A 245,518-nucleotide genomic window follows, 5' to 3' on the forward strand; every position below is an offset into this window, starting at 1 on the left:
AGTCTAATAGATTTCCCTTTAATCTGTTCCTGGTACCAATTGTTAGGCACAAAACATTTTTGTACCGAGGGGGAGACTTGGTTTGTTACGAAAAAATAAGATTACTCCAAATTTTAGCCAGAGGTATTTTACTCAGTCATTGATTGAAAAAAATATTAATACTGTTTAATATTTCCACCATTCCTTTACAATACAGATATTCAAATACAATTTTTAACTACGGCTGCTGTTGAAAAAAAGAAATACTTTTCGTGTCTGAGCAAAAATTAACTCATTAAATCCGAGCCCCCTTCAAAAAGAAAATGGTCTGTGTCTTGCTTTCATATTAAGCCAAAGAAATGCTTCACAGGGCAATGCTTGATTAGAATGCAGAGGTCTAATCATGAACAGTTGGGCCAAAATTTTACACAATTTCCAAGCTTGATACAGATCTCAATTTTAATAGCAATTAGACAGGAAAAGAACTTGACCACAAAGTCCCTGTTTTGCCTTTTATTGCTCAATAAACACAACCCCCACAATCAATCAAAGCCTTTCTTTCAAGGATAGGTATGTCACCTTGAGGTTCATTTATAAGATCCATTCATCTTTACTCAAGCTATTGTCTGCAAGACAGGAAAATGTTTGTTTCTGATCCTTCATTCGTAATCAGTTCAAGTTGAAACCCCTAAAATCAATCCCATGCTTTCTTTAGTGGGTTAATTTCATGAAAATCGATACACACAATGTATACTAACATGACATATCTTAAGACAACAATAACGAAACTGACGACAGCATACCATTATTCCACCGCAGTCAACAACGATGAAACTGACTATAGCATGATGCCATCATTCCACCTCAGATAACGATAACGAAACTGACTACAGCATGATACCATTATTCAACCGCAGACAACAATGACGAAACTAACAACAGCATGATACCATTATTCCACTGTTGACAACAATGACGAAACTGAAGACAGCATGATACCATTAATCCACTACAGACGACAATGACGAACTGAAGACAAGATGATACCATAATTCAACCGCAGACGACAATGACGACACTGATGAGAGCATAGTACCGTTATTCCACCAGACAACAATAATGAAACTGACCATAGCTTAAACCATTATTCCACCACAGACAACAATGATGTAACTGACGACATCATGATACCATTATTCCACCACAGACAACAATGGCGAAACTGACTATAGCTTAAACCATTATTCCACCACAGACACCAATGACGAAACTGACTATAGCATGATACCATTATTTCACCGTAGACGACAATGACGAAACTGAAGACATCATGATCCCATTAATCGACGACAGACAACAATGATGAATTGACGAAATAATGATACAATTATACCATCGCAGACGACAATGATGAATTGACGAAAGCATGATACAATTATACCATCGCAGACAACAATGATGAAACTGACGACAGCATGATGCCATTAATTCACCTCAGCCAACCATTACAAAACTGACTATATCATGATACCATTATTCCATTACAGAAAACAATGACGAAACTGAAGACAGCACGATACCATTATTCCACTACAGACGACAATAATGAACTGATGACAAGCATGATACCATTATTCCACCGCAGACGACAATGACGACGCTGATGAAAGCGTAGTACCATTATTCCACCAGACAACAATGACGAAACTGACTATAGCTTAAACCATGATTCCATCGCAGACAACAATGATGAAACTGACGACATCATTATACCATTTTCCCCCCACGGACGACAAAGAGGAACTGACGACAGCGTACTACCATTATTCCACCTCAGACAACAATGACGAAACTTACTATAGCATGATATCATTATTTCACCGCAGACGACAATGACGATAGTATGATACCATTATTGATTATTCCACTGCAGAAGACAATGACAACAGCATGATACCATTAGTCCATCGCAGGCAACAAAGACGAAACTGACGACAGCATGATACCATTATTCCACTGCAGACAATAAAGACGACAGCATGATACCATTAGTCCACCGCAGTCAACAATGACGAAACTGACGACAGCTTGATACCATTATTCCACCGCAGACAACAATGACAAAACTGACGACATCATGATACCATTACTCGATGACTGACGACAATGATGAACTAATGACAGCGTGATACAATTATTCCACCACAGAAAACAATGACAAAACTGACGAAAGCGAGATACAATTATTTCACTGCAGTCAACAATGATGAAACTGACTATAGCATACCATTATTCCACCACATACGGAAATAAAGAAACTGACGACAGCATATCATTATTCGTCGGCAGACGACAATAACGAACTGACGACAGCGTGATACCATTATTCCACCGCAGCTAATTATCTGTTTCAAACTTTTCTTGTGTAAAATGTTGTTATACTAGTGAAATTGAAAGGAACCCTCTTTAATAAGGTCTCCAACATAGATCACCTTAGTAGGTACCATCTGGAAGGCATGATCTCTTTAGTAGATACAATCAGGAAGACATGAAACATATCATCAGATGGTAGCGATAAATTGAACACATCTTGACAAAACATCAATAAGACCACACTTTAACAGCCCTTCCATGGACACTGGAGTTAAAGCCAAGCAGGGATAACTTGGCGTCATACCATTGTGTTGGAAATGTACAAAATTAACCCCATCATGGGAATATCTTCAGAAAATGGCCAGAGACCGACCAGGACATTAAAACTAGCCCTTCAGGGCAAACAAAAAAGAGATTTTCGTAACATATGTTTTATTTTTTTTAAAACCAGCAGTCTGAATACTATTACATGACAATTTACACAAAAAGTCTCAAATTTGCTTGGATTAGAAGTAAAATTCTGGATACTTGAAACAATTCAGGAAAAATAACTCATCTCTTCTAAAGTTCAATAAAATCAGACTAATTATGGAGGACTGCAATGGCTTGATAATGTTTCACAGTAATTTTGAATTGAAAGCATATTTAATTTACACATGATCAAAATTGACATACATGTATTATTAAGTTATTGCAATAGTAACTTTAGAACTTTAAATTCTATAGCATTAAAAAAATTACAAAAAAATAAGTGGTAAATGTTGTTAAAATATTATAATAAAGTATACAAAAAAGATCAAAGAAAAAAAAAATGAAACAAAAAAAAAACAACAACAAAAAAAAAGTCCCCACTATGAAAAAAATCTTGATGATTCAAACTCATGTTTGTTCTCAGAAACAAAATTTTACTACTGATGAATGATGGACAGCATTGACATGGAAGCAAAATGGATTATCTCCCTTAGAACTACCTGTACAATGTAATACAATGTACTTTAGAATTAATATTATTGGACTGGATCTCTATTGAAACTAATAATTAAATGTAAGTTTTAAATCAGGAAAAATGCATGTCCATAACTCACAAATACGACAAAATAATTTTACTCCAGGATACTTTATTTGAAAAGATTATACTTTGATCTCTACATAAATAGATTTGTTCAGAATAATTTTTAAGAGAATGTAAGAAACAATAAATTTTTGACATAATTAGCTGCCCTTGAAATGTTCATTTTATTTGCATTTCATTAAGATTATAAATCACCTTACCAAAATTATATGCTTTTCAAGTGCACTGTGGTGTGGTGTTAAAATAAAAAACAAGTAATATTGACATAAATTTTTGCTTTTGCCTCATAACAATTTTTTCCAATTACCAATAATGTTTTTAAATTTGGAATTCTCTACAACTGAATGAATAATTACAAATGAACACTACATGTACATGTATTTTATAAGTGTTACTAACTTCACTCTTCAACATGCTGAAGTGCAAGTTCAAACAAATAATCAAGACACAATGTATAATACATGAAAAACCTTTCATAGCTTAGTTCTACATAAACGAAAGTTCTCACTAGAGAAAATAATTCCATCTTAAAAAAAGAATCCAAATAGTCTGCCTTTTATGTGATAATCCATATTGGCAGAGCACATAATTAAAGACTCCGTGAATCTGCAAAACCTCTTGAACTAGTCCATGTTGACTGTGTCCTTAAGATGAATATATATTCCACAGACTCTATTGGAATGTGTCACATCTTTGATGGACATTAAATATTAGGTTTGTCATTAATATCCATATTGATCAAGATAAAATATGTTGTATTCGCCCATTATCGGAAAATCCAAATTCACTAAATGTTTAAAACCAACTTCCAACAGGCCTTGGCCATCTACATGTAGATACACGAATATTGTTCTTAGGGTGTCAGAAGATAAATTCCAAATCATTCTACTGTTCAATGTACATGTACATGTAATTCCATATGGCTAGGCCTCATTAGTTCTAAAATAAAAACTGGGTTTATTCATCTCAGGGAAAATCCTAACTGGCCTTGTTAACAAGTCACATGATATTTCCTATTAAATTGTCAGACTTTGGTTTGGTGGAATTGAACTACAAATAATTGATGTAAACATATTTACAGGGGGTTCATGGGGTGATGGAAAATTTGTGTTACATGTATCTTCAGTCAAAATATCCAATGAGCAAATAATGACCTGAGTGCCCTTGGGGGACCCCCTTTTTTTTTAAATTTCTCAATCCAACTCTGTAAGTACATACACACGAAAATGAAAAATATATATTTACAAAAAAAATCAAAATAAAAAATAAGCAAATATTGTAAATAAATAAAAGTGCATTGTTCTAGTCATGCCATGTACATTTATATATTGATAAAAATTACATTTAAACGTAGATGATGTACTGTACACATGGTAAGTATTGAAGAAATCTCCATGTATTTACAATTAGTGAAAATAATTTCCAGTTTATTTACTTTAAGTCAAAAATATTTCAAAATTTCAAGAAAAAAAAAATGAATATACATATAACTTCACAATGATTTATAAATGTATAGTACATGAAGAAATGTATTTAAATTTTTTTTTTAAATTAAATTTGATGTGCATGTACATGTACAAGGATATCACAAGTTGTCAAAGTTGAAGGTGACATGTCTTGTAAAACAATTCAAATCCTGGATAAAATGAAAATAAAGTATAATACATGTTTTACATACTACTACTTTTACAGTTTCATTTTAATTTTTTGAAAGTATTGTTTTTATAAAGAGTCATTAAAAGGATGCATACATGTACATGTATTCATAATACTTATAACTACAATAAGTTGTAACTATTTGTTTACAGTGCCTAAAATGTTCATTGTTTTAAAGAGTCTTTTAAAAGAATATACATGTACACGTATATATGATATTCATGACAAATAACAAATAAATATTTTTTAAATCATTTGAGTATGACTAAATCAAAGACAGAAACATGAAAATGATAAATACAACTATATACATGTACTCAGTGTTCTAGGATTCCCATTTCCCGTCACCCGTGGAAAGTAATTTTTGAGGTCGGTAAAGTCGTAATTTCATACCTACTGACCCGTGGGGAAGTAATTTTTAAAGTTCGGGATTGTTGAAAATGATATTAAGCTTTCCCGTTACTCTCCGTTTATCTCTAAAATCATCCCCGTGGATTTTATTAAAGTAAAGCATCTTAAATTAGATCGTGAAGTTGACAAGTTTGTTATTTTGAATCGTTGTCTTAACGGCGCTTCTTTTAGTCATAACGGTCATTGCAGTAAAACGCTTTCGAGACTTGATTACTAAAATTGCATCGTGACGGTAAAATCGGAAAATCCGGAATTAGTTTTTTTCAAACAAGGATCGATGGGAACGATTTCTTGATTCAAAAATGTTAAAATACAAAGAAAAAAGCCTAAAATTATCATTTTAAAATCAAATAACAAAAGAATTTCAGTTGAAATGAATATAAATGAGTTTGAATTTGTGATAAATTTCTGTACAAGTTTTTATCATAGTTGAAACCAGATTTGATTTAAAATTTACATTTAATGTTTGAATGGTGGCAAATTTCAAATTTCATCTACATGCCTTTGGCTTTACAGTTAATTCATCAAAAGAAAAGGGGCCAGAAACAAAAAAACAAAAATTGGACAAGAAAGAAAGGGATAAGATTTATGACAATGAAAAAAGAAATCGTTCCTTTGTCCCATCATGGAAATCTGAATTTCCTTGGGTGCAATATGATGACACTAAACACCATATGACCTGCATTTACTGTAAAGACTATCCATTTTTAGCGGGTTACCTTCACTGTTATAAGCAAATCTGATTCTTAGAAAGGATTAGCACTTATAATATTTACCTTTAAATTTCAAATGTAGGGGAAAGTCAAACTGAAATGTGGGAAAGTGATTTTTTGTAAGCAACTTTCCCTTGGAAAGTTAAGTAGAGCAAAAAATCCTAGAACACTGGTACAAAAACAATGAAGTTAACAGATTTTCACTGATGACACACCTAGATACATGTATTTGAAAAAAACTTGATGAAGACCAAGACTTATTAATAAAGAAATATAAAATAATTTCCAAAAAAATCAATCATTTTACTAAATAAACTAATTTTGTATCATTTCTTTTAAAGATTTTTAATTAAGTTAATTACAAAATGTATTACATTTATGTAAATAAAAAAGTAAAAAATTATTAAAGATAATTAAGTCAGTAAATTAAAACATGTTTCTGAAAAACATTTCTTAGAGAAAAAAAAATAGAAAAACTTCTGATATTGTTATAAAGATTTCTGATAAATTAAATCATTATAGATTAAACATATTTTATTTACCTTTAAATCTGAATTTGTTTAATAAATTAATATTGTCTTATTCCATCAAGAGAAAAAAACACTAAATCATTATAAATGCACCATTCAAACTACATACAGTTTCGTATACATGTACATGTTATAATCTTATTAGTCATAAAAATACCAACTGGCATTGTTCCTCATATGAATCATTCATTAGATTTGAACCAATTATAAAATACAGGTATAGGTGTTAACATAATTACAGTGGCGGATCCAGGGCTTCAAGGTGTAACCCCCCCCCCCCATTGAATAATTTTTAACTTTTGCAATCTATGGACTTAATGAGCAAATAATAACCTGGCACCCCTCATTTTCATAATTTCTCTATCCACCCCTGTTAGTGCTAAATATATAAAATCAAATACACATACATGTACGTATATATTTACAACTGACTTAAAAATCAACATTTTATACATGTAGCTGTACATGTACCTACATGTGAATCAATACATTGGAGATATTTCTATTTATTATTGAAGTTGCAAGTACATGTAATCACTGTTGTGGGTAATTTAATGTCCTTAGTAGTATCTTTCAATAAAATACATGTACATGTAATTAATACAATGTATTTCAAGGAAAAAAGGCCATAAAAGTTCTGAAATAAATCAACCTTTTAAAAAAAATATGTTCATTTTAGTTAAAGCAATGAAGACTTATAAGGATATCACATGTTGCCAAAAAAAATTCTATCAAATTAAATAAATTTCATTTATTTAGAAACATGAAAATGCAAATATATACAACAAAAGGCAAACATTATTTTCAATGATGACACATCTACATTTAGATACATGTACATGTATTTGACAATCTTGATGAAGACCAACAGTGATTGATAAAAAAATATAAATTAAATTTATTTTACACTGTACTCAATATGAAATTTCTGTACTATTTGAAAGATTTTTTAATAAGTTAATAATTATCATATTTCTGTAATCTTATGGCTTTTATGCCAAGATAAAAGTAGAAAGTTCTGTCAAATATTGTAAAGATTTTTGAAAATGAAGTCCCAAAATTAAATCATGTTTCTTTTCTTTTAATCAAGTTAATTACCATATGAACAAATATGTGTTTATTTATATCTGACAATTAACAAAAAGGTGGAAATGTCTGATATTATTAAAATTACTTTAGAAAAACAAACCCTATATGTAAAAAATATTTATTTTTTTATGAGAATTTTGCAATGAACGTATTGTTTATCCGCCATACCTATTATCTCACAATTGAAGAGCTGAAATACCATTATTTTCCGTCATATTTCTGCTATTTACATTTAATGAAAGAAAAACCCGAAGTTCCGAATGAAAATGTTAAAACTGGTACCTAATATGAAACTCACCACATATAGTACTCAATTGGCAGGGAACCAGAAATATGGCGGGAAATCATGGTATTTCAGTACTTCAATTATGAGATTGTAGGGAACATTTCAAAATATCGATAGATACAAGATGGCGGATAAACAATACGCTGAGTGCAAAATTCTTGTATAAAAAATAAATATGGAAATATTTCGATCTTGGAGGTAAGAACGAGAAATATTTGTATGAAAGTTTTAGTACAGAACAACATGAATTAAATGGCAAATTTTTTAAAGGAACTTATGAGTAATTTAAAAGATAATTAAAAAAAACTGCAAACAGACCGAGGTGAATTCGAGTATACATGTAAAACAATAAAATGAATTCCAAAAATTAAATCATGTATGTTTATTTATGTCTGACAATTAAGAAAAAGGTAGAAATGTCTGATAAAAAATAAATCATGTTTTCTTACCTTGAAATTGAAATTGAATTAATCTCAATAATTTGTTTATCTCAGTGATCTCCATCAAAAGTCAATATACAGTAAATATCCTGACCACCTTCTTCACATCAACAACAGTGAGGAGATGGTTCACTTTATCATAATGTACACACCGAGGGCGATCCAACTCATCATCTCCACTGACTACAACTTCATGTTTATCTCCATCCCTTGAAATCAGTAATAAATTATTTTTCCAATAATTACACACAAAAATATTCTGGTGTTCATCCATTGATAATCCAACAGGATCTGACATTGATATTCCATAAGGCAGTGACATTGTATTGTGATCCTTGAATGTGAAGATAACTCTGAGGTCAGAATCTAAGACAGTAACTGTGTGGTTGTTGACAGGACAGGTATAACATATTCTGTTGCCATCTGTGTCTATATATGACTCACCATCAACAGTCCGGTCATCATGGAGTTTGTCTATTTTTTCTGTATCTATATTAATTTTTCGGATTCCTACCTGAGGTACACAGAAGTATAAATGTCCATCACTATGTGTAATTCCTCTGACTCGACTCTTTATCTGAAGTGTTTTAATGATTTTACTCCTGTCTACATCTATGATGGAGATTGTTTCATGGCGAGGATTAGAAACAGCAACATGGTTCTCATTGATGACTGTTACATCCTGTACTGCTCCTCTTCCTCCATTAAATCTGACTGATGATTTGTGTTGACCATTACTGTGTAGTATGTTTACTACACCATTCTCATAATCAGTCAACACCAGGAGTCCATTAGGCAGCGTACAACAACCAGTACACAAACCTTGATCTACTGTAAACTGTTGTTTAAGTGTCAGTTGTCTGGGGAATCTTGTCTTCACCTCTGCCTGACCCATGTTTGGTTTGTTTATGTCTATGGATGTTGTATTTTTTTCTTTTGATACTTTAATGTCACACAGAGTTTTTATTCCAAAAATTGTGTCGTCTGCTGTGATGTTTTCATTCATTTCTATGTCTGTATTATCCATGGCTTCTTTTTCATATAATTTGTGTAAGATTTCTTCTGATTCTTGGACTTCTCTCTCCATTTGTTTTGTTGCAATGAATGTTTCGAAATTTGATACATGGTTCTTAATGAGTTCTTCCTGTTCCAATAATTCACCAAGTTTTCTTTTATTTGATTCCAGGATTTTTGTGGTGGCTTTGATTTCATTTATATTTTCATTTACAACTGACTCTAACTCTGATAGTGTTTTGTTTTCTAGTTTCTTAATTTGATCAATAAGATTTTTTGTTTTCTTTTTCACCTCTGTTGATAGTTTTTCCTTCTTTTTCTGTAGTTTTTTCATATTTTCTTCCCTATCAATGATTGCATTCAAGACAGCTTGATGATTTGTTTTTATATTGGTCCATAAATCCTCGAAAATTGCAGATGATTTTACTTCACGGATGACATCTTCTATATCTAAAGTGTCTTTACACTTTTTATGGGACTCCAGTCGACATTTTTGACAAATAACAGAGTCATGAGACCTACAATAATATTGATATCTTTGCTTGTGTTCTTCACAATCGAGTTGAATTTTTTTGTCGATGAATGATGCCATTTTTCTGCAATATAAAGAGAAAACTATGAATTTTAATTTTAGTCCAGGAGACAATTCTCTTAAAATCAATTATATATAGCTTAGTATAATCACTTTTTGAGATTTGGCATTGGTTCTATTTTTTTGTTTTGACAGTGGTGGTCAAAGCAAAAAAATTTCTCCAGGGTCGAATCCAAAAATGGATAAGGCTTGTTAAAAAGTGTATTTTTTATTGACTTTTGAATGAGTTTAGACCTTTCATACAGGTTAAAATCAGTTACATACAGCTGTGAACTATTATTTTGTGATTTGGCACTGTGGATATTTTTTTTTCTTTTAACGGTGGTGGATTCAGCTTATTACCATTTTTTTTTATAGACTTTAGAATAAGTTTATATAAACCTTTCAACTTTCAACTACCCTGGACTTTTTATGAGCAACTCAGCCGGTGTTTCTAGAAAAGCAGAGGACACTTAACCTACTTTGTATGTATTATTTTATTTACATGTACTTCTTTTTTTTTGGGTATATATCTGTTTTCTATGTATTGTCTTTCTCACTGTATTACTTTCTTTTGATTTCTGCTAGAACCTTGGTTCCCTTGATTACTATTCATACAGTGGGTTAACCTTCATGGAGCGGAGTGGTCAAAATACTAAGCCTCTTGACCTAACTTTGCAGATACATTCATCAATCGTTTGAATTGTAGCGACAAATCTCAATATTTGACTCTTTTTTTGCTATTTGTCACTTATATTCAAACGACTGTGCGTACATGTATATTAAACCCTTGTTTTCCGTTAAAAAATCATAAGTTGTGATTACACAGGTTAAACCTACTCCAGCAATGCTGGAGTTGGCAAGCTATTTTCTGACTTTGTGCCATCCTGAGAGTTGGGGTATGGGGGAACGGAATTCCAACTTCTAAAGTTGTATAGGGGTAAGGTTAAACCTCTCTGGAATCTCAAATTTAAGTACTTGCATGTGTCATCCCTATCTAGCTGCGAAACGTAGCTCTAACTATTTTTTGGTATTTTCTTAACGTTAGATCGCAAAATCAAAAAAAAAAAAGATCAAGAGCTACGATTTCGCAGCTAACCCCTTTCGGGATCGGTGGTGGTCATAACAAAAATATATCTCCTGCACCGATTCACAAAAGGAATTACTCTCATGTCTTAATTTGGTACAACCATATATATCAAGTTTGCAAACCAACACAGTTATTGAGGGACAATATGTTTGTATGACTTACAGACATGCAACACCGTCAGGGATTTAAATTAGCGGTGGTCCTGCACCTTTCAGACAGACGCGGAGTTTCTGTTTCAATGATGACGTATGTCTGCGGGTCTCACTAATTGGCGACAAGAGGTGACAAAAAGCGACAAGAAACAACAAGTCGAATAGCGCAAAGAAATTTTTGTTTTTATTTAAACAGAGACATACAATTGTTTATTTATGTGTTTGATTTAAAGCAGAAAAAAAAAAAAGAATAGGAAAATATTGTTTTTTTAATGACCAGGAAAAGAATATTTTTTAGGTAAAAATGTGAAGATAAAGGGTTGTTTGAAATATTTCCAAAATGATAGTAGCATCAGGAAGATTTTTTTCATTAAAGAAAAATAATAAAAAAAGAAAGAGATAAATCAATAAAGTTACAGGAAAACTGACTTCAAAATATGTTATAAAGATTCAATTCTCTCATTTTTTAGAATAAGGCATATTGCTCAACTTGGTATTATTTTTGCAGTTTTCATATCTCTCTGGATAATAACCTATTTTATCATATATTTTGAACTAATTTCTTTTATAACAATGCATTTTGCTATGTTCCATTAAAGAAAAAAATCACCTTTTCTTTTAATCATACCATTGAATATTGTTTCCAAATAATTTCCTTTTTGTTATTTCACATAAAACATGTTTCCATACTTGAATTATCAATTTGAAAATATATCAAATCAAATCTAATATATATATATCTCTATATATATATATATATATATATATATATATATATATATATATATATATATAGTTTTTTTATGAATTCTAGTATCTAATTTGTTCAAACTGTTCATTTATCAAATTGAGAAAAGATGGTTTTTTTTTAAATTTGTATCAGTTGATCAGTTGACTTCCGTTTTTTTATAAATTTTCCTAAAAATAGTTAACTCATTTTCTCAATAACTATCTCATTTTTGTCCTATATTACTTTATTTTGCCTTTAAATGAAAAAAAATGTCGCTTTAATTTCTCGAATTCTTGACCTTTCTTGTCCCCACTTGACACCTCTTGTCACTAATTAACTATAAATTTCTATAGGAAACATTCTGTTATAGTTTGCCAAACAATGTGACATTGAGTCACGGTAAGATAGCTACTTGTTGCAGTTTGTGTTAAAGCTTCCTTGTTCAATCATAAAACTGAGTATCAGAAGTACCTGTAAAGTCCGAAAGGAACTCAATATAACATCAAACGAAACGAAGAGCGAAATCGAAAGAAATGAAATATTACAGAACCAATCAAACCAGATCCATTATTTTAATATAGAAATTGAAACATGCCCCAATAATCATTATAATTAATAGGATTTTAGGCTATGCCAATGATGCACTTGTGAATCGTCTACTTCCGTCAGAATATTTTAGCCATTCATAGTTCTGGTCTTACATTCTACATACATGTATATAGGTCGCTGACGCTTCGTTAAAACAATTAATTGTGTTTTGGTTTGGAAGGAAAAACTATTTGAAAATAGTATACGTTGTGAAGTGGCCCAGTTAAACGTACATAAGAATAATGAATAAGTTAACAATAGCCACATTTAAAGGTAAAAAGGGAACTACATACGAATATATTCAAGTTACCTATTCATTTTTAAACGCATTATAAACCATTTGTTGTTTAACTAGAAATGAAAACCCAGCGATATTGTAAATAGTCTTCAATTATAGAAAAGGAATGCCGAGTACTAATTGGGAAAACTGTCTTATGCAGGCCTTGAGGCAGTGGTTCCAGTCAAGAAACATTATAAAGAAAGGGATGCTATGCTTTTATTTGCCACTCATCGTCTGACCATTTTTGTTACAAAAAGGTAGCATAACCCCCAAAACCGTCCTGACATATCATCCACTGTATCATAAATATATTTTCATTAAGGTTACCGCCTAATGACAACGGAAGCTACGAGATGGCAAATAAAAATGAAACTTTGCATAGACGATGGCATATGAATTTCGATAATGCACTTTTTGGGAATTGTGTATTGGTATTATTGCTTTTTGCAATATTAATCATTCTATTTTGCTATTTTGGCCATGATTGGTGGAATTATATCACATGGGCTTGCTCCCACTATCAAATATGCAGCCCGACTCTATATATTAAGAAGTATTTGGTGGTGATACCTGTGTTTATTTATTAGGTTGTTTGCAGGGCAGTAATAAGTAATAATTATATTTGATTTTATTCGGGGGGGGGGGGGTTGGGGGGTTGAGTTAAAGCGAGTTACCCCAAAATCTGGGATCCCCGTTTTCTTGTTATATACTATTCGGACTGCATATTTGGGAGTAGGACCAAGCCCCTGTGATAGTATTATAATACTTTATCGTTTATGTTAATGTACGTGTTTCTGGACTAGGTGCCCAGAAACTAAGCGCTTTCACATGACACATAGGTGTCTATGAAACAACTTGTAGCACTTGAGCTATGAACCTTATCAACTGCGAAATGAAGATAGTTGAATGTAACACGTTTCTAAGGATATGATTTATTTCAATGATTTGTGGCGTAAGGAGGTAGAGCTGGGGTAAGGGACGCCTCTTGAAATCAGTGATATGATTGCATCATATTCGATTTCACCAAAGCATATAACGCTTTCATTTGAAACATAATGAAATCAGTCCAAGTTACTTGATGCTTACATGAGATTGACGTCAAATGCTGAATACAAACGTTATAATGATTTGTAAGAGTTATGTCATTTAACCTATGTCTGCCTCCTTAAATTTGAATTATTTAACAGACAGTTTTGACCTGGAGGTCGATAAACTGAATTTCGACCTGAAAATTTAAAAACTGGGAATGGTCAACTAGTAGTTTGTAGTTCAATTATGGGCTATATCGGAGTGTTCCATGTAAACCGATATCGAACCCGAACATTACGCAAACTGGCGCGCTACTATGATGCATTAAATTGCATTTTGGTGTGTGTGTTTTTAAATGTCCTTCATAATCAGAAAGGTGAATTTAAGAAAAATAAAACGATGAGTTTAATATTAACCATTTATAACAATAAGTTTATGTTAAGATACGTTTGAATTCGATTCTCGTACTTTCTTTTTATTCCATATTTTTGGAATACAACGAATATTTGAGGCGCTAAAACGATTGATATAAATTGATTCAGTACATGAGTATTTTGATTCTACACCATGAATCACCTCTACCATTGGCAGTATCTGAATTCTACGTAGATTGGTATTTGAATATACATGTACATGTATTAATACTTGTTATATATGGATTTAACGTGTGTACATTGTATGTGGCAGACCTCATTCTGTTCTGATATTTAAAAAAAAAGACTAGTCTTAGTCTTAAAGTTTGACCCTTGACATATTTATCAACCATTATGAAATAATAAAGTATGGACAATACAAGAAGATGGTACAATGAACTGAAGTAAAAGCTGAATGGAAACGTAAATCTTACTCTTTACTGGTCAGTATTCCCAATTAGCACGAAGTTAACTTATTTGAACGTTAGAGAGGAAAACGCCCTGTTGGTTTAGTACGGAATGTTATCTTTTCACTTCCTGGTATAACAGATTACACACTATTAGTTAGGGAAGCTCATAGGGTACACCCGATTCCTAGTTGGTTTTTTTTTTTCAAAATAAGTCAGAATAATTGGTTAAAAATCGTCTTGTCGACATTTCAAAGGTCAAAATGTTGTTTTATAAAGAAACATGTCGACTTTTATCATCATATATTTCTCGACTTTTTTCCCTAGTTCAAATGATCGAAGTGTGTGCATTATATCATGGCGGCTTGTTTTGGTCAACTTTGTAAACAACATGTTCACATGTTTTATTTCAATACACAATTACGCATGCGAAATTACGAATGTCGAACGCCCGTCAGATTGTTATTTACATCGGCTAGTTCTACATCCCATCAACAAATAATTTCCTGAAAGATAGTTTATTTGAACAAAATACATCTTACTAAGCCAATATAATATTATTTCCACAGAAAACACAATATTAATGCTACAGACGTATGCTTTTCTCACACAGGCGTATTTTAACCTGACAGGCGTATGCAGTCGTATTTAATTAGGACCGGAAATATCTGCCAATCAAAATCGAGCTACATAAAGGACTTCGTCGACATTAAAATTATATTTTTTTAAATTTTATACGTCACTTGAGAAATAATTTCTTAAAATCACTTTTTTAATTAAATCATTCAAAGAAATATTCTTTTCAAACTATTTTAGTTCAGTTTCATTTTAAATTTACGATTTTCGTCGTATCTCGAAAATGCCCGTATGTATATACGATCAACAGCGGAATGCTTGAAATCGAAGTGCAACGAGAAAACAATGATATCTTGGTAGGTATCTGTCGAAGAAGAAGCGAAGTTATATACCAAGAAGAGAAATATACAATATTACCATGATGCTTGAAGTGGAGTTTTGACGGAGGTGTCAACAAATTAAAAGCACACACGGTTACTGTACACAGTCACAGGTTAATTTATAGCACGCCCGAACTTCGTCAAGTTCATGAAGTTTTTCACAAAATCAAATTCAAATTCTAATATTGGGTAGGCATTGCCTAAACCAGCGAGCACCGTGAGCTTTACCATATATGTACCGTCTGTGCGAGACTCGTAAAAAATATTAATATAATAATAATATTCTTTATTGGCACAAACACAATTACAATAATTGGCAAAGGCCCATATAATTGATATGTAAAAGAGTAACATATATAGTAGCGGTATACATGTACATAGAATATTAATCAAATGTTATGAGAAGAGATATTTGTAATGAAATAAAATTTTTTCTGATAGAAAAAAATAATATCAAAAAAATTAGTGATAATCTTTACTAATATAGTATATGAATCACTGAATATACATTGTTTCAGTGTGTAGTAATTAATTGAATCAATATCTTTTTTTTGAGGATATTTGATAATTTGGATATAAATTGACTTCTAACTTTGGAGTATTTTTCACATTTTAGCAAAAAATGTAATTCATCTTCAACCTCCCCAGAGTTGCAAACTTTACATAATCTCTCCTTTGCAGGAATTGATAGATGACGGCCTTTTTCTATTTCCAAATTATGGCTACTGATTTTAATATTGCAAAGAGAGGATCTTTCTGATCTTTTTTGTAAAATATCAACAAAGCTTGCTCGTTTGTATCCAATGTGTATATTTCAATAAAATGTTAGTTTATTTGAATTTTGGATTTGGGAATGTTGCTCTTGCATAAATTGTTCGGTTATTTGTTGTTTTATATTTGATAAAATAGGTTTAAAGCTACATTTTTGATAGATTATGTGTGAAAAACCAAGTTTATTGATAATAGAATACATTCTCTTTGTCCAAGTGTTATTGTTTTCTGTAGCTTGAAATATTTTGAAAGCTAAAGTGTTTTCTGAGGAAAGAAGATGATTTAAAAATTTAACACAGGAAAACATAATTTTTGAGTGAAGTGGGAGTTGTCCAAGTTCAGAATGACATTCAGCATTTGTAGCTTTGCAATGTACACCAAGAATTTCCTTGATGAATTTTAAATGAAATTTTTCTACAACTGAGTTATTAAAAGTACATGTATCAATATCTATACCCCAGACTTCACTACAGTACAAAAGAATGGGGCTAATTAAAGTATCAAACAGCTTTTCTAATAGATGACATGAATGATCTAGCCCTACTGACTTTTTTACTAGCCTTTTCCATCAGCAAAGATACAGCTGAATTAAATTTACCATTATAATGTAACATGACACCAAGATAACAATATTTTGGTACTGTTTGAATGATATCATTATTGTATGTAAACTCATTAATATAAGATCTACCATTGGAATTAAATACAATAACTTTAGATTTGGACACATTAACATATAATTTCCAATTACAGCAATATTCATGAACAATATCTAAGTTAGTTTGTAAACCTTGTTTATTTTCAGATAATATAACTAAGTCATCAGCATATAAAAGACAATTTACTGATATATTCCCAATTTTTACAGGATTGCAATTATTTGACTTTAATACCTTTACAATGTCATCTAAAAAAATATTAAATAATAAAGGACTCAAAACATCACCTTGTTTGACACCACACTCTGATTTGAATGCGGAACTTAGTTCATTCGAAAATTTGATTCTATTTGTAGTATTATGATACATAGAAAATATTATTTGAAATAGTTTTGGAGGAACATTTGCTGACGCAAGTTTGTGAAAAAGATCAACCCGCCAAATGGTATCAAAAGCCTTACGTAGGTCAATAAAAGCAGCAAAAACTTTTCTTTTCTTATTTTTATAGTGGTCAATAATGGATTTGATTGAAAATAGATGGTCAGCAGTTCTACTGTTTTCTCTGAAACCAATTTGGTTTTCACTTAGGAGAGATTTGCTGTTTGTAAATTCCAGCATAAATTATTCTACTAAACAGTTTTCCTAAATTAAAAGTTATAGAAATTCTCCTATAATTACAGGGGTCTGTCTTATTACCTGATTTATGAAGAAGAACCAAAAAGCTCTCATTCCATAGAAGTTATAGAAATTCTCCTATAATTACAGGGGTCAGTCTTATTACCTGATTTATGTAGAAGAACCAAAAAGCTCTCATTCCATAGTAGTTATAGAAATTCCCCTATAATTACAGGGGTCCGTCTTATTACCTGATTTATGAAGAAGAACCAAAAAGCTCTCATTCCATAGTAGTTATAGAAATTCCCCTATAATTACAGGGGTCAGTCTTATTACCTGATTTATGTAGAAGAACCAAAAAGCTCTCATTCCATAGTAGTTATAGAAATTCCCCTATAATTACAGGGGTCAGTCTTATTACCTGATTTATGTAGAAGAACCAAAAAGCTCTCATTCCATAGTAGTTATAGAAATTCCCCTATAATTACAGGGGTCAGTCTTATTACCTGATTTATGTAGAAGAATCAAAAAGCTCTCATTCCATAGTAGTTATAGAAATTCCCCTATAATTACAGGGGTCCGTCTTATTACCTGATTTATGTAGAAGAACCAAAAAGCTCTCATTCCATAGTAGTTATAGAAATTCCCCTATAATTACAGGGGTCCGTCTTATTACCTGATTTATGTAGAAGAACCAAAAAGCTCTCATTCCATAGTAGTTATAGAAATTCCCCTATAATTACAGGGGTCCGTCTTATTAATTACCTGATTTATGTAGAAGAACCAAAAAGCTCTCATTCCATAGTAGTTATAGAAATTCCCCTGTCATTACAGGGGTCAGTCTTATTAATTACCTGATTTATGTAGAAGAACCAAAAAGCTCTCATTCCATAGTAGTTATAGAAATTCCCCTGTCATTACAGGGGTCAGTCTTATTACCTGATTTATGTAGAAGAACCAAAAAGCTCTCATTCCATAGTAGTTATAGAAATTCCCCTGTCATTACAGGGGTCAGTCTTATTACCTGATTTATGTAGAAGAACCAAAAAGCTCTCATTCCATAGTAGTTATAGAAATTCCCCTGTCATTACAGGGGTCAGTCTTATTACCTGATTTATGTAGAAGAACCAAAAAGCTCTCATTCCATAGTAGTTATAGAAATTCCCCTATAATTACAGGGGTCAGTCTTATTACCTGATTTATGTAGAAGAACCAAAAAGCTCTCATTCCATAGTAGTTATAGAAATTCCCCTATAATTACAGGGGTCAGTCTTATTACCTGATTTATGTAGAAGAACCAAAAAGCTCTCATTCCATAGTAGTTATAGAAATTCCCCTATAATTACAGGGGTCAGTCTTATTACCTGATTTATGTAGAAGAACCAAAAAGCTCTCATTCCATAGTAGTTATAGAAATTCCCCTATAATTACAGGGGTCCGTCTTATTACCTGATTTATGTAGAAGAACCAAAAAGCTCTCATTCCATAGTAGTTATAGAAATTCCCCTATAATTACAGGGGTCAGTCTTATTACCTGATTTATGTAGAAGAACCAAAAAGCTCTCATTCCATAGTAGTTATAGAAATTCCCCTATAATTACAGGGGTCCGTCTTATTACCTGATTTATGTAGAAGAACCAAAAAGCTCTCATTCCATAGTAGTTATAGAAATTCCCCTATAATTACAGGGGTCAGTCTTATTAATTACTTGATTTATGTAGAAGAACCAAAAAGCTCTCATTCCATAGTAGTTATAGAAATTCCCCTATAATTACAGGGGTCAGTCTTATTACCTGATTTATGTAGAAGAACCGAAAAGCTCTCATTCCATAGTAGTTATAGAAATTCCCCTATAATTACAGGGGTCAGTCTTATTACCTGATTTATGTAGAAGAACCAAAAAGCTCTCATTCCATAGTAGTTATAGAAATTCCCCTGTCATTACAGGGGTCAGTCTTATTACCTGATTTATGTAGAAGAACCAAAAAGCTCTCATTCCATAGTAGTTATAGAAATTCCCCTATAATTACAGGGGTCAGTCTTATTACCTGATTTATGTAGAAGAACCAAAAAGCTCTCATTCCATAGTAGTTATAGAAATTCCCCTGTCATTACAGGGGTCAGTCTTATTACCTGATTTATGTAGAAGAACCAAAAAGCTCTCATTCCATAGTAGTTATAGAAATTCCCCTATAATTACAGGGGTCAGTCTTATTACCTGATTTATGTAGAAGAACCAAAAAGCTCTCATTCCATAGTAGTTATAGAAATTCCCCTATAATTACAGGGGTCAGTCTTATTACCTGATTTATGTAGAAGAACCAAAAAGCTCTCATTCCATAGTTTAGGAAATGTTCCTTTGAGGAAAATAAAGTTATATAATTTTTCAAGAGGTTTGAGAATAGTATTCCCACTATATTTTACATTTTGTTAGAGATCATATCTGTGGAAGTACTTTTTCCAAGTTTCAATAGTTTAATAGCCTTAGCTATTTCCTCTACAGTTATCTTGAACATTATCAAATATATTTTGAGCTGGCCCTTCATTAATATTTTTCATAGCTTGTTCAAATTTTTGGTTTATGTTATCATGAAAAGCTGAATTATTATTATCAGTTTTATTTAAGTTTTTGAAGAAATTTACAAATTCTTCTTTTGGTAAAGTATCATCGGAATCATGATTCAAGTTCAACCGATCTAGTTTATTTACTAGGTTCCAGAATGATTTTGGATCATTATCAATGCTATTATTCATTTCAGCATATAATTTCTGTTTATATTGTTTTTCTTCATATTTACAAATCCTTCTATATTTTGACTTATAAGTATAATACGTTTTCCTGTAATGTCCATTACTAGGATTTTTGTTAACAAGTTTCTCATAACATTTAACCACCTTCTTTAAATCTGCACATGATTGTGCATACCAAGGTTGTCTAGTAGGTTTTGTACCTTTTTTTCTTTCTGTTGGGTGACTGGTTGACATATTTAGCAGATTGCTTAGCACATTCTATTAATATAGAATTGAAAGAGTTAGTGATTTGGTCACAATCTTCTAATTCAGAACTCATATAATCCACAAATTTACCTTTAAATTCATTATTATTGATTTTTTCATTAAATAAGCATTTAGCTTCCTTAGACCATATAAATTTACCAGGGAGGGCATCTAATTGAACAGTTCACTGTGACAGATAATCTATAAAAAATGTACAACTAATTGGGCGATGATCAGAAAATGGTACCAGATCAAAAATGTCTAGATATCCAACAGAACTTAATAGATCTTGTGACACTAAAGTGCAATCCACTAGACTGCAACCATTATATGTGATGCAAGTAAATTCACCCTTTAAATCTCCAATTGTTCTCCCATTTAAAATTCTCATTCTGGTTTCTTTACAAAAATTGAGCAACAAATTGCCACTATTATTAGTGTGTTTGTGATCAAGATTATTTCTTGACGTTAGAATATCAACTTTGTGATTCCAATCATGTCTATTTACAAATTCAGAATCATTATCGAATACAATATAATCTGGTTTTGTGTTAGTATAGGCATTGAAATCGCCTTGAATTATAACATCACCAAGTCTACAATATTTTTCAACATCTGACAAAAGAACAGAATAAATTGACTCAATATCATTTACTTTACCATTGGAATATTCAGGTGATATATATACAACTCCCAAAAAGATATCTTTCTTGGTCTTAAAAAATAAATGATCTAATTTTATCCATACAATATCAGCATGGCTGTTTTTCATGGGTTTCATACCCATTTTAACTTCTGGTTTGACAAAAATACTTATTCCCCCAGAATGACGCCTTGATTTTTTGTGTTTTTTTTCTACTGCTTGAATGGACATTTTCAAAATTTGCGATATTAATATCATTAGTTTCACCTGTCCAAGTTTCCACAAAGCTAATAATACTAAATTTATCAATTATGTTTTTGAACTGTGGGTCATTCACCTTATTTTCTGTCAGACCCTGTATATTCCACATGCCAAAACTCAAAAGGTTCTTTTGCCTATTATTTGTAATCCTGTTCATAATTTCAATTGAATAGAATGTTTGGTAAGATATTATGATATAAAAGACAATTGATGAAACTTCTTCTTTTTTTTTTTTCCTTAAAGTGGGAGGGGGTAGTGATTCCCCCCACCCAAAAATACCATTTCAGGTATTGTAGAGAAAACAAAGATAAGATTTATATATATGCTATATTATCCTGTTTAGGCTTTTTTGAGTGAGTGAAATGGAGGGGGAAAAAAGTGGGGTGAAAGAGAATCATTATCTGGGATTCAAAATATGGTCTTGAAAATACTTAATGTATGTTTTTATAATCTACTATACATAGCCAAAAAGAAAAGAAAAGAGCGAGAGAAGAAAAAAAAATATAATATGGACCGTAAAATCTTGAAGATATTATAACATACTAATACATAAGTAAGTATATTGTGGCAGTTCTTGTGCTGCAAATTTACATTCACCTATAACATATGTAAATAAATGAAACAATGATGTTAAACAAAATAAAACAATGCTTTGCCTCTAAATTGTATCTAGAAGTTTGAGGTCATATTTAGAGGTTGCGGGGGTCTAAATGGCTGTGCACCCCAATGATTCATCCATGGCGGTAAGAACCATGGCATGTTCATTGGCATTTGGGGGCTGCATGTTCATTGGCATTTGAGGTGGCATGTTCATTGGCATTTGGGACGGCATGTTCGTTGGGCTCATTTGTGGGCCATTAAACAGAGGGCGAGGGCGTTTTACTGATCGTGGCCCTGTATTACCAAGGGCTGTCTTAAGATGTACTACCATTGCCGGGAGTCCCTTGTGACAATTGAGATGAATGTCATCATAAAAGATATTACAATGATGGGTGGGGGTCGACCCAGATGAAATTTTTTCCTGTGCAAGTTCAGTATTTTTATTAACATTTAAGCAGCGAGCAAAATCAATGTCTCTGTTTTAAAAAAACTGTCTTGTTAATATATGGGGGATTTTTGTTCAATAAAAGAATAACTTTAACATCCCCCCCCCCCCCCACAAAAAAAAAAAAAAAATCCAACCCCATACTCTCACTCTCAAAATGGTCAATAACTGTACAGCACTTTGCAATACTTTACATTTTTTATCCCTTAAGGGCATCTCTAGCAACATCAATTTTAGTTTCAATCTGTACGGATGCCGGAAATATTAGTTCTCCACGGATGGTGGGAATATTTTACATTTGATATAAACAAAGTTCAGATGACAGCTGCAAATTCCAAACAAGAAAATTATTGCCTTTCCTATCTTAGAAAAGCTATGCTGCGATTTTGATAATATAATCGGAATTATATTTTTTCCGAGGCGGGTTAGGTTCTTGACAACAACAACAGCGGAACAGCGGAGATACACGAAGTTTTTATAAACATAGCATTCACTTCTTTAAATAATTAAAAAAAATTAGAAAAATAACTTGAAAACTATCAGAAAAGATGAATTTATTTCTACTGAAACGTAATCTTAACCCATATTTTCTTATTTGTTTGATTGAAGGAAATGACGTATTTTCGCCGTAAGGACAGTCACTTTTTGTTACTTCCGGGACATGACTTTTTTCGTTAGTGTATTGGGGAACCTTAAGAATTTAAAAATTTAGAAAGTACATGTAATAACCGTAGAGCTCACGGCGCTCGCTAATAATTTATTATTATGGACAAATGCATTTTGGCTTCAGAAATATTAAATTGGTGATTTGTAATTTAAGTAACGTAAATTTCTCGACAAATTCTCCATGTCAATCAAATACTGAATGGCAGTTTCTCAGTATTTCATTACATACTGAAAACCAACAATTTAATTTCATACAGTCATTCTTATTAGGGTATGGGTTGCAGTATACAGAAATGGTGATTCTTTTACTTGTAAACATTGAGGTTTTAAGAGTATAATTGTACCAACAAAGATAATCAATGGTGAGTTGCAGACTGTTATTGTCCAGTCTGCAAAATTAATTAGATAACTTAAGAATATCTTCTATGACATCGCATTTGAAATGATGAAACTTAAGAAAATTTGTAGCCACGTGCACTTGGCCATCATTGTGTTTACTTTTGACCAGATGATGAGGGTTTTGATTGGCTCAATGATATATTTACATTTGATTGACAACTCCCATTAGGATATATTGTTAACATGAAAAATAGACAAAAAGTGGCGAAAGTTAAATCTGGTGGCATATTGTTGGGATATAAGATAGAATATGAAGATTGTAATGAATGCTTTGACACTGCTTGTAAATATGTTTTATGGTTTAGAGTAAAGGGTGCACTATGCAGTTACATTAAGGTGCACTGTTTCGCACACCAAGTTACCACAGTCTAATTTTGTAAAACTTAAAATTGAAAGTTGAAATTTGGTAGTTAAGCATTTATACATAGACAGATGTAATATATGTTATGGTAAAAAGGTGTAATTTAAAGGAAGAATGGTATCCGGAACGTTTCAGTCCCCTGCCGTATTAGGTTCTCTCCTCAGCATCAGATGGCTGATTTTCAAAATACCTTATTTCGCACGAACTTTTGGGACTAAAATTGTGAGAGAATGAATCAAAAAGGGTCTTATTATTTTTACCCTTTCTTCCACCTACTTCATGCATGCTTTCATCCTGTGGTAGTGTCTAAGTTTCTGATATTTTATAAAACATAGTAATTGGCTGTTAGTTTTGGAAAGGCACCCCTGATTTGTACTTAAACTCAGTAACATTTTTTTTCGGTATGTTACAATGGCTACTGGATTTCATAAGAATAATCACTAAATTACTTATAAATGACTTGAACCTCCACACACCAAGGACTTATACACTTTTTTATGACAAAACACTAGAAATTTATGTGTGGGCTGTCTCAAAACAGCTTTATTTCAACAAAATGAGACCAAATTTTCAGAAATGACCTAACTGTATTGTACTACGAAATGCAAAACTCGTAAATAAAGATAGCGATGCAGTTTTTGGTATCCTGTATATTCCTCCGCAATATAGAAGGTATACTTCCGTTGATGCAAATTGTCAAATAGAACATGAATATTTGACTCTCTCTTACAGGTATAAGTATATCTCTTTATTAGGGATTTCCATGCAAAAATCTCAGATGAATTAGACTATTTCAAATTTGATGATAAGGATCCGTTGAATACGTAAATGGTAACTTGCTTCTTTAGACGAGCTTAATATCCCCAGAGAAAGGATTAAAGTGATAAAGACAAAAACAGATTTGGTCTACAGTTACTTGATTTTTGTAAATCTAACAACATGTTTATACTTAAAGGAGAGTAAATGGTGACCAACAGGATAAATTTACTTGTAAAAACGCGAGCGTTGTTGACTATTAAATCAGTTCTGTTGATTTTTTGAGTAGTTTTCTTAGTTTCAAAGTTTTAGAGTTCTCGAAACTATATTCAGATGTCCATTGTCCTTTGAGTATTTCCATGAGTATGTATAATAGTGAGAAAGACAAGGTAGCGAAAGTTACAAATGTACAAGATCTGTCACACGAAACATAGAAAGCTTAGAAATGGAATGAAAATAAATTATTGTATATGTAATATAGATCAGGCTAAGCTGAATGAAATCGCTTAAATTTTAGAATTACCAAGAGAAAACATTAACTCGAATATTTTAAACGATCTTGTAAGAAAGATATGTGATATATTCATTAGCAGTGCGAAGCACACTTTAGGAACTTATATACCTCGGCATTCTAACAAGGCAAACCATAGGTGTACCGTGAATGATAAGCCTTGGTTTAATATAGACTGCAAATCTGCAAGAATAAATTATAGAAAATTTTAGAAAGTCAAGATCACTGGCACACAAGAAACAGTTAAGAAATGCCGAAAGGTTATATAAGAAGACTCTTGATACCTGTGAGAAGCAATATAGAGATGACATGGCCAAAAAACTTGAGCGAATGAGATCACAAAATCCTCAGGAATATCGGAAAGAACTTAATCAGGGAAGGAATATGAAACAACCAAATATCAGTATTGAGTCCCTCAATGAATATTTCAAAGATTTAAATAGTGATCACTCTAAAAATAATGAGGATTCCACTCCCTTGTTTGCAAATGATTAAAATTCAGTAGAATAAAAACTGAACAAGTTTGGCAGCTGATGCAGTTTTAATCTTCTGAGAATAGGGAAACATGAGTCTTTTGAGATACCTTTGATCCACAAAATAGTTTGTTAACTCTTGCTTTAAGCATAGATTTTACTGCAGTACGTTTTTGCCAATGCAATTAAATTCTTATCTTGTTTCGTTCTTACCATACACATAGCAGATTGCTACATGTATATCAAGGTCAAGTTATAAAGGTAACTCGATATGCAATATATGCAGGCAGAAACCTACCGCGACGAGCTCAATAGAAGTCGCGCTCTTGTTTAGCCGAGGCGGAAAAGTGAATCATGTTGTTTATTGCCGGTGTTAATGATCTTAAAAGGTCATCATTTTCAATTTAGATTATGAATATAATGATTAAACTAGAGGAAAATCAGTATGGTTATTGTTAATTCGCTTTTGTATCGTTTCAGATCTCCATCATTTCTGATGTCAGTATAAAGATATGAGAAAACAGTGTTATATTCATTTATGATGGAGATATCTTACTACCACGCCTGAGGACTTACTTACAGAACAATTTCAGCTATAAACATGCCTGCAGTTCATTGCCCGGTACCAGATTGCGAGTATGAGACAGCCGATCTCGACGCCGTTGTCATTGCAGCTTTACTCAATGCTCACGCATTAGTACACTCCGCAAACGCTGGCGGCAACATATCAGCAAAAGTTGAAAAGGTCAAAACACCAACTGTTTCTGCAGCGGGTTCTAGTGAAGATTGGACTTATTTCCCTTCTCGGTGGAAAAACTATGTTGAAGCCACTAAAGTACAAAGCAAAGACTTCGTCATTCAAGCTTCTTGAGTGTTGTGATGAATCTTTGCGTCGAGAACTCACAAGAACTGCTGGTGGTTCACTTGTTGATAAACCTGAACAAGACGTCCTTACAGCCACGCGCACACTAGCAGTGAGAGAAGAAAATACAATGGTTGCACGTGTAGCTGTCCATGGCATGACTCAGGATCACGATGAGACAGTTTGATCATTTGGTGCAATACTTCGAGGTCAGGCGGGGATATGTAAATTCACAATGACATGCCCAGGATGTGATCGTGATGTTGACCACACTGAAGCCATTTTACGAGACGTACTAACTCGTGGACTAAGTGACACAGACATACAATTAAATCTCTTGGGAGGATAAAGACCAGGATACGAGTCTTTAAATTTGTCCAAGCAAAGGAATCTGGCAAACGTTCAGCATCACGTCTTCTTGACACTCAGGGAGCAGAAGCCTCGAACATATCGCAGGAGGAAAATTGGTAATATGACCAAGGATACCAAAAAAGCTGAAAATAAGGTCACAAAGACATAACATAGTGAGGAAAGTGAAAGTGCAGTATTTGTTTTACTGTGTGCCGCAACCGTTTCACAACAAGGAAAGAAGGTAATACACCTTGACGATCACCTATATTCCCAAATGTCAGATACATGGGGAAAAAGTCATTCACAACCACAAACATTCATCAATATCACTGTTAAAGTCATTGAGGATGATTATAACCAGCTAGGATTTAACGTCGTAACCTCTCAACAGAGAAACGTCGTCATCCCTGCAATGGCAGACACGGGCTGTCATGCTGGAATCAAAGTGCTTCACAAATTTGGACTGAAACAAACCGACCTCATTCCGGTGAATATAAAAATGCACGCAGCTAATTATAAAGGAATTATGATTCTTGGAGCGATTATAGTGCGATTATCCGAAAAGGATCGTGAAAATCTAGAACGTGAAACTCGACAAATTGTATACATTACTGACAGCTCCTTGTGATAAGTTCAGTTTACAAGACTGAATGTGTGGATCAGAATGAATTTATTCAAATATTTCAAAACTCTAAACATCAATGCTTGATACAGGTAAATGAACTATGTTTTCGGCTTATGATATAATTACAGAAATTGGAGCACGGAATTTACACCTGGTCCATGCTTCCAGTTTTTAGTGGAGTCCGAGTTGCTCATTTACTTTTGTTACTTTGTATGTATGATTTTAATTACTTTATGTTCTTTGTTGTGTATGTCTGTTTTCCATATCTGGTCTTTGTGTCTGGATTACATTCTTTTGATTACCGGTATAACCTTGGTTCCCTTAATTACTCTGAAGCAAGAGTCAATTAGAAAATGAAAACAAAAACAAAAACAAAAAAAACAAAAACAAAAACAAAAAAATGCACCAGGTATGTCTTCGATCAACAGTAGTGACAACTTGTTTCGTCTATTATAAGATAACAATCAAACCAAAATTTGTAAACACGACGTTCGCAAAACAAACCGTGAAGGGGGTTACATATTTTGAGAGCATGCCCTGGTGTTCAAAAGACTGATATCGATAAGGTCTGTCTAAAAACTTACCTTTGTTTTTTTTTCGCTTTGAAGTTTCAATCAATGCTTATTCAAAATGGATCGTTAAAGAAAATATCTGAAAAAACGCCAAAATTGTCTCGCTGAAAGAAGTCTATAAATAGAACTTTTTATACTTTGTTATTTAGTACAGTTTATAACTTGTCATAATAAAAGAGCTAGAATCTATAAAAAAAAATCATTTTTCGACCCTGTATGTTATATTGAACTACAAATAATATGAATAAGGTATTTGCCTTAAATTTAAGCGAAGCCTTTAGTAGGTTCCCTTTGAATATATAATGTCCGAGCAGTTCCGATCGTTAAATAACATGTAGGTCTTTGAAACGTTTTGTTTAACGTGTGTTACTACATGTCAAAGATTCAATAATAGATAGAGATGTAATGTTTTTGCCTTGTCAAAAGTTTCAAGTGGTCAGTATGGCACAAAATAGACCGAATTTCTATACATTATAAAGCGAGCTTAGCACGCGTATTATCTTGTTTTGTGAATTTGAAAACACTTTTAAGAACCTTTTTTATGCTCTTCAGTGATGTGCGCTAGTCCATTAACTTGACCACTACCATCTCCACCTTTAATAGAGATGGGTAAGTTACTAAATGATGATTGTATAATGTTGTAAAAGTGGTCAAAATTGCGTCACCAATTTTCTCAACAATATCGTTCGCAACATGATTGTGTACGTGAGTGAGTAAAATCCGGAAAGCGTCAAGTTCGACAGGTTGTCAATCACGTGAAACGTTAAATCTAAGTAAAAATATCATGTATTATCTTTGAAGTATGCATTTTGTCTGTGTGCATGGCTTTTGGCTTGATTCAGGACAGAAATATTGAAATGTAATAAGTAACTCTTCAAATTGATTAAAAAATGAATGTTCGTTGTGATAAGACAACATAAAAACTACATCCAGATTTAAGGTTAGATCTTTGTAGTTATACCATCGTGGACAAATGTGTAGCATTAATCTGATGTCTATACTTGTCTCTTTTATTATTCTTCTTTTCCATACTATGAACCAAAAGGTAAAAATAGATGCCTTTTATTAAATATCAATTGCCTTTATCCAAGGGGAAATATAATGCTTTTGCTTTTATTAACTTTCTTTTCATCTGTGGCAACATCCCTTCGGCTCCTGCGTATGAAGTGTTCATATCACAACTCCTACGTTATGCCAGAGCTTGCCGAAACTAAGCAGACTTTTTGTATCGCGCTAGAACTCTAACAAATAGGCTTCTGGAACAGGGTTATGTTGCTACATGGCTTAAACCATACAGAGGTACTTAATGCTATTGAATCTGTGGTTCCTAGACCAAATATTAATGCTATGCAGCTAACAGAGAAAAATTGTGTTGTTTCTTTAAATGAGAAAAGTCAAAAGGATATACTAATGTCCGCCGGACTTAAAATTCGAGACAGGTCAGTCAGTTTTGTTAATGTAGATAGCCAGTTAACGAATGTTACAATTAGAGACATTCCCTACGATCTTAGTGACATATTCGTTACAACTAACATGACTAGATATGGGCAGGTTGTTGAAGGTTCTGTTAAGCGAGGCTATATCAAAGACACTAACATTGAAAATGGTACGAGATATTTACAACTCCTCAATTGTATACCTGTTCTGCCTAACAAAGTGCTATTTGGTAAGCATGAAGTCAGGCTTTTTGCTGACAATAACAGAACCGCTTGTAAATTCTTTAATGGTACTGACCACCCCTCTTTTAAGTGTAAAGACAAACCCATTAGACAGCGTGAGTGCTATAATTGTCATCAGCTATGTCATATAGCGAAAGACTGTTTCGAAGAGGTTGTCGGCAATTATTGCAAGTTGCCTGGTCACATTAAACGTGATTGTGTAAAGTCTCAGGATGACCAAACAAGACGAGAAATGGGGGAATATGCTGCCGAAATTATTGAAGGTAGGTGAAGCATGGCCCAGACGCTACAGGACGATGATGAGTCAATTGCCGAACTTAATTCTAGATTCGAAACATCAAATGGTAAAACTGTGCTTTTGGGTGCCTCAAATTGTAAACGACTGGGTGATTTCAGTCCTGACATTTTAAACGCTTCAGTATCAGGTGCATCGTTTGAGAAAATTGACGAATTGCTTGAACATGTGACCCCTTTGGTTGAAGAAACCAACTGTTATGTTGAGAATGTCATAATGTGTCTTGGCACCAATGATATCACCCGAAACAGGAATGATCCAGATGAGGTGAATTTAAGTGTGACACGTGCCCTTGGCTGTATTAAGACAAAATTCCTGAAACTCGAGTAGGCCTGTGTATAGTACTTCCCCGTTAAGGCAAAGGTCAACACATTATAAAACTTAATGACACAACCAAAGCTGTTAACAGCTTTCTTACTAAGCTTAGTAAAAGAGACAAATCTGTATCTTTAATTGATATATATAATGTTTTCATTGACAATGGTAATACACCTAGGTCTTTATATGATGTTAATGGTCCTAGTGGTGTACACATTAGTGGTAAAGGTGTAGACAAAATTATTGATCAAGTGACTTCTTTTATGTCAAACTCTCAGTCACAGACTGAAGCAATTGTACACACACCAGCCATGCGTACTAAACGCAATCTTAGCGCCACCACTACTTCGTCGTCTGCTGAAAAGCAAGGTAAACAGCAAAAGCATAGCTAGGCCAAACTCCGTAACAGGAGTGATTTGTCAAGCAGTAAAAATTTAACTGAAAATCTGAACTTTGTATGCTTAAATGTTTGTGGATTGAGGTCTAAATTATTGTTACCTGAATTTCAGGAACTAATTATCAAGAATGACGTACTGATATTTTTGGAATCTAAGACTGATAATTTTCATGTACTTGAAATGCCTGAAAGGTATAGTTATTTCGCAAAACACAGATGGAAATGTGATAAGAAATCTGGTGGTATAATTATTTGCTACAAGAAAAATTTTGAACATTTTTCAAATTTCCAAATTCAAAATTGTACAGTGGCTTATTACTGACCAAAAATTATTTGATTTTGATAAAAGTATGCTTATTGGGTGTATGTATTTACCACCAGAAAATACAAGGTATACAAGTAATGAAGCATTTAACGAGGTTGAAACAGAAATGATAGATATGTGTAATAGATTAAATTGTTTACCTACAATTGTTGGTGATATGAATGCAAGAACGAAATTATTGGACGATGTTGTTATTCCTGATGACAGTCTTTTTGAAAATTTAGAAGATTTTGATGATGAAAACTTGATGTTGTATCTCTATGATTTTCATAAATTATTAGAAAACAGTGTACCTTTAAAGCGGTCTTCAAGTGATAAATCAGCGCCCAATAATTATGGGTATAAACTTATAGATTTTTGTAATCGCAACAATTTATATATAGGTAATAGTAGATTACCTGGAAATGATTATATGAAAGGTTTAACTACATGTAATAATGTGTCCTTAGTTGATTATTTACTTTTGTCGTCTGAAATATTCCCTTTGATAAAATAATTCAATATACTTGATTTGAATCCCTTGTTTTCAGACGTTCATTGTGGTTTGTATCTTTGTGTTCATGCTTCGGCGAACATTTTTACTACGCATTCCAATGATAATTGTAGTAATCCACTCACGCATGTGCAGTGGTATCCAGACAGGGCAGACCAGTTTATCGAGTCAATATTCAGTGACGTCACACAATTAGATCAAATATCGTCATTGCTGTCTGGGGAATTTAATCCAGGTCAAGGTGATGACGCAAAAATACGCATAAATAGTGCTGTTGACAAAATTTGCGATCTTTTTAAAAGTACCGCTGAGAAAGTATTTACATTCCGTAGAAGTTCAGCTATAAAAAGAAAATCTTCGGGTCAAGGTTGGTTCAATGCAGCATGTAAAGAAAAACGAAAAGTATTTCACAGGGCAAAGAAAAGGTATAGCTTTCTAAAAAATAAAGAAAACCGGGATGATATGAAGATTTCAGGGAAGGCATATAAGGCTGAACTTAATAAATGTTTCAGAGATTTTCAACATAAACTAGAATCGGATTTACAGGATTTGTCGAAAAAAGATTCTAAGAAATTTTGGAAAATTCTGAAACGATTAGATAGAGGGGGTCTCAGAATGATGTAAATATCACAGTTGAACAGTTGTATGAATATTTTAAATCGCTAAATAAGAGCGATGACGCAGAGGAAGACAATATTGAAGATTTATTAGACAATATAGAGAATAACGATATTATTGATATTTTAGATAGGGAAATCTCAGAAAACGAAATTTTGTTAGCAGTGAAAAATTTATGCAATGGTAAAGTTCCCGGGGACGATGAAGTAGTTAATGAATATATAAAAAGCACGGTACATCAATTCCTGTCTATTTATATGAAACTTTTCAATCTGGTGCTTAATGCGGGGATTATTCCAAACTCTTGGTTAACAGGGATAATTAAACCATTATACAAAAACAAGGGAGACCCAAGCAATTTAGATAATTACCGTGCAATATGTCTTACGTCAGATCTGGGAAAAGTGTTTACCTCTATTCTTAATTCGAAACTTAATAAATTGTCAGATGAGATTGGGATTATTATTGATGCCCAGGGTGGATTTCGAAAGGGTTATTCTGTTCAGGATAGTATGTTCGTCATGCATGCTTTAATGTCATTATATTTGAATTCGGGTAAAACATTATTTTGTGCCTTCGTAGATTTTAGAAAGGCATTTGACACTGTGTGGAGGGTGAGACTTTGGCGAAAACTTGTAAAAATAATATTGGTGGGAAAATGTTTAATGTTATATTGAATATGTACACTGATATTAAGTCTTGTGTTAAGAGTGGGGAATTAATAACTGAATTCTTTCCTTGTGAAATTGGTGTGAGGCAGGGAGAAAAGTTATCTCCCTTTCTCTTTGTCTTATACCTTAATGACTTGGAAGAATATTTGTCTGAAAACTCTGTGGATGGTTTAAAAATGTTGAGTGAAAAGGTTATGGACAACCTTAATATGTAAAGTTGTTGATTCTTTTATACGCCGACGATACTGTTATTTTTGCGGAGTCAGCACCAGAGTTACAAAAGGCACTTTCTGTCTTTGAAAAATATTCTACTGATTGGAAATTGAGTGTAAATGTAGAAAAAACAAAGGTTGTTATCTTCTCTAAAAGGAAATCACAACAACATGTTTCTTTTAAATTGTTTAATCAAAATATAGAAATAAAAGACTCCTATGTTCACTTGGGTCTTTTATTTAATTACAATGGAAATTTTTGTCCAAGCACGGAAAAAATTGGTTGATCAAGCTCAGAAAGCTCTTTATGCGCTATATAAAAAGATTCAAAATATTTCCATTCCGATTGATCTGCAATTAAAATTGTTTGATGTATTGGTTGTTCCTATTTTGACATACTCTTCGGAAATTTGGGGGTTTGAAAATAAGGCTAATGTTGAAAAATTACATCTTCAGTTCTGCAAACGTATACTGGGTGTTAGATCATCTACTCCAAACTTTATGGTTTATGGGGAACTTGGGAGATTTCCACTTGAACTGCAGATCAAACTGAAAATGGTTGGATTTTGGCATAAATTACCTTCTAGTGAAAATAAACTGTCTGGCAAATTATACAAATTATTCTACATGTGTGAACATGGTGAATATAATTTTAAATGGATTAACTATTTAAAATCTATATTTGATAACTGTGGACTCGGTGAAATATGGAATATCCAAGAGAATGTTGATGGTAATCTTATGAAAATTAACGTTAAGCAGCGTCTCCAAGACCAGTTTATTCAAAAATTGTTTACTGATATGAACAACTCATCTAGAGGTGAATATTATTCTAATTTTAAACATGAATTTCAATTGGAGCCTTATCTTTTAAAATTAAAGTTGAGTTACCGGATAAAATTTTGTAGATTAAGGGTATGTAATATAAAGTTTCCCATTGAAACGGGGAGGTGGAGGAATATCCCAAGGGAAGATAGAATATGTAGAATTTGTGGAACTGGTCTTGGGGACGAATATCATTATTTTTGTGAGTGTAATAATAATGTAGTTTTAGACTTAAGAAGAAAGTTTATGCCATCATATTATACGAGGTATCCAAGTATGTATGGTATGATAAAATTTTGCAATATAAAGGTATTAATAAATGTGTCGATATTCATGCAAAAACTGCAACAGATGTTTAATTAGATACGCTATTTGTATGCAATAATATTGTGAAAGTATTGTCTTGATAACTTTATGTGTGATATTTTCTGTTTATATGTATGTCCTTTATATTTATATATACATTTATATACTCCTGTTGCGCAGTATTCTGCGGCTGAGTTTTTACTAATAAACAGTAAACAGTAAAAGATTGAAGTTATCACTACAGAAGTTCTATGGTCGTCATCATGAACTCGTGGATCGTTATAGTGTATCCATCAGCACCATAAAAACTGATTTATTCAACGGGTCATAGTTTTCCTTTCCTCGTTTGTCTACCACGGACTTGACTTCTTATGAGCAACTCGGCGGGTGTTTCTAGAAAAGCAGAGGACTCTTACCCTACCGGTGCACCTGGTCCATGCTCCCAGTTTTTAGTGGAGTCCGTGTTGCTCATTTACTTTTGTTACTTTGTATGTATAATTTTAGTTACTTTATGTTCTTTGTTGTGTATGTCTGTTTTCCATGTCTGGTCTTTGTCCCTGGATTACATTCTTTTGATTACCGCTATAACTTTGGTTCCCTTGATTACTCTTTGCATGTAGTGCGAACTCATGCTTATATGTATATGCACATTTGGAACAGTATTGTACTTTTTACAGTGGGCTATTTGTCAATGTAATACATGTGGTTATTAGTCTCCTTATTAGATATAATATAAAGTCGACTGATATTAATCGCCAGACGCGCTTTTAAAAAGGTAATAAAAGAGATAAATGATCCGTTTTCAAACTTCAATTGTGAGTATTTAAATATATTGAAATACAAACTAAAGTCGAACTCTTTGATTGGACTTTAATTGATTTGTTATGTAGCCAAGTAAAGAATTTTGCTTTATACCTGCATGCTTCACCTTTTGCTTTATTTTAGATCGAATCATTTAAAAATTTGAAAGAAGCTCTTACCTAACAATTAACCAAATCAAAAATGAATATTTGTTTTAGATTTTCATTGAATCTAGGTTTTCACTGATTGAAGTACAGTGAACAGTCTAGTGATTTTGTGACTAAGTTTACAAATTTGTTTCCAAAGATGTTGAAAAGGAATACAAACATTACATTGTCTGTTTATGTGATTCCAGATAAAATTTTAAAAATACAACCAATCAAATCAATTAAATAATGAATGGCCGTTTAAAAAAAGGGGGGGTACAGGAAACAAAAGACATTGGCTTTAGTCCAGGTAGTAATCATGACGCAGCTTTTATCATTTTTTTCAACTAATTCACTGTAAATGAGGATATATGTAAACCTTGAACGTCAGATATGTTTACCATAATGCATATATGCTGTTGTTATAAAAAAAGAGTCAAACATGTTTTGTTTTCGGTAAAGATTCTTTTTTGGCGAAATATATGATGGACTTGATTATATGCTTGATAGAGTAATATGCAGGATATATCTACATGATGAAAGCATATATTCAATAATATACTTATATGATTTTAGCCATTAATTTTGGTAATTTAATACTATTTGCACGGATGCTAAATTGGTATACCTGCATATGAATGCTCAGTCATGCGCAAAAAACCAGTACAAAAGATATGAACATACACAATATTACTACCAATAATGTTGTTTAGTTCGACAATGTTTATTGAATATATACATCGCAATAAACGCATGTAAAAATAAATTTACAAGGAAATCAATATCTAGGACTCAACAAAGAGTGGAAGTTTTAATTGAGGAAACATGAAAGCTGCATCCAAACAGAACAGCGGAATTTTACACCACTATATTTAACTGTCACATCATACACCAGTACAAAAAGAAACAGGAAGCCTTTTCCCAGATATCAACTCAAATACTTCAAGGGCAGGCGAGGCAATGCCTGTATTTATATGTACATATAGCAGTATCTTGAAGAGTGGATTATTTCACACAGCAAGTTAAGACGTTGGTTTTAGTAGGTAGCTGACTAAACGTGTATTCAGTTCTGCTGACAAAGACCTTAAACGTTGAGTCATGTCCGTTTACTTGATTTCAGATAGCTATTAAAAAGATGTGTAAATACAGAACAAAAAATAAAAATGGCGAAACATTATCCTAAATAGATCAAGGAAGTTAACCAAAAGTTAAAAGCAGTACTTTCCAAAGGACAAAAAGAGCGTTTCCTGCATTCCCTTTCAGTAAACTTTTGTAACTCTAGATATTTGTACTAATAAAGAGTCAACATAGTATAATATTACTTCATTTGATGGTGTTCTTATAATCATCAACATAAATATTCTTTGTCATCACGCAATCACATAAGAATTCATTGCTTTACCCAAGCGTGAATATATTGCGCATCAAATACCAGGTTATTGTAATGATGCCTTTTTGGTAGATCGAGCATTAGTACCAATATAAATTATTTCTCTAGATTATAGAATAATCAAAGTTATGCTTACAAGATAGAGTGACAAAACAACTTGGTGTTATAATAATTTGTCCGATTTTGGGTGGCTTGCCTACGTGGGAATAAAGATCTGGCTCAGCTTGTGTAATTGATACAAAGACTGGTGTCCGCGATTGTTTAATGGTGAATTAATATCTGCAATGGGATGTTACACAATAATAAACCAATCAATTAATAAAACAACAAATAAAACCTGTAGATAAGAAACCAATACAGTAAATACAAAATCCGAAAATGACAGAGTACATCGAAGAGTAAATTGTCCCGGGCCGGAAGTTGCATTTTTCACATTGAAACTGAGTTAAATCCAGTAACCTTCAAATTCTTCGGTTTATCAATCTTGTTAATTAATGAATCAACTGATGATGTCTTCTATCAAATTTGAAATAGAAAATAAAACATTTCCATGTACATGTTTTATTACATGGTTGACTTTATGTCAGACAGCAACGTCCACAAAATCAGAATGTACCACTACTTCTTCAATTCTAACAAATCATGAAAAATATATTTAGCCGGAATGTACGGAATTTATACAGTTATATTTTAAAATAGGCCTAGAGTAAGGGACCAAATTCTTTTAAATCATTGGAACTTTTGTATTCAGCATTTGATATCAATCTCATGTAATTAATTTGAAAGGATTAAATTCTGTTTCAAACGAAAGCTTTAAAGAAATTGAATATGCAAACATTTCACTGATTTAAAGAGTTATGTCAAAAAAGAAAATGGACGGATGTTTTTTCTTCTATAAACAGCCGTATATCGCACTGTACACCAATGATTCAAAAAACTAAAACTATGCACCAGCTGTAATGATTGTTGATTTAGTACGATGTCATACAATAATGTATATCTACATGTAGGAGAATAGTGTAACCTTAAACAAAAAAATATTTGACAAAACTCGTGTGAACAGTTAATACGATTCTGTTGACGTTTTAAAAAAGAAATCTTTACTTTTATCGTTATTTCTACTTATGGGTATATAACTCTACTAAAGTACAATATTTTATTACTGTTTGTTTATAATTTAAAATGTTTTGTTCGGTCGCCATGTAAAAATCTATTCAAAATTGTTGAGGAAGAACTAAAACGTTGCTATCTCTAATTATGGGTATTTAAATCCATTCAAAACGTTGTATCGCGGCATGAAATTGGCTGTATTTCTAATAATTATAATGAAGCTCTTTATTTCGCAATAAAGAAAATCATTTGACAAATGTATGGAAGAATAATCAAGGGAACCAAGGTTATAACGGTAATCTAAAGAATGTAATCCCGGGACAAAGACAAGACATGGAAAACAGACATACACAACAAAGAACATAGAGTTACTAAAATCATACATGCAAAAGTAACAAAAGCAAATGAGCAACACGGCCTCCACAAAAAAAACTGATAGCATGTGTACCGGTAGGGTAAACGTCCTCTGCTTTTCTAGAGACACCGACGGAGTTGCTCATAAAAAGTCCGGGATAGACGAAAGAGGAAATGAAAACCATGACACATTGAACAAATCAGTTTTCATGGCACAGATGGAGAAACCGTAACGATTCAAGAGTTAATGATGACGGCCATAAAACTTTTGAAGTGATGAGTTCAATCTTCAACAACAAAAACCTGCTCCAGAAGCCTATTTGTTAAAATTTTAGCGGCGCAATACAAAAAGTCTGCGTAGTCTCGGCAATCTCTGGCATAACGTACGAGTTGTGATATAAACACTCCATACGCAGGTGCTGAAGGAAAGTTGCCACAGATGAAAGGAAAGTTGACAATTCTGAATTAAAAGTCATCACGTTTGTCGTAAAGTTTGGTCAGTAGTTTTCCTTTTCCAGCGATTTCTAAGTGTAGGTCAAGATATGAGGCTGACTTCACATTGTCTGTACTATCCTTTATCTCAAGTACTTTGGGTAGATGCGATGTATGAAGTCCCCAAAATTAGGATTGTTTAAAGATAATACGTCTTTATAGCGGAAACTGAGATTAAAGGATCTAGCTAAACGATATTCCTTCTTTCGGATCAGATCAGCTATAAAGTCAGCCTGATGAGAGTGAAGAAAGGTGTAGATATACAGTGGTACAGAAAACAACATACAAACAGAACATTAGACTTTTATGATATTTGTCCCGAACTTATTTTTATTAAGCTGTCCGACTCAATCACAAATGTGTCTCAATAATAAAAGAAAACGAAGATATTTAAACTATTGTAACATCATATAATTCAAAAAATGTATCATTATGTAAATAAAGCAACCAATAATAAAATTGGTGAAATATAATTCGAAAAATGAAATTTTGATAATCAATAATTCAATTAAACAAAAAAACGGGGATTTTAGACTGAATGAAATCACGTGTTCATAAATGAAATAAAGTGGTCGTTGCAAAAAATTTGATAATATTTTAACTAAAGTGTAAAGTAAAGTACTTCTCTTACTGTTTTTAGTACATTATTGTGTATCAAACTTGTCAGTGTTCAAGAATGGAGCTAAATCAAACAACAAGATTCCTTGTACAATTGAGAACATCTCTTTATGTTTTCGTCTTTCGTTCTGTCTGTGTTTGCTTTGTTATATATTTACATATCAATAGTGTAAGGGTTGTGGCCAATGGTTAAATCATAATATAGGTTACATGAGCAATGTAAACAAATGAGAAAAAACTTACTGGTAGAATCGAAGACCTGTCGTGTCTGTTATGAATTCGTGTTCATGTATCATTTCCCAATCATAACATTTAAATTATCACATGACTCATTGTTAGCTTAAACGTAACAAAATTTACAATGTCAAATGGAATAGATAAATGATCTGTTGACGTTACCCTTATATTCAATAGTTTAATCTATTGAGATCAATTTTATATATATCCCATTGTTTGGACTTTTAGGGGTTTTGTTGTGTAGAAACCAAACTTAAGATTTAATTTGTTATAGGAAAACTATTAGTACGTGGGCTGAGATACCCCCGTGCACCCTCTCCACTCATCAACCAAAATACGATTTTCAGGTACCCTTATATCTCCTATTGATGAATCTTTTTGTCGCCACAAAATAAACTGAAGCATTGTTGTATTTTTGGCTACTGTTTATATCTCAATGAGGCAAAAAATCATTTTTATAGTATTATCATGGAGCCCAATGTCTCAGTTTTACGATTTTCGTAGTCAGCAAATATCAAAGAAATGCAAAAATGGGATTTTCGATTTTTAGGTCAAAACAACATATAAATTCGACTCTACAAGTTTACTAAAACGTCTCAAATTTTGTATCATTCGATAGTTAATTCAATTTCCTACATAAATGAACCACGAAAAACTAATTATCAAAAAATGACGTTTCAAAAATATTACCCTACCCCAAAGAAACTGGTCTCTGTCAAACATGTTTCTCATTCATAACATAGTGACATTGAAGAACTCGTATTTTAGGCATTCATAATTAGATTGTCTTGTCCCAAAATCATTGGAATGTTGTGTCAAAGATTGTCTTATTCCACAATCATTGGAATGCTGTCACAAATAACCGTGTCCTCATTAACTGGAATGGTGTTTCACAGATTGCTGTTTCATACTCACTTGAAGGCTTTGTCACAGATTGCTTTGATCCACAAATATTTGAATAAAGTATCACACATTGCCGTGTTCTGTGTCACAGATTCCCTTATATTACACTCACTAGAATGCTGTCACAAATTACCGTGCTCCACACTCACTGGAATTATGTGTTACAGATTGCCATGTTTCACAATTAGTTGACTGCTGTGTCACAGATTGTCTTGTTTCAAAAACATTGGAGTGCTGTCACAGATTGCCTTATATGACACTCACTAGAATGCTGTCACAAATTACCGTGTTCCACTCCCACTGAAATGCAGTGTCACAGATTGTTTTGTTCCACACTCACTTGAATGATGTGTCACAAATTCCCTTGATTCACAATCATTGAAATGCCGTGCGACAGATTGCCGCGTTCCAAACTCACTCGAATGCTTTGTCAGAGATTGCTTTGTTCCACATTTTTTAATGCAGTGTCACACATTGTAGGGTATAAGGGTTAGAATTCCTCCCCTTTTTTAATTTCGTCTTCTTAAATGAATATGTTTCCCTTTATTCTGTTCCTTGTACCAATTGTTAGGTACAGACCATTTTTGTACTGATGGGGGGAAGGCTTGCTTTGTTATAAAAACAATAAGATTACTCTAAATTTTAGCCATCAGTTATCGATTGATAAAAAATAGTAATATTGTTTAATATTTCCACCATCCCTTAACAATGTAGATATTCAAAGACATATTTTTAACTATGGCTGCCACTGAAAAAAAAGAAATAATTTCCGTGCCTCGGCAAAACTTAAGTTTTTAACTCCGAGGCCCTTTCAGAAAGAAAATGATCTGTGTCTTAGTTTCATATTACACAAAAGAAATATCCATACAGTAATACTCAAGTTATTATTCAGACATGAAATATCTACAGACGACGTCAATGACAAAATGACGAGAACATGATACCATTATTCCACCGCAGACATCAATGACGAAACTGACGATAGCATGATACCATTATTCCACCGCAGACAACAATAAAGAAACTGACGATAGCATGATACCATTATTCCACCGCAGACAACAATGACGAAACTGACGACAGCATGATGCCATTATTTGACCGCCGACAACAATGACGAAACTGATGACAGCATGATACCATTATTCCACCGTAGACAACAATGACGAAACTGACGACAGCATGATGCCATTATTTGACCGCCGACAACAATGACGAAACTGATGACAGCATGATACCATTATTCCACCGCAGACAACAATGACGAAACTGACGATAGCATGATACCATTATTCAACCGCAGACAACTATGACGAAACTGACGACAGCATGATACCATTATTCGACCACTAATAACGTATCTGTATCCTGTTTGAATCTTAATATGTCTTTTGTTTGTTTCAAATTTTTCTAGTGCAAAATCTTCAATTACTAGTGACATAAAAAGAACCCTCTTTAATAAAGACTCCAACAAGGACCTCTGTAGTAGATACAATCAGGAAGACATGCACAATATCATCATCAGATGGCAACGATAAATTGAAAACACCAACAAGACCACCGTTAAAGAGTTGAAGCTAACCAGAAATAACGTGGCATCATACCATTATGCAAGAAATGCGCAAGGACAAACAAAAAGAGAGTCTCGTAAAATATGGTTTTTTTTACATCAGCAGTCTGTGTAATATTACAATTTACACAAAAATATCAGATTTGCTTGAAGTTCAAGTAAATTCTTGATATTTAAAAAATTCAAAAGGAATAACTCGTCTATTCTAATGTAAAATAAAATCAGACTATCTATGGAGGACTGCAATGGCTTGATAATGTTTCACAGTAATTTTGAATTGAAGACAAATTTAATTGACACATGATCACAATTGACATATCATTAAGTTATTGCAATACAAAAAATTAGTAACTGTAGAACTTTAACTTCTTTAGCATTAAAATTACTTACAAAGAAACAAATATGCGGTAAAAGTTGTCAAATATTGTAATAAAGTCTACAAACAAGAACAAACAAAACAAAACAAAACGAACAAAAAAAAAAACACACAATAAAAGTTTCCACAATGAAAAAAATCTTGATTATTCAAACTCTTGTTTGTTCCCATTAACAAAATTCTACTATTGATGTATAATGGACAGCATTGACATGGAAGCAAAATGGATTATCTTCCTTAGAACTACAATGTAATATGATGTACTTCAGAATTTTAATTATTGGACTGGATAATAACAATAATGCCCATGAAATGTTCAAACTGTGTGCATTTTAGTGAGATAATAACTCACCTTACCAAAATTGTATGAACAATCTTTTTCTTTGATTATGACAGTGCAAATCGTCAAATTACACTGGTAAAACTACTGTCTGATTTTTAAAGAGACTGATACTTAATACATACATTACATAATTCTGAATAAAAAGAGATACAGTATAATTACAAATAATTTTAGCAAGCTCGTTAAGAGAATTTCCTGGTTTAAATAGGAAAAATGTACATGTTCCTAATAAATTATTTAAGCATTTGGATGGAAAAACAAAAGAGAAGATGCACAATGGCAAATAATTTGTGAAAGTAGCATCAACTTCTATTTGGCGGTTTCAGAGGTGTTGCGGATTAGAAGACACCCTCATTCATTGCCCGACAAACTTTGCATCAAAAAACCCAAAATTCATTCAGATGGAAAAACAAAATAAGAGGTGACATCTTGTAATAAAAAAATCTGTGAAAATTCAATTACATTCCATCGAGTGGTTTCAGGGGAGTTGTAGATTAGAACAGAACTGACGAAAGGAAACCATGATCACTAAATACGTGATGTACATTTGTACATGTACACGTACATGTATATACTCCTTTTCATGTGCACTATGGTGTGGTGTTTAAATAAATATAAAAAAACAAGTAATATTGACATATGACATATTCGTTTTTCCCCTCTCCACAGAATAAAAACAAAACATAACAAATACATATACATATATAAATGTACATGTATAATCCTTCGAATCCTTTTGTTTTAGTTATTTTTTATGTATGATTTTAGTTACTTTATGTTCTTTTTGTGTATATCTGTTTTTCATGTCAGGTCTTTGTCCATGGATTACATTCTTTTGATTATCGATATAACCTTGGTTCCATTGATTATTCATAATAAAGAAGTTGTATACATATCTATACCCTTTACCCCGGATATGTAATGTGAAAGCTTGTTATCATCAACGATGTTTCATATACAGTACAATCTGTCTTAATCACATTCTGAATATCCGAAAATCTGTATAAATCAGAAACTTTAAACAGTCCTTTTAATTGAGTATTTGAACAATGCTTAACCGAACACCTGTCTAAACCATTTTTAAGTTCAAAGTGAGATTGGTTAAGACAGGATTGGATTCATATGTAATAATTGATAGTTGTATCCATAAATGTTTGATGTTAAAATATCGGGTATGAACTGGACAAATATGACAGACTAATATGTCGATGTTTGATACAGTATGGCTTTACTCTTGCCAAAAACTTTCATTGAAATCTGTCTCCACAAAACACCTTCTGGACTTTGAAGATGGTTTTGTTTAGAAAGGTGCGCGGTTTGACAAGGTTATAAATACATGTTAATTAATATCAAATGATTTTAAAAGTTTGGTGTAGAGAGGTATTTAGGGTTCGGATAAAAAAAGGGTAATAAAGGGAATCAAGGTTCTAGCGGAAATGCAAAGAATGTAATCCAAGGACTAAGACCAGACATGAAATACTGACAAAAGTAACAAAGGATATATATCAAATAAAATAATACATATAAAGTAACAAAAGTAAATGAGCAACTCGGACTCAACCATAAATGGGAGCATTGACCAGGTGCACTGGTAGGGTGAGCGTCCTCTGTTTTCTAGAAACACCCGCCGATTTGCTCATAGAAAGTTTTATATGTTGTGTGTATACATTATCTATTAAGTTGAACTTGAAACTATCAAACGGTACGACTTACAGCGGTGGTCTTGAGATAGTGTACTTATACTGTGAAATCTTAGCATAGATCTTTCAAGATGTATGCCCCATGGCGTAAGTCTTTCAAGAATTTTGTCCTTTAGAGACGGTCTATAGTCGTGTCCCCTAGCGTACGTCTTTCAAGAATTATGTCCCTTAGGTTAGTTCTTTCATCAGTTATGTGTCTTAAGATAAGTCTATCAAGAGTTATGTCACTTGGCCAAGGTCTTTCAAGTTATGTCTCTTAGCCTTGGATCGTCAAGAGTTATATACCTTAGCCTAGGCCTTTTTAAAACTATGTCCCTTTGTCTAGGTCTTTCAGATTCATGTTTCTTAGCCTAGGTCTCTCAAGATTATGTTCTTTAGCCTTGGTCTACCTACTTAATGCAATTCAGCAAAAAAGTAAAGCACAATTGTTTTTAGTTTTCACTGCTGCACATGGACTTGATATTGCTTAGTTTTTTTATTTATTTTGCGCGAGTCCTCAACAGTACACCATAGTAGGATTATCATATATCAAATTATTTGATATTTTGCAATACTTAAATTGGATTCTGACACGAAACTGTCACCAAAATCGTTGAAAATGACTGTAGACGCGTAACCTAAATATTACATACAGAACGGGCATAGTGTTCTAACAAATAACAAAACGAAATGCGCGATATATACCCTAATTTCACAGGAAGCGACGCAAAAGTCAGCGCATTTCTCATATGTTAGTAACCATGGTGGTGTACGTTGATTTTAATTCTGTTTGATCACTTTCCTGAAAGAGTTATTGGTGTAGACGCTGTACATCATCGGGAATTTAGCAATAAACTAACGGTAAACCTGCATTTTTATACACAGAAAAAGAAAAAATGAAAATATTATAAATATCCATCTATTATAGAACCGAGGACAAGAACAATCAGGGAAATGTTAACTGCATGACCAAAATTCTACTATTTTTACGAATTCTAAAGAAAATGTCCACCTCTATATTCTACCTCTATATAATAGGTCAAGACTATTATCTGAATATAATAGCATTAAAACCTATGATTTTTCAACACTATATACCTCTATTCCCCATACTCAGATGGTACACATAGATACAAATATATAGTTCTTGGTAGAGATTCCTCATACTTTGTAAGAAATAATTCCAAATCATCTTCCAAATATACAGAGGAAGATGTTTACAAAATGCTGGAATTTTTAATCGACAACATATTTGTCCAGTGTGGTGGACGTGTTTTTTAACAAACGGTCGGCATTCCAATGGGAACAAATTGTGCTCCTTTACTTGCTGACCTATTCCTTCACTCTTATGAGGCTTACTTTATAGCTGATCTGATCAGAAAGAAATAATATCGTTGGCTTGATCCTTTAATCTCAGTTTCCGCTATATAGATGACGTATTATCTATAAACAATCCTAATTTCGGGGATTTGATACATCGCATCTACCCAAAAGAACTTGAGATAAAGGATACTACATACACTGTGAAGTCAGCCTCATATCTTGTCCTACACTTAGAAATCGATGGTAAAGGAAAACTATTGACCAAACTTTACGACAAACGTGATGACTTTTCATTCAGAATTGTCAACTTTCCTTTCATCTGTGGCAACATCGCTTCGGCTCCTGCGTATGGAGTGTTCATATCACAACTCATACGTTATGCCAGAGCTTGCCGAAACTACGCAGACTTTTTGTATCGCGCTAGAACTCTAACGAATAGGCTTCTGGACAGAGTTATGTTGCTACACGATTGAAGTCATCACTACAGATGTTTTATGGTCGTCATCATGAACTCGTGGATGTTATGGTGTATCCATCTGCACCATGAAAACTGATTTATTCAACGGGTCATAGTTTTCCTTTCCTCGTTTGTCTACCCCGGACTTGACTTTTTATGAGCAACTCGGCGGGTGTTTCTAGAAAAGCAGAGGACGCTTTCCCTACAGGTGCACCTCGTCCATGCTCCTAGTTTTAGTGGAGTCCGAGTTGCCCATTTACTTTTGTTACTTTGTATGTATGATTTTAGTTACTTTATGTTCTTTGTTGTGTATGTCTGTTTTCCATGTCCGGTCTTTGTCCCTGGAATACATTCTTTTGATTACCGCTATAACCTTGGTTCCCTTGATTACTCTTTCAACCAATTCGCGCGTGGTTTTAATGTATTTCATGCTTTAGATATCTTTAATGAATGTTGTTACATATTCCTAACAGATAAATTTGAAATATGCATTTAAAAAACAATTTTTGAAACTCTAAATTATGAAATTTTGCAGAAATGTATCTCAAATACACATAATTTTGCGATTTTTAAACAAAATGTCCGCATGGTTTTTTGACGTAATTTTAGTACATGCGACGTTGAGTGGAGAGGAATACGTCCGCGGTGTTTTAAGGACCAGCCCATATGAAATTCAGACACTGCTAAAGGTAAAGTGATTCATGGTGAGAAAAAAACACCAAACAAACGATTTCCAGTCTATATATGCTATACTTTCATATTACTATAATTGTTTCTGTATTCCGATCTGCACTTTTTAGGAATCATGCATTCATCTCCCACTAAAAGTTACCAAATGTAGCCAAATCAAGAATGATAACTCTTGCAAAGTGCCAATTTCATGTAGAATCTATATTTTTTTTCTCATAAGAGCAACAACCAATGAAAAACACAGACTGGTTGTTTGATCAGTCTCGGAACAAGAAATAAAACCGAATTCGTGGGTTTTTTTACATGCATGAATCACTTTCTGTCTGTTTTTTTTAGAAAGACTGCTACTTAAGTGTAAAAACTTTTTCTACAATACTCGCATTAGAAATATTCAAACAACAAAAATATGATTTGATTATCATAAACAACGCCAATCATCTGTTAAGAACGAATACAAAGAAAGAAGTTAGCAAAATCAGAAAAATCACAAAAAACAAAGAATTGATGGTATAAGGAAAGGTTAAAAATGAAAGAAACGATGCTAAGAAATCGATATCTGTTATGGTAAGTGGAACACATAAACGTGATTTATTTGTAAAATACATATATGCATGTAATAAGTAACTGTTACTAATACATTATGTACATGTAATAAGTTACTGTTACATTATGTACATTGATTAAACAAGCTAGAACAATCGATGATCTGCGTCGCTGCTGTGATTTATATTTGCTGAGGAAAATGCGACGATAAAGTGTTAAAAACAAATGAACGGAACTGTGGAACATAATTCCCATATATATATGTGTGTGTGTGTGTGTGTGTGTGTGTGTGTGTGTGGTAGTACGGGACAGTTCATTTAGGCATCGCAAATTTGAATATTCTAACATCGTTGGAAATTTTTCTATATGTTCACATATCTTCCCTGTATAAATTTGATCCGATGGAGCAGTGTAGCGAATAGAGTCGTCACATCCCGGGACGTTTATATAATATTGATTTGTTGTGACATGCATCATTAATTTGATTCTCTATCCTACATAATAGCATATAAAATGAACTGTCCCGTACTACCATACATCGTGTACTAAGTTACAGCCCTAGATTAATCCTACGAGGAGGAATGACCCGGCCAGCGAAAGCTAGATTTTTATATAGCCTAGCTGGCCGAGTGGTCTAGGGCGCTGGACTTAGTGCAGGCGGTGTTGCCATAGATGTCACAGCGGTACGAGTTCGAGTCCCGCGGAGGGAACAACCAAAAATTTGCATCGCAAATTTGACAGTTCTAACATCGTTGGGAATTTTTCAGACCTTTCTATACGTTTATATGTCTTCCCTGTATCAATTTGATCCGATGGAGCAGTGTAGAGAATAGAGTCGTCACATTCTGAGACGTATATATATATATATATATATATATGTGTGTGTGTGTGTGTGTGTGTGTGTGTATATATATATATATATATATATATATATGTGTGTGTGTGTGTGTGTGTGTATATATATATACATTACAGAATCAAAATTTTCTGACATTATACACAACTACATATGGTGTTCTTGTACAATGTTTCAGGAATTTCTGTTGTTTGTTGAAGGGGAGTTGCAAGGACAGTATGAACTATTACGGACAAACAAATAGACGAACGGACAGAATAACCCAACTTCGGTACATGCATTCGCCTTTGGCGACAGAGGTAAAAAAGATACATGTATACAACCCTTGAGGCCAACTGAGCATAGAATGAAACAAAATGCAAAATTTAAGACAACATTCACGTCCCATTGATGCATATTTCGTCCAATGAAAAGGCTAATGACTTTCTTCAGTTATTTGTTAGTAGATTCGAAACTTTCCAACATATTGTGAATGTATGATGATTTTATTTACGTAAAAATATCGATTCTTTATTTTCAAATGCATTTTGAGCTACACTCAATATTTGAACTTAAAATCAGCAGGATTTTATTATCAAAGCAAAAGCATACCGTTAGCACATTTTTTTTTATAAGAAACATCATGTATCTTTTTGACGTTACACTTTACGGTATTAACGCCGTGTGTAACGTCTTAACCTTTACTGTACTTTTCATTTTTAATTTTTGTATATAGTGAAACCTGAGTTAACCGAACCTGAATAAACCAAAAATCAAAATTGTAGTTTACACGTGCGTAAAACCGAACCTAGCAAAAAAGGACGAAGTTTACAACTCAAAAGAGATGTGATATAGGCAAGTTTACAGTTCAAAAGAGGTGTGATATAGGCAAGTTTACAGTTCAAATGAGGTGTGATATAGGCAAGTTTTCAGTTCAAAAGAGGTGTGATATAAGTTTCACTGTATTAGAAAACTACTCAGACGGTCACTTTTTAAGTTATATGTAAAATGGAATGTAAGGAAGGAAATCCAATAAATTTTATTTGATAAATATTATTTACAAAACATGATACAATGCATAATTCAACAGAAACAATTCAATAATAATGTCAACAAATGCAATGAAAAGTTACACCTGAATATTGTTCAATTTCTTAAATCAAGCATTCACGTAATATACTTCCTATGCTAGATATTAAATATGTCAGAGAACTTCAATATCTACAACTGATGTTTAAAAAAACAAAATTCCTATGACATGAACTACTTTGTCGGAAAAATCCCCGTTATTCCAATGAGCAAAATAGGACAAAAAAAATTTGATATCAACATACCATGCAGAAGCAGTGATTTCTCTATAGTCCTAACTGAGTAATAAATTTCAATGATTCACTTCTGTAAATTCTGTAATTTCACTCTCAGGTTGTTTTCTGCTTAAATATCAACAAATGAATATCAATTCGCCAATCATAAAAGTTATGAGTGTTTGGTATTTAAACTTGTGTACGCAACAATTTTTCGCCAATCGTATAACTGTGTGTTCTCATAACAATTTATTTATTCACTTTTTCAATTCATCAGATATAAGATAAAAATGAACCAAATCCAGTCGTTATAAATAATATTTATTATATTACTACCATTCAGAATATTGTTTTATCACATCTGTCTGAAAATCTGTGCAATTTAATTGTGAAAGCGTAAATAAAATATTTAAAAATCAAATTAATTTTTATATTCGTTTTAGATTCGTTTCAATCAGAATTCTGATATTTACATGATTCAATCATCCGTCATTAAAGTAACATAGCTGCGTTTAGATCGGGCACCCGTCATCGATTACCACTTAGTCAATAATCTACTCCTGGTCCGTTCAAAAGTGATCCAGATCAGTTTCGGGGCTTTACCTTATAAATACAGTTTTTATTCTACAAATTGAAAAAAAAATCTGCAGTCTAAACCTCACTTTTTATAAATTAATTTTTTTATTTGAATGTGTTTTCAACCATTGTAAACCAAACACCTCAAATCCTTACCATTAAGTAAAAAACGGGTTCGATTGAGACAGATTTCACAAAATCTCACTACACCTTAATGAAGTGTAGAACCTCATCAGATTTAAGAAAAGTGTACATCATGTATACACCGTCTCAACAAATATCTTACCAGATTCACAAATATCTTACCAGATTTATGGGGTGAGTACAACTCAACCATTCACAGACAACTATCTCAAAGATTTATGGGGTGAGTACAACTCAACCATTAACAGACAAATATCTCAATAGATTTTTGGGGTGGGTACATCTCAACCATTCAAAGACAAATATCGCAACAGATGTATGAGGTGAGTACAACTCAACTATTCACAGACAATGATCTCAACATATTTATGAGGTGAGTACAACTCAACCATCAACATATTTAGGGAGCGAGTACAACTTAACTATTTACCGGCAACAATCTCTTGAAGATATACTGTTAAAGTAAAACCTATAAATACCTACTCCAACATAAACTAGTAAAACAATTATTAAAAAGTCAAACAAAAACTTGACCTATCTGACAGTGATCACATACATGTTAAGACGAGTGTGGACAGGTTTTATTTTCATATAAAATTTTAAGTAAAATGATATTGCTTATAACTTCACTCATAATCTTTGAAAGTTCAAAGTTTAAATTACACTATTCAAGTGAATGATGCGAAGCGACATCCATGGAATGAAATGTTATATTTTAATGTTTGTGAAATTCTGAATAGTTCAGACAAGCATTGTCTATTTTGTTTAACTAACTTGGTGGTTTAGCCACACCCGATAACTACGGAATTATCTAAATGAGGTATCCCAATACACTAAAAGCATGCTTGTAAATTACATATGGCGCAATGGAACGTCAGTTGATAGAACTGATGTGCGTTCAAACAATGTTGATTTCATATAATAATATGTTTTAGTTTGTTTTGTTTTATTGTATCTTTGAATGAAAATAAAAGAAATGTTCTTAATTGACGGTTTGCAGTATGGGATTTAAAAACGTTAATCGACTCAAAATCATTTATCTTCTGACAAACTAACCAGCATTTGAAAACAATCCTTAAAGTAACCTGGACTTCTGGTAAGTCGAAGTTGAATGTGGAAATCAAAACCAGATAAATAAATCCAATTTTAACAAGGAAATACGGTTTTCTTTTTAATGTCTAGACAGCTAAAATAAGTTTGTTAAATTGAAATGTTTTCCACGCTTTACCAGATTATTTCAAGATATTTTCAGTTTTTTTTTTCTTTTAAATGAATATCTTCTTATCTTAATTACAAATAAATGATCTCTACAAAGGATACCCATAAAGAGCTATTCCACTCTACACCTAAATGACCTTTTGTCGTTATGATGATAGGGTCAATTAAAATAGTAACATTACTTCAAAATATCAATTCTCAAAAGCCATCAATGTTAAATACCAACGTTGTATAGAAAACATGATGATTGAGATCTGACCTTCCGAATCACTCAAGAGGCTGCAGCCAGCTCTTTCAGAAAATGCAAGAATCTTGCAAAGTTAGTAAAAAATGGAATATTTTACTTTGATTTGTTGTTTTTCTTTCAGATTATCAGCACCCAAATATTTAAAACCAAATAGTACTTTTCACAATATCTACCATTTGTTGTTATTCCAAGTCGAGGCAAACGTGGGAAAAGGGTAGCTCGGTTAATGATTACATTTTTTTATTTGGATTCAAATAGCATTAGCACGGTCTACAAATCTGAAGTAGCGAAAAGTTCCATTTATACATTGATTTGATTTTTAGATATAAACCTTCATTTTTATTTAAATCGCCATATCGATTAACATACAATGACAAATGTCTGTACCGAACAATAAATAATCCCAAAACCTATCTAAAATGGCCACTGAATAATCCAAAGATCTGTATAAACTGACTACAGAATAACACCAAAAAACTCTCTCAATCGACGACTGAATAATACAATGACCTGTCAAAACTGACTACTGAATAATACCAAAAACATGCCCCAATTTACGACTGAACAATCCAATAACCTGTCAATACCAACCATTGAATAATTCAAAGACTTGTCAAAACCAACCTTTGAAAAATACCAAAAACATGTCTCAACCGACCACTGAATAATTCAAAGACCTGTCAAAACAGACCGCTGAATAATCCAAAGACCTGTCAAAACTGACTACTGATTAATACCAAAAACCTGTATCTACCGACCACTGAATAATAAAAAGCTGTTGAAACCAAACTTTGAGTGATGATAAAACCTGTATAAATGAATATCGAAAAACCAAACCTGTCTAAACCGAACATCAAATTACCCACCAAAACCTACCTTTGCAAAATTTAAAAATCACTTTTATTAAGAGACTTTTATATTTAATTTTAATTTATTTTGAACAGTGGTAAACCGAACACTGTCTAAATTAAACAAATTGCTAACTCAAAAGGGGTTTGGTTTAGACAATTTTAAATGTATGATAAAATAAAGATATACAAGAGTTACCAACATGTTAACGTTCATCATTTCCTTGACTACATTTGTCATATAATAACCATGTTTACGTTAACATAAAACCTGCATTAATCTAGTTTATACATAAAAAAATTTATACATGAAAAATTTCCAATTTTTTGCAATAAAGAGTTCAAAAGCAGTAATTTCAAAAACAAAGACTTCTTTTTGTCAGATTACCAATTAAGTGGGTTTATGCATGTTTCAGATTTTCATTGTTTTAACTTTGCCTGATACTTACAATAGCTCGTTCTTAATCATGATTAAACATGATGAAACAAAAGTATTATTTAAGAAATAAACAATTAAATCGTGATTTTCACGGTTCATTCTCACTGTTTAGAATGGGTCGATGATGATGTACGTTACGTAATATCTCCTTACTGAAATCGACCAAATGTTTGTGTATTTTGCTGAATGGAAGTCTCTCTTTGGGATTTTTCTTCCAACATCCTAACATTATGTGGTAGATTGTAGATGGACACTCGTCAGGCCTTTGTAGTAAAATGCCCTCATCAAGGAAACGGACAACCTGTAATAAAGGATAATTACAAAATTACTGAAAGGCAATATGGTTTGTAAGTCTCTCTATAGAGTCATTTTCCTTAACGGAATTTCCAATGTCAAACTCATTGAAATTCGAAAACCAATGTGCATTTTATTAACCTCTGGGATCTGGATATGCTGTATTACAATGCAAAATCTTCTATTGAGTAGCAGTCTTTCTACAATGTGGACAAAATGTGATTCATGCATGTTCAAAACCCATCGAATTCAATTTTATTTCTTGTTCAAAAATAGTTACTGATCACACAAACAGTCTTAGCTTTCCATTTGGTTGTTGCGCTTTTGAGAAAATTATATAGATTGTACATGAAATTGACACTTTGCAAGAACTGATTTGGTTTCATTTGGTTGGTTTTAGTGGGAGAAAATGTATAATTTTCTAAAAAGTGCAGATCTGAATGTGAAAGAATAGCATATGTAGACTGAAAAAGCATTGTTTGTTTGATGGGGTTTTCTTCACCATGATTCACTTTACGCTGGCAGTGTCTGAATTTTATATGGACTGGTACTTAAATACTGTTCTTAAAACGTCTGTTTTGCAGAAGTAGAAATTTGCCGTTTATTTTTGTCGATATTTTAAACAAAAAAAAATGTTTTGCATTTTACACTGAAGTATACGCTCTAAAAATCAAAACATTGATATTTGGATTGTTACCCAATTTGGAATTATTTTAATCGCGGAGTGCGGACAGTTCGACGTTTAAGTCTTCATAGCCCCAATCCAGGTGTTAAAAAATAACCTTGTTTGCTCAGAAAAAAACAATCATTGGGAAAGCTTGTTACAAATCAAATAAAGTTATTCGTCCATATATAATTTTTTAAGGCATGAAACCAAGAGAAAAAGTACACAACAGAAAAATCAATATAATAAATGATAAAATCAAAGCAAAAACTGGAGAAAAAGTAGTTTTAGTTCTAGTATTCAATAATATTTTTTTTCAAATATAATGCAGCCCATGTTCTCTTTGCTAAATGATGTTAGGATGAACATTCTATAGAGCTATTCCTTGAAACTCACGTCACATTTGTTCAAAACCGACCTTTTAAGACGTAATTGTTGATTTTTTATAGATGTAAACATACAGTAACTTCACAATTTGGAAAATAAACTTAATTTATATGTTGATACTTTCCAAAATAATGTTTGATTTGTTTGTTTGTTTGTTTTTTTTTCATTATTTCAATGAAAGTGATTTATAAGAAATATGCGTAATTCAAATGTATGGCTTTCGTTGCATCTCATTACTTACATGTACAGAAGTAACAATGACAAGTCTCAAAAACTAAATAACGTAGATACGCAGACCATCTAAGGACCCGCCGTAACCTCAAAAAAGTGAACTACTAACATTTTAGAGGACAATATTATACAACAAATTACGGTGACCTATGCCAATTTGCAAAGGCTTACACAAAAATACAACAAAGTTATAACCCGGACATGAATCGGTATTGCATTCATTTGACCTTTGACAAATCATCAACAACGGTACGCAGCACATTGTATTGAGCTGATTATCTCATGACAATAACAAAATTTTACACATAAAACAACAAAGTTTTAACCCGGACACGAATATGTATTGCAAAAATCATCATTTTGACCCTGAGGTCAAATGTCAAGTATAAAGGTCATCCACCATGATACGCAACACATAGGTAAGAGGTGATCTTCCCTCAAGCCTACACCGAAAGAAGCAAAAATATCCGGAAAAGATTTGTTTCAGACGCTGAGAATAGGACAGTATAATTTCTATACGGCGTCCACCATGAGGCGGTAATAATTGACAATGATATAAATCAATAAACATATACATCTATAATTAAACCAATAATATACAAATTAAAATCTTATAAATACAGGCTTTAGAATGCATTAGATGAAGACTTACCTCTTCATTCGAGTGACCATAATAAGGTTGTCTTCCATAGCTAAATATCTCCCACAATACAACACCAAATGCCCAAATATCAGATTCTGTCGTAAATCTTCCATATTTCATACTTTCGGGAGACATCCACCGCACAGGTAGCATCCGAGAGCCTCCAATCTGAAAGTACGAACAAAATATCATAGATCTTATATGTGGACAAGTAAAATTCATGTAGGGAGAAAAAGTCAGCTTCCATGGTAAATAGTGTACAGGGTATAGGAGTTTCGTATGACGGATGAACATTTTGAAGGGAGAAGACAGGAAATCAATAGTTTTTGTTTAATTATGAATGTCATACAATTGTTCAGATAAATGCAGCGTGATTGGAAAATGGATATTTCCTATTACAATGGGGGAAATACTTATGGTAAAGAGGGAAGAAGATAAGGTAGATTTTGGGGTTGTATATGGTAGTTTATATTATTCAAAAGATGTAGCAGATATCAGGTTGGGCTTTGTAAATCAATACCACCACAAGGAGGGATATTACCAAGTCATTAAAGGCTTCGCATGGCGAAACCTGATACGGCTGCAGATGACGAACCATGATTTAAACAGTAGACACTACATTCAAGCTTTATAGTGTTCAGAGTTTAGTTTGTGATTAATTTTTTGAAACCAACGCAGAATGGCACTGTTCAAAGAACTAAAAAAAATTCTTTTAAACATTTCCTACTTTTTTAATAAAGTAAGGTCAGTAGAAATCCAGATATCAGGGAAATGATTGTTTCTAGTCCCTTTGTGGCCTTTCATTCCTAAATTTATAAAGTCACAACAAAGACTTCACATGATGATGTGGCACCTTATATTACAGTTTCAAATATATTCAATCAATTTTAATTAAATCGTTTTCCAGGCTTCAACAAAAATATTGTTTTTATATTCTTTTAGTCCCATATTATTTAACGGTTCAAGTCACAACTTCCAAATTCCATCCAATTCCATTACTTGTGCTGTGGAATGACACATTGTGATGAAATCTAAGAGATCCATTTACACGTATTTAAGTAAAATCAAGAAACTGTTTGATTCTGGTCCTTTTCCGGTATTTCATTTATGACGAACTTCTGAACAAATCATCTTAGAACCCCCAACACCAATATAAGCCTTCCTTTGGTGGTACAGCACCTTGTGTACAATATTACAGAGACCAATTTACTAAGTCAAATTATTTTCTTGATATCAAGGCTTTTTTGAACCCTAATTCCTAAACAGTTTTAGTCACAATCCCATGAATAAAACTGTTGATAGGAATTCACTAAAACCAACATCAGTGTTAATCAAAATATTTTCTTTTTTAAGAACTTAGCGGAAATTTAGTTTACTGTAACCTGTAAACAGTCCACATATAGAAAAAGTTCAATAGAAAAAAGAGGGAATACGCACAGCTCATTAAATGTCACGTACAACAGTGTTTATCCACGTGGTTTTTTCTTATATAATTATAACAAATAATCAAATCACAAATTATATTATATCAAAAGTAGGCTAAACGTACCCTGTAGTAATCACATGTGTATACATCACGTGCCATCCCAAAATCTGAAATCTTAACAACAAATCCATCGCCAACTAGACAGTTCCTTGTTGCAAGGTCACGATGCACAAAATGTTTTGTTGTCAAATAAGTCATGCCGTTTGCAATCTGTGTAGCTATATCGATCAGATCCGTCTATAAAATAAAACCACAGGGTAATACTAAATGATTTGTATGCACTAAACTTTAGGTAAGTTTCCAAATATGGCATTTATGGAACATGAAGATATTCCCCGCAACTTGATAGTGAATAAATCAAAGGTGGATGGAAAAATGTTCAAAATGACTTTACTCGAAAAACTGTATTTGCTTTTTTGTTTTGTTATTTTTTGTTTTGTTTTGCTTTTTGTTTGCATATATGTATGTTATGTTACTATTCAACTGTGCAATGTTTCAAGCGAATATATTTTTCTGTTCTCAATAATCATATGGACATCAAGTTGGGCGGACATAAGGACATAACGCTTGAAGGGTATCACAAATTAACTCGCCACTTCTTTTGGCGAGGTATAAAAAGGACATAAAATGCTACGAAATAAAACAAAATATTGAAACAAAATTGAAATATTATGATTTTCAACTAGAAAATGTATTGTAATTGCCTTACGTGGGTGAAAAATGACCTTCGTATTTAAGATAACGGAAGACAAACAGTTGCATGTCAGGTTTAGGGCGAGACATAAAATTGTTAATCTTAAAACACTAACATAGCTACTAATCGTGCTCATTCATCACCACAATTAGGATGCAAACAAAATCATATGATTGCTTTCCGGTGGTGAATAAGATCGATACAGAATTGATGGTACGGTGCAAAGATGGAATTATAGTGTCTTAAACCTCAGTATAAATAACACAGAAAATACCCTACTGGTGCACCTGGTCCATGCTCCCATTTTTTAGTGGTGTCCGAGTTACTCATTTGCTTTTGTTACTTTTTATGTATGATTTAAATTACTTTACGTTCTTTGTTATGTAAGTCTGTTTTCCATATCTGGTCTTAGTCCCTGGATTACATTCCTGATAACCACTAGAACGTTGGTCCCCTTGATTACTCTTAAGTTTTCTTCAAAAATATTATCATCTTCAGATCGTAGCTTATTAGTGTAGTTTTAAATCTGATTTGATTTATGAACATTTCGGCGAATGTTTCAGTTCTATACTAACCCATATAAATTTCCGACACTGCCTATGCTAAAATGATTCGTGGTGAAGAAAACCCCACCGCACGAACGGTTCACTGTTGTCTACATAGCTTTTATGTGACAATATTCCTTTCTTTGTCTCTTTACTTATGAGAACACCACACTAAGATCAACCAAACCCAACAAAATCAAGAGCGATAATCCTTGCAAAGTCCCATTTCATACACAATCTTTATAATTTTTTGTTGTTTTTATCTGAAAAGAGCAACAGTCGAATGACAAATATAGACTGTTTATGTGGTCTGTAACTGTCTTTGAGTAAGAAATGAAAGTGAAATCGGCAGGTTTTTTTACTTGCATGAATCACCTGTCTGATTTTTATAAAGACTGCTACTATAAACGAAATACCTTAGTTTCTGTATGTAATCGTTTAATGAGTTATCTATCACTTATATTCGTGAATTTAAATTAATTACCTTTTCTAATGACACATGTTCCCTATCACTTGCACGCATGACTTGATCGTTCCGCCTTAGTAAATCTGCTAAATCTCCATGAACCATATATTCAAATACCATATAAGGCGTTTCTGTTGGACCTTAAAATAATTCAAATTATTGCATGAACTTCTTTGATTGTTGGATTATTTACCAAAGGCAATATTATTACTAACATGGAACAAAAGCATTCAATTACTACACTAATATGCATGTAAAACTTCAACATCATCCTTAATGTACGAGTTAGAGATATATAGACGCAATTCTTGCTCTAAAATATAACCTTTATTGAAATTTGAATGACTAAAAATAAAAGTAACAAGCTGTGCATCAAATTGTGCAAATAATCATTTATTCTTATGTCTGTACACTGTATATCTTTAATGGAAGTATAATAAAATAAAATATAAAAAAAACTCTTTGCCCTTCTGTTACAGGGATTTATTTTTTAAGCTTCCTCATTTCAAACAAATAGGTTACATCAAATTCATGACTTGAATATCGTTTGGCTAGATCCTTTGATCTCAGTATCCGCTATATAGATGACGTATTATCTTTAAACAATCCTAATTTCGGAAATTTGATACATCGCATCTAACCCAAAGAACATGAGATAAAGTATACTACAGACTCTGTGAAGTCAGCCTCATATCTTGACCTACACTTGGAAATTGATGGAAAAGGAAAACTATTGACAAAACTTTACATCAAACGTGATGACTTTTCATTCAAAATTGTAAACTTTCCTTTCATCTGTGGCAACATCCTTCAGCACCTGCGTATGGGGTGTTCATATCACAACCCATATGTTATGCCAGAGCTTGCCAAAACTACACAGACTTTTTGTATCGCGCTAGAACTCTAACAAATAGGCTTCTGGAACAGATTGAAGCCATTACTACAGAAATTTTATGGTCGTCATCATGAACTCGTGGATCGTTATGGTGTATCCATCTGAACCATGAAAACTTATTTATTCAACGGTTCATAGTTTTCCTTTCCTCGTTTGTCTACCCCGGACGTGACTTTTTAATAGCAACTCGGCGGGTGTTTCTAGAAATGCAAAGGACGCTTACCCTACCGGTGCATCTGGTCCATGCTCCCAGTTTTAGTGTCCGAGTTGCTCATTTGCTTTTGTTACTTTGTATGTATGACTTTAGTTACTTTATGTTCTTTGTTGTGTATGTCTGTTTTCCATGTCTGGTCCTCGTCCCTGGATTACATTCTTTTGATTACCGCTATAAGCTTGGTTCCTTTGATTACTCCTTAACATGTCTTTCATTTGATGGATTAATCCCACAAGAATTCTTCGATGATTTCCTGCATTTTCCATGTCTAATATTAGGGGTTTGTTGAATAGCTAATAGGGATCGCACTGGTACCTTTGTCACATGTCTACCATGAAAATGTTAATATTATAATAAAAACTTGAAAATAAAATTTATATCAACTTAATGTACATTTCATGTTCCTTTTTCCGATTTTTCCCTTTTGTTTTGTACATGATTTAGTCTGCATTTAAAATTCGAACTTGTTTGTCAAATCGTAATACAGACATGGGAGAAAAAATCCCGACAGTTCAATGCATTAGAGGCGTAAAAACAGAACTATATAAAGATAGAACTATATATAAAGATAGAACTATATATAAAGACAGAACTATATATAAATGTAATTTTGAGATCAACTACACAAGCAAATATTGTTTACGTTCAATTCAAGCGAATTGGATTTCATGTGAAATTTACATGCCATTAACTTTGTTTCGATAGGAAATTCAATTAACATGAACTCCATGTATCGATAACACGAAACGCTAACGAGCAAGATCAATTCACAAGAATTTCACTTGAAATCCGTTACAGATTTTATTTGCTCAATTCGAGTAAAAAATCACTTCAAATCGGCATGAGACTTTCGCCCGCCTAAACTGTATATATTTCAATTTAATCGTGAGGTTTTGTTATAAAAACAATATCAGATGCGAGACATTTACAGATACAAATTGAATTTTTAAATGAATATGGAATTTTAAGAGACTGCATTTCACAACTTAAACCTGGACATGATTCCGACAAAAACAATAACAAATAAACTTCTTAAACAAAGAACGTTTAACAAAATTTCAGGTATAACAGAACAAAAACGTAATTATATTGTAACTTGAATTGTCTCCTATAATAGCAATGCATAGTAATAAATCTAAGTATTTTTGTTTTAAAGAGCAACTTTTCGGTGTTTTGATTAATGCTTTATTATCAAATGAAAAAGATTTTGAAAAACTATTCGTGGATGAATAATAAGTAATAAAGCAAGATCCTTAGTATAAAGGATTCAAATAGTATAAATTCCTTGTGAAATGGAGGGGGTCGTGCATTCTTTAATACTTTTCCGGCTATCCTAGTACCCGTAAATTGAAGGAAAGACTTAGAGATACAGCAGACGCATATTCTATCAGTGTATTTTGGGAATATTTCAAGTTTTCAGTAGAGTCCGGATTGCTTATTTTTATACTTTTTACGGTTTCCTTATGTTTTTTTTATTTCTTATGGTGTTAGGTGAATTTTCTAGGTTAAGTCCTTTTCCCCGGTGTTTGTGATAAACTGTCAAATGTGCTGATCGAGTTATGTCTCCTTGCGTTCACGATTTGTATTAAGACCTGTAATAACGCATGCCATTTCAACAACGATGAAGGCATAGAAATGTCATCAAACTTCTGTAGGACGACATTTGAAGCCTAACGGCTGTACAAACCAATCGTCATTTAACGACATCTCTGAGATATCAACGATAACTTTGACATGAAATCCCAATAAACAGCTAACATTTGTTTTAACATAGAAAAATATGTTAGCTCAGATAATAGCTACGAGATGTTTTTTTTTTAATATTTTAAAATTAATGGCAAAATGATTTTTAGTGTTAAAGACTCTTTTTTCCTATGCTGAAAGTGCGGCATTTAGAATATCGAGCGTAGCGTTTAGTTTTTGCTGAAAAGTACCAAACTATTATTCCACCGAACATTTGACATACAAATAATAAAAAAGCCACATTTAAAAGGTACAATTGGAACTAAATACATGTAAAATGTGATGAAAAAAAAAAAGAAAGTGAGGCCAAAAATTTCGACCTAACGATTTCGCCATTGACAAATAGCATTGGAAGTAAAGAAAGAAGAAACCCAACTGTTTCCCAATACGAGTTATAATTTTATAATTAATATAAAAGATTATTTGAAAACATATATTCAACAAATACTTCCTTCAATTCTGCCAGATTGTATGTTTATAGATTTTTTAATTTCTATCAAAAACTCAGTTCCATGATCAATACAGGTAAAATTGTGATGCAATGAATGAAACAAATATATATGATTTAAAACTGTCATATTGTAATATTTTCATTCAAATATGTGATAAATTGACAATGATATCGATATTGCATTGTTTCGTTTCATTCATTGCATCACAATCAGTTTGAGTAATTACAGAAGGAAGCATGTCCACATCACTTCCAAATATGTGATTTAAATACATGCTTCACTTCCTTTGTGTTTCTTCGTAAAGTCATTGCTCATCGTGACAACTCAATTAAGACAGTTGTCGGATGGAATGTGAATTATACTCAAACATTGACAGAAATGATTGTATCTGATTGTTAGGTGCATCAAGTAAAAGTAAACATGTTGTTTGAGGTACATCAAGCAATAACAGCCAAACAGCCAAATAAACACAGTACAATGAAAGCTTTGTAAACTGAACCCTTATCATCAATAATCCGAAGACCTGTTTAAACCAGACTTTCTTAAAGTTGTTTATGCTAATTCCATTGGACTAGGACCTTGGATAACCGAAAACATCTTTAAATCGAACACATTTAAAAGTCCAAACTAAAGGGGTTCGGTTTAGACAAGTTTCACTACTATTAATGATGTAGGTAAATTGTCATAGATCAAATAGTGGTCAAGGTAAATAGTAATCAAGGAAACCAAGGTTATAGCGGTAATCAAAATAATGTAATCCAGGGACAAAGACCAGACATGGAAAACAGACATACACAACAAAGATAAATTAACTATAACTATACACACAAAATAACAAAAGCAAATGAGCAACTCGGACTCCGCTAAAAACTGTCACATTCCATCCGACAACTATTTTAAAACAATAACAGCCAAATATTTGCAAAAAGTACCGAAGCGTCAAAAGTATGGGAGCTAAGAGACACCAAATTCCAAGTACTTGACAGAAACGGGAACACATGAAGCAGGGGCGAACTACACTCACCTGACAGAAACTGAAAACAAGAAGCAGGGGCATAATACACTCACCGTATATCTTACAGAATAAATAATAATACAAAAGAAAAACAAGAAGCAGAATCGAACCACACTCACCATCTTTCTTACAGAATCAATAAAAATACAAGAGGAACACAAGACCACATAAATAAAACTAAAGCACTTGCAATATAATATCGCACAAAAAAATCAACGAGTGACAACAGATGCCTCAGAAGGGTATCATGTTCAAGTATTTGAACGTTTTATACTCAATGAAAAGTTAATATATTTTTTTAATTTACTGGATCGAAGGATCAAGAATAAGAAATTTCTGGTTAAAGGGGATTAGAAATGGAATATGAGATAGTTAGACCTTTTGTTTATTCTGCACTAATTGCATTTGGCCGTGAAATAACAAATTCGTATACACTATAACTTGAGGACTTTCACCCGTCAATAAATTAAGCTAATATTGTTGATTACTTTGTTTTGGATATTTTAGCTTTTAAGTGCACTGTTTGTGTATCTGAACTTGATTTATCCATGGATACGACTCTCTCTTTTCACAGTATGAAGAAAGAAAACCATTCAAATGTGCTCAATTTGTTACACCGTAACTGTTTTCTACGACAACGCAATTCCAAACATACATCTTCTTGCTGAGCATTGTTATATTATCATGGACCCAGGCAGACAATAATTGGAAATGATCATTATAAATACATATATAAACCTTGTATTTAACTAGCAATGATTAACAGAATGACTTGGTTACTGTAATGGTGTATTCAAAAACGTACAAATAGACAGCACAGCGACAAATCTCTGTTAAACGAAAAATTGAGACAAAGCGTTAGCAATGTCCTTTACATGTAGGGAGTCTAAAACTTGGATTGCTCAAAATTCGTTTGTGGGAAATTAACGTACGTACTGAAGAAGCGATTTATGGTGCTTTTGACGCAGGCGTACAACACCGATTTTATCGTTTTAAAGGTGCCGTTTTAAAACATATTTTACCTTGACAAAATATTACTGGTGTTACCTGGGACACGCAATTTGTATGCCTAACAAAACTCAGAAGACACATGACCGGTTAATCAATTTCGGTCAATCTCAGAAGTAACGTATTTTTGGATTTCATATCATGGAAGAATGAGCTACTAGTATTCATATTAGTTAAAGCATGGTCATATGGTACTCAGTTATGCGCGTCAAAACTAAAGAGGCCGTTACTACTAGCTTTAGCTCGAGGCATTATGTTATAGACAAAACAACCATTCCTTGGACGATCAGTTCACAATGTCATCCTAAAGCCCTAATTCCTTTGTATACACATCTATGGTTTGAAGTATTGTTGCTTTGTATTTCTTATTAGACGAATCAATAATAATAATTATACTCACCATGAATATTGAGTCTTACGTTTTCACTTTTTAAAAGTTATACACTCTAAGTCTAAATTATTGTACACACGATTAACTAGGTGACAGGATAGATTAAGAGCTGTAAGGCTTGTTAGGTTAGATTTGTGAATATATTAAATGCATTTGACAAGAAGTCTAAAATATGAACATGATTCCAATACTAAACATCCACATTATCATAGATCGAGGCTTGTCATCACTCATATTAATACTCACATCAGAAAGCTTTATAACACTGAGATGCAATTTCTTGTATTATATTTGGTAGGACTTAAGGTTGCTGGATTTGGTTTCCTATTTCCATATTTTTGGTTTTAAGCACTTCTTGAAAAACATTTTTATTATGATCTTCATAAGTTTTGGTTTAAATGTTGTTGATAAGAGGTCACCAATTTAAATACGAGTAGATTAAACAGAAATTTGGTTTATATGACTGATACATGTATTTATATATTTATCCATGAAGACTATTCTGAATTAGCCTTAAAATCGTATAAAAGAGAGATGGTGGGGTTTCTGTTACATCTGTGTTATATCGCCTCTTATTTTCTTCTTTTCAAGTAATTTTTTTCTTAGTTCTTGTGTTTTGTGTTTGTTTGATTGTTTTTTGCTTTTTTGTTTTCGTAGTCTTCCGAACTAGGTGCACCTAAAGTAGCCCTATCCACTTGATACTGATGCAGATTCACTTAAACAACATTGGTCACGATAATAAAGAAGGAAACCTTCGGTAATTACTGGTTTCTCTGACAATGAAATTCATCTTTGGAAGATGCAAATTACATAATAGTAGAATCAGACAGACCAAGATGGAAACTGATCATCGCTATTAAATTATGAAAAAAAGAATAGATCTTTCGACTTTTTATCACCCTTTCGCATTAGTACAATGTTTAATGCCAACGCAAAGGTTACAGTTATCAATTTTCAATCAAAATGTCATTCTACAACATGTAACAACTGACTGCCAATGAAAACAACTGTAATATTATTTGGCTGCCAATGAAAACAACTGTAATATTATATGGCTGCCAATGAAAACAACTGTAATATTATTTGGCTGCCAATGAAAACAACTATAATATTATTTGGCTGCCAATGAAAACATTTCGTTTGTTTCACGTTTTGATACAGTGAAACTTAAAAGGCACCTTGTCCTTGTGATGTGGGTTGTCAGTTGTCAGTCATCTTTCCAATACATTTGACCCTAACTAATGCTGTTAGGCTGAAAATTTTGACCCATATTATTTATATTTTTACAATTTATTTGTATTTTATTTGTATGTAGTTGCTTATTACCTTTAAAACGTGGCTATTGTTCACTCATTTTATTTACGTTTAATTTAAGCCACTTCACAAGATATACTGTATTTTTTTTTTCTTCCATATATACTTGCCCTTACATTTTAAAAGAATATTCGACGGAATTAAACCATGGGATATATTTACAAATACATACTATCTTACAAAGGCCTGATAATTTCAATATCATAAGACCTAGTTCCTCAAACCGAAATAGATGCACACTGTTGATGGTAAGAATTAATCCAGATATTTTGATAATGTCAGAAAACTTATCGTCGTAGGGTACCAATTTGCGTGTTTTTTTGTAATTCGTGAAAACCACAAATTCAAGTTACCTCCTATCGACTGGAATTTCCGTTAAAACGTAAAAGTTATTCTGCAATACAAGAATATTCAAAATTCCAAGCATTTACAAAATTAATCTAATTTTTCCATCAGAGCACCTTTGCAACTGTATCATTAGCAGATTGTGTATTGTACGTAAGGTAACTGCGTATCGTGTGAGTCATGTGTTTTATGCATTAATTGTATAAGGGATGTAGAATATCGTATAAGGGGTAACTTTTGCGAGATGCTAATTTCGCGAATTTAAGCGATCTGTCTAAAAACAGCAAAATAAATTCCGCTAAATATTCAAATGCTTTGTGCTAACTAAAGTCTGCCATATAAGGAACACAAAAAATTTTCGTACATATATACATTTGTGTTAAAAAAAAAATCGAAAAAAATGTATGCCTGCCAAAACATCGACCATATTGTTATTAACACCATATTTGTGCGCGTGCTTGATTTTCGTTAATTTTGATGATAGAAAAAAGGCAAATGTAAATCGCATTTCATTTCTTTCTATACAAGAATACATCTTTTGAGAAAGTGTTACAATTTATACTTAACATTAAGACGGTGTTAATGAAAAATCAGGCCGATCCTATGATACTAGTGGCTTTGAGGAGATATTTTTCCAATGATACGTTCTGTCTTGTGTGTACTTTATTTCTCTTGAATTTTTGCAGTTATTGAAAAATCAACATTTAGCATTGAGAAAGGACTCATTTGTGATATGAAATAAATAAAAATATTTTGAAAACAAAATTTGAAATGTACCATCCACTTCCAGATTTTTACATAGACACTCTCTTATATAGTCTCAAATTAAATTGCAAAAATAAATTGGTTTACAGTATATCACGTGTTGGTACAGTACTTTATGGGGAAAGCTTCCTACCTTAGTATATGGGGGCAGAAAATTGGGGACAGGAGTTAGGGATGAGGATTTTGAATGTCGAGGATGCGTATTAGTTTTGTTAGTATTCATTACTGTAAAAAATGTACGTAATTTAATTAAAGAACAACATTTTAAATGTTTAAAGATTTAAGAATATACAATTTAATTTGACAATTTACATATTTGATATGAAATATTCAATGGGGATTCTATGGGGAATATGGATTTTGTTTTCTATGAGAAATGGGGGAATTCTCTGTAGGTAAGAAGGCCATGGCATAGTAACAAATGGATGTATAGACAGAACAAAGACATACTATTACTACTACTACTAATAATAATAATAATAAAAATGAGCTTACCACGTTGGACTATGCCAATAAGTTTGAGAATATTTTCATGGTCAAAGGCACTCATGATGTCGACTTCCCTCTCAAAATCTTCCTTCACTTCGTTTGAGACTCCATCCTTTAATATTTTAATGGCAACGTAATCTCCTAGGTCGTTCTGACTAAAATTTTGTCCTGAAAAAGCAATCATGTGAAGTTAATAAAGTAAGGGGTCATAGTAATACTTTATAGATTGTAAACCATTTGAATATGACTTTCACCTGATTATCCTAACCAGCAATATGACGGTTGTCGCTGGCAGAACAGGACATACTTACCCATCCTGAGCACATAATGTCCATTTTTGCAGTTTTTGAAAGTTCATTTTGAAAATTATTTGTTTAGCTTTGTTTTGTTTTTTTTTGCCTTTGTATGTTTTGTCTTTAGTTTCATATAATTGAATTTTATACTGTTTGCTGCATTGTGTGTGTAGTTAGTAATGTTTTTTTCTCGTTCTGGCCACATACTTGAACTAAAATGTGTTTAATTTGTCCTTTTGTTGGTTTCTCTGAACCTAACCATCAATAACCCGTGTAACCAAGACACTTCTAAAGTCCTTTCATTTCACTTTAAATGCATTTTGAACCTGTGTAAACCAAACATCTGCCTTAACTGAACACAAAATGTTTAGTCCAAATGGGGTGAGTTTACCCCGGTTAAACTAAATTCGAATATCTTTCAACGATATATTGAACCATTCAAACCGGTCCTTTAAATACAAATTAATCTCATTTTGGCTTTCGTGTACGTCGGTGTGTTGTGTTTGAAAGAACAATCAAAGGAACCAATTCTAGGGGAAATAAAAAAAAAACATGTAATCAAGAAACAAGGACAAGATAGACAAAACACAACACGCACAATAGAGAACATAAAATAACAAAATAAACAGGTACTAAGAAACAAAAGTAAAATGGGCAACTCGGACTCCACCAAAAACTGAGAGCATGGACCAGGTGGACCAGTAGACTGTCAGAGTGACTTATGTCTTCTTTTGTTTTAATTTTCACTTTGCATTAATTTCACTTGACTTAAACATGTTTACCTTCGTTCTTTGAACGTATTGACAACGAGGGGGTTTGATAAAATACCAATCAGGTAATGACTTTACTTAACTTTTAAGCGCCAGTCCATAAAAAATATAGTCACGCCCTATGGTAAAGGTGATTCAAGGTATAATATAACCCATTGAACAATGTTCTGTTTCGGTCTGCACATGTTATATTCTTACATAACGATAGTCCCGTTTTGTTTTCAGATCTGTATTTTTGAGTAAACCATCCATTATTCGCCCACTTCAATCAAATTAATCAACAGTGATACCGGTTTCAAAGAGCTAATATCATATGCAATAATACCTGTGTAAACCGAAAACTTAAAAATCCGAAAAATCGCCTGCACGCGTTTTATTGTCCTTTTATGTCAATTTAAATGCGATTGGACCCATGTTAAGAGAACCCTGAAAAATCCGAAAACCTGTCTAAACTAAGGACTTTTTAAAATCCTTTTTTGTCAATTCCAATGCGTTTGGACCTTGGTTAACATCAAGCACTGAAAAATCCGAAATCCTGTCTGATCAAGAGGCTTTTAAATGTCCTTTTATGTCAATTTCAAAGTGCTTGGACCTTGCTTAACCGAACTCGATAAAATCCGAAAATCTGTCTAAACCAGAGACTTTTAAAACTCTTTTTATGTCAATGTCAATGCGTTTGGACCTCAGTTAATTGATCATCTGTTTTAACAGAACACATTTAAAAGTTCACAGACACTGTGAAGTCAGCCACATATCTTGACCTACACTTAGAAATCGATGGTAAAGGAAAACTATTGACCAAACTTTACGACAAACGTGATGACTTTTCATTCAGAATTATCAACTTTCCTTTCATCTGTGGCAACATCCCTTCAGTACCTGCGTATGGAGTTTTCATATCACGACTCATACGTTATGTCAGAGCTTGCCTTAACTAAACAGACTCTCTGTATCGCGCTAAACCTCTTAGAATTAGGCTTCTGGAATAAAGTTATGTTGCTCGTGGATCGTTATGGTGTATCCATTTGCACCATGAAAACTGATTTATTCAACGGGTCATAGTTTTCCTTCCCTCGTTTGTCTACCCCGGACTTGACTTTTATGAGCAACTCGGCGGGTGTTTCTAGAAAAGCAGAGGACGCTTACCCTACTGGTGCACCTGGTCCATGCTCCCAGTTTTTAGTGGAGTCCGAGTTGCTCATTTGCTTTCGTTACTTTGTATGTATGATTTTAGTTACTTATGTTCTTTGTTGTGTATGTCTGTTTCCATGTCTGGTCTTTGTCCCTGGATTACATTCTTTTGATTACCGCTTTAACCTTGGTTCCCTTGATTACTCTTTCAAAGAGGGTTCGGTAAAGAGAGGTTTCACTGTACAATATCATTTATAGTGCAATAACAGAATGCTAAAAGGAGACTGGTTATGTTATAAGTCACTGTTTCTAAATGGGAATAAAAGTGAATTTTGTAGGTTTGACACATAAATCACCAGAGTTTTATAAAGAATGTTATTCAAAGTACTGGCAACAGAAAGTAAATAAGTACTGTATATTCCATATTTTCGTAATAATGATAAAAATCCGCACACAATTACAAAGACTCAGTCTCTTTATAGTTGGGGATATATCTATTGCGATTCTTATTTTAAAGGCATTAAATATGACGCTTTAAAAATATATGAACCAAAAAAAATGTTTAAAAAATAAAAGATATTTTATTTGTTTGTGTATGTAGTGCTTTGTATATGAAAAACAAAAACGCAACCAGTCAGATCATTCTTTTAGTGTACATTTTCTGAAATTAATTTTTAAAACGTCTATGCTTAGGACATTCGTCTTTTAAGCAGTGATTTGTTTTTGGAAAAATGTCATGGTTCCAATAGCCGCGCCTGTTTACGACTTCAAAATACAATAAATACAATGTCTATTCATTTCACGTCTCTATCTAATGAATATAAATTGACTCTAATTCAAACTGTCACTTCGAGGCATTACGCGTCTGTTCAATAACAGTTGCAACGACTTGTCCCTCTAATTAATTGTTATACAAAGCACTTAACACTAATAGCCAATTCCATTAGTTTTCCTCGCTTACATCCACAAATCATTGCGTCGCTTATATCAAAGATCCGATATCAATTTTGAATTATTCTTTCGGTTTTCTCGTTACTTTCCGATTAGATTGGCATTTTAAACATAGTGACAAATACACTGAAGATGTTAATCATTTATTAATTCATTGTACGAGGTATTAATTGGTCTCTGCCAACTTGATTGTTTATCAATTTTAGCCGATGAGATGAAGGGATAAAAAATTTTCAGAAAAAGTTAGGAATTCATTACTGGATTCTGAATCTTTGGCGCCGTCTTATGCTTTGATCTCATTTGGAGTTACGGGGTCGTATTGTTCATTTCAATCATAAAAACTGTGCATTGTAAACCAAAATAAACTGCAATGTTGGAATGTTTAACTTGTTCATTTTTTTTTGTTTGTTTTTGTTTATATTTGTTTGTATTTACATTTGTTTGTTTGTTTTGATGTATTGTTTATATTTTTGGTTTCTAGTTTTTTTTTGTTCAACAAAGGAGAATGAAGCTATGAATATTGCCCAAAAATATCAATTTTGTTGTAACAAAATAAGAATAGTTCGTAGCATAGGATAATACAAAAATATTGAGAAAAAAGAATGTTTTTATAGAATTAAGGCATAAAGGTGCCACATTTATACATCATTACACAAAAAACTTCTGAGAATTGTAAATTTTTGTTTTTCTTTGTTTTTTTGTTTTTGTTTGTTTTTATGTTGTTGTTATTTTGCAATATTTTGCGGACATGACTATGTCTACACCAAAGGAACGACTTTATTTTTTCACATAAGATAAAAATTTAAAAAACAACTAATGTAATTACTAAATATGAAATTGTTTCTTGGATGTGGACACCATTTCCGTCTCAAGAATATGACTGGAAAGTGACCAAAAAGTACAAAATTTGCAGAATGTCTGAACTTTGGTAAACTTCAAGCAATTATTTTGCCTTTTAATGCAAGTATCAAGAACTATCAGAGGTCTTTTAGTTTTCTAATTTGCAATAGATTCACAATTATGTTTTTCAACACAAATATGATTAATTTTCAGTTTTATTTAAGGCTAATGAGAGCCTTTATTGTCCCTTCTCCTTTTCTAAAAAAAACGATTAAAACTCTTTTGACTTATTGGTTCAATAAAAGCAACTTTGCAAAGCATACCAAGAATTCGATGTATATAAATGATCTTTGTAGTATTTATGATCCGGTCATTATAAAAAGGAAGTAAGTTATAACATTCACTTCCGGTCAGAATATCGGTACCACGTAAAATATACCAACCTCTATATACCTGTCCAAAAGCACCTTCACCAACAAGATCTAGAAGAGTGATTTTATCGTAGGGTATACAGTTTATTCGGAACCCTTTGGAATCATCTTCCCGTTCAGTGAAAAAGTAAGTGGGATTTTTGTTAACAAAGTTCATTCTGTCCAACAACAGAACATCTTCGCTATTCTTTATCACTTTTTCATTCCTTTTGGCTTTCCTATTGCATGATTTTAATCTTCTTGCGATGATGATTGCGAATACAAATAATATAAACAAGACGGCAGTTATTGGAATGAAAATTTGAAGTAAAAGTGTTCTATCAATGTCGGAAAGCTCCTGTGCTGAATATGGCGTTGAATTTGTCTGAAATAGTTAAAATGAAACCAGAAATTTAAATGTGTAAAAATACCTAGGAGAAATGCTGTAGATTCTTTAAATATAAAAGAAGTGGTAGAAATGATTTCACTGAATTCTAGATTTCATGTTTCAAGCATGTCAAATTCGCAAATTTAAAAATAATAAAATATAACATTACACGTGATAAACTTTTCTCTGAATGCAGTGTCCTTATTTACTAGCGGTTCTGATTGATTGATTATTGGTGTTAAACGCCAGAGCAACCATATTTCAACTATATTCAGGCGACTAGCGGATCCGGTTGGCGTGTGATATGGCATACATGTACATTGTACGGTACGCCGTATACTTCAGGGGCGGATCTAGAAGGATCTAAAATGTGTGCAGGGGGTTGGCAACACCCTTTTTATTGGAAAAGTTGTCATGTTCATTAGTAAAACTAATAAATGTGCTGACATCCCATTTTCTAATGAATTCTGGCTCTGGCTGGCAACCTCCTTTTCAAATTGTCTGGTTCTGCCCGTATACTTATTGTGAAATTGAAGATAATCTGAAAACTTCTAAAGTGCAATCCCCTCTGATATTGTTTTTATTACATATTGAACCTGTATAAACATATTTCTAAAACAAATATTTTTAATACTTTAAATACTTTAATACTTATGGTACTCGGGGTTCGGTTTTATACAAGATTCTACTTGACAACACATGACAACGCATTGATCCCTTTATGGAGACGATTAATCTGATATTGGAGTGGGGTGTTTGAAAGATCAAAATGTTTATTTTCACCATGTTAATTGTGAAAATATGAATATTTTACATACATTGAATCCAAAATATTTTTTGTTTACATTCTCCCTAGCACACAAAATCAAATGATTGACCCCTTTCACTTTGTATGATGAGTTGTCCAAGATTTCAAGAATCTACGAACTGACCTTTCATCCTTAAACCATGAAAATTGGTACAACGAATAAAAGTACCGATTTATTCATATGATATTCCGAATATTTAAATCTTACAATGGTATCAATGAAATTATAAGATAGTTCTGACATTTGGGAATCACGCATGTATTATACATGTACACAAATTGTTCAACCTTAACTACGATTAACACTTTAAATTTAAAATTGTATTTGGTTCTTTTGCAGAAGGGGTGAAGAGACTGTCCAAGGAGAAACCAGGCAGATACTAATATATGGACGACACAAGGTAAAATTATTTTCCAGTGTATAATTAAACTCATTCTGACGTCATGAAGAACCGGGATGGATGACTCCAAATACTGTAAACGTACTAATTTTCGCGGATTTTGTCAAGTGCTCATATTTGTACATATTTGCGGGTATCAATTTCCGCAGTGTCAAAAAATGATAAGCGTTCCATAATGTTAAAAATGAATTTTGCGGGTAATATGTTTCGCGCTTTTCTGTCCAATGCCAAAAATAGCGAAAATTGATACTTTTTCAATTCCTGTTTAAAGTTTCCTAATAAATTGACAAAATTATAAACGGATCAGAGTTATTTCCATGTACATGTACATATGTAAGATGGAGTGCTTTCTGTGTAATTTATTTCATTCATACCATCACAGTTAATTACAGAAAACATATGTTTTTGTTTGTGGTATCAAATGGATGAAAATAAATCAAAAACAAAATTTGGCAGGCGCCAGTCACTTTCATTACGACACCATTACTTCCTGAAAATCTCTTATTTACTAACATTCGAGACTGGATCCCTACAAGTTTTTATTACCTACATATTGATCTTGTTCTTCACTTCCGTTCAGCTTCATTGTTAATTTCATATTAGGCTCTTCTTTCAAGAATAATTCAGAATTTGTCTTAGTATAAATGAAAAGGCACATGATTTCTTACACTGTTCGAGGTCAAAGATGTATCGTTCATGATATCCGGAACCACGTGACTGTTCTTGGAAATGTCATGTATGGGAATGACGTCATCATTCTTTTCTTCTGGGTCGCCAAATAAGTCATGACTTCCTGTAATCGCATAAAAAAGAAAGTAAATAATTAATCAGTTTATCTCCAGGAACATCATTCATTTTAACAGATTTTTTTTTTTCTGATGAAAAAAAATATAGAACTAGAAACATTATAAGCAATGCTCACTAAAGAACACACTCCTAACCCCAGTGTCAATATGGTCGAAATAAAGTCGTCAAACACGAATATAAAAATAGAAGATGTGGTATGATTGCCAATGAGATAGTCATCAACCAAATGCCAAGCAACGAACAATTGAACTTCTACAGATCACCACACGGTCTTCAATGATGCGGAAAAACCCATTCCATAAAGTAAGCAGTCAAAAGGACCCAATGTGAAATTATTAAAAAAAAAACGAAGATCATCCTAATTTTTAGGAAAAAACACGTAAAACGAAAAACAGTGAATATAAAAAATAGCAATAACCGCTGGACTAATGTACAGGTTCCTGGCTTGGACAGGCAAATAACGTATGTGATGGTATTTAACATGTCTTAGTGCACTCAATCCCAACCGCACTCCCCCGAACCTTGATTTCAACAATAAAAGTTGATTTCGCTTCAATCGAATTTCGAATCCAATGATATGGTGTTCATTCTCAAGTGGTTGTGATAGCCACAAATTTGTGGACGGAACACCGCTCGGATAGATCATCCGTAATAACGAAACTATGATCACTACATGTATAAACCTCCTGCAAAGCAGGACTTTCAGAAATAATGTAACAGTTAGCTTTTTCCTCCACAAATAGGGGTGACACGCTTCTGCAATGAGCGTTAATTGTGGCATATGTAATGACAATGTGTTTTTTTCTGAAAAGTGACCCAGATATAACGTCAAATAGTCCCATAATCTGTTTGTAAAAAACGAATATAGTTACATCAAAACCTTTACACAAGTTTTCGTAAAAACAGTTATTTCAAGACCCATTTAGTTATTTATTATTTTACTTTCATTTACGGTCAGTCTTCAAAATCTTCTAAAAAGTTAAACTATTGGAATCGGCATTGTTTGTTTTCGTATTGATGCAATTTATTAGTAAGAATAAATCATACATGTAATAAACAGCTCTGGGGCAAATTCAGATTTCTACTGTAAAAACTCAAACCGAACGCGGAATAATCAGAAATCTGTCTAAACCAAACACTTGTTCCTTTATTACAGTGGAAATCATTTGGAACATTGGTGAACCGCATTAATTGTTAAATTCAATGGGACAGTGTTCGGTTTAGACAGGTTTCATGATAAGCTTTTCTCTTTGTACAGGTTTCACTTGTGTCTGTCTGCTAAGCGGTAAATCCCCCTTTATAATTAATTAAAATAGCTAGGAAGTTCTATCGTAAGCTTAGATTTAAGTACGCTCATAGTCGAGTCAAAGTCCTATCATAAGCAGATTAGGTGGGTACAACATGCATGACAACACACTTTCTCCCAATAATATGAGAAGTCCCCGGCTGATGTGTTAGTCAAGTTTTTTTGTTGTCCCAAAATGGAGTTGTATTATATATTATTTTTGTTGAATTATGAAGACAAATAAATTCTACTTGATTTAAAAGTGAGTAATTATTATTATTATTTTTAAATAATAATAAATTCCATCATATAACTCTTATAAAGATAGTATGACCTCTAAAAGGTCTTCAATTTACACATTTTATAGTAATTTCTGAATGGCCCTGAAGGCCTAGCTCTTTAACTGACAACTTCGTCTTCTCACAGGTTTAATCTGCATCATAAAGCACGTAACTGCACATAACTGCATTTTGCCGAGATTTAAGACCAGGTACATGTATACAAAATTTGGCATTTCAACCTTTGTACATTTACCAGAACAAAATATGTACTACAAATCCGTTCCAGTAACCGTTCGTCTCGAAAGAAGTTAAATGAGTCATCAAACATTCTATGAGAGACATCGTGATGATCAATAAAGATTTCATTGAACATTTCATTCAATTCATTTCACAAACAGATAGCTTCACTGAGATTTACAATTATTTTTCAATCTGTTCCGCATAAAACACCACCAGACATGTTTGACATGTGATATAAAAGGAACATATAAAACAGTGACGGCATTTATCATTTCCGGAATTTGTTTACTTATTTTCTTTTGTATAAATGGCTTCCTGTGTAAAATGCATTCTTTACGTTTGTCAATCTGAAAAACAGTTGGACAAAAGGAACTCGTTCAATGCGTCGTAAATAACTCGTTCTATGCCGTATGCAAGTTTTCTAAAGCTTACTTATACACAAAGGCTTCATCATTTATATAAATCATAAAAGAACAACCAAACAACGTAATAAAAACCAAAAGCAAAGTTTTTTTTCCATTAAGCCAATTGAAATTAATCAGTAGGTTCTCGTCCCCTCCCGTCCTTACATTGACAATTTCTTTTTTAATTGAAGCAAGAATATCAAAATCAGGATTTTTTGCTTCTACATGTAGTATTGAAATTCTGTAACACACAAATTTTTCATTTCTTGTGACGAAATGATGTATCTTCTATGAAACTGGTAGATTAAGAATATTATCTATACTTCAAATAGCAAAAGTTAGGCTACCAAACATCTGTTAAAATTTTTTTTAAAAATTAATAAAATCCTCCCACCCGCCCCCAATTTTTTGTGAAGGTTAGATGTGAATCTACCGTTAATATTTTTTTTGTTGTTTTTTTTTTTTTTTTTTGTCCTAATGTCTGTTCTTTGCTAGTTTTTGGTAAATATTTTAAAGAAACTAACTTGCACAGAGACGGATTCGATACTCAGACATTTAATATGCTTATTTTTTTCTAAATTTGGCAAAACATTAAGAATATTTTCAACAAAAGATGGTTCCCTCCGATCCGAGAAGCCACACCCTCCCCCAATCTTATAGCAACCTGCAACAGAATAATGTATGTTCTTAAATCTTTTTATAATGAAAATGTTTTACAATTAGAACAATAATTATGCATTTAAGTACCAGTCCATATAATATAAGACACTGTCAATGGTAAAGTGATTCATGATGAAGAAAAAACCCACCTAAAAAACGATGCTTTTTCACTCTACATATGCTTTACTTTCACTTAATGATAATCATTTCTGCATTCAGATCTGCACTTTTTAGAAAATTATACATTTTTCATCTCCCACTAAAATCAACCAAATGAAACCAAATCAAGAACTATAATTATAACTCTTGCAAATTGTCTTTTTCATGTACAATCTATGTAATTTTTATCTCAACCTTTGCCTGGCTTACTACTTGGTGGTCGTCCTTATTTTCTTTCTTTTTTTTTTCTTTTCAAATTTGTGACTGACAGGCATTTGGCGCAAAATTTGGGTAGAATGATCAAAGTTTATAATATGATGAACTCCTTTTCTGAAACCCCTCTCACAACCTGCACAGTATCATCATTTTGGATGAAAGGTCTCAGCCTGTAAATACAAATCCGTGAGGCTGTTTCCAGTCCACTATATCCCTGAACATCAGGAGGGATATGAAACAATGAACACAACTCTACGAAAGAGCAATCAAGGGAACCAAGGTTATAGCGGTAATCAAAATAATGTAATCCAGGGACAAAGGCCAGACATGGAAAACAGACATACACAACAAAGAACATAAAGTAACTAAAATCATACATACAAAGTAACAAAAGCAAATGAACAACCCAAACTCCAATAAAAACTGGGAGCATGGACCAGGTGCACCAGTAGGGTAAGCGTCCTCTGCTTTTCTAGAAACACCCGTCGAGTTGCTCATAAATAGTCAAGTCCGGGGTAGACGAAAGAGGAAAAGAAAACTATGACACACTGAACAAATCAGTTTTCATGGCGCAGACGGATACACCGTAACGATCCACGAATTCATGATGAAAAAGAATGGTGATACAAATCATATGATGAGTATAGGTGTAAGGCCCATTCAGTTAATCTCAAGTTATCATCCGCACATGAATGAAATATTTGCCAACGAATGTTAAACTTCAATCATACAACGTCTCATAAAACATCTACTAGATATATTTTGTGAGTAAAAGCCTCTCTAAAAAGCAATCTCCATATTTGAAGTGCGAACAATACAGAAATATGATAACTTTCTTCTCAGCATGTTCAAAAACATAATTGAATCCAAAATGAGATTTCCAATAGATATTTGAAGAGTTCATTCCAAGCGGAAAATTTCGATTTGGGTAAATAAGATTTTATTTGACATTATACTGTGCTTTAGATTTAAACAACAAATCTTGAATGGCTTTTCATTAATCATGGCAATGTTTAGACTCAAACCAGAAATACAGACACTAACATTCTCTGTGTCATCATTCAATTTCTTTAAGCAATCCTGATGCCATACTGTCAGACTAATTATCCGAAAGAAGCATTTTGGTCTTTATACAGAACCATTTATCCTTTAGAATAAATATGATTGTCTATCTGGATTTTGGTAAAACAGATAAATTAATATGGGTAGGGTAAAAACAACAGATTTCAGTATTACGCCGTCTAAAAAGCATGCAGCGATGAATCATCATTTTGGTAAACTTGACTAATACATGTAAATATGGGTAGTGTAAATAATGCATAGCCATTTTAGGTACGTCTCCGTCAAAACATCGTCAATAAAGTGATGTATAAGCGTTCTTCCTTTTTTAACAGATTTATTAATATTGAATGGGAAGAAAATGTATAACAGATCTTAGCAATCGATTAGAGAATGATGAATTCGTATTTTGGCATTTTTAACGTTTAAATTGATATGGGTTGGGTTAAAAAAAAAATCAAAACAGATCTAAGTAGAACTCCGTCTAAAAACCGTGTAGAGAGTTCTTTACAGGTATCAACATTTTTGTTGAAATGAATTGCTAAACTGGAATGGATTTTGCCCATCACTGAAGACCGTAAGGTGACTTCTAGAACTTAAATTGTTCGTTGCTTGGTTTTTGGTGAATGACTGTCTCATTAGCAATCAAACCACATTTCTTACATTTTTAAATATCATTTATATTGGTAGACTGAAATAATGCAAAGCAGTTTTAGATACATCTCCGTCTAAACATCGTGCACTATGTGATGTCATAGTATGTTTTTGCTTTAACAGTTCCAATTTTTATATATTCAAAACAGATTTCAGTATAACTCCGTCTAAAAGTCGTGCACAGATAAACAACATGGGAAGCTTTTAATAATTCACAGAAGTTTTAGGTAGTCTCCGACTAAGTATCGTGCACAAAGTGATGCTTGATATGTTTGTTTTTTAAACAGAAATGGTACATCTAAGAGTAAAACATATAACGGTTTTTGGTATGTGTATGTTTGAAAATAACCCAGAAGGTACTTACTTTATTTTTCACCCAGTGTACTTAACATTACCTCGTGCAAAGTAAATTTTCAAGGATTCTTAAAATATAAGTTTCTGATTAATTCTAGGCTGTAAATTTACTAAGTCATTTGCTGCGGTATTGGTTTGAAGATGGACAGGTCAAACTAAAACTCAAGGAGACAGAAGCTTGAGTGGACCAATAAAGACTAAATAATCATACTACATGAAATGTAAAACCCGTATAAAACAAACCCTGAAATCCCAAAAACCTGTGTAAACCAGACACGTCATAAATTCCTTAATATTAGTTAAAATTTATTTTGAACATTTTTCAGACCTAACTCCTGCCTAAACCGAACAAGTTTATGGTCCAAAGGGGTTAGGTTAAGTCACAGATTTCACTGCATTATGAACACATATAGAATCATGTACTTCTGACCAGCAGATGTCACACTAACGGAACACATAACATAAGCCTGACAAGACAGGTGTTTGAATACACAGGTTGATCAGCAGGGTTCAATTTTACGCCCGTTAATACAAAAAAACTGATTATATTTTAATTATAAAGTGTGATAAAAAAACTGAATTTTAGCATAACAAGCTGTGAACTTCGATTGTACAAAGATACTGTACATATAATGTGCATCTATAAAGATTACCCAGATTTCAGAATTAATCAAAAGTTTAATTTGAATTTACATGTTCAGGTTCGTCGAGTCTTATATCTTATTTCTTAAAATGTTCATGACATTTCTGTCTTGTAATTTATTGTGACGTGACCTTTATTTCTACATGAACTCTTAACAACTTAAATGAATGTGTTTCAACTGAATTATAATGATCTGTAATTAGCCGAATATTCCAAAATACATATTTCATACATCAAGGATCAGTTGCTGTTGTTCGTTATTTTTTTTTTATTTTTTTTTTTATATTTTTGTTCGTGTTTTGTTAATTTTTATTTTTCATTGATGTGCGTCCATGTTTTAGAAATGAAACAAAAAACAGATGTATCGGTAATGCATTATGTTTAATCTGTCTGACTTTGTTAGAATTAAACAAGCCCCAGTATGTGCGAATGGCAAAATAATGGCGATTTTTCGTTTCCTACTTCCTGAAGATTCCATCTTATTCATTTATGTATGTTTTTTTTTCATTTGTCACTCTGTTATTTTTATTATTAATTGTCAGTATTTTAAGCGTAATGCTCAAGGAAAGCATTCATTGAACAGAATAAGATATTTATATACATTAAGTTTTAAAGCATAATGAAGAGAGTGAAAATAGAGTTTGACTTGTAGCAAAGGTCACAAAAATGCTAGGGAAATGGCGGTTCACCAAATTTTTTTTCGCAAGAACTTACCTCAAGCGATGGTTTCTGTCCGTATTACCGGCATTGAAGCAGTAAATATTTTGTATCTATATATTAAACAGGTGTTGATGACACATCAAAACCCGCCCATTCCTTACACTGATCTGTCCTTAAAAATGTAAACCTAGGGTAAGGGACATAACAATTGAAATCAGTGATATGTTTGCATCATATTCAATTTCAACAAAGCCTATCAAGCTTTCATTTGAAATAGAATGAAATAACTCAAAGCTACTATGACGCTTAGATTAGATTGATGTAAAATGCTTTACACAAACGTTCCTATGATTTGTAAGAGTTATGTCCCTTTCCTTAAGTAGCAGTCTTCGTAAAAATCTGACAGGAGGAGATTGATGTATTCAATTCAGTTTTACTTACTACTCAGAAACAGAACAAAAAACCAGCCTTATACGTAAGTGCACTTTTAAAATAAAAAAAAATATAATATGAGAGATTGTGCACAAGATTGGTACTTTTAAAAGATTTATCGTTTATTTACATGTGTGTGAGAAAATACAAATGCAGATCTGTTTATACGAATGATATTTGCATGTGGAACAAAATATTATAAATTTGACTAATGGGTTGATTCTGCACCATGATGCACCTCTACCATTGGCAGTGTATGAATTTTATATGGATTACATGCAATACTATATGATTGATGTAAACAGGTTAAATACAATGAAACCTGTCTAAACCGAACCAAAGTAACGACTATGTTGTAGGACAGCACTAATGGAACCCGAAGGAACGACTATGTTATAGGACAGCTGTAATGGATCCCGAAGGAACGGCTATGTTATAGGACAGCTGTAATGGAAACCGAAGGAACGACTATTTTATAGGACAGCTGTAATGGAACCCGAAGGAACGACTATGTTATAGGACAGCTGTAATGGATCCCGAAGGAACGACTATGTTGTGGGATAGCTGTACTGGAACCCAAAGGAACGACTATATTATAGCACAGCTGTAATGGAACCCGAAGGAACGACTATGTCATAGGACAGCTGTAATGGAAACCGAAGGAACGACTATGTTATAGGACAGCTGTAATGGAAACCGAAGGAACGACTATGTTATAGGACAGCTGTAATGGAATCCAATGGAACGACCCTGTCACGGGACAGCTCTAATGAAACCCATAGGAACGATTAAGTTATAGGCCAGCTGTTATGGAACCCAATGGAACAAATATGTCATAGGACAACTGTAATTGAACCCGAAGGAACGACTATGTTATAGGACAGCTGTCATAGAACCCAAAGGAACCCAAAGGAACGATTATGTTATAGGACAGCTGTCATAGAACCCGAAGGAACCCAAAGAAACGACTATGTTATAGGACAGCTGTAATTTAATCCGAAGAAAAGACTCTGTCACGGGATAGCTGTAATGAAAACCAAAGGAACGACTAAGTTATAGGCCAGCTGTTATGGAACCAAAAGGAACAAATATGTCATAGGACAACTGTAATTGAACCCGAAGGAATGACTATGTTATAGGACAGCTGTAATGGATCCCGAAGGAACGACTATGTTGTGGGATAGCTGTACTGGAACCCAAAGGAACGACTATATTATAGCACAGCTGTAATGGAACCCGAAGGAACGACTATGTCATAGGACAGCTGTAATGGAAACCGAAGGAACGACTATGTTATAGGACAGCTGTAATGGAAACCGAAGGAACGACTATGTTATAGGACAGCTGTAATGGAAACCGAAGGAACGACTATGTTATAGGACAGCTGTAATGGAATCCAATGGAACGACCCTGTCACGGGACAGCTCTAATGAAACCCATAGGAACGATTAAGTTATAGGCCAGCTGTTATGGAACCCAATGGAACAAATATGTCATAGGACAACTGTAATTGAACCCGAAGGAACGACTACGTTATAGGACAGCTGTCATAGAACCCAAAGGAACCCAAAGGAACGATTATGTTATAGGACAGCTGTCATAGAACCCGAAGGAACCCAAAGAAACGACTATGTTATAGGACAGCTGTAATTTAATCCGAAGAAACGACTCTGTCACGGGATAGCTGTAATGAAAACCAAAGGAACGACTAAGTTATAGGCCAGCTGTTATGGAACCAAAAGGAACAAATATGTCATAGGACAACTGTAATTGAACCCGAAGGAATGACTATGTTATAGGACAGCTGTAATGGATCCCGAAGGAACGACTATGTTGTGGGATAGCTGTACTGGAACCCAAAGGAACGACTATATTATAGCACAGCTGTAATGGAACCCGAAGGAACGACTATGTCATAGGACAGCTGTAATGGAACCCGAAGGAACGACTATGTTATAGGACAGCTGTAATGGAAACCGAAGGAACGACTATGTTATAGGACAGCTGTAATGGAATCCAATGGAACGACCCTGTCACGGGACAGCTCTAATGAAACCCATAGGAACGATTAAGTTATAGGCCAGCTGTTATGGAACCCAATGGAACAAATATGTCATAGGACAACTGTAATTGAACCCGAAGGAACGACTATGTTATAGGACAGCTGTCATAGAACCCAAAGGAACCCAAAGGAACGATTATGTTATAGGACAGCTGTCATAGAACCCAAAGGAACCCAAAGAAACGACTATGTTATAGGACAGCTGTAATTTAATCCGAAGAAACGACTCTGTCACGGGATAGCTGTAATGAAAACCAAAGGAACGACTAAGTTATAGGCCAGCTGTTATGGAACCAAAAGGAACAAATATGTCATAGGACAACTGTAATTGAACCCGAAGGAACGACTATGTTATAGGACAGCTGTCATAGAACCCGAAGGAACGACTATATTATAGGACAGCTGTAGTGGATCCGGAGAGAACGACTATATAATAGGACAGCTGAAATGAAACCCAGAAGAACGACTATGTCTTAGGACATCTATAATTGGAACCCGAAGGAACGACTATGTTATAGGACAGCTGTAATGGAACCCGAAGTAACGACTACGTTATATGACAGTTGTAATTGAACCCAAAGGAACGACTATGTTATAGGACAGCTGTAGTGGATCCCGAAGGAACGACTATGGTATAGGACAGCTGTAATGGAACCAAAGAGAACGACTATATAATAGGACAGCTGAAATGACACCCGAAAAAACGACTATGTGATAGGACAGCTGTAGTGGCTCCCGAAAGAACGACTATATTTTAGGACAGCTGTAGTGGACTCCGAAGGAATGACTACGTCTTAGGACATCTGTAATGGAACCCGAATGAACACAAGCTTGAGCTAATAATGTCAACGTCAATGCTTAAAATCGGTAATAACACCAAAATAATGTGTATTTGTCAAATTTGAAAACAGTAACTCTTTCAACCGAAACAATTTTGCTCCAAAAAAGGTTCGCGATCTAAGGAACAGCTTTCTTACGCTTAATCATCACTTCGTTTATGTCAATACAGTAAACGGCGACTTATTTGTTGTGAGAAAGCTATAATTGAATCCGACGGAACACAGGCTTGATTTAATGATGTCAACGTTAATGCCAAAATGTCCGTTATTATGTCAAAGTAATGTCTATTTGGTCAACCCAAAACAGAAATTCTTCCCGATGCATAGTCATTGTTCTACTTGAATTACATTGCAAAGACGGATCCTGAGATTAAAAGAGAAGTTTCCGGTTCAGAAATTTATACAAAAAGAATGGACAGGATACCATTTCTAACATTTGCCAATATTTTATACAGAAGTAAAAGAATTTTCGAACGAAAGGGTTTTTTTTTAACTCCGGAGACCTTCTCTAGAACTGCCATTGCGTGGACATTTTCAAAACCCTAATTTAAAATTGGACTTTTCCACGTTCTCCTGTCAATAGTCTGTCTTCACACAGAAGATTAATCATTTATTAAACATACCGAAGATTTGATTTCACTCTTTATATGTACCAGCATGTCCGTAAAAAGCGAGCTTTATAAATATGGGTTTCAATATTCAAAAGATTAGAGATGTGTAACCTAATTACCGAACTAATCAAATCTAGGCAGTAGTCAAAGGAATTGTCTAAAAGGAAAGTCTGTTTAACTATATGTTATAGCAATATGAGGCTATTTTTTCAAAGCATTTGGCAATGACAACCTTTCTCTCATTAACAAACTTTCCCTAATTCGCAACCTTTCTCTCAATCACAACTCTTTTTTTTCAATCACAACCATCCTCGCATTCACAAGTAACCTTTGTCTCGCTCACAACCTTTCTCCTCTCATTCACAATCTTTCTCGTATCAACCTTTATATAAAGTTTTACAGATTTTCATAGAACGGTTCAAAAGTTGTAATACAAAGAACATGCACAAACGGACGCACAAAAATATACACAAAGTGGTACCATGAAACCAACAACAGATACATTGTAAAATGAATGTAAAACAAAACAAAAATGAACAAAAGAATAGCAGCGTTTGTTTTTCCTCGTTTTTGTTTTTGTTTTTGTTTTTTTTTATTTTTGCTTGTTTTTTGTTTGTTTTGTTTTGTTTTGTTCTTTGTTGTTTTTTCTTCTTTTCAGAAATTAAGTTTAAATAAGACAGATGAGATACGTCGATTACATGTACCAGAAATACGAAAGTATGACTGATATATTTTTTTGCGGTTTATGAGGTAATAACCTCAATCACGTGACCTAGGTAGTAGGTTATTTTTAGGCGTAAACCACGGGCATTGAGGTTATTTTAAACAAACCGAAAAACATACAAAAGTCCTCCTTAAAATTTAATTTTTGTATCAAAATTCAACTAGTAAATCATCAAAAAAGGTTGATGACGTCCAAGTCACATAACAAAATTTGGTTTATGAGATGAAGGACACATTTCTTATCCAATCAGAAAGCGTGTAACATTTGAAATTTTCAATAAGATACTTCACTTGTACAAACTTGGTAAACGTAAAATGCATATTAAAACATGATTTGAATAGGGAAATATGTATGGTCAAATACAAACAATACAACCTCAGCTCAATCTGAACCATCCCACCCAATTCTCATTTTATATCTCAATCATCAACCTCATTATCGTAACATACACCTATCTCCACAGTTTCGTAATCAAATGGGCTTGACAATTTCCAAAATATACAGTTTACAGTTAGATTATTCTAATATTTTTGGTGTGTACAGCTACATGTCTTCATAGGCCGAAAATTGTCAAAACAACGTTCTTTAAATGAGATGCCATACATTAATCGTTTATCCTATTTTCTATCCATCGTAAAAATGGAAATAAATCCATCGAACCGAAATGCTAAATTAATGCTTGCAAACGAGTACGAACATATCAATATCAGTTAATAGTCACTAACACTAGTGAATAACAATAAATGCGGCGGAGTTGTACACAACATCAAAACTGTTCGTTAAGCTGTACGTTAAGCTCGAATATGTAAGCAAAAACAAAACTCATAGTTAATGCAGACGAGTTGTACATACCTTCATCACAGTTTCCCAAACTGTCTGCTCGTTCACGGATATTTATACAATAACACACGGTCTTGTTCAACACAGGATCTGCAAAACAAGTTGTACCAAGAGGGCAATCATCGCGATTCAAGCTGCACTCTTTGTAATCTGAAAAGATCGATAAAAATGAGATGAACGGAACCAGAAGTCTAATACCCACATGGTTTATAGGTTCATATCTAAACTGAACCCTTTTAGACTGTAAAATTGGTTCGTTTTAGACAGGTGCTCGGTAGATTTAAAGTTCTATATAAAGGGACTTTATTGTGTGTCCGGTTGAGACAAGTTATTGGATTATTCATGGCTTGGTATAATCTTGTAATATTCTATGCGTTCTTTTTATTTCCGCTAGAATCTTGGTTTCCTGGATTGCGTTCTTTTTATTTCCGCAAGAATCTTGGTTCCCGTAGTTGCGTTCTTTTTATTTCCGCTAGAATCTTGGTTCCCGTAGTTGCGTTCTTTTTATTTCCGCTAGAATCTTGGTTCCCGTAGTTGCGTTCTTTTTATTTCCGCTAGAATCTTAGTTCCGGTAGTTGCGTTCTTTTTATTTCCGCTAGAATCTTAGTTCCTGTAGTTGCGTTCTTTTTATTTCCGCTAGAATCTTGGTTCCCGTAGTTGCGTTCTTTTTATTTCCGCTAGAATCTTAGTTCCCTTGATTATACCTACTAATACACTTATTGGTCGCAACAGGCCCCTAAATAAGCAAAACAAAAAACAAAACAAAGAAACGGCAATGTAAACATTTTATAACTCTTCCCAGCTAGTTTTCTGAGCACACCAAAGTTGCACTTTCGCGTTGTCAAGGCAGTAAGAAAACTGCGACAGTATTCAATGAAATTGTTATTGGAAAGTAACATGAAACCAAAATCATACAAGATTAGCGACCGCTAAAGGCAACTGGTTTCGGACAGGTACATGAAGAACAGATGCGGTTGTGATAACCTAGTTTGATGCGGTTAAGATATAACGAGAAAGGAAATGGTGAAGATGTCATAGAGAGAAGAACCTCACCGGGATGAAAAATATCAGCTGAAGGCCACACATGGGTCTTTAATACACGACAAGGAAACCCTTACACCACAGGACAGGCTGCAGCTAGCCTTAAAACAATATAATACACAAACAATATAAGTTTGATGGGGTTTTATAACCCAGTTTGATAGGGTGTGATATCCCAGTTTAATGGGGTGTAAAAATCTAGTTTGAAAACCTATTTAGATGGAGTGTTATAACATGGTTTGATGCGGTTGTGATAACCTAGTTTGATGGGGTGTGATAACCAAGTTTTTTTAGGATGTGATAACCATGTTAGCTGGGAAGTGATAAGCTAGTTTGATGGAGTACCAAGCCGCCCCTACCTCCAGCAAATGCAGACAACAATATTCACAGTAACGCACACAAATTATAAGTACTAAAGTTCATTGTATTTCTTTCAATGGGTGAGATTTTTTCAAGGAATATTTAGAACAATAATGGAGCAGAAAAGGTCAGCAAAACTGTCAAAACCGGACCCTGAATTTACCGAAACCTGTCGAAACCAGACACTCTTTAAACACCTTTTATAGTAGCTTAAATGTATTGTGAACCTTGTTAAATTGAAAATCTATCTGAATCGAATCAATTTCATCGTTCGAAAGGAATTCTGTTTAGACAGGTTCCATTGTAAGAGTTGCAGAAAGTGTACATTTTACTTGAAAGTACAAATGCATTTAAACAACCTGATTAATTAAAATTGTTTTGTCTAAAGATTTCTGATGAGACGGGTTCCTCTACACGTATATGTATTGTAAACATAACATTGAAACAAAATTTCCTTGGGATAAAATTTACCATTTGTCATCCATATCATAGGAACTGTCAGCTTTCTAAATGGACTGGGTTTTTTAATTGATATATAGTGGTTTCTAAATGGACTGTTTCATCAAATAAATATATAGTGTTTTTCAAAGTGCCCACGTTAGTAGAGACAGTTTTTCGGATTCTTCAGGATTTGGTTTAGACAGATTTCACTGTATAGTCAAAGTAAAAATCATTCCAATATCAGAGCACATATTTATAAAGAAACGATAATTAATTTTGAATTAAAAAAAAACTAATTACTTCCGAAATTGCACATTTTTTAAAACAAGAATGCAAGGGAGCAACGAATAAGCGTGTTACAAACATATGTCTTAACTCGTTTTCTCCTTTGCTTTATTTTATGTTGAGTATACAGGGGCAACTCTTTCACTATAATGGTGTTTCGGGGCAACTTCATCCTGCCCTGTGGTGTGTGTCTCCTCGTCATTCATTAAAGACCAATGGGTTCCCTTGGGCTGACATTTCCATCCCGGTATGGTTGTTGTCTCTTTGACATTTACACCATTCATATCATCTTTATATTAATCAAATTTCAATATATTTATCTTTAGTTTCACGCAATTCAGATTTCCAAACTTCAATGAGCTCGAATAACAAAACATTCAATATAATTAATGGCAACTCTTTCGCTATAAATTTCGTTTGGGGCCAGCTGTAGCCTGCCTTATGATACAAGGGATTCCTGGTCGTCCATTAAAGACCCATTAGCGGTCTAGAGCTGACATTTTTCTTCCCAATGGAGTTGTGGACTCTTTGTGATTTATTCTCGTTACATTCAACACCGGATGAGCAACTGGTCGGGTGTTTCTAGAAAAGTAGAGGACGCTTACTCTACGGGTGCACCTGGTCCATGCTCCCAGTTTTTAGTGGACTTCGAGTTGCTCATTTGCTTTTGTTACTTTGTATGTATGATTTTAGTTACTTTATGTCCTTTGTTGTGTATGTCTGTTCTCCATGTCTGGCCTTTGTTCCTGGATTACATTTTTTTGATTACCGTTATAACCTGGTTCCCTTGATCACTCATTCAAAACCAGAAATCCAGCAATTTTCAAATAGGAGTTACAGAAAATGGGATTTCAAGGTATCATTTACTCTTTTTTGTCCAATTTTCGCACGAATTATCAAAGGGATTCGAAACCACGAACCTTTCCTTTTGGACTCACCAAAGAACGCTAATTGAAGTATAAATTGAAATCAATCTTACCTTCGATTCCGATCATCGTTAAAAATGTATTCCACACAAATCAAAGAATTTAATATTAAACTGTTTAAGAGTTTACAAACTGCAATAAGATTCTTGGGAGACTGAAGTGTTAATTTACTGAGGATGGTATGAATTAACACCTTTTCTACAAATACGTTTGTTTTGACGTAACAGAGAGTTACAGGTGTGTCTTAAAATTCTGTGTTACGCGATTTCTTCAAAGGGAACTAATTTTCAAATTGCTTCAGATGTTTTCCATTTCAAAAGAGCATTTCGTGTAAGAACCATGTCGATTTGTGGAGTAATTGACGCATTACTGTAATTAAGTTGAGAGCTTAAGTACAAGTCTTGGTAAGAATCTGACAAAAAAGGAAAATTCTGAAAGATGCATGACAGAAGACCAAAGATTAAACAATATACTTTTAATAGGAGAATTCTTCAATATTTACATGTAAAATCGCCACTTTTAGAAATTCTGCATCATGGGAGAGGGGAATGGCGAACTATTCATTAGACTATTGCAGAAAATTAAAAATCTGAATATAATAGTATAATAGTGTACATATAATGTATATCAACGAAATTATGACTCCTTTCACCAATATTTTATGGAACTGTTTGTCTTTATTATTGGATTCTGATGGTACTATACTACACACATGCAATTAATTAATGGTGTATTACTTCTAATCATGTTCCACTCACTACCTGATTCTTGCAGAGACCAAAAATTGATAACTAATCAATGCACTTTTGTAATAGATAAACACACACAGGCTTTTTTTTTGTTAGTAAAGTATAGTAATTTTTTGTTTGGCAACGGTTATCAATAATTGCCAGTAAGTGGTTGATTTTTGTAAGTTTCATGATTTTATGTACATATAGTAAAAAAGAATCGACTCTTGAATTTAATATTCATACAAGCTTTATATCTTTTGGACATTATGTTCGTTTAATTCAAGGAATTCATCATTATTTGCATGAGTACTTCCGTGTTACATGTCAGTACATACATGTACATGTAGGTGCACTACAACGCAACGCATCAAAACATACCCTAATTTTTTACGTTCAAAGATTCATTAATAAATCAAGCAAAAAAAAGAACACACATAAAAAATACTGAAAAAAACAAAAAAAACAAATACAACAACATTAACAAAAGAAAATGGAATATAAAAAGGCGTTTCCTTTCACAATAACCAACGGTTTACCTACACGCTAAATTTTTTTGTATTTATCTGATAGATATAGACTAATACCAGAATTGTTTCGAAAGATTGGGCGGTCCTTCAATTCTAATTTGCATATTGTCCTTCTATTCACTGTGTACATGTATGTACGGTTTACTTCTGTTACGGAGAAACCTCTCCAAACCAAACACCATTCACACTAAAACTGGTTCGGTTTGGATGGGCGTTCGGTTTATATAGGTGTCCGGTTTAGACAGTGTTCGGTTTAGACAGTTTTTCGTTTTAGACAGGTGTTCGAATTAGACAGGTGTTCGGTTTACCAAGGTTCAAAATACATTAAACTTTATATAAATACATGTATACAATATTATATTGATAAATAAAAGTGATTTTAAGAGTTTCCTTTTATACAGATTTATGGTTTATACAGATTCGGTATAGACAGTGTCAATACTAAAACCCGCTTCTTTATCCAATGCAGTACAGAACAAATGAAATAGATTTCCGAATTTGTAATTAATATTGTTCATGCCCTGTGACTTTGTTTTTCACAACTTATATAACAGGGCCCATATCTTGGCGCATGAATGCGAAGTAAATCAGTAAGCATCAGTAGTTCTACAATAACTACCATCACGTCATTTAAAAAGAGCTTACTTTGTTCCGCTGTATTATCCTGATACCTTAGAAAATACTTTATATACTAGCATTGTCGTGATTCTCTGTAACTCTACTCCGTTTTTGTTATAATTTTTTCATTTATTATTTGATGCAAAACATTTATTTGATTTATCATCAAAACCACAGCATTTGACATTTAAAATCATGTTCAATTTTGTTCTCTTGGTTACAATTCTTACATTGTATTTAATTTTCAAGAACAGGTTTACTTAAGTATCATGCAAAAGTCATGGAAAAAGGTTCACAGTTTCTAAACAACCCAGCATCGTTCAGAAAGTCATCTTTGTAGTAAAAATATTAAAAGGCGTTGTATTTAAGTCAGAAAAATTAAAGATGTAGGTGTAACCCGAAAGATACCATTTTCTTACAAAGTAGAATTGGAACGACATGTTTTCGGACCGAGTTGTCCTACATTTGAAACTTCCGTATTATTTTTTTTGTAGATTACTGTTATGACCGTCTTTAGTCTGAATTACTTGCAGCGTCAATATAAACAGCAAATACATGTATAACTACTAGAGGCGGATTCAGGCGGGGGCGTGGCGGGCGTCCCCCCTAAAATTTGCAAAGCAGGGGTTGTCAGTGGTAGATTTAGGCGGTTTTAGGTTGAAACTTTAATATTTCGCTAATTTTACCACAAAAGATATCTACACCCACTCTAAAAGTATATTTTAAGATTTAACCTAAAAAAATGTTTCGCCTCGCTCCGCTCAGCGATATTTTTACTGTGCGTCCCCCACCCCCCCCCCCACCCCAATCTAAAATTCTGGATCCTCCCCTGACTGCATACTGTTACTTTGGAACCAGACTTATGTTCAATTAAATTCACTATACGTACATGTACATGTATATGTAACCAATAAATGACATGCCAGAAATAGAAAGGAAAATACGTTTATCGTTCCATACTTTAGAAAAATAGGGTAGCAAGGTTGGGATTTTTTTCTTTAACAATGTTTCTGCCTTGGGTTATTCTAGGGTAGGGTTATTCTAGTAATCTAAATATTGTCTTCACCACCCCTACGTGGTCCTTTGAAAAATCTGTAATAACATGCAAAGAGAGCACAGAAGTCATTATTTTGCTATAAAAGGTCACTCACGTTTTAAAACCCAGAGCGTGTAGTGTTAATTACAGATGTAGGTGTTTAAGTTACAGGCGCTTTACCTCCGCGGAAAATGAGAAAACTAAAAGATCACTCTGATTACAAGGAAAGTTATGAACCAATATATATTTATATAAAGTTGTATATACAATGTCACATATTTTGCTACTTTGAGGGTATTTATTACATGTATGAAAGCACCCAAAATGCGAGGTTTAAAATTAAAAGCGTCCACATGTATCGAAATGATACATGTACAAATTGTACGATCGCAATGATATATATAAAACATCTAACGTCTTGGGATTTTTTCAGACCCCCATTTTTGTAAGATTTTCGGACTCCTCCGGTTTTATCCATTTCATACATGTAGCATTAAATTGTTTTGCCCAGTGATCCCAACTTTTCTGTTTATAGTTTCATTTGATACACCTTTGAATATGAGTACTTTTTGTGGATTGGGAGTTTTAATAGATAAAATATAAATATTCTCAGGTTAAACCTACGTATTCCTTTTCCTGATAAAATCTCTGACCCATATTTTTTTTCTACTTATATTGTTCGAGCATAAATGATTTTAATGCCACAACCCTTTGAAATCCTTGTTTTTCTTAAACAAACAGTGCAGCGAACATCCTTAAGTAAACATAATATGGATTTAAAATAAAGTAAGGAGTGGTATCATTTCGATTTCAACAATCACACGAATTAACTACACTTTGGCTTAAGTTCAGTAAGACAAAGTTTCTGAAGATCTTATAAAAAGTCATTGAGATCAATCAAATGCTTAAATTCAAAAAAAAGAAAGAAACACATATCACCCTAGGCCTCTTACATGTGTACTGCCACATCAATCTTGTTACTACTACTACGATAATCGAAATATTCTTATGTCGATGCGTGACAAATAACAGGCATAGCACCCGGCGTACGCCTCACCCTAAAATTTGGAAAACTTGCATGAAATTTTAATTTGATTTTTCACATATTCATCCCTCCTCCCCGACACTAAACTGTTATTGCCTCGCTTTGGTCTGCTTAAATTTTAATTCTACTTACGACCCCCTCCAATTGAAATCTGTCACCCGTCCTTTACTACAAAATCACGTTATTTTTCGCTTAAAACAGCAGGTGCTAACGCGATATAACACCCCTTTAGTCATGCTCGTCAAGATCAATTTAAAAGACTGGCATTAGGACTTGATAGAAATGATTCTGTTCTGGTTATAATTGTTACAGCATCTTTATGTGATTTATTGTCTCATTGTACACCATCAAATCCTCATTAATTCAACGGTTATCGATGCTCGCTTATCAAGATGCAAATGAGGTTTTCTACACAGAAGCGGAAGCGGAAGTTACATTTACATATAGGGATAACTATTTGATTTTTAAAGGGGATTTTATGTGATTTTATAAACTACAGGAATATTTCATGAGAATGTGCACCAAACTCTTCTAAAAAGCATAGAAAGTAGCTGTTAAAAAGAGTAAAAAAATATTATCTTGTGAACGAAAACATCTTATTCTAAGCCCTCACTATTCTAGAATCGACTGTTGACAGAACATCAGCTAGAGAGGTGAAATACTTCTCTGTTTAAAAAACAGGCAAAATGAGTATCAGGTGCGGCACATGAAAACAAACGCATAGATTTTATTGAATTATACGAGTATTCATACCTCATAACCTCCAAAAACATCAATAGGTGCTTGTAAAGTTTGCCTTTCTAAGTTTCTAAGATATTGGTAGGTCAAATTTAGTTAGAATGCACAAAGGAAAGATAACGGGAAAATTTACCCACACTTTTTTCCCTATAGACATGTAAGTTATCAAAAAATGTCTATACTACAGATGTTTCCAGATAAAACATAGCTTTTTTGGATGAATCAGTTTTTAGTGGAGTCCGAGTTGCTCATTTGCTTTTGTTACTTTGTATGTATTGTTTAAGTTACTATATGTTCTTTGTTGTTTGTGTCTGTTTTCCATGTCTGGTCTTTGTCCCTGGATAACATTTATTGATTTTCGCTAGAATCTGGGTTTCCATAATTACTCTTTTCTAGATGTATCGAATATGTTAAATACAAAAACGCCTAAATCGACGAAAATGTGGTGTTATGCAGCAATTGCCTAATTCTTGCACATAATGTTACTTAAAACGTATCGTAACTATACGTGTACTTCATACGTGTTAATATACTAAGGCAACATACATTATTGTATCTCCCACTCAAAATTTTCTAAAAAGCGGGAGATTTTCGGACAGGTTTTGACCAGAAACGGAGTAACTTATTACTATTTTAAGTTCAAAATTTAAATAAATTAATTAAGGGCGAAATTTCAGCGAATTCTGATAAATATCCCGCTTCAACATGGGCACGCTAGCGGGATATTAAAGATTTTTTTCAAGAAATATCAGGAGACTTAACACCTATGGAATATTAACGTTACTTATATTACTTCGTGCTTCCGGGGTTAAGTAAGGTTCTTGAATCTGATATCTTTCTAATCACACTGACACGAATGTCTCCTAATTAGATCATAGTAGGTATAGGTCATATATGCAACGTGCTCGCAAGACTGTGCAATCATAGAAGTCGGAAACAAGACTGTGTAATCATAGAAGTCGGAAAAAAGACTTTGTAATCATAGAAGTCGGAAAAAAGACTTTGTAATCATAGAAGTCGGAAAAAAGACTTTGTAATCATAGAAGTCGGAAACAAGACTGTGTAATCATAGAAGTCGGAAAAAAGACTTTGTAATCATAGAAGTCGGAAAAAAGACTTTGTAATCATAGAAGTCGGAAAAAAGACTGTGTAATCATAGAAGTCGGAAACAAGACTTTGTAATCATAGAAGTCGGAAAAAAGACTTTGTAATCATAGAAGTCGGGAACAAGACTGTGTAATCATAGAAGTCGGAAAAAAGACTTTGTAATCATAGAAGTCGGAAACAAGACTTTGTAATCATAGAAGTCGGAAAAAAGACTTTGTAATCATAGAAGTCGGAAACAAGACTTTGTAATCATAGAAGTCGGAAAAAAGACTTTGTAATCATAGAAGTCGGAAACAAGACTTTGTAATCATAGAAGTCGGAAACAAGACTTTGTAATCATAGAAGTCGGAAAAAAGACTTTGTAATCATAGAAGTCGGAAACAAGACTGTGTAATCATAGAAGTCGGAAAAAAGACTTTGTAATCATAGAAGTCGGAAAAAAGACTTTGTAATCATAGAAGTCGGGAACAAGAAATATAACAAATCAGCAAGCAGTTTTAGTTTAGTGAATAATGTGACAATCCAGATCCAGCAAAATTCAAGTACATGTACATGTAACTAGCCTGAATGTGAAAACAGAAAACAAAAAAATCTACATGAAAATTGTGGCGAACCGAATAAAATAGATTACTTAACAAAAAAAAACAAGACGTTACCCCAAGAAATAGTTAAAAAATATCACTAGCAATATGTTTTGAGATCCCACAAAAAAAATCGGGAGTGACAGTAGGTGCTCCGGAAGGGTAGACATGTTACAAGTGAGTACAATTCGGTATTGAATAATTCAGATATTCAGCTCCAATTCTAATGCGTAAAAAAAAGTGTATACGTACAATGTACATGTAATACTATGACGCGTTTTGACCAATAAGGCTACATGTAATAAACATTCGACATTAATTATTTTTTAAAATTTAACAGATAAGTAGAACATGTAGTCTATCGTCTGCAATTAACTATTTTTTCTCAATTACTAAATTACTGGTAGAGCAAAATACAAAAAGTAAGATGATTTATTATAAAGGACGATGCGTCAGCGACGTTTTATACATATGTTGGGGGCCGAAACTTCGTTCTTTCGGATATGACTTTCTTCATTCGTGAATTTAATGATTTTAAGAACTCTTAACACTGTTCTTTGAAATCTCGTATATTCTCGCAGGTCGAGATATTGGCGGTGCATCCTCAACCAAGTTGTTATTAGAGTAGTTTTAGAAATTTCTATGAAGAATTCAATCAATGCGATTTTTTTCATGCGAACTAATACTGTAAACTCCCAACGGCGCCTCTTCATCTTGTTCACTCTCGGATAACTTACATGTGCATGTGTGTATCATGACTTCCCAAATACTCAAATTAATATAACACCTTCGTACTCATCGAAATTTACAGGCTTTCGAGTTAACTAAATACGTTTCTGTCTAGATAGATTTATTTTCTCATTTATTTTAAACAACCATTGATTCACTATTGATGTCTAAACATTACTCTTTGTAAAGGTAACGAAATTTCTGTTACGTGTTTCTATATTTAGAATCAGATTAGAATTGGAATCTAATTATAGTTCAGTCTGATCATTAAACATTTTAACAAGCGACAATTTCTGCCTTTTTTTGGACAAAATAAAACATTCTCTCTTAAATCAATGTAGTTGAAATTTGTGGTAATTGAAAATAAAGTATTTACACAATTTTATTGTGCCAATGTCTTACAATATAAATTTATTGAGTTTTCTCTACTTAAAGCATCTTTTTTCTATTTTTTTCTCTATTGCAATAAATTGGAAATTTCCGTAGCTTTATTTCAAACGCCTCAACAAAAAGTTTAATGAAAATTAACTGTTCGACTGTAGTATGTTTGATGAAAAACATTTCAGACCAACGGGAAAATTTCCGTGAGATTTCCATCGTAAACATCACTTTCCCAAGGTCGATGTTATCTGATTAAAGATATGTATAAATAATTCTCCATGTTTTATGTTACAAGTTAAACAGTGGCGGACTTAGGGGGACTTCCAGGGGTTGACCCATCCCCTTCATTTTGTTGGATACTTTTGTTAATTTCTTGCAAAACATGGACACCAATAAACTAGTAAAAGCCTGGAACCCCCTATTTCAGCTGCACTCCTTTTTTTCAAAACCCCTGAAACCGTCTTTGACTTAATTCATCATACTGTTGTTAATAGGTCAACATGTACGTATTTTTAAGGTCCGCTCGACTAGTTCAAATCAGGGTCTGTTCAATTGGTCATTCGTTCTTGTCCTTAAATATATCTGCCAGAGAACGGAACAAACCATAATAATTCAATCAACTAATCTAAGGTCCGTGCGCGAAAAGAGCAGACTGTGTATATGTACATGTCTTTGAAGGAAACAATTATCGGCAAAGGTACCGAAGCGTCAGAATTGGGATGATTCAAATACGTCAAAATCCAAAGTGAACATACATGTAAAAAACGAGGACGACAAAATAGAACACACATAACAACTGAAGACGTCACAAAAAACTAATTTAGTAGCAATAAGAAATCCAACAAAAACAGGGATCGACACTGACAGTAGTCCGGCAGTCCTGTGCAACCTGGAGAGGACTACTTGAAAATTGTTCATCGTAGTCTATTTGATTGCAAAACAACCCCATGTATCGCCTAATATTTAAAAAATAGCATAGCGAGAATATCACGATAAATAAACATGTATTAATAATTTTCAATTGTTATTAAAATAGAAAAAGTCAAAATACTCATGTACATTGATTGTTTTAGTTGCCTTAAAAAAGGCAAGAACAGAGACCGAATTATTGGTTATTAAAACATTTAAACCGTTATTGTACAGTAATACTGTAAAGTCCCATTATTCCAACTTTGTTGTCCCGACTTAGACAACGCAGGCAAATTACTCACACTTGTACACAATATTCAGACTTATGTAGTGACTTAAAAGTATGATTTTAAAGTTACAATCTGTGTTTTATTTTGACCACATTTGTTCAATACACTCAGAAAATACATTTACAATGCATAATTCTAAGTTAAGTATGTTTTAGTACTACATAGAGGGGTGGATATTTGACCTGGAAGTGACAATTGAGTCCTTTGCTTTGGGATACTTTATAATTACCTCCCTTTGATTTTTTTTTCATGAAAATCTTCATTTTATTTTGTTCTCACTAATTATATTGATTAAATTGACAGAAAAAAATATTTTATTACTACACAGTTATTACTGAATTCATCTTTCTTACATGAATAAGAACTATTTTGTAAATTTATTAATTGTCAAAAACCTCGCCTTTTAAAATGTTTGCAAGAAATAAGTACTGTTGGTAGCGCAATCACCATAATCCACATTACAACGTGCCAATTGCTCTAAGACTAAGGTCATTTCTCCAGAATATGATTGCAGTAAGAGCAGAATTGATGGAAAAGACCTATGAATTGTTCTGAAACAACTTAACTTTTAATTAAGTCTTCTTTTTCATAAGATGTAAGGACAGAACCGCCATTACCGCCCAAGGACTACCTATCTTACCTCTGAAGTGAAGTCCTGTTGACCACCAAACAAAGGAAGTTACTGTCAAATCCTAAACAAAACCCGGAAGTGACATCGGGTGCTCCGGAATGGTAGGCATGTCCTGCTCCTCCATCAGAAAGTGAGTATAATCCGGTAATAATCAAGCACCAGCCGCAATTAACGTCATATGTTTTATAATCATGTAATGCTTTTTCTAATGCTTTATTATCATCTAACATTTTTCAAAATAATTGCATTTTTTACAGATTATAAGCTATTCGACATTGGTTAATGGGTACGCACGAAGCATTAAGGTTTTAATTACATAAAATTCCATGAAAATGACTTTCTAAAAAGGTGAGATCGAAAAAAATGACGGACAAGTGTTGTCATATAAAATTAATAATACTGTTGACAGTCTAGATGATTTTACTTTAAAATTGTTTACCTTCAACTCGTACTAAAATGTTCATAGATATACACAGCTTTCTCTTTAAGATAGTACCCCATTGGTTATAATTTTACATTGGAAAATATAATTTTGAAACAATTAACCTGTTCATCCTTGCTAGGCTTACCACAGTCTTGTTAAAATGGGTTAAAGTCTAATGATTCAATAATCATTATACAGTTAAACCTGTCTAGCATACCCAACACTGAATGATCTAAAGAGGAATCAAAGGAACCAAGATTCTATCGGAAATCAGAAGAATGTAATCATGGGCAAAGACCAGACATGGAAAACAGACAAACACAACAAAGAACATAAAGTAATTAAAATAATACATACAAAGTAACAGAAGTAAATGAGGAACTCGGACTCCGCTAAAAACTGGGAGCATGGACCAGGTGCACCGGTAGGATGAGTGTCCTCTGCTTTTCCAGAAACTACCGCCGAGTTGCTCATAAAAAGTCAAGTCCGGGGTAGACGAAAGAGCAAAGGAAAACTATGACACGTTAAACAAATCAGTTTTCATGGCACAGATAGATACATCATAACGATCCACGAGTTCATGATGACGACCATAAAACTTCTGTAGTGATGACTTGTAGCAACATAACTTTGTTCCAGAAGCCTATTTCTAAGAGGTCTAGCGCGATACAGAGAGTCTGTTTAGTTACGACAAGCTCTGACATAACGTATGAGTTGTGATATGAAAACTCCATACGCAGGTACTGAAGGGATGTTGCCACAGATGAAAGGAAAGTTTACAATTCTGAATGAAAAGTCATCACGTTTGTCGTAAAGCTTGGTCTATAGTTTTCCTTTACCATCGACCTCTAAGTGTAGGTCAAGATATGAGGCTGACTTCACATTGTCTGTAGTATCCTTTATCGCAAATTCTTCGGAGTAGATGCGATGTATCAAATCCCCAAAACTAGGATTGTTTAACGATAACACGTTATCTATAAAGCGGAAACTGAGACCAAATGCTAAATGATATTCTTTCTTTCGGATCAGATCAGCTATAAAATCAGCCTCATAAGAGTGAAGGAATAGATCAGCAAGTAGAGGAGCACAATTTGTTTCCATTGGAAAGCCGACCGTTTGTTGAAAAACGCATTCACCAACATGGACAAATATGTTGTCGATTAAAAATTCCAGCATTTTGCAAACATCTTCTTCTGTATATTTGGAAGATGATTTGAAATTATTTTTTACAAAGTATGAGGAATCTCTACCAATACCTATGTCCATACCACACTAAATGACTTGAAATCCTGTGTAAATCGAACACTTAATGACCTGAAAACCTGTCTAAACCATACATTATTCAGAGTCCGTATATTTTTCTAGTATTTTAAATGTATTGGTCCTATATATCTTTTTAAGCAGCAGTCAAATTAAGACAGGGGGTGACCCATGCATGTCAAAAACCCACCAACTTTACTTTCATTTCCTATTCAGAATCAGTTACATACCAAATAACCAGCCTTAGTAATTCATTTGGGTGTTGCGCTTTTGAAATGAAATTTATATAGATTGTACATGAAGTTAGCACTTTGTAAGAGTTGTCGTTCTTGATTTGCTTTGATTTGGTCGATTTTAGTGAGAGTTAATGTATCATTTTGTCAAAAGTGCAGATCTGAATACAGAAAAGATAATGTTACCTAAAAATATAGCATCTGAAGATAAAAAAAAACATCGTTTGTTTCGTGGGTTTTTCTACTCAATAATTCACCTTACCATAGGCAGTGTCTGAATTTTATGTATATAGTGACTACTATATCTGTCTATGGCGAACCCCTCCTGATCTTCAGAACTGTACGGCTTAGACAAAGATTAAAAATACACTTACATTGATATAACGGGACTTTAAAAAAGTGTCTGGTTTAGAAGAATTGGCGGATTATTCGGGTTTCGTTTTAGACAGGTTCACTGTACTTCAAACCTTGGTAAACCTAACACCTGTCTATAATCAGATCCAATTTTACAGTATAAAGTTGGGCTCGGTTTGGACAGGTTTCACTGTATCTTCACTATAAAGTACTGTTTAATATTATAAACCGATTAACGCTCCATTACCATGACTCGGACATTGAGCGCATTACAGAATATTCGCTTCAGGCGGATTACCTCGTTTATCACAATAACATTTCCAATATCTTGCTTTTTTTCTTATTTTCATTTACATGACATTGTACTAAATTCCATTTAAGCGAAACAGAAAAGATGTGCACGTACGAAAATACAATATTTGAGAAAGAATTACATTTTTCTTTCAATACTCATTGAAACACGTGTATATCATACCGAAATTTTCAATGATTTATATGTTTATATGGTAAACTTCATACAAAAACACAATTTTTTATTGGATAAGCATAATGTGTTATTTTTGTATATTCATTTCTAACTATACCCCCTAAAAAAGTATTGGTAGTTTCGATGCATCGCTTTGATTAATCAACCCGTTATATCTCCCCATCATGATATAGATGTATCTCCCTCTTGCCCGCATGCGCATCCTTTTCATTTTCATTCAAGATAACTAGTGGAAATGTTCATCTTCGCTCTTTTGCTATTATCGATTTATTTAAATGTTAATATACCTGTTAATTTCATACCAGTTTGACTTTTACTATTATCTGAGTAACTGCAACAATTACATTATAGAGTTTAATTTCACACAAGTTCCTTAAAGGTTATGCACATGTACATGTACATAAATTGTGTGATGTAATAAAAAAGGTATTCAGTATATAACACACATTACCTGCATCAGAGGGTGATACACCGAGTATATATCACCCTCGACTGCGTCTCGGATGACATACATGTATCTGCCTCGTGTGTTACTCCAGCGTATCACCTTCTCCTACAGAAATATGTGTATAATATCAACCAGTTTTATTTCGTTCATTAAAGTATTAAAGTATTTATGCGCGGAAATTAGCACTACGTGCATGCGCAACGTTAAAACCCTTAAACGTTTTACTTCGTGCGTTGGAACTGCAACCTTTGAAAAGGTTCAAAATACATTTACATTGACATATAAAGAACTTTAATATTTTCTGGTTTAGACAAGTTTCTGGTTCTTCAAGGTTCGATTACTGTATTCGAGCAGAAAAACCTTATGTTACAAGGTACGTAGACTGATTGCTTGTGCAATTGAGTAATCAAGTAATTAAATACTGACATTAAAAAAATCATTTGATTAAAGGTCAAAGGCCTCCATCTTACCATCGTTAATATCAACGTCAATATTTGGAACCAGACACAAACTCAAAACTTCCTAATGTAATCAATTTTAACATTTATATTCATTGAATGAGATAACAAATATATGGAAACCCATGAGTTGTATGAACAAAGCAATAGACAACTTTCACATTTTCTTCCGTCCGGTTTTTACTAGATTCGGCGACCGTGGAAATCGTCTATACAATTGTTGCTCACGAATTACTAACTGGGCTGAACTTGCTTGAAATATGAGCGAACAAGTTTCACACCTTGAAAATACAATATATCTGTCACTAACTCTTAGATATACAATGAAACCTTTCTAAACCGAACACTGAATAATCCACAAACCTATATTAACCGAACTCTGAATAATCCACTTACCTTTCTAAACCGAGCACTGAATAATCCACTAATCTTTCTAAACAAAACCCTGAAAAATCCACAAACCCGTCTAAACCGAATCCTGAATAATCCACAAACCTGTTTAAACTGAACCCTGAATAATCCACTAATCATTCTAAATCGAACACTGAATAATCCACTTACATTTCTAACCGAACCCTAAATAATCCACTAACCATTCTAAACAAAACCCTGAATAATTTCTTCACCGAACCCTGAATAATCCACAAACCTTTCTAAACCGAACCATGAATAATCCAATAACCATTCTTAACCGAACCCTGCATAATCCACAAACCTTTCTAAACCGAACCTGAATAATCCACTACCCTTTCTAAGCCAAAACCATGATTAATCCACTAAACTTTCTAAACCAAACCATGAATAATCCAATAACCATTCTAAACCGAAACCTGAGTAATTAACAAACATTTCTAACTAAACCCTGAATAATTCACTCACCTTTCTAAGAAAAAACACTAAATAATCCACTAACCTTTCTAAACCGAACCCTGAATAATCATCTAACACTTCTAAACCGAACCATGAATAATCCACTAACCATTCTAAACCGAACCCTGAAAAATCAACTAACCATTCTAAACCGAACCCTGAATAATCCACTAACCTTTTTAAGCCAGACACTTTTCAAAATGCCGATAAATCAGTTCAAATGCATTTTAAACCAAGGTTAACAATATATTTGTCTAAACCGCACAATTATTATAAGTCAAATAGGAGTTCAGTAAAGACTGTTGTCACTGTATTTTTTTTTCAGTAAAATCAGTTAAAATTAAAATTCCATTAATTCAATTTTTCTAACTGAATCTGTCGTCATACTCACATAATTATCTCGGCAATTCAATTCGTCAATAGCAGATATTTATATTCGCAGATGCATTAATTTTGTATGGCGCTCCAAGCCTTCCGTACAAATATTCTTCGTGCTTCAGGACATGATTGTCTGAATCATTATAGGCTTACGTAAAAGCTTCAGATGCTTTATAATTTGATAAAAAGACAGGTTATCAGTTTCTGGCGAAATCTTATTATTGTTATGACGACTCACAGAACCAGAGTCGATGTTTATTGCTCAAGGTCAAAGTAACATTTTGACGCAGTCAGACATGTTGATAAGATTCTTAATTAAATGCGGTCTGTACGTTTTGTCCTGAGACATTTACAACGAGAAATTTACGAGAACAATCAAAACAATGTATATGTGGACATGACTACCAAACCAAAACATATAAAGTAATAATCAGATTTAAAGTTTTCATTATTATTACTGTAATATTTTTATACAAGCCTAATGGTATACACTAAAATATAGCATGGACTCGTTAGTGGGCCTTAACCTGGCCAAGCTTGAAATTTGGCTTGGCCAGGGAAATATAAAGAATTGGCATCGGTTTGGATATTTCAATAGCATGACTTGGCCTCAAAATTCTTTTTTTTTTTTGTTGTTGCGCATTACATAATTTTCTGGAAAAAAACAACTTTTAACCATTATAATGTGTCGGCCAAAACCACCGAAGCATAAAAAGAGGATAATACTGAGGCCTTAGCCAAAGCGTGAACCCTGAAAACAGAAGTGATCTATATAGACAGCGTAGATAAAAGACAGTTATGAAGATAAAAGCTGAAGATAAGAATAAAAGACATAACATGAAAAAACTAAAGTAATGCATAGGTATCATTATTTCGCAATATCGTCTTAAAATTACATCAGTTTCTAGTAGTTATAATAGCAAGTATTAAGATTTTGATGCCCTTTTTTAATATAACTACCGGTCCAAATAACGTCATATGAACCGGAAGGAAATTATATGGAAGGCCTCGCTTTCGAATTAATAATTAATTTCATAAAATAAGACGTTGCGTATGCTTACTTTTTATTCCCACACAAATGATCCAGAGTAAACTACATATAAAACTATAATTTATCTAAAAGTTGCAGATAACACTTCGGGTCAAATTTCAATATATGGACCGGTTGGTTACACCATAAAAAAATCAATGGTCATTAGCTATGTTTCGGTCCACATAACTGCAGTTTTAGAGGCGATCATCCGAATCGATGCAAGTATATTTAAGAATTGGCAATAATAAAAATTTTGTCTATTGAAAAATAGCATAAATTTTCCATGTGCATATTGTTTATTGCGCGAAGTGCCAATTCTTATAAATTAATTTTAGAGCATATTTTTATCTTTAAACATGAGAAAAGTAGCTCTGAATTTAACTGAATATGGGGCGTGTCAATATTCTTTTTTAACCATTGAGATATAACAAAAGTATTTTAACCAATCAGATTACAGTATTTATCTCATATTAATTTATTGCCAAATGACCATCAGCAACATAAACTATGTGCTAACTACATTTGGTTGGATATCGCACGTCTCTGCACGTTTCAAAACAAATTCTGCCTCAAAACCATTTCTTAAGTTTGATGCAGATCCAATACACACACAAAAAACAAAACAAAAAACAATACATTTTATAATTTGTAATAACATCATCTATAATTCGTATGATGGCCCTGTAGATATATTCTATCAATGTTATTTCTGAGGAAAAAAGGTTTATTTCAGCCGTCATTTTGTGTTTAATGGAATTTACTGGTTTCACCATCTGCCTTATCTTTATAAGGACAAGTACTTGATAGGAACGGTGCGTCAGCAACATCCGCTATAAATGTAAGGGTGTTTAAGGTTAGTTAATGCGTAATTCAAAGTGACTGTTGAAACGTTTAACGCAGGCGCATAAACCCATTGGTCAATCTTAGTGTTTGTTGAATATAAATTTACTCGTAAATGGGATTCGCTTTGGCAGAATGATTTTTTGTTCTCATTCAAGCGCTAAAGCCCTTCCAATCTTTTTGTATGGTCCGCTTATCCGAGTACTGTATTAGTATTAGGTACAAAAAATGTGCACAATACGGAGAGCTACGTTCATTTCAGACTAAACCTAATAGAATTATATCAAATTGATTACACAAAGATACATGTCGGTTTGTGGGTCATAAAGAACATATTTCTTAGAACACATTACGGCCCTAAGAACATATTTCTAAGAACACATGACGGCTTTAGAACATATTTCTACAGGTACATGTAAGAACACATTACAACCTAAGAACACATTACGGCCTAAGAACATATGTCTAACAACACATTACGACCTAAAAATACATTACAGCTTAAGAACACATTACGGCCTAAGTAAATTTTCTAAAAAACATTACGACCTAAGAGTACATTACGGCCTGCAAATTTGACACGCTGTATCAATTTGATCCGATGGAGCAGTGTAGCGAATAGATGTCGTCACATTCTAAGACGTTTGTATATATATACGTGATTCAGCTTCTGAATCTGCTTTGATCCCGAACTTTATGAGTTTTATGCTGGAGAAGGGTATATATATTCTATGTAAATTTTACCATCTGTTGGTGATGTTACACATATTTAGACGTTTATTATATAAATACGTTGTTACTATGTTGTGTAACCTACCTTAATCTAACCTTTTTTTATTTTATAGTCAGATATTCGATTTGGACATGTTCATATAAAAACCGAACTATGTAAAATCCGAAAACTTGTCAAAACCAGACACTTTTAAAATTCCCTTTAGATAAATATTAATGTATTTTGAACCTTGGTATACCAAGCTTCAATCTAAACCGAATCCATTTGACACTCCTAAAGGGGTTTTGTTAAGTTTTAGTTACATACACTGTATATGTATTTCTATACTAGCTTCACAGAAATAACAGGTGTTGTGCGTCTCTTTTGTTGTTGAGTATACACTTGTATAATGCACTAGAGTATATATGCACTATAGCTATAAAAATTGCTATGTAGATCAAGTTAATCTGCTTTGAGGTTGGGGATCGTTAACACATAAAAGTATTACCATTTGCAAGTTAGCACAGGTGATTAACAGAAATTTACTTCTTTAATAGATCTTGTACAAGATATCATATACAATGTAACTATTTACCTATAAAATAACTGTTAAACTAACATGTATATATAATGTGAAACCTGTAAAAAGAGAACCCCGTTTGGGTTAAAAAAATATTGTTTGGTTTAGACAGGTTCTCGGGTTATCCAATGTTCGTTTAAGAGAGGTTATCGGGTTATCCATGTTCGGTTTAGACAGGGCCTCGGGTTATCCCATGTTTGGTTTAGACAGGGCCTCGGGTTATCCTATGTTCGATTTAGACAAAGTCTCGGGTTAACCAATGTTCGGTTTAGACAGGTTCTGGGTTATCTCATGTTTGGTTTAGACAGGTTCTCGGGTTATCCAATGTTCGGTTAAGATTGGTACTCGGTTTATCTAATGTTTCGTCTACACAGGTTTCATTGTATATATTTCAATTACATAGATTGTAAAGCTATTAAAATCATACACATCATACCATATAAATTATTCCTTAACGAGGTAAATTTCCCATTCTTTCTTGTATTCCCAGGTCCGATTGGCCATTACTAAACCATAATAAACATCACCCCATAATCAATAAGATTATGCATGATATGAATCTTATCAACTATAATTATTTCGATAGTATAATGCTTTACATATTAATTAATGAAAGACACATTTGTTTATCATAAATGTGTGTCTAGTAAATTCCGTATTGCAATTCATTCGTACCCTTTGCCCATTGCCCGTTTATTCCATGTTTATTCAATCAATGCTTGCCATTTTTTCTTGCCCATTGCCCGTCTGTCCCGTGTTTATTCCATCATTGCTCACCATTCTTTCGTGTCCATTGCCCATTGCCCGTTTATCCCAAGTTTATTCCATCATTGCAACCATTGTTTTATGCCATTTGCCCATTGCCCGTTTATCCCATGCACATTCCACCATTGCCCAGCAAACAAAATTCCCCGTCTAATAAGCCGTTACATTCGACATTTAGCCAATTCAGGTACCGTAAGTTCAACAAATTTTTACGTAATGTTGATTCTGAAATGTTGGAAAACTTACGACTGTTTTTACACTTACGATTCTTTGTGTAAAGAACACAGGTAGCATGCTTCAAGAACACATTACATTTTGTTAATATTAACATTGGTTAAAATGCTGTCAGGTTATTCCGTCAAGTATACAATCTACATTTTTATGTCAAAAGTCAATAACAGTACACGGACAAATTCAATATTTCAAACTTGGCCTACGCCTCTGGTACTTCACAACTTCTTATATCCATATTAACTCGCATTGACCTTTCATAGATGTTTACTGTTCTACCGTTATATTAATAACCAATTATATTCTCCTTTGAAATATTCAATCTTCCCTTTTCAATATAGTACTATCTAAAATCATGCAGGGATGACTGATTTATCATATAATTTTGAAATTAAATTCATCACATATTCGATTTCATCCCATTAAAAGAATGTCCATTTACAAAAGATATGGATGGCACATGGTAAATATCATGCCACGAATTATTTTGTCCCAATGTAAAGTTTAAATCATATATATGTCCAATAGCGCAAAGATTTTTTTAATCGACAATAGGGTATGTAGGTCTCGTTCTATTTTCATTTTCTTTACCGGAATTTACAAAGTAGAACGTATTGAAAACCGAAGACCGATCTGCATTTTATTGTTTACTTCCGGCTACTCGAAACGCTGTATAACAATGCAAAATCTTCTATTGTATGTTTTTTCTTAATACCTTTATCATGTAGAAATCGATATTTGTTATTTTTTATCGGTATCTTTAAACATAAAAAGATGTTTTGCCCTCAATACTGAACTCATCGTTCTCTAAGTGACAAGTCTCCATGCTTTTGAACGGTAGACTAGGACCCAATCTCGTGAAATAACGGGGTCACATGACGAGACTTACATACCCCATGGATGATTCAGAAAATGATTTTTCAGTTCCAGGAGAAAGCAACCAAATTCTGTACAAAATGGAAGAGTTATCTCCTTTTTTTCAATGAATTTAAATACTTTCTATGTATTTCTTTATTTCAAATCGTTGCAGTTTACCAAAAACCAACAATCACCTTTGAGTTAGGATGCATTTGCAATATGAATTTGATGAAAAACTTTTGAAAACGAAAGTTGTCATGTACCACCCCTTAATGCCTTCTTAAATGGTTCCTGTAATGTCAGTTTCCCTTGAATGTCTCATGTGATGAGATAATTATCTGTCTTAACTAAGCTATGAATAATATAAAGCCTTTCTAAATCATAAACTATTTAAAGGGCTGGTTTGTTCAACGTATCATAGTTTTGCTTTCCTCTTTTGTCTACCCGGACTTGACTTTTTATGAGCAACTCGGGGTTACTAGAAAAACAGAGGACACTTTCCCTACCGGTGCACCTGATCCATGCTCCCAGTTTTTAGGGGAGTCCGAGTTGCTCATTTGCTTTTGTTACTTAGTATGTATGATTTAAGTTACTTTATGTTTTTGTTGTGTGTATATGTTTTCCATGTCTGGTCTTTGTCCCTGAATTACATTAATTTGAACCTTGGTTCCCTTGACCACTCTGTTATATCAATTTAGATATATTTAAAACCTTGGTTAACTGAACACTTGTCCTAACCAACTAAATTTTAATGTCTAAAGAAAAGGTGCAGTTGACAGATGTTTTACTGTATCTGTTACCCCAATTTTCAATGGAAACATTGTTTATTACGTTTAGAACTTTTGAGTTGTTTCTAGTCAAAACAGCTTTGTCTTATAAATTCATTGGTTACATGAATTACTAATTATCAGAATCGACATTAAATTTACACGGAACTGTACCTAAGCTATCAATTATTGCTTGATGTTTGTTTTTCTAGGTACAAATATAACGAGAAAAGGTACATGTATGATGTAGATGTCGAAGATACAACAACGCCAACGGGTTGAAAATGTCAGCCCAAGGACACCCATTGGTCTTCAAAGTAAGTTAGCCTTGAAATTAGAAACTGAGAAATAACATAAAAACTGTGAAATTACATTTTATAGAAAACAAAAGTATCTGCATTTGGAAGCCTTAATAATCCAAAACCTTATCTAAACCAGCTTACATGAGTGTACACATGTATCAGTTAAAATGTTTTAACCGAGTACATGACACAATCGAACATATCTATTAGTATCAGAATATGATTCACGGCTGGAAAGCCTACACAGTTTTATTTTTTTATATTTTGTTGAAAATGTTATAGTAAACGGAAAATAACATGTGATTTTTCACATAACCCGTGCTCTTAGGAGATAAAAATAATATAGAATGTACTGTAGAATTCAAAAGTAAGGGAGATAACTCTTCAAATGACACTAAAATATAATTGAAACTATTGGATTTTCAATGTGAATTATCTAATTTGAGCAGACAAATTGGAATGAATGATTATGCATTTCACCATATAGACCCTCAAGACAACTTAATAACAAGGACAAAAATGTGTAGCCTTTTTGGGGAGTACCACGTGTTTTTAAAGCTGCATTAGGTGCCAAATATGTTCATTTTTTATTCTACCGAATGTTGCTGATTCAACGAAATAAGTTTGTGGTAATGCAATTGAAGCAATAAATATCGATAATACCTACAGAATATTGTGAAAACAACGGCTTTTTTTAATCAGAGAAGATCGATAGCTTTGATCTAATTATTTTTCGCCATTACTTCCGAAGATTGCCGACAGGACATTCATCTCAGCTAAAAAAATTCTTTGACCTTGGTAAAATAAATATCAATAACGGATTCACAGTTACATGTAAGCAAGTTCTTGTTTTCATTTCATTTTATCTACAGTATTTCTTAAATAGTTTTCAAATAAATAATGACCATATTTGTGCCACATTATATCACAATAAATAAATTTCAAAAAGATCCTTGCATTATATTCGAACCCTTTTCTTTTACGGCTTGAGTTCGTCGGTCTTCCTTGCCGTTGAATAACCACTTTTGCATTTCGATTTGTTATTAAAGAAGCGACCCTTAAGGTCACCGGACGTCACATGCAAACGAATTTATCTAGGTTGATTTTTTTGTCTTGCAAGACAATAAATATATACACACCTATTTTATATATTTAATGCTTTTTAGTTGAGGATATCAAATGAAATTATACAGGAAAAGTATAATTTAGTAGACATAAGTTAAGGCATATTTCAACAGAAAAACTAAATTACGAAAATGCTAATGCAGCTTGAAGTCCAAAAACCGGTCGGTTTAAACAGATGAAAGACAGTACTCGTAAGAACGGTTGATTACCTGTGTTTCTAATTACTGTTGACTACCTATGTTTCTAATTACTGTTGATTACCTGTGTTTCTAATGACTGTTGATTACCTGCGTTTCTAATGACTGTTGATTACTTATGTTTCCAATGACTGTTGATTACCTGTGTTTCTAATGACTGTTGATAACTTGTGTTTCTAATGACTGTTGATTACCTATGTTTCTAATTACTGTTGATTACTTATGTTTCCAATGACTGTTGATTACCTGTGTTTCTAATGACTGTTGATAACTTGTGTTTCTAATGACTGTTGATTACCTATGTTTCTAATAACTGTTGACTACCTATGTTTCTAATTACTGTTGATTACCTGTGTTTCTAATGACTGTTGATTACCTATGTTTCTAATTACTGTTGATTACTTATGTTTCCAATGACTGTTGATTACTTGTGTTTCTAATGACTGTTGATAACTTGTGTTTCTAATGACTGTTGATTACCTGTGTTTCTAAAGACTGTTGATTACCTATGGTTCTAATGACTGTTGATTACATGTGTTTCTAATTACTGTTCATTACCTATGTTTCTAATGACTGTTGATAACTTTTGTTTCTAATGACTGTTGATTACCTGTGTTTCTAATGACTGTGTTGATTACCTATGTTTCTAATGACTGTTGATTACATATGTTTCTAATGACTGTTGATTACCTGTGTTTCTAATGACTGTTGATTACATATGTTTCTAATGACTGTTGATTACCTGTGTTTCTAATGACTGTTGATTACCTATGTTTCTAATGACTGTATTATCCCGAATATACTTAGTCTATATTAATTGAAACTGCTGAAAAATATTCAGTGCTGTTTCTGATCATTTGTCGACTCAGTCAATCTTCTTTTTGGCTATCCTATTTTCTAATTATGTAAAGAAAATTCGGCTATTGACTTCTTTACGACCTATTTCATAAAAAGAAACATCATTACGTCTAACGCCGTAATGGAAATCACAGAACACGCCATTGTCCAAAATATCGAATTTTATTATACAGATAGCAGTGTTTTATCGAATGTTCCCAGTGTAATAAATTTCAATAATTCACACTGTGAAATAAATTCGGATCGGGTAATTTAAATCTCGCGCTTTCTCCCACCAAAAGTCACAACTTTTATATCAATCCACAATCACAGAATTTAAAATTCATATATTGAAAATATCGATTAATTATGAAACATATCTGTATAAGTAAAGAAGATTATCAATTGGTTATCGTGCCAAGAATGCTTGAGGATTTAACTCGTGCGCTGAACAAGTTAAATACCTTTGTACTTGACTCACAAGATAATTTCTGTCTTGAATTCAAAATTGCCGTTATTTTGTTAAGGTCAGTTCAAATTCGTTTACAAATATTTCATCTCAAGAAACTTGTGACGGAAAACAAGAAATTAAGTTTCGGACTCAGAATCAGTAAAACATGGTAGTACAAGGGTCAAGTAATGGACGTTTCAAATAGATAAAGCATCCTTGAGTTAAATGTATTTGTAAGAAGGGTGGGTTTTTGACATGTATGTTTCTAATTTTTCACAATTTGCTTGATTCTTACGAAAACTTGCACTTAATAAGGTAGACATAACTCTTGAAATCAGTAATATGTTTGTATCATATTCAATTTCACAAAATCCTTTCAAGCTTTTATTCGAAACAGAATAAAATCAATCCAAGTTAGTTTGATGCTTATATGAGATTGATATAAAGAGCTTGAATATACAAACGTTTCAATGATTTGTAAGAGTTGTGTCCCTTACCTTAGGTCTATCTCCTTAAACTTATTTCTCACACTATGTACAATTCAACAAATCACATTAAAGCTACATAGATCGTGATCAGAAATTGGGATGTGGTCTCCCGTTTCCCTTCCAGTGATACCTCTTGAAAATATACCCCTTTGGATTTTAGAATTGGTTCGGTTTAGACAAGATTTAGAGTTTGGTTTGTCAAGGTTAAATTATTTTCAAATTTATATTAGGGACGCTTAGATGTGTCTGGTTTAAAAAAGTTCTTTTATTAGTCTGGGGCCAGGTTAGACAAGTTTTACTGCATTCGTGGTTCGGTTTAGAAAAGTTACGCCGTAGAGTACTTCATTCATAACTAACATTCCATGGAATCTTAAAATAAACATATTTCGAACCATCAATTAATAATCCGGCCAAAAAATATTGACTTAAGTGTCATTCAACATGACATTTAGACATTGCCAATGGTAAAGTGATTCATGGTGTAGAAAAACCCAACAAAACAAACAATGGTTTTTTCATTCTACGTATGCTATACTTTCACATAACGATAATTATTTCTGTATTCAGCTCTGCGCTTTTGAGAAAATCATACATTTACCTCACACTATGTTTGATTGTTATAAAGACTGCTAGAAAAAAAAAATAATTTAACTTTTATTGTTTTAAAACTTTTTTTTAAGAAGATGACTGATAAATGTATACAAAAATATCAGTCATATGAATATGGTTAATCTCAGTATTTTGAACACGTGTTTCAAGGCGTAATCTTTCATCAGCAGATTTAGAACCAAATGCGTAGGAAGATCCAATTAAAAAACAAGTGCAGACATTGAGTATTAAAAAAACTAAACAAGCCTACCTTTAAGGCCGACAAAATCCATTATCATTCTTTACTGAGGCAATGAAATACAACCTGATAGTCATAGTAAAAATTCAAGATAGAAACATTGAACACCTGCCATTGTCCATCTATTAATTATCACCAAGGATAAGGTACCCACGAGTCAGTTACGTAGTGTCAGCTACGGGAGACACACTGTATTTTTTTTTACAATGTCTTTAAAAAATTAGATATAAAAATCAGGCAGTGAGAGCCCCGTGCATTAAAAACACCATTTTTAAAACTCATTATAATTCAAAGATCTTTACAGTTCACAATACATGTACCTGTTTTCTTCCTTAAATAAAAAAAATACCTAAAACTCATGGACTCACCATTTGCTTCAGTGTCTTTTTAATATGCATGCAACATACTTAAAAAAAATACTACATTGTATTGCCTGACGTGTATACTGATCACTAATAAAGTACCAGTCTTTCTTAAATTCAGGCGGAATGTAATTCATGCATGTCAAAAATCCACCGAACTCACTTTTATTTCTTGTTCAGAAAACGTCACATATAGTTCGTTCTTCATTTAGTCATTGCGGTTATGAGATAAAAGTCATATTGTACATGACACTGGTACTTTGTAAGAGTTATCGTTCTTGATTTGATTTAGTAGATTTTAGTGAGTGATGGGTGTATGTATTTCTCAAAAGTGTAGATCTGAATACGGAATGATGTTAAAAATATAGCATATATGTAGACTGAAAATTAAACCATCGTTTGTATGGTGGGTTTTTCTACACAAAGAATCACTGTACCATTGACAGTGCCTGAATTTTATATGGACTTGTACTTAATAGCTTCTAATATTCAAGTTAGATGTGTTAAATATGTTAGTTGTGGTTTTTATTGGTAAGATAAAGATGAACTGAACCATAACATCCCGGGAGTTCTGTATTTCGTTAGAAAACAAAAATGTGGGGTTTTTTCAATCGTTATTATTAAACAGGCCTTAACCAAAAATATGAATCATCCAAAAACCTGTCTAGTTTAAAAGTATTTTGTATCTGATGAATCGAAACTTTTATAAAGTTCAAAAGGTGGTTCGTTTTTGGCGGGTATCATTGTGCATATCATAAAACTCATAAAAGATTCCACTAATAAATATACCTAAATTAAATGCATGTAATACATGTAATAAATACATTACTAATTGTTTTAATACAATTTCACATGACTGTGAACTTCAAATAATTTCAGTTATAATTTGGAAAAAATAATGTTCAATATCTTATATTTTTCAGGTCAGACGTGTAATTTTCTATGTCTATTGTACGTTGGATTTTTTCCCTCGTATAATTCGTTCAATTTAGGTCCATATAATTAGCGATCACATGTAAACTTTGTTTGTATCTATAATTAAGGTGAAGTTGCACGCGTTGCCAGGCTAGGTATACAAATGTACCCCCCCCCCTCCCCCAGTACAAGAAATTGATATCGTTACCAGGTAGAGCCAAGATTTTGGGGACTAAAATTTTCTCTATCACTCCATTAAGTGATAAATAGCTATGTCACACGAAAGAAAGCACCCAAAATTACTTACAACGTATACCCCATACATGTCAAGTTTCACATCAAATTTGAACCAATCCATCCATTAAGAGCCGAGATTTTTGTGACGAAAATTTGATATATCATTCTATATCCAACAAAACGAGTTTGATATTCGACAGCACCCACAATGGCTTATGTATGCCCCTACCATATAAGGCTAAAGTTGAAATCAATCCTTCAACTGGGAGCCGAGATTACTGCGAGGTAATTCGGACGGACGGACAACGTGATTCTACCCTGCCTCCCACTCCTTGAGAGGGGTATATAGAATGATATACCTGTCGTTCTTGTTCTCAAATGATTCGGTTACAAATCTTTGAAATTTTCCTTATGTCACGTAAATTCGTTTTAATAAATCAATTTTTACTTTAAAAAGGTAACTATTGAAATTCTTTATTTAAGCAAATATAGTGAAATTAAACCTGTCTAAACCGAACCGCATGTGTTCTGTTTAGAAAGGTATTCGAGTTTGCCAAGGTTCAAATACATTTAAATCGAAATAAAGTTACATGAACTACATCTATTCATTGTTATTGTCATAATGTGTCATCTCCTTTGACCTTCTATTCAACTCAATTACTTAATCGATTCAGTCTTTTGTCATTGAGGTTACTTGAAGTTGTTTAATGATTACAATGCTTCCCGCTGTATTGTTTAAAAGACTAGTGGGTTACTGCAATTAGTTTCACGCATTGTCTAGGTTTAATTAATGGTGTTCAAGCTTCAAACTCGTTCTGCTTCAAACGGAAACAGATGGTGTACTGTTTCACAAACTCTTGTCAGTTTTTTGTTTGGCCTTGTTGGTTGTAATCGGGTCTGAGTTTTATCATAGTATGGGGTAAACTTTCCATTTTGTGGAGTATTGGTGTACGGGATGGGGAGTAAAAGCTAATGTCGGATAGGCAGATGATAAAATCTGTTAAAAATATTATTTGTAATATAAAACATTAAATGTTTCAAGAAAAAAGTGGGTAAAGTAATCATAATATTAAAACAGACACAAATAACAAAAAAACATGAAATAACCAAATAAACACGCACAAAATCAAAGAACAAAAGTGAACGAGCAACCTGGAATCCACTAAAAAAATAGGATCACGGACCCGGTGCACCGGAAGGGTAAGCGTCCACTACTGTTTTAGAAACATTCAAAATGTCAAATCTAGGGTAGACAAAAGGGGAAAGAAAACTACAATACATTGCGCAAATCGGTTTCCATGGTGCAGATGAATGCACCATAACGAAGTAATCATAAAATCAATACCACAACTCATAAAACAACTACATGTACTAGTATATAATGATTTTTTTAATGGATCAATGCAATACTTTCATACTTAATTCCAAGACTTTTTTACAATCTTAATGTGACTCAAGTATCGATATTGTATAGATGTTTACTGTCAAGTAACATTTGAACATGTCATAAATTTAGATAAATATCAATCTTTTGCGTCTATTCATATCAGAATGTAAGACCACGATTAAGCTTGCATCTTGAACTTGTTATAGGTAGTAAAGATAAATACATTACATACCATGTTAAGATTGGAACAATAAGTATGGGTCTGTCTATTTGTTTGTTTGTTTGTTGGGGTTTAACGTCCGAGCAGCAATATTTCAGCTATATTCAGACAATGAACATGAAATGGATGATAAAATGAACATGAAATGAAAAAAAAAGGATGGGTCACAAGGATAATAGGGTCGACAAATTTTGATTGCCACTGGAAAAAGGGGGATGGGTAAGGTCGGGCAATTAAGCCTCCTGTGGCGGAGCGCAAAGGTTCCTACTCCTATCGAATACCACAGCAGGGTTCTTTAACGTGCGAGGAACGTGGCATCTTTCCCAACACGGTGCACCACTATGGTTTGCGGTCAGGTTTTCCGTATTATAGCCTGACAACCCCAGCATGTAACACGCCAGGGGTACCCCATTCCACCACCTGGGGCACACATCCCAGTTGCTCTGTGGGCAGAGCGCCTAGCCCCCGGCTAGGTTTCTGAGCACTATTTAGTCGCCTTTTACGACAAGCTTAGCGCTGCTGCAGGCCTATTCTTTTAACACCCGGACCTGCACGGGGCTGGGTCTGTCTAAGATGGAATCAGGGGTTGATTAATCATATCTGAAGATTATCGACGAAACTGTTCAAACACATTTCTTACGTCCTGAAATTAACTCTCCGTGCGTTATCTATATATCATGAACAATTTTGACTAGTAATAGTGAAACGAAAAACTGGCGGGAAATTTTCCCGTACTTTTCTCCAGTGACAAACTTCCATTTGCGCTCTTTTGACCGAAAGCGGCTTATATGAGACCTATTGAAAGATTTCTAATCAAAATATGTTGGGATTAAGATATGCGTGAATCACTAATCATAAGTTTCTGTCTGTTTAAATTGTTAACTGTACTTAACAATCAACTTCAATTAGAAATCGAAAGATAAGTACATATGTACAACACATACATGTACATTGTACATTTGTAAACAGGTGTTATTAAGGTTATTTTGGAAACTTTGTAAAGGGTGTACTTTCCTATTCTGAGCACAAATCTTCGTTAAATCTCCACGCATCGGCAGATGTTCGTTCCTTCTCTTACTTATTGATGCAGATAAGCCTTTCGAAATTCTCGGACATTTTCAAATAAGACGTCGTTTGACATTCGGACAACATAGCGTAAAACCATTATTTTTATTTTCTCAATTTTGCAAGACTCTCGCATTTTTTTAAGATGGCGAGTTGCAGCGTCTACAGTAAATTTCGACCGTCAGACGCTGTTTCGGAGCATGCAGTCGGAATTAGGCTTGGAGAATAGACCCTTTTGTGCTAACGTTGGGGTAGTCGATGAGCATGCTCACCAACTTACCACAAAAGGGTCTATAAAGAAAACACTCATAGATACACCAAAAGTAATCACTGTTGAGCAAGCCCCGTTAAAGAAAGCATACACAGAAAAGTAGTAATAGAACAGTGAAACCATTCTCAATCATATTTCTTAAAACAGGCGTTCGGTTTACGAAAGTTCAAAAATACGTTTAAACTGTCTGGTTTAGACAGGATCGTTCAGGTTTCATTAATGGCGGCTTGTTTTAAACATGAATATTCCTAAATTGTATTACACTTGCTATTGCCACTAACGATTGTTCCCTAGTGTATAAACAAAATACTTTCACGTTATATTAAATCTATTTTCGGACATTGTTTTTGTGTCATTAACCTTTTCCGTTTACGAAAGGATTGCGTTCTAATTGCACCTAACGCAAACATTTTATCTCTTTTCTAATTCGACTTCATAAGCTTCTCAGAAATAATCAACTTAATAATAATGAAGACTCTTAAGTTAAGTAAACATGTTTCAGAACATATTACAGAAATAACAATTATTTTATTTTGACGAAAAATAAATCAGTAAAAAAAACTTCAGGCTGCTGATGAAACAACACCAAGAAAGATTTGACAGTGTAATTCGACAATGAAAAATGATCATGAAACGAAATAAATATGACAGTGTAATTTTACTACATGTACAGAGGAATTACGATCTGGCTTGTAATACAAACTGTACACAATCAAACATTCAGCAGATCAACTGCGTGATGAAATGAAAATAGACTTCGGAAAAATACATCGAATTCTATATCACCCATTGATAACCTTTTCCTCTCGTAAATAAGACCCTTGTTAAATACATTATAGCCATCATGCAATACGACTTTTATAATTTCATTCGTCTGATGATTATGTTTCATTGACTATGCGTTTCCCTTTTTTACTGTTTATCGTTAATAAACTTTATCCAACCCGTTTGACCGATTTTACAATTTCATAATATGAAGCTCTACCAATGTCATAAAAAGATTCATCTCTGAATATCTTGATTTAATTATATGGTTTATCTCGGTCACGATTAAAAATACAATATCTCTTCCTGCTAAGAAAGCCTGAGTAAGAATCACGAGGTCTGATTTCGTTGCATGACCTCTTTACAGCTTCTTTTAAAGAGGGTTTAGATAGTATTATTCCAAAGTTTTATTTCTTTTCTCTGAAACTTATTCTTTCATCCCAATTTCTTTTCCGTAGCATGTATATCCACCTGAGACCCCATTTTTCCTCTTTTCCGTAGCATGTATATCCACCCCATTTCTCCTCTTATGTTCACTTATCTCAGACCATATTTCTTCTTCAATGTCATGTATGCCTTTCCCGAGTTTTTTTTTCTTTGTTCAACTTCCTTCTTCTTTTCCAGACTCATTCTTTCACACACGTACACCATACTCAGACACCATTCCTCCTCAAATTAACACTTTTCCCACACCTCATTCTTTTTCCAATGTACACCTTTTCCATATCCAATTTCTCTCAATGAACACCTTTCACCGACCTCATTCTTTCTCTCATATACACGTACCTTAAAACCTATTTCATCTCCCAAATACAGGTTTTACATTTATATATAATTTACTTCTCACATATACACTAATCCCATACCCAATGTTACTCCCATGTACACCACTCCAATACCCTATGTTTCTCCCATGTAGACCATGTAAACCCATACCAGACCCCACACTTTGTCACGTGAAAGCCCATATCAGAACCCATTTCTTCTCCCATAACCATCTATACCAGGTTCATTGTTTCTCCAGACCAGTTCTTTCTCTCGCGAACATCGATACAAACCCATTACCTGCTGCCATGTAATCCCATACCAGTCCCAACTGCCTTTCCTATGTTTACCAATTCAATGCCTTCTTTATGTGTGAGTTTTTGTAAGAATTAGGCAAACTGGAAAAATTCAGAAACATGTCAAACATGTCAAAACCCCACCAATTTGACAATATGACTTTACTCAAGGATGCTTTCTCTATCTAAAAAGACCTCTTTTTTACCTCTGCCACACTGGACTTGCTAAGAATACATTTAATAGTATGTTAGAAAACTGAGTTTTTGACATAGTTATCTCCCCTTAAAATATTCACTTTCTGTGCATGTAAATGAATTTATGACACAATGTACCAAAATAGTATGGAAAATCATGACTTTTTTCTTTGAATCGGATGTTGCAAACAGTCAAAATCAGACTTTCAAAAGTTTTTTTTTTCATACCATGTTTCATCCACTACCTGATTCTTACAAAAACTTACACTTTTGTTCTAGTCGCAGTACTTTGCCAATGTATCTCTATGCCAGACTATAGTATCTGGGGATCACGTGATACAATATTATTTTTTCATCACTCTCAAATGATTATATGAAAGAAATTTGAAAGAGCAGTTGTCGTCGGGAAAAAATTAACAAAGCTCGAAAAGCTCTTTGTACATGAATTAGAAAGAAATATGAAATCCATTTAAATCCAGTTAACAATAAAAGACAAGACTAAGAATTTAATAGTATTACTACAGCTGTAAAACATCGACTGTCAACACTAATAAAAAAATAAATACTTAAAGATTGTATACATTGAAGAAATAATAAAATTGAATCAGGAAATTTTTCTAGAGTCTAGATATTTAAAAACAATACACGGCAGTTCGTGATTATATATATTTAATGGTTATGACTTATATATGATTGAATCTCTTAGAATTGAAATTATGACAATTTAAGGAGTTCCTATTCTTCCTTACAGAAACTAAAATGAATAAGGTTGATATACTATCGGAATAGAAACCATTCACCGATGATTTTTTTCTCGTACCATTCCCTACCGGTGCACCTGGTCCATGCTCCCAGTTTTTTTATGGAGTTCGAGTTGCCCATTTACTTTTGTTACTTTGTTTTTAATTACTATATGTTCTTTGTTGTGTATGTCTGTTTTCCATGTCTGGTCTTTGTCCCTGGATTGAATTTGGTTACGGCTATAACATTGGTTCCTTTGATTACTCTTTTTATACATAAAACACGTAGAATCAAATACAATACGGAACAATCAAAATCAAAATTCATGGACAAAACACAAAAACAGGAAACAAACGTGATCTTCAATGTTCGGGGCGCCAAATGGGACTCTTTTGGTTTTGTACTCAAAATTCGATTTTTTACAGACAAAAGTGAATTTTGTTCAACAAAAATTAACTCTGATTAACAAACTTTATAACATACTACAAATTTTCAATTTTGTGTGAACACAATTTTATGTCACAAAAGACAAATTTGTGTCACAAAAGTCAATTTTGTGTCACACAATTGAATTTTGTCACGAAAGTCTATTTTGTATGCAAATAAGTTTACAGAATATTTTGGATATACAAAATAATTCTCTGATCACGATTTTGTAAGAAGATTTCTCATTGGATATAGTAACCGCAAGACTCGCAGGATTCCGAGCAACGCAGGACGGTTAAGGTCGTTTTAAGTGAAATTAAAACAAAACCTTTGTAGTTACATTCTACAGTACTAAAATTGCTATTATGCGTTTTCTATGAGATTTACTTGATAAAACAGGTTTTAAAATGCGTGATTTTTCTACTTTCGATATATTGGGATTCTGTAAACTAATTTGCATACAAATTTTGACACAGAATTGACTTTTGAAGATACTTTTATTCGTGGGTACCAATCTTTTTTTTTTTTTTTTGCTTTACGTAAACAAATTTCAGTTCGTGGATTCTTGAATTCCTGGATTTAAAACTTTATCACACAAACGAATTGGAAATTGCCTCTTAGTTGAGAACCAAATTTCGTGTTTCATCAGACGAAAACCGCAAAAAATGGTATCCCACGAACAATAACACTGTCACCGTATGTAAATCAATACGACACACGTAAAAAAACTAAAGCAAAAAAACTCTTACAAAAATTGAATGAAATCAGATGGACCAGAAGTGTAAGCATGCCCTGCTAAGCCAGTAGCACCCGTCACACAAAATAAACTCGTCGTAGTAAAGTACAGGAGGGAAATCACAAAAGAAATTAGAATTAAATTCAGGTCGAGAATTTGCCAAGATGATTAATTATTTTACATATACAAGGTCATAATGCAGATATTTCATGTATTTAATGACTGACAAATCGAACAGATCGTTCTTTTAACTAGCCCAATACGATGATCAAATACAAACAACAGCCCTAAATAACGCATGCGTATAAGCAGTTAGCCCTCAGGTACATGGATGCCATCCATATGGACACAGGAATCTGGCTTCAAACCAGTTAGTAGTCACTCTAACTAATAAATAACGCATGCGTATAAGCAGTTAACATCAGTTTAAAAAGAGTTAGTGCGACTTGACCAGGGATTGAATCCACGACCTCCCGAGCGCGCAACCATAATACCACAGAAACTGTTTGCCTAAATGGGCACAACCAGCTCATGTCTACTATAATATCTTCAATTCCAATAGGACAGACGACACGCACTTTAATACATGTAGAATCTTGTTTGACTGTACTGTGGTATCATTTAAATATAACATAAAAAAAATATAAAATATAACATTATAATATGATCTTGATTTACGACAAAAACTTCTGGAAAAGAAATAAGACCATCACAAGCAGCTTACAGTGCGAAGTCACGTCAATGAATTTCAGGTGAGGTGCAAGCAATTATTCGATGACCGGATTTTAGAAGTGCAATAAATTTAAATGACAAGCAAATTGGAATGAAACCCAGGTCAGTTATTGACGTCGAAACAGTTCTAGTTACGACGTACTGTATAGGTGCTTTTTTTTCGTGCGTAAATAAACAATGCATATTTCGTGGCTAGTTGATATTATTGACATCATGATTTTTGTTACGTCATGAATTTCAGGAAATGCATTACGTTTTTAGGGGACGATGATAATTTGTGTTGCATTTGAATTTATTGTTGGACAATAAAAATTATCCTTAAGCAGTTTTATTTTTTCAGAAAGAAAATCAACTTTTGAGAAGCATGCATTAAGTATTAAAGTTCTTAATTCAATGTTGTTAATAAGTTCATTTAATGACTTTTGACACAATGCCCGATATACCATTCAAAATTTCCACTGTCCCCATCCACATTCCACCATGAACCCCAAAACTGTTTGCGCCAAACCTTTACAATGAATCCTGTCTGAAGCCATACTTCAGTTTTCTTCATTATTTCCATTTAATTAGACACACCATATAGATATTTTTTCGGGAAGTCGCACATGGTCGTGTCTCTTTTCTTGTAGCCATCAACGATGGTAATAAAGTACCAAAGCTCGTCACGTGACTCAATGGGTCCTATTCTACATCGGTGTACCACCCAAATGCATGGAAAGTTCAGAATTAAAAGCGAAACATCTTTCTGTTTTAAAATATCAATTAAATGAAATATATATATTTACATAATATAGGTGTTAAAGAGTAATCAAGGGAACCAAGGTTATAGCGTTAATCAAAAGAATGTAATCCAGGGACAAAGACCAGACATGGAAAACAGACATACACAACAAAGAACATAAAGTAACTAAAATCATACATACAAAGTAATAAAAGTCAATGAGCAACTCGGACTCCATTAAAAACTGGGAGCATGGACCAGGTGCACCGGTAGGGTAAGCGTCCTCTGCTTTTCTAGAAACACCCGCCGATTGCTCATAAAAAGTCAAGTCCGGGGTAGACAAACGAGGGAAGGAAAACTACGACCCGTTGAATACATCAGTTTTCATGGTGCTGATGGATACATCATAACGATCCACGAGTTCATGATAACGACCATAAAACTTCTGTAGTGATGACTTCAATCTTGTAGCAACATAACCCTGTTCCAGAAGCCTATTTGTTAGAGTTCTAGCGCGATACAAAAAGTCTGCGTCGTTTCGGCAAGCTCTGGCATAACGTATGAGTTGTGATATGAACACTCCATACGCAGGAGCCGAAGGGATGTTGCCACAGATGAATGGAAAGATGACAATTCTGAATGAAAAGTCATCATGTTTGTCGTAAAGTTTGGTCAATATTTTTTCTTTACCATCGACCTCTAAGTGTAGGTCAATATATGAGGCTGACTTCACAGTGTCTGTAGTATCCTTTATCTCAAGTTCTTTTGGGTAGATGCGATGTATCAAATCCCCGAAATTAGGATTGTTTAAAGATAATACGTCATCTATATAGCGGAAACTAAGATTGAAGGATCTACCCAAACGATATTCTTACTTTCTGATCAGATCAGCTATAAAGTCAGCATCATAAAAGTGAAGGAATAGGTCAGCAAGTAAAGGAACACAATTTGTTCCCATTGGAATGCCGACCGTTTGTTGAAAAACACGTCCACCACACTGGACAAATATGCTGTCAATTAAAAATTCCAGCATTTTGTAAACATCTTCCTCTGTATATTTGGTAGATGATTTGGAATTATTTCTTACAAAGTATGAGGAATCTCTACCAAGAACTATATATTTGTATCTAGGTGTACCATCTTTTTTGGAAAAAACAACGATGTATAATGTTTTTAAGTCGGGATTTTAACTGAGTATGGGGAATAGAAGTATACAGTGTTGAAAAATCATAGGTTTTAATGCTATTATATTCAGATAATAGTCTTGAACTGATTGTCTCCAAAAATCTTTCGAATTTTTCAGGATTCATTTGAATTAATACCACTACGGGAGTAACAAGTGTTGTGGTAGGACTGTAGACCCTCTTTGACAGTTGTGAGTAAAGAAGTTAAAAGTTTTGAAAGAGGTTTGGTGGTACTTTTGCAGATCCAGCTATGGAAGGTTGTTTGTATGGATTCTTGTGAAGTTTATGCTGTTCCGAGATTTTGATAGTAAACTATCTATATTCTACATCAAATATTCCGGTAAGGAAAATGAAACCAGAACGAGACTTATAGGATACCATTAAACATTTACCAAAATTGAACTCATAAAGCATTCTGCATATCAAAATGACTGAGAAATTGGATTATATGTAGCGCTCCAGTCAAGAATCGTGCAAATTGTGATCCATGGATGAAAAACCCAGATATTTTTATTTTTGATATTTTCTTTAAATTTCCATGGTAAGCAGAAATTAACATTCGGTTTTTCAGGCGGCCCGTGTTCTTAGGAATATATATATATAGAAGGGTCTGAAAAATTCCAAACGATGTTAGAATTGTCAAATTTGCGATGCAAATTTTTGGTCGTTCCCTCCGCAGGACTCGAACTCGTTCCGCTGTGACATCTATGGCAACACCGCCTGCACAATGTCCAGTGCCCTAGACCACTTGGCTAGCTAGGCTATATAAAATATAGCTTTCGCTGACCGGGTCATTCCTCCTCGTAGGATTAATCTAGGACTCTAACTTGGCACGATGTATGGTAGTACGAGACAGTTCATCTAGATGTTATTATGTAGGACAGAGGATCAAATTAATGATGCATGTCACAACAAATCAATATTATACAAACGTCTCAGAATGTGACGATTCTATTCGCTACACTGCTCCATCGGATCAAATTGATACATGGAAGATAACATAAACTTATAGAAGGGTCTGAAAAATTCCCAACGATGTTAGAACTGTCAAATTTGCGATGCAATTTATATATATAGAATGCACTGAAGATTTCAAATTTAAGGGAGATAACTCCGTAAATGACACTCATAAAACAACTTAATTACAAAAATAAAAATATGTAGCCTTTTTGGGGTGTATCACATTTTTCAGATTTTGCCTGATTATTACGAAGACAGCTACTTATATACATATTGCCTGACATGAGAAAATATTACAAACCAATTGTTTGGAAAAATTGTCTAGCAATTGCGAAATAGTAGAAGATCTTTGAAGTATATTACAGAACCATCCACCCAATATATTGAATATAGTCTCGATAACATGATAGCCTCTGAAGCCCAATTAAATTTGATTTATCTTCAGTTTTATTTATCAATCAACTACAAGACACATCATATGACCACTGGGAATCCAGCACAGCTCCGAGATAAATTTGAATTCAATTAGAGGAGAACTATTTGCGATGATAGGAGTTATTTCGTAGACCATATGTAGAATGGGTAATTATGGCTAGTGTTTTGAAATGCCTTCGAGCCACGGAGATTTTTTCTATAGAATTTATGTGTTGTAAACCTTGCATTCTATGGTAGAATGCATATCGGAATGCTGAATTGGGATTTTAAATATGTAGAAAAGCGAAATTTGTTGTAAAATGATTATTTATATTAAAATAAAATTAATTAAAACATAAGATTTAATGTTAAAGAATATTGAAATATAAAATTACATGTGCAGTGAAAACTGTAAAAATCGAACCCTTTTGGGCTGTCAGGTAGATTACACGGAGCAATTTGTTCTGTAATCTTGCCAAATCATATAGTAAAATATAATTTCTATAAACTAAAAATGTTTGAAATAATGTAAAAAAAATGATATACTTAAATTATTTCATATGATTTTTGTATATAAGAATTAATGGTTAAATAGAAACACTATTTTTAAAAAAAGCTTCTTTTAAGGGGAGATAATTAGAGGGAACAATTTATCAAAGAGGAGATAACTGTTGAAATGTATAGGGAATTTTCGGATCTTTGGATTTTCAGGTTCGGGTTTAGACAGGTGTTACTGTACATAATTTATCAAGCTCCGAAAGGTACAGCTGCAGTTAGCCCTCTCGGAAAATACAAGAGTTTTGCCAAGTCGAGAAAAAGTGAATGATTTTATACGACGTTACCCGATTGAAAAAAGACCCATGATTATAATGACGCACGAGAATTTTGAAAGACCTGTCTGCAGCGGTTAGTAAGAGAGGAAACGAACGTTTGCAGCTGCTTGGAGCTTCAAAATATAATATTTTATCTGATAAACAGAGTAATCTCTCAAAAGTGTCTGGTTAAGACAGATTTTCAGGATTAGGTTTGAACATGCTTTACTGTACATACTTTATAAAACATGATATTACATGTACAAGATTCTTCATTGATTGTTAAAATATCGCTGTCCTTATTTCCATAGATGAAACAAACGTCACCAAACCAAAAAACGTCATAAAGGAGAAATGTAAGTTGTTTAATTCTTCAGTGAATGCGAAAATGAAGCTCAAAGACATAACTCTACAAATAAGCTATTTGGGGGACTATAATGATACCTGTCTGACTTTAAACTTTGGCAGGAGTTCGGTTAACCTAGATTAAAATATATTAAGTGTCAGTCCCTGTCAGAATAAGGCAGTAGGTGAAACATGGTATGAAAAAATCCACCATCTTGAAAGTGTAATTTGACTATTTGCATCATCAGAATCAAGAAAAAAAAAGACAATATTTTCCACATTATGTACAATTTCCTTGAAATGCACTGAAAAGGAACATTGCAAGGGCAGATAACTCTGTCAAAAACCTCATTTTTCTATGAGTCTATTGGTGTAAAACCACAGTTAAAAGTCACATTACTTTCTACGTTGAATTCAGCCATTTTCAAGGTCCCAGTCTTTTTTTTAAAGTATGATAAAATGAACTTTAACAGGTTTTATCATAGAGGGGATCCTTTAAAGACTCTCTCATAAAATTTGCAGCATACCTTTAATGGCTTCTAAGAAAGAACGGTGAAGTGAAAGTACACAGGTACTAAAAATACTACTTTCCTTTGGGAAATTTGACAAGTCAATGGGCTTAAGATCTAGACTCTGACAAATTATTCTCTACATCAGAGTTCAAAACTGTTGTATTCAGTGTGTACCTGACATGATAAGATTTCAGATGATACCAAGTTTGCATATACTGGCTAAATCACAAAAAATATACAATGCATTCTAAGATCTACTTTGCTTTTTTACGGACTACTTTCTGGTATGTACAGGCGACTGGTTCCCCTTAATAGTGGTATTATACCTATTGAAAATTTTCTAAGGAAATCCAATGATGCAGAGATCAAATAATGGTCTTTTCAAATACAGAGAACATCCTTGAGTGGAATTATATTGCCAGATCGGTTGGGTATTGACATGCAAGTTTCTGATTTTTCTCATTTTGCCTGATTCTTACAAATACTTACACTTAAAACTGATACAAGTGGGCCTTTTAAAAGTGTTTAAGGGTTTAGACAAGTTTCACTGTAGATTTTCTATTCATTGCGTGCAACAATCACATGCTGCTTTAAGACATTGCTCCTCCAATTAGCCACAAGGAAATATATCTCGGTGATAGGAACAAATTAACTGTTCCACCGGAACATTTTATTGGTATTTATTTATTACCATTGAGTTATTGAACACAGTCGTTATTCTCATTACATGCCTCAATCGTAAAATTAAATAAATGGTATTGTACATTATAGTACAGCCATTGTGCACGTAAGACAATTGATTAACGAATGAGATATTGCCCCGTCTAAAGATCTTGCATGGCTTAATCAAAATAAATAAATGATATTATAAATTACAGCACAGGTATCTTTTTACGTAAGACAATTGGTTAACGTAAGAGATTTTGCCCCGTATATAAAGATCTGGCATGTCTCAATCGTTTAGTTAATCAAATTAGATATTGCTCCGTCTAAAGATCAGGTTGTCTCAATCGTAAATTTAATTAATGGTTTTGTACATTATACTTATAGCACAGCCATTTTCCACGCTTTGATATTCATGCGTTGATTATGTAGAAGACATTGCACAGTATAAATAGCAGGCATGTTTCAGTCGTAAATTTAAATAAATGATAAAGTTCAATTAACTATCATAGCCAAACAATTGTTATCATAAGCCAACTATCTAAATTATAACATATATCCCCATTTTTAAACAAGTGAACCAGATGAAGATTGATGCTTATCATGTACATCGTAAAAATATTGATAATAAAGAAAAAAACAAGAAAATTTCACAATATCATTACTGCAAACCTGTCGATATTGGCCAAAATTCAGCATTCTGCCAAATTACACCAACACCATGCCAAAAAAGTTTGGACAAAGGGTCAATTTACAACCATCATCATTATAAGTATTCATGATTTGCCTCCAGGATTGGAATCTTCTGAAACAGTATACTATTGGGTCAAAATGGCCAATCAATATTTCCCTAAAAGTGCGATGTCTGTCTAATATCAACTATTAAAGTTAATATAGAAATGCTACCTTATTTCTATAGGGTATGTAAGTCTCGTTATAGTTTCATTTTCTTTACCGGAATTTACGATGTAGAACGTATTGAAAACTGAAGACCGATCTGCATTTTATTGTTTACTTCCGGGTACTCAAAACGCTGTATAACAATACAAAATCTTCTATTTTATATTTTTTCTTAATAACTTTATCATGTAGAAATAGATATTTGTCATTTTTTATCTAAAAGCTTTCTAAATGACAAGTCTCCATGCTATTGAATGGTAGACAATGAGCCATTCTCGTGAAATCACGGGGTCACATGACGAGACTTACATACCCTATTCACATAACTGTTTTGAGTATCTATACCAAGTTCAAATTTTATCAGAGCCATCTGGTTTAGATAAAGAATATAATAATCATCATCATTACTATTATTATTTAAATGAGACGAAAATATGCCCTTTTATCAATTTCAAAGTTATATAGTTTTTTTTTTTCGATTATATGCAGTACATTTAAGACTCATACTATCATGAACTATACGTTTATTTTCAACAGACCTTTTGTGAATATGCGAAGATACAGTGAAATCGTCTTAACAGGACCTTGAATAACCCGAAAGCCTGTCTAAACCAGAAACTTTTTGAAGTCCATATATCAGTTTAAATTAATATTGAACGTAAACTGAACCAATTTAAAAGACATATTTCCCCAGCTCAGGGAAATAACTTTACATAACTACATCGTTAGTTAACCAATTACTTGTACAAAACATCTGCATTCAGACATCTGCTGTGCTGCAAGGCATTGATATTAACAACTAATTCCTGTTAGAATAGAAATTAAATCAACATCCGACCAAGCATTTTGTAATATTTTATTTCAAAGATCATTTCTTAAAGTGGTACGTATGGATTGTGGAGGCATTTTTGAATTGGGAATTGGGTATATGGGAATAGGGAGTTTACCCCGTAGAAATTGTTTTTAAAAGTTTATTTCAGATCAACCAAAGTAATGCACTTAAAAAATTTCGTCCATTTTAATTTGGTTAATGTTATGTCCAAATATCATATACAACGCCCTGCTCATTATCTTGTACGCCCACCTTTTTCATAAACATATACATATCACACCGTATTCGTACGCATACATTCCACGTCTTATTCATTAACATACATTCCACGTCTCATTCATTAACATGCATTCCACGCCTTACTCATTGGCATATCAAACACGTCTTACTCACTAATATATATTCCACGCCTTACTCCTTAACATGTTGACCTGGCCGTACTCATAAATGTATTTAGAAGAAAAAAATCATCATTCGGTATTATTGTTAGAAAATGTTCACTGGTAAAAACTGTGATGTAACAATGCTTACATATACTGTGCATATCATTACAATATGGTTATCTCATTGGATAATTAACTTGATAGATTATGTTTTATGAGTCGATGAAATACATTTCCTAGTATTTATTTAAGCCAAGCACAAATTTAATTGAACTCCTTTTATTGATCAGTGAGTAAAATCAAAGGAAAATAGTAACATATCATATGTGATTTTATTTGATGTTTCATTGACGTATTTAGGCAATCGCACACTTTTGACACATGCTACAAAATGAATCTGTATATTGATGGACAGGTTGTAAGTGTACTCAGGATTACAGGAAGACTGGTTGTCAGTGTACTCAGGATTACAGGAAGACTGGTTGTCAGTGTACTCGGGATTAGGGGAAGACAGGTTGCAAGTGTACTTAGGATTAAGGAGAGACAGGTTGGCAGTGTACTCGGGATTAAGGGAAGACAGGTTGCAAGTGTACACAGGATTAGGGGAAGACAGGTCGTAAGTGTACTCAGGATTAAGGAAGACAGGTTGTAAGTGTACCATGAATTAAGGGAAGACAGGTTGTAAGTGTACTCAAGATTAAGGGAAGACAGGTTGTAAGTGTACACAGGATTAGGAGAAGACAAGTCGTAATTGTACTCGGAATTAAGGGAAGACAGATTGTACGTGTACTCAGGATTAAGGGAAAACAGGTTGTAAGTGTACTCAGGATTAAGGAAGACAAATTGTAAGTGTACCATGAATTAAGGGAAGACAGGTTGTAAATGTACTCAGGATTAAGGGAAGACAGGTTGTAAGTGTACCGTGGATTAAGGTAAGACGGTTTGTCAGTGTATTCAGGATTAAGTACAGACAGATTGTCAGCGTACTCGGGATTAAGGGAGACAGATTGTAAGTGTACTCAGGATCACGGGAAGACAGGTAGTAAGTGTACTATGGACTAAGGGAAGACAGGTTGTAAGTGTACCATGGATTAAGAGTAGACAGGTTGTAAGTGTACTCAGGATTAGGGGAAGACAGGTCGTAAGTGTACTCAGGATTAAGGGAAGACAAGTTCTCAGTGTACTCGGGATTAGGGGAAGACAGGATGTAAGTGTACACAGGATTAAGGGAAGACAGGTTGTAAGTGTACCATGGATTAAGGGAAGACAGGTTGTAAATGTACTCAGGATTAGGGGAAGACAGGTCGTAAGTGTACTCAGGATTAAGGGAAGACAAGTTGTCAGTGTACTCGGGTTTAGGGGAAGACAGGATATAAGTGTACAAAGGATTAAGGGAAGACAGGTTGTAAGTGTACCATGGATTAAAGTAAGACGGTTTGTCAATGTATTCAGGATTAGGTACAGACATGTTGTCAGCGTACTCGGGATTAGGAGAGACAGGTTGTAAGTGTACTCAGGATCACGAGAAGACAGGTAGTAAATGTACTATGGATTAAGGGAAGACAGGTTGTCGGTGTAGTGTGAAAACAGGGTTAAAAGAGGTTTAGGAACAAGATAGTCGTGAACACTCGGCATAAGGCGACAAGTCATGATGCAGGTTGCTAGAGTGACCCTGGGTTACATTTAAGTGTCAGTACCTGTAAGAATCAGGCAGTAGGAGGAACATGGTATGAAAGAACCCATTATATTGATAGTGCAGTTTGACAATTTGCAGCATCAGAATCAAGGAAAACAGACAAGATTTTTCATATTAAGCTGGACCAGAGTTTCTATTTCATTGAAATGCACTGAAACTGAATATTGCAAGGACATATAACTCTTTCAAAAACCTCATTTTTCTAAGAATCTATTGAAAAATTTCTGAGCAAATTCAAATAATGGTCTTTTCAAATGGTGAAAGCATCCGTGAGTGATATTTTATTGTCAGATCTGTGGGATTTTGACATTCGTGTTCCTGATTTTTTTTCCCATTTTGCCTGATCTTACAAAAACGTACACTCAAAGAAGTACTGAGGATCAGAATTTGATATGTAGCTAGTTTTCTCAGGGTCAAGGTCATTTCTAGTTGTCAGGTAATTTGTCTTGATAAGACATTTCATCAGTTTTTTGTGGTTTATACAGGATGTACTCTAAGTCAGCAGTTTGATTGTGGTTTGTACAGGTTGTACTCTAAGTCAGCAGTTTGATTGTGGTTTGTACAGGTTGTACTCTAAGTCAGCAGTTTGATTGTGGTTTGTACAGGTTGTACTCTAAGTCAGCAGTTTGATTGTGGTTTGTACAGGTTGTACTCTAAGTCAGCAGTTTGATTGTGGTTTGTACAGGTTGTACTCTAAGTCAGCAGTTTGATTGTGGTTTATACAGGATGTACTCTAAGTCAGCAGTTTGATTGTGGTTTGTACAGGTTGTACTCTAAAAATTAAATTCATGACACAACAGCCATTGACATTCTAAAGAATGTAAGAAGAAAAATCGAGTTAAGGTTTATATTTTTAGGTTAAAACATTAGCATTACATTGCGCTACACTGTCGCCAAATTTCGGGAAAAAAACATATCGAAGCATTATAACAAAATGGTAATTCTGAGTGAGACGTCAAAATCGAGAAAAAACATGAACAAAATTGATCTAATTACACAATGACGACAAAACATAAAATGCAGTTTCATTTATAAACTTAAAGTAACTCTTATATTCTTGTTATGAAAACAAGACAGCACATACACAAGAAAAAAAAACTTTTGCAATATAAAAATACTAGAAGTAATATGACAGTAGGGCCACACACCTTTTAAAATACTTAAATCTGAAAATATTCCGAATTCCATGGGATCTACAATTATAACAAAAGTGAAGACATAACAAACATTTGATAATGTTCTCAGAGTGAAGAAATGTTCAAATGTGTTGCTCTGTGACAGTTGTTCAGGAAGAATAAGCATGACTGTCCCGTTCCGTCAGTACCACATAGTAAAATACTTATCTATCAAATCCAGTCCGTTCCGAGTATTATTATCCGAGCAGTTTGTGTATGCAAATTAATAAATGATCTTCCTTAGGCTAAACTTCTCGTTTCTTTAATTGTCTTTATCATTAAATATGAACGCGGTGTAAACGATTAAAATGACATTAAATCAATCACAAATAATACACACAATACAGGCTATTTACACATTACATATATGGCAAGAATTATTGATTCTTACCTCCCTTTATATATTTAAATATAAAAGTCATGAACATGATAATTTTTGCAACACTTTTATCATTCTCTATAAGTGATACATTATGTTTTAGTGAGTACTTTAAAAACGTCAGTTAACTATCGAGAGTGGAGAAATGCGAATTATTTCGAGACAATAATCAAACTTTTCCTTTTATTTCTTGAAATCACAAAATTTATAAATGCATTTCAAATTCTTCAAACCTTTGTGTGTAAAAGTTACATGTATCAAGTAAATCAAAATGTTTTGATTAACGCAAATTAACAATGGAATTCATTTCAATCATTTACAGAAAACGCAACTCTGGCATCTGAGAATAACATTATTACCATGGGTCAATAATTGACCGAATTCGCTAGAATTTAACAAAAACACTAGAGGGTTTTTTTTCTATTGTTTAAGTCCATATACAATTCTGACACTGCATATGGTACATTACGTAGAGGTGACGCATTCTGTAGAAAAAACAACAAACTGGACTGTTGTATAGTCTATGCCTTTTCGGTCTGCAATATTTATGCGTAACGATAGTTCTTTCTGTATTTAGATCTGTACTTTTGGGAAAACTATAAACGTTCGTCTTCCACTAAAATCAATCAAATGAAGAACGATAACTCTTGCAAAGTGCCAATCTTATACATATACTACATAATTTTATCTCTGAAGGAGGTAGGTCTAGGGTAAGGGTAAGGAACACAATTCTTACAAATCATTGGAACGTTTGTTTTCACCATTTTTCATCAATCTCGTGTAAGTATCCACGTAGCTTGGATTGATTTCATTATGTTTCAAAATGAAAAATTGAAAAGCTTTACTGAAATTGAATATGATACAAACATATAACTGATTTCAAGAGTGATGTCATTTACCCTGTGTCTACCCCCTAAAGTGCCCCACAAAATGACTAACTAAAACTCGTTATGTGGTCAGTAATTGTTGCTGAATTAAAAATGAATGTGACTTGTGTGGATGCATGAATTACCTTGTATCTGATTTTGATAAGGATTAAATAAAGACTGCAATTTAGGAATGTGATGACTATATCAGGATATTACTTGTTAAAACTTACCCTTCCGGTGCACCTGGTCCAAGATCCCAGTTTTTAGTGGAGTCCGAGTTGCTCATTTACTTTTGTTACTTTGTATGTATTATTTTAGTTACGTTATGTTCTTTGTTGTGTTTGTCTGTTTTCCCATGACTGTCCCTGGATTACATTCTTTTGATTTCCGCTAGAATCTTGGTTCCCTTGATTACATTCCAAATGGGGTCTTCGATGAAATAACTAAAGAAATATGCAAATGTAAAACTACACTTTATCCTTCATTCCCTGTTAATTCCAAAACTTTATTATTTTGGTTATAACAATGTATTTTCTTTTGTATTGTGTATAATCGGTTGTGCGTGGAAATTATCGTTCTACCGGAAGTAATTTATTTTGTCTGTGGCATTTCACCACAGGTCGTGTACACATCCGAATGTCATTAACTATTTTTTTCTAAGTAAATTTGTTACATCTGTTATAACGTTTTTGACGTTTCGCAAACAAAGATTGGTGAGAAAATAGATGTCAACTGACAGCAAAATAATGAAGTTTCCCTTTATATATAACACAAGAGAATTGCTTGATTGATCAGAGACAGAATTTCCTAAAATACCCCACTGTAAAACACAGCTGATTGTTTAAAGTGCTGAATGATTTGGTGTTAGAGATAAATATTGAACTGTGTTTATACAGCTCTATGGCAGAACTCGAGGTACCGGAAGTATCGATGGATGCAAAACAACTCGAACGGACCGGAATAAACCAGAGAAAGTGTCGCTCTATATTACATGTTTCAACTTCTCTTTAACTTTTCAAAGAAAACAGACTTTTCCTCAGCGATGCTTTTGTGTCAATGAATACACCAATCTCAGCTGTCAAATTAATATTTTAACATGGTAACAGGACCTTAAGCTTTTAAAATGATTTTAGTCATTCTGTGTTTATATTTTAAAATACCACTATATAAAGAAGGTCCATAGCAATGCAAAACACAATTTGTTTTTAACTTTCAATGTTAAATTGACTCATGTTTGATATAACTTAATCAAGGCACTAATATCGATTGAATATAACAATCCTTATTTTCTTAGCCTTCATCGGAAATTAATTAGTCGTTTCTCTTCAATCCCCCACTACAATTATCGTATCATTAACTATGGCTAGAAAGTACATGTAACTGAGACAAACAACTGATGTCTTCTTAAACGCTTATTTAGTTTAGTAAGTCATATTTTGGCCATCTCAACACTTTCGATGCTCATTAAAAACGTAAGTGTATAACTCAACATAAATAGGCATTGTTGTAGACAGTCAGTCTTAAAACACCAAAGCATTTAAAGTGTTAACAAGGACACCTTTTGTCAACCTCAACGCAAAATAAGATAGAGTAGTCAGTTTTTGTCTCACTTAACCCAACAAAGTGTTGACGTAGACTTTAATTGTCTAAATCATTTCAAACACGTCCAAGGTTGTGTTGCACGTCAGTGATCAATTACACGAGTTCCATTATTTTTTTATTTTTATTTTGTATTTAAAAGAGATTTACAGTAGCATATATAAAGTTAACTTTATCGGAACAATCTAAGAGCTCAACTTCTTGCAGCACAATTTGAACACCACAGCCTTTCTAGTTACTCAAAAGGAAAACCTCAGAGGCAACAGTCGGATGGATCTGTCCGGAATTTGACCGATCCGATTCTTAAATTATAGTTCTATTGATTGAATATTTTACCATTACTTTTTTTCTTAGCTCCTCGCTTCGCGCCAAAATTCTTGGAAGAATTGTTGTTCTTTATTTCTAGAGCTATCCAACCTAGCGTCACCTGATGGATAGAACTACTTTGATTCGCGTAAGACTACAATGTGTTTAGGAAGAAATTCTCCTTTCTGCTTCAGAGTTTATTTTTTTTTGTATAGAGGAAATGACCGAGTAGTTCTGGTTGCCTTGCCGGGTACTTATAAAATACGCCTTGACCAATCAAGGACGTCATGAGCAATCACAGAATTCCATCCAGCTTCCAGTCCATTGTCATTTTCTGTTAAAACAATTCTTGAGTGGTATGAATTTCCTATGTTCACAATATATCATCCCCATTTCTTCATTGACTTTATCGCCATTCCATAGAGTGAATTTCCAATTCCCCATGGAAAAATTCCAAATTAAACGTTGAGCACGATTGCATTTTCCCCACAACATACCGTTTCATAAGCAATTAACATTTTCAACCATTTGCTTCAACTGAATTTATATCTCTTGTATAAATATCATTTCTAAAACCGATTTTAAAGTTCCGGCCATTAAGCATCCTCATTAGACGCCGAATCACCGTCCCCCATTTCTCAACCTCTATATACAGTGAAACCTGTCTAAACCGGAACCTTTTCTACTGTAGCATTAGATATAAGTTAAGATTTTCGGTTACCACTTTCAAAATACCTTTAAATTGATATAAAGGGATCTCAAACAATATCTGGTTTAGGCAGGTTTTCGAATTATTCAGGGTTCGGTTTTCATTGATCTTGCTGTATCATGTACTGTATACATTGTTATGAACGTACTGACGATTAATGCTTGATATCATGGTCTTTGAAATTAAATGTTACATGGACTTAAAACTACTAGTATCAACCACTACATTACCTAAAGCATTGTACTTTTGGCTCTACATCGTGTGAACTTGATCATCAACTGAACATCGAAATAGATAATGACCCTACCCAGACATCAAGAATGATCACGTTGTTAGATAATGAAAATGAATTAAATATGTCCTATGCCAGTTCTGGTGAAGGTATAATTAACTTGATAAGGAAATCGAACTGCTCACTAAAGAAACAACGATTTCCTATCTGTGTTTGTGTCATATTTCCTTACCACACTTGATAAGGGTATGACTTATTTCATTTTTTTTTCATTTTATACACCTTACTCAATGTCTTTTAAAAGTACTTTGCCGGTTTGTCTTCGATATTATTTTGAAAAGGCGATACACGCACGTCGATTCAATCTTGTGATATCTTAGAACTGAAATATGATATATAATATGGAAACAGATTATAGACAGAAAAGATATGACAACTGATAAAGTATGGAGCAGACAAAAACATATCATTTGTTAACGACGGCTGTGTTTGAGTGCCTTACTTCCTGTTGATGATATCAACGTTTTCGCGTAAGAAGACAAAACGGTTTGTACTATAGGATATTATAAGACCCGTACATGTGCATCATACATGTTAATATGTTTGTTTAAAAAAAGCAGAGGACGTTTAATATGCTGATGCTAGTTTGTGGAGGTCATTAGGTCATTGTTCCTTCGTTTTTAATAACTGTAAAAGTATTTATTTCTGAGGTGTTCTAATTTTCGCGGTGAAGATAAAAGCGTGAAAAAATACCCGCGATATTGGTTTTTTTTTTTAATTAATAGGACTTCATTTTTTTAATCCGCGAAAATTCAAAAGGCGAACATTTTCAATTTCCAGAATCCGCAAAAAATCAAACTGCGAACATTTTCACTCTCCACAATCCACGAAAATTCAAACCAGGAATATTTCCACTTTCCAGAATACGTTTACAGTCTTTCATTTCATTGTGTTATTGATAGGTTTTTTGTCTCTGTATTAGTTGTTAAGTCATTGTCAAGTGTTATTGATATCCTGTTTTTTTTCTTTTTTTTTTCTTTTTTTTTTGTTCCAATTATCGTTCTTCTCATCTGCACTTTTTTTTAAAAATTAAATCGGCGAAATATCATTAATGAGAAAAGAATGGAGAGATATGGCAAAAAACGAGAATACGTAACAAAGAATTTCCTTTTGAAATCATTCGTAGTTTTGTGCAATCAAGGGAACCAAAGTTATAGCGGTAATCAAAGAGTAATCAAGTGAACCAAAGTTATAGCGGTAATCAAAAGAATGTAATCCAGGGAAAAAGACCATACATGGAAAACAGACATACACAACAAAGAACATAAAGTAACTAAAATCATACATACAAAGTAACAAAAGTAAATGAGCAACTCGGACTACACTAAAAACTGGGAGCATGGACCAGGTGCACCGGTAGGGTACGCGTCTTTTGCTTTTCTAGAAACACCCGCCAAGTTGCCGAGAGAACAATAAACAATTTCTATTCCACTGATTTTTTGTTCGAACGTAATATATATACCACATGTATGTCAAATAGTAGAAAGTTTGCTTTGAATTGATAATGAATAGCTCAGAAATTATTTTTTTAAGTTCCGTAACAAAGCAACCAAAGTTTGTTCTAATAAAGAGTCATATACATTTTTCCTTTGAAGTTTAATTCTTCCTATGATATTTATTTGTCTTTAATTGTTGCCGTCATTGAAAAACATTCGACTTTGAGAAAGGATGCATTTGTGATACGAAATGGGTTTGTCATTATTCATACAAAGTATTTAAAACCTTGGTAGGCCCAAACACCTGTCTTAACTGATCCAAATGGGTATCGGTTTAAGTACCAGTCCATATAAAATTCAGACACTGCCTTAGGGTAATTGATTCATGGTGTAGAAAAACTCACGGAACAAACGATGATATTTTACTCTACTTAAGCTATATTTTTATGTGACAATTGTCCATTCTGTATTTAGATCTGTACTTTTGAAAATAAAACTACACTACAATCCTCTACTTAAATCAACCAAATCAAACCAAATCAAGAACGACAACTCTTACAAAGTGCTAATTTCATGTACAAACTATATAAATTTTATTTCAAAAACTTAACACCCAAATAAAAAAAAATAGGACTGGTTATGTGGTCTATAGTTGTTTTGAACAAGAAATAGAAGTTAATTTGGTGGATTTTTGACATGCATGAATCACCTACTGCCTGATTTTTTAAAATGAGTTCCACAGTATATCAAAGATATGTTTCTCTTCTTAGAAACTCTCTACATGTTAACTACCCGTTAGCAATGCAACAAAAACAATAATTAAGGTACTAAACTGACTGGAGATCTGTTGTTTTCTTAGTTTATGACATTAATCTACAAGATTTATTGACTTTTTTGATATGGCAGCGATTATAGTACAGAGCAATATTTCAATTTTAAAGGCAATTTCTGAAATGTTATCGATCACCAAAAGCGATACATACAAGCGTGTACATACGTCATAAATTGGTTGCAGTAATGATTATTTTCTAAATTGTCACTGCATGCTAAAATATGTATGTATATTTACTAAATATTACATGCCAAAATCTGTGATACGTGTCATATCAACCGAAGACTCATATATCACCCTAAAGGCAACCGGTGTGACATAGGTCGAGGGTTGATATTGCTGTGATACAAATTTTGACATGTCATGTTTATTATATCGTAAACAACTATACTTAAAGGATGTTACAACAAGGTTAAATATATGAATAATTGCGTATAGGGTGTGAAATAGAGTATGCGATACAGGGTAAATGATATAGAGTTTATGCAATCACTTATAATGGATATCCAAAAAGGTATATATGATAAATAAGGATATTCGTGTAAAAATATCTTCTAAATTCCATAAAATTTTAACATTTCTCGACCCTTTGCTTAAAAACTGACAATCTCGCTTGTTCGACGACGTTGGTACATGATTGGTTTTAAGTTAGATTGTAACGTCATCATTTTATATCGTTTTGTTTTATGGCGAATTGCACATAAGCGGCATAATGTTAATTCTGATACAGTGACACCTGCTAAACAGAATCCAGAATAATCCGAAAACCTGTCAAAGACAAAGACTTGTTTAAAGTCATTTCATTAATTCACCTAAAAATGCAAACACAGTTTTAAAGTCCAAATGGTGTTCTATTTCGATAGATTTTACTGTATTCAAATTTGTGAACACTGTGGATAATAGATTCTCCAATTAAAATATAAAAGAAGATGAAATGGTGATATTTTTTTAAAATAAAGTGTATGCTTTAATAAAATTTCTCATGTCTGGATTGCTTGTAAAAGTTGTAACTCTTGACAATAAATCGATCTTTAAAGTACTCTTTTAATCAGAATGTTCTTTATACGTACATTACAAGCATACACATGTGTAATTCAAAATGGCAAAGGTTTGACCTCTGCAACAGTAGAAATGTGTATAAACTTGCCGTTAAAATGTTAGAGAATTTAGTAGTTTGACATATAATCTTCAACTAAAATATATATTTGAAGTGTATTTAAAAACAAATTATAACTAATTAAAGGGAAAGACCAGCTTTGTATTAAGTTCGGCTCTTATGATAAATCATACCCACGTAAAAAAAATAATTAACCTTTAAGCAAAATGCGCTTTTGTAAAATGCTCAAGGATATGCAAAGTTCGAAATCTTTGAAATATATGTAAATAGCCATTTTGCACAGCTTTCCTATCTGAAGGAAGATCATAAGCAGACTTGAATGATTTTAACCGATAGCTTCCGATTGGATCGTCACGTCACTAAGTCGGTTTGGTACTGATACATGTACTGCAAATAATATGTTAAAAAAGAATGTTCGTTAAATATTTCTACAATCCTGTTCATCTAATCCCCACAATATGTTGTCTTGTCAAGCTTACGATTTCAGAAATGATAAAAGAGAATATTCTAAAAGTTTTTGACCGGCAACACAAACATTCTTTGGAAGTAGATTTTCCTATGACATACTAGTCTTCTGGTAGCAAATCCCGTTGTTTGTCAACGTTGTTTGATATTTGCTTACATGTTGTGGCTCAATCTCTTCTGTTTATTTGGGGTTGACATTATAGGGGAAAATTCCCAAATTTGTGATTTCTTCGGACATCGTAATCAATTACCTATTTACTTTCACTTTACGAACCGACTTCGTGACTTCACAACTCAACCCATCATGGTTGCGCCCATAGACGCGGAAAATTCAAATTGCCTAATTTTAAATCGCGATTAATTAGTTAAGAAAACGAAATAATTTTGTTTAAATTTAATTTTCATGAACATTTAAAAGACTAGTTTCAATATTTATGACTTGCACAATAACATGGTCTTTTCCTTTAACAAAAATGATATGAAAAAAACAAACATCGTCCTTATTCTTTGATTCTGATGGTGAAGGACATTGCACTACAAAGAGTAATCAAGAGAACCAACATAAAAACGGAAATCAAAAGAATGCAATCCAGGAATAAAGACTAGACAGATAAAGTATACACACACATCTAAGAACAAAACACATACAAGAAACGAAAGTAAATGGGCAACTCGGACTCCTCTTAAATTTGGGGCTTGGACCAGATGCGCCGGTAGGGTAAGCATCCTGTGATTTTCTAGATACACCCACAGAGTTGCTCAAAAAAGTCAAACTCGAGGTAGACGAAAGAGGTAAGGTTCTTCGTTGCCATATTACAATAATAGCCAGATTCTTACAGAGACTGATACTAAAATAGAAGAAACAATAGCATACCAAAGTGAGATAAATTCATGATGGGAATCAGAGGATAAGCAAGTTGGGGTCCTTAGAAAAACAAACGATGCAAGACAAAAACAAATATCACAAATAATACTATCGGGTAGCACTCCATGTAAGAATCGTACAAAAAGTGATTTATGGTTGGGAAGCCTATATATTTTTATTTTTGATATTTTGTTTAAAATGCTATTGTAAACAGAAATTAACATATTGCTCTTAAATCGTATAAACTTCTCATTAAAACAAACACTCCCCTCCCAATTCTTCATACCTTAATCATCATATGAATCCCATTGCATTTATAATTGTCTTATCATTAAAGTAGCAACGTACTATTGATGTTTTAAGATTCTTCAACATTTAAACTGTATATTTTCAAAATCAAGTTTGATATATGATTAAGGATTTTGTAAATAATAGTTTTTAATTCGATTTAGCATTCTTCTAAATCAAAATCTCATCCGATCATTAAAACCCATTCACAATCACCATATTCCCACCTCATTGGCAATAAGGGAACACTAAACTTGTATTGGGTTACAAGTCTCAAAAAACTTTCACGCATTATCGATTGCAACGTTACAATGCCGATATATCGTTATGATTTTATTTTATTTTTTAAATGTCGACATATTATTCACCCTATCTAAACCGAACTAATTTTTCCAGCTAAAAAAAATGGGGGCTTGGTGTAAATAACTTTAAATGTACTTATATGATAAACCAAAAAAATATAAACAGTATTAACACAAGTAAAAATCACCAAAATTGGTAATATACCGTGAAACATAATGAAACTGAACCTTGACTAATCAGACAACCTGTCCAAACCAGAAACTTCCTTAAATCACTTTAAACCGAACTCTGACTAATCAGACAACCTTTCCAAACCAGACACCGACTAATCAGAAAACATGTCCTAACCAGACACGGATTAATCAGAAAACCAGCCCAAACGAGACACATCCTTAACTCACCATAAATCGAACCCTGACTAATGAGAAAACCTGCCCAAACCAGAACTTCCTTAACTCACTTTAAACCGAATCCTGGCTAATCAGAAAACCTGCCCAAACTAGATATTGCCGTAACGCACTTCAAAACAAACCCGTACTATTCAGAAAACCTACCCAAACCAGACACTTCCCTAACTCACTTTAAACCGAACCCTGATTAATTAGAAAACCTGCTCAAACCAGATACTCCCGCAACTCTTTTTAAACCAAACCCTGACTAATCAGAAAACCTGTCCAAACTAGACACTTTCTGAACTCACTTTAATTCAATATAACAGCATTTGAAATCTTGGTAAACACCGGCTATCACCGAACTTATTTCATATTTTACCAGTGGTTTGGTATATAGAAGTTTCACAGTATAGAAGAATGCTGAGGAAGGTAATACTTATTATATGAACATTGCATTGGGCGCATAATTTGACAGAAGATCATTGAAAATAAGGTGGACGAGACTCGGGGACAATCCATAGACAGTCCACAGAATATAATAGAATATTACACTGTAGCATCAGAAAAAAAACATGAAAAAATATTAAAAAAAAACATAAGAAAATAAAGAACTTGCAACAAGAATTCACTGAAAAAGGAAGTGAATTAAGCGCTAAGGGTGAATATATCCTACTCCTCCTGTGGCGTCAAATTACAAATAAATTCCGATAAGAGTCATTCTATGGGTTCCAGGTGCACCGGAACTGTCCTTCGTCGTACGCGGCACCTGTCATATTCTAAATAAGTTTAATTATGTAAGCGTCTAATTAGGGTGTTGGTAATCTGTTTAGACGAATACAAAAACTAACTTAATATACATTGTCTCATCTGGGAGATGGAAACTTCATATCGGTCAACTTCTAATGATAACCCACAAACAGACAATTCAGGATACCACTCAAAGCTAATTCGCAGAAATATGATGATACAAGTTATATCTTCGTAAAGCAAGTAGAAACTCTGATCCAAAAATAATCAAAATCTGACGTCTGATCACTGATCATTTCTGAAAGACAAATCCCACAGGAACGTCTTTTTTCCCATTACTGATGACAACTTGCTTTGCACACTAGCGACCTGTATTAACAACGTTACTGCGAAGTATGAGACAAACATATAAGTTTAATATATCACCTTAATAGCAACGTAAGTCGGTACGTTTTGTAAAAAAAAACGAATTGTTTAATAATCTAACACATTACTATAATTTTACACTCTAAAAAAATAGCTTGAAAAATCAGTTATCTTCAACTCCTTCATTTGATAAGAGAGCAGGTCAAGACGGGCGCGCGTGTCTTCGTCTTACATGAGTCGTCTCAACTCGCCAATTGCCGTTTCCCGAAGAAAATGAAACAGAGTACCAGAATGTGGTCTGATGGGGAAGGCTACATCATTTCAGGGTGTTGTTGGTTTTTTTTAAATAAGTACATGTACTACCATTAAGATAAGCGCTATATTTCATATGATAAGCTCCGAATATGGGAGGCCATCTGTACAATGCGATTTCTCATGAATAATTTTCGGAGCACAAGGAGCCAAGAGAGACTCACATCACTTGCATTAATGTATATTAACTAGAATATTGAACTCATCAAATAATGCCTCTTCTTTTGCAAGCAAACAATCAAGAAAAATGCTGCCGTCCAATATATTGGTTGCAGAATTTGATTGAAATTCAGAACAAAAGCAAAAGAGCAAAACAAAAAAAGTGATACTGCGATTGGATGTAATCACAAAAGTCACCAAAACCTGCAAAATAGTATTATTTAGCAAATTTCTGAACCCCTATTGGATTTAGAATGCCATGTTAATTATAAATATCATTTTAATTGAAATCTGACAATATTCAATATACCACTTTTGTTGGATATTTTGTAAGAACTAATGGTTTTCAGGCACGAATTCAGCCGACATTATAAACAAAATGCCAATCAACTTTAATTGTTTAAATTTTGCCGAATTTGATGACAGTACTTTTAATGGCGGCTTCCTAAAAACAATGCGTGTAACTTTAGCATATATCAAGATGTGCTTTTTAAGGAATTTTCATACAAATTGCAAATATCAATAAAAAAAAAGTCAACTCCGGGTAAACGAATGAGGAATGGAAAACTACGAAACGGTGACCAAATTTGTTCTCGAGGTGCAGGTATATACACTGTAACGATCCACGAATTCACGATGACGACTATAAAACTATTGCAGTGATGACTTTAATCTTGTAGCAACATAACCCTGTTCCAGAAGCCTTATTGTAAGAAACCTAGCGCGGTACCAACAAATCTCCGTATCTCAGCAATCTCTGGTATAATATAATGAAACTTGTACCAAGAGACTTTGAAAAAGTGTCTGGTACAATGTTTGGACAGGTTGTCAGTATATCATGGAATGATTTCAACAGGTTTCACAGTAGAAACGTCTCTTACTTATTTTGTTCTATGAATTCGTTGTTTCACGTTTGAAAAAGCGGTGTTGTTTTTGTTCATGTTTATTTGAAGGTGTATATAACAGGAGGAAATTATACGTCAATATAACGCAGTAGTGTGTGTATTAACTTAAAAGGTCACATTGTCAAAAAAAATCACGATACATTACACATTTTAAATTTTGTAAAAATTCTTGTATACTATTTAACTGGAAGGCATACAAGACGTTTCCCTGGCATTGATTACTAAATACATATTAGTTTCCAATAGTAATGATGATTTATTGTAAACGTGACGAGCGGGTACTATGATCTCTTGTGAAATGCTTGGGTTATGACAGTAAATATCTATAAACTTAACTCGGAAGAAATAGGACATAAATTTACATAAATCAGCATGAAACACTTACTTTTAGTCTCGATCTCATCGTCCTTCACACAACAAACAGGCAATATATTTACAAAATTTCTTTGAGATTTCAAAAGACAATGGAACGTGTTAAATCTATCATATACTGCTCATTGTTCAGCAAGTCACTTCAGAGGTTTTGGACAATGAAATACATTAGTTTCAAAATTAGAAGGAAATGATGGAATTATAAGGAAATATGAAAGTTTTATTTCCTACTAATTTTCACCATTTACACACACACACACACACACACACACGTCTGCATTTTTTTAGCGTCCACTCATCTGCGGCATTTTATACAACGCCCCTACTCTTTTAATAAGTTCAAGGTATAGGGTTTGTAAGTTCGTTCTAGTTTCAGTTTCCCTTCGGAATTTCCGGTGTAGAACGTATTGAAATCCGAAGACCGATATGCATTTTAGTGTGTACTTCCGTGAAATTCAAACGCTGCTTCACAATGCAAAATTTTCTATTTTATGCTATTCTAAACATTTTTTTCTCTTAGAAATTGATAATTGTATTTTTAATCAGTATTTTTACCCAAAAATGATACTTCGCTTGTAATATTGAACTCAATGCTATATTAATGACGAATCTCCATACATTTAAATGGTAGACTAGGGCCCATTTTTACGAAACCATGGAGTCACGTGACGAGACTTACATACCCTATGAAAATAATGTAATCTGATGTTGGTACATGTCGCAGTAACGTTCAAAGCAGAAATAATTCAAAGCATTAGATAGTGATATACCTCTTTCATATCCATTCGGATCCATGCATTAATTCCATTCATACAATTGTGAAAATTTTCTACTTTACATAAATTCATTTCGACAGGGTCACGTCCGTCCGTTCAGAATACAACTACTACATTCAATGATTCAGATTCGACCAGTGGTGAAACCTAGTCGGAGAAAACATGTATATTATTGGGCAATGTGTGAAACATGGGTAAAGAAAACATATTTCACCAGGCAACAAGCTCGACATGGTCTTAAAAAATACATCTCTTCTGGCAATGGGTGAAGCATGCATGACAGCGTAATTTTTCCGTTTGTGTCATCAGATTTATCAATTAAAGGTCAACTTTCTCTTGTTTATATAAACTACTATTACAATGCACTACAACAAATCCTGTCTTAACCGAATATTTAATAATTCAAAAACATATCTAAACACTTTTCATATCAATCTAAATGTATCTGGAACCTTCGAAAACCTTATATCAACCTCAAACGAAAATTGTTTTAATAAATTAAACGAGCTAGATTTAGACAGGATTCACCGTATAATTCAAAAGGGTCGAAAATTTATTAGAATCGAAGACTGAAGTCTTCAAATTCGCTAATCGTCAAATACTCTTTGCCACTGTTTTTGGCTTACTTTCAACATCCGAAATGGCACGGATGCGATATGCTCTAAAATCGGGCATAAACCTATAATTAAATTACAGGTCTATGAGTCGGGTGACTTCTGCTAGAATCTTGGTTCCCTTGATATGATTACTCTTCGTAACCGTGATGACTCGAATGTTTTCAATCGAAACAACTGGTTACCAGGAACCATATTAAACAACTAGTAATGGCTATATATATAGATATCGGGGACCTGATAATGTATATGACCTATATAGTCAATTGAAACGAGCCCCTGTAATTGCATCGGAGACTGGGTAAAATTACATAAATTCAATGCTAACCGATCATTTCATCTTTTAATGTAAACCTCCCGTTACCATACAAGCAAAAACACTCATAGACATGTGTATGATATTTTTAAAAGAGGTACATTTCAGCGACTGTGTCGCTTATGGTAATGACCAGGGAACCAGATAAGGATCAGATTAAACAACTGGCAATGAATATTTATAGATATAGGGGCCGTGCTAATGTTTATGACCTACATAGTCTTGTAATGAGCACTGTACCTATATCGAAAACTGGGTATTGGTCAATGCTTACCGATCATTTCATTAAACTTCCCGTTCTCATACAAGCAAGAAACACACGTAGAATGCACGTGTAAGGTATTTAAGAGGTACATGTTTATCTCATTTGAAACAAGAACTATGACGTTATGGCGGTAAACACGACACAGATCTGCCGCAAAACGTGGAGTAATAATATATAATTATTCAAATCATATGCGAATATAAAGTACTGAAATTACGAGTGCAAGAAGTCGCTGACAATATTAGCAACTTAAAAAGGAAAAAAAAATTGACACTCTTTTTTTCATATTTCCCAAAATATAATAAAGAATAATTAACAATATTAGTCAACACATGTATAAGTTAGGCAACCTTTGTTAATGATAATTATTCGTTAGATAAAAAGGCTATACATGTTTAAGATTTTTCTTTATTCGTGCAAAAAAGTTACGGCTCTTATTTATTATCATTATTTTTTTTAATCTTTTTGCAGAACTTTACTTATCTGTATATAGGAAAAGCACCACGAACACTTGTTCATAGACAAAGCGCCACAAACATTTGGTCATAGACAAAGCGCCACAAACGCTTAGTCATAGACAAAGCGCCACAAACACTTGTTCATAGACAAAGCGCCTCAAAAAAACTTGTTCATAGACAAAGCGCCACAAACACTTGGTCATAGACAAAGCGCCACAAACACTTGGTCATAGACAAAGCGCCACAAACACTTGGTCATAAACAAAGCGCCACAAAAACTTGGTCATAGACAAAGCGCCACAAAAACTTGTTCATAGACAAAGCGCCACAAACACTTGGTCATAGACATAAAATCCCTCATAGGTTAAAGTTTGCTTGTCATTCTGACTAATTATCCAAAAAAAATGTTTCTTTAAATCTATTTTTTTTTCTTTATAAACTTCAGACCTTAATAATTATCATCCTATGAAATCAAACTATCAAATTGAAATCTCAAATGTCTCTACATCCATTTCAATTATTTAAGTTAATGAAAGAATATTGTGGATTAATACAGTAAAACCTGTCTAAACTGAATTTTTTTGTACTTTGGTATTTGATCCAGTTAGTTTAGATAGATTTTTGGTTTACAAATGTATAAGATAGATAAAATTGATAAAGAGACAGTTGAAAGTGTTAGATTAAGACAGATTTTAGGTTTATTCGATTTCTGTTAAAACAGATCTCACTCTAATATTGTATCGGCGTTGCTATTAAGGGTTAAGGCTATCAATTAATCACAAGCGCTTTAAGCTTTATTTTAGTGATAATGAAAAAGTAAAATATAATCCAAAAGGCTCACCATGCTTCGTGCATATAATTTTTACATAAAACCGCTTTAGTATTGACATACAAGGAACCAATCTCTTGTCTTGGAAGGGTAATCAAGGAAACTAAGGTTATAATGGTATTCAAAAGAATGTAATCCAGGGACAAAGAACAGACATGGAAAACAGACATACACAACAAAGAATATAAAGAAACTAAAATCATACATACATAGTAACAAAAGCAGATGAGCAACTCGGACTCCACTAAAAACTGGGAGCATGGACTAGGTGCACCGGTAGGGTAAGCGTTCTCTGCTTTTCTAGAAACACCCACCGAGTTGCTCATAAAAATGTTAAGTCCGTGTTAGACGATAGAGGAAAGGAAATGATAGGTTCGATTCCTGGCAAAATTACACTCTTAGGAATTGATATTTTCATCTTTTCTGTTTATGCATAGCGTAAACGGAAATAATTCTCCGACTTGAACAAAATAAGACGGGTATTACAATGAAAAGTCATACCATATAAGATTAAAGCAAAGACAATGGTAAAAGTGATTCATGATGTAGAAAACCTATAAAAAAGACTTTATAGGTTTAAGTCTTCTTCTAAAAACAATTAGAAAGGGGCGTGGTTAGTTAAGGATGATAAAATTCTTCAAGACCTCTTTCGGTGAATTGCACAATAAGGCTGTCGATGTTCAGTTTCACCATGATGTCACGTGAAGAAAACGTTTATGTTTCAAATAGGTGTGACAAAAAAGTTATACACATAACAAAAAAAAATCAATAAAAGTCATTAAAAGCCTTTAAGAAGAACATCAACTCAAAACAAATCTAAGCAAACACAAAAAGGGACAGCTTGCACAATCATTCAGACAAATGATTGTTTTAAATAAAAAATAGAATGATAAAATTAAAAACATAATTTTCAAAAAGCTTCTTTCAAGGAGAGATAATTGCCGGGAAATTTATGTTTGATCTATCTTAAGGAGGTAGACCTTGAGTAAGGGACACAACTTTTAAAATCACTGATATGTTTGTATCATATTCAATTCACCAAAACCCATCAAGCTTTCATTTGAATCAGAATGAAATCAATCTATGTTTCTTTGATGTTGTCATGACATTGATGTAAATTGCTGAATACAAACATTCTAATGAGTTAAGTCTATCTCCTTAAATCAATTAAATCAAGAATGACATCGCTAAAGTGTTAATTCCTTTATAAACAATATGACTAAGTATGACCGGTTACATGGTCTGTAACTGTTTCTGAATTATAAGTAAACGTGAATAGTGAATTTGGCGGGTATTTGAAATGCATGAATTTCCTCCTGTCTGATATTTCATAAAGACTGCTTTATAATTGCTAAACATACTTTTATTGGAATCGGGCATTTCATGGGTCAACAAGCACGACATGATCTTAAAAAACACACCTCTTCTGAACAAATGGCTAACACAGTACTATTTTGCTTTTCATCCATTTTGTTTTGTTTTTACCACTGTATATTTCAAACAGCATTTTCCGCAAACAAGAAATAAAATCGTCATTTGGGCGGTGGTTTTTAAATTCTTACTACATTACCAGAAACGAAATACAAAAAAATGATTTTTTAAGCATACATTTACGACCAACATTAGAAAAAAAATATCTGTAATAATGAAAAAGAACATCATAGTCAGTTACTATTTTTGGAATGCAATAGTTAGGTAAAGACTAAGCAATAAATATTTGTTTCTGCTCTATTTTTATTTTTTTTTTTTATTTTATTTTTTTTTTTTTTTTTTGGTAGCGGAAATGACATCCGATAAAAATAATACTGCCATTTTACTGTACTAATAATACATAAATAAAAGTGAATGATGAATACAATAGTATTAAGGTGACAACCAATTATAATCCTAATAATTTCTTTACACAGATCATTCCAGATAAGAACGTCAAACAGATATGAAACCAGTCCTACCTGCACTAAACATGGTAAACTTCCTTTCCATTACATAACAATAAATTCAATTCTTTGAGCCGTTTTGATGCGCTATTTAATTATCATCTCCATCGGTATTAAATTTATCCAATAAGCGGTTGTGATCCGTACTTTTAATTGTTTCTTCTTCAGTGTTTAGAACTAGAATAACACATGTTGCCTCGTTCTTTATTTATTATTTACAAGCATTGATTGGAAAGCTTATGAACCTCTCTCACATCTTGAGGCATCCGATACATATGAAGCTAATGGTTCGTTTCAATTTGATGTCGCGCTATTTTTTGACGCAGTATTATAATTGGTTAATAAGATATTATAACTGTAAAACCTGTCCAAATCGAACCCTGAATAATCCGAAAACCTGTGTATAATTAAAGAGTCTTCAAGAAAGGAAATAATAACTTTTCTGAACTGATAAACTATAGACAATAGTCAAAAGGATTATTCAATGGGAATGTCTGTATAACAAATGAAAATACCAATTAAGTTTCCATGCTCCCAGTTTTTAGTGGAGTCCGACCCTACCGGTGCACCTGATCCATGCTCCCAGTTTTCAGTGGAGTCCGAGTTGCTCATTGACTTTTGTTACTTTGTATGTATGATTTTAGTTACTTTATGTTCTTTGTTGTATATGTCTGTTTTCCATGTCTGGTCTTGGTCCCTGGATTACATTCTTATAATTACCGCTATAGCCTTGGTTCCCTTGATTACTCCTACATATCATATCAGCTTAAATATTTATTATTAAACCCTGATAAAATCGATTATCCCTCTAAATCAAACAATTCATGCAGTCCGAGAAGGGGTTCGGATAATACAAGTTTTACTGTAATTAGACAATAGGAAAACGTAAAGCTAAGTATCTTATTTCGAATTATGGCACTTCCGCATGACAAAATGTCATATTTCAAAGCCGACAGAAAAAGGGCCTAGTTCATAGTCAACGTAATGATATAGTCTGTGATTGAAAACATTTAATGAAACTTGGAATAGAGGATGGAAGTAGACAACGAGAACGTGTAAAACACACCCTGAAAAATCCAAACAACTTGTCTTATCCGGACACTTTTTAAAGCGTTTTCATATTATCAGTTTAAATGTGTTTTGAACCTTGGTAATCCTGCCTTAACCAAACACATTTAAAGGTCAGTGGTCCTTTTCACAAAAAATCGTAAGTGTAAAATTAGTCGTAGGTTATGAAGTCACAATATTTTTATTTACTATGACGTCATTACTAACGACTAATTTTACTCTTACGGTTTTTTTTTTTGTGAAAAGGACCACTGATTTGGTGAAGACAAGTTTCACTGTATTACATTTAAAAATATCACTTTATGTTAACCTTTTATACAACATCAGTTTTTACATTTATGGCGGATCAAAGAGCAATTGTAATTTATGTAAGGGATAGGAAATATGGAGAATAGGAATGGTAAATCGTGTGCATGTTTAAAAATAAGTTCATCTATTCACAACTGCAAACAAAAATTGTTCATTGCGTATCGATTTGAGTGGTTTACGCTGTTCGGTCAAACAATGAATTCAAGTTCAGAACGAAATAAAAGCTTCCTAATAGTCTCTAAGAGATTCTATTAAAATCCATAGAATACAGAACTCAAGGAATTTAAACTCAAGACATTTCGACAAATCACAATACTGGTGTCTTTTTATCATACCATGTTTTACCCACTGCCTGATTTTTACAGAGACTGACCCTTAACAAACAGTCTGAAGTGATATTAGTTGCATTATCTTACGTGCTAAACATAACCTTAAATTAAGCAAACTTTGATTCTTATGACCACTCCGACTAAAAGTCATGAAAAGTTTGATATTATTTAAGAGTCAGTCTATGTAAGAATTAGGCAGTGACTGAAACGTGGTATAAAAAAACCATTTTGAAAGTGTAATTTCTGTACCGTCATAATCACAGAAAAACTACAAGATTTTCATATAACTTTGGAAAATTGAGTAATAATTAAATTGAAATGCACTTAAAATTAACATTGCAAAGGCAGATAACTCCGTCAAAAACCTCATTTTTCTAACATTCTATTGAAAAAAAATCTTAACAAATCCAATGCTTCCGAGTTCAAATAGTGGTCTTTTTAAATAGAGAAAATATAATTGAGTGTAATTATACTGTCAGATTGATAGGTTTCTGACACGCATATTTCTGATCTTTGCCTGATTCTTAAAAAAAAACTATACTTAACAGTTGATACTTATCATGCATCAAACAATCAATAAAAGCCAAAATATGATTTTTTTTTCTCCTTCCGGAGTCAATTGACTTGAGGCTATAATCAGCATAATGAATGTGACAGAGAGAGATGTTGAATTTTTAACACAAATGGGAATGGATGATGTTGGATTTTTATCACGAATGGGAATGGATGATGTTGGATTTTTATCACGGATCGGAATCATTATGGATGATGTCGGATTTTTATCACGAATGGGAATGGATGATGTTGGATTTTTATCACGGATCGGAATGGATGATGTCGGATTTTTATCACGAAAGGGAATGGATGATGTTGGATTTTTATCACGGATCGGAATCATTATGGATGATGTCGGATTTTTATCACGAATGGGAATGGATGATGTTGGATTTTTATCACGGATCGAAATGGATGATGTCGGATTTCATCACGGATCGGAATGGATGATGTTGGATTTTTATCACGGATCGGAATCATTATGGATGATGTCGGATTTTAATCACGAATGGGAATGGATGGTGTTGGATTTTTATCACGGATCGGAATGGATGATGTCGGATTTTTATCACGAAAGGGAATGGATGATGTCGGATTTTTATCACGGATCGGAATGTATGATGTCGGATTTTTATCACGAATGGGAATGGATGATGTCGGATTTTTATCACGGATCGGAATGGATGATGTTGATTTTTATCACGGATCGGAATCATTATGGATGATGTCGGATTTTAATCACGGATCGGAATGGATGATGTCGGATTTTTATCACGAAAGGGAATGGATGATGTCGGATTTTTATGACGGATCGGAATGTATGATGTCGGATTTTTATCACGAATGGGAATGAATGATGTTGATTTTTATCACGGATCGGAATGGATGATGTGGATTTTTATCACGAATGGGAATGGATGATGTTGGATTTTTATCACGAATGGGAATGGATGATGTTGGATTTTTATCACGGATCGGAATGGATGATGTTGATTTTTATCACGGATCGGAATGGATGATGTTGGATTTTTATCACGAATGGGAATGGATGATGTTGGATTTTTATCACGGATCGGAATGGATGATGTTGGATTTCTTACATGCTTTGATTTTGATTCTTCGTATTGCTTTTATAAATAAAAATATTCTCTCCCTTATTTCATTTCTATAAAGTATTTAAGTTATTATACCTTTACCCCTACCTTGTAAAAATGGAATAGTCTGCTTTAATAGTTATTCACTTCCTAATTGAATGATAGACCTGTCTTTGCTAAATTCTTTTCTTTAGTTTCATTCCTAACATACTGGAGTTCTATGCTTAATTAGCTTTCTCAAGTTATAATTTTTACGACATCAGCTTAACGTTTCTGTGATAAGTCGTTTGGCAAATCTATAAATCCTGTCTCTTGGTAAAACATAACTGACTTTTTTATGTTTAAGTTCATGTCATTCCTTTAAGAATAAGGCAGTGGGTAAAACTAATCTGGTTTCCTGGTCAACATCATAAGCGACACTAGGATCGCTAAAAATATAATCTAAAGTCACGAGCGACGGATATGCACAATATATGAGTAAATTGCCGCTTATGAAATAAAATAAAAACAAAGATGAGATAACCTAAATTAACTTTATAATTGTGCATTTATATCGAAAGAGTAATCAAGGGAACCAAGGTTATAGCGGTAATCAAACGAATGTTATCCAGGGACAAAGACCAGACATGGAAAACAGACATGCACAACAAAGAACATACAGTAACTAAAATCATACATACAAAGTAACAAAAGCAAATGAGCAACTCGGACTCCACTAAAAACTGGGAGCATGGACCAGGTGCACCGGTAGGGAAAGCGTCCTCATAAGAAGAGGAAGACACCAGTCCATTTATTTATATCACAAAATTAAAATGAGGCGTAATAAAAATATCCTTATTCACTTTCTCAAAGTAGCAATATTTGTTTCATGTTTACACTTTAAACCATTTAGTTTTGAATATATTAAACATCTATTGAAAGATGTTTTATCACCCCTGATTGGGGACTGTTCATATTAATGTTGCACACGTAACTTTGCATTCCTTTATGCAAATGCAATGGTATGGTGACCATATTTATTTACCGGTTTACTGAATGAGGTATGAGAGAATTGTTGTCTCGGAAACTACATTCACAAATAAATATACTGCAAGAGCTTGCAATTGCAAAATAAATAAAGATACTACAAGCTTAAGGTTTAAAATTCCCCCAATATATATATGAAATAATCTCCTTGTTGTATTGCAAAGCTTTAACATGTGTTCGAAAATGCATTTGTGGTATCGTTCATTCTTGTGCGTTCACCTTATGACTTAAACAGCAACAAAGGAAAGATGAGATATTAATCTGGTTCTCTGGTCAATATCATAAGCGACCCTAGGATCGCTAAACTTATAAGGTACCAGTATCGCATGACATATCCCTGAGCGGATGTACGTCAAAACATGAATGCTATACAAATATAGTGCATTTTCTTTTTGCCTCTCTACAAACTAATGTTATGTCAAAAGATATTAACAATGACTTATAAAATACAGCAAACATCACACTATATGATGACAGCCTTTTGAAAGAAAATCTAACATAATGACATAAAAATGTTCCACTGAAAAGGTTGGTTTGGTTATTGCAAAACGAAAGTGAAAGTAGAGAAAATAGCTATTTATAGTTCAAGGCTACTTTTCTGTCCGATCTTCGTGGACTCACCCTATTTTCCTTGCGGGAAATTATTTTTCACATGTCCTTAGAAATGCTACATAAGTGAAAGTTTTATTGAATCAATTTACATATATGTTTTTTAAATCCTAAAAATATGCACTTCACTATAGAAGTCTATGGGAAAATTAATACGATACTAAGACCATAAACTCAGGACAAATCTGTGGTCAATCGGAGCAAAATGATAAGTGAGAATTCATGAAATATTATAGCGTAATGATTTGCATACGTACTCCAGAAGAACCTAAACGTCAAAGTGAAATATAATCTAAAATAAGCATTAGAATGGTTATTACATGATACCTAACTGAAACGAACATCTTTGGGTTTTAAAATTGGTTTAGTTTAGATATTTGTTCCGTTTTCCAATGTTAAAGCAATATTAATTGATATATAGGGACTTAAAGGATTGTTTGGTTTAGTCAGGTTTTCGGATTTTTCAGGGTTCCGTTTAGACGGCTTTATCTGTTAATCCCTCGTAGCATATTAGTTCATTCGAAAGCTCGTACATTATATAATATGATGAGGGGTTTAGCCTTAAATAGGAGCGAACCGTCTGGCAAATTCCCTCTTAAATAAAGTGAATTAATGTCCTTTACGACCTTTGTCAAATTTGATTTAGAGTATATTCTAAGGGCTGGTAAAAGACACTCCTTAACCGGTCAAATAGTTTCGGGATCGGAATGCTTCGTTTTACCACAACCATAACTAAGTTTTTGGAAAATGTCGGAGGAGTTCCAAACCAGTAACATATTATGTCTTTTGTGTATTGGGTGTTTTGATGACAATTTGAAGCTTCAGTAGGTAGAGATGTATTGTTTTACTTTGACGAAAAATTCTCAAGTGCCTATTCAATATATGAATTTTTAGACGAATTTCAAAACATTTAAGAGAGAGTTTCGCTCGCTTATTACTCGTGAAATGCCCCATTAGTTTTGCAATAACTCCATTTAAGTTTCATCCTCAATAACGATTTGTAATAATCATTTCTCAACAATGGCAAATTCACCATTTGTATCTGATTAAATCTTGAATACGTGATACAGGTCAACCCTGGCAGCCTTTAAATGCGTAATGTCAAGAACAAAAATTGAGGAATAATAAACAATATTTTAAAAAAAGTTAGTCATAAACATATAGGAATCTAAAAAATAAGTTAGTCATAAAAATGTAGTTAAAATTAAAGTATCAGGAAATTTGAGCAACCATCGTGTTGAATTGAAATTTATTACATTAAAGGTAGAAGGTATCGAAATTTAATTGAAAGGCCTTTCCTGAAAGCCTTATGCTTCAAAAGAAATATTTCACGAAACATATATGTATCATTATAGAAAAATACGTATAAACGGTGCAATTAGAGGTGTTATCATAATACAACAAGCAATTTACAGTGAAACCTGTCTAAATCGCACACAGGGTAAACCAGACATCTCCTGTAGTCCCTTCTTAATTATATCAATACTTTTTGAACCAATATAAAATGAATATCTGTCTTAAGGAGATAGACCTAGGGTTAGGGACACAACTCTTACAAATCGTTTGAATGTTTGTATTCAGCGTTTTACATCAATCTCGTGTAAGTGTCAAAGTAACCTGGACTGATTTAATTCTGTTTCAAATGAAAGCTAGATAGGCTTTGGTTAAATTGAATATGATACAAACATATCATTGATTTCAAGGGGTTTGGTTTAGACAGGTTTAACAATATATTATTTTCTTTGGTAATAAGTCTATGTAGGTAAAATACGTACATTTATATGGTTGGATACATGTATCACTTCAAGTTGTTTTATATAGAAATGGCCGTTGTTTATAAAATTTAGATTGTACATTAATACAGTAAAGTATTTATATAACAAGGTCTTTGGTTGGTTTAGATTGTATATTAATTACGAAGTATTTATATAACAAGGTCTTTGGTTGGTTTAGATTGTACATTAATTACGAAGTATTTATATAACAAGATCTTTGGTTGGTTTTTGTGTTGTTTGTTTAATTTTGAGTTTCAGTGGGGGGGGGGGTTCTTAGATTCGCTTTTTAGGGTAGGGGTTGGGTGAGAGGGCGTTGTCCTAGATGATATCTCAATGCACGAATTTGAAATGAATATGTGTTTGCATTTATACCAAAAGAATATCATTCTCTAATATCAATTAAGGAAGTAGACCTAGGGTAAGGGACATAACTCTTACAAATCATTGGAATGTTTGTATCGAACCTTTTACATCAATCTCGTGTAAGTATCAAAGTAACTTGGACGGATTACACTCTGTTTCAAAGGAAAGCTTGAAAGGCTTTGGTGAAATTAAATATGATACAAACAAAACAATTATTTTCAATTTTAATTCCAAATCATCTTCCAAATGTACAGAGGAAGATGTTTACAAAATGCTGGAATTTTTAACCGACAACACATTTGTCCAGTGTGGTGGACGTGTTTTTCAACAAACGGTCGGCATTCCAATGAGAACAAATTGTGCTCCTTTACTTGCTGACCTATTCCTTCACTTTTATGAGGCTGACTTTATAGCTGATCTGATCAGAAAGAAAGAATTTCGTTTGGCTAGATCCTTTAATCTAAGTTTCCACTATTTAGAGGACGTATTATCTTTAAACAATCTTAATTCGGGGATTTGATACATCGCATCTACCCAAAAGAACTTGAGATAAAGGATACTACAGACACTGTGAAGTCAGCCTCATATCTTGACCTACACTTAGAAATCGATGGTAAAGGAAAACTATTGACCAAACTTTACGACAAACGTGATGACTTTTCATTCAGAATTGTAAACTTTCCTTTCATCTGTGGCAACATCCCTTCGGCTCCTACGTATGGAGAGTTCATATCACAACCCATACGTTATGCCAGAGCTTGCCGAAACTACGCAGACTTTTTGTAATGTCGCTAGAACTCTAACAAATAGGCTTCTGGAACGGGTTATGTTGCTACAAGATTGAAGTCATCACTACAGAAGTTTTATGGTCGTCATCATGAACTCGTGGATCGTTATGGTGTATCCATCAGCACCATGAAAACTGATTTATTCAATGGGTCATAGTTTTCCTTTCCTCGTTTGTCTACCCCGGACTTGACTTTTTATGACCAACTCGGCGGGTGTTTCTAGAAAAGCAGAGGACGCTTACCCTACCGGTGCACCTGGTCTATGCTCTCAGTTTTTTGTGGAGCAACATAACCCTGTTCCCGAAGCCTATTCTTTAGAGTTCTAGCGCGAAAAGCATGAAGACAGGACACAGAGACGATCAATGTACACATTGTAGACAACTTGATTATAAGCAATTGCAAGACCATGTACAAATTGAAGATAGATAAAAAAAAACACAAAACACATAAACTTCCACCCAAATAATTGGAAGTCAAATTAGGTATCCCAGAAGGAAAGTAATTCCTGCTCCATCAGCAGTAACCACCAAAATACAAGTGAGTAAATTCTGGTGTCAAGTTCGTGTGGTTGACTTTTCGGGCTGGTAAGATGAGTAATTAAACCAACTACATCGTATAAAAATCAAAGGCAACAATTTACACATATTGCCTCGTTTTCATTCAAATATATTATTATGGTAATTGTTTATTGCCATCAATAAACTTCAGTAAAGAGGGCCCAGGTATCTACAAGATGCTGATACTTTGTGGTATAACCATTGCTTGATCTATAGGGTTCTTGCAGCTATGGTCCCCTTTCTATCTTTTTTTTAACTTCTTGTTTATTTCCTGCTTTCTTTAGGTAAAATTTGTTGAACGAAAGCAGACTTGAATTTCCTTTCTCCCAAATCTCCGAACCGCACACGTACAACCATTTATATAAAGTTTATTTAGGTAAATTAATGCAGTAAGAGTGAAAAGTATCAAACCTTAATGGAAGGGAAAAGAGGTTCAATTACACAGTAAATGAAGCAAACCTAGGGCTGATTACGCCCTCTCCTACGTTTTCCATTGGATAACAAATTGTAATAAAATTCTTCCTTAATCTTAAAAGAAAATTTGAAATTCAAACTGTACAGAAAATTGACGTCAGCCACTCATTTAAAAGGTCGTGTTCTATCTATTTTGAGTTTAACAAAGAAATATGTTTGTCATGTATGTCATGAGGTAGAGCAATGAAATTATATACATATGTTCATTATCAATACAACCAACATATTCTCTTTCGTTTATAGTTTTAATTTTAAGGTTTAGTATTTCGAAAGGCAGATGGACTTATCAGCAAAATTTTTGCCTAACCTAATAGTAACTTTAAACACTTTTACTCGCCGGTACATGCTGATAATTTTTTTTCTTTGATTTCTTGATTTGAAGTGTTACATGTTTGTATCTTGCAATTACGAATTCAAGATGGCGGACGCCGAATATATGTTTTAATAATATTTGTGCATAAAATCTATTTTTTTGGCACTGAGGAACTTTAGGACACTATCCGTTGTATAGCACAATCGGTGTAAAATATTTGTCTGGTGTAAAAATACTAATATAGAAATTAAAGAACTTGGTACGAAACGTCGACCTCAAATATGTTCGTTCACCTAAGAATAATCAAGGGAACCAAGGTTATAGCGGTAATCAAAAGAATTAATCCAAGGACAAAGACCAGACATGGAAAACAGACATACACAACAAAGAACATGAAGCCACTTAAATACTTACAAAGTAACAAAGGCAAATGAGCAACTCGGACCCTAAAAACCGGGAGCATGGACCAGAAGCACAGGTAGGCTAAGCGTCCTCTGGTTTTCTAGAAACACCCGCCGAGTTGCTCATAAAAAGTCAAGTCCGGGGTAGACAAAAGAGGAAAGAAATACTATTTCACACTGAATAAATCAGTTTTCATGGCGCAGATGGATACACCATAACGATAAGTTCATGATGACGACCATGAAAACCTGTGGTGATGACTTCATTCTTATAGCAACATAGCACGTGTACACTGCAACTGAGTTTGCGTGACACGAGAGCTTAAGCTCTTGAAATCAGTGACATATTTATATCATATTTAGACATCAAAGCCTACCGAGTATTTATTTGAAATAGAATGAAACCAAGTTACTTTAATGCTTACATGAGAGTTACTTACCGAACATACCAATGATTTGTACGAATAATGCATCTTAACTTAGGTCTAGGTGTTTATGTCCGAATCATTCCATGTTCAATTTACCGAATTTATTGTATTCTAGAGAGACACAATGATACAACATCCGAAAAGCGAGACGATAAATACAAACTGTAGGAAGAAGAAAAAACAAGGTTTATAATGAGCCCCACATTCCAGTATAAATTTGAATCGTTGGCTACATACATGTACCTTATCCTATGTGATTTTTTGTGTATTTATTTATTTTCAATTTCTTTAAAAATAGAACAGTATATTTTTATTTCAAAGGATTTGAACTTCAATAAAGGAGGCAGACCTAGGGTAAGGGGCATATGAAATCAGTGATGTTTGTATCATACTCGATTTCACCAAAGCCACTCAAGATTTCATTTGAAGCAGAATAAAATGAATCCAAGTTAATTAGATGCTTACCCTACCGGTGCACCTGGTCTATGCTCCCAGTTTTTAGTGGAGTCCGAGTTGCTCATTTACTTTTACTTTGTATGTATGATTTTAGTTACTTTATGTTCTTTGTTGTTTATGTCTGTTTTCCATGTCTGGTCTTGGATTACATTCTTTTGATTACCGCTATAACCTTGGTTCCCTTGATTACTCTTACATAAGATTGATGTTAAATGCTGAATAAAAACGTTTTAATGATTTTTAAGATTGTCCCTTATCCCAGGACTACCTCCTTAACAAGCAGCATTTCTTCAGCATAAAGCTGCTTACTTCAGATTTATATCAGATATTTTATACAAATATACTAATTATTCGGTGTACCTCCTTTTGAAAACATTTTTTTTTTTCAGGTGCCTGAAATGTTTCTTAAACTCTAGCTATAGATTACACGTCTGAATTTCTGTTGAATAAACGTGGTTGGGTTGACGCAAGTGTTTGGTTTATAAATGTATATATTGCTATAAAGGAGCCTAAATGACGTCTATTTGAATAGGGTTTTTAGATTGTTCAGGGTTCAGTTTATACAGGGTTCTTTGTCTTTAATCTTTAATTGAAAAAAAAATTTAGAAAGTCAAATAACTAAAGTAGTGGTGAAAAGATACAGAAATTTTCAAAAATTGTTCTTTATTTTTGTACGAAATAGTCAACTTTGGAAAAGATAACGAATTGAAGTTCATGAAGCTTAAACTGCCCCAAAGTTGGGCGAACATAACTTGGTCAAAATTAATAATAATTCTTGAGATTTAATTTGTAATCGATTTAAGTCGACGTTTAGATTTATCCTTTCTTCAAATCTCATTTAGCTTGGAATTAATTTGATTGCAGACTTCCGGTCGATCGACGTTTATGATGTCACAGTACAAAGTTAGTTTAAGGGAAATACAGTAACCTATCTTACCAAGATGCGAAATAAACTATCAAATAAAATTATTTATTTATTACTTTTTACCAGGTTAGGCGAAATAACAATAAAATAAAATCATTTAAGGATTATTTTTTACCAGGCGAAATAATAAATTTCGGGTAAAAATATTTTTTTTATATTCCTGACATCATGAAACACCAATACACCTGCTCCAGCAGCATTAATCTATATTTAGAATACACTTTAGAATTTCCCTGAAGGCAGCTTAATGACACGTTATTACGTATTCATATATATTGGCTGAATATAATAAGATTTGGTCAGGGCTAAACAAATTATAATCATAAGCTTGCTACCTTTAATAACAAATAAAAGCAAACATTCTATACGTAAGATGAAAATAGGGTTAACAAAATTGATTAAGTGAAGCATTAAATATTCTTGATACGCCAACGACATTGAATACAGTAAAAACTATCTTAACCCATTATGACTTTTCATTTATAATTGTCAACTGTCCTTTCATCTGTGGCAACATCCCTTCAGAATCTGCGTAAGGAATTTTCATATCACAACTAATATGTAATGCCAGAGCTTGCCATAACTACGCAGACTTTTTGTATCGCGCTAGACTTCTTACAATTAGCCTTTTCGGAACAGGGTTATGTTGCTACAAGATTGAAAGTCATCACTACAAAAATTTTATGGTCGCCATCATGAACTCGTGGATCGTTACGGTGTCTCCATCTGCACCTTAAGAACAGGTAATTTTAACGTGTCTCAGTTTTCATTGTCCCCGAACTTGACCTTGCGGACGTTTCTAGAAAACCAAAAGAAGCACACCCTATCAATGCACCTGTTCTATACAGTTTTTGGTGGAATTGTAGTTGATCATTTACTTTTGTTTTTTGTACATATTATTTCGGTTATTTTATGTTTTCAATGTGTGGTCTTTGTCTACGATTGCGTACTTTTGATTTCCGCTAGAATCTTGGTTCCCTTGGTTACTCTTTAAATAGGCAAGGTTAGATGTTCAGTTTATCCAGGTTCAAAGTACATTTAAAATGGTATAAGGATACTTTAAAAAAAGTGTTTGTTTTATTCAGCGTAAATGCTATTACTAACCACACCAGTCTCGGAAAACTTCGGTCACTAAAAACAAATCGAATCTTAACTTTTTCTGACATAGAGATGGTCAAATGTTAGCAAAAATTTTTTAAAAAATCAGGCATCACTACTGGACAATTCGACCCAGACATTTTTGCCACAACAACCTATTGTTCCTTACGAATGCCGGATATTTTGGCCCATAGATGTTATCTAACGAGGCTGTTATCCGCGGGTGTCAGAGATTTCCTTACTTGCACTCGTACACGTGCTGAATTCATAACAATCGGAACTACTCAGTCTTTTAGTTACAGAAAACAAAAACCTCGGAGGCAATAGGTGATAAATCTATCCGGAACTTGACCGATCCGATTCTGAAATTTTAGTTTTACCGGTTGAATTTTTTACCATTACTTTTTCCCAAACTCCTTGTTTCGCGCAAAAATTCTTGGCAGATTTAATGTTCTTTATTTCTTGCGATATCTTACCAATTTTTTAAGCGTTACCTGATGGATAGAACTATTATGAGTCGCGTATGACTACAAATCGGGCAAATTTTGTACGAAGAAATTCTCCTCGCTGCATCCGCGATAATTTTTAATGCAGCGGAAATGGCTGAGTAGTTCCGATTAAGCTTCTTAATATATCTTAACTGTAGAGAGGCATCCGAAATCTGCGATGGGTGATGACTATTTTTCGGCGAAGAAAGATACGAAATAACCAATTATAACATAATAAAATAAGTCGGTCCACATTGATTGAAAAGACAAATAAAAATTCTAATAATACAACACCCCAATTAGAAATTCTATTTCGTAGTTTTATCAGTTAGAATGACTCTTCATCAAATCCAATTATTATGAATTGTCGGAATTAATAGGAAATTCAATCTTAAGTATTTCTCTGTCTAAGAATCGTGCAAAAAGGTGTATAAGGCAAATGGAGAAATACGGTTTGTATTGCATTATCCAATTAATTCTAACTCATTATGTCCAGAAATTACCATCAAAGTGTATGTAAAGTTTGCCTTTTTGAGATATTGATAGGTCAAATTTAGTTTAAACGGCTATTCGGAATAAATTCAATAAACTTTCCAGTTGTTGTTTTTTAGATGTAGTAAATATTTGAGGCAAAAAAGACCAAATTGAGAATAAGGACGTGCAAACCATTGCCTGATTCTCAAATGTGATACCACTCTATGTGATTTGTGAACGCGTAGTGTACATGAATATATTGGATCGTTTTTTTTCTTCAGATCAATAAAATGTAGAGATATTTAAAACAAACGCAAAGGCATTTCCATTCAGTGGGTTTTTTTAACAAAACACAATTCAATATATTTTTAGCTGTTGATTTTTTGTTACTGTTATTGTAGATGTTTATTGGATATGTTGGTGTTGTTTTTCTTTGTTTGTTGGTCGTGGTGGACATGTTAGTGGTGTTGTTCTTTTAGCAGATGTTGGTTAGTTGGTCCAGGTGGATATGTTGGTGTTGTTTTTCGTTGTTGGTTGGTCGTGGTTGACATGTTAGTGTTGTTGTTGCTTTAGTAGTTGTTGATAAGTTGGTCCGGGTGGATATGTTGGTGTTGTTTTTCGTTGTTGGTTGGTCGTGGTGGACATGTTAGTGGTGTTGTTCTTTTAGTAGTTGTTGGTTAGTTGATCCAGTTGAATACGTTGGTGTTGTTTTTCGTTGTTGGTTGGTCGTGGTGGACATGTTAGTGGTGTTGTTCTTTTAGTAGTTGTTGGTTAGTTGATCCAGTTGAATATGTTGGTGTTGTTTTTCGTTGTTGGTTGGTCATGGGGGATATGTCAGTGGTTTTGTTGATTGGTTGGCCCAGGTGGATATGATGGTGTTGTTTTTCGTTGTTGTTTGGTCGTGGTGGTCATGTTAGTGGTGTTGTTGCTTTAGTAGTTGTTGATAAGTTGGTCCGGGTGGAAATGTTGGTGGTGTTTTTCGTTGTTGGTTGGTCGTGGTGGACATGTTAGTGGTGTTGTTCTTTTAGTAGTTGTTGGTTAGTTGATCCAGTTGAATATGTTGGTGTTGTTTTTCGTTGTTGGTTGGTCATGGTGGATATGTCAGTGGTTTTGTTGGTTGGTTGGCCCAGGTGGGTATGTTGGTGTTGTTTTTCGTTGTTGGTTGGTCGTGGTGGATATATCAGTGGTGTTGTTGTTTTAGTTGTTGTTGGTTTGTTGGTCCAGATGGATATGTTGGCGTTGTTGTTTTTCCGTTGTTGGTTAGTCGTGGTGGACATGTTGGTGTTGTTTTTGTTTTTGTTTTTGTTTTGTTTATGGTGTTAGGTTGGTCGTGGTGGACATTTTGGTGTTGTTTTTGTTTTTGGTGTTTGGTTAGTCGTGGTGGACATGTTTGTGTTGTCTTTTTTCTTTGTTGTTGTTTGTTGGTTGGTCATAGTGGACATGTTGGTGTTGTTTTTGTTGTTGGCTGGTTGGGTATTCGTGGTGGACATGTCCGTGATGTTGTTGTTTTTGTTGTAACATTTATAAGTCGTCATGGAAATTCTTTTGGTGGTGTAGATTTTGTTTCATTTGTAATCGAAACTTATCGAAATTAAATGTTTTGCTGGGCACAACTCGACACAATATACGTTCAAAGAGGTCGAACCCTGAACAGTTGCGACAAGTAAAGACGTTTTACATTTTGTTGTTGTTGGTTTGTTGGTCCAGATGGATATGTTGGCGTTGTTGTTTTTCCGTTGTTGGTTAGTCGTGGTGGACATGTTGGTGTTGTTTTTGTTTTTGTTTTTGTTTTGTTTATGGTGTTAGGTTGGTCGTGGTGGACATTTTGGTGTTGTTTTTGTTTTTGTTTATGGTGTTTGGTTAGTCGTGGTGGACATGTTTGTGTTGTCTTTTTTCTTTGTTGTTGTTTGTTGGTTGGTCATAGTGGACATGTTGGTGTTGTTTTTGTTGTTGGCTGGTTGGGTATTCGTGGTGGACATGTCCGTGATGTTGTTGTTTTTGTTGTAACATTTATAAGTCGTCATGGAAATTCTTTTGGTGGTGTAGATTTTGTTTCATTTGTAAACGAAACTTATCGAAATTAAATGTTTTGCTGGGCACAACTCGACAAAATATACGTTCAAAGAGGTCGAACCCTGAACAGTTCCGACAAGTAAAGACGAAACATTCAAGCTTTAAACAGCTCCGGATTTTATCACAATTAAATATTTGACAGGGAATAGAAATTTCCGAAATGTAAGTGATTCCCCGAAGGTTCTTATTCATAATTAGCTCCACTTACAATTCCAAGATCAATCCAGCCTTCCTTAGGAGATACGGCACTTCGTAGTACAATTTCAAAGAAATATACTCCCTGTTTTAAAAGACACGTTATGGTCCGAATACCATGAAATTGTTTGTTTCTTTGTCTCCTTTTGGCCCTTAATATCTTAACGGTTAAAAAATAATGAAGTCTTTTGATATCAATTTAAATATATTTTAAATCTTACTAACCCGGTATAAATCAAACCAATTTTCAAATCCAAAAGGGATTTGTTTCATAGTTGTAGCTACCCATGTATTCGGCGTGTGTGTCGAGTGTGTCTCTGACTTAACCATGTCTTAATTGCATTTAATATTTCATGGGAAGAACAACGACCGCATTTCCACTTTATATCAGCACAAATGGCTGTACATCAATATCACTTACTATAAACTGACAGAATTTTTATGATTAACTGTCGTTGATAGTTCAACTTAATTACCAAGATATTTAATATTACCAAGATATAATACCTTCATTTGTTTACTACGTTAGTGATTTTACTTTGTGTTCCCTTACAGGCGTTAATATTAATTTTGCATGCAAAGTGAAAGGCCTTTAGATAAGATTTCTATAAATTGTCCGAGATACGGTCATTCCTTACAAGAAATCGCTGTATGAGGCAACATTTTCACAACGCATAAATATTTTATGGATCTTGGCAAAAAGACTGCTATTCAAGGAGTTAATAACAGAATACAGTTTTGTCAGCTTACGTTATTAAACAAATGTAAAATATTGCCATACTAGTCATACGTAAAGTTATTTTAAAGTGCATCATATTAATAAGGGAAATAGTCGTGAGGGGGCACTTAACTAAGATAACCTGGCAGTCCGGGTAATATTTTCGTTCCACAAGTTTCTCTCAAATATAACCCCGGGTCACCTGTGACGTCTTCTGTCTTTTGATTGACTGAGCGGATAGGACGTTGTTTTATTAATTTGTATACATTTTAATATTCAAATTTAAAAAAAGAAACGTTAAAATATTTCTTTCGAATTACTTATATCATCTCTCGATATAAATTGACAATAATTAAGTAAATTTTGAATAATTACATCTTGGTTTTCACTTTATTTCATAATTTACTCATATATTGTGCATATCCATCGGTGATGACCTGAGTCTATATTTTTAGCGGTCCTCGGGTCGCTTATGATATTAAACAGGGAATCAGATTATCGACATAGCAGGAACGAATGTGTGTATCTAGCTTTTATGAAACCTGTTTAAACCGAACCCTGAATAGATCAGAAACATGTCTAAAGAAGTCCTCTTTTGAAGTCCTATTACTGAGGTAGACCTAGGGTAGGGAACATAACTATTACAAATCATGGGAACGTATGTATTCACCATTTTACAACAATCTCATGTAAACATTAAAGTAAGTTCTGTCCAATCTGTCTGCTTTTAGGAGATAAGTTCAAAAGATTCTTATATAATTTCATAAGTTTTTGACATTAAGTGTATAAGATTTTGACATTAAGTGTGTAAGATTTTAATATGAAGTTCAGAAGATTTTGATATAATTTTTACACTATTTAGACATGAATTTCACAAGATCATACAATTTTGATATGAATTTCATGAGATTTTGATGTAAATTTCATAAGATTTTTACATAAATTACGCACTCTGTGTGCATGTTGAATGTGACAAGCCTTGCATGTACACTTTTTCAAACAAATTATTCAAGATAGCCCCTAATATTAAAAGGGCCACATCTTAAATGCGAGCAAATGATTTTTTAGTCTTTCTTAGTGTCGAAATCGAAATGTCCCGAGTTGTCCTGTTTTGTCATGTGACCAACAAGAATTTCGTGATCGTAGTCATCTGCACTGCTTTGATTAGCATCGCTGACATACATGTACTATATTTTGCTGACAAAATTTTAAATTTACGTAAATAAAAGTTTCACTGTGATATATGTACAAATTAGAAAATCGACGTGACTGGCCGGGCTGATTGCTTGTTATTGGTCCGTTGTCAACGCTAACGTCATTGATATCAGCACGTCGTCATTGGTAAGGTCATCGGTGTAGAAGAGTAATCAATGGAACCAAGATTCTAGCGGAAATCAAAAGAATGTAATTCAGGGACAAACACCAGAAATGGAAAACAGACAAACACAACAAAGAACATAACTGAAATAATAGATAAGTAACAAAAGTAAATGAGCAATTCGGACTCCACTAAAATGAACGTAACTTTCTGATTATATATCAAATAATCTGGTTTAAAATGCAGATATTTAATTCACATATTCTGAGCAGTGTCATTCCTTTTACTTCAAGGAAAAAGAATAGACAGACATACACAGCAGAGAATATGAAATAACCAATACAACACATAACAAGAGGCTCCCAAGAGCCTGAATCGCTCACCTGGTTAAATTTTGCCTTTCAAGGGCAATAAATTAAACAAGAAGTTGTCCAACAATTTTGACTCAAGAACACTTTGATAGGACTTGTAAAAAGGATCATTTCAGTAAATGAAAGTCGAAATCTATCATAGTTCAAGACACTGGCTGAAAACTGTAAAAAAAACCTGTCATTTTCCCCTGTCAAGGGCAATAACTCTTAAAAAAAGGCGTCTGACAAATTTTATGCCTGAAGACTTGTATAGTCCTAAAAATAAGGATCATTTCAGCAATTGAAAGAATTTGGCTAAACCTAACAGTTTTGGAGATATATGCGAAAAATTACTGTCTGACCCCTATGTTCTATTTTTAGTAACGGCGGCCATGTTTTTCGACGAATAAAAAATATCCACATCTATTTTATGCAGGATACCCCAAGGAACATTCATACCAAGTTTGGTTCCAATTGGTCAAGTAGTTTCAGAGGAGAAGAGTTTTGAAAAATTGTTAACGACGACGACGGACGACGACGGACGCCAAGTGATGGCAATAGCTCACATGGCCTTCGGCTAGGGGAGGTTAAAAGGCCTAAACAACAGAGAAAATGAAATAACCAATACAACACATAAAAAGTAAACAAATTAAATGAGTAACTATAAAAGTAAAAACTGGAAGCATGGACCAGGTGCATCGGTTGGGTAAGCGTTAGCTCATGTTCGAGAAAGACGAAAAATATGGAAAACACCACCAATCAGTAATTTTTAGAAACTCGAAAATGATAAACTTGAACTTGTCCCAAAGATAGGGGGAGCTTACTACTACACTTGTCCATAGTTTTATTTTTATTTTTGCAAGCGTTTTGGGGTTATGTGAAACAACTTGGAAACACCTGTCTTTCTATGAATTAACTCAAAACAAAATCGGAATATTGTTTTTAAACTTTTTTAATCAAATAAGCGATAAGTCTGAACAATATGCATTGATGCGTTTAATTATAGTATTATAGTAGATTATAATGATATGTACTAAAATTTGTGTTTCTTTATCAAAATAATTGATAGAAATAACAGAAAAGTATTTTTTCTGCAAGATTTATCTCAGAATTTGAAAATAATGACACTGTTGACAATATAATAAATACAGGCCTAAGGATATACTTTTATAGGACACCTTGAATTAATTAAGCTTGGGTAAACGACCAAGCAGATAATTTGATCCAGACATAAAAACCTAAAGGCTGATACAGATTGTGACGTCGAAAACAAGAGAAATGTCAATAGCAAGCAAAAAGGTTTAGTTACCTTACAATTCTATTGTAAATTGTTTTGTTTTAGTAGTGATCTGTATAAAAGTCAGGCAGTGGTAGTTTTGTTTTTGTAGTGATCTGTATAAAAGTCAGGCAGTGGTAGTTTTGTTTTAGTAGTGATCTGTATAAAAGTCAGGCAATGATAATTTTGTTTTAGCTGATATCTGTATAAAAGTCAGGCAATGACAGTTTTGTTTTAGTAGTGATCTGTATAAAAGTCAGGCAGTGGTAGTTTTGTTTTAGTAGTTATCTGTATAAAAGTCGGACAATTGTATTTTTGTTTTAGCAATGGTTTGTATAAAAGTCAGGCAGTGGTAGTTTTGTTTTAGTAGTGATCTGTATAAAAGTCAGGCAATGGTAGTTTTGTTTTAGTAGTGATCTGTATAAAAGTCAGGCAGTGATAGTTTTGTTTTAGTAGTTATCTGTATTAAAGTCAGGCAGTGGTAGTTTTGTTTTAGTAGTGATCTGTATAAAAGTCAGGCAATGATAATTTTGTTTTAGCTGATATCTGTATAAAAGTCAGGCAATGACAGTTTTGTTTTAGTAGTGATCTGTATAAAAGTCAGGCAGTGGTAGTTTTGTTTTAGTAGTTATCTGTATAAAAGTCGGACAATTGTAGTTTTGTTTTAGCAATGGTTTGTATAAAAGTCAGGCAGTGGTAGTTTTGTTTTAGTAGTTATCTGTATAAAAGTCGGACAATTGTAGTTTTGTTTTAGCAGTGGTTTGTATAAAAGGCAGTGGTAGTTTTGTTTTAGTAGTGATCTGTATAAAAGTCAGGCAATGACAGTTTTGTTTTAGTAGTGATCTGTATAAAAGTCAGGCAGTGGTAGTTTTGTTTTAGTAGTTATCTGTATTAAAGTCGGAAAATTGTAGTTTTGTTTTAGCAATGGTTTGTATAAAAGTCAGGCAGTGGTAGTTTTGTTTTAGTAGTTATCTGTATTAAAGTCGGAAAATTGTAGTTTTGTTTTAGCAATGGTTTGTATAAAAGTCAGGCAGTGGTAGTTTTGTTTTAGTAGTTATCTGTATTAAAGTCAGGCAGTGGTAGTTTTGTTTTAGTAGTGATCTCTATAAAAGTCAGGCAATGGTAGTTTTGCTTAAATAGTTTGATTTAAACATATTTTATTGTCAAAGACAATTGGATTAGACACAAGTTATACAACTTATCAACAATATGAGAACAACCCTTTGTCTTCTAGATTCTAAATAACTATAAAGCCACTTTAATAAATTACCTTTGATACCATATCGTTCTAATTTTAAAAAATCAATCCCTTCATCCAAACACGGTCAAAGGCCTTGCTGACATTGCAAAACGTAATGCAAGTTTTTTACCAGCATCTAAAGACAACAAAATTTCATGATAAAGTTCAATCAGTTGATGTTCTGTAGAAAAACCAGGTAAGAATCCCGGCTGGATTTTATAGATAAGATTATTGAAGAATAAATGGTTAAAAATAGGTTTATAAACTATCTTTTCTAAGATTTTACTTGTGCAACTCAACAAAGCAACTGGTCTGTAATTTGATACCTTTGATTTGTCTCCCTTTTTATACAGGGCAATAACGTGCTAATTTCCAGTATGATGGAAACGTATGAAACCTTAATGATTTGTTGAAGAGCATGCATAGGGGTCTTGCTATTTCATTTTTGACAACAATAAGCATTCTGTTTCTTATAGCATAGGGGCCAACTGCTTTGTTAGGATTTAATTTTTATAACACGTTAATAACATCTTGTTCGAAAATTACAATATCAGAGATGACCTCTCTTCCTCTGTCATCAAATTCAGGAAGATTTTTTATCTCTGTTTTCAATATCTGTAACAGAACAAAAATATTGGTTCAATATATTACATTTGTCTGAATTGTCAAAAACAAGTTTTTGAGTTATCGTCAGGATCGCAGAGTGGTGGTTTATTGTTGCTTGGGTTATCACCCTTCAATAACATTTTAATAGTCTTCCAATATAATTTACTATTGAAAGTTTTTAAATCTGACAATGTCTCGTTAATACTCAGATAAAACTGTTCAACTGCGTGCTTAAGTAGTGTTCTGTATAAAAGTCAGGCAGTGGTAGGTTTGTTTTCAAGTAGTGATCTGTTGAAAAGTCAGGCAATTGTTGTTTTGAATGTTTCGCATGCATATGAAAGCACATCAAACAAATGAAGCAGATTAGATCTAAAGGACTCTTATTATATTAAATTAAATAACAGTAAATAAATTACTTTGTTGGTATTTTGGCTTGTTTGTGATTATTAATCCCTATCTATGGCAGGCTTATATTATGTTGTTAGATGTATATATGGAATGAGAATATTGTATGTTTCGATTTTTTCAATGTTTTATTTTTCTATATTTTTTTATAATTTTAGTAAAAATTTCGCAATTTTATAAGTGTAATTTTTTATAGGCCTTCGTTTAGTTGAAGGAGGTTTGCCTAAATCATTTTGTAAGTAACATTTGCTGTAAAATGATACATAAATATATATTCATTTGTATTAATAATAAACCAATAAAGGGAGATAGCTTTGTAAATGAGACTTTTTTCAAATGCATTCTACATCGTTTAAAACTTTAAAAGCAAACTTTTAAAAACAAGTTGTAAAACTGTATAAACCCAATTAAAATTAGTACTATCATTTAAAAAAAGATGGCCGACGCAGTAAAAGTTTGTTCGTTTTACTTATAATTTTCCACATTTCATTCAGGAAATAACACATGGCACGCAATTTCAATTTTGATACAGTTTTTTCGAACGCCACTAAGTTATCAGTATTTGGCCAATCGGGAAACAGAACTGCTATCAGATGACTTACGTTTTCATAGAAGGCTAGAAACCACTAAATCCACTTCCCATAGGCTTCTATGCAAATTTCACGATATTCAATGGCTTCTCTGGACTTTACCTTAACTTTAACCTGCAGAGGACTATATAACAGCATGATTCTACAAATGTCAGCTCACAATCCTCAGAATGACATGTGGGGTTAGCAGACTTGCAGTGCAGTACTGGTCACCGGAAGTGAAGTGTCTATAGATAGCATGGGAAATCCCAGTGTTTTCACAAGATAGGGGTATATTTAGAAATCATTATGGAGATTAGGCTTCACAAGAAGCAAAATGCACCTATAAAATGTACAGAAATGTTTTTCCTTTCAGAAACTGTTTAAATTTTTTAAATAAGATGAGAACTTTTTTCACAGCACTATGAGGAACAGGGGTAATTTCTGCGTAGGACTATTTTTGCGTACGTTCCAAATGCTCATTGGTTGAATTGGTGGTCTGTAACCTAAAAGAGCGTCTTTAGGTCAAAGGGTAAACAATGAAACTATTCCGGCTGCGTCGGAAAAATATCTTTTAAAGTGGCGTGTTTTTGATATGCATGTGGCACTGACTGCTGGTTTTCATATACAAAGGTTCACAAGAATCGAATATTACATTCATACATTTTCATTTTACTTTTTAGAATTTAATGCATTAGCTTAAAGTTTTATACAAAATACCAATATGATTATTGTTTAAAGAATGGACCAGTAGGACTGAATGTTTTTGAGCAGGAATTTTGAATGTTATACTCTCCCGAAGGGAACGTTAGTTGTTGCATTATCAATTGTTTTTAGTATACTTAAAACCAGAAAAAAACATCAATATCCAGTTTGAGCATGTAAAATTGGGAGCTTTAAAATAACATCACGGCATCATCATTTTCGTATACTTAGTAATAAATGCAGTTGAGAATCACACCAGTCTAGTTGACTTCGATGATGAAATACAAATCGAATTCATATATTTATTTATTTTTTATTTATTTATTTATTTATTTATTTTTTGGTTTTCTTCGGGAGCGTTTAATGTTTCATATTTCTCATATTATAATCATTACTATTACTGACGTCATAAAAGTGGGTATTATTGAACCATATCAGAACTCGTCACCCTTTATAGTTAAACACCAGGCGCGTAGCTGCCGTTAGGCCCTTAATTTTGCCATTTTTTTTTTAAATACATCCTGGAGAGGCATAAATGATGCTTTAAAACGCTATCTCCGCGGAGCTTCGGTGGGGCTTTGTCCCCCCGGACCTGCTGGGGCCTTTAAGCGGCCCCCAGATCCCCTGCCGTAATTTTGCCTACACTTCAATTTGGCCTCAGCTACGCGTCTGCATACAAGAAAATCATCGAAGGCACTAGGGGGAAGAATTTCCCCGGAACCGATCCGATTCTAAAATTATGTTAAACTGGTTGAATTTTACAATTACTTTTTTTCTTACCTCCTCGCTTCGCGCAAAAGTTATTAGAAGAGTTATTGTTCTTTATTTCTAGTGATATGTACTCATATTTTTAGAAATACAATTCCGGCAATTTTGATAAATAAGAAATTTCTCCTTTCTGCATTTCCGAATGTACTGACCTCAAATCAAGACAGTAAAGCCCACCAGTTCAGTTCAGTTCAGATAGTTTATTCCGTCTTCGGAGCACATCAATTGGATTAAAAAAATGATTTGCACATTGCTTCATTGAACGTTATATTTGCGTCCAAGTTAGTTAAAAAGGTATATATTTCGGTTTAGTCATTATGAAAACAAATCGTTTGGCACATAAATTTTAGATTTTATATGGAGCTCATACCAGTGTCTTACCGAAGAGCTTACTATAACTACAAAGGTTTGCAATCCAAGCTAAGCAGACTCCCCTACCAGGCAGAGAAGTTAGGACGTTATCCGTTCACGTGACCACCCAGGCTAACTAACATTTACAGGGCAAAGATCGAAGCGAGTAAATTATAAACGAATCTCGCCAAAGCCATCTCCTCTTTGATTTAATTAGTCCAAAATCGAATGTTTTCTTTTTCTTTTTTTTTTTTTTTTTTTTTTTCAATGAAACAAAATCCTTTAACTGATTGCATGACGGCTTCTATCAGGAAAGTACATCAGATGATCCCTATAATACTTTAGGTTAAGTATTACATTGACCATAGCGAAATGTTCAAGTACCAATCTGTGTCAGAATCGGGCAATGGGTGGTACATAATTTTTTTTCAATTTGATATTTTTTGCTTCGAAGGTATTCAGTAATCTAGAAAACAACCGAAACAATTATACTGTTCAAAGTATCTGCGAAGTAGATATTTTTGACTGCTTACATAGGGGGGCAGTGCTGGAAAATTATCCTGCCATCTTTTTTAAATTGCATTTCAACATAATTTGACCTATCAATATCTTAAAAAGGCAACCTTAACAAACACTTTGGTAATTATTTCTTGGGGTTATGAAATATAAATACTAGAACAATGCAATAAACTATCTGCGTTTTATTTCTTCGTCTGTTTCATCTTATACAAATGTTGCCTGATTCTTAGACAGAGAAGTACTTAAATATAGCTCATTCTATATATAGTTACTAAAAGGAAGAACATGCATTTTTAGCAAGATAGTGGTGCGCTATTTGGTATATTTTAAACGTATGTTTTCAGAAACAGGTTATATGTAACAGGTATAATTGTGAATTTATTTTTTTTTTTTTTGGGGGGGGGGGGTAGTTATTTTAAAACAGTTTCCTTGTTTTGTGTTGGTACATTTTTAAGTTTTTTTGTTTTTGTTAAATGCACAGATTTTTTTTGGTTTTTTTTGTTGTTTTTTTGTTTGTTTTTTTGTTTTGTTTTGTTTTTTGTTTTTGTTTTTGTTTTTTTTGTTGCTGTTCTGTATTACATCATACTGTTAATTGCAAATATTACAATAGTGTGTAGTTAAACAATAAAAATATGATAAAAAAAAAAACGAAGAACGAATAAGGTGAAACGTAACAAACACAACAACGTATAACATTAATACAAAATAAGAAATTCTTTTAGAGATTACCAGCAGGTCTTCAACAAGACAGTGTAAACACACCTTTAAGTAAGCTCTGGAATGCCCCGACAACAAAAGTTATAAACAGAAAAATGACATTTCTTAAAAAAAGACAAATTAAACCCAACGACACAAGGACACATTAATGACCAACATTTACTGACTGCGAACAGGCTCATGTCTGCGATAGGGTTAAACTTAAGCAATTTTTAGCAGAAGTTTCTATTTTGTGTCATCAAAATATCTTATCAAAGTTTAGAAATAATTATGGGTTATATTGTAATCTTCGTATTTAGGCATAAGACTTTTTTGTTGATACGATTGCTCATAGTTTGTTTGAGCAACTACTTCATATGCTTTTGAATAGGAGCTAAGGCCCATTCTCGTGAAATCGCAGGGTCGTGTGACGAGACTTACAAGTCCTGTATTAAAAAAACGGCTGTACAGATCGATATATCAATATGTTATTGTGCACTTCCCTTGAAAATTTTAGACATATGGACGCTACTTCCGTTAAAAATTTGACAGACATACGGACGAATAGATTTAGGCACAATGTATGTTTACAAACGTCAACACTGATGTTGACAAAGCTGAAATACAATGAAAACTGTTCAAATCGGACACCTTCTGGTTTGTAAGCATTGCTCGGTTTTTTTGGACAGGTCTTTTGCATACATTTCAATTGGTATAAAGACAGGTTTAATTGTATATAAAATATAAAGACATACGGACTGAAATTGACCCATTGATAACGGACAAGACCTACCTTGTTCTTCGGGGCATGTCCCGTCTTTTTTTGCCTTACTTAGGTTTTTAAAACACATGCAGTAACCATGGGAACATGCGGTCTCTATATTGTTACAGTCTTCATTTGTAGAACAGCGTCTGAAGTCTGAAATGAAAACCAAGAATGGCTTAATGCGTTTGTCGATTACCCTGTCTTGGCAGGTGCAGATCCTGAGGTATTGAAAAGAGGTTCCAGGTTATTTGCTTATTTTTCTGGGCAAAATTAACCAATTTATTATCAAAGGGGGTTCCAACCTTCGGAAATCCTCCTGGATATGCAAAACCCTTTCAACGCTAAGAGCTAAATTTGATATTCTGTGCAGTGTCTCTTCCCTTATTTCAATGTTTTACACCTCTGCCACACTTAAGACTTAACCCCGCCTTAATATGTAAATCCGCAATACACTTCTGCCGCACTCGGGAATTAACCCCGTCTTAATATGTAAATCGGAAATACACCCATGCTCGAAATACACCCATGCCACACTCATGACAAAACCTCGCATTAATATTATGTATTAATCTGCAATGGACACCGGATAGAACTACAGTACATCCCATGCTTTATGAAAGGTATTATAATAGACCCTGTCATAACCGAGCCCTGAAAAATCCGAAAAAAGCCTGTCTACACCAGGCTTTCTTTAAGACCGCTTTATATCATTTTGAATAAGTTTTGAACCTTAATAAACCGAACAAGTCCAAAAAATGTGTTTTGCAGCGCTCTGGATCTACTTCAAATTCTCTAATAGGAATAAAACTAGCTTTACTTCGATGTTAAGTTTGAGAACATTTTTGTTTTCTTGTGAAAACTGTCTAAACCGAACCGCCTTTTTGACGGTATAAAATTAAATGGGTTAAGGAGTTTGATCCTGGGTAAGGGACATAACGCTTGAAATCAGTGATATGTTTGTATTATATTCAATATCACCAAAGCCTTTCTAGCTTTCATTTGAAACAGAATGAAATCAGTCCAAGTTACTTCGTTGGAAAATGGGGAGTATAAACGTTCTAATGTTGTGTCCCTTACCCTAGGAATACCTCCTTTATAAACAGACATAAGGCTAAGTGAGAATAAGTTGAGTTAAGAAACAAAAATGTAGCTGTTCGGTTTACCAAGGTTAAAATACATCTTAACAGACATAAAGGGTATTTGAATACTGTCTGGTTTACACAAGTTTTCGGATTATTCTTTGGATTAGTTAAGACAGGTTTTACTGTCATAATTATTCACAGGAATGTATTTAGAAGTCACTTACTGTCTTTGAAATTCAAATAGTCATGAAATATTATAATATGTTTTTCATATGTTTAGGACCACCACGAAAAACAATTTAAATTTACTCTGAAGCATCTGTGACATATGTGGTTTTTGACTGCTTATATAAGGAAAAAGTGCGGGAAAATTTTCCTGCCATTTTTCCATAGTGTAATCCAACTTAATTAGACCTATTAGTATCCTAAGAAGTTAAATTTTACAAACACTTTGATAGTTATTTCTGGAGGTTGTGAGATATAAATACTCAGATAATACAATAAAATATCTGCGTTTTTTTTTCTTTTTCTTCATGTGCCACATCTCATACACATTTTGCCTGATTCTTAGACAGAGCAGTACTTAAAATATAAGTATATGATACCCTCTTATTGTAATTAATACTAATAGTTAAATAAATGCTTCCCAGATGATTTTAATCATTCAAGGCATATATTTTCATTTGAACTTGGGCAAAATATGCAGTTCATGCTTGAGTTTTAATGGGGAAAAATGAAATACACATATGTCTTGAAACATATGAAAATATATCATACAATTTTCCGTGTGTAGTAATTAAGTAGTCACTTAAATAACGGTCGAGTGATCACCTAATCAAACATACATTGTCAATAAGAAAGTATTTCATGAAAAATTACCGTTCAAATTGATGTCAAAACAAGGACATAAAATAATCATAGTTATTTAGTTACACCTAAAATAAAATAACTTTTTCCTCGACCATTCACCCTGCCACTTTCCACGGACACACACACACACACACACACATGATTCCGTCATGTATTAACTCAATAGTTTTACACACACAAGCATATCATGTATCAGCTCAATATGTATAAAATTTCGAAAACAAGCTAAACTGTGGGGATAAGAGCTCCCAAAAATGCCCTTCATAGAATTCCAAGCCACTCCACCGCCATCCTCCCACAAAGCCACCACTTTCTAAAACCGGGGTTGGATATAGATAAACCTGTCTTAATTTAAACACAAATTCTGAATATATTTAAAATGAAACTGAAAGACTTGTGTAAACGGTCTTTCGGTTTATTCGAGGTTCGGTTTAGACAAGTTTCAATGTAAATGTTAATATCGGACACTTCGTAGTACGATACAGTTTCTCGCTTGCAAATGAAAACCACATGATCAATTAGTGGTAGGTTAGTTGCTTCATTAACTTGCTTTCGTTGATCCTCGTGCCGCTAATGAGCTTTTAAACAAACCGCCTTCGGCATTCCTCAGATACATGTAGCAGGTTATAATATTATTCTACTTGTATTAGACTATACATGAATTACAAGCAGAGTTTATCTCTATGTCGACAAAATATTGGATTTTCTTTCATTCACAACTTTGTTAAAAGGGAGATAACACAAATTCGTTTCAACAACAAATTCTAGCATTTTGTTTTATTTGAACGCGTTCCACTTCAGATCTAATCATTACACTCAGATGCAAATATTTTTTTTTCGTATGGCATGCCGTATCTATCATTATTTTTCAAAAATAAAAAAATATATTTCACTCGGTAATGCATGACATGTAGCTATTAATGAAGGCGTCCTATCGAGATTTGTACGCAAGACCTGCGCATTAGCCACCTAATGTGTCCACAACGTGGGAAAATCCAGAAATTCATATTGGATTTAGATAGGAAGTCATGATGTGAACTCTAAAAAAAACTAAGTACCAGGGGCGTGTCCAGGATATTTGAAAGGGGGGGGCGTACGCCCATTACGCCCTTACCTGGACCCGCCCCTGAGTACCGCCTATGAAGCATGAGTGTTCAGCATTTAATATTATTTATTGATTTGCCATTTGTACAATGGAGGATTTATTTAATATAACAAAGAAAACATGTATTATAATATTTTCAGTACAATAAATAATAAATAATAAATATTAAATGATAAATAATAAATAAAAAAAAATAAAAAATGATAAATAATAAATAAAAAATGCATATGTTGCCTCTATTCCAACGTAAAAGATATCTGTGCATGGAAATTTCCCCATTTTTATCCCCTCATGATTTGTCACGTGGTACTTGCCAATTTTGTTCTTTCCAACATAATTTATTATAAAAAATGACCTAAGCAGTCCTTAATCAGGTATAGTTTTGACTTTAGTAGGTGGTGAGCTAAACAATACAAATGCATGGCGTCATATGTGACGTACAAATGTAGTTCTTAGATACAACCTAACTGCCATAAATCACCTATTCAAATGTGGCATATTTTCTATCGTTGTACACGTACATGTATATTGTGTATAGATTTGCATACTCAGTATATTAGTACATATACTTTTCAATTACATATCCTTTGCAAATAAATCATCCTTATTAAAATTTGAAATTTAAATGGCAACAAAATCTATAAGAGTATACTTTTTGTTTAAATTGATATTTATTGAAATTTAATATAATTATGAAAAGTAATTTATAAATTAAGGACTTTCACTCAGTCAATACGTTATATATGGATTTGTTAGATTATATTGACGTGGGACTCGGTCAATATAATCTGAACAGGTCCATATAATCTGAACAGGTCCATATACATGTATTGACTTCTTTAAAAGTCCAAACTTGATAAATACATGTACTTGTCACATATTTATGGCTTTAAATAGAAAGAGTAATCAAGGGAACCAAGATTCCAGCGGAAATCAAGAGAATGTAATCCAGGGATAAAGACCAGACATGGAAAACAACACCACAAAGAACATAAAGTAACTAAAATGATACATACAAAGTAACAAAAGTAAATGAGCAACTCGGACTCCACTAAAACCTAAGAGCATGGATCAGGTGCACCGGTAGGGTAAGCGTCCTCTGCTTTTCAAGAAACACCCACCGATTGGCTCATAAAGAGTCAAGTCCGGGGTAGACAAGCGAGGGAAGGAAAACTATGACCCGTTGAACAAATCAGTTTTCATGGTGTCGATGAATGCACCGTAACGTTCCATGAAGAAAAAACATTATAATCAATGATACAATAAACAAAAAGTTTAAATATCAACAAACCATCCAAGAAAAACAGGTTTCTTTAGTCTCTGTAAGAATAAGCCAGTTGATGAAACGTTGTATGAAAAAAACACCATTTTCAAAGTGTAATTTTATTGCACGTATTTACACCATCAGGAGACTATTATTTTGAATATAATTTATTATTATGAAGTATAATTTAATGAAAAATAACATTTCAAGAGCAGATAACTGACAAAATCATCATTTTTCTACCATTCTATCGAACATTTTCTGAGCAAATCCAGTGATGCAGAGATCAAATAATTTTTTTTTTTTTTTTTTTTTTTTTTTTTTTTTTTTTCAAATGGAGAAGGCATCCTTGAGTGAAATAATATTGTCAGATCGGCGGACTTTTGACATGAATGTTTCTGATTTTTCCCATATTTGCCAGATTCTTTCAAAAATATTATTTAATGTGAAAATGGTATCTATATTTAATCACATTTTTTCACTTATCGTCACTCTGAATAATACAGTAAAACCTGTCTAAACCGAAGCCCGTTTTTGGACTTTGAACTGTCTTCGGTCTAGACATGTTGTAGTTGATGGGGCCAGCTGCAGCCTTCCCTGTGTCGAGCACCGAAGACCCATGGGTGGCCTTGAGCTGACCTTTTTCACCCCGGTGAGATTGCTGTCTGATATATTCACCATTTACATTCTCGTTATATTGAAGGGTTAAGTACAATTCCAGCTAAAAATGATGCAAAATGTGATCCATGGGTGAAAAGCCTACATATTTTTATTTTTGATAATTTGTTTGAAATGCCATAGTAAACAGAAATTAACATTCGGTTTTTCATATAACCCATGCTCTTAGGAGATAAAAATTATATAGAATGCACTGTAGATTTCAAAATTAAGGGAGATAACTCTGTAAATGACACTCAAATACAATACAATCTATTGGATTTTCAATGTTGATTTTCTCCTAAGAGCAGGCAGATTTGCATGAACAATTACACAAATCATAATATAGACCCATAAATCAACTTTATATCAAAACTCAAAATATGTAGCCTTTTTTTTTAGGTATATCACAATTTACAGAATCCGCATGATTCTTACAAAGACTACTACTTAATATACATTTAAATTGATATAAAGGGACTTTTCTAAGTGCTTTATTTAAACAGGATTTCGGATTTTTCATGACGCGGTTTATACAGGTATCAGAGAAATTGATTAATGTTTTTAAAAAGCATTGGATCCAAGACGCTTAGATGCATTTATATTCATATCATTACTATAAACGTATTTAATTTTCGTTGTTGTTTCATATTCGGAAATTCTGTCAAATGATCATATTCACAGGTAGCAATTTTCGCAGTATCAAAAAGAAGATTTGCAATATATAAATAAAAATATATTCGCGGGTACTTTTTGCGCAGTTTTCTGTCAAACCCAAAAATCGTTTACAGCATTATTTTGTGATGATATTATTCATGTTTTAATGTCTACGCCTAATCCGAACCGATTGTTGTTCTCTGGTAGAGACATTGAATACAAATACATAAGAAAAATAAAAAAAATAGAAAATAGGCGCCGCAAGACTGGTTTATGAAAGCGAAAATTCATGTACTGGTCAGATAAACATGGAGGAAATGACCGTTGTTACTTATTTTGTGTTAGGTTATCTTGTACAAATCCGGAGGTCTATGAGAAATTAGAACGAGAACAATAATGTGTTCGGAAGATATCATGATCTCTCGGAGTTCTCCTGACCAGGTATAATTTGGGTAAATACACGAATAAATGTGCACCACTGCAGGTCTTGTAAATAATAACTTTCTAAAGTTGCAGAATTTTTTTCCGTGGGGAGATTGAAAAATGACCCCCACCCCCCTTTTTACAAATATTTAAGTAAATACAATGAAACTTGTCTAAACCGAATACTAAATAATCCAAAAACCTGCGGTCAATACCTGACAATGTTTTGAGTTTCTGTTACTGTACAGTATCAGCTTAATTTTATTTTGAACCTTAATAAACCGAACAAAGTCTACAAGTGGTTCAGTAAAGACAGGTCCCACTGTACATGTACATACCTGTCGTATTTATAAGACAGGTCCCACTGTACATGTTCATACCTGTCGTATCCGACACAAAATGAATATGGTTATTTTAAAATAAAAATTTTCTAACCTAGAAATCTTCACAAATATTTCATCATTTGTTTAAAGTCCAAGGCCTATGTATTTGTCATTAATTTGTCATGCGTCAAGGAACAGATGCACCTGTCGAACTTAAATAATATCTACAGGTTTACGTAAGAATAAGGCAAATAAAGAAAAAATGGTGAAAAGTTAAATTTCTTTTGATTTTCAGATTGTCTCATTTGTGACAAACAATAAGAAATATTCAAATGTACAAAATGTCCAATGAACCTGTCTATACCGAACCGATTTTTGCCTTTCTTCGGATTAGACATAGATTCAAAATGCATTTACATGGATATTAAAGGCATTTAAAAGTATCTGGTTTGGACAGGATTTCGGTTCATAGAAAAACAAATCCCGCCATTCCTTTCAGTAGTATTTTTCTACTCAATTTCCCTGCCTGAGGACCTTTCATCATTTTATTACACTGTATATATAAGAAGCTGTCCCAATACACTGTTCGTAATGGGACTACTTGTATACTCGGTCACTTCCGCTACACTAAAAAATATAGTAAGGCGGCTAAACTTAAAATCAGACAAAAAGTTCCTTTTTTTGGTAGAAGCATGGATTTTCGCAGGAAGAATCGTATGTTGTTGAATTGATTATTTGCATAAAGGATTTTAATACCTATCCAAGATGGTGGCCATAAATCAAAATGGCGGTTTGTGGTATTAATCTGGATTTTCATTTCTATATATATGCCAAAGTATTGCAACCAGAAAGGCCGAGAAATGGTGATTGCACACTGTTCAGAAAGTAGACAAAGTATGGACTTACATGTATCACCTATAGCATGACTCTTAGTTTGACCTGTACTAAACATTCTATTGCGTCCAAGTAAGGGGGAATTTTTCGCATAAAATTAATTTGATCAAATGAATAATTTAGAGCAAAACTCTTTCTGAATACAAAATAGCAATGTTTGTATATAAGGAATTCGTTTACATTAGACCTGTTATCTTGGTTTTAAAAATATAGGAAAAAACTTGTATGTTACAACAGCGGAGAGAATAAGAGATTTAGTTTAGTTTCATCATATACAGTGAACCTGTCAAAATTCTCCGGTCTTAAGAACGAATAATTTACCAGGTTTTACTATCCTACAGTGATCAAAAATAAACCTTACAATCTCCGGCATAAGGTACGAATATTTTAACACTAAGAAAAGGGATTTGTAACACATTTTTCGTACACGTAACCCCATTTTATTCAAACATTTTGCCATATACATTCCTACATGTATAGGGCTAACCTAATCATTGAATTAAATGAAATGGAGGAGCGCTTTTTTAAAGTCCATTAATATCTATTCAATTATATCTTTGAACCGTGGTAAACACCTGTCTATACCGAACACCTGTCTAAACCAAACACCTGAGATGATATATCTTATAGTCATGTACATTTTAAGTGTAAGTTTTTGTAAGAATCGGTCGAAAAATCAGAAGCATGCATGTCAAAAACCAGCCGATCTGACAATACTATTTCACTCAAAGATGTTTTCTCTATTTGAAAAGACCATGGATTATTAAATCTCTTCATTACTGGATTTGCTCAGAATTTTTTAAGAATGTTAGAAAAATGAGGTATTTGACAAAGTTATTTAAATATATTTTCCTTGATTCTGGTGGTGCAAATAGTTAACTTCAAGGAATGGGTCTTTTTTCAAAGACTGGAATTGTCGGAAATACAGGGGTACATGTACCCGTCAAAACCAAACCATTTAAAATTGGTTCGGTAAAGACAGGGTTCGGTTTATACAGGTGTTCGGTTATGACAGGTGTTCGGTTAAGACATGTGTTCGGTTTAGACAGGTGTTCGGTTTAGGCATATGTTCGGTTTAGTGTACCTAATGTCATACATGTATGTAGGAGGAAGAGAATTTTTTCGTATGATAATAATCTATGTACTTTTTGCAATTTCTTAAATGAATTGTTATAAAAAATATCATTGAGTTTTCAATACGTAGGATAAGGTTTGTGGAATGTAAACATACATAGAAAAACCACAACTATTGTAAAAGATCGTAAAATCTCCCTGAGACGGTATGACAATGATATTAATGATATTTATAGCGCGAAAGTATGTCAGACGACTGGGATGTCATTATTATAACATATATTAATACGATTTTATTTCTACATGTACATAACGGGTTTTACTATTCGACTTTTGATTGAATTAGATTATCTGATTCTTATCTGCTAAAACGAAGTTGCACGCCTTGTTGCGCTAAGAGCATGTATAGTTACCCAACTCGTATAGGAAGTTGACATCGAAGAGCACCCCAAATTGAATACCACGTGCAACGTACGAATGTATTCCTTATATCTATAGTATATACGCGTAAAGCCACATATCAAATTTCGAATCATTCCATCAACTGAGATCCAATATTTTTGTGGCGAAATTTTTCTCTATCATTCAAAGCAGTAAAAAGTTTATATCGGAATGCACCTACAATCACCAACAACGTTTGCCCTTATATACAGTGACAAACAACAAATTTTAAATGAATCAATCCTTTGGGAGCTGAGATATTTGCGATAAAATTCGGACGGACGGACGGACAAGGTGGTTCAATTTATCACCAGCTCGTTGAGAGGGTTACGCATAAAAAATCTTTGAAGATAAATGTATGATAATCATCATAATTGTATTTTAATTGGTATAAAACAAATCGTTCTTTATTATTAGTTATAGTGTTAATGTGAGGCGGTTGAACCTGTAAGATGAAGGCGTGTCAAGTTGATCTGAGACGACTTATCTCTGGACCGAATTGTTCCATAAATTCAGATACGAAACTAGCTTACTCTACATTCAGTTTGTTTTTCTCATTCGGAACGTTCAAGTCATTTTGTCTACATTAAATCCTTAAAATCCAGACCATTCCGCTGGTTATACAGTTACATATAAGTACACTGTAACTTCTTGTCGGAATGATATCTGCCTCTAAATGCTTCTTTAATTCATGTTTATTAGCGTAATGAGGACTTCATCCTAAAAGACAAACTATATATGCATGGTAACAAAGAGTTGTATCCCGATACACGACCAAAGTAATAACAAGCACTATCTTTAAAAATAAAGAAAGTCGACGCATTAAATTTTTGCTCTTTTTCACTTCCAAGTTTTAAGGTTCCGATAAAGTTTTTTTCGAACGCAATCCCAAATTTTCGATACAGAATTTTTGAACGCCACTAAGTTATCAGTATTTGGCCAATCGGGAAAAAGAACTGCGATTCCATAGAAGAGCGTCCTTAAGGTCAAAGTATAAAAAGTGAAGCTATACCGACCGCGTCGAAAAAAAAATGGTTTCGGGTCACGACAGAAAATTAAAGATTAAACGAAATGAATTCTGAAAATCAATATTCATGATCGACATGAGTCAGACGCAGTCTCCTTTTTTGTTCGAAAATTATGTTAATTTTATGCAGTATTTGGGCTCAAATGAGCAATCAATTTATAATCTAGAATATAGTCTCATTTTAAATCGAACTTCCCTCTCCACTGACTGGCTTAACGAATTTCCCCTTTCCGATTTTTTACAAGTTTTAGTACAAGTTGTACATTGTACTTTCTAAAAATAATCTTTAAGTTTGGCGACATAACTCTATCACATCATCAAAATTAAAAACGAAAAAAAAACAAGAAAGTAATTTACAAATCGGTCGACAGTGACGTATACATGTACATGATCTTCTCATGGGGCTGACACTTGGTGTACATGAAGTGATATCATATTGCATTCACGAAACAGTCCAAGTGTATCGCGTGGAAATTAGGGGAACAAACAGGAACCACGTGCAGTAGCGGAAATAATCATTTATTTTTTTTTATGTGTAGGTGCATAAACAGGGACACGTGACACCGAAAAAACACATGTTTGAGATACAGACCCCAGCTGTACCAGCCAAAACAGGTGTGTTGCTAGCCATATTCAATCGCACCTGCTGTTTACATGCTACTGTCAATCAATACTTGTCCCCCACGCAGAAATTGTCATATCACACAGGCATCTAGTGCAGTAAAATAGGTGTAGTCTACACACATTATACTATAAACTAACCTGATTTCACACGCTATTTGTTTGCCTTTTTGCATCAATGAGTGACAAAACGTCATATCGTGCAAGGAGTTACAAATCAGAAATCGATGACATTCCATTACCAACGGACTAGGCACTGGTACAGTTTGTACCAATTTTATTCCTTCTGTCACCATATGATATACATTTGTACGTATCTAATTAATGTACCGGCCAACCTTAGGCAGCAACCATTTGATTTTATGGAGGGGTCTATGTATTTTTTATTGGGGGGGGGATTTTTCATTTGTTTCTGGATAATGTGGAAACAAATATTTTGACTCATCACAGGAGAGAAGAAAAATAAGGACAAACATGTTTTAAAAAAAATACAAAAACAAAAAACAAATTGTTGCCTAATTTAAAACATGAAGAAAATAGTGAGATGAACAAAAATGTTTTCAATAGATGGTAAAAAAAATATTTTAAATGGCCCTGAAAAAAAATACAAGTCATTTTGTTCAAGATAAAAAAAGTTTGTCTCAGGAAAAAACCATAATCCGGTAAATGAAAAAGAGGATTTAGTAGACTATAATTTTCACATTTTGCAAAAAATTTCCCACCTTTGTAATTTTTTTTTAACGATCGTTAACACGGTTGAACAAAAACAAAACAAACCCGAACATGTTGTCAGAAAATGATAAGTTTCTGCTATTTATTCATCACTTTTCAGGATTACGCCTTTGAACTCGCATATTAATGCTTATTTGACCGTACATGTAGCAACGAGATCGATTCAATAACTTGCGAAAAACGACGTGTCAAACTAGGTACATCCCAAAAAAGATGTATTTTTTTCGTATATTTCCATCGAGTGTGGAAGGGGAGAGGAAGTTTATGACAAATCAACACCTTTAATATCTTTAACAACCATTTTACAACATTCCCTTAAAATGTCAGCGTCCAGATTCGAGCCTCACATTAAAATCGAACCAATAAACTGAGATATGGTACTAATTCTTTTGCAACATATGGCTTAACAAATTTGAACAGTGCAATTGCGTATTTAAGAAGTTGATAATATGACTTCATTAGAACTGCTAATGGATTTGAACAACAGTTCAATTTTTAGCAGATAACATTCTATATCTGCTAAATCTCTTGAAGTGATAAGAAAAGCTTTCAAATTGGTGAATAATAGATATATGTCACTTTGGCCTGTATGTCAGCAATCAATTCGTGTAACTCTTTGTTATAATGTTGTAGGTACTACTAGGCTTGACGAACGGTAATGACGGATCCGGGTGACCGGGGTCGAGACCCTCCCTTTTGCTGGAAAATTTTGTTAATTTCATGCATAATGTCAAAAATGAGAAAATCATAGCCTTGACCCCATTTTTCCTGGTCCTCACCTTTTTCAAAATCTCTGAAAATCATGGACGGAGCTATTTGAACATCACATACATATACATAATTACTTTGTAGGTGATGCAACGCTATGTTTTCGACAAAGTATGCAAGACATCCCTGACCGATCTACGCCTGCGCTAAAAGTTCAACAAATCATCACAGTGACTTTAAAATTACGTACGTCATTTCCGAATTTGAGCCATGTATGTTTCATGTCCCACATAGACACCAATGGCCCTCCGTCCCTATTATTGTACTTTCATTAAATAAAATCTCCGATTCGTATCTGTTTCCCATGTGTATAAAGTAGAATTATTTTTCTGAAAGAAAATTATTAATTTCGAATTCAATTATTTACAAATGTACCACAGAAAAGCTTACATCAAAAGCAATCTCCTGCATAAATATTGCTTTCACATCTCAGTAGAACTAAACATTAAACCCCGCCTCTTTATGCAAATCATCATAGTACAACGGATACAGTTTCGCGGATTTTTATTGAGGAGTGCCCGTATATACTTTAAGTTTTCACATCCTGCATAGTAGAGTCGGTCAGAATAGGTCTGCGAAGGAGATTGTAATAAAATATCCGGTGCTCAGCACGAATATACATAGTACCAGCTGATTTTTTATTTTTTTTATTGTTTTTTATTTATATTTTTTGTATGGAGGGGGGTCATCGTTCAGTATGCAACGCCAATTCAACGTGCAAGTGCGACCAACACAGAATGATTAATTGACATGTAATATATATTCAAACACGACCACAGTTACCATAAAATAATGTTGAAACAAATGATTAATTGTGAAAATGATCAATTCCATGGAAAGGAAGAAGTACGTTTAGAGGTGAAATTCGTCCCACTTTTTTGTGAAAATTGATGTTTGAGTCCAAGCAAACTTTACTTGCTGAAGAAAAAGTATCAAGCTTAAAGTTTAATTGCCTGTATTTACAAAATATTATTTGTATCAAAATTAGCTGTTTTTGCAAAAGCTTGACATTGTATTTTGTTATTACTCGACAAGAACTGAAAAAAAATATTATATGGTTCATACCTTGATGCTCCACATTAAATTCTTAACACAAATTGCAGATTGGTAACATTCTATAATCGTGTTTAAAAAGTCAGACTGGTAGGGGGGCCAAAAACAAATCTCAGTGCACGAAGTCCTTTTATTATCAAAGGAATTTGTAATATTGTCATAAATTTCATATGTTTAGCCATTATGTTATGTACTGAAAGTTGTTTCCTTGTAAAAATGTAGATTAAACTTTTTATGAAATAATGTTATCCGTTTTACACTGTTTAAAACATGAACTGATTGTAATTGAGAACCACTGCCCTAACGTTGAACTTAGAATCTACATCAGGGTCATCTGCCGTTCAAAGTTCAAGGTCATGGTATTTAAGTCTTACACCAAAAACTAATAATAAATGTATGTTTTTATTAATACCCTAGCTTTAAAGACAAGAGATGAACTAAGGGATCAGGTTATCACCCGTCCACCCCACTTTTTTTCGTTACAGTGTTAGAAATAGAAAAAATAGAAATATAACAGAACAGAATAGAATATAAAATAGAATAGAATAGAATAGAATAGAACAGAATAGATTAGAATAGAAATGGAATTGAATAGAAATACAGTAGAATAGAATTGAATAGAAAAAATAGAATAGAAGAGAAGAGAAATGGAATGGAATGGAATGGAAATAGAACAGAATATAATAGAATAGAATAGAATAGAATAGAATAGAATAGAATAGAGTAGAATAGAAATGGAATGAATGGAATAGAAATAGAATAGAATAGAATAGAATAGAAAGAGGCTCCCAGGAGCCTGAATCGCTCACCTTCTTGAATTTTGCCTTTCAAAGGCAAAAATTAAACAAGAAGTTGTCTAATAATTTTGACTAAAGAAGTCTTTGGTAGGGCTATCACAAGATCTTTTCAACAATTGAAAGTTTCTTTTAATCTATCATAGTTTTCACGATATTGACTGAAAACTATTAAAAAAAGTCATTTTTCCCCTTTCATAGGCAACGACTCTTACAAGGAGTCTGAAGACTTTTGTAGTCCTAAAAATACGGATCATTTCATTTTGAAAGAATTTGGATAAACCTAACGGTTTAGGAGATATATGTGAAAAACTACTGTCTTACCCCTATGTTCTATTTATTTAGTAACGGCGGCCATGTTTTTCGACGAATCAAAAATCCCCACATCAGTTTTATGCAGTATACCTTAAGGAACATTCATATCAAGTTTGGTTTCAATTGGTCGAGTAATGTCAGAGGAGAAGATTTTGGAAAGAAATAGCATTAAAAATAGTAAAAATCGTTTAAAAAGGCAATAACTCCAACATGGCTTAACGCATTAAAACAAAAATTTGACCAAAGATAGATATCATCATGCTGAGCACTTTTAGCCCATGTCAGAATTCAACTAAACCTAACAGTTTAGGAGATATATGCCAGAAACTACTGTCTAACCCCTGTGTTCTATTTTTAGTACGGCGAATCAAAAATCCCAACGTCAGTTCTAGGCAGGATACCCCAAGGAACATTCATACCAAGTTTGGTTCTAATTAGTCAAGTAGTTTCAGAGAAGAGTTTTGTATAATTGTTAACGACGACGACGGACGACGACGACGACGGACGCCAAGTGATGTCAATAGGCCATGGGAGCTAAAAATAGAATAGAAAAGAAAAAATAGAAAATATTAGAATAGAATAATTAGAAGTATGATATAGGATATAATAGAACAGAAACAGAAGAGCAATATAGTTTACATAATAGAATAATAGAACTATATCATATAAAATAGAATGAATTGAATTGAAAAATAAAGTTAAGAGGCACATGGAAATAAGTATATCCGTCTTTAAGTTGCTAAAATGCAACGGAGAAATTGAGGTAATAATGCTTTGTTTGTTTGTTGGGGTTTAACGTCCTAGCAGCAATATTTCAGCTATATTCAGACAATGAACATGAAATGAATGATATAATGAACATGAAATGGAAAAAAGTGATGGGACACAAGGATAATAGTGTCGACAAACTTTGATTGCCACTAGAAAAAGAGGGATTGGGCAAGGTCGGGCAATTTAGCCTCTTGTGGCGGAGCGCAAAGGTTCCTGCTCCTATTGAGTACCACAGCAGGGTTCTTTAACGTGCGAGGAACGTGACATCTTTCCCAACACGGTGCACCACTATGGTTTGCGGTCAGGTTTTCCGTATTATAGCCTGACAACCCCAGTATGTAACACGACAGGGGCACCCCATTCCACCACCTGGGGCACACATCCAAGTTGCTCTGTGGGCAGAGTGTCTATCCCCCGGCTAGGTTCCTGAGTACTATTTAGTCGCCTTTTACGACAAGCTTAGCGCTGCTGCAGGCCTATTCTTTTGACACCCGGACCTGCACGGGTCAGGTAATAATGCATTGCACACTCTCAATATGTACGTTTGTTATGAAAACTGATATGTTCAACATGTCATAGTTTTCCTTTCCTCTTCCGTCTACCCCGGACTTGACTTTTTATGAGCAACTAGGCGGGTGTTTTTAGAAAAGAAAAGGAAGCCTCTCTACCGGTGCACTTGGTCCATGCTCTCAGTTTTTAGTGGAGTCCGAGTTGTTCATTTGCTTTTGTTACTTTGTATGTATTATTTTAGTTACTTTATGTTCTTTGTTGTGTATGTCTGTTTTCCATGTCAGGTCTTTGTGCCTGGATTACATTCTTTTGATTACCGCTAGAACCTTGGTTCCCATGACTAATCTTTCTGTTTCTCATTCCTTATTGCACATCATTAACTCGCGAGATACAATATGTTACTCCTGCTCACCAAGAATATGTGAAAGTAGAATTTCCAGCAGGATGTGCACTTTTATATATAAAGTATAAGTATTTGTAAGAATCAGGCAAAAAGGAAAAATCAGAAACATGCATGTCATGTCGAAAGCCCATCGATCTGACAATGGAATTTCACTTAAGGATGATTTCAATGAGTAATAGAGTTAGTGTGTTGCAGAAACTGAACCCGCTTACTTTGACAGAGCACATGAGTTCAATTCTGGCTTATACTCATGGAGTTACTTCTCTGTACATAATTGGGGGTACCTAACATCTTCTCTAAAATTTATTGTGCTCGTTTACATTTCTTCAAATTTCATTCAGTGTTATAGAAGCATAACATAAATTTCAAGAAATTTTTACCACATTTTTTCATGAGAATAATTTCAGTTAACATATAGTAGCTTCATCAATGAAACTTTTGATTACTAAGATACTACGAGTTTGATATTAGTATGTCACTAAATAAAACGTTTTACTGATTTCTCAGAGTGAATTGCGAACGTCAGACGCTGTTCGGAGCTTGCGCTTTTACATGGTGATGAAACATTTTAAGGGGTTCGGTTTAGACATGATTCGCTGTACAAGATAAAAAATCAGCATAAAATAAAAATGTAATTCCGAAAGTGACTGAAATGTTATTTTCCAAAATTCAAATTAATCGAAAGAGGAAGCTAAATGTCAATTAGAAGAGACATGGGTATATAATAAATATACATGTATAAGCAACCAATTAAGTTTATCTCTAAAAAATTGTATTCAAAGCTTCATAGAAACTGCCTAAACAGGTTTCACAGTATTTTACGGAACGGATAACATATAAGGATTTTTTCTGTAAGAAACTTGAGGTTCGAGGAAAATTTTAACTTGATTGGTCAAATAAATTCTTATTATCATTAACTTTTTTTCTAATTCATAACTTACCACACTTTTTTTCGTATTATTTGATTTTTACTTTTGGTTTTCTTTTTTAGATTATTTTTAAGAATCAAAAATTAATAAAGGTACATGTATGATATAATCTGTTCTAATTAAGCATAAAATTGGAATAAAATTAAAGAAAAATAGAAGCCTATCGTAAATTTGAAAGCTCTCTTTTTGTTGCACAGGTCAACGTATTCCGCAAGTGCAAAATAAAATTGAAAAATGAAGCAAAAAAATAAAATTCCAATTAAGTCCAATTACACTTCTGATAAGTAATATCTACAAAATTATTGTACAAAATGCGTAGAATTTTACTATCGACTATAAACGTCTAACACTTTCAAGAATGGATTAAAAAAAAATGAAAAATAAACTTACCGCCATGATCCATCACAACGCTTGTCAATTTATGCCACTCTAAAACAATATAATTCCTCGAATTTTGTCGCTTAACTGCTAAACACGGCCTTATCTCTCCAATAAACGACTAAAATAATCTTTTTATAATATTATCTTAAAGTGTGTTAAAGATAAAAATATCCGTTAGAAGCATCCAAAAGCACTGCAAGAGAGAAGGCTGAAAGGCTGCCAGCGGTCACTAAATTCCTCCAATTCATAAAAACAATAAACGGCCCCTGCTAATGTTTATTATTAATAATCACAGGTAACTCCGACCGTAATAATTTGTATCATATTTCATGTATTTAGGCCGCACAAAGGTAAAGCATTACCCCTTAGTGTAATCCCACGTTTCGTCAGTGCATTTTGTATTACACGGTTTACATCTAGATGAATTGACAGTTTTCCGTGCATTTCAATGTATTTTATGATATTTATAATAGAAAGTTATTATTCAATGCGACAACATGCGTAACCAATGTGTTTTGTATTGAGGCCACGGAAAGTGAAAGTAGATATTTATACTCAAAAATAGTAACGATTATGAATAGAACAGAATGGGTATAATTATCAAAAATTTTGCAAGAATCGGGACTTACGTTTATTCCACCACACAGTCGTCAAGCCCTACGCCGAGGTGACAACTGCTTTACATATTCAGAATCTTGTGTGCAACGAAACTTACACCGAAGCTATTATGACCACGTGATTATTACCAATACGGAAGCGAAAGTTTTGGCTAGCCAGAAAACCAGGTTTGACCCACCATAATCTGTACAACGCCATGAACGTCGTTGTCTCCGTTTTTACCCAAAATTTTGCCAGACTCAGTCTAAACCATTTAGTACATTAGGGAAAATACAGTGAAACCTATCTAACCGCATCCGTGAAAATCTGAAAACCTCTGTAAACCACACCCTTGATAATCCGAAAACCTATCTAAACCGCAGCCATTGTAATCCGAAAATCTCTGTAAACCACACCCTTGATAATCCGAAAACCTCTGTAAACCACACCCATGATAATCCGAAAACCTCTGTAAACCACACCATTGATAATCCGAAAACCTCGGCAAACCACACCATTGATAATCCGAAAGCCTTTGTAAACCACACCCATGATAATCCGAAAACCTACCTATAGCGCAGCCATTATAATCCGATAACCCCTATAAACCACAGCCATTATAATCCGAAAATCTATCTAAACCGCAGCCATTATAATCCAAAAAACTCTGTAAACCACACCCTTGATAATCCGAAAGCCTCTGTAAACCACACCCATGATAATCCGAAAACCTACCTAAAGCGCAGCCATTATAATCCGAAAATCTCTGTAAACCACACCCATGATAATCCGAAAACCTCTATAAACCACAGCCATTATAATCCGAAAACCTATCTAAACCGCAGCCATTATAATCCAAAAAACTCTAAACCACACCCTTGATAATCCGAAAACCTCGGTAAACCACACCCATGATAATCCGAAAACCTCTGTAAACTGCACCCATTATAATCCGAAAACCTGTCTGCACAAGACACTTTTGAAAGCACCCTTTATATCAATTATAATGTTTTTTAACCTTGGTAAATTTCCCGACTAAAAGTGGGATTCCGACCCCCGGAAACCCCTCCATATTTCTATGACTGCATATACACATGCATGTATTTCAATACATTTTGAACCTGTACAAACCAAACCATTCCCCAGACCCAAACAGGTTCGGTTAACACTGGTTTTACTGTATTGTACTGTAGTATCACACCATTCACGCCCTTTAGAACATTATTAAACCCGTCACCACCAGCACAAAAAAAGCCTCTCACAACAAATAAATAAATAAACAAAAATCAGTAGTTGAATTTGGCCTTTGCCATACAAACCACTTGTTTATATTTTCATCTTAAATGTGATCACTCATTTTTTACCGCATTGTTTACATTGACATCAATTTTTGTACCTAGTTCTAAGTTTAAACTGGGTCAAACTACGCATCAAATTTCAAATTGCATGCACAAGCCAGTGGAAGATCTAGCGATTCCGAAAGGGGCGATAGCTGACTGGCCTAGGAGGGGGCTCATTTCAGTGGTTTCGTTTGTTTTCTTTAAAATCAACCAACGTTTCCGAAAATATAACCCACTTTGATTCACCTATGCAAGCATGCTGTTAACTCGATGTTTTTACTACTTTCAAAAAAAGTTATAATATTATGGGCTTTTCAGCCCCTCCCCACCTTCCAAATATACTTATCACCATAATTGGTTCGACAGAATTTTGGGGTAACCGTGGATGTTTTTTCCATGTTTTTGTTTTTATTTTTGGTTGTACTTGGCCTCTTTATTTCAAATCTTAAAATCTTTGCCACGCTCGGTATGAATCCCCGACCCTTTATACCAATTATTACAACGTAAAGTGATTTCTTCCTGTATAGCAGACCCTATAAGCTAGCGAAGTAATGTGCAGTTAATCAGGGAGCGGTAATCGGTCGCGGTGGAGTGCATGGAGTGATACGTACAAATGCAACAGTAATTAATCAGGACGCGGTTAAAGGTCTGCGTATGAAACAAATACACGTATGAGCATGCACGAATTCCGTGCATGCGTCTATTCCAATAATTGCCCATTATATTTATTCCAGAATTAACGATGCCAGTAGACATATTCATGTACATATTGCGATTATTACTCGGGTAGAGTCGTGTCTAATTGGATATTTTTGGATTTTTTATCGGGATTATATCGATAGTAGCTATGCACTTAATTGGATTAGATGATAATATGCTTCACATGGAGTTTTTGTCTTTCCTATAGACAATATCATTTCCTACCGAATCACCGTCCTCCATCTTGGAAAGTGCGTAACTGCAGTTACGGACATCACATTGACGCCATGGCAGTGATAGTGCTGTCAGTTTTTTATATGCTACACAGATGTACATTTTAGGGTTTAGCGCTGGACATAATTGTTCATTATTACAAAGCTTTTACATCGTTGTCACTTATAACTGTTAGTACAATCGGAACTCATAAGTTTTTCAAAAGAAAAACATCGGCGCAAAAGGGAGAAGAATCTGTCCGGATTTTTGTCCGATCCGATTCAAAAATTATATTTCAACTGGTTGAATTTTTTTTACCATTACTTTTTTTATTAGCTCCTCGATCGCTTCGCACAAAAATTCTTTATTGTTATTGTTCTAACCTTATATCTATAGTGATATCTAACTTTTTAGTACCACATGGTGGATAGAACTACTTTGATTCGCATATGACTACAATTCCGGCAATTTTTTATCAAGAAGAAATTTTCCTTTCTGCATCGGAGATTATTTTTAGTGTAGTAGAAATGGTCATTAGTTGTTCTGATTAAACACAAAGGGGCCTATTTCCACACGCATTTGAGAATAAATTAGCATTTGGTAGTAGCGGTAACCCTAAAAAGAATTTTTATACGAAATTTGGCGGGAAATCATAGTTATGGTCAAATTACCAACCAATAATCGTCTTGGTAACAAAGTCACGGCCGAACATTACCCGGAAGTTGTGATACTGGGTTAAATGTTATTAAAATTTAACGGAGGGAGCCGTTTTGTGAAAAAAAAAAAACTATCAAGTCATTTAACACAATTAAAAAAGTGGTAGGTGACAATATATTTTTTGACCAAATTTTAATTCAGGTTTGCATGTGATGCCGAGTTTCTATTTATAGACAAAAAAAACAACAAACAATCAAACGAAAACAGACAAAACATATAAACTAAACTAATACAGTATGACATACAAATACAACTTAAACATTGACTCCACTAAAACATAGGAATTAATTAGGGAGTTTACTACCTGCTGTCCGGCTGCTAGAAGTCAGTGAGCTAAAATAGAACTGGAATTTCCCGATATTTCACAAAAAATGGTCTTCATACAGAACTCCTAAAACGTAAATTCAGTAACTTACATATACACTTCGTATAAGAAAATAGATTATCTGATCTGCTGAAAACAGGTTCACTTATGCATAATTGATGTGCACTTTTTCTACAGCATAACAGCATTAGTGCGCTAAAATTTGTGTAGGATTATTTCTGCTTAGTACGTTTGAGCATGGTACAGAAATTCCTTGTAGTTTAAGAGTACAATGTATGCTAACTGTGAGTCTGGTGGAGTGTTGCCAGAAACAAATGGGAAATTACATTTTTTTTAATTAAATGTTCATCGTGTTAGTCATGATGATAAGTTACTCCTACATTGGGAAGAGGAGATAATGAACTGGCGTAGTGATACGTAGTCATGGATCAGCAAGGGTCAACATGCGTAAGATCGGAGACATTGCAATGAGCATATAAAGAAACATATTCTGGACTTCAAAGGATCTTTTAAATGATACATTTGTATATTATTATGGAAGTAATTCATATGTTTTAAGTTAGGATACATATTTCTGCGTAATCATTACGGATCTTATATCCGTCAAAACAAAATCTTTTTTTTTCTAGTATACAACCGTTAACCAGTTTCCTCTGGATTCGACGTAAATGGCAAAAGTGAAAGGTGTCTACGATTTATTTCAACAATTATCAACAAGTCATATCGCTATAGATGAGCGAATGACACTATATATGTACATGTATATAATATAGAATACATTTTAATTATCCTCGAGCCCCGTGCAGGTCCGGGTGTTAAAAGAATAGGCCTGCAGCAGCGCTAAGCTTGTCGTAAAAGGCGACCAAATAGTGCTCAGAACCCTAGCCGGGGGCTAGGGCGCTCTGCCCACGGAGCAACTGGGATGTGTGCCCCAGGTGGTGGAATGGGGTATCCCTGGCGTGTTACTTGCTGGGGTTGTCAGGCTATTATACGGAAAATCTGACCATAGTGGTGCACCGTGTTGGGAAAGATGCCACGTTCCTCGCACGTTAAAAGAACCCTACTGAGGTATTCTCCCGGAGTAGGAACCATAGGGCTCCGCCACAGGAGGCTAAATTACCCGACCCTACCCACCTCTCCTTATTTCCAGTGGCAATAAAAATTTTTCGACCCCATTGTCCTTGTGTCCCATCCCTTTTTCATTTCATCATCATTTCATGTTCATTTTATCATCAATTTCATGTTCATCGTCTGAATATAGCTGAAATATTGCTGCTCGGACGTTAAACCCAAACAAACAAACAAAAACAAAGAAATTATCCTCGTAAGGGTGATGTGCTAGTTTCTGCAGCTGCTTCACACCCATATTTGATATTACATGAAGTGACCCCACCCCCCACTCCTACCTCGAGAATGCAAGCAGTGTTATTGAAGGAGATGAAAGAAATGCAAAGAGTAAATATTTATAACAAGTCACGGTCCTTTGTCGAATAACGAAATTAGAAGTCCTGTATGTCCCCATAACCGACTTCAGTTTATAACGTCTTGATCTGCACTTCAAGTAAATTTGTAAACAAAAGTTCAAAATATTCATTTTTAAAATTGATCAAAAGGAATAAAAACTGTCTGATTTAGACTGGTTTCCGAATTTTTTATGATTCGGTTTAGACAGGATTTACTATATATTTTTAGAGTTTTTAAGTCCTTATTTTAACCCGTCATGACTTTAATTACGAATATGGGCACGTGATTACGAACCTCATAAATACGACACGATATCCTACAACATATGTATTTTGACCAAGGACAAACCCTACTCGGTCAAAAGTTCATTTTTCAACAACTGAATATTATTCCAAAATGATTGAAGATGATTAATTATCTAATTAGTGCATGTATCTATTATTCAACTCGTTTATGACAGTGTTATCGATTCAGTCCTGTTGTAAGCATGTGTAAAATTACACAGTCTGTCACTTAAGAGGCTGTCTTTGAGAAAACCATGCAAAATGTCATTTTTTGTCCAAAAGTCATTTTTGCATTGACCGAAAATTTGCGTTGGGGTTGGAAGGTATTAAATTAAAATGGAAGTGTGTCATAGCCGAAGGAACGCTTAAAAAGATCAGTGTTGCTTTAAATTACCTATTGTAAAATGTCGAGCTGGAATTTTTACATGTTCATAACTTTTTATGCACACGAAAAAGAGGCATTTTTCGTGAAAATTCGAAATTTGTTAAGCAGTTTTTTCATATGTTACAAATACCCTATGCCAATCTTTTTACAATACATACATTTTTGGGAGTCAGCTAAGATTGAAATCGGTGAAACCACGAATAGCATTTAAATACAAAATGGAAAACTATAGATTATATAAAAGCAACATTTGGAACGAGATTTTACTGCCTGATTCTCACCTTGACTTTTACATAATCAAAGTTATCATTTGCTTCTATGATGACTGTCTAACTTTGTGGGAAAAACGATCGATAAAGAGAATGTCAAACTCAACAAGTAGTTCTAATGTCATCGAGGAAACGATCGATAAAGAGAATGTCAAACTCCACAAGTAGTTCTAATGTCATCGACGAAAAGAGAAAAGAACCAACAAATGTTCCAAAGATCCTGTAAGGTTAGTTTTCATATTTTTCACCGCGAGTTAGTACATGTAGATGGCAGCTTTAGCAATTGTCAAAAAAAAGCGTTCAGGGCGTAAGACGTCTGAAATTGGGGAAAAAAATAAAGACCGAGCGAAAAATCAAGATTTCATGATGCAAAATATTCTTTTTTCCTAAAAGTAAGGGGGCGTACGGTGGGTCCGTCCTCTATTATTCCGCTTCTGCTGAAATCTTTTTTTATAACATAAACTGAATATACTTTGCAATTAACTTATCTCATCTAATGTTCGATGCAGTCCTGATTGTAAATGTTGTATGGCAAGGATTGTCTGATCTTACTCCAGAATAGTCTTCAAATTCCTCTCATTTTAGGAACGGATTCAAACACTGAAGTGATGCTCACTGTTAGATTGCTACTACAACGATTGTTGATGCTGATGTTGATATATTCGGTTGCTCATGGATTGACTGATGTTGTTTTGAATGCAGATTGTGATCGCTTTTAACAACTTTTTGAAAGTGCCTGAATGTAACCGTCAAAATCTAACTACATGTATGTTCCCGAATGGCATTTCATCAAGACACAACGTGGAGTAAGTACATTTGTATTATATAGTTACGAAAAACGGCGGCTCAGAGTCGTCGTTATATGTCAGTGTGGGCTGGGTCAGTATTATGCGTCAGAGTGGGCGGGATCAGTATTATGTGCCACAATGGGCGGAGTCAGCATTATGTGCCAAAATGGGCGGAGTCAGAACTATGTATCGGAATGGGCGGGATCAGTATTATGTGTCAGAGTGGGCGAAGTCAGTATTATGTGTCAGAGTGAGCGAATTCAGTATTATGTGTCAGAGTGGGCGGGATCAGTATTATGTGTAACATGGTTACGGTACTTGTATGTGGTAAACTTCCAATTCTATGGTTTATGAGATGAGGTGAAGGAAATTTGGGAATGGGGATAGAAGATGAGAATATTGTATGGGGGTGAGGGTTTTGAATTGTAAGGATGGGGAAATTTGTTTTGCAAATATTTATTGACATGCATCATGTATTAAAGTAAATTCAAATAACAGTTTGAATGTTGAAGAATTTATAAATATAAACTTTAATTTGGTAATGTAAATAAGAAATATGCAATGGGGATTCAATGGGGGGATGGGGATTTTCTATGGGGAATGGGGAATTCTCAGTGGGGAATGGGATATAGTATATGGTGCAAGTGGGAAGTTTATACCATACAGGAGCTGTACCTACATGTATACTATTGAGTATACTTTATCATGCTCTTTGTGTTGGACTCATAACAAACAGGGTCTGTTCGAATGGTTAAAAGGCGTTCTCGTCCTGAAATGCATGTCGATAGAATATTTAGCCACTATCAATCAATCAATTTCTTTAAAATTACTCATTTTGTTTATGGCCAGATAAAAAGATGTATTTCCCAAAATAACATGTTCATTTCATATGATTTTACTCAAATCAAGCATAATCATAGAGTCCGACCGAAGCATAGTTTAATGTTTTGGAATAGAGTTTATACATGCAATTTTAAAGTAAGAACATGTTCAAAACAAAACTACCAATCATATTTATTGCGATATGCTGTGGAGCAACCTCTCATCAGCAGCATTAGAATATCATATAAGGAAGATCTAAATCGAAAAATAAATTGAAGAAGCATGCTTAAAACACTCAAAAAGTTGATATGCATATATATATATATCGATAGTTGATATTCGCGTGAAAAAAATGGGAGTGTACATGTGTTGAGGGAGGGGGGCTTATCCGGATCCCCAAATTTTTCCTCATAAATTTGGATAAAAAATATTCATATTAATAGAAAATTCCGTTAATAATACATTTTTTTTTGCTTTTTGGGTTTTTTTTTATTCATTATTTCAACATAAAGGCGTATATCCGTATACCTTTATGCACTTAAGGCGTGTATCTTTATGTACAAACAACATTTCATAAGACAGGCTCGAGCGCAGGGACTTGCTTCCACTATCAAACATGCACCCAGACTAGTTTCTTCGGAGTTATCGTGTGCTCTACGGAAACACCAGAAGGCGTGAGAAATTTTGTATTTCTTATGATATCTCAAATACAAATGTATCATGACAAGTCTAGAGAAAACCCGGTTGTCTAGCAATGTCACGGTCCTTGAAATTTCTCTTCGGTCCAAATGATTATAGAAATACGAGGTTTGAATGTATAAATTCGTAAGATGTTGCAGAGCAGTAAATATCAAAAATTATGATCGATCCATTTTATTTGAACAAAGTTGTAGCGAGGCACCCCAAGGTCGGGCTGCATATATAATAGTAGTACATTGTATCAAGACCCTGTGCTCGGACCAACCACATCCCCCTTTTGACCTGCGTATGAAATCAATGATTACCAGAGGCATATGTGGTGGAGTGGATATTTTGTATATTACAGTTATTATTTTTATCTTTGTATTTCTGATAAATAAATAAATTTACTTAATTATATAAATTGTGTTCATTCTTGCTATGCATGTATTATAATGTGTATTGCATTCATTGTCATGAATGGTCAGAGATCATTCCATGCCCGAGTGATTCCACTACTAGTTTACCATAGGTTGATTTCATGGTTGAGTGCATCTTTATAGCAGGTGTTCTCTATTCCTATATTCTTAGGTTTTACCATTCTATTTTGGGAAAACTCTGATTGTTTGTCTTTTTAATGGTTCATTTTGGTCATGTGTCACATTTGGAGGGAAATTCTATTGTTTCTTTCTATTAACAGCCAGATTTGTGATTGATTGGCAGACATATTAATTTCTAGTCAACTTTATTAATTTACTTTGGTTTCTGCATTTATTTTTGTGGACAACTTTTCTGTATTTAAGGTTAGTTATCCTTTACTTATGTTCTTGTCTATAGTTCCATATTCCACAGTTTTTTGAGTGTTGCATGCAAGATTTGTATAATTGTCCAGAGTATGTGATTTCTGGGTGAAAGTGCTGTTTAAAATAATAAAACACATAAAGAGTACAAAAATCATTAATTTTATTGATAAAAACTGTTATATGTTGTTTAAAATACCTAAATCATAAAAAGGTTAAATTTAAAGATCAAAAGATTAAAGTAACAGATAAATCATATTTTTCATTATAAACCCGTTAACTATTGACTACAATATGTTCTAATAGGTAAATGTATATAGTTTTATGTTGAATATTGAAATGATCAGAGAGTACTCTAAATAGACACAGTACTTATGATAGTTATTTTTGTTACAGCTTGTACTTATTGATGAGCTGATGATGTAGATCCCACATTTGTAACTACTTTTTCTGACGAGAAGACCTTTGTACCATATACATGGTAGGTTGTGTTGCATGTTGTTATTTATATGTAATTTTGTGCTAAGTGTAGTGTCTTCAGCATGATTTGCTTATATGTACATTTTAACAGCTTATTTGTCTTGTCAATGCACATGTTTTATTTATAACTTTCAAAAGATGTGCATTATTATTTAACAGATGTGCTTATTTTTGCTAACCAAATACTTTATGCAGTTTATATTTGATAATATTGAAAAAGTAGAAAACTATCACTATTTTCTATTGACTATGAGACATACATGTAATTTTGGCAGATTTGCTTTTTTGAGTGCTAGAGTTATCTTTCTTAGTACTGATTATATGTATTTTACTTGCAAGGTTACTAGTATATATTTATACATTGTTACGGTTGATATGATTGGTTGGAAATACAATACACATCTTGAATCAACGCCTTGAGTTTTAGTTATCCCTAAATGGTGCTACAACCACTAGGTTACATATATATGAGCATTAACGGATATATATGAGACAGATAAAACCCGAAACGCTCCTAAAGAAACATCAATTTTACCACCTTTTAGCAGCATGCGATCGAATCTTGGTTTAGAAATGTCTATTGGTCGAAATGTCCAGCATCCGTAAGGAATTATGAAAACTTTTCGGAAAACTGTTTTGCCATTGCTATCGTTGAGGAAAACTTTTAAACTCGGTTCTGTCTAGACAGGTTTACCAGGTTTCAAACTAGATTTAAATTGACACTCGTCGCAACTTCGACCGAGTCGTACCTTCCTCATACATATGAGGTAGAGTAGCGGAGTCACCCGAGGTTTGCCGATTGTTTAAATTGATATAAAGGGATTTCAAGGGTGTCTATAGTACAGAAAAGTTTTCGAATTATTCAGTAATCTTTATTGATAGGTCTCACTGTATTTTCTAATAGGTTCTGTATGGCAACAGGTGGATTATATATTTATATGTTTTTTTCGACACAAGTTCAATTTTGAATCTTTTGTTACACTTCTTCGGAAGTAACATTTATGAGCAACTTGACGGGTGTTTCTAGGACGCTTACTATACCAGTGTACCTGGTCTTTGCTCCCAGTTTCGGTGGAGTCAGAGTTGTTCGTAAACCTTTATTTCTTATTGTGTGTTTGTGTTTTTGTGTGTTTGTGTGTGTTTCGTTTTGCTTTTATTTTTTTGTTTTTTTGTTTTTGTGTTTTGTTTTGTTTCGTTTTGTTTTTAGGGGTCTGTTTCATGTTCTTTGTTGTGTGTGTTTGATATCTCTTTCTGTGTTTATCCTTGAAATATATATCCTTTTGATTTTTGTTCGAATCTTGGTTCTCTTGATTACGTTTTGGTACGTCAGAGAAGCTCGAGTGCCGCTTTACGATTCATTTCAATGATATCAATTGTCACTTGACAAGAAATACAAAGATAGAAAATATAGCGCATCCGAATGATTACCATTTTGTTCCTGACAAGTGTGATTCAGCAACCTACACAGCCAAATGTGCCACACATGATAATCATATGGTGCTCGATTCATATGGTAATCATATGATATTGAACATATGATAGTCATATGATTATCAAATGATTCTCATATGGTAATTTTGGCTTGAAAACATATGACAATCATAAGTTTGTGAAAAACATATGATTATCATAGATAATCACGCGATAATCATATGTATACCGAAACATATAATTATCATATGGTGCTCGATTTATATGATAATCATATGATGCAAATCATATGGTTCTCATGTGTGGCACATTTGCCTGTGTCATCAGGGGAATAAATAACAGCATTTACCATAAATGTGACTGTCTGGTATTCAAATGCACAGAATTAAATCATTTTACCAATTCCCCAAAATAAGTGCGGTGGCCGTAAGACATCCTAATGACCTAATGTAGGTAAAAATGCATAACACCATTTTCCACAAAAAATGTACCGTTAGGAAACCTAATGCAAAGAAACTAACACATGTAATGTACATTTTGCAACAATATGACAGCCTTGTCCATGCTCCCAGTTTTTAGTGGAGTCCGAGTTGCTCATTTACTTTTGTTACTTTGTATGTATGATTTTAGTTATTTTATGTTCTTTGTTGTGTATGTCTGTTTTCCATGTCTGGTCTTTGTCCCTGGATTACATTCTTTTGATTACTGCTATAACCTTGGTTCCCTTGATTACTCTTACAAATGTTTACACATTTTATTTTTCCAAAAGTACAATTTTACTTTATATTTCAAAGAAAAGCACTGAAACAATTACATAAGATAATTTTTTTTCATCGTCCATCGGAAATAGAATTATCTTTCTTTGAACGTTTTCTTTTAGATATAGTATTTTGTATTTTACATAACACCATATAATGTATGTTGCCGTGTGTGTGTGGGGGGGGATATTTATAGACCTAGCCAGTTGCGGGTCAAAGGGGGGCGCCTCCCTTAGAAAAAAAAATGTTGAAAAATTGTGTTAAATCGTGAAAAACACTCACTTCGTGATCCTCACCGGTGATCCTGTCAAGAATTGTTTTGCCCCCCCCCCCCTCATCCTTTACCTAAAACTCTAGATCCGCCACTGCTAGCCTGCTATCAAATCCTTTTTATTGTTATTTATGAATAAAATATGTTCAGTCTAAACAGACAAATAAAAACATTCCCCCGTACATATAGTTATGACCACTGAGGAACCTAAAGAAATACAAATAAAAGTGTCCGTTCCGGGGGAGGGTTGCGACGGTCAGAATCTCCTCCTCATTTGTTGAAAAAATGTGCCAATTTCGAGGAGAATTTGGGGAAAAGGAGCATATAATAGCCTAGAAACATCTTTTATATACCTCATTTGGTACCCACATTTCAAAATTTGTTGATACACCCCTGAATAACGCCATTCTCGCGATAGGTTTGATCACTGGGCAACGTAATGCAGGGGATCACATACGTCTAAATATTATCCGATGGTCAATCATACTTGTTCCTTTTAAGAATAATTAGCTATTATTTACCATTTTGTATAAACACTTTTTACAAATCGATTTGTTCAACGTGTCATAGTTTTTCTTTCCTCTTTCGTCTACTGTGGAATTCACACTTAACGAGCAGCTCGGCGGGTGTTTCTAGAAAAGCATAGGACGCTTACCCTACCGGTGCACCTGAACCATGCTCCCAGTTTTTTAATGGAGTCCGAGTTGTTCAATTTCTTTACTTGCTTTGTACGTATTACTTTGGTTATTTTATGTTCTTTCTTGTGTGTGTCTGTTTTCCATGTCTGGTATTTTACCTGCATTACATTCTTTTGATTTCCGCAAGAATTTTGGTTCCCAGGATAACTCTTACAGAATATATTATCATTCATAGAGAAACTAATGACACATTTTCAATATTTGTTTTAAGAAAGCTTGAAATTCTTTTATTAATTGAAATGAACTACATGTATTATAAATGTATATTAACCATTTTCAATTCACAATAAATAAAAAAACCTAATGTAATCTAATAGTACTTTCACTCAAAAATTACTTTATCAATCTTGAATTTTGTGAAAATTACCAAACATCTGAAAGTTATCGGTACCGTTTTAAACATAGAACAGAATCATAGACCTATAATTAAATAAATAAAATTTATTATATGTACATGTACACGTAAACAATGATATTTTTTCAGTAATGAGTGACTGGGCCATGAGCGCCGAATGTTGAAAATGAAAAATGACGAGTTCTATATCGATTGGAAATTTTAATCACCCAATGGAATTTTGAAATCAAGATTTTGTTTTACATCGTACATCACACAGTTTTTTTTATTAATCGGGGACTTCCAGTTCTAAATTACGTCACGTAGAATAGACAGATTTAGTGTCAGGAACTGTCCATGGGGTATGGCAGTTTAGAACTGCTTTTCGTTTTTTCTTTGTCACTATCTAGGACAGTTTCTGTCAGGATTTCTAGAACAATTGCTGTCCTCTATTTTCCTGACAGATTCTGACAAAATTTATGAGAGGTTAGATGTGATCGCGACTGTATAACATTGGTTGTTCGAGGCATAATGTTAAGTTCTTTGATAAGGATATTTGACTACATTAATTTATTATTGTTTGTTACAAAGCCGTGTGGATCAATTGTATATTATTTCTTGAATATGAAGTTAGTTTACTTTTAAAACTGATCGAAGTTTCAAAGCTTGAATTCGCATGAATTACATATATGAAATTGGGAGATACTGACCTACATATAAAAATAGGAGATGTGGTATGATTGTCAATAAGACAGTCATTCACCAAATACCAAACAACGAATAATTAAACTTCTACAGATTCACCACACGGTCCACAATGATGGACAAAACCCATACCATAAAGCAAGCTGTGTGTCAACTTTTACACCTGCGTTTTTAAAGGATTTTCGCTGGGGATGATCAGTCAGTTATGTTTTGCTCAAATGATCCCACTTTTCTTTTCATAATTTTATTGAAACACGCCATAAAATATTATTGAGAAATTTGTTTTGTCTGAGTTTTTTATAGATAAAACATACATGTACATATACTAACTTAAGACAAAATCTATGGAAAATCAAGAGAAATCCTTTTCCCGCCAAAATTTCAAATACTTATATCTTAAAAACAGGCACACTGACGGTGACCCATCTACTTATTTTGTTCTAGCATGACAGATCTTAAAAGATTCCACAACCTCTTGAAATCGTTTTTTTTTCTTTATTTTTAAACAGAGCAGCGAACATCCTTAGGTATCAGTTAATATAACATTCTGACACTTCCGGTGGTAAAGATGGTTTATGGTGCAGTAAAAACACACCAAACAAGTTATGCCTTTCCGATCTGCATTTACAATATGTTTACTATTTTCCTTTCTACATATAGATCATATTTGGGAGGAAACCGTGCATTTATCATCTGCTTAAATTAACCAAATCAAAAACGATAACTCTTGCATAAGAATGATTTCATGTGCACCTACATGTATATAATTTTTATCTTATAAATGCAATAACCGAATGACCAACTACGACTGGTTTTGAGATCTAATTTAAAAAAATTGATTTTTGTGGGTTTTTTTTAGATACATTATCTGTCTGATATCTATAAGGACTGATACTTAAGATCAGTTTTCTATTGTTTAAACATGCCTAGACAAAACACTTTCGTATACCAAACACAACTGTCTGTATAGGGTTCTGTTTGAACAGGTGTGTCTGGATTTCTTTAATCAAATTTAACAGTTACTATCTCTCGTATGAGACAAGACAAGAATCTCCAGTAAGAATTTTGATCTTGAAGTTGCTGGTTCGACAACCTTGACGTTTACCGTATTTTACTCACTTGTATTACGATGAAAGCCGGTTGCGGAGCATTCCTTTTTTCTGAGTCCCGTCTTGTATTTTGCTTGTTTGTTTGGTTTTTTTTCCTTTTTTTTCGGGGCGGTGGGGGGTGTTGCTGTTTTTATTTGTAGTTCTTTTTTTCTGTTTTTATATGTTTATATCTATTTTTTTTATTATGTTGTCTTACAGGTAATTGGGTATGAATTTCCTCCTTATTTCCTATTTTTACTTTTCTGCCAATATGTTTTAGTTCTAAAAGTTACACTTTATCTACAACGTCCTTGCTGGTATACTCAGACATTATTAATTTTGTATAATATATTTTACTAAATGCCACATCGGTAATTTGATCCTACATAGCTAATACCAGAATATAAAAGGCAAATACGAATTTGTCCCTATTGACCCGGGTTCCAACGTATTCAAATACATCTAGACTTACCATCGACTTACCGGTGACTTTAGGGAATTCTCCCAGTTCTCGTTGATTAACAGACGATGAAAACTACACAATTTTGAAGAAGAATTGTTTGAATATGTTAGTAATTGGTAATAAGATATGGTTAAGTCCAATGAAGTAACGGTAATGAGATATGATTAAGTCCAATGAAGTAACGGTAATGAGATATGATTAAGTCCAATGAATTAATGGTTATGAGATCTGGTTAATTCCAATGAAGTAACGGTTATGAGATCTGGTTAAGTCCAATGAATTAATGGTTATGAGATCTGGTTAAGTCTAATGAAGTAATGGTAATGAGATATGGTTAAGTCCCATGTTAGTTAATGGTTATGAGATATGGTTAAGTTCAATGACCCATTTTAAGGCAAATAACTGATCTTTCATCATAACCTTTTATAAGCTGTATGTAACAAAATCTGTAGATCTTAAGTTGACTTTGGAGGTTGTAAAAGTCTTCATGGCAATAGTGGAAACCCTAAAGATAAGCATAAGGTTATAAAAGTCTTCATGGCAATAGTGGAAACCCTTAAGATAAGCATAAGTAAACAAAATATATATGGTAAATCTTATAAAGTGTAAAATTTATTTTTCAAAATAACTTTCGGTAGTTCACGCTACGTAAAATAAAAGTTAAAACCAGTAGTTAATTAATATAAGTCTCATTACATAGTGATTTTCATAATGGCTGAGTTGTATGTCCTCGTCTCGTCATATTGGCTGAGTTATAGGTCCTCGTCTCGTCATGTTGCCTTCGGCTTTGCCTCTGATTATGGCAAGCCTGGACCTATAACTAAGCCATTAAGAAAATCACGACGTAATAATACCATATTATTGCTAATTCATTGGTCTACATGTTACGAAAGCCCATAAGGGTCACTAAAAATATATAACAAAAATAAAAACAAAAGCACAAGCGTTTATTCTAATTAAAATACAAAATTATAAATACTTCCGAAGACACCGAAAGGTCTTCAGTAAGACTTGGTGTAAACACACCTTTAAGTAAGTTCTGGAAGGCACCGACAACATACCTTGTACTATATAGATTTTTTTTCGATATACATGTGACTATATGGTATTCGAGATAGTTGGCATGACTTTTTTTACTTCAAAAGCATTGGAGAGAAACTGCATGGTCTGAAATATTTTACCCTACCTTGGATACAACTACTGGGAAACCTGACTAAAGCGACCCCCTTTCAGACTATTAAATAGGTTTGGTTTAGACAGATTTTCGATTTACCATGATTACATATACTTACTTACTTGATATAAACCTAAAAGAACTAGCTTTCAAAAGTGTCTGGTTTAAGCCTTTTATTCAGGGTTTGGTTTAGTCAGGTTTCAGGATTATTCATGGTCCGGTTTGGGTTTCAAAGTGCTGAACGTATCATCATGCTATATGATTTCATATATATTTCGTATAGTTTTTGAACTTCTGCAATTTTTTTCTGCATGCTTCTTATGTAAACCTATATTGACTTACAAATACGTCTGAATATTTTATTCAATTTGAAACTGGATACCGTTTAGTGGTTCGATGACAGATCAACGATTGCAAATTTACGTCCGGTAAATGAAGTAGCAGTGTTCAGTAAAAGCTGTCTAAACAGAAACCAGAATAATCTGAAAACCTGTCTAAACTGAATTCCGAAACTGTTTATACCAGATACACTTTACAGTGCTTTTGGCGGTTTTTAAGTAGCAGTCTTTGTAAGAATCATGCAAAATCTGAAAAATGTGATGCACCCCAAAAAAGGCTACATATTTGTATTTTTGTGATTCAGTTGTTTTATGGGTCTATATTGTGAAATACGTAATTATTCTTTCAAATCTGCCTGCTCTTAGGAGATAATCAACATTGAAAATCCAATAGATTGTATTGTATTTGAGTGTCATTTACAGAGTTATCTCCACTAAATTTGAAATCTACAGTGCATTCAATATAATTTTTGTCTCCTATGAACATGGGTTGTATGAAAAACCACATGTTACTTTCTGTTTACTATTACATTTTAAACAAAATATAAAAAAATAAAAATATGTAGACTTTTCAACCATGAATTACATTTTGCATGATTCTTACCTTGAGTGCTACTTAAATGTATTTCAAACGTCGGTAAACCGTACACATGTTTAACCCGACCCAACTTTAAAGTCCAAAAAAAGATTCCGATTGGACAGGTTTCACTGTATGAATCGACGCAAACCCACCGTATAACATTTAACTAAATCAATGAAAAAGACGTTATGATTACGGAAACTGTCTTTCAAACAAAGGATTTTATTTCAAAACCTGACGCTATAATATTCTCTGCCTCAAAGACAAATCAATTGAAAAAATATCAAACTTCATGTGAAGTTTTGACTTGAAATTTTTCTCATTTAGGTTTGAACTGGAAAAAGAACAGGTACAATGTTCGCCATTTGTTTTAATATCGTAAGTAAATTTTGTCTTTAATAAGAATGTTCAATTAACGTTGTGTTGAAATTAAAAAAAAAACAACAAACAAACAAACAAACTGTATGACGTATTTCATGGATGTACTGTCAAACACTTCTACTTAATTTACTGGCTATGAGAACGTTAATATTTTATGATATGAAATACATAGGGAAGATTTTTGGTCTTACAATGGAGATAAGTTTTCTACAAAACCTTAATGCTCATTTATAATTGTTGTCCCATGAATTTTATAAAGCATACATAAAACAAGCCTCGATATCGCAAACTGCATTAATTATGTAGATTTTTTTAGCAAGAACTGGTAGAACTCATGAGCGGAAAATTTGAAGTTTATACAACACCCACGTGACAACACTAAAACCACCGATGTCATAAAAATGGATATTTCTGTCATATACACAACAAAGTGTGTCAAATATGGTAATCATGTGATATTCATATCTTATTTAACATATGATAATCATGTTATTTAAAATATGATAGCCATATGATCATCATATGTTAATTTGGGCTTAAAAAAAACTTGTGATTATCATAATTATGTTTGTGCAAAACATATAATTATCATATGATAATCACGCGATAATCACATGTAAGCTGAAATATATGATTACCATATGGTGCTTGATTTATATGATAATTATATGTGAGCTGAAATATTTGATCACCATATGGTGCTCGATTCATACGATAATCATATGTGAGCTGAAATATATGATCACCATGTGGTGCTCGATTCATATGATAATCATATTATGCAAACCATATGATTCTCATGTATAGCACAATTTCCCTGTGTAGCAAAGTGGCCACTGATGATAACGAAAGCTTCATCTGTTCTGCCGTCCCGATCTTCTACATTACACTCCACTAGCCAATTTCCTCCACCTCCGCTAGCCAATTTCTTCCACCTCCGCAAGTCAATTTCCTCCGTCTCAGTCAGTCTATTTCCTCCACCTCCGCTAGCCTATTTCCACCTCCTCCGCTAGCAAATTTCCTCCGCTTGCCAATAACCTTCACATACCTATTGATCGTTTCCTGGTTAGCTACATATTACACCGTTTCTATACAGGATTTGATTTTTACAAGGCAGGACAAAACAACTTAGAATAAATCCGCGGCGCTCTCTCCAGTGTACGGTATTAATTTACTTTAAAATATTGCATATAGCTTAGAAGTAGCGAATATCTATATTCCATTGAGGAGATAGACCTAAGGGACATTACTCTTACAAATCATTGGTACTTGTAAGTTTGTGTAAACCATTTTAAATATATTACTTGTGAATTAAAACATCCAAGTAACTTAAATTTATTTCATTCTGATTCAGCTGAGCGCTATGATGGGCTCTGGTAAGATTGAATATGATGCAAACATATAACCGTGTTGCCTCAGTATCTTTCCTCTTATTTCAGGCTTGATTTTAAAACGCTGGAATGATGCTAACAACAATTTTATCCTTGAATGAACTGTTGTTCATGAGTGCTACTGTTCATGGATTTTTAAATTATTTTACTTCCAGTTGTGATGACGTTATTGAATGTAAATGTTTTTTTGATTTTGAAAAACGCTTGAAGGTGGCTAACTGTAGCGAAAAAAGTCTCAGAAAAATGCCCAATGGTATTCCAACTGGGCATCAGGTATAGTAAGTACAATTACATGGAAGACAAAACACAAGGGTTTACTCTCACTCAAACATGTAGTCCGACTTGAACATGACAGAACGTAACTTTAAGCAGCTTGCCTTTATTCAACTAAAATTTTTAGAAAATCGAAAACTCTTCAATATATAACATAGAACAAATAATACAAATAAATTAATTTGAAATAAATACTCTAATCTGATTGGTTAAAATAATTTTATTATATCTCAATGGATAAAAAAATATTGACACACCCTTATTCAGTTAAATTCAGAGCTAATTTTCTCGTGTTTAAAGTTAAAACTATGTTTCAATATTAATTCATATGAATTGGCTATGATAAAAATTTTGTCTATTAAAAAATAACATAAATTTTCCATGTGCATATTATTTATTGCGCGAAGTGATATGAACATAATATGCACATGGAAAATTTGTTATTTTTCAATAGACAAAATTTTTATCAAAGCCAATTCTTAATTAGAATATCTTTTATCGATAACATCAGTACCCTTACTTACATCAAAACAATGTTTTGTACATTCAAACTACATGTAAATACATGCATGTCTGCTGTTGATTGGATCGAAAAAAACAACCGTGACTTCGACAATACAGGTTCTATTTGTTTAGATTAGAGCAATATGATACAAATAAACAATAGAACTTACTGTTTTGGAGCAGAATAACCAATACTATTCCTAACGTCATTAAATTTGGTGTCGCTGTCTTTAACTTACTAATGTCATGAGGGATCAAGGAGAAGATTCCCAATGATCGAGGAATCCGGGGTAGAAACCTCTTTTTTAAATTATTACTCACTTTGTTTATCTATAAGTCAAACTAAAAACATAATAACAAAACTTAAGGAAGTAGACCTAGGGTACGGGACATAACTCTTGAAATCAGTAATATGTTTGTGCCATATTTAATTTCATCAAAGCCTTTCAAGCTTTCCTTTGAAACAAAATGAAATCAGTCCAAGTTACTTTGATGCTGACATGATATTGATGTAAAATGTTGAATACAAACGTTCCAATGACTTGTAAGAGTTGTGTCCCATAATCTAACTATACTTCCTTAAAAATTGGTCCTTCACTAGAGCTTTATATTTTACTGTGAATTCGTCATTCTCTATTTAAGCGATTTTATATACAACAAATTTGACATGACTGATTCAGCTATAGCTACGAATCTAGTAGAAAAACTTGCACAACTTCAAGATACCCAATACTTGTAAGTATTGAACACGGGTCTTTAGGAAGATGCCATTTAGTCGTTAAAAGAGGAGAGGGCACGTATGAATATTTTGTCCTGCATAATTAGTAGGCGCTAGCAATTGATTTTTTCAATAACTGTTCTTATCTTTTTTTCATAAATTTTCACCCTGTCTTTTTAGTTGCTCTGACATTCATCGAAGTTTTGTTTTAACTGCTTTTTGCCAACTTAAAGACCATCGGGATCTCTACTTAAATCCAATGGTATCACGAACAGTCCAGTCAATCTAATAATTGTTGACCTTAACAACAGAAGATATTTTTAGTTATGATCTGTTTAATTTTCAATGTTGGTCTTTTGTACAAATTATTGTAACGTGTTATTACATATCTCGATGTTATTGTTTACTTAGATGTTTAATAAGCTTGTAATGAACGATGTTCATTTTACATTTTTGTATGCGCGCGTGTGTGTGTGTAATACACCCTAATACAAATGTAAATAAATTATACATTACAGCATTACGCCCCAAATACACACAAAAACATTCTTATTTTGATTATACTACAAACAAACATTTTTAATATCCCATGGAAAATAATATTCAAAAGGAGCATTAATGAAATAGTGGGGAAAGGGGGGTTCGGAGTACAATGCTTTGTAAATTTTAATTTAAACGCTTTCTGTTGCAATTGTCTAAAGATTGAAAACTGTTCGCAGGCCATAATGTGCAGAGATATTTTTTCCGACTTAGATGGTTTGTTTTCTCTTTTCCCCTTTCACCTCAATAACTCTCTCCTATGGTGACCGTAATTCAATTCCCTGATTGGTTAGTTGCTTATGTAGAGGGCATTATCTTGATCAACTAACTGCCCAAGGGACAATGTTAATATTGTCTGGAACATTGATAATGTCTTAAGTTCCTGGTGAGAGCATTGTCTATTATGAAGGAAATATCACTTTTTCTCTTTACAAATATTATGTATAAATTTCCTTTTTGTTTGTTTGTTTGTTTGTTGGGGTTTAACGCCCGAGCAGCAATATTTCAGCTATATTCAGGCGATGAATATGAAATGGATGATAAAATGAACGTGAATGATGATGACATGAAACAAGGGATGGGACACAAGAACAATAGGGTCGACAAGTTTTGGTTGCCACTAGAAACAGGGGGATTGGGTAGGGTCAGGCAATTTAGCCTCCTGTGGCGGAGCGCAAAGGTTCCTACTCATATCGAATACCACAGCAGGGTTCTTTAACGTGCGAGGAACGTGGCATCTTTCCCAACACGGTGCACCACTATGGTTTGCGGTCAGGTTTTCCGTATTATAGCCTGACAACCCCAGCATGTAACACGCCAGGGGTACCCCATTCCACCACCTGGGGCACACATCCCAGTTGCTCTGTGAGCAGAGCGCCTAGCCCCCGGCAAGGTTTCTGAGCACTATTTAGTCGCCTTCTACGACAAGTTTAGCGCTGCTGCAGGCCTATTCTTTTGACACCCGGACCTGCACGGGGCTATAAATTTCGTTGAAGAACCTGACATTTTAATGCACATTAATGGAGACCGCATGACTGCATTTTAACCAATGAGAATAGCTTATTCCTCTCTCAAATGAAATAACCGCTAATATAATTGTTGGTGGCTAATATCAGGGATTACATGACATTGCTTTCTTTAAAACTGTTTGTGGCATCAATCTATTCAAATATTTTGTTTAGTGTTTCATATTTACCAATGAAATATCGGCCAAAAAATACCAAAGCGTCTGCTGTGGGATGATTCAATTGCGTCAAAAACACGTCCTAAACGTGAACATACAAAATATCGGCCAAATAATAGCGAAGCGTCTGCTGTGGGATGATTCAAATGCGTCAAAAAACATTTCCTAAACGTGAACATACAAAATATAGCGAAGCGAATAAAAAAAATTACACGCAGGAGAAACAAGACATCACGTGACACTGACCCAAACTAGATTACTTGGTTTAAAAGAGTAATAAAGAGAACCAAGATTCTAGTGCGAATCAAAAGAATTTAATCCAGGGACAAAGACCAGAAAAAAAACCAACAAAAAACATAAAATAAACGAAAACATATATACATACAGAGTAACAAAAGTAAATGATCAACTCGAAATCCACTAAAAACTGTGAGCATGGACGAGGTGCACCGGTTGACCTCATCTATAATACCAAGCCTCATTTTTGCTCAAATAGAACCAACCAACAAGAAAGCTTGTTACAAATCAAATTAAATTATTATTTTTATTCCATCCTTGTTATCTTGCAGATTCTTTGGTTACAATCCGCTTCAGATGATACCGATTACAATGTTTACTGCATTAAGAAATCTGCTTTATCTGTAAGTTTCATTGCAAGACAAAATTGAAATATCAATAACAATCCATTCAAAGGTTTAGCCAACGAAAAAAATGATTGCATTGGCGGATCAAGGGAAAGGAGACTTGTGACTTAAAACCCACGTGTTGGAAAATTCAGTGAATTTTGTTTTAAAAAATAAGGTAAAATAAACAAATGATAAAGTGAACCATGTCCCATTTATACACGTCTTGTTTGTTGCCCAGCACACGAAGAACTAAACTCCTCCAGCCAACACAGAGGAACAAAATTCCTAAAAACCGACACACCGAAGTACAAAACTTTTAAAGCTCAGCACACGAAGAACTTAACTCCTTAAGACCGACACACGGAAAATAAAATTCCTTAAGTTATGTTAAAATCATAATCAGCTTCACATATTTTAAATTCTTACTGAAACTCCCATTTAAATCTCTATCCAAACATTTGAAATACTCGCCCAAACGTGTTTTCAAATAATTCTGTATCCTCCTTTTCAAAATTTTGTACGAAGTAATTTAATATAGCTAGGTTTCTGTTTAAAATGCTCTTTTTCCGCTTGATATCCTCAAATATCCCTCAAAATATTGTTCATAGAAATGAACAACAAATTTGAATTTATCTAACAATTTATGTCATTCGTAGGGAAATAAATATTTTAAGGAGAATCCAAGTGAGGGAAACAAATTCGAACGGTAATCAAAAGAATATACTGCAATGATAATGGTCAGACAAGGAAAATAGACACAACAAAGAACATGAAATAAAAAATACGAAGAAAAGTCATTGAGCAACAAACTACATGTAAGAGAAAAGACCGGGTGCACCGGTAGGGTAAGCTTTCAATACTATAAACATATCAATTTTTGCGGTTAATTTTGCGGATTCTGTCAAGTAAAATACATTCCGCATACAAATTTAGCGGCATTGAAAATGGTTCATTTGTTCACCACGAGAATAATAAAAATCTGAAAACTGCGCAACATCAAAAAGATTTAGTACCACTAAGCTTTTAAAGGATAATAAATAACACTCCACCTGAAATTTAGACAGAGCAATATTTAAAACGGAAAAATAATGCACCAATTAAGAAAGTCAATTTCCTTCCTCATAAACAACATTGCGCCCTCGCACTGTTATCATTAACTATGGTAAACTGTACACATAAACTACCGTACGGTAGTTAGTTTTGATTAAACTATGTCTTGACCTATCAGAAACGTCATGAGTTATAGCAAACCCAGAATGCAATTGTACAATATATAATCGATCGTTTGTGTTTTGTTGTTTTCAGAAGTCTTATGAATTGTCAGTTGACGGAGCTTCCTCAGGGTGTATTTGACAATTTACCAAAATTACAAGTTGTGTAAGAATTATATCAATTTACAATTTGAACCACATCACCCCTTATACATCTGTACAGCATTGTCATTGTCTGTGGGCCGTCTTTGAATTTTTGTAGCCAATTCCTTATTTTGAACACAGTTAATAACTTTTCAATAAATTCTACTATAAAATCCTTGACACGAAATGCAGCCTTTGTGTGACAATGATAGTCGAAATGACATTAAAAAAACAGCAATTTTCTTGATTGTTAAAAAACAGGTTTGAGATTTACATTGAATGGGGAGAAATATATCGTGTTCGCTTATTTTTACAAGAATAAGGATTTAGACCTCTACATACTGGTAACACTTGATTGATACTCTCTTTAAGAATCAGACAGAGGATGAGACTGTATTCGAAATGATTTAAAAATGCAGATGGGCCTGCGTTGCTTTGTTAAGTGTCAGTGATTCAGGGTATGAATTAAATCATCAAAGCATCAAAGGGAGATAACTCATACTTACTTTATCAACTTTGAATCCTCTGACGTTGCGCACTGTGTTAATACCATAAAGGGTAACGTCAAAAAGACACTTGAGGTTTCTTCTAAAAAAGATGGTGTGTTTTTGCTTTGATATTAAAATCCTACTGAACTTGAGTTCAAATATTGAGATGACAATTCTAAGATGAACAAAATGTCAATTCATCTTTAACAGACCATACACTATATGCCCACATTGTTAAATTTGTGTGTTTTTTTTAGCAAGATTATTTTACAATATTGTCTGATTCTTACAGATTCTAGCAACTCAAATTGCATGGTCTCCAGTAGTCTTAAGTGGATTCACTGCATGAAATTCAACTCTAAAATTAGAAACAGATGATTTGTTCATCAAACATCAAAAATGCACCTAGATTTTACAGTCCAAACTATCTATACCGAATCCTTAATATTCGGTGCTCTATGGCAAGCCAAAGTGGACAAAAATCAATATTTTGTAATATTAGAAAATGAATTTTTAATATTATAATATCATTTTTAAATACTGGAAAAAATATTTTAATATTAGAAATTGATTTTGTAATATTAAAAATTCATTTTGTAATATTACAAATTCCTGATTTATTAATATTATAAAACATCACACATTTTGTAATATTACAAATTAAATTTGTAATATTAGAAAATAAATTTGTAATATTAGAAAATCACTGTAATATTGCAAAACCAGTCACATTTTTGTAATATTACAAAATGATTTTCTAATATTAAAATATCGTAATTGAATACAATAAATGCATTTTTTAATATTAGAAAATCAATTTCTAATATTAAAAAATCGTTTTTTAATATCAGAAATTCAATTGAATTTTTAATATTAAAAATTAATAGAGAAAATCTAATTTGTAATATCAGTTCTAGCGCGATACAAAAAGTCTGCGTAGTTTCGGCAAGCTCTGGCATAACGTATCAGTTGTGATATGAACACTCCATACGCAGATGCTGAAGGGATGTTGCCACAGATGAAAGGAAAGTTGACAATTTTGAATGAAAAATCACCTCTTTTGTCGTAAAGTTTGGTCAATAGTTTTCCTTTACCATCGATTTCTAAGTATAGGTCAAGATTTGAGGCTGACTTCACAGTAGTATACTTTATCTCAAGTTCTTTTGGGTCGATGCGATGTATCAAATCCCCGAAATTAGGATTGTTTAAAGATAATACGTCATCTATATAGCGGAAACTGAGATTAAAGGATCTAGCTAAACGATATTCTTTCTTTCGGATAAGATCAACTATAAAGGCAGCCTCATAAGAGTGAAGGAAAGGGTCAGCAAGTAAAGGAGCACAATTTGTTCCTATTGGAATGCCGACCGTTTGTTGAAAAACATGTCCACCACACTGGACAAATATGTTGTCTATGAAAAATTCCAGAATAATCGGCTTATCAATGATATTTGAAGAGGCTCTATCAAACACATAGATCGCTTCCACAAGTACCGGACTACTTCAAATGTATTGATCGCTGTATATTGCATTGTTTGAAAGGAAATTAATATAACCGAAATGAAATTAGCCACCAAGGACACTTTAATACCGACAAAAATAAATAAGATAAACACAATTATACTAAATGCATCATCGGTTAACGCCCCTTATTCAAAATATGTTACGGCCAACGCTTTAACACGTTTTGTTGAAACAGAACGGAAGCATACAATTTTCGAAATAAAACAAATTTTCTATTGTCTAAATCTATGATTGAAGATTTGGGATGAAGATGATCTTGGGTAAGGGACATAACTCTTTAAATCATTGGAACGTTTGTATACAGCATTTAACATCACTATCATCTAAGCATCAAAGTAACTTGGAATCATTCCATTCTATTTCAAATGAAAGCTTGATATGCTTTGGTGAAATTGGATATGATACAAACATATTAATGATTTCAAGAGCTATGCCCCATACCTTTTGTCTACCTTCTTAATCTTTTTTTGTTCAGATAAGTTCATGCCTGATTAATATGGTTTGGTTTTACAGGGATTTAAAACAAAATTTTCTTAAGTCTTTACCTGCTGACATATTTAAGAATGCGCCTAAACTTTCACAAGTGTAAGTATTTTAGTACTAATTTTGTATAGTATTGATAACTACCAATTGCCTGATTCATACACAGAGTGGTACTTAAAATTTATATCGTTTCCCCAATATGGCATCATTCATATCACACCATAGGGGCGGATCCAGACAGTTTGAAGGGAAGAGTGCCAGCCGGGGTTCCTCAGAAAAAGGGGGTGCTAGGACATTATTTACCATTTGTCATTTTTACATATGATAATATAAATTTTCCAGTAAAAGGGGAGGTGCCAACCCCATTCAGCCCCTTGATCCGACATCGCACCCCTAGAACTATATCGTATTATCATTATCAAACCACAACACATATTACAATGTTGTCAATGGAACCTCATATGAGTAAATATGTCGTGAAAAATGCGACTAACTTCAATTCGCAATAATTAAAACTTAAAATTTGTGGAATTTTAGTATCAAAACCGTAAAAGTAAATTTTTTGGTTAGAATTAAAAAATCTCAGTAAAATAATGCACGCAATAATTTCTGAATTAAAATTTACAATATGTTTTTTTGCAGGGGTCTACGAGACAACCCTATAACGTCACTTCCTGATGATTTGTTCAGCTCAAATCCTCAGCTCGAGTTCATGTAAGATTAAATGTGAATCTTTGTTACAATAACATTGTATGAAATACCCTATCTCCGAAACAGAGGTTGTGTGGCACCTTCGACTCTGTGTTAACCCTACGTTCATTTGACGCAAATCTAGAAGATACAAGTAGTACCTGTAACGGAGATTGGAAATATGACTTATTGTACCACCAGAATTAATGAAAAAATGAAAGATTTACTTTCCATAAATTATCATTATGACAGCTCTATAATTAGTTTTGACAATTTTTGTGGAACGTTATGAAATATACCGAGTTTTAGCTTGCTATTGCTCTATTTCTACGGACCAAGCAACTTATTCTAAATATAAACAAAAATATTAACTATTTAATGTTTGAATTCTAGTTGTAATTTCGTTTTTTTTAGAGACTTGTCTGGAACCATAGTACCAACTGTTCCAGGTTTTGAAAACGTATACATTGTCACAACTTTGTAAGTTTCGTTTGTTTTGTTTGTTGGGGTTTAACGTCCGAGCAGCAATATTTCAGCTATATTCAGACAATGAACATGAAATGGATGACAAAATGAAAATGAAATGGAAAAAAAAAGGATGGGTCACAAGGATAATAGGGTCGACAAATTTTGATTGCCACTCGAAAAAGGGGGGATGGGTAAGGTAGGGCAATTTAGCCTCCTGTGGCGGAGCGCAAAGGTTCCTACTCATATCGAATACCACAGCAGGGTTCTTTAACGTGCGAGGAACGTGGCATCTTTCCCAACACGGTGCACCACTATGGTTTGCGGTCAGGTTTTCCGTATTATAGCCTGACAACCCCAGCATGCAACACGCCAGGGGTACCCCATTCCACCACCTGGGGCACACATCCCAGTTGCTCTGTGGGCAGAGCGCCTAGCCCCCGGCTAGGTTTCTGAGCACTATTTAGTCGCCTTATACGACAAGCTTAGCGCTGCTGCAGGCCTATTCTTTTGACACCCGGACCTGCACGGGGCTAAGTTTCGTAATGTTGATGTGAAATGTTGTACGCGTTGAACCATAACTTGATGTGTGTGTATAAAGATACGTTTGTACCATATACAATTTCACCAAAGCCTATCAAGCTTTCATTTGAAACAGAATGAAATCAGTCTAAGTTACTTTGATGCTTACATGAGATTGATGTAAACTGCTGAATACAAACGTTCCAATAATTTGTAAGTGGTGTTTCCCTTACATTAGGTCTATCTCCTAAACGTGGCACACACCCCTCCCCCCACAAAAAAAATAATAATAATAATAATAAAATAAATAAAACAAGTACTATCTTTAAAAAAACATAGCCGACGCAGAAAAATTTGTTCTTTTTACTTATAATTTTCATCAGAAAATAACGCATGGCACGCAAATTTCAATTCCCTTTTTCGAACCCCACTAAGTTATCAGTATTTGGCCAATTTGGAAGCAAAATTTTTGATCAGGTGATTTGCGTTTCCATGGAAGAGCGTCTTTAAGGTCAAAGGGTAAAAAGTGAAACTATACCGACTGCGTCGGAAAAATAAACATTTATTCGGTAAAAAATAAATCCCCTCCTATACCATTTTTATGATACAAAATTGAACAAAATTAAACAAAACAAATCAAAATTTGCTGCCAGGTTCGTAAGTGTTGATCAAGGTGACACTGCACGCACTGAAATTTTAAAAACCTATGTTGTTTTACACAAGAAAATGAATATTTTGTGTACAAATTAGTACCTCCCAAGGTCAAAACACTCATTTCTATCAAATTATAAGATTAATGTTAGAATGATATATTTAGGTACGCCGCGGAATGTGAACTGACGTATTTACAAAAATTGAATTTTCCATTATTAGAGAAACTGTAAGTATTAGCCATGTAAAATATCTAACATTTCCGATTACAGTAAAATCAAGCTGACTATACCGAATACTCAATGATCTGAAAACCTGTTTAAACCAGAATGCCAGAATTTTTTTTTTAGTCTTATTGCACTTTTACAAACCTCGAGCAGCGTATTTGAGTTTATATTCTGTATCTTAATCACTGCTGATCAGAATTTTACGAAACTGGATATTTATATCAACCTCGAGTCTAATCACCCCGAAAAAAAAACGCATGCGGTGAAGGTTGATATCAAGGTTACTAAGCCACACCGATCATTTATATACTGTTCAATTGAAAAATAAGTGTCAGTCTCTGTAAAATTCAGGCAGAGGGTAAAACATGTGATAAAAAAAAACATTATGAAAGAGTAATTTATTAGGTGCGCTATTAGTCAAAATTCCCATTATTTAAGGAGTTTCTAAATATTTAAGGAAGTCCTCAATCATTTATGGACCTTCACAATTTGATTTCAGGACCTCCTCAATTATTTCCGGATCTCCACAGTTCGATTTCATGACTGACCTCCTAAATTATTTCAGGACCTCCGTAAATATTTGAAGAGCTCCACAATTCGATTATAGGACCTCAACAATTCGATTTCTGAACCTCCAACATGATTTCAGGAGCTCCCCAAATATATTGCTGGACCTCCACAATTCGATTTCAGGACATCTATAAACATATGAAGAGCTCCACAATTCGAATTCGGGAGCTTCAGAAATATTTTAAATTTAAATATAATATTTAATGATAAGTTTGCCTTATTCTGTGCCTTATAGTGATTTGAGTTCTAATTTATAGTACTTGTACCATCAGAATCAATGAAATAAGAGAGGATTTTCCATAACATGTTGGTAAATTATATTACAATTCCACTAAAATGCACTTACAAAGAACATGTCAAGGGTAGGTAACTCTGTTAACGGTCACAATTTTCTAACATTCTGTTGAACAGATCCATTGATAGTGAGATCAGATAGTGGCATTTTCATATAAAGAAATCATTCAACATTATCGGAGGGTTTTTGACATGCATGGTTCTGGCTTTTCCCATTTTGCTTGCTTCTTACAAATACTTACACTTAAAATAAAACATATCGACCGCCACAATGGCGGTAAACAAATTCTAATATGACCACGGACTGTCCATGTATGTCGTTATATAAAATAAAAAAAAACTACGAATAAATGTCCAACCTGTGGTAAAACAATTATAAAATGGAGTTTCCGTGATTTATTTCCTAAATCATCGACCGTTCTAAGTGAAAATTGTATCTAGGTACTATATGCCGTCCTGATAAATATATGTAGTTCAGTGTTACTTTTGAAAGGTTAGCAAATGTTGCAGAAACTTTACCGTGGTCAGGTTTTGTTGAGAACTAATCCATTGAAACATGGCTAAACAATTGAAACCCGAATAATCCAAAACATACTAAAGTCAGAGACTGTATATTCTCGGCTGATATGCGCTATATTCATCACTTGACTGGATTATGCCTAAACCGTACCCTGAAAATCCAAAACATGTCTATATATTCTAAGTCCCTTTTATCAATTTAAACGTATAAACTGACCCTCTGTCTAAAACGCACTTATTTTAAAATCTAAAAGTGGTTCGCTTTATACAGTTTTCACTGTAATAACGCATTCACTATTGAATTGCAGCTTTTGTCTCTTGTATTAATTTATGTGTAGGTTCTGAGGTACAGACGTCACATGAAATATGGAATATGGTTAAAATTAAACAGTGTATAATGGTTCATTTTATTTATTGCTTCCGCTGTATAGACGACTTTCACATTCACTTTTAACGTCTATTCTGAAGGAGACTGGTTTACAATTTTATACTTTTTTTATATAATTTTAGACACAGAGAGTAAACTTGATTTGAAAACTGCACAAGAACATTAATATTTAGATGGATATATGCCTCCTAACATAAAACACATTTTAGGAGGTAGCCCTAGAGTAAGGGATATAACTCCTGAAATCAGTGATATGATTCTTGTATCATATTCAATTTCACCAAAGCCTATCAAGCTTTCATTTGAAACAGAATGAAATTAGTCAAGGTTACTTTGATGCTTACATAAAACTGCTGAAAAATGCTTAATACAAACGTTCCATGATTTGTAAGAGTTGGGTCCTTACCCTGGATCTACCTCCTTAAATGCTTCTATAATATGTTACATGAAGCAGGTGTAGGACGAAGTTGAATATATAGAAATATTTAAAAATCTTTTGTCGCTTTTTCTGATTTTGATGGTTTTGTCACTTCATGTCGCTAGTTAGCGAGACGAGTATAAGCAAGAAAGGCCTACTCTCATAGCATGTCGGAAACGAAAAAAAGTGTCTGAATTTAGATAATTATTGAAGACCATATGATAAACGCCTCTCAGCGAAGACGATGCGAAAATACCGAACTTTATATAGGGAGTTCCGAGAGAAGACTGAAGCTTCAAAGCTATGACTTAATTTGCATTAAGTATAAATACCCTTGTTCGGAATTCATCTTCTGTCATTTAAAATTCATATGCAGCAATCGAATCAAGTTTCTTTCCCGTTAGATCTCATTGCACTGTCACCCGATCTTACGCCCGTTGATCCCAGTTTATCTCCATATAACTTTTCGAGAACGGAAGTGAATGTGAAAATCGTCTATTGTCAGAATCAAGAGACTTGATTTTCTGAAGATTGTTGGATTGTTGATGAAAATATATATATTTTAAATGTCTTTTTAGGAATATTAGTGACAACAATTTAACAGAACTTTTGGAAGATTTGTTTACTGGGTCCAATTTGAAAATTTTGTGAGTATCAATATACATCGTCGGTATTCACTGATAAATTCACGCATGCTCATCAACTTAACGAGAATTTTTTACCAAACCCTGATTTTGTTTTTTCTGTGAAATCTATCTTAAACGAACACTGAACAATTTGAAAACCTGTCTAAGTCAGACAAATTATCCATGGTAAAAGCTGGCGAATCCTATGATGTGGGTGGTACAACATATTTTTTCCCACTGAATTGTGCTACTACTAAGGGTTTTTTTAACGTCCTTGACTACCCCGTCGGGTCTCGCAAGGACGGAATTGTGAGTTCCAATGTAATGTTTATATCATACAAAAGGTATATATGTCAAAAATAATTATTAATTGATAATGGAAGGCAGAAAATGACTGTTTAAAGTCCCCTTACAAAGCAACCATATTTTGCACAAAATGAGAAGTTATCTCCCCTTTTCACATATAAAATTCATTTCTCTTTTATTTATTGTTGCAGTTAATCGAAAAACAAACTTTCAACTTTGAAAAGGATGCATTTGTCATATCACATGGACGGACATTTTTTTAAAACAAAATTTTTCATGTGTTTACCCACTGCCTGGCTTTTCGCACGGACACTTTCTTAATAAAATTTTAATGTATTTTGAAATTGTAAGTTTAGGCAGGTTTCACTACCAATTAACAGACAGATAAATATTTTATTTTTAAGTACAGCTTGGCAACATCAAATTTATACATAGTCATGACACTAGATACATCTTTTTTTTACCAACCAGCCTTTGGAGGCTTATGATGCATGATGATCATTTTATTACAGTTGTAACATATAAATTTGAGATCTTTTCTAACTTTCAATTTTAAGGGTAAAATTATTCATTTTGTCCATACACAAATGTGTTTTGTTGTATACCGAATATAACTAAGAGTTTTGAAAAGTTGTTCCAGAAGGAAAAGTTTAAAGCAAGAGTTAACTTTCTTAGCATTAAATATAAATTTGTGGCTGTTAGAAACACGAGTACAGCATATCGAAATTAACAATATATAAAACTGGTATTTTTGTATTTGAGTATTAAATTTGAACAAAATTTGATAAACTATAAATAATAAATGAAGTTAATATTCACTTGTTTTAAGAGTAATGTATCAAAGAATTTTGGGCAAACTTGAAAAAGCATAAAAAATAAATAAGTGTATTCGCTTAATTCTAGAATAATGTTTTCAATATATCATTTTATATCTATTACATACAAGTAATTCAAACAAAAATAAATTTCACACTACTTTCAACATCCGTATGTAAGCATGCACTCTATAAAAGAATATATACAACAGTATATTCATAATTTCAAAAAGATATTTATCAAGTATTAAAATTACGCCATTTGTAATGTGCATCTGGTTTTAATATTATAGAAGTTAAATAAAGTAATATTATGATATTATCTGTAGACAAACTTGTTTTGTTCTAGTTAGAATATAACAAAAAGTTTAGAAAAGTTATTTATCTTAATACACATTAGGTGAATGGTCACAAGGGGAGCAGCGAATTTATTTCCCCGGGGTACCTATTAATACCTGAAGCAACACCGAGGATAATAGTTAGTACCGAGGGGTAATGAATTTACTGTTCCCCGTATAAACAGTCGACAAATGTTTTATCACAATGAACTTTAATAAGTCTTTACAAATTCCGTGACCATGATTTCTGATTGTAATCTAGTCGGGTTTTCACGTATTAGAAGTATAAACCCCGAAAACGGGTGAGCATTGATCGGAGGGAAAAAAAATGCAAAATTTTTGCTCCGGTCAGTAGTTAAAGACTGCAGCTGTTGACCAGATAAACATAAAAATCAAGGTCTTCTGGAGTAAATAGTTAAAATGTTATATTTTATTGACCATAGAAAAAGAACTGAAATACAATGATTTATTTTAATTGCAGTGACGTCAGTGATAATAAGTTGACGTATCTACCAGCACACATTTTCCAGAATCAGACGAATCTCCAAATGTTGTAAGTTATATATGTATATTCAAACAGAGACGGAGTGTCAGCGACTTCCTATTTATGTAAACGGTCTGAAGAAGAAAAAAAAACGGGAATGACACAAAATCGACTGGCTCGCGGAAATGACGTACACAATTCGGAAGTGATTGTTTAATAAACAAACTTTTTACGAAGGGGGAGAACAAATGTTTTAGAAATTTCGCATTTAAACATTTGGTCGAGACATCACCGACATAATGGATCAGTATAAACAAAGGTGTTATTTGTGTACAAAAAGCTCCTTCACTGATAGACAAAGCCTAGCTTAAACTAAAGCGTCGAATGTTTTTATTCTGAGAAGGGGGGAGTGGGGCTTGGATTTAATAAGAGTGTTTTTTCTAGCTCCAAAACATAATTTATTCACCAAAATCAATATGTTTATTTTTAAATCTGCCTTCTAAAATTATGAGAAAAATATAGTAACATTAATCTTTTTTTCAATGGATGACTAAATTTTTTTCCCAAAAAGTTATGAACAGTTATATTTTTTTTAAAAAGATCCGAGGACGCAATCCCCTCGCTAATAAAATGGTCGTTGAATTAGTCATTAGGTTTCAGAATGTATGAAAGTTGAATATTGCAAAAAATCAACTCCAATTATTTCATATCAACGTCATATACATGTACAAAGCATCGTCGATGCTGTGGTGATGTTAAAATTGTATATAAAGTTAGTTGATTTCTGAATGTCATCTAGTCGGTTTTTCACGTATTAGAAGTATAAACTCCGAAAACGGGTGAGCATTGATCGGAGGAAAAAAAAACGCAAAATTTTTCTCCGGTCAGTAGTTAAAAACTGCAGCTGTTGACCAGAAAAAACATAAAAATCAAGGTCTTCTGGAGTAAATAGTTAAAATGTTACATTTTATTGACCATAGAAAAAGAACTGAAATACATTTCAGCCTCGGCGAGGCTGTGGTGATGTTAAAATTGTATATAAAGTTAGTTGATGTTTTTCAAATTCACCGGTTATAAACTTTTTTTCTCTGTGTGATTCTTTTGAAATATCTGAAATATTGCTAGTTACGGCCTTGTCATAGGGTATGTAAGTCTCGTTCTAGTTTCATTTTCTTTAGCGGAATTTTCGATGTAGAACGTATTGAAAACCGATGACCGATTTGTATTTTATTGTTTACTTCCGGGTACTCGAAAGTCTGTATTAATGCAAAATCTTCTAGTTTATGTTTTTTTTCTTACTACATATATTATGTAAAAATATTTATTTGTCATTTTTATCGGGATTTTTTACACAGAAAGATTTTTGCCCTTAACACTGAACTCAAAGCTCTCCAAATTACAAATCTCCATGCTTTTGAATGGTAAACTAGGACCCATTCTCGTGAAATCACGGGATCACATGACGAGACTTACATACCCTATTGGCCTCGCATGTGATGTTTAGTATAATATCTAGCCGTTCAAATATTTGATCAAAAGACAAAATCATAAAAAACAAAGAAAACTAGTAGTACAAAACTTAAGTGTAAATATTTGTAAGAATCCAGCAAAATTGGAAAAATCAGAAAAAAGCATGTCAAAACCTCACTGATCTGACAATGTAATATCACTCAAGGATACTTTCTCTATTTGAAAAGACCATAATTTGATCTCTTTATTACTGGCTTTGCGCAGAAATTTTTCAATAGAATCTTAGAAAAATAAGGTTTTTGACAGAGTTATCTGCCCTTGAAATTTTCATTTTCAGTTCATTTCAATGAAATTGTAACTCAAAGGTCCAGCATGATATGACAAATTTGTCTGTTTTCCTTGATTCTGATGGTGCAAATCGTCAAATTACACTATCAAAATGATGTTTTTTTTCATACCATTTTTACACACTGCCTGACTCTTGTAGGGACTGACACTTAATGGATTAAAAAAATCAACAGAAGTTGATAATTGTATGGTATATGATATCGTTTTTAAATTAACATTTAATTATATCATCAAATGCTTTAAAAATTATAGGTACTTTCAGAATGGATACTACACCCCCACTAAAAATAAATCCGTAGTTAAGTGTAGGTATTTGAAAGAATCAGGCAAAATGGGGAAAAAAATAAAACATAATTCAAAGACGCTTTCTCAATCTGAAAAGACCACTATTTGATCTTTGCATCATTGGATTTACTCAGAAAATGGGATTTTTGACAGAGTTATTTGCCCCAGAAATTTTAACTCAATGGTCTAGCATGATATGGATAATCCTGTATGTTTCCTTTGATTCTGACGGTGCAAATAGTCAAATTACACTATCAAAATAGTTTTTGTTATACCATGTGACACTTACTGCCAGATTCTTACAGTAACTGACACTAAACCCCTAACTTCTACCTCAATATACATTTTCTAGTCGATTTGTCGAGTAATCGTCATATTAGACTGTCAAATATTTTTTCGACTGATATGCGCTATACCCATAATTTGACTGTAACATGTACTCGACTGGGTCATTTGCATATTGGGGTAGAAATTAGGTTTATTTTTCACTCACTTGTATTCAAGGGGAGTGTAGACGAAAAAAGGCGAGAGGTTAATAGGATAACTAATCAGAAAGAGTAAATAACAAAAATATTATAACAAGTGCCGAAGAACGCCTAGATTTAACGAGTGTGCGGAACTTGTTCCGCGCACGAGGTAAATCCTGAAGCGTTCTTGGCACGAGTGATCATATTTTGGTCATCTACGAAAAACAATCAATTATCCTATTTTGTATAGGTTCATAATTTATCGACATTTCAAACATGAATTTAAAATTTTGTGATTGGCGGATTGATATCAAAGTTGTGACGTTTTGGCGGGAGAAAGTCCGGGAGCGAAATTACCGAATTTATTTCACAGTGTGAATTATCGAAATTTACTACACTGGAAACATTCGATAAAACATTGCTATTTATATAATAAGGCATAGTATCCATTTTATAAGAAAATCAATTTGTTAAGCTGTGCATAGATTTAATATGTACTAGAATATAGCCGAAATGAAATGGGAGGTGCAAGAGAAGCATTGTTTTAGCGTGTAGTTGAGAAGAAAAAAAAACATAATTGTCAGTCTGGTTTTCCAAAATAGCTGTTTTATCTCCATTTATATTATTTATTGGTTGTTTATTTACTGGGTTATAGTTAGGCTCAACAAAAGAATGTGCCGTTGTCAATCAGAAGCATCAAATTATATGTCGTCATTTGTAGTGGCCGCTCATGTCAAAATAACGATACATCCATCATACATTAGTTTTTTTAAGCACCGCGATACTTGTTAAAATCGTCGTGGTATTTGTTCAAAGTATCACGAAGTAATTAAAATGATGAAAGCATCGCAATGGAAATTATAAGCATTATGATGTTTTAACCTCCATCTTGATGTTTTTGAATTCCATCATGATGCTTTTGACTTCCATCATGGTGCTATTGGCGTCCATTATGATGCTATTGACTTTCATCATGATGCTTTTGACTTCCATCATGATGCTTTTGACATCCATTAGGATGCTTTTGACTTCCATTATGATGCTAATGACTTCCGTCATGATGCTTTTGACTTCTATCATGATGCTTTTGACTTCCATCGTGATGCCATTGAATTCCGTCATGATGCCATTGACTTCCATCATGATGCTTTTGACTTCCATCATGATGCCATTGACTTCCATCATGATACTATTGACGTCCATTATGATGCTATTGACTTTAATCAAAATGCTTTTGACTTCCATCATGATGTTTTTGATATCCATTAGAATGCTTTTGACCTCCGTCATGATGCTTTTGACTTCCACCGTGATGCTTTTGACTTCCGTCATGATGCTTTTGACTTTCATCATGATGCTATTGACTTCCACCGTGATGCTTTTGACTTCCGTCATGATGCTTTTGAATTCCATCATGATGCTATTGACTTCCGTCATGGTGCTATTGACTTCCATCGTCATGCTTTTGACTTCCATCATGATGCTTTTGACTTCCATTAAGATGCTTTTGATTTTTGACTTCCATAATGACGCATTGACTTCAATCGTATTGCTTTTAACTTGCGATTGTTTTGTCAACTTATTAAGTATCATGATGCTTTTAACAAGTAACGTGATGCTTGTCAAAAGCATCGACCTTCTCGATCGAAAAAGTATCGTTAATTATTTTACCATGGATGGTCACTCATAAGCAATCAACAGATTTATAATTTGCGCGTCTTTTAATGTTGCTATGCCAGCTCATACGAGACAATCGATCCTGTGAAGATACTGCAGTCAGGGCTACATTTATCAAATAAGAAATAATTAATGGGGTACGGTGTTGTACTCATGGACTGGGTCTTTATTCGATTATCTTATACCGAACGATAGAGGAATATGAAATATGAATACAAAGGCCACCCCGTGGGATAAAAAGTACTACACCATACCTATATGTGGATTGTCTATAGGGTCTGTATGTCTCGTTCTAGTTTCATTTTCTTTACTAGAATTTCTGGTGTAAAACGTATTGAATATCAAAAAAAGGTCTGTATTGTTTACTTCCGGAATCTCGAAACGCTGTATTACAATGCAAAATCTTCTATTTTACACTATTTAGTAACATTTTTATCATGTGGAAATAGATATTTGTCATTTTTATTGGTATTTTTACAAGAAAATATGCTTTGGATTTATAAATTGAATCCAACGCTCTGAAAATGACAAATTTCTATGCATTTGAATGGTAGACTGGGACCCATTCCCATGCAACCACGGAGTCATATGCATGACAAGACTTACAAACCCTATACTAATGACTAAGAAAAACATTATTTCTGCATCTGAATCGCCCAAGTGAGGATATGTCGGGTAATATTTTGTTTGTAGGGCGCCATATCAGAATAATAGGTTTCAACGATGTTCTCACATCTGGATATCCGTAATACAAAAAAATCCAAAGCCTTAAAAACTCTTCAAAATGCAAGTACATGGCATTTATATAGATTCTTGAAAACATTAAACCCAAGACGATCTACACATAAACATGTACAATATAGCGAGCGAGCAGAATAAAATGCACTTAGTGAAATACACATGTATAAAAAACTAGAAAATAAGAAAGCAAACCTCATTTAAAACACTAAAGCTCTGTGAACTCCCACAAAAACTAGGAATGACGCCAGGTGGTCCGGAAGGGTTAGCATAATTATCCTGCTTCTCCAATGGCATGTACATGACACGTTGCACGTGGTAAGCGTTACGTTCCATGGATTTTCAATTCAGTAAAACTTAAAATTTAAATGAAGATATATAGCCTTGTTTGTGAAATAACAAGTCAACTAAAACGCTGCTTTGTGTTTGTTAAATTGGCTTACTCAAAATAGAAATATGTGAAAATACGAAACTATAGTGAATCTTTGTCTAAACCGAACCTCCTTTTGATAGGTTTTCGGTAAGTCAAGGTTCAAAATACATTTAATTTCATCTAAAATGTCTGGTTTAGACAGGTTTGTTTTCGGATTATTCAGGATTCTGTTTACTAGACAGGTGTTTGGATCATCCAGAGTTCGGTGAATACAGGTTTTCAGATTATCTGGGGTTCGGTTCAGACAAGTTTCATTGTTTCTCTATTATATATCTTTTACGTTATTGTTTTTACTGCTAACCACCATATATATTTATCGTAAATAGGTATATTAGCGGAAACCTATTGACAGCTTTACCCAGCATGGTATTCTGGGGATTACAGAATCTGAAAGTCTTGTACGTTTTCTATGTTCATTCCCTCGCTCACTAACCGCCGCAGACAGACCTTTCATAATCATCGGTCATTATTCAATTTCAACCTCGTTTGACAATAATAAGGAAGCGTAAAATCATTTACTTTTTCTCGACATTGCAAGATTTTTGCATTTTTGTGAATAGGCTGTCTGTGGCATCTATAGTTACTTAAAAAGTTTCGAACGTCAAACGTTATTCGGAGCTTGGTTTGTTTGTTTTTATTTACATGTATGATTGAAAATTTAATTTGATTTGTAACAAGCTTTCTGGTTGGTTTGTTCTCTTTGAGCAAATCAGGTTATTTTGTATGATTATTTTTGCTTAGTAGTGTACTATGACGTCATTAACGTCGATTGGTCCGCACACCGCGATCGATTCAAATAATCCCACACAAAATAACGTTTGGATACGAATCAATTATCAATATTGGGACTACTACCCGTTATTTATTAAATTGTAAGGAATGTTTTTAATTTTTGAACAGGTTATACTCGATAAGCTGGTTTGGGCCAGTTTACACTTTTTTAAAACACTTTGCGGTTTATAAGTGTAAATTGCCGCAAATCATGATATTTCGTATAACCTGTTCAAAAAATAGAGTTTTTATTAAGGATATAATTTTATTCAAAATCACCAGAAAACAAAAAAATAAATAATACGAAATTGTTGTGTTTTGTTGTTGTTGTTGTTGTTATTGTTATTGTTTTTTATTTTGTTTTTTTTTCTAGATAAACAGCATTATTTAACATGAATCTATAATGTCAACATAATTTTGAATTCAGTGTGTTCGGATTCTGTATTTAAGGGGCGTGGCTAAAATATCAAGTTAGGTTATACGAAAGATAGTTTATATTCCATAGACTAACTTGGTATTGTGACATCATTAACGTCAATCAGTCGGCAAACCGCGATCCAAATACTTCTAATTCAAACTAGACTTTTCTTAATTTTGGCTGGAATGTTATAGAAATTAAATTTTTAAAAAAAATCATGGACAGATTGCGCTTGGTCGGTTATTTCGCATAACTTAGTCAGTTTTTAAAGATAAAGATCCTTAAATGTTACATGTTCACAAAATGATTAATAAACCGGTCATATTAATTTTGTAAAAAAAAATATGCGTTGGCTATCGAAATAAAAAAGTACAAAAATACTTTCTCAGATATAGCTTCTGTCAACCCTGATATAGACAATATGTGTTTTACATACACAATTTTATATGGCGATATTTTGGTCAGAAAATAGCGACACTGCACAGTAAGTTTGGACTAGATAGCTATAATTAATGTCTTAGATACAAATATTGTAGGTAATTCGGTGGCCACAATGTGACTTTTTAAATTTTAAAGGGTGTTTTGATACACACAATTTCTTTGGAGATAATAGGCAAACATTCCATCTTCTTAGGAGATAAAAAGCAACAATTTACACCTTTTATGGATATAGAAGGCATTTTTGCCTCCTTGGGCAACATTTTACACTTTCTATGGAAAGAATAGGCAGGCTATTCAATTCCTTGGACAAGACAGGCAACAATTTCCCTCTCTGCGAAGATATTTCCATGTAGACACCAATATCCAATAACAATGAAGACAATACGCAATCATTTTATTTTCTATGGGGAAAAACAACAGAACCTTAATTATATCCTGATTTATACACAAGCAAACTTGTTTAACATGATTTTAAGCAAAAATAAATTTTGACAGAGTTCACATGAAATTCATGTGAATCGAGCAATCATGTGAATTTCTGTTTACTTTTTAAGCTAAGTTATTTGAAAGTCACATGAAAATCAAGTGAATTTGATGTTAAGTTCACATGAATTTCACATTTTATTACGTTCACATGAATTTCACATTTTATTACGTTCACATGAATTTTACGTTTATAACTAGGTTCACATGAATTTCACGTGAACAATATTTGCTAGTGTATAATGCGTAGAAGAACCGGGATTTCCAGTATAATTACATGTCAATTTGCAACTATATCGGCTATTTCAGAGATTTACAATTCAATAGATTGGACAGACTATCAGGTTCTTGTTTTGATGAATGGCAAGCTTACAGTTCCCTTTTGGCTTTGTATGTATAGTAACTTAAAGCATAAGTAGAGAAAAAAGAAAAAAAAAACCTTTAAACTTTGGAAGATGATATTGAGATAATCTGTTAAAGAAAGGGTGTGTACAAATTCGACGTTGGTTAAAGATAAAAAGTATGTAGTTTTGTGCGGGAAAACCGGTGTAAACCGAATCCAAAATAATTTGAAAACCCTTTTTAAAGTTCCTTTAAGGAGTTAGACCTAGGGTAAGGGACACAACTCTTAAAAATCGTTGGAACGTTTGTATTAAGCATTTTAATCAATATTATGTAAGCATCTAATTAATTTGGGTTGATTTTATTCTTCTTCAAATGAAAGCTTGAGAGGCTTTGGTATAATTAAATATGATACAAACATATCACTGATTTCCAGAGTTATGTCCCTTACCCTATGTCTACATCCTTAAACAATTTAAATGTATTTTGAACCTCAGTTAACAGAATATCTGTCGACACTTTTCATATTTTTTCCTCTCTCTCAATTACTACATTGATATATGTATAATCTGCCTATCGCTTAAATAGACCTTTTAATTACCTGATGTTTATATCCAACTTAACGAAGGGAATCATCTTGTCCGTGTGTCCGTCCTTTCGTTCATCCAAATTTCGTGACAATCATCTCGACATTCAATTGATTGATTTCAAATTTGCTATGTGGCTTTATATACAGGTAAATTATATATACTTTTTTCCGATACCACCTTCCTGTTTCTTGGGACTTATCTATTTTTCGCTCTATGGAATAATAGATAAAATTTTCGTCACAAAAATTTGACAGATTGGATTCTAACAAGGTATGTGTCTTCGTATTTCCATTGCATACGCTGTACGCGAATTTGCTGTCGTCGTTATCCAATATCAATTTATCTGTAGAAGAGTTGGTATGCATGTATTTACAGGGGGATCCGAAGATCTTTAAAATATGGGGTCCAGAAGAGCTCTAGAAAAAGAGGGGTTCAAGATCATATCATCAACTTAGTTTGCTCGAATCGTGTACGGTTTTAACGCATTTCTTTTTATCAAAGGTGGGTTCTAACATGGCTGCGGAACGCCCCCTCCACTGACGTAGCACGACAATGTTTGCTTTTTGATGTTTGTTTTCACAGGGCACTTGGTGGAAACCCAATGGTCTGTGATTGTTCACAGCAAAGTTTGTACAATTTTGCAACGGCGGTACAGTTTGGGTTTGGAACTAAAGTACAGTGTTTTTGTAGCGATACTACTGATCAATCTAGAAGAAGTTTATTGGAGTTACAGGAAACATTTTTCGAACGATGTAATCGTAAGTACGTTTTGTGATTTTCTGACATACTACAAAGACATGACAATATTATTTTATATGATTTTCAAATGAATTCCTCGTGATTTTTACGTAAATTGAACGAATTAAGAGTTTTAAAACAGAGTTCGTGTGAACTTCATGTGGAACAAATCTTCACACGAATTTCATGTGAATAGTTTACTCGAAATTCATGTTAAGTAAATTTCATGTGAATTCGATCCACTTGAAGTTCAATATTGGCCTACGTATTTGAATTAATAAAAAAAAATAGCGGTCAGAATGGCCCATGTTGGATAAGCTCATAAGCACCACGCAGCGACGGGATCATTTCCTCTTTAAAGAGAGTAAGAACTTCAGACGCTGTATGGAGCATGCGTGATGAAAAGATTAATACTTCATGAAGTCATGGGTATGACCTAAACATTTTAAGAACCTTGTCCTATGGGCAAGTTGGTGAAAATTCTACTTGTCCGAATTGAAATCTAGGTTGTCCTTTAGTAAATGCATGCCAAATTATGAAAAAAAAATCGCTTTAGTGGTCCTCCATTTAACTGAGGTTCAAAATACATTTAAATTGTTTTAGGAGGTAGACTTACATGTAGAGTAAGGGACATAACTCTTGAAATCAGTGATATGTTTGTATTATATTTAATTATACCAAAGCCTCTCAAGCTTTCATTTGAAGAAGAATAAAATCAATCCATGTTAATTAGATGCTTACATAAAATTGATGTAAAATGCTGAATACAAACGTTCCAATGATTTTTAAGAGTTCCATTTGTCCCGGACAATATGACAACCACAGGCCCTTGTTGGGACCAGGATTTTTTTTAATCACTTATAATATCATCTTGTTCATTTTGTTTTTCATATTTGAGTTATTGTGTGTGTTCTCGGTCACGTCCGCTTGCTATTTAATGCTGTTTATACTATGTATCAGTGATTCTTTCAACCGTATATCGTTTACTGGAATGATTTTTTTTCTCTTTTCTTGGGGAGTTTTGTCTTTGCCGTTTTAATATTAACTAAGACCTAATTTTAACTAAAAGTCTTTTTTTGTCCAAGACAAGAGAAAAAAATTCGAGCCCCTTAGAAAGGATTGTTGCATTTTTTAAGAGCGCTTGCTGTAGTGTCTAAAGTGACTTCAGAACGTCAGACACTATTCGGAACTTGATGGATACCCTCCTCTTACATGTAAAAACCTAACGAAAAACGTTTTTAACAATAGTCACTACACAGATGAAGAATGTTGCAACTACAGAATTATCCTCGACCATTACGTCAGTAATGACTTTTGTTGCCGACGTCGACTCTTCGACTGTATGGCCATCAGTGACTACGACAATAATGAACGAAAACGAGACTGAATATTGGAGTAATCAGAAAAACGAGGATTCTACATCCCTGGAGGGTAGTAAGCTCCTAAGTACCTTTCTGTGTAAGAGTCAGGCAATGGGTGGCACATCTTTTTTTTTCTACTTGGTCTTTTTCCCTCAAATATATTCAAAACATCTAGAAAACAACCAAGAAATATTTTAATTAATCATAAAGCATCAGTGATATAGATTTGTTTTTAGTGCTTATATAGGAAAAAAGTGCGTGAAAATTTACACGCCATTTTTCCATACTGCATTTCAACTAAAATTGACTTACCAACATCTTGAAAAAAACAAACTTACTAACACTTTGATTGTATCGTTATTTCTGGATGTTATAAGGTATAAAGTATTGGATAATGCAATAATATCTCTGCGTTTTTTTCCTTCATGTGCCACACCTTATACATCTACTTTGCCTGATTCTTAGACAAAAAAACATCATTTTCAGTGTTGGTCAAGTACAAAATTTCATAACAGGGAAAACCATTCGATTAACAGGGGTAGTCAAGAACAAAATCTCAATACAGGGACAAACAATTTGATTTTTAGTGGTGGTCAAGTACAAAATTTCAGAACAGGGAAAAACCATTCGATTAACAGGGGTGGACGAGTACGAGTACAAAATTTCGGAACAGAGAAAAATCATTCGATAAACAGGGGTAGTCAAGTACAAAATCTCAGTACAGGGACAAATCATTTGATTTTCAGTGGTGGTTAAGTATAAAATTTCAGAACAGGGAAAACAATTTGATTTTCAGTGGTGGTCAAGTTCGAATATCCTAACAGGAAATAACGATGTATTTAACAGTGGTGGTCAAGTACAAAATTTCAGTGGTGTTTAAGTACAAAATTTCAGTACAGGGAAAAACCATTTGATAAGGTAATCCTTAAAAAATGTTGGTTTGCTGTTCATCGTCTTACAATTTTAGATGTGAGGAGGTAGGTACTAGGTGAGATTTTCTTCTGAAAAATACTGAAAATGGAGTAAATAAAAAATATCTTGGAAAGGATAAAAAAAAATGAGTCGGCAGGTTTTTAATGAGTAGGTCAATAAATAGCAAACCAACCATTTTTTAAAGCTCGGCCTTAATAGGGGTGGTCAGGAAGAAAATTTCAGAAAAAGGAAAAACATTTGATATTAATGGGTGGACAAGTATAAAATTTCAAATCAGAGAAAAACTATCTGATTTTCAATGTAGGTCGAATCATCTACAACATTTTAGAAAAAGGAAAACCTATTTTATTTTCAAGTTCGCCGTCAAGTACAAAATTTCAGTTCAGGGAGAAACTATTTTAACAGATTATTACGGGTGGTGAAGTAAAAAATTTCAGAACAAGGAAAAACCAATATATTTTCAGAGGTAGTCGACTCAAATACAACCTTTGAGAAAAAGGAAAAAACATTCAATTTTCAAGGGTGATTTTTAATTATTTAACAGAGCAATATTAGAACTTTTATTCTGCAAAAAAAAAGGAGAAAAAGAAGTTACGCCTGTTTAAGAGAAATCAAAGGAACCAAGATTCGGACGGTGGTCAAAAGAAAATAGTCCACGGATAACGACAAAAAAATGAAAAACCGACACACGTGCACAACAAGGAGCATGAAAAACAACCCAAAATAACACGTATAAGAAAACGAAAGTTCAAGAGTAATTAACGCACTCAACTCCACTTAAAATTGGGAAAAGGTCCAAGTACACTAATCGTTATCTGCTTTTGTAGAAACACCCGTCGAGTTGCTCATTTACATAAAATATCACGTCCGGGGTGAAAGGAAATGAATGAAAAAATATCAAATCACAAGGATGTTTATAATAAATGGGAAATCTGTGAAAAGCGAACTTTTTTGGACTGGTAGATTTTTCATGTTAAGGCATGTGTTCTGTTTACAGTTTCAAAATGTTTTGAAACTGCTACACGTATAAATGGAGTTTAGAAGATGTCCGTTTTACACGAAATCCTTTGTCATGGTTCGTGTTGGCATAAATGTCAAAGCTGTACGAGTTCGAGTCCCCCGGAGGGAACGACAAAAAGAATTGGTTCGCAAATTTGACAGTTCTAACATCGCTGGGAATTTTTGAGACCCTTCTATGCTAACGTTATCTTCCTTGTATCAATATGATCCGATGGAGCTGTGTAATAAATAGAGTCGTCACATTCTGAGATATTTAAAACCAATTTTGAACCTTGGTAAACCGAACACCTGTCTAAACTGGACAGATTTTAAAGTCCAAATAGTGTTTGGTTTAGACAGGTTTTACTTAAGGAGGTAGACATGTAAAATCATTGGAATGTTTGTATTCAGGATCTTTATATCAATCTCATGTAAGCATCAAAGTAATTTGGATTGATTTAGTTCTGTTTCAAATGAAAGCTTGAAAGGCTTTGGTGAAATTGAATACAATACAAACATATCACTGATTCATAGAGTTATGTCCCTGACCCTAGGTCTACCTCCTTAAATTTCAAAAGGGGATTCGGTTTAGACCATTTTCACTGTACTTTTTTTTCAACTGCTTGAATTTTACAGCTCTTTCAGTAGTGACCAGTCTTGCTGCTGCGGGCACCGCCGTAGGGACGTATTCTCTGTATGCACTAACTAGACAATTAAAACGGAAAATCAATGCAGTGAAGCCGAAAACAGATACTACTGCTAACAGTATGAGTGATTCTCAGAAAAGTTTTGAGATATCCAAAACTGAAAGAACATCAAAAAATAACCCGTTTGGACTACGAATGGTGCAAGATGATGTATGTGAAACACAATGGAAGTCAAGATATTATCTTTTTTTTATATTCATTTGAGGTGTTTAATATACAGCATTGAGTTCAAATTGAGAGATATGTGTGTGAAATTGAGAGCTTTGTATGCGAAATAATACCTTACCTGAAATATTTTTGACTAGCCTTCACTGAATGTATGCCTAAAATTCTGTACTAAGCCTTCACGTGAATAATGTCTGACCTGAAATATTTTTCCTTATCCTTCACTAAAATATTTATACCAGTATTCACTGAACTTATGCCCAGCGTTCACTTAAATTATGCCTAACCTGTAATATATATGCCTGGTCTTTTCTTTGGTTATGCCCAACCTGGATAATTACTGCCAAACCTTCGCTGAAATTATTCTCAACCTGAAATGTGTATGTCGAACACGAATTTATTTTGCCTTCACTTAAATTATGTCAAATTTGAAATGTGTTTTTCCTAGCCATCCCTTGATTTATCCATCCCTTAAATTATCCATCCCTTGATTTATCCATCACTTGATTTATCCATCCCTTGATTTATCCATCATTGAAATAATTTTTGCGTAGCCTACACTTAAATTATATAGATCTTACTTGAAATATCTTTGCCTAGCTTTTACTCTAATTATGCATTGGTTATTATGCCGTACCTGTAACATTCATGCCTAAAATAATTACAATTATTTAAAGCAATGCATTATAGCTTTAGCCAAGGCATAATTAAGTTAAGGCATACCTACAGTACAACCTGTTTAAACCGAACTCATATTGGACTTTTAGATTGGATCGGTTTAGACAGGTATTCGGTTTAGACGGTGATCGGTTGACAGGTGTTCGGTTTAGACGGTGATCGGTTTAGACAGGTGTTTGGTTTAGACAGGTTTTCGGTTTAGAAAGGTGTTTGGTCATCAGGCTTTTTCGTTACGCAGAAGAAAACATTATCTTTAGTGTTGCAGAAATGGCCGAGTAGTTAGTTCTGATTGGACCTTTCCCGACTTATCGAGATTCTTCAAATGTTTGGAAGGGCTGGCTTGTTTGGTTAAGACAGGTGGTCAATGTAGACAGATAATCGGTTTAGATTCGTGCTTTATATGAAGGTTCTAAAAGCATTTATTTTTTTATTAATGGACTTTGAAAAGTGGCTGGTTTGGACAGGTTTCCGGAACATTGACGATAATACCGTGTTATACTCTACTAACTTTATTACCAACTGCCACTGAAATTTTAAGAACAATATCTATTATGTCTTCTGAAGAGATTTTTTATGCACATGTCCAATACAAAGGATCTTTGTCTGATCTTGTACTACTTCAACAGTGCTAGAGGTTGTGTTGCAATCTATTTTCTGACTTCGTGCCATGGAGGAACGGAATTCCAACCTTTTACGTTGTAGGAATCTTAGATGGCACTATACTTTTATTAGTCCTTGTACAGTTAAACCTGTGTAACCGAACTCTGATTACACTTGTTACTGTTATGTACCAGACATTGTTATTATAATTAGTCCAATCTGTCTATTGCAATGTTTTAACCTGTGTTACCCGACATTAATGTCTAAACCGATTAAAGGGATTCGGTGAAGGTACGTTTCTGACTTATCACCTAAACTAGATAATTTTTATTAAAAAATAACGTTGAAAACAAACTAGGCTTCAGTACTGACATCAAGTGGCTGTGGTCAGTACGTAGATGAAGTGAAAACTGTAACAAAAATTTGGGAACGGACAAATGGACACCATCATAACTATATCTACGTGACAATTAAAGCGGAAGGGATGGGTGTATGATACAAAGACATGTGTACATGTAACAGGTGACCCGAAAAAAATGATTAGTTGGCAGTGGAAGAGTTCGGATCCTCTTGACAGACCTTTCGAATTTCTCGGACATTATTATAATCAAAGGTCGTTTCCAATCGGAACTCCTCAGGCTTTTTCGTTACACAGAAGAAAATATTATTTTTAGTGACGAATAGTTCCGATTGGACCTTTTCTCGATTTTCAATCTTCAGCGTCTATAGTAAGTTCCGAACGTCTGAAGCTTTTCTCACATTGAGTTTCTTCTGATTGCAAGACACCCGCTGTGTGTCGATAATGTATGCAAGTTGATAAATTAAACCTGTTTTCGACTGTTACAGTTTCTTTTCATTACAGGATGATAGGAAGAAAAAACGAACTCAAAACGGAGAAGAAGACGACGAAAGAGTTGATGAAAGCGGTGGTATTGACCTTCTATATGTATAGCATAAAGACTGCAAATTGAATATGGATTCTTTGGCAAGTGTATATTGAAAAAAATATAATGCGTACATGTAGCACTTTTATTTCACCTGCGAAACTGATTTCTAAATAAAGGAAGCTTGACCTCTGTAGATGATTCAGGCATCAATATCATTACTTTTATTCTGTTCCTGTTTGTTATGTATTTATATATTGCTTACATTTGAGTGAATAATAAAAATGTTAGCGATCATTTGGTTTTGGTGATGTTCGATGTGCATGTTAAGGTATAGAAACTGTATAAAATGTTTTAAATGGTAATTGTAGGAGTAATATTTTACTATGATTTCAAAGAACGTCGGAACGAGCGGTATGCGATATGGAGTAAGATGTTGGGGTATGGCGGAACGGAATTCCAACCTCTCACGTTATAGTAGTAGTAGTCGCTGCTTCTTCGATATGCATGTAGTATTTACTTAAGGTGATAGAGTGACGACTGGTTGTCTCTGTCAGAATAATATGTGTCCTAGTGTGGTGTCATGCCTACCTGCGGGTTGTTGCTTCTGTAAGCTAGGACAATAAAAATCCGATTCAGCGTATCCAATTAGTACAACGCAGGGTGTGTTCTATTAGTACATAGTCTCAAACCGAATTAACCAGTATGTTTAGTTCGGAGGTCAAGTTGTTCATTGGGTTTGTCTATTGGCGTAAATAACAAATAACTAAATTTGATACAGTATAAATACCTTAAAAATGGGATCTAACTGTCTGTATTTGAATCTTAATTAACGGGATATGCCAATGGAACTATTTTACTTTCATCTAAATTGATAATCAAAGTACTCATGTTTTGAATCAATTTATATCAGTCAATTGTTTGAATTTTTACGCTTCAAATAATTGTCAAATTGCAAAATAAGGATGAGATAAAAAGACAGAGTAATCAAGGGAACCAAGATTCTAGCGGAAATCAAAAGAATGTAATCAAGGGACAAAGACCAGACATGGGAAACAGACACATACAACAAAGAGCACAAGTTTTGCCTCAAATTAATAGGGTGTCCATGCAAAAACCAGGAAGCGGGTTACACATGACACATTTTGTTTTTAAAAATTGTTCATCCATTTCATATCATAATGCACCCTTTCTCAAAGTTGAATGTTGTTTTTTCATTAACTGCAACAGTTAAAAGGAATAAAAAAAAACTACAAAGAAAGCATAGAAATTAATTAAGAAGGGAGATAACTTTATTTTTG

At 33.5% G+C, this 245,518-nt stretch overlaps 3 protein-coding genes and 1 long non-coding RNA gene across 19 annotated transcripts; 2 read left to right on the forward strand and 2 right to left on the reverse strand.

Moving 5' to 3' along the window:
- Window positions 1-2,767: 2,767 nt before the first annotated feature.
- LOC148599979 (uncharacterized) lies at window positions 2,768-39,943 on the reverse strand. Of its 12 annotated transcripts, none has more exons than XR_015918249.1 (3): window positions 11,387-11,512; window positions 8,559-10,159; window positions 2,768-4,363 (listed from the first exon to the last, which is right to left on the reverse strand). XR_015918249.1 is itself a non-coding variant. In XM_088559697.1 (3 exons), the coding sequence occupies exon 3, from the start codon at window positions 10,153-10,155 to the stop codon at window positions 8,620-8,622; it is 1,536 nt and encodes a 511-aa protein (XP_088415823.1). In that variant the 5' UTR covers window positions 10,156-10,159; window positions 36,959-37,101; window positions 39,640-39,762; the 3' UTR covers window positions 4,648-8,619. The 12 variants fall into 12 exon arrangements, 10 of the variants coding, with proteins under 10 accessions (XP_088415823.1, XP_088415821.1, XP_088415826.1 ...); XM_088559697.1 differs by lacking the exons at window positions 2,768-4,363; window positions 11,387-11,512 and adding exons at window positions 36,959-37,101; window positions 39,640-39,762 and having other exon boundaries at window positions 4,648-10,159; XM_088559695.1 differs by lacking the exons at window positions 2,768-4,363; window positions 11,387-11,512 and adding exons at window positions 28,359-28,425; window positions 39,640-39,705 and having other exon boundaries at window positions 4,648-10,159.
- Window positions 15,573-26,544, forward strand: LOC148599980 (uncharacterized). Its single transcript, XR_015918251.1, has 3 exons — window positions 15,573-15,755; window positions 23,707-23,798; window positions 26,417-26,544. It is a non-coding gene; the product is annotated as an uncharacterized LOC148599980 (long non-coding RNA).
- A 9,437-nt stretch (window positions 39,944-49,380) lies between the features above and the next one.
- LOC148599981 (BDNF/NT-3 growth factors receptor-like) lies at window positions 49,381-194,931 on the reverse strand. Of its 5 annotated transcripts, none has more exons than XM_088557058.1 (10): window positions 194,839-194,931; window positions 177,143-177,268; window positions 86,104-86,241; window positions 73,818-73,954; window positions 71,598-71,949; window positions 67,176-67,337; window positions 58,557-58,678; window positions 56,897-57,070; window positions 55,357-55,515; window positions 49,381-53,429 (listed from the first exon to the last, which is right to left on the reverse strand). In XM_088557058.1, exons 2-10 carry the CDS (start codon window positions 177,198-177,200, stop codon window positions 53,217-53,219), a joined length of 1,515 nt encoding a protein of 504 aa, XP_088413184.1. In that variant the 5' UTR covers window positions 177,201-177,268; window positions 194,839-194,931; the 3' UTR covers window positions 49,381-53,216. The 5 variants fall into 5 exon arrangements, with proteins under 5 accessions (XP_088413184.1, XP_088413182.1, XP_088413183.1 ...); XM_088557056.1 differs by lacking the exon at window positions 194,839-194,931 and adding an exon at window positions 194,219-194,598; XM_088557057.1 differs by lacking the exon at window positions 194,839-194,931 and adding an exon at window positions 194,219-194,597 and having other exon boundaries at window positions 73,830-73,954.
- A 17,280-nt stretch (window positions 194,932-212,211) lies between these two features.
- On the forward strand, window positions 212,212-244,483 carry LOC148599982 (uncharacterized). The gene is made up of 15 exons (XM_088559148.1): window positions 212,212-212,288; window positions 213,731-213,960; window positions 215,102-215,194; window positions 217,470-217,541; window positions 218,832-218,903; window positions 221,407-221,478; window positions 222,019-222,090; window positions 222,481-222,546; window positions 223,871-223,933; window positions 226,699-226,767; window positions 228,687-228,758; window positions 234,434-234,505; window positions 236,530-236,610; window positions 237,735-237,910; window positions 244,196-244,483. Exons 2-15 carry the CDS (start codon window positions 213,752-213,754, stop codon window positions 244,198-244,200), a joined length of 1,194 nt encoding a protein of 397 aa, XP_088415274.1. The 5' UTR covers window positions 212,212-212,288; window positions 213,731-213,751; the 3' UTR covers window positions 244,201-244,483.
- The last annotated feature ends 1,035 nt before the right edge of the window (window positions 244,484-245,518 follow it).

Source organism: Perna viridis, chromosome 13 (genome assembly GCF_037379345.1).
Source record: "Perna viridis isolate PV_CMFRI_1.1 ecotype Kerala chromosome 13, ASM3737934v1, whole genome shotgun sequence".
Classification (NCBI taxonomy): Eukaryota; Metazoa; Mollusca; class Bivalvia; order Mytilida; family Mytilidae; genus Perna; species Perna viridis.

Excerpts from the sequence above, each read along its gene's own strand:
- LOC148599979 (XM_088559690.1), bottom strand. The coding sequence starts at position 26,539 with ATGTTTATAGCTGAAATTGTTCT. Across the intron at positions 25,647-26,516 it reads TTTATAGCTGAAATTGTTCT|ATTTGCAGTCTATATTAAAC; the intron begins GTAAGTAAGTCC and ends TTATTCTTGCAG. Across the intron at positions 10,160-25,574 it reads TGCCTTGTTAGAATGCCGAG|AAAAATGGCATCATTCATCG; the intron begins GTATATAAGTTC and ends TTTATATTGCAG.
- LOC148599982 (XM_088559148.1), top strand. The coding sequence starts at position 213,752 with ATGATGCTAACAACAATTTTATCCTTGAATGAACTGTTGTTCATGAGT. Across the intron at positions 218,904-221,406 it reads TTACCAAAATTACAAGTTGT|GGATTTAAAACAAAATTTTC; the intron begins GTAAGAATTATA and ends TTGGTTTTACAG. Across the intron at positions 228,759-234,433 it reads CAGACGAATCTCCAAATGTT|GTATATTAGCGGAAACCTAT; the intron begins GTAAGTTATATA and ends TATCGTAAATAG.
- LOC148599981 (XM_088557056.1), bottom strand. Across the intron at positions 58,679-67,175 it reads TATTGGCATAGTCCAACGTG|GTCCAACAGAAACGCCTTAT; the intron begins GTAAGCTCATTT and ends AATTATTTTAAG. Across the intron at positions 55,516-56,896 it reads ACACATGTGATTACTACAGG|ATTGGAGGCTCTCGGATGCT; the intron begins GTACGTTTAGCC and ends TCGTACTTTCAG.